The sequence below is a fragment of the Triturus cristatus genome, chromosome 8, assembly GCF_964204655.1.
Source record: "Triturus cristatus chromosome 8, aTriCri1.1, whole genome shotgun sequence".
Classification (NCBI taxonomy): domain Eukaryota; kingdom Metazoa; phylum Chordata; class Amphibia; order Caudata; family Salamandridae; genus Triturus; species Triturus cristatus.
In genome coordinates, this window is record NC_140591.1 from 432,501,359 (window position 1) to 432,789,716 (window position 288,358).

Sequence of the window (288,358 nt, forward strand, 5' to 3'; positions counted from 1 at the left end):
ATCCCGGAAAGCCCCTCACTTTGTCCCCCCCCCCCCAATAATAAATCACACTATTAAGAGTAGATGCCTGCTGGTAGCATTATTACCTAACATGTGTCTTGTACAGTCTAAACATGCCTGAGTCATCTGTTCACTTCAACCATCCACACCCTGGGGCCTGAGTCTGGCACAGGACACATGGGTCACAGTTTATTAGGCAAGACAGACATGGAGCACCATACACACCCGTGATGGTCAGAACCAGCTGAGGGGGTGGCCGAACAACCGTGCTGACAGACACATTGAGTACAGCAACAGTCATGCGCAGAGGTCAGGGATCCTGGCCCGTGTCCTGGGGGGCACCCAGGTATGTGTAGACAGGTGGCAGAACCATGTCCTGCAAGCTTGAGTCCGGTGGATGCAGAGAATGGGGTCATGGACAACGTTGGATGCATGGGGATGGCACATGTCACAATACCCACACAGTCATGGACATCATGCCCAATACACAGTCTCAGCACACACACACAGCTTGCATCTTGCCACTCGACACATTGACACATAGCCACAATCAGGGAATACCATGCCAGACATGCAGGATGCACCGTGCCAACACACCAGCACTGACTGAGAAGAGGCACCTTGGAGGCATAGGGACACCTTTATTAGTCATGTTTTTGGGATTGCAGAGGCAACTTGAAGTACACATGAACACATCATGTGGAGTAACATGTGGCTCCAACACTGGCACCCCCCTTCTGCAGCACAAATGCGTGATAGCCATGGAACTGGCACACAAGCGTCGGCTAACAGCTAAACACCCACAGCTGCTCACGGAGAGCCTGCCATACACCATACATCCGCTGATGTGGAAGTCCCACGCCATGTCAAGACAATGTTAACCGTATGTGTCCGAGGGCAGTGTCACACACATTGATGCCATCATCACAATCCACTATCCCATCACTGATGACTGACAACCAGGCAGCCCATCTATTCAGGTGTACCCAGCTGCATGTCGTGTCCCATGGGGATGCCACATGTCTGCAGAGGAACCAAACCCCGACCGGGGCAGTGTGCACACATCGTGAACAACTGCCACACCCAATACACCCCAGATGCATCCCTTACCCCATGGAGACTTCCAAACGTGTCCGTGCCTGTAACGCTGAGTCAGCCCACGATGTCATGTCCATGAGGAATAGCAGTGCCACAACAATGCAACCAGCAAACGGCATGCGCAGGTACCTGGGGAAGAGAGACACACAAGAAGTCAGCCACAAAAAGCACAGCCACTTGCATGTGCAGTTACTCGACACATGTATGGATGACAACATGCTAGGTCACAATTATGACTGGGGAAATACTACCATCACTGCCACCATCACTCCAGTGACACACCCACACACACCTCTGACCCACGTGCCATACATGCAGGTGGAGACACACATCACAACGCATGCCACACGGGGACCAATGCGTGCACACTCAGACCCTGGTACTCACCACTAAGCAAAGAAGTCGCGTATGAGCTGAGTCCGGATGTCCTCTTGCGGCTCCACATCCTCCACATCACTAGCCCCATTGCCAAGCCCTTCGTCCTCCACGGGTGGATGGTCCTCGTCATGTTGATTCAGGATGAGTGGCACAGCTCTTTCAACTGCCATGTTGTGCAGCATGCAGCAGTCCATGAAGATCTTGCAGACCTTCGCCGGGGCATAAGGGAGTGCACCGCCGGTCTTGTGGAGGCACCGGAATCGGCTCTTCAGCATGCCAAACGTCCTCTCTATCACTCGCCTTGTACGGCCATGGGCGGTGTTATAGCGGAGCTGGGCCGGCGTGATGGGGTTGCGGAGAGGTGTCAGCAGCCAAGGCATGTTGGGATAGCCAGCGTCCCCTACATGGGAAGCACATGGACATCGTTAGAACTGGTGTAGCGGTCGTGCTGGTCGGCTATACAGAATACAGGACAGACAGACTGTACCCACCAACAACACATGCCCGTTCGTTGCGCAGCTGCATCATCATATCAGGCATCCCGCTACGCCTCATGATGTAGGCATCGTGTGCTGATCCTGGGAAACGAGCACAGACATGTGAAATCACCATATTGGACAGACACACCACAAGGGCATTGATGGAGTGGTAGTGCTTCCGATTGCGGTACGCCACCTCCCGTGCGTGTGGTGGTACCAAACCTACATGTGTCCCATCTATGGACCCAATGACATGGGGCATCCCTCCCAGGGCATAGAATCCACGCTTGACCTCAGTCATCTGTTCAGGGGTTGGGAACTTGATGAAGTCATCCAGGTGAATCAACATGGCCTCCAAGAAATCATGCAGCACACCGCTGAACATGCTCTGGGACATGCCACCAACATGAGCTATGGTATTTTGGAAGGTACCCGTGGCCAGAAAATGTAGGGCAGCCATTACCTTCAGCTGGGGTGTCAGTGCCGTAGGATACCTGTGCTGCGGTTGCAGGTGTGGTGCCAGTCTCGCCGTCAGCTCCAGAATCAACGGTTGGGTGAAGCGGTAGAGCCGGATCCTGTCATTCTCCTGCATGGTAGCCAAGTCTGGAATTCTTCGGGCAACAGGAGGCGCTCTGCAGTAATTTGGAAGTGACAAGGAAGAGTGAGTGCACTACGAGAACAACTCATGTCTACTGAGCACATGTAAATCTGGCAATACACGCATGCCACATAGGGAGTCAGGCATGTGCTACATGCCCAGGACACGTATGGATGCAAGGTGACACTCCTTCCAAGACCCAGCTACACACGGTGATTGAGAACCTCCCCATGCCACGCCATGGAAATAGCTGTGTCCCAGTGCAAGTGCACTGCCCGACGCAAGACAGGAGTGACATACACCCACACATCAGCAGAAGTGTGATGCCGATTGCAGAGACTGGTAGCGGAACACTGGAGCCACAGGTCACATGACATTACACTAGTCCAGCCCACACACCTTGCCATGAAGGTGCACATGTCATGACTCACCACACATTCCTTGTGAGTTTGCTGACATGGCCTTGTCACGCTACTCCGTGTCCCATGCATACATGTGCACCTCACATCCGATAACACATGTGGCATGGTGTTGGGAACAGTGTGCAATGACAATCTACACACAGCCACATGTTGGTTGCTGCAACGGCTGCAGCTTTTGAGGGTGCTACAACATCAACCTGATGTAAATCCCGGACACATATATGACATAGTCACATTGTGCACTGTGTGTAGTGACAAGTCATGTGTCATGACCCCTGTACCGGGCATTATGGGACACTTCCGTGTGTTGGTGTCCGTGCCATGCCAGTGACGCTCACCCCAAGTGCGCAGTCCCACATGCACACATGTCAAAGGAGTCAAGGGCATGCCTGGCACACATTGCACCCTCACACAGTACACATGTACACATCTCATCATACATCTGGTGCCTTCTCCACTCAGGAGGCATGTTCCACATCACAGCCTGTGACACCTGTGCCCCACACATGTAGTAATGCACAGACGATGCCTTGATGTCCATTCCTGGACAAGTATGTCCATCCATGGACAAGTATGTCCGCCCTATTCCTACATGTGTGTCGCCTATCACCACAGTGATGTGTAAAAACCACCGTACTGCTGCTGAGAGGGCCTGTGCATGTTCCCAAATCACTGTGGGAGTGCTGCCGTATGTGTACCCATCGTGATGGCGAGCGTACAGGCATTTGTACGGGCCGTACCACTACGGGTACGCATACGTGTGCAGACCCATAGTGATAGTGAGCGTACATGCGTGTGTACGGTCCGTACCACTACGGGTACGCATGCGCGTGCAGACCCATAGTGACAGTGAGCGTACATGCGTGCGTACGGTCCGTACCACTACGGGTACGCATACGCGTGCAGACCCATAGTGATAGTGAGCGTAGATGCGTGTGTACGGCCCTATCACTATGGGTCTGCACGCGTATGCGTACCCGTAGTGGTACGGACCGTACACACGCATGTACGCTCACTATCACTATGGGTCTGCACGCGTATGCGTACCCGTAGTGGTACGGACCGTACACACGCATGTACGCTCACTATCACTATGGGTCTGCACGCGTATGCGTACCCGTAGTGGTACGGACCGTACACTCGCATGTACGCTCACTATCACTAGGAGTACGCATACGCGTGCAGACCCATAGTGATATAGAGCGTACATGCGTGTGTACGGTCCGTAACACTACGGGTACGCATACGCTTGCAGACCCGTAGTGATAGAGAGCGTACATGCGTGTGTACAGTCCGTAACACTACGGGTACGCATACGCGTGCAGACCCATAGTGATAGAGAGCGTACATGCGTGTGTACGGTCCGTAACACTACGGGTACGCATACGCGTGCAGACCCATAGTGATGGAGAGCGTAGGCATGCATGTACGGGCCGTTGCCATGCATTTGGGGTGCCCTAGGGCCCCGAAACGCATCGTACCTGTGTGTGATGCTCCAAATTACATAGGGGACAAGTATTAAGGCCTACATGCATGCTGGTTGTCATGGAGACCAAGTTCAAAATTCGAAATTGTTCTGGAAGGTGCACAGCAGAAGTCAGTTGGAATTCTTCTACTTTGTTGCAATGTGTTTGTGGGGCTGACATCATGCAGGAGAATGAAACCGATAGAGAACCCACAGACTGCTAGGTTTGAAGGGATTGGTGGAAACATAGGATGCAAATGTAAGTGACCAATCACTCTGTACTCCTGTGCATGAGACTGGGCAGAAGGGCACATATAAGGCAGCCAGGTCCCATGAGGGAGCACTTGCCTGCACATCTTTGCATTCGTCGACCCAGCTGCTGCTACTGATTCCCTGGAACCATGTCAAGGGCTGTGGAGAGGACACAGCCATTCACCCTGGAGGAGAACATGGCTCTGCTGGATGTGATCCTCCCACAGTACTCCATGCTGTATGGGCGACCAGGGTATCAGGTGAGTGCATAGGCCACTGCCACAGACTGTCCCTATGTTGTGACTGTGACTTCTGCCATTGCGTCCAGGTGTAACACACATGCCATGTACTGTCGGGGGGGTCCCAGGGGGGGGGTGCCTGATGTCTCCCAGCAGTGCCCTGAGACAGGAGGGGTGGGGGCCTATCACTCCCAGCAGTGCCCTGAGACAGGAGGGGTGGGGGCCTATCACTCCCAGCAGTGCCCTGAGACAGGAGGGGTGGGGGCCTATCACTCACAGCAGTGCCCTGAGACAGGAGGGGTGGGGGCCTATCACTCACAGCAGTGCCCTGAGACAGGAGGGGTGGGGGCCTATCACTCACAGCAGTGCCCTGAGACAGGAGGGGTGGGGGCCTATCACTCACAGCAGTGCCCTGAGACAGGAGGGGTGGGGGCCTATCACTCACAGCAGTGCCCTGAGACAGGAGGGGTGGGGGCCTATCACTCACAGCAGTGCCCTGAGACAGGAGGGGTGGGGGCCTATCACTCACAGCAGTGCCCTGAGACAGGAGGGGTGGGTGTGATGCACAGTGTGAGCCTTGATCATTGATTGTGACATTGCCATCATTCCACCTGTGTACCCACTGTGGCACGTACTGCTTTTTCCCTCACCAGGGGATGATGTCCCTATGACAAAGGTGCAATGCGTTGGCTGCATGACATGCCTTGTTGTAACCAGCTAATTTGTACCCATATGTCTCTCTGTGACATGTGGCTGGTGTATTGATGTGGTGTCACTTGTTCCTCCTCACAGGTAGGCGCCACTGCCAAGGAGCAGATCTGGCTGACCGCCGTCAGTGCCGTGAGGGGTGTGGATGGTCGGAGGCGGAGCCAGCCCCAGGTGAGGAAACGCTGGCAGGATATCCGGTGCTGGACGCGGAGGATTGCACGGCTCCTGCTGGGGGACTCACCTGAGAGCCACAAGAACCGCGGCCGCCGCCGTCTGAGCCACCTCCACAGGCGTGTGCTGCCGGTGGTCTTTCCAGACCTGGAGAGGCGCTTACAGGCGATGCAGCAGCCGGAAGGGGGTAGGTACATGTGTGTTTGTTGTGTGTCACCGGCATTTGTAAGGGCACAGTAGCATGAATTCACTGGCAGGGTTTAAAGGTGCTGTGCAGATCCTGTTTGCCCCAGTATAGCGCTGTGCCCCTGCCACCCTTCCCCTCCTTGCAATGTGTTCCCTGGTCTGTGTGTAGTCACTCCTTCACAAGGTAATGTAGGCTGGCGCTTTGTCCACGAGAACAATGACTGTAGCATCATGTGTGGGGGTGGTGTGTAACAGGTTGTGGGACCTTGCCTGTGCACTGTCAAGTTCACTGCATGTGGGTTCCATGTCAGTTGGCACTGATGCTGACTCCAGACATGGGAGTTGGTCTCTCATGTGTCATGCCTTACAGCGCGCATGTCCTATGTAGTGGCCTGTGACATGATGTGCATGAGTGTGCGATACACATATTGCAGGGATGGTGACGTGTGTTGCAGTCATTACCATTCAGTAGCATGTAGTTGTGTGCCCACTACTGTCCCCTGGGGCAGCTCTTCCTCAGTGGTGTATGTGTCATCATAAACGTGGCCAATCTCAGTGTCTACAGCGTAGGTTGTGCTCTGTGCCATTGTCCCCTGTCACCATGTATATTGATGTGCTATTTTGTACAGGTGTCCACTGTGCAGCCTGACCTGATTGTCCTTCTTCATACTCACAGTTGCCAGTGCCTGTGTGTCTTGTTATACTCATCTGAGGATGGGCACTGGTACCTCATTATTTGTACAGGCGCACCTTGGCTGTTTGGCGTCCAATCTTGCTTTTTGCCTGCCCCTGTGTGTATCACCCAGACTATGAGATGTTGGTGCCACCTGTGTCTCAACAATTTGCCTCGTGTAGGGTCTTGTTGGGGCGGGCAATGCCTATGTGTCAAATCCTGATTTCCACTTGCTGGGTCTGGGCAGTGTGTGATGTGTCTGGACACACACGCAATGTGCAGTGACCGAGTCATGTTGGGCATGTTTTCAGCATTACCTATGCAGCATGTGTCTCAAGTTCATGGATATGGTCCCTGGTCATCGGTATTTTCGCCAACGCTGTGTGGTGCAGATGCAGTGCTGGATTGTCCCCAGGGCCTGGGTGCTATGTCAGACTCCGTTTCCTGTCTTTAGCTATTGTCTCATGCTCTCCATGGTATTTCAGTGGCATGGTGGCTCAACCAACTGTGTGTTTCATGCCCTACATCGGTACCCTGTTCAGTAGATGTTAGGGATCTTCCTTTTCAGGCTATGCAATGTTACCTATGTAGATTGGACTCATGTGACAGATGTGTACAGGTGTCTGATTAATTTCTGTCTCTCCACCCTGCCCACAGCATCGTCGGGGGACACAGAGGGAGACATGGACACAGACCAGGCGGAGGGACCGAGCACCAGTGCCAGCCGTGACATCGGGTCTGGCACATCGAGTGGGACAGAGGCGGAGGAGAGTGTGGCCGAGGACCTGTCGACTGGCACATCAGACTACGAAGCTGACAGGTCCGAGGAGGATGTCTCTGAGTGGGCGGAGGCTGCACCAGCAGCTGACAGCGGAACAACACCTCGCACCGCCCCCTCAGTTTCCATCAGCCGCCTCCCACTTGCTCGTGTCCCTTCCCAGCGTGCCCGGTCACAGCATGTCTCCTTCCTGCCAGGCACCGCACCCCCTGCCCCTGTCTCCACTGCTGCCGCCAATGCAGAGTCTGTGGACATCCAGCGGCAACTGCAGGTTGGTCAGGCTGCGATCCTTAATGTCCTCCATGCCCACGGCAAAACCCTCACCAACATCGAGGCTTTCTTGGAGGGCATTCATTCATCGCAGGCTGACCAACACAACTTGCTGAGGTCCATAGACTCCACACTGACTGCAGCAGTGGGTCTCCTGCAGCGCGACCTCCCCCCACCTACCCCTGCCCCATCCACACTTCCCACTCCCATGCCTGTCCCACGTACACCCAGACGTCGGCATGCACCCACATCAACGGACACGGGCACCACACCAGCAGGGAAGGTCCACCGCACTCCTCCTGACACGCACACACAGGGTGAGGCAGGCACACCCACTGGGTCGGGGGGCAAACGTGTGACACGCAGCCATAGTGGGAGTCCGCATTCCACCCAGTCCACTCCCTCCAAATCCCCTCCCCTCAGCTCTCCTGGCCACATCTCCCCCAAGGACTCCTTCATGGCCGCTCTGTCCCTGAGCCCCACGGTTACACCACCACGCAAGCGGTCAAGGAGGTCCCCGGTCAGGGTGGTTGAGTCTCCCCCCCTGTCTCCACCCTCCCCCAGTGGCGCTGCGACCCATCCCTCTGACCCCCCCCCTCCTTGGGGCCTGAGGTCCCTTCGGGTGCAGGGGACTCCCTGGAGGACCTTGCAAAGGTGTGTAGTGCCATCCTGGCCTCCGCCTTTGGCCCTGCCCCACCCCCTGTGGTGGAGTCCTCCATCCCTGCACCCACAACGCCGCCCCTTTGCCCTGATGTCCCTGCGGTGCCTGTTGCTTCCCCCCCCCCTGATGCCCTCACCAGTGTGGAAGACGATGCCATTTGACTGTGCAGGCAAGGTAGGGGACACGCATCCCACTGTGTCCCCCATCCAGCTGAGAATCATTGACTGCCCTATGGGCTTTGTGAAGATTGAACTGCCTGCGATCCACGGACATTGTGCTCATGCTGAATAAAGCTTAATTTTTTTTTCATTATCACACTACTGCTATGCTGGTATTGGTGTTGGTGGGGCTGCTACATGGTTTTGGGTGGTGTGTAAGGGTTTGGGTGTGTGGGATGTGTAGTAGTGTACTGCTCATTGGTGGGACCCTGGGATCTGTGTGCCATCACAAGGTGTTGGCTAACTTTCTTTGTTCATGTAAGCAGTTACTGCATGGTGCACTTGTCCCAGGGTGTATTCCTTCCTCTGTGTACCCAGCTTTCTTCCCTGCAGGGTGTTCCCAATGTTTAGCGCAGAGCTGTGTCTACATGAGCTGTGTGTGTGACGGAGCCCTTCTACTTTGGCCATGCATGCAGGGCCATGTGTCCACCTGCAACAATCGTGGCTTCCTTGGTGATCACTGTACTTGTGTGTGGAGTCTGTTGACGAGTTCATGGGGACATGTTCCCTTGTAGCCAGTATGCATGTGGATAATTCTGGCCTCACACACATGTGTTACACCCCTCCTGTCTCAGGGCACTGCTGGGAGGACTCCACACCCACCCCTCCTGTCTCAGGGCACTGCTGGGAGGACTCTGCACACACCCCTCCTGTCTCAGGGCACTGCTGGGAGTGATAGGCACCCACCCCTCCTGTCTCAGGGCACTGCTGGGAGGACTCCACACCCACCCCTCCTGTCTCAGGGCACTGCTGGGAGGACTCTGCACACACCCCTCCTGTCTCAGGGCACTGCTGGGAGTGATAGGCACACACCCCTCCTGTCTCAGGGCACTGCTGGGAGGACTCCACACCCACCCCTCCTGTCTCAGGGCACTGCTGGGAGGACTCTGCACACACCCCTCCTGTCTCAGGGCACTGCTGGGAGGACTCTGCACACACCCCTCCTGTCTCAGGGCACTGCTGGGAGTGATAGGCACCCACCCCTCCTGTCTCAGGGCACTGCTGGGAGGACTCCACACCCACCCCTCCTGTCTCAGGGCACTGCTGGGAGGACTCTGCACACACCCCTCCTGTCTCAGGGCACTGCTGGGAGGACTCTGCACACACCCCTCCTGTCTCAGGGCACTGCTGGGAGGACTCCACACCCACCCCTCCTGTCTCAGGGCACTGCTGGGAGGACTCTGCACACACCCCTCCTGTCTCAGGGCACTGCTGGGAGTGATAGGCACCCACCCCTCCTGTCTCAGGGCACTGCTGAGAGGACTCTGCACCCACCCCTCCTGTCTCAGGGCACTGCTGGGAGGACTCTGCACACACCCCTCCTGTCTCAGGGCACTGCTGGGAGGACTCTGCACCCACCCCTCCTGTCTCAGGGCACTGCTGGGAGTGATAGGCACCCACCCCTCCTGTCTCAGGGCACTGCTGGGAGGACTCTGCACACACCCCTCCTGTCTCAGGGCACTGCTGGGTGGACTCTGCACACACACCTCCGATTTCAGGATATGTACGCTTGGAACATACACGGTGGGGGTACGCTCAATGCATTCGAGGTGAGGGTACGAGTCTACTTACACTGGTGTGGTGGGGGTACGCTCCATGCATACGCGGGTGGGGGTACGGGTCGTACTTACACTGTTGGGCTGGGGGGTACGCTCCATGCATACGCGGGTGGGGGTACGGGTCATACTTACACTGTTGGGCTGGGGGGTATGCTCCTTGCATACGCGGGTGAGGGTTCGAGTCGTACTTACACTGTTGGCATGGGGGGTACGCTCCATGCATACGCGGGTGGGGGTACGGGTCGTACTTACACTGTTGGGCTGGGGGTACGCTCCATGCATACGCGGATGGGGGTACGGGTCGTACTTACACTGTTGGGCTGGGGGGTACGCTCCTTGCATACGCGGGTGAGGGTTCGAGTCGTACTTACACTGTTGGCATGGGGGGTACGCTCCATGCATACGCGGGTGGGGGTACGGGTCGTACTTACACTGTTGGGCTGGGGGGTACGCTCCTTGCATACGCGGGTGAGGGTTCGAGTCGTACTTACACTGTTGGGCTGGGGGGTACGCTCCTTGCATACGCGGGTGAGGGTTCGAGTCGTACTTACACTGTTGGCATGGGGGGTACGCTCCATGCATACGCGGGTGGGGGTACGGGTCGTACTTACACTGTTGGGCTGGGGGGTACGCTCCTTGCATACGCGGGTGAGGGTTCGAGTCGTACTTACACTGTTGGCATGGGGGGTACGCTCCATGCATACGCGGGTGGGGGTACGGGTCGTACTTACACTGTTGGGCTGGGGGGTACGCTCCATGCATACGCGGGTGGGGGTACGGGTCGTACTTACACTGTTGGGCTGGGGGGTACGCTCCTTGCATACGCGGGTGAGGGTTCGAGTCGTACTTACACTGTTGGCATGGGGGGTACGCTCCATGCATACGCGGGTGGGGGTACGGGTCATACTTACACTGTTGGGCTGGGGGGTACGCTCCTTGCATACGGGGTGGGGGTAGGGTCCGTACAAATCCGTCCCCACGCTATGTGATGTTTGTGCGGCCCGTACCCAGGCCTTTGCCACGTGGGTGCGATCCGTCCCGCCATTGTTGGGGTGACGTGTGTGGGCGTGGTCCGACTCGTACCCACGCTCTTCAGGCGTGGGTACGGGACGTACCTGTCTGGTTGTGTTGCCGGTTCGCGTGGTGACGGACTTTCGTTGTGGCGGTCGCTGGCTTATCAGGACACGCCCCCACCCCCTCGTGGTGACCAGGGCATGGGAGTCAGGTATGTCCAGGCCATGTGTGGTGTGTGACTTTTGTGGTTGTTTTGTGGCCTGCCCTGGTCGTGCCACCCCCACCCCACCCCACTTTCCCCCCTACCTTAGTTATTCTGACCTTCTGCGGCGTCTGCGTCGTAACCTGTAGAGGAGGTGTACTGCTATGAGGGCAGGGATGACTCGTAGGTTCGGGTCCATGTCTGTCCGTCGCGTACTGGTACTCCTTGCTCGCGTCGTCCTGTCGCGTACGGGTCCTCCTTGATCGCGTCGTCCTGTCGCGTACGGGTCCTCCTTGGTGGCGTCGTCCTGTGTGTCCGTCACGTACTGGTCCTCCTTGTTCACGTCGTCGTCTGTCCGTCGCGTACTGGTGGTCCTTGTTCGCGTCGTCCTGATTTCCCGGCAGTTTTTGGCTGCCGCAAAATATTTACCGTGCGGGGTGACGTCGGTGCGAATCGTGATTCCTGGGTCGTGAATGGCTGGCTGCGAGCGTCCCGACGTCAGGTCGGCGCTTTCCCGGATCGCATTGGTAGGTGTTTTTTTGTTCGGTCGGGCTTTTTTACGATTCATACGGTAATGGTGTACCCGTGCGAATCGTAATTCCTTGTTTGTGAAAATTGACGACCGGGTACGCGTCGGGCGGAGATTGTGCTCCGTCCGACGGTTCGTACCCGGTTTTTGCAGGATCGTGATCGGCACCTAAAATGGACCAAGAATTCCGGCATCCACACTCCAAACCCAATTATGAAAGTTAGTATGAATTTGTTCTATCTGGTGCTGAGACAGAATATCGAGTTGGAAATGTCGAATTACATAAATATCGAGTTGGAAATATCGTAATTCAGAAATATCTACAGTAAGAATATTGTGGTCAAGTATATCAAATTTAGGGTAAGAATTTGTGTTTTTAAATATATAGAAGTCATTAATATTGTTTGCAAAAATATAGATGTTTAAAATATCGATTTTTTAATTTGTGTTATGTATTTTAGTTTATATTATATATGTATGTGATGAATATTTAGTATAAGTATTGTTTATGTTTTTTAATATATGTGTTAAATGTTTACTAGTTATGAATTTTAGTTTAATTAAATTTTTTATTTTTTAGTTCTGTAGTGGGTTTTGGGATCAAAGGGCAATAGGATGGGAAGCAATTTAATTGTAATAAATTAATGATTTTTTTTTAATTTGAGATTTTATAGCGTTAATTGTGGGAAGTAATATATTTGTAATGAATTGTTAATTGGTTGTTAATTAATATTAATTAATTAATTGATAATTAATGATGGTAATTGTGTAATTTCTTTTAGGTGCGATCGTGGGGTTAATAGGGGTAAAGGGTGGGAAGTAATTTATGGGTAAATAATTAATAATTAGTTGTTAATTTATCTCAACTAATTAATTGATAATTAATTATGTTAATTGTCTGATTTTTCTTAGATGTGGGTTGTGGGGTTTATGGGGTAAAGAGTGGGAAGTAATTTATTTTTAATTAATAATAATTATTTCTTAATTCATATTAATTAATTGATTCAAAATTAATTATGGAAATTGTGTAATTAGTTTTAGGTGTGGGTTGTGGAGTTTATAGGGGTAAAGGGTGGGAAGTAATGTATGTTCCATTAATTAATAATTAGTAGTTAATTTATATTAACTAATTAATTGATAATTCATTATGGTAATTGTATGATTTGTTTAGGTGTGGGATTTATGGGGTGAAGGGTAGGAAGTAATTTATGTTTAATTAATTAATAATTAGTTGTTAATTAGTATTAATTACTTAATTAAAAACTAATATGGAATTTGTGTAATTATTTTAGGTGTGTGTTGGGGGTTTAAAGGGTGGTAAGTAATTTTTTGTTTAATTACTTAAAAATTAGTTGATTAGTAATATTAATTAATTAATTTATATTTGATTAGGGTATTTGTTTATATTTTTTGTGTGTGAGTTTTATTGTTATAGGGGTACAGTGTAGGGAGTAAATTAATTTTACTTACTTTATAATTAGTTCTTAAATACTATTAGTTTTTAAATTGAAAATAAGTTTTAATTGTGTAATTCATTTTTGTATAGTTTAATTTTAACTGTGGGTTGTGGGGATTATAGGGGTAAAGTGTGGGAAGTTAAATCATTTTTATGAGTTTTTTTAAATTAGTTATATTTATTTAATTGATAATAATGCTGGTTGAGGAAATACTTTTTTAAAAATTTAGATGTGTGTTGTGAATTGCGTGGTGTTATAGGATAGGAAATAAAAAAAGTACATTTATGTAATAATTAATGCTTTTGTTTATAAAATCTTTTTTAATTAAAAATATTTATTTGTTTAAAAATTGTTTTTTATTTTATTTAGTATAATATTTGTAGGTATTTGTTCAATGTATTTAACATTATAATATTTTTGTTTTAGTATTTTAAATTTAAATATATTTGTATTTGAATTTTTAACATATTTATATATTTTTCTATGTATTTAGTTTTTTAAAATATCTTTATTGTTGTTCAAATTTAGTTTTTTTTAAATTTTGAACTGACTGGAGTGGGAAGAGTAATTCTTACCCCTCGCTATCCAACAATTTCCCTACTGTTGCACTCACTGGAGTGGCAATAGTCATTTTTACCCCTCCGCTATCCAACACTTTCACTACTGTTGCTGTCACTGGAGTGGGAGTAGTAATTTTTGCCTGTCTGCTATTCAACTCTTTCCCTACTGTTGCACTAACTGGAGTGGGATTAGTAATTTTTACTCCTCTGCTATCAGACACTTTCCCTACTGCTGCACTCACTGGAGTTGGAAATTTAACCCCTTCGCTGCTAGGCCTTTTCCCCCCCAGTGCTAAGCCTTTTTTTGGCTATTTGGGTTAGTTTGCACTTAGGCCCATGTAACTTTTTGACCACATAAGGTATCGACGCCAAATTTGCGTCCTTTTCTTCCAACATGATGGGGATTCTACAGGTCCCCAGGGTTTGTGGATTGCCCAGGAGGGGACCCAGAAATTAGCCAAAATATAGCAAAGTTTTGTTTTTTGGGAGAAAAATGGGAAATAAGTGTAGCAAATGAAAGCGTCTGGGTTTTTCCCTGCAAATGGTATCAAAAATGGGTTTGTGGGGCTGAAATCACAATTTTCCCAGCTTTTAGGGAATGACAGACTCAGAAAACCAATTTTTTACACAGTTTTGGCATTTTTCTGGGACATAGCCTATTTTTGCTATTTTTTGTGCTTTCAACCTCTTTCCAGTTAATGACAGAAATGGGTATAAAAGCAATAATGGATCCTATAATGCTATACATTTTAGACAAGTAGACAGAATTCTGAATTCAGCAAGGGGTTATTTGTGTAGATCCATCAAGGTTTCTTTATAGAAACTAACAGTTAGATATAGGAAAAATTGAAAATCAGTTGAAAAAAACAGCCTTTTGTGTCAACGTTTTCACCTGTAACTTCTTTTAATTATGACAGCTCTTTGAAAGCAATATACGGTTACATCTGCTGGACCGTACTGGTTGTGGGGATATATAGGACTTGTAGGTTCACCAAGAACCCGACGAACCCAGAGCCAAAAACTGAGCAGCAACTTGCAATGGTGTTTTATTTTGTACCGGGTATATAGCAATTATTCTGGTAAAATGTATGCATGGAAAAATCGGTATGAAAGACACCTATGTATTTCTGAAATGAGAACAAAATATAGAGTTTAGAAACAGTAGATATTTGCACATTTCCGAAAGTGGGAATACTCATACTAGCATGAGAATTATCGGTCATTTTTCAAAATGACTTCTTTTTTACCCATTGTCTTTCATTTGGAAGGCAGAAATGCCTCAAAAGTCAATAGACAATAACAGTTGCTTTACAAATCTGAATTACATTAAGTCTCTCAATAAAAATGGTACCTCACTTGTGTGGGTACGCATAGTGCCCACGACAGGAAACGGCTCAAAACGCAACGTGAACACACCACATTTTCACAATGAAAAATTACCCTTTTTTTGCAAAGTGCCTAGCTGTAGTTTTTTTAACCCTAGCTCTGCCGGCACCTAGGGAAACCTAGCAAACCTATACATTTTTTAAAACTACACACCCAGGGGAATACAGGATGGGGTGACTTGACTGCCTCTCACCAGGTTCTGTTACCGAGAATCCCTTGCAAACCTAAAAAATTGTCCAAAAAAAAACTAATTTTGCTCACATTTCTGTGGTGAAAAGTTCTGGAATCTGCGTGGATCCACAAATTTCCTCCCACCCAACGTTCCCCAAGGTCGCCCGATAAAAATTATACCTCACGTGCGTGGGTGGCTCAAGTACCCACGACAGGCAAGGGCCCAAAACCTATTGAGGCAACATCAAAATTACCTATCGCAAAACAACCTGGTTTTGCAAGGGGGTCCCATGAGTTTTTGGCCCCGGGCCCGGAGGCCATCGAGGGAAACATACCAAACACACACATTTTTGAAAACTAGACAACCGGGGGGAGACAACGAGGTATGGCTTGCGTGGGTTCCCTACCCTTTTCTTACACAGAATCCCCTGCAATCCTCAATTTTAGCTGAAAAATTCACTTTTTTCTCAAATTTCTGTGTGGTAAAGTTCTGGAATCTACTTGAATCCACAAATTTCCTCCCACCCAGCGTTCCCCCAGGTCTCCCGATAAAAACGCTGGACTCCTCCGGGTGTCTACTTTTTAGAAATGTGTGGGTTTGGAAGTTTCCAAAGATGGCTGCCGAGCCCGGGCCAAAAACCCAGGTGACTCCTCTTGCAAAACTAGGTTGTTTTGTGATAGGTCATTTTGATGTTGCCTCAATAGGTTTTGGGCCCATGCCTGTCACGGGTCCTTGACCCACCCACGCGAGTGAGGTATCATTTTTATCGCGAGACCTGGGGGAACGCTAGGTGGGAGGAAATTTGGGAATCCACATAGATTCCAGAACTTTCCCACACAGAAATTTGAGAAAAAAGTGATTTTTTCAGCTAAATTTGAGGTTTGCAGGGGATTCTGGGTAGGAAAATGTTAGGGGACCCACGCAAGCCATACCTCGCTGGACTCCCCTCCCCCGGGTGTCTAGTTTTCAGAAATGTGTGGGTTTGGTAGGTTTCCCTAGATGGCCGCCGAGCTCAGGGCCAAAAACTCATGAGACCCCCCTTGCAAAACCAGGTTGTTTTGTGATATGTAATTTTGAAGTCACCTCAATAGGTTTTGGGCCCTTGCCTGTCACGGGCACTAGGCCTACCCACGCGAGTGAGGTACCATTTTTCTTGGAAGACTTTGGAGAACGAAGGGTGGGTGGAATTTTGTGGATTCAAGCAGATTCAAGAACTTTCCACCACAGAAATGTGAGGAAAATTTGTTTTTTTGGACACATTTTTAGGTTTGCAAGGGATTCTGGGTGACAGAACCTGGTAATAACCAGTCAAGTCACCCCATCCTGGATTCTCCTGGGTGTCTAGTTTAAAAAAATGTACAGGGTTGCTAGGTTTCCCTATGTGCCGGCTGCGCTAGGGCCCAAAATCTACAAGTAGGCATTTTGCTAAATACAAATCCGTGCCTAGTTGGCTTTCTGCCGCCCGGGGGGGATATCAGGGGTGGGGTTGCCCTGATATGCTCCCAAGGAGGGCAGAAACACTGTAGCTATTTTTTTGGGAAGTGGGGGCATTCATAATGGGCAGTCCCCACCCCCACGTATAAAAAAAGCCACGAAATCGTTGGCGTCTAGTGGGCTTTTTGCCCCGGGGCAGATTGGGGGCTACTGCCCCCACTTTGCCCCCGGGGGCATAAAGGCTGTAATTTTTGGGGTTGGGGCATTGGCATGCCCGTTTTGGGCAGCCCCCACCCGAATTCAAATTTGCCCCAAAAAAATCCATGGTCTCTAGTGGGCTTTTTGCCCCCCCGGGGGCAGGAAGGCTGTAATTTTTGCAGGGGAGGGGGGGGGGACATTAGCATGCCCATTTTGAAAAGCCCCCACCCTAATTAAAATTTGCCCCAAAAAATCCCTGCCGACTAGTGGGCTTTTTGCCCGCCCGGGGGTGCAGATTGGGGGCTACTGTCCCCATCTGCCTCCCAGGGGGGGCAGAAAGACTGTACCTCTGCAGCGGATGGGGTGGAGGCATTGGCATGCCCATATTGGGCAACCTCCATCCCTAACTATAATTATTTTTAAAATCCCTTGTATCTATTGGGCTTTTAAAAAAATAATAATTAGTGGTGAGGGCTGCCCAAAACGGGCATGCCAATGCTCCCAGCCTTATAAAAATGTGTCCAAAAAAATCCCTGGCCTCTAGTGGGCTTTTTGCCCCCCCTTGGGGCAGATGGAGGCTACTGCCCCATCTGCCCCCAGGGGGGGCAGGAAGGCACCAAATGTATTTGGGGGGAGCAAAGGCCCTTGCCCAAGGGGCTGCTCCCCCTCCCTGGTGTCTAGTGGGTGGATCCCTTCTTGGGGATCACCCTCCTGGGGCAATCCCCAAGCAGGGATCCACTGGGGAGGGGTATCATTGGAAAGGGGAGATTCTCCCCTTTCAAATTATACATTTCCCGTCTTTCTACGTGCCCGAGGGGCTGAGATAGCCCCCTAAGCACATAGAAAGTGAAACTGAAATGAGCCTAAAGGCTCATTTCAGATTCGGTTTCTGTGCGCGCTGAACGTCATTCCACAGAAACCAGGGAGGGGGTCTCGGGAGCTGGGGAAGCTTTTTCCCAGCTCCCGAGGCTTTGGGGGAGAGAAGGAAATCCCTCTGCTGTCTGCAGCAGACGGATTTTGTGCCCCCGTCCTCATGACGGAATGGTTCCGTCATAAGCACAGGGGCACCGATGCTCATGACGGAACCATTCCGTCATGAGCATCGAAGGGGTTAAGCGTGAAGATTTCTAAATAGTTTAATGATTTAATTTATAATAGAATGATTTTTTTATTTGATTTTATGTTATTGGTACACACACACACATATATATGTATATATTTGTACATTTTTATATAATTTTAAAATTATAAAATAAATTCAAATTAATAGTTTTAAAGATAATGTATATGAATTATTATGTATGTGTGTTTAACGTTTTTAATTATGTTTATTTATTACATTTTTTAAAATTTATATTAAATCTGCTTTATTTTTTATATTATTTTTATTATTTAACATATTTAGGGGCCGATTCCGATCCTGTATTTTTTTTCCCATACGACTCGTATCTGTATTTTTTTCCGTACGAATCGTACAAGTGACGTCCAACACGTGAAGTACAATCCGTACGGGAAAAAGTACATACAGATCGGCCCGATCCGTACGAATCGTAGCTGGAAAATTAGTACGAGACGGACCCGGACACTTCTCCGTACAAATCGTAAAAATGAAGTCCGACCGTACTAGTACGATCCGGACCGGCTTTACAATTTACGATTCGTACGGAAAACGTCCCGTACATGGGGAATGACTTTGCCTGCTATGAAGCGAAGTTTGTACGCACCATACCCACAGCGCGAATGTATGGTGCGTACCCCCAGCGCGTAGGTACGCACCATACCCCCAGCGCGTAGGTATGCACTGTACCCCCAGTGCATGGGTACACACCGTACCCCCAGTGCGAATGTACGGTGCGTACCCCTAGCGCTTAGGTATGCACCGTACCCCCAGCACGTGGGTACGCACTGTCCCACCGTGGGAATGTATGGTGCGTACCCCCAGTGCGTAGGTATGCACCGTACCCCCCGTGCGTAGGTACGCACCGTACCCCCAGTGCGTATGTACGGTGCGTACCCCCAGCGTGTATGTACGCACCGTACCCCTATTGCAAATGTACGGAGCGTACCCCCAACATCGCATATGTATGGCAGATGTTGCGGGTACGCGATGTTGCGGGTATGCACGTACATACGCGATGGCGGTCTACACACCCGCACCGTACATAAGCAATGGGGTGTAGGCACCGTACATAGCAATGTCCGTGTACGCACCTCACATCTACTACGCATGGGGGTGTGTGGCTGTACGACTCGTACCCCTGTACCGTACTGAACCACGGACACTGTAAAACAGCACAAGGAGGGCCTATTCGACTCGCACAACACCACAAAACACGTCTACACTGCACAAAAAATGGAAAGGACTGACCTGGACACATCCAAACAGGCAAACTGAGGGGCAAACTCACAACCACCCCTTATAACACACCCACCAAAAATTCAAACTGAGCCCCACCCACAAATGGACCAATAAAAAGGGACCACCCACACACACCATGAGCCTTTGCAACAGACTCACTACTGCTACAGAGCACACACAAACCACTGCACCCATCCACCTTAACATATACACCTTCACACACACCCCTTCACACATACCCCCTCTCCACATTCACCATCACATTAAGACCCACACAGCCACAACCATCCACACCCTCACCCCACACCATGCCCACCAACAAGAATCCAAAGTTCACAAGGGAGGAGCTGGAGATCCTTGTCAATGAAGTCATCAGAGTCGAGCCACAGCTGTTTGGAACATTGGTCAGACAGACCAGCATAGCTGAAAAATCACACCTGTGGCAGAGGATCGTCGATAGGGTGAATGCTGTTGCACCCATCAGAAGGACCAGGACCGAATGCCAAGCCAGGTGGTACGATCTGCGGAGGGCGGTCAAGAGAAAAATAAATGAAGAGCACGCCCAGACCAACATCACTGGAGGTGGTGCGCCCGCAGACCAGTACATTACCAACCCTGGGAGGAGAAGGTAATGGCCATGCTTCCGCCGGTGGGAGTACATCGACTCCAAGGACCTCCAGAGCCTGGTGAGTACACAAACAACTTACGTAACATGGGGGTAATGGCATCCACACCCCAACTACACCAAATGCACACAACTACCCCCAAGCCCTCACCTGCCAGAACCACAGTCACAAACAACGCGAATGGCAATAACATGTGTATGCCCCATTGAGAAAGCAAGGCCATGCTATGTCCCATGCTACACGAAGCACCAACCCAAAAATGGATGTCCGGTATGCTGGGAGGGTGGGTGCACCAAAATGCATGTTTGAATTCCAAATCAGACACAATTGCCCTCATCCCACATGGCCCAGCTACATACCCATGCACCATGCGCAATGCCCAGGGATTGGGAAAGTACTGACAAAGATAGCTCACACTTGGCCCTGGTGTAGGCAGCACAAGGCCCTCCTGTGACCAGTGCAAACACAAACACCAACACAACAAGGTCAGATATCTAGGACAGGAACTCACACTCACTGTCATGGCAGCATGCTCCATGGGGGGACAGCTACATCACCTGGAAGCCCCAGTGCCAAATCACACTACACCCACCAGCAGGCCCTGTCACACACACCCCTTACACAAGCAGACACCACCAGGACAGGCAATGGATTTACCTACTGCCACAATGGACATGTAACACAACAAGACCAATACATAGCCGAAGAAGCACCCAAGCCACAAATGGACATTTCAAAGACTCAGGAGAACATATCAAACTGTCCCCCGCAACATACCCATACACAAGTGAACATTGAGGAGAATGCAAGGCACATACAACTACCTGGAGGAACAGTGCCAACTTGAATGTGTTTGAAACATGCATGTTGCATGAAACAGCATTAACATTGTCTGTCTCTCACACACAGGGCAACGTGATGAACATCCCCCCAACCATGGGGGTGAAGAATCACAGTCACAGGCTCGGGAGGAACCGGATCCCACCAGGAGTGACGCCTCTCAACACTCGGCGGATGACCCCGACCAACCTGGACCCTCTGGTGTCCAAGCCCCTGCAGAACCTGGTTCAGGAACATCTGTGCCAACCACCACCCCCATTCCTGCCACATCACAGGAGACACCCAGGAGCCCTGCCCGCAGTGAACAGAGCCAGTCTGACCAGGAGGGACAAGGTGTGGCGGGCACCCAGGAGGAGGCAGACAACACCGCCACTGCCATCCCACAGGGGTCCCGTCGACCCGATGTGCCCACAACGGCAGGCCAGGCTCGTGTGGGCAGGGGTGGCAGGAGTGGAGGCAAGCGGAGGCGAGAACCTGACCAGCCAGCTGAAGGAACTGGTATGTCACACATCCGCAACATCATGGAGGCATACCGGCGTGACACCAGGGAGATCAGCCAGGTAGTGGTGACCCTCACAGAGATCAAAAACCAGCAGGCTGAGCAACACGCCAGTCAACAACAACACCAAGGATGGATGGAGGCAAGACTGGCTGAGCTACTGGCGGTGCAAAGGAACATAAGCCATTCACTCCGTCGGATCGCCGACAACATGGGCAACCCTCCCTGTGCCACCAAGCGCAGACCAGCACCAGCCACAGGGAGGAAGGAGGAGAAGGATTTGTCTGACGGAGCGTCCCAAACATCGTCAAGGCCTGCATCTGAGGGTCCCCGAAGGAAGGTTGGTCGTCCACAGAAAAGACCGTGAGAGGCAGTGGGCCATCCACATCTCCCAGGTCACCTGGCCTGGCACCTGGCCTTCATGTGCGACAGCATCACCTCATTGATTGACATCATCTGCCACATGGACTTGCTGGTCACAGTCTGACCAATGATACCAAACACTGTGGGCTGGACTCTGATGACTTCAAATGGCAAGTATCCCATCTCCCCCTGTGAACTTTGGATTCTATGGTCCCTGCATTTCCCCATTTTCTGTGCACAAATCACGCCCCAGAGCTAGAAATTAAAAAATTAATAATTGAAATTTCATGTTGCAGTCATTTAGCATGAGTCCACAACATACGTGTGGGGATATGTCAAAGTATGCCTGAGTGTGGAACTAACTCCAGCCATCCATACACTTGGATCTGAGTCCAGTCGAGGACACACATGGCTCACAATGTAACACAAAATACAGACATGGAGCCCAACACTCACCCGTGATGGCCTCAAGCTGCAGAGGGGGGGCTTGCTATATTGCTCTGACAGACCAATTTGGAAGAGTTACATGAAGGTGTAGAGGTCATGGGTCATGTTGATGTGCCCGGGGAGGGAGTACCAGGTCTGTTTTGCGAGGTGGAAGAACTATCTCCTGCATGCAGATTTTATGTGGATGTGATGAATGGTGGCCAGGGCAAGGTGGGCTGCATGGAGTAGGGCCAACGGGGTGTTGGATGACACATGTCCAAGGTCGGTTTGGGTATGGGGTTGTGGACTGCCTCCTGAGTGTGGTTGAGGAGTCTGAAGGTGATCCTGCAGCACACAGTGAGCCATTTTACCTCACTCAGGTGGACGGTGATGTGACTGGGGCGGGGGATGTTGCAGATGAGATGTGCGGATGCACCCTGGATGTGGATAAGTTCTCCTGCATGTTTGCTGTTGTCCTCCGTAGAGGCCGGTGCTGTATTTGAGCCGGCTGGTGTCCTGGACCAGGGGGACGGTCTGTCTTGCCTTGGAGTGGATCTATCTGGGGGTCATCAGCAGCATGTGGAGGGTGTTGCAGCATGAGGTACAGATGTTGGTGAGTTGCATGTTAATTGTGAGCGATGGGTCCATGATGAACACCAGCTTGCCTGCGTGGCCACTGGGTGCTGGTGCGGTGCACAGACCAGTGGGACGCAAGGAGTTGACCCAGCCGTAAGGGGACAATCCTCAGATGATGACCTCTGTCCTGTCCAAGTCCTGCCTCAGATGGCTGATGTTCAGCCATTCATCAACAGATCTCATGCCTTCTTGAAGTTTGGATCTGGCAATGGCTGGCTCTTTGGTGAGTTTGAGGAGCAGCTGGGTGTCAATGGCATACCAGATGATGATGAGGTTGTGGGCGCATGTGATGGTGGAGAGGGGGGTCATGGAGACATTGAAGATCGTCACGCTGAGAGAAGAGCCCTGTGGCATGGGCCAGATGACCCCGGTGTACTACATGTTGCAGGGTGGAGGCAGACTCCCTGGGCCTTGCTGGTGAGCTACTTTCTGATTTAATCCTGGGCCCTCCTCTGGATACCAGTGTTGGAGATGTGTGAGCTGACAGTGTGGTAGCACATGGTGTAGAATGCCGTTGAGAGGTCAAGGGTGGTGGTCTCACCATTGTTGAGCAGGGCAACTTAGTCGTTGGTGGTGGCAATGATGACGGTTGCAGTGGAGTGATTACTGTGTAAAACGGTCTGGTGCCGGTTGGCTGGAGCTGGATGCATGTAGGAAATTGGTCAGTTGCTTGTTGAGTGTCTTCCTGGTGACATTTGCTGGGTAGGGAAGTAGGGTGATGTACCAGGAGATCCTGCGGTACTACCGTCCGTTGTTTAAGAAGGGCCTGGGGCTCTGCATGCCTCCTGCAGCCATGGAATGTGGCTAACTCAAAGGAGACATTCATGACGCACTGGACGTGGGCTTCAAGGATGGCGAATGATGTGGTTGAGATGTTGTGTGGGAAGGGGCCTGATGGAGAGCCAGAGTGGATGGTGCACATGATCCCGGTTGTGTACTTGCTGCTGATGGGAGTCCATGACCTGAGGGGGGTTTGTCCAGCAAATAATAGTGCTGTCTGCCTCTGTGTGTCAAGGCTGTTGTGTATAGCCATGAGCTTGCAGTGGTACAAAGTTGCAAGGGATGGGATCTGCCTAGCAAGGGTGGGATGTCTTGGATGGAGATCTGCTGTCAGTTCACTCACAATGCTGATGAGATCCTTGATGCCATGTGTTTGGGTGTCTCAGCACTATCTGAAGCATCTCCACTTGTCCTTGCTGATGATATGGTGATGGCTGTGTGTGGTGTTTTCCAGGGCTGTAAAGAAAATGATGTCTCTTTGTGTTGCAAGGTTTGCACAAGAGTCCGGCTAGGTCTGTAGGAGTCCAGTAGGTCTGCCTTGTCCCAGGTGCCTTAACTGTTGTTGTGCTTCACAGGAAAGTCCATCAATGTGGCAAGATTGTTGGCTCAGTTGCTGATCCAGTGTGTGAGTTTGCAGGGTGTGGCAGTGGTGTTGTTTTGAGTGTCCCACACAGCTTGTCTGTGGCAACTTACATCAAGCATCTTTGGGGGATCGGTAGCGGGGTGTGTGGCACTGTGTTGCTTGTTGGAGACGTGGATTCAAATGTTGATGGACCAATGATGGATGGTAGTGTGTGTCCCCTCCAGCAAGAAGTTACTGGCCCCCAGCCACATGTAGCCTGTGGAGGTGAGGGCCTGCGTGCAGATGTACGTGTTGATGGCTTAGCGGAATTGTGGATGTAGGCCTGCAGATCTGTAGATGAGTGTTACTCCGAGGGTTGCTAGGGAGTTGCTGCGAACCCGGACTTGTGACTCTGAGGGTGTACTTGTGAATAATTAGCAATGCAGCCCCCAGGATTAGTGTTGGGGTTATCTTGGATCCGTCTGAGATGGCAATAAAGACGTCATGTGCTGAGGATGCTTTTGTCCAGGTTACTGTCATGAAGGTGATGTGTGGGGCTGTAGTGTTGAGGAGGTAACAGAGTCCAATGGTGTGCTGGTGGATGGAGCGGGTTTGGAGTAGGAGGCACATTACCTGGTTGTACTGAAAGGGACTGGTAGGATGGGCAGCGCTGTGTAGGCAGTTGGAGTAGCACACTCAGCATGCAAAGGTGTTGTGTGTGTGCTTAGGGGTTGCCTGATGGCAGGAGGATGATTGTCACGAGGACATTGCTTGGAGAGTGGCTGCAGCATGAGTCTGTTGTGACATGGGTCATGCAAAGACTAGAGGGTCGTGCACTGTGCATGTTGCAGGCGCAGACGGTCCTGCCTATGGCACGGCGCTGGGGCTACAGTGGCACAGAAAAGCTGCTGGCTGCATTTCAAATGGGTGGAGGGGGAAGGGCTGAGCATTTTTGAGGTGTGGGGGTTGCAGCATCAGGGCACTCGGAGTGTAAGGGCCGCAGGTGAGGCAACAGCAGGCGAAAGGGGTTAGAAATCATGCAAAAATCAACACACAAAGACAAGGAGGTCTGCAAGGCACCGTGCAACAGGTGTATGTCAAGGAAGGAGTGTCAGCTCACTCATGGGTCACTCCCAGAAAGTGTATGATCAATCAACATAAATTACAGCCACTGTATAAGGCAACAAAATGCGGAGATGCACAAAGGAGACACACCATCAGCAGGCATTCACGTCCCGTTGTGGGCAGCAACCTGCACAAATACATACACAACCAGGTACTTCATGCACAATAGAGATCATTAGCCATGAAGCACTGCATGCATGTTGCCAAAGTACACATACACTCATATGCTCAATCTTTGTCAATTATGCCATAGATGACGCATGCAAACTGGTAAGAGATCTGCAGTGATCGAGATGAGGCACTTTAGATTGTGCTGAACACCTTTATTCCACATACACACACAAAGGGATATGCCTCCATATTAACAGACTCACAGGTCAGTTGACAGGACATGTGGGACATACACTGGACCCCCCCTTCACAACACAGATGATGTCAATCCCAATGAACTGGCACACAAGGTAAGGGGATGAGCAAAACACATCCTGCTGCACACGGAGAAGCTGCAATTCCCCATTGAGCATGTTGTTGTGATGTCCCCCACTATGTCCATCCGTAGCATCTGCAATGTTTCAGAGCCAAGGTTCACACACATTGATGCCTTCATCAGACGCCATATTCCACTACAGATGACTGTCAAGAAGGCTGACAATCATGTCATGGGAGTGATGCTACATGTTATATGCTCCATGGTGAGAAGACATGTATGCATGGTACCACAAAATGCACAGAAGCAGTCACCACACATTCCCAACCTGTACCACCACCAAAAAGCCTTGCTGCAGTACTTACCCAAACTGACATTTCCACATGTCCGTGCATCGAACGCTGATTCAGCACAAGTTGCAATCCTCACGAGGAATAGCAGGAGGACAACGATGACACGACCAGACAACAGGTGCAAAATACCTGGGAATGACAGACACACGAGAAGTCACCTAAAAAAATTCTCAACGCACACATGGAAGTGTACAAAACATGAACAATGTTGGACACATGTAGATTGCCAATCAAGTCTCTCCGCAAAACTGTGTTGCATGACATCATCACTCGAGTGACACATCAGAACACACATCCAAGTCACTTTGCATTCAGTCAGCTGGACACACACATTGTAACACATGACAATCAATGCTACAAGCTTGGACACTCATAGCCAGTGACTCACCATTATGAGAAAAAGTTGCGTATGAGCTGACTCCGGATATCATCCCCTTCCTCCTCCTCATCACTAACCTCGTGACCAAGCCCTTGATCCTCCATGGGTGGATGCTCCTGCTAATCTGGATCCAGGATGAGTGGCACTGCCTTCTCAACTGCCATTTTGTGCAGCATGCAGCACACAATGAAGACTTTGCAGACCTTCTCCGGGGCATAAGGGAGGGCCCCGCCTGTCTTTTCCAGGCACCGGAATCGGCTCTTCAGGAGTCCAAACGTCCTCTCAATCACTCGCCTGGTCTGCCCGTGTGCATCGTTGTACCGGTGATCTGCAGCTGTTCTTGGGTTGCTGAGAGGTGTCATCAGCCATGGCATGTTGGGATAGCCAGAGTCCCCTACATGGAAACATCATGTAAATAAGTAGGTCAGGAGATGCCATGAGAGACAAAGATACCGCAACACATAGGACAAAAAGACTATACCCAGCAACAAGACATGCTCGTTCATTGTGCAGCCGCAGCATCATTTGTGGCACCCTGCTACGCCTCATGATGTAGGCATCGTGTGCTGATCCTGGAAAACGTGCACAGACATGGGAAATCAGCATGTTAGCAAGACACACCACAAGGGCATTTATCGAGTGGTAATGTTTGCGGTTGCGATAGGCTTGTTCCTGTGCCTGTGGTGGTACAAAGCCACATGTGTACCATCAATGGACCCAATTACATGGGGCATCCCACCCAGGGCATAGAAATCCCCCTTGACATCCCTCAACCCCTCTGGAGTCGGAAATTTGATGAATTCATCAAGGTGCTCCAACATGGCTGCTAAAACATCACGCAGGACACGGCTGAACATAGTCTGGGACATCCCACCCACATCAGCTATGGTCAATTGAAACGTACCTGTGGCAAAAAAATGTAAGGCTGCCATCACCTTCATCTTGGTGGTCAGCGCAGTAGGATACCTGTGTTGCGGTTGGAGGTGTGGTGTCAGCTTGTTTGTCAGGTCCTCAATCAACTGTTGAGTGAATCTGTAACGGCGGATGCAGGCCCGTTCCCTCATGGCAGCCAATTCTGGCATTAGTCTTGGGACAGGTGGTGCCCTGCAAAACATAGTTTTGAAGAATGAAGATTGAGAGTCGGCAAACATCAATGTCAATGAACATTGCACATGCTACACTGCTAATACACATCAGGTAACTATGGAGTTGGGTGTGTGCAATACATCCAGGACATAGATGCCAGCTTGCTGGCACTCCTACAAAAAGCCTGATACACCTGTTGATTGTCAAGTCTACATGACATGCCCTGAAATGATTTGGGGGCCAGTCTGAGTGAAGAGCCACAGATATAACCGGAGTGACACACACCCACATAGCTGCATTTGAAGGATGTCATCTCATCCAGACAGCTGACTGCAAGGCACACGCACAGGTCACATGGAATGTCAAATGTACATATCAAACAGTGCGATGAAGGGGTACACGTGACAACACAAAGACACAGCCATTGAGACAACAAACACATGTATGACTGAAAATATATGATGTCCCATGCACACAGACCCTACAGCCTTGGGAATCCACATGATGCATGGTGTGCGTAGATGTGTTACATGCCCATCTCCACACAGACCCCTGTTGGATGCACCAACAGCAGATGCCGTTGACGGGACACTGACATGAAGCTCATGGGAACATATGACACACACCTGACATAGTCCCAAAGGGGCATGCTGATCGTGACAGGTCAGTTGATAAAGTGTCCCTATCCCTGGCATCAGGAGACAGGTGCGGGTGTTGATGACTGTGCCACCCACTGCTGCTATGCATGACACAGTTGGACTACAGACACACATGTGGCAAGTATCATGGTGATGTGTGCCACGTCGTGCCCCATCACACATGACATGTGTCCACAGGTCAGAACACATTAATTGTGCAACTAGATGAGAGGACCTGTGCAATATCACTGGCTAACACACCTAGGGCCTGCACATGAAAGTATGCAATGACAAGTTTTGATGGACATCCATGTGCGACTCGTAGCCCTCTATTCCTGGCATGTGTACGGCTGTATTACCATTGTAAGCGGTGAAATGCATACCCGTATGTGTACGCACTGGTAGTACACGTACGTGTAGTAAGGTAGTACACGTACGTGTACTACCAGTGTGTACACGTACGTACACGTACGTGTACAAGTACTTGTACGCACTAGTTATACACGTACGTGTACTACCAGTGCCTACACGTACGTGTCAAACGCACTGTGCAACTGGTGCCATAGGGGTACATGTGAAACGCACCGTACCTGCGTGTGGCTTTTAAAATTACATAGGGGACACATAAGGGAGAAGTATTAGGCCCTAAATGCATGCTGGTTGTCGTGGATACCGAGTTTTCTCTTCAAATTTTTCCATCAGGTGTCCTGGAAAAGTCAGTTGGCCACAAAATACAATGTTGCAAAGTGGTTGTTGACTTGACATGATGCTCTAAATTTGAACGATGCAAATGCTGTTACTCGTGTATGTTTAAAGGGATTGGAGTAAATGTAAGATGCAAATGATTCTGACCAATCACTATGTACTCCTCAAAATGAATGCCCCTCAGCAAGACAGATATATGGCAGCCAGAAACCATGAGAGGGCACTTGCCTGCACAACTTTCCCGTCGACAACATTGCTGCTGTCTCTGCTTCCCTGGACCATGTCTTGTGCTGTGGAGAGGGCCCAGCCGTTCACCCAGGAGGAGAAACAGGCCTTGCTGGACGTCCTCCTCCCACAGTACACCAGCCTGTATGGGAGACCAGGGGAGCAGGTGAGTGCTGAGTCCACTACCTTTGCCTATGCACCTGTTGTGTGACTGTCAATATTGTGTCCAGGTGGGACTTACATGCAATGTTGTTCAGAGTGTGTTCCGGGGGGGCATGCTTATGTCTCTCATGCAGTGCATCATGTAGTTCCTGTGTGCACTCCTCATTTGCATGGTGCTTACAGTGACTTTCACTGCATAGTGCATGAGACATTCAGCCTGGCTAATCCTTGGGGGCTTTTATTCCTGTTGTCCTGAGGTGATTCAGTGGTCCCCCCAGTGTGACAGGTGACTGTACCCACAGATGTGTATGAGTTGAGTGGACCTGTGGTGAGAGTGTCCAAATGACGTGTACAACCTCATGGACATTGATGTGTGTGAATGTTCCTTGTCATGTGGGTGAGTGTCTATGTGAAGTGTTGCACCACAGCTGCATGTCGGAGGCTACTGATCTAACCATCTGATGTGACAAGTGAGCCGTGCTTTGTGTCTGACTAGCAGAGCTAGCACGACACCTGTGACTCCCCCCTGGCAAATGGCACATGTGCAGAGTGAGGGTTGTATCCACTGTTGTCAATGACAGGCCAGTGATCTGTGGCTGGGTGTGTCTGTCTAGTCTGCTGAGGGTGCGTCAGTGGAGTGGGACATGTGACTGCACGTGCTGCCCATCAGCCTGCTGTTGCATGTGCTGCACAGTGTGTGGCATGTTCATTGAGTGTTTTGCACCCCTCATGCCACCTGTAGACTTTCAATGCCATGTACTGCATTGGCGCTTGCACACAGGCCAATTTCATGTTGTGAATGAGGCTATTCATGTCAGCATCCTATGCCCTGTTCAACATTTCAAAGATGTTCTAATGTGTGTCTCTGGGACATGGAGCAGGTGTATTGATGTTGTGTCACTTTGTCATCCTGACAGGTAACTGCCTATGAGAAGGGGGTGATCTGGACCAATGTCGTCAGGACCGTGAGGACTGCAGGGAGGCATGGTCGGCAGCTGGCCCAGGTCCACAAGAGGTAGCAGGACATCCAGTGCTGGACCCGGCGGATCACCCGGGTCCAGCTCAAGCTCTCTCCTCCTCGCCCCCACGGCGGCCGCCGACACCTGACCCACCACATGAAACGTGTCCTGGTGGTGGTCTTCCCTGACCTCGATAGGCAGTTACAGGAGAGACTGCAGCAAGGAGGGGGTAGGTACATGGCTTTTTGTCGTGTTATGTGTCGCCGGCTTTAGGAAGTGCTATTTTGCATGAATACACTCCCAGAGTTCATATGTGCAGTGCATTTTCTGTTCCCAAATGTCACCTGGGGATCTTTTTCATCCCTTCCTCTCCTTGACATGTGTCCCCTGGTGTGTGTGTAATCACATTTGCACATGGTCATCTAGGGTGCCAGTACATCTAAGTGCACATTGCTTTCTGCATCATGTGGGAGGGTGGTCTGTGACTTGTGTCGGTACCTTGCCTGTGCCATGACCTGTTCAGATATGCATAGTGCCATGACGGTTGAACATGGTAGAGTCAGCTCATTCCAGGACCATGGAGCAGTGTGCCCGCTACAGTCCCCTGAGACACCCTGGCCTCCTAATCATGTGTGTCATCCAACACTGTGCACATTCTCTGCGTGTGCTGCATAGGTCTGCCTCTGTGGCATTGTTCCCTGGCCTAGTTTGAATTTTGTTAATGTGTGCTACATGTGTCCACTGGACAGGGATACACCATTTTGCTTGTGCATACTCACACTGGGCAGTGCCTGTGTGGCTATTCACAACAATCTGTTGATGGGTGTTTGTCACAAATGTGTGTTGTCAGCCCCACAAGGTGATGTGGTGTCAATGAAGCAATTTTTCTAGCACAGTTGTTGTACCCCTGAATAAGAGGTGTCACTTCTTGACCTGTATAAATCACACTGACTCAGGTATTGGGGGGGGGTGGTGCATACATGTGCAACCCTGATTTTTCATTGCGCCAGGTCTGACTTGTGTGTGAGAATTGCCTGGACTAAAATACACTGGGCAGTGCCCCTGTGATGCTGGCCAGTGCTTAATGTACGTGCTTTGCAGTCTGTGTCATTTTTTTACCAACAAGAATCCTGCTCATACATTTTTGGCACGTGTGTGGTTCAGATGCAACGCAGTTTGGACTTTGTGTGCTGACATCTGTGTGTACATTCTGGCTTGCCATGAGGGTGTCCCCACAGTACAGCTGGTCTTTTTGACCAACCAATTGCAGGCCCATTAGCTTATGCATTGTCCTGGGTGTGGACATGTGTGCCACTCCAGATGACAGGCATTAGGTCATATGTGTAGCCAACTGTGTAATCAGGTGACGGGTGGCCTGGTGACAACTGACATGATTCAAGTTGTTACTCTTCATGAATTTTACCTTTTCACTCACAGCACTTGTCAACAGTTGTTCATGTTTAACATGTGGAAATTTGATGATTTGTGTTAAGAACACTGATGTGCCTGCATGCAATATGTCGCACAAGGCTGTGCACACAAAAGTACATTGACACTGTCATTGAATGAGCTGGCACCTTTTCAAAGAAGCCACTGTTATAAATAAATGGTGTTGCAGATTCTCCATATACATGTTCCCACGGTGGTCTTTATTTTGTGAGACTCATTAGTTGTCGGTGATACAAACTAACGAGTGTCAAGACGTCAAGACCTCCGTGGGCCCTTGTATATGTACTTTCTGCAACACCATCTATTTCTAACAGTGGCTCCTCCGAAAAGGTGCCAGCTTCTTCAATGACAGTGTCAATGTACTTTTGTGTGCACTGCCTTATGCAACATCTTGCATGCAGGCACATCAGTGTTCTTTTCACGAAATGGCCAATTGGCACATCCCAAACATGTAGATTGGTTAAAAGTATTGTGAGTCCCAAGGTACCAACATTTGTTCGTTTTGTGTTCCAAGGGACTTACAGGTCTCTGAGTGTGGTGACACCTTGAGTATTGAGGTGTGTTAGTTCACCTTGAGTGCACTACTCCTGTTTATTTCAGGGTAAACAAGAGGTGTCATGACTTCATTGTATTGCTGTGCTCACCAGTTCACAGACACTAGCTTCTCAGTGTATTGCTCATTCAAGTTGTGGCCTTTTGTGTATTGAGTTTCCTGGTGTCAAAGTGGCATGGTGGGTCTACCAACTGGGCAGTACAGGGCTTACATATGTGCGGAGTAATCCAGCTGTTACTCATGATGCATTGCCTGATATGCACTGTGACCAATTGTTCTTGTGCTCAGATGTATACAGGTGTCTGATGCTTTCTGGTTTCTTCTCCTTGCCCACAGCATCATCATCCACAAGCGAGGGAGACACCTGCATGGACCTTGAGGAGGGACCCAGCGACAGTGCCACCAGTGCTGTGGAGTCAGCAGGAGACAGTGGCATGGAGGGCGAGGGGAGTCAGTCGGAGGACCTGTCCGGAGGCGAGAGCATGTACAACACCGACGGGTCCCAGGCTGACATCCTTGAGGAGGCTAAGGATGCAACAACATCTGGCAGCATCCCACCATCTGTACCCTCCTCCTCCATTGCCATCTCCGCCCTCCCAGTTGCTCCCGTCCCTTCTGTCCGTGCAGGGTCCCACCGTGTCTCCTTCGGACCAGGCACCGCAGCCCCTGCCCCTGTCACCCCTGCTGCCCTCAGTGAAGTCTGTGGACACACTGCGGCAGTTGCAGGTTGGTCAGGCATCGATGCTGCATGTCCTCCATGAACACACTAGACTGCTCACATAGTCGGTGTCGTTCGTGGAGGGCATGTCATCAACGATGACTGAGCAACACAGGTTTCTGCGGTCCATGGACTCTTCACTGATGGAAGCAGTGTCTCTCCTGCGGCGCTCCATCCCCCCCTACCCCAGACCCATCCACACTGCTGTCTCCCATGCCTGTCCAAAGCACACACAGACAGTCACAGGCACACACCCCAACAGACACATCCAGCACACCCCCAAGTAAGGCACAGCGCACACCTCCTGGCACGCACACTCAGGGGGATGTAGTCACACCCACAGGGTCTGGGGGCAAACGGCAGACACGCAGCCACAGTCAGAGTCCACAGTCCTCACAACCCACTTCCTCCAAATCCACTCCCCTTAGCTCCCCTGCCAAAATGTCACCCAAAGAGACCTAAATGGCTAGTCTGTCCCTCAGCCCCACTGTGACACCACCCCGCAAGCGGTTGAGGAAGTCTCCGGCCAGGGGAGTTGAGTCCCCCCCATGTCCACCAACTCCCCCAAGAGCGCTGCACCCCATGCCTCGGACACCCCCCCCTCCATTGGCCCTGGTGTTTCTTCCTGTGCAGGGGTTCCTCTGGACGCCCTGGCAGCAGTGTGCAGTGAGCTGCTCACCACCACCTTTGGCACTGCCCCACCCCCTGTGGTGGATACGTCCAGCCCTGCACCCACCACACCTACCCAAACCACTCCTGTCCCTGCGGTGCCTGGTACTCCCACTGATGATGCCCCCCGGTCGACAAACCTTGAGGTGACTTTGTGCAGGCAAGGTAGGGGTGGACACAGTCGCATATGTCCACCCTTGGACTCGAACTATGGACTGGCCATTGGCCTTTGTAAATAGTGACTTCTTACAATTTTTTTGGGTGTGCTGAATAAAGCCTTTTCATTTAGTTTCCACACTATTGCATTTCAGGTACTTGATGTTGGTGATGAGGCCCATGAAGTTGGTGTTCTGGTAATGTGTTAGGGTTCTGAGAAATGTTTTAGTATGATGGTCATGAGGTAGACCATGGTATCTGTGTGCCATCACAATGTCTGTGAAAATATTAATTGGTAGTGTGTGTTCCTTTGGATTGTGAGACATTGTCCCAAGGAGTGTTCCTTCCTCTGTGGCACCTGACATGTTCCCTGCAAACAGTTGCACAATTGGTGTGCTGACCTGTGTCAACATATCCTTTGTTGGTGACTGATCCCTTCAACAATGGCCATGCATGCTCACCGATGTCTCCTGCTGAATCATCTGTGCCATCCTTGCCAGTCACTGTACTTGTGTTTTGTGTATGTAGGAATGGCATCAGGGACCAATTGCCCCTTTTCAGCACTATGCATGTGTGTAATCACGGCCTAACACACAAATGGCACGTGTAATGCAGGGTATTTGGGCACCTGACTCACAATTGTGGGCATTGTATCTAGTCGCAGTGAACCCTATTCCTTACATGAGAGACAACATCTGGGTGGCTGGACCAGCACCGGGACATTCCTATCACTCCTGTGATGTGCGTGACAGTGTGTGTTCCCCTTGGCTAACTTATTTTAGTATGCATTTCAATGACTATACAGTCTGTTGGCATGAAATCAGGGTGTGTATTGTGGGGCATCCGCCATGGGTGGGTATGCATGTGTTGTATGTCCTCTCACCCACATGTGGTGTGTCATGCAGTGTGTGAATGACATCCATCCTCCTGGGAGTGGGGCACTGCTGGGAGTCCTCTGCACCCACCCCTCATATGTCTGGACACTGCTGGGAGTCCTCTGCACCCACCCCTCATATTTCTGGACACTGCTGGTAGTGATATGCACCCACCCCTCATATGTCTGTCCACTGCTGGGAGTCCTCTGCACCCACCCCTCATATGTCTGGACACTGCTGGGAGTCCTCTGCACCCACCCCTCATATGTCTGGACACTGCTGGTAGTGATATGCACCCACCCCTCATATGTCTGGGCACTGCTGGGAGTCCTCTGCACCCACCCCCATATCTCTGTCCACTGCTGGTAGTGATATGCACCCACCCCTCATATGTCTGTCCACTGCTGGTAGTGATATGCACCCACCCCTCATATGTGTGTCCACTGCTGGGAGTCCTCTGCACCCACCCATCATATGTCTGGACACTGCTGGGAGTCCTCTGCACCCACCCATCATATGTCTGGGCACTGCTGGAAGTCCTCTGAACCCACCCCCATATCTCTGTCCACTGCTGGTAGTGATATGCACCCATCCCTCATATGTCTGTCCACTGCTGGTAGTGATATGCACCCACCCCTCATATGTCTGTCCACTGCTGGGAGTCCTCTGCACCCACCCCTCATATGTCTGGACACTGCTGGTAGTGATATGCACCCACCCCTCATATGTCTGTCCACTGCTGGGCGTCCTCTGCACCCACCCCTCATATGTCTGTCCACTGCTGGGAGTCCTCTGCACCCACCCCTCATATGTCTGGACACTGCTGGTAGTGATATGCACCCACCCCTCATATCTCTGTCCACTGCTGGGAGTCCTCTACACCCACCCCCATATCTCTGTCCACTGCTGGTAGTGATATGCACCCACCCCTCATATGTCTGTCCACTGCTGGTAGTGATATGCACCCACCCCTCATATGTCTGTCCACTGCTGAGAGTCCTCTGCACCCACCCCTCCTATGTCTGGACACTGCTGGTAGTGATATGCACCCACCCCTCATATGTCTGTCCACTGCTGGGAGTCCTCTGCACCCACCCCCATATGTCTGTCCACTGCTGTGAGTCCTCTGCACCCACCCCTCATATCTCTGTCCACTGCTGGTAGTGATATGCACCCACCCCATGCGTGTGTACGGTCCGTACCACTGTTGTCATGGCGCCATAGGGGTACGTGTGGTATGCACCGTACCCACGTGGGTACGGTCCGTACCACTGTTGTCATGGTGCCATAGGGGTACGTGTAATACGCACCGTACACGTCCACTTCCTTGTTGCGGTACGCAGGGGTCGCTGGCCACGCCCCCCCAAGTGACCAGACCCTGGTGGTAATGTATGGCCTCCATATTATAGATTTGTGTTTGCTATGGGTTATGTTTCCTGGCCCTCACCCCCCCCGGCCCCTGGGTGTTGTTCTCACCTTCTGCGGCGTGTGCGTCGGGTGCGGTGCACCAGGTCATAGGCCAAGAGGACCGGGATGACACGTACGATGGGGTTCATGGATGTACGTCGCTTACCGGGGCTCCGTGGCGTAGGGTTCTGCTTTTCCGGCAGTTTTTCGCTCCCTTAGTCACAGCGAGGTATGTAGTGACGTCGGTACGAATCGTACTTGCTGGGCCGGAAAACGCTGCTGAAATACATACGGACGTCGCGTACAAGCAGTTCCAGATCGGAATCGTGGGTATTTTTTTGCTGTATGGTCTTTTGTATGATTCGTACAGAAAAAGGCTTTCTGTACGAATCGTACTTCCTAGATTGTAGAATGAGTTTACCTGGTACGAGTTGTACGGAGAAAACGCTCCGTACTACTATTCGTACAGCCTTATTCCATGATGGGAATCGGTCCCTTAATGTTTATTATTTTATTTTATATATAAAATTCAATATTTTGTACAACTATATTTTTTACATCGACATTTTTTTCCGATATCTTTGTACTTACCTGTTTAAGTATAGGGAGTCGATATTTTTGCATTCTATATTTCTACATCAATATTTTTTACTTCTATATTTTTAACTTCGATACTTTATCAGTGAACCGTTCTATCTTACAGGTGACACACATCAATTCCTTTATTCCAGGACCTTTTTTGCCCCTTTATCTGTTCAAGAAATATGGTGCAAGTTCAGGGGCAAAGTGATGAATTTCCTGGGCCAGGCGTCTCCGCATAACTCCTCACGACAGCTTTATCTATCTAGACAGCATGTCAGGAACAAAATCCATTCAAAGCTATAGTTTGCATGAGGCATCATACCAATGGCCAAACAGGACCAGGAACATTGAAAGAAGTATGCTCTTTGTAGCCGCTTCCCCATTTTCCACATTGGTATAGCTCATCCTAGTGAATGAAACCTCAATCGAGCACCTCACGGTTTGACCCTTATAACAAACTGTGTAATCTCATAGCAGAGAGATATTGACATTCTTATGAAACTTCTCTCAGTACTAATCGATAATCATAAATTTGGTTACACATTCATAATGAGTTGCCGCTTGCATTTCCCAAGCTCAACCCAGCTCAAGTCAAGACTAAAGCTGCTGAAGTTACTTCATACCACTCTCCCATTGTGCGTCTTTGCTGCAGCCTCTTCTAGGGACAGAAATATTGATTCTTCATCATTCCGTATATAGACATGTGAAAGGACTCATTATGAATCTGGTTGAAATTAGAAAAAAATGTATTATGTCATACACTTATTTGTCATATTTACTAGCTATCCTTTATCATTGAGCAACTGAGAATAATCCATTGAGCACTGTTTACTCTAGGTTTTTCCTTACATACTATGTCAAACACATTACCATCAGCCGACTTTGCTCCACAAAACAGTATATTGCAATCCTGTACCTATACCATTAATCCACTTCGGTTTTTCTATCAAAACCTGGACACAACTCTAGATGCACAGCTGTCACCACATCTGCCACAGCACTTGGCCACTTCAAACTGTAAATAAACATGGGACAGCACAAATTCTCCTCAATTAACACCTCTCTGGCCTCACAGGTAACCTACTGCCATGGAAAATCTCTCTATCTTATTCGTGTCTATACTGCAGTCTCTTACTCTCCATTGACTACTGACCCATCCCTCTGTGACCTGCCAACTCCTCACCTCAGCTCCATCCCAATTCAACTACTCAAATGCAAATTTTCACCTGACGACTTCTTTCATCAACACTCTTCAATCAGAATTACATTTTTCTACCAAGCCCACACATTCAAAACCTCTACCTCTTACCCTCGGCCTCAGATCGCTATCTCCACTTGTGCCTTAAAAACAGCCATGTTGAACAGAATTTCCATTGTTGACCAGAATTTCCCTACAAGGAATATCATACCCCTTGCACCGCTAACGTGTTAAAGTGTCACAAAGTGCTCAAAGAAAATCTTGCAACAAACATTAATGGTGGATATGTGGTCTAATAAACACTCATAAATATATTATTCTTCAATTGCCCGGCTTCATGTTTTTACAGGCTCCACATTGCCCTCCACCCTCTTAAGGGCATCCTACAAGCCACAGCATTCCCAATCCAGATCACATTGCTTCAATACTGATGGAACTTGTTTGGCTCCTCTCACCGGTTGGCACCATTCTCCAATGCAGCAGCATCATTTACGAATCCATCATGACCAGCACCCCTGCTTATCTTGCAGGCAATGCCACCATATCTGGTAACTCTAGGCATACCCACACCCAGGACAAAACCAGACTGGTGACCAAAAAGTGTAAAAAAAGAAATAAACAAGACAGCCAGCCTTTTCCATCTCTCTTCCCAGGATCTGGAACAATAGTCCTGTATCCATTTTGACTGCAGCAACGCTACTCGAATTTAGGAAAGATCTGAAGACACGCCTCTTTATAGAAGACTCTCTCAAAATGCAGTAACAGTACACTTCTGCACCAAGAATCCAGCTACCTCTCCTTTCACTTGTTGAATGTATGCTTGCCTTTGGCCCTGTACAGAGTTCCACTACCCTTTGGCTAGGTTCTTACTAAAGAGATACCACATACATACACACGCACCTATGATACAAGCAGCCGCCTCAGTCTTTCCCACTACTGTGCATGCTACTAAGAATCGTTCCCGTCTCTTAACTGCAACCTACAGAAACTATCCAGGGCCCATGACTCCTTCTTCTCATTCATGTACACACTAGTCTATACTAACTTAAGGACCAAGAAATTGTCAATGCTCTTTACTCTTATACCTGGGGACGCCCTCACATTCTTCCAGCCTGCACCTTCATCACCACCTTCCCATCAGAGCTTCCTCATCCTCAGGTCAGTTACCAACTTCAGCTCTCATCTGACCCTCTTGCCTACTAATTAACAAATACTTTGCTCCCTCCATAGCTATGCTGTCCTATCTCACTCCTGTCTTTAGCCAATCACTCTGCTCCAACTGTACCCAACTATGACTGGTCTCGCATAGATCTGCAATTTCATCACCAATCTATAATAGTCCTTCATCTTCATTCCCTTTGACTTGCCCACCACTTTAAACATGATCCATTAACCCACATTGCTGACCACCTTATTCTCTAGAAAGATAACTGGAACAGCTCTTACCTGGATATCCCCCTTCATTTCAAACAGTTTCATTGCTTTCCCTTGGTGCTTTATCTTGGTGCTCTACCAAAACAGCACTTACCCATGTTCTGGTTCGTGACTCCCAGTTCTTGGTTCTCCTCTTCGCTTTTGATCACAAAACTGTATGACAAATAATCTCATTCGGCTTCCCCTAAAATCTAATCACAGACTACTCACAGGTATATGTCCACTTTACTATTTTCAACCTGACATGCAAATTGTATTCACATACAACTTCAACCATCTTTCAGTGAGTATCCTGTCACTGACTCAAGCTGAAGTCTGCTGTTAACAAGAACATGTACTCAAACCAAGGGAAGATCACTGTCTTCTTTATTGCAAACTTTATTGTGGTGCACAATATATTTATTATATCTTTGAAAGTGGGCTTCTACGGCAACAAGTTGATTGGGGAGGAGCAGTACATCCCTCTGTTCTAGCAGAAGTGTTTTTTTCTTGTTTTTGGTCTGTTTTTTTGAGCATATCACTCTTTTTGCTGAATTAATCTTCCTTGAAATTATAATAATTGTTCCCATTTATATCCTTTCTGATTGCCTGTTGACCTTACTACTATTCTGATTTTTTAAAACATCTTTTATTCTATTGAAACTGTGCAAAGTATTGTTTTCTTTGCCACAACTGTCTTCTTGTCATTGTGTGGGTCTTTCAGTCTAAATTCTTTGTGTCATGTCACTAATGGTTGACTGTGTTATTGCTCAGAGAATACAGATATGGTTTCCTTTAGCTGGCAATTGCGTTTGCCCTCATCTTTTTTGGTTGAGTCCAATGTTGTTCTACTTGAGGAAGAAAGGTGAAAAGTGATGACATAGACTGAGATAGCTGATCTTCCTTCTTCTCCATCTTCTCCTTTTTCTGCTTTTTCTCTTCTTCCTCTTCTTTTCCTTCTACCTTCTCTTTCTTCTTCTTTGCCTTCTTCATCTTCTACTCCTCCTTCTCCGGTCTTGTTCTTCTTCCCCAATCTTTGACATTATTTTATTTGTTTCTGCCTTGCAGGAACTGACAGCTCATCTCTGACATGGCTTTGCAATATCGTGGTTCACATACCCCTTGTCTGTTTGACACAGAGTTTTGGGCTTGTGGACTTCTTTGTTGTTCCCTTTGCCAGGGTAAAGTTTATAAACAATAGCTGGCTTCTTGTGGCTTCATTAAGCATTTTTGATTTATTTCTCAGGGATTGTGGACCTCTCTATTACGCAGATTGGGGTAGACTGCACTTTAGAGGAAAAAAGGTGAGTGTAACTCCAAGTTGTAGTGTAGAGCACTTCGGCTCAAGTGGTTGAAGAGAATAGGCCTGCATGCAAGCTGATTATGGAGGACATAATTATGGCGCCTTTATATAAAAAAAACTAGAGTAATGTCAGAAAGTCTCTATTGAGGCTGATGTCTGCCCATGTCTGCCCATTGTCTTCCCAACTCAGGGGGTAGACAATGATGAGAGCTATAATGCTGCCATCTTCTCTTTGATGGGAGCCCATTGATTTGATGAAACGATGCTGAAGTAACCCCATTCCCTGCCTCAGCTCTTTTCCCACAACCTCACCTTACTGGCAACTAGGGAAATCTATGCAGCTCCCTGAATGGCATGTTCTGAGTGCCAGTGTAGCAGCAGCAGAGTATAAGAGTGTAAGAGTCAGGAGGTCAGGTGAAATCCACAAACTGTGTGCAAAGAACTGCAAGCCTCTGGTGGATTCGGTGTTGGTGACATGAACAGAGTGTGGGACACTTTCTGCTAATTGCTTGTTTCTTGTCCTCACTCCTGCTATTTGTGAATACCCTGGAACTCTCCTTCTCACACCTCATAGGACACAGTGTGATGAGGATATGCCACCATGTTTGCAAAAGGACAGAGCCATACAGGTCTGGAGGCGTGCTGGCAAGACTTTAGCTGGTGAGGTTCGTCCTATGCCCAAAGAACAATGCCAAGATGCGGACCAACAGCTCAACCAATTCCAAGACAATTCACCTTCTGGACCAGATGAAGAATTAAACTGAAACAGCAGATAGAATTTGTGGACTCTATTCTAGAAAAATGCATTTCTCATGTACAGGAATTATAGCAATGGGTTTCAAAACCAGAAGATCATCATGCTGTAAATTACACATTGCAACACTCTCCAAGGAGATAGTCTCTGAAACAAAAACAGGAAGAATATAAAAACAGAATGTGACTATAAAATTGTAGTTTTGTGGGTGTCCTATAACATAAGGGGCAAAGCTTATCCCAGCAGAAGTAGTTGAAGGCTGATTAAAATATATATTTGCCTTGGCACTAAGGAAAATGTCTCAATTTTCCAAACCGACTGCGTGTCCTTCGCACGAGGAAAAAACACCTCATGCCCCAAGGACAGTCTTTGGGGAATTTGGGAGACCACCAGATAAAAGAAGAAGTCCTAGCTAAAGCTATGCAGCTGAAAACTTTCAAAATTGCTAATGAGTTGGATCTTAGGATTTTTTCAGATGTGTCCTTTGAATGTCTACTTTGCTGATGTGCAGGCAATGCTTGTGCAAGGGGTAAACATAAAGGAGCTAGTACTTGGGATGGTTTATTAGTTTAGGAGTCTCTGCATTGCACAAGACAAAAGTACATGAAATCAATAAGAATCATGATATGAAGATAACTTAAAACATATACTCTTGAAAGTAGATGTCAACAATTAGAAGTCAAGAGAGGGAGTTGTGGCTTGAGTGGATTGGTGGCGATTGGAACAGGAAGCTAACTCTCCAATGGAAGTGCAATACCACACCACTGTGGTTTTGGAGGGTGGCTCCTTCAAAAGCACATTCGGGCTAGACTTGTGGAGGAGGAAAATACAGGGATGTTTGGGAAGGGGCAGTAGGATTGTAGGGAGCACAAAAATTGAAAACTAGGTTTTCTTGAGAATATAGGAAAGAAAATGCATTTCATAAGAATAATTTCTCTTGGGAATAGGTTTGTTTAAGGCCTGATTGGAGGATACCAAAAAACAATGCAAATTAAGGTTCATGCTTTATTTAAATATTATTTGCTTAAATATAAATTGCATCAATATTGCTAACAAGAGGAATGTGATCCTCACTTGGACAAACATCTTAAAATCGCCAGGAAATCAAAAATGATGAGGTAATGGACACACTTAAAAATAATTTGGAGTTTTTGATCTGTGGAGAACACGTATTACACCTATTTATTGAAAGACTCTAGGAGCTATTCAAAAGGTCCGGTGACCCGTGCTCCCGAAGTTAAACTTATACCATAAGGGAGTCACCGTTCCATTAGAGAGAGAAAGAAGGGAAGTAAGAGGTACTCTTGTCGTGTGCTACTCTAATTGTGGGGGGCAGTGTGTCCTCACTTTGATGCCCTCACACACCCCGAAGGATGTCATGCTTCATCATTGGGCTTTTGCTCCTCAACGGGCCAGCGCTGCAATGTCCTACGGGTCCCCTGAAGGGTCTCTTTTTCTGCGATCTTTTGATGAAGCCGTATGAAATCCAGGGTGCTTCGTCAAGTAAGAAAGTAGTATCTACAGTGGCCCAAACATTTCGGTGCCCCGGATAAACGAAGGGAGTAGAACTTACCTTAGTAGGTAGGGTAAGATCCCATGAGATCAGTGAGGGTCACTTGAGAGGAGACAGCGAGAGGCACACAGGTGACACAGCCCAGATGCACCGAGAGAAACCTCTCAAGTGGATCTCCCGCTGAGACCACTAAAGCGCGAAACATGTTGACCAGAACATATGCCCACTAGGGACATATAGTTACCCAGCTACAAGGGACATAATTCCCCTTAAAACAGAACCTTACACTTTGTTTTAATTATGACAGAGGGATCACCTTAATAAAAATTAATTACTCTCCCTCCAGCCATTTTTTAATACACCTTCTAGGACTTCACTGCCACTTACACCCACGCACCCATATGGCTTCATCAAAAGATCTCCGAAAAAGAGACCCTTCAGGGGACCCGTAGGGCATTGCAGCGCTGGCACGACGAGGAGCAAAAGCCCAATGATGAAGCATGACATCCTTCGGGGTGTGTGAGGGCATCAAGATGAGGACACACTGCCCCCACAATTAGAGTAGCAAATGACAAAAGTATCCCTTACTTCCCTTCTTTCTCTCTCTACTTAGGAACTGTGACTCCTTTTGGTGTAAAGAACATGTGTTAGTGACATTAGACAGTATACCTACTTTTCAAAATGTTTTAGACTGCATTCAGGTTAGAACATTTCTCAGGCCCTCATTATGATGGTGGCTGGACGAGCGCCCGACTGTCATTGCCATGGGCGGATGTCTGTCTGACAATGATGGACTGATGGCCCGGATGTCGATGGGACTGCCACCGACGACCTGTTGGTGGCGGTCCCACTGACATCAAAATGAGGCCCTCAGTTTCTGAACCCTTGAATAAAGCTATTATAAATTGATAGACCTAGTTGCTTTTGGGATCATACCATGACAAGATTGCTTGTGGAAATCACTAAATTAGTCAAGAACTAAGTAGGTAGAGTTTCAAAAAGCACTCTTAACCTGGTCCAGATAAAAAAGCTATTCACTCTATTTTTTTTAACAAAACGAAGACTCATCAACCTTAACTGAATATGGGATGCCTTTAAATCCACTATAAAAGGGGCAATCATTTCTTAGAGCAGCCAGCAGATTAAAATCAGAAAGGAACAATTAGGATATTTTAAAGGTGCATAGCTGTGATAGAATTAGCTTTAATTGCACAAAATTACAGATTCAATTTATCTGAATGGGAAGAAGCCAAGGACAACCGTAATGGCAATTTTATAGAAAAAGCTATTTTGAGCTCTCTGATGACTGCCCAACAGATATACAAGGAATGAGCAAGGGCCGTAAAAGTTTGTCAAGGAAAAAAAAATCTGACAATTCAAGAACGAAATTACTTCATTGAAAATCCTAAATCGAGTAATCAGACTAGATACTCAAAAGAAATAGATCAGGTTTTTCAGGAATACTATCAAAACATCATCAAGCAAAATATTATGATTCTAGGGAAGTTGTGGGGTGAATACTTGGCACGATTTAAAATGCACACTGTTTTTTAGTGAGGGCTATTCTCTATGATGAAATTGTTAATGTTTTAAGTAATCTACTTAAGTGAAAAGTTCCCACCGGAGGATATGACTTTCTATCAGATTGATTCAAGATCGTCTTGCTAGAATTAAAGCCTCCAATAACCATATTCTTCAATAGTATTTTGAATTGAGCCAGAATAGCACTTTTAGTTTATAATGGCATGTCATTCATCTTCCTAAAAAATTGAAGGATCCAGAGAATCTAAGTTCATATTGTCCAATAGCCCTACTTAACTCTCGCCTAGCTAACTGCTTATCTTCTGAAGCTACAGATCTGATTTACTGTGATCAAATTTGAGTTATTTTGTCATGACAGCAAATTACTATTGCGCACTTTGTAATATAGTCCAATGACGTATTTCATTGCAGTCGCTATTGTTTTTATTGAGCTGTGATTTTCTGTTTATAACTCTCCAAAATATTATTCTTTCTTTCTAATTCATTAAATTAATCACAGCTTTGTACACTCATTCAAATGCATTAGCAAACAATAAACCAATGAAAGATCTGACACGTGGTCATGGTATATTTCCGAGTTGGCCCATGTAGCGAAGCACCTTAATTCTTACATTGTCCTCACAAATAACATTATTAGCTGTGACCTTTTGCACTCATTTACACGCATGGCAATGGTGGATTAGTTTCTCTGAAACTAAACTTGTTTTTACATCTAGCTGCGCACAACTTTATCACAACGCTCTGAACATCATGTACAATGTCTCATTTGGAACTACATACAAATATCATCACTATCTTCATCCACGGGGTGACAGGGCTATCTGCATATCCATAACATCACTAATCTATGCGTACATCGCAAGGCTGCTTTCCATTATAAAAATGAGCATCCCAATAAATTAGTAGAGGAGGTACTTCTGCTGACACAGAGGGCCCTTGAATGCTGAGGAATCACCATGCAACGGTCTGACATCTCGTGAGGGGTATCCAGTTAGTGATGGGGTCCTTCACTCTATCCCATCAGGTAACCGGGTTGGATCTTCCTTTGGGGGTATTCTTGGCTCTACACCTTTATACACTCTAGGTACACTTAGAGTATGGACCGCATAATAGGAGTCTGCCAGATTACTGCCTTGTTTATATGCCTGATTAAATACATTGTTTTAGCAGTATGGTAGAACTATATCCACTATTTACACTTTTGGTACTTGTAATGACGTTTATCTGCTTCTGTCTTCTAATCATTGCAGCACACGTTTTTTATGCAAGAATAACGTTGGTCCAATAAATAATAATTGAAAACATCCCATTGTATATTCTCTGTATATTTCTCTGAGAATAAGTAAGCACGAGTGAGTGAGAGAAAGGTTCTGTACTGTTTCCACAATCCCTGAGAGGTCAGGGTTGTCATGTTCAGTGGTTGCAATAAAATCATTGGCTCCCTGTTTGCTTAGGGGGGCTAACGGTGGCACTGTGAGCCAGTTGGTCTATAGGCCAACCTATTTTAAGGGGGTGTCTGGAATCAGTCTTAGTACCAAGCCCTTAGTTTATGTTGTCCGAACAATGCGCAGATCCTATGGATTAGTAGGAACTACACAGCAGTCCTAGGCAGGGACTTCCAACTTTGTTTATTTCAGCCATTGGCTATATTCATATGGTATAATATTAGCATTACCAGGTGCTACCTACTTGAACTCTACAATGATGATCTGGTTCTATTTCCTTGTGTAAAAAAACAAGTATAAAAACTTCCTTAGCATTATTTCAAATATGAATAGCAGTCAAAAGGCGTAAAGTCAATGCAGCAAAAGTCAAAGTTCTACTTTTAAATTCAGATCAATGGTTCTTCTGGTCTTACTATAACAAAAGATATTTAGAGATCAGAAAGATACAATGATCTCTATGAACTAAACTAGGCATGTTTAGCAAATAGGGATGGGCGTAGCTCACATAATTCTGTGTAGCGTAATCACAAACAATTACCTAAGATTTCAGCGAGATTATGCTTGAATTACCAGAGAAGATTAATTCTGCATTTAGCACTATTTCCTAGCGCAAAAATGCCCCCTCACATCCAAAATGAAAAAGAGGATGCAAAAAATAGCACTAAATGCGGCAGAAGGTAAATAGCGAGCACAAGCAGGAGCAGCCACTCAAGCTGGCTAAATGTGCCCTAGTGGTAGGATTTTTTTCCTCAGATTGCTCTTAATCGCTCGAGCAGGAGTAATCATGTAACTATCGATAATTCTGCATCCCAATAACGTCACATCTTTTCTTTATTCATCAACTTCAATTAAGCTACCCCTGTTGAGAACATTAGAGTAAATGCATGAGTTCTGAAGAGCACAAACTTAACAATCTTAAAACAACTAATTCTACTAGTGAAAGGAGGAACAGATTCTAGCCTATTACCTGTTTACCTCTAACTTTAGGTTACAGAATAGCGTGTCTCAAGCTGCTAAGTGCTTCAAATATATAAATACATTTCACAAATTCACAGTGTCCACAGTTACAGTCAGGCTGCACTAAAAGAAAAGAGTATGAGTCATTTGTTTCAAAACATTTGCTATCATATATATATATATATATATATATATATATTCACTGAAAAAACCAAAGGTTTCAGGGGCGTTATAGTTAGGAATTGGCATTTAAAAAACCTTAGAAATTCACTAAAAAAAACATAGGTTTCAGGGGCGTTATAGTTAGCTGGACATTTCCTTCGTACAAAACCCTAGAAATTCCCCCGTTATAGTTAGTTCAGCTAACTATAACTCGTGCCCCCGCAATGCACTGCTGATGACGTTACATATTACATCACTCATGACATGGTCAGTGACATCACTGATGACATCACTGATGACACCTCAAATAACATCACTGATGACATCACTGATGACGTCATCCAGTGAGTCTGTGTTTCTGTAAAGTTTTAATATGTTTAATATATATATATTGAAAGGCCTGTTGAAGAATGAGTGGGTGTACAAGTGTGTGAATGGATGATTTTCTAGGTGCGTAACTGACTCTATAAGTGAGTCATTAAATGTATCTTACTGCAGACTAGTGACTAAACTGTGTGAATGTCTGTATGTGTCTGTGTGTTGGTGTATAAGTGGCTGCATGGTTTTGTGTATACCTATATGAGTGTCTATATGGGCTATTGATTGGTTGTCTCAGTATCTGTATGGGTGCCTGAGTGTTTGTGTGGGTAGGGTGTGTGTGACTCTGTGCATAGATGTGTGAGTGGGTGATTCTATGGTGCATGGTTTTAAGAGTGCAACTGTGATGGACTGTATGGTTGGGTGAGTGTATGTATGAGTGTGTTAGTGATTGAATGTATATCTCAGTTGTACATGTGTCAGTAACTACATATGTGAAACGCAGTGTATATGTGTGTAAGAGTATATAACTATCTATATGTGAGAGTGTGTGATTGAGGGAGTGCCTGTATGGATGAGTGTGTGCTTGTATTAGTAATTGTATAAGAGTGTCAGAATGTGTTAGTATTTTTATGAGTAAGTGAACTTGAGTGTGTTTAACTGTATAGGTGAGTAAATTGGACTGTGATTAATTATTTGAATGACTGACTAGGTGTGTCAGTACCTCAATGGATAATTGGCAGGTGTATAAATGCATATGATAGTCCTGTACGGAGTGACTGTAAGTATGAGTGACTGTACAGGTGAGTGAGTGGAGATGTATGTAGACCTAAGAGTCAATGAGTGGCTATGTAGTTATTGGTATTGGAGTATCTATGGTTTTCAAAATGGCCGTCTGAAATTTTGAGTCGGTGTATCAAAGGTTATATTAGGGTGTGAGAAGATGCACTAATTTATCACATGGATGACGTCATCAGTGATGTCATCACTGATGTCATTTGAGATGTCATCAGTGATGTCATCAGTGATGTCACTGACCATGTCATGAGTGATGTAATATGTGACGTCATCAGCAGTGCATTGCGTGAGCGCGAGTTATAGTTAGCTGAACTAACTATAACGGGGGAATTTCTAGGGTTTTGTACGAGGGAAATGTCCAGCTAACTATAACGCCCCTGAAACCTATGGTGTTTTTTAGTGAATTTTTAAGGTTTTTTAAATGCCAATTCCTAACTATAACGCCCCTGAAACCTTTGTTTTTTTTAGTGAATTTCAAAGGTTTTTTAAATGCCAATTCCTAACTTTAACGTGCATGAAACCTATGGTTTTTTCTGTGAATTTCAAAGGTTTTTTAAATGCTAATTCCTATCTATAACTTATCTCTGAAGATATCATGTTTAATGATTTTGATTGGATTTCTATATTTTTCAAATTCAGTGTGTTAATTTCATTAATTATCTTTTTTTAAAAATACTTTTTTAGCACCATTTTTTAAACTTATTTTTTCAATTAATTCTTTTAAAAATTAAAAAATGTTATTTGAACTTAATGGGTTTTTCAAACATATTTGTTTATATTTTTCAAAATATTTTTGTAACTATATGTTCAAAACTGTATTTTATATATTTTTTTCAATGTTTTTGGATCCACGCACCCTATGCGCACCGTTCTCGATCCCTACGCGATAGCATAAGCCCATGGTACGAGTTGGGTACGTGTTTAGTGCACGATCGCAATGCGACAGGTACACGACTCCCAGCGTATACGCGACACGTTCAATGTACGTACCGCGACGTTTACGTACTTCCGCGATGCATCATGTGCGTCTATGACGCGGTAGGTGCGCGGATCCCGCGAAATATTTAACATTTAAAAAAACATATATATATGTATTTCATGTGAATATTAATTGAAGACAAACTCTAAACTAGTCTTAAAAGTAATATATTTTTACATCTAATCCTATATTCCTTTTTAATTCAATTTCGCGGATGCGCACTGGGTGCGTGATGCGTACGCACAGGGTGCACGGATCCCATGTGACCTGCAAAAAAAGAGATTTGATTGGTTCATTACACTTCCTCTTCTAACTATTGAAAGACCCCACCCATTTCAATCATTCTTCTTTGTCCTTCTTTAGAGCACCATCTCTTTGGAGAGAAGAAGATTTTTTAGACTAAGTTTAGACTTAGCTCTAATTTCTTTCGACCAAAAATGACTTCAGGGCAGCAGGCATCACCTGCATCACCTCATACTTCTGAGGATGAATTTTTGCCGGAGGCACCACCCAAAAAACGTTTTTCTTTAGTGGTGTGGAAATTTTTTACTTTGCCCGAGGGGCATAATAAGACCAATGCCACCTTGGTCACGTGCAAGATTTGCAAAAGAGTCCTATCGAGAGGGGATCCTAACAAGAAATACTCTTGCGGCACGGCAAGTATGATGAAGCACATGAGGACCATTCATCCGAACAATCTTGCACAAGAAGAGTGCCGACGGATGAGAAACACTTCTGCTCCTGCGCCATCCACCTCATTACAGCCGAGCACATCAAGAGTGCATCCATCAGCCCAAACCTAGGACATCCGTCCTCAATTTCAATTTTTAAAAGTGCTCTGCACTAAGTGCATTAAGACTTTGTGCTATGGTGAGCAGTCGATCGATCTGATCTGCCGCCGGCAAGAAAGTCACATTTTCTAGTTTTATCTTTTTAAAAAAATTTTATTGTTCCCTGAAGTTCATTGTTTGGTTTCTCCTGTTTTGTTTTTTGTATTTTTTTTTTTGCAGAAAAACCTAATTTTTTTTTACAAATTTCAGAAACCCCCAAAAAAATTATGAAAGAAGAAAAAAAAAAGTTCTTGTAAGAACTAACTGTCCTGGTTTAAAAAAAGAGCTACATTTCTTTGTTAGTGTTAGTTTAGATGAATGTGTGTGTAGTATGTAATTGACTGAATGAATGCATTAGTAGCGTATGGTGAATGTATAAGTGCAGAACTATGAGGAAGTGCTGCAGCATCACACAGTAACCTCTTTAACTGCAGTGTGCTGTAGTACTTCCGAAGCACAGGGATGCAACATATGTACATAAATATGTTGCAAATCTATGCTTCTCTCTGCATGGCTGCTTAAACTGCAGCCATGTGGTGACACAGGCACCCTTGCACCATAGTGCAAGGATATCTGTGTCATGTGCTGTTTGTTTTTCTGCAGGAAGACACACCTTCCTGCACAAAAACAATGAGAAAATGCATTTTTCTTCTTCAATGTATGCTGAACATTTCAGCATGCTTTGAAGATATAAAAATGTGGAGAAATTAAAACAATTCTCCTTGTTGTGCTTTCCTACACCAATTTTAGAAGGGTGCAGCATTCACACACATATCGAGATTTATGATTTCTGATAAATCTAGACATGTGTCTTGTTCTATGAGTATTAAGTACAATCATGCACAACAACACTTATAGAACACCCTTTCAACACAAAGTGGTGTGCATGATAAGGTTATATTTACATGGAGTATAAAAAGTGCACAGAGTGCCTTTTCCTCTCTTTGTAAATATGAAAGAGTATCTTGCACAATAACTATGTTACAAAAAGTGACATATTTCCGTTTTTATATTTCCTTGCGAATGATAGAAGGTAAGCACAGAGTTTTGTCTGCAAAGATGTTCAAAGAAGAATGATTGAAATGATTGCGGTCCTTCAACAGCTAAAATGGGAAATATTATGAACCCCTCAAATCTCTTTTTTTGCAGGTCACATGATATCTGATTATGGTCAGATTTCAAAACAACATAAACAGAGTGTTTTTAGAAACGTGTTTCAACTTTGTAGATTCTTGCAGGCCTCTTCATTCTGCATATTGAGACTTAGTTAAACTTACCTTCACAGCAATAGGAATAAAAAATGGTATACATTTTTTTCTGTTTTTCATTCAAATATAAATTCATATAAATTGCTTATTTTAAAATTTGGATCTGTGAAAGAAAAGGAAAAAAAAATTATAACATGTAATAATACACAGCATAATTTCTACAAAGTCATTTTTTTGCCTTTTTTGCTGTTCTCAGAATATATTAAATTTCACTAAAAATAGTGATTTAATAGTACTCATCATTTAACAGTGGGCAAAAAAAACACAATCTCAAAGATTGTTAAAAAAAAACAACATGCCATTCTCAAAATACAAATCACAGAAATATAAAATGCACACAGCTAACAACATTTTTTTACTTTAACTTACAAAAACTGTAAATGATGTCGCTATAAAATATTCACCAAATCTAAAGTTGAATTTTTGGAGGATGCACCACGCCCACAACGTTTTCCTTCAGTGATGTGGAAATTTTCTACTTTTCTCGAGGGGCAAACAAAGACCAATACCACCTTTCTCATGCACAAGATTTTCAAAAGAGTTCTGTTACGAGGGGATCCTAACAAAAAATACTCATGCGGCACAGCAAGTATGATGAAACACCTAAGGACCCTTCATCCAAACAATCTTGCACGAGAAGAGTGCAAACAGATGAGAAACACTCCTGTTCTGTATCTGTAAAAAAGAATCACAAATAAATGTATATTAATAACTTTCAAAATTGTACTATTCCATTACTGTACAAACACATTTTATATAAATACTGACTAAGAAACTATGGCCCTGAACCACAAGTCTGACGATGGTTAAAACACTACATGCATAGTGCATACTACTTTGAAACAGTTCATGCCCTAAAGCCTACCTCATTAAAAGCTCTACATGCTAATTGACTAAATGATTACAGTACTATAAGGAGACACACTGGGTGAATGACAGGGTGTTTGCTAGAAGAGTATGAATACTAACTAGGGAATTGAAGGTGTGAAACACAGCTGTGTAGGTGATTAGAGGACTGCATCCATACTGCATAGGCATTTAAAGCAGTCCATGTGCTAAGGCCTGGCACACTGCATGACTACTTGGGTACTGACTGAATGATTAGAGTACAGCAAGGAGTGTGCCTAGGTGAATTTATAAGTGCTAGGCTTTTCGCACAGGGAATGGATTAGTACTCGGTACTGAATGGGTCACTAGAGGAGTGCAAAGGCAGTCACAAGATGTTTGCTGGACTGTATGGATACTGACTAGGAAATTGAAAGTGTGAAAGACAAGTGTCTAGGTGGTTAGAAGACTGCATGCATAGTGGATAGGGGTTTGAAGCAGTCTATGTGCTAAGGCCTGGCTCAGTGCATGAATACTTAGGCACTGACTGAATGATTAGAGTACTGCAAAGATAGTATCTTGGTGAATTTATAATTGTTTGAGTTTTCGCACAGTGAATGGATTAGTACATGATGCTGAATGGGTCACTAGAAGACTGCAAAGGGAGTGACAGGGGGTTTCCTGGAAGTGTATGGATACTGACTAGGGAATTGAAGGTGTGAAAGACAATTGTGTAGGTGGTTAGAGGACTGCATGCATAGTGGATAGGGGTTTGAAGCAGTCCATATACTAAGGCCTGGGTCACTGGATGAGTACTTGGGTACTGACTGAATGATTAGAGTACTGCAAGGAGAGTGACTGGGTGAATTTGTTAGGGTTTGGCGCAGTGAATGGATTAGTACATGATGCTTAATAAGGTTACTAGAGGAGTGCAAGGGGAGTGACAGGGTGTTTGCTGGAAGTGTATGGATACTGACTGGGGAATTGAAAGTGTGAAAGACAAGTGTGTAGGTGGTTAGAGGACTGCATGCATAGTGGCTAGGGGTTTGAAGAAGTCCATGTGCTAAGGCCTGGCTCAGAGCATGAATACTTAGGCAGTGACTGAATCATTAGAGTACTGGAAAGAGAGTGTCTTGGTGAATTTATAAGTGTTTGGGTTTTGGCACAGTGAATGGATTAGTACATGGTGTTGAATGGGTCACTAGAGGTCTGCAAAGGGAGTGACAGGGTGTTTCCTGGAAGTGTATGGATACTGACTAGGGGTGGGCGTAATTTGCATAATTGCGTTACGCAAATCTCTGCGAAACGATAAAAAATCTCCGCGAACACGCAGAAATTCCGCGAACACGCGGAATTGCTTGTTCGCGATCCTTTTTCCTGTTCACGATCGCTGTTTGCGTGCTCGGGGTGAAATATCTCGCGAACACGCATATTGAGAACGCGAACAAGCCAAAAATTTTGCGAAGTCGCAGAACGCAGATTTTTGGTCAATTTCGCGTTCTCCGCGGAACGCGAAATTACCCAAATTCCGCAAATTTCGCGAGCGGAACGGATTTTACCGCCCAGGCCTAATACTGACTAGGGAATTGAAGGTGTAAAAGACAAGTGTATAGTATGTTAGAACACTACATGCATACTGCATAGACATTTGAAGCAGTCTATTTGGTACTTAGAAACTGACTTAATAATCAGACTACTTCTAGGACAGTGCTTAGGTAAAACATTTAAATTTTCAGTTCTGCCACAGTGAAGAGAATAGTACATGGTACTGCACCTTAGTGTCAAACCCTGACTCATTTTATCAATGCATAAGCAAAGACTAGCTTCTAATGCTACTAAACCTTGACAACATGACAGGTTTTAAAAGAGTTATCTGCTAAAAAATACACGATGTTACCAAATGCTTCTCTCACAGTGGTTCCCAAATGCACACAGACTCACAGTGTGATTCCAGACAACAACCACTATACCTAGGGGTTTACCAAAAATCATTCACTACTGTGGAAGTGGTAAGGGAACTGCACAAAATCTTCATATTTCAGGACTGCACTTTTGTGTCAAAGCCTGACTCATTTAATCAAAGCATAAGCAAAGACTGGCTTCTAATGCTACTAAAACTTGACAACATGACCGGTTTTAAAACAGTTATCTGTCAGCAAATACACAATGTTACCAAATGCTTCTCTCACAATCCTTACCCAAATGCACACAGACTCACAGTGTGATTTTAGACAAGCAACACTATCCTAGAAGTTTACCAAAACTCATTCACTAGTCTAGAAGAGTTAATGGTACTGCACACAATTTACATATTTAAGTACAGCACATCAGTGTCAAAGCATGACTCATTTAATCAACGCATAAGCAAAGACTGGATTCTAATGCTACTAAAACTTCACAACATGGAGAAGTGTGGCTCAATGATTAGAGCGGCAGACCCTGATGCAGAGGTCTACCCCGGGACCAGGGTTCAATTCCACGCCTCGGCGGGTCTTGGGCTCAAAAATTCCACGGACCTGATAATTCTCGCCTCGGTGCCTATTCTAATCATGGAGTCCAACTCTGCAACTCTGGGCAATAGCTTGCTTAATCTCCACAACGGCCCCCACAACGCTAAGGATGCCTGGCCTCCACCTTGGGGGTGCCCAGGAGTGGATGCCTCACAGGGAAAGCCAGGATGGGTTCCACAGCGGTATTCGTACAAGCGCCTTGAGACCCTTGGGGGTGAGTAGTGCGCTATACAAGTATTAAATTTAACATGACAGGTTTTAAAAAAGTTATCTGTCAGCAAATACATGATGTCACCAAATGCTTCTCTCACAGTGATCCCAAATACACACCAACTCACAGTGTGATTCTAGACAAGCACCACTATCCCTAGGAGTTTACCAAAACTCATTCACTACAGTGCAAGTGGTAAGGGAACTGCACACAATCTACATATTTCAGGACTGCACTTTTCTGTCAAAGCCTGACTCATTTAATCAAAGCATAAGCCATAACTGTCTTCTAATGCTCCTAAAACTTCACAACATGACAGGTTAAAACAGTTATCTGTCAGCAAATACACAATGTTACCAAATGCTTCTCTCACAGTGGTTCCCAAATGCACACATACTCACTGTGTGATTCTAGACAAACAACACTATCCCTTGCACTATACCAAAACACATTTCTTCATCTAGAAGTAGTACTACATTTTAGTATAGAAACATAACATAACTCATTTCACAAATTCATAAACAATGACTGGTTTCTAATTCTACCAAAATATAAAAACAGCACAGTTATCTGTCTGCAAACACATAAAAAACACAAATGCTTATCACAGAATGGTCTCTACATGCACACACACTGTCAATAAGATTGTAGAGAAAAAAAGTACTCCCTACACTTTAGCAGGAGAAATACATTAGTCAGATTAAAATCAAAATAGTCTACATACATCCCCTCACAACTAAATAACTCATCTTTCAAGTCATTTTGTAGATTAAGAAGTATATCAGTAACTCACCATATTTTCTTTTACAGAATCTCTGCACTGTGCACTTCTCAGCAAAAATAAAGAATGGAAAAGTTTCCCTTTCATTTTCCACACATATACAAGTAAACATCAAATCACAATCCTTCACACATAAACTCAAAAGCAAACACACATTTCTATTGGTTAAACATTTCAACCCTTTCCAACTGAAATACATTTCAACCCTTCCCCCAATCTGCCTTCTGCCTGTTACCATAGAAACAGGTCATGGAACACTGCACTGAGCCCACAGGTCAGAAGTTCAGCACACAATGTTCCTACACAAGAGAGGAAGTGTGCTTCACTTTTCAACATATCAGCTAATCATATATAATGTTCCTTACAATCTGTTTTTGTTAACCAATAATAATCATACCTTTAAAAACCAGAAATATACACCCTACCTTTCAGTGTACAAAGTAGTCATACAACCAATGATTTCTTGTCTTTTAAAAAAAATAATCAGTGGATCCGCGCACTCAACAAGATAGGATGCGCGCACCGTGCGCGCATTCGCCGCTTTCTTTTTTTAAAAAAAAGGGGGCCCCAGGGGGTCTTTCTGGGACCCCATAAGCACCTCTAGAGGGTCAGAGTATTTCCACTCTGCCCCCTTTATATGTTTTACACACTTATTCCCCTTGCTTCTTCAGCCTCGCTTCTACCGAGGCAGAAAATGGCCGCCAACAGTTCCTGGTTTCGAATGTAGAGAAACACTCTACATCCAATTAGCATTCAGCGCGCGATCAGGATGGTGCGCGCTCGGTTCGGGGAGGGTGCGCTCACGGTGCGGGTAGGGTCCGGGGATCCTCCGCGGCCATAGATATTTATGTACATTTAACTCTAATTTTCTCAGGAACTAGTGAACGGATTCACACCATTTATGCAAAAGGCACGAGTCTGAACTAAGGACTACCTCTTTGCCAAATTTGGTGTCATTCCGTTCAGCGGTTCGGGCTGTAGCTGCGACAACAGGTCCTATGGGAAATTGCATGGGGAAAATGTGTTTTGGGACCCCCCTTTTTTCTCGGCCCCCACTTGACGAATCACCACAACATTTTCAGGGTAGGAGCGGAGCTGGCCAAAAGTTTGGAAAATTTCGCGAGGATTAGTCAACCGGCGCCAGACTTATTGGGAATAGAATGTTGCATATTTCCTATGGAAAATAGGTCCTAACTATAACTACCTACTGGCGACCGCCAGTAGGTAATGTGTATATATATATATATATATATATTACCTACTGGCGGTCGCCAGTAGGTAGTTATAGTTAGGACCCCTTTTCCATAGGAAATCCGCAACATTCTATTTTGAATAACTTTGGCGCCGGTCGATGAATCCTCGCGAATTTCTCAAAATAGGTGGGGCGCTACGCTCCGCTCCTACCCTGAAAGTCTCGGGGGGATTCGTCAAGCGGGGGCTGAGATAAAAGGGGGGTCCCAAAACGCGTTTTTCCCATGCATTTTTCCATAGGACCTTTAGAACGAGCTACAGCCCGAACGGCTGAACAGAATTACTAGAAATTTGGCAGAGAGGTAGTCCCTATGTCAAGGAAGTGCCTTTTGTAGGTTTGGTGTAAATCTGTTCAGTAGATTCTGAGAAAATAGCCTTTAAATCAATATATATATCTGAGCCCGCTTACGGTACGCTTACCGTACGCGTACGGTGGCGTGCGCGAGCGCGATTCTGATTGGCTCTTAGATCTTAGTAAACATTCGAATCGGCCGAAACCAGGAAGCGGCGTCCGCCATTTTGTCTCTCGCACTGAGTGTTATTTATCAAACATGATGCCCAAAAACATGTTACGGGGCTGTTTTGACAACTCCCTCCCACATAGTCATGTTGAGGGAGTCCCCAAACATCCCCCAAGAGCAAAAACGGTTTAATTTTTTTTTCGGCAATTTCGCCGAGTACGCTTACCGTACGCTTACCGTGAGCGTACGGTAAAAAATAGAAATAAAAAAAACACTATCCACACTTACCCCACCCCCTGTGCTTTTGGTGGCCGTAGGCCACCAAATGTACAGGGCTTATTACATCAGTAAAAAAACTATATTTTGGCAACATGAAATTATAAAATCGAAATAAAAAAAACACTATCCACATTGACCCCACCCCCTGTGCTTTTGGTGGCCGAAGGCCACCAAATGTACAGGGCTTATTAAAGTTGATAAAAACCGTGCACGGAACGCACTGCGTTAAGTGGGCGCGCACGCCTCGAATGGCGTAAAGTAACTTAGCATTTAAAAAACCGTACAAATTCACTGAAAAAACCATAGGTTTCACACACGTTATAGTTAGGAATTAGCATTTAAAAAACCTTGCAAATTCACTGAAAAAACCATAGGTTTCACACATGTTATAGTTAGCGGAAATTTTACTGATAAAAAACCAATGAAATTGCCCCGTTATAGTTAGTGCTGGCAACTATAACTCACGCGACCGCAATCCTCTGCTGATGCTAATACTGTATTTAGACACTTATTTGCCCATGTCTTCTTCCATACATTTTTAGCTATACATATATTACAAATATGTTTTTTTTATAAAGACACATATGTCATCAGCAGAAGATTGCGGTCGCGTGAGTTATAGTTGCCAGCACTAACTATAACGGGGCAATTTCATAGGTTTTTTATCAGTAAAATTTCCGCTAACTATAACATGTGTGAAACCTATGGTTTTTTCAGTGAATTTGCAAGGTTTTTTAAATGCTAATTCCTAACTATAACGTGTGTGAAACCTATGGTTTTTTCAGTGAATATATATATATATATATATATATATATATATATATATACATATATATCAAGAAGAGTTCCCAGACTCCAGCCGATAACTGGAACAGGTACAGACCACCACACGCTGAGAAATATATTTTCAAACAGGTTTATTCGTTTAAGTCAGTCGGCATGACGCGTTTCCGCCGTGTTGCCACAGCCTTGATCACATGACACCTGAAGAACCATACAATACAAATATAGTAAAATGTTGACTCCTCCCTCATATATGAGCCAATGAGATAGCGGCATACAAAACAGCAAACTTCCAAATTACAACGAGGGTGATCTAAAAAAGAGAAGAAATACTCAAACTGTGCAAAATTTAGAAACATATTGGATGGCAAAGTCGAGCCTAATTGTACCATAGTGGTTACACAGATAAAATACACCCTGAAGTAAAACAATGTGCTCGCATATCATTAACATATGCCTTTTATGGGTCAACCAGAAAGAATCAAAATTTCAAAATTGTAAATCTAATATAACAAAAAAAATTACTACATGCGGAAAATCCTCTTCATCGTAAACCTATAGAACCCTATATTTTACATAAAGCAAATTTGATGTAAACCGTCCTTCAATATTCCCCATCTAGATATATACTGTATTATTCTATTGTTCCTTCATACAAATACGGCTGCGAACTACAAAATGACATAAATATACACATGAAAATCTATATATACATATAAATACATATTTGCACGCAACTAATAAAACCAGTTTAGAATTATAAAGTGCAAATGCATTACTATAGATAATGCATAGTTAAAATACTGTATCCTAGATAAAGTGCAAGTGCATCAGTGCTAGTAAAGACATGTATGGCACAGATTGTTTTATGTGCAAATGCACAAAATAAACAATACGTGTAACAGACCGGTATAAAGGATAAATCCTTAAATAATCAAATGGCCATGCTACAGACAATTTCTCCTAGAAACAACAGAACTGGAAATAAAGTGCAAGTGCATTTGTGCAAGATAGGCAACACATGTGCAAATAGCAAAGTAGTATAGCAGCAAAAAAAGTCATTGGGAAACAAAGAATGAATGAATGAAACTTGACCAGACGGGACAAATTTGCACATTAAGTAAAATCCACGTATGAGCTGGGGCTGCAAGACTAAAAAACCTTTAAAGTAGCAGTTCATTAATTATACATACCAATTCAACGCATTATCAGGACCAAGGAGAAAATTTAGAAAGTACCCCAAAAGGTACCCCAAAGGTAGAAGTGATAACAGGAGTAATCTCCATAAAGCAGTTATAGATATAGGCTAAGTAAAATTTGATCATCTGAAAGCTAATGTGTTCAATGCAGTAAAGTAGAGTTTTTAGTAGAGTTTTTAGTAGAGTTTTTAGTACACACAGGCAATGATGTATCATGGATTATTTTTCAAAGAAAAGTGTGCATATCTTCCCCTGTGTTGAGGCCATTAGGCATCTTAGTGTCTAATAAAAGAATATATTGGGTTTCCAATTGCCTGAGGCGCTTTTCTCTATTCCCTCCTCTGATCAGTTTAGGTACTGCATCGATCACAAAGTATTTTAAATCATTCAGGTTCATATATATATATACTTGAAGCATTCATGAACCTCCAGCGCACAGCGCGTAGCGAAAATGAACGCACAAACTCCTCTTCATCGGTGCTTAAGGTAATTCTTTATTTACTCCCTTCTGTCTGCCATGACGCGTTTCGGGCGGTAAAACGGCCTTGATCACATGAAGCTGGCTTTACAAGAGGTGTTTTTGAAGTTGATAACACCTGTGCCAAGTGATGCATAGACATGGAAAATATACTATGTTAAAGAATGCTTTCCTTGAATGAAAAACAGACTAGGTTACATATGCCAAATCGAATTGCAGAAGCAACATAAAATGTTTGCAAGTCAATATTTAAATCAAATACTAAATTGATTAATATTAGTCCCATAAATTCAATTGATCATGATATCATAAAAACATAAATGCAGTTCATAATGATGCCTTATAATCAAATGCAATATCATAGCTGATGCAAAGTAGAAGGTCACGTCGTTTACAAAAAAAATGCATAAATGACGTTTTTGAAGTGATCATCTATCAATATATATATTCACTGAAAAAACCATAGGTTTCAGGGGCCTTATAGTTAGCTGGACATTTTACTCGTACAAAACCATAGAAATTCCACTGTTATAGTTAGTTCAGCTAGCTATAACTCGCGCCCCCGCAATGCACTGCTCATGACGTCACATATTACATCATACATGGCATGGTCAGTGACATCACTGATAACATCACTGATGACATCTCAAATGACATCACTGATGACATCATCCAGTGACTGTGTGTTTCTGTAAAGTTTAAATATGTTTTATATACATGCCAAGCTGTATTGAAGAATCAGTGGGTGTATAAGTGTCTGGATGAAGGATTTGTGAGGTGTGTGACTGATTGTATAAGTGACTGATTAAACGTGTCTTACTGGATGCATGCATTAGTGATTTAACTGTGTGAATGTCTGTATCAGTGTGTCTGTTGTTTTGTAAGCTAGTACATGGGTTAGTCAGTAGCAACATGACAATTTATATGTGTTATTGACTGTTTCCCTGAGTATTTGTAGCGGTGCCTGAGTGTGTGTGGGTGGGTTGGAGGTGTGTGACTTTGTGCATAGATGTGTGACTAGTTGAATAACTGGGTGTATGGGTTCAACACTGCATGTGGAAGCAGCTCTATGACTGGGTGAGTGTGTGTATGGATGTGTTCATGAGTGAATGGAGATCTCAGTGATACATGTAAGTAGCTACATATGTAAAAGGCAGTTTATGTGAGTGATGGTGTATTTAAATAACTATATGTGTCAGTGAGTAATTACAATAGTGGCTTTATGGATGACTGTGTACTTGTATCACTGATTATATAAGAGAGTAAGTATGCAGTACTATCTGTATGAATTAGTGAGGTGGTGTGTGTATAACTGTATAGGTGAGTAAATGGGAGTGTGATTGATTCTTTACATGACTATCTAGGTCTGTGAGTAACTTCATGGATGAGTGGCGGTATGTGACTGTTTGAATAGGTGTATGACTGCATATGATAGTGTTGTATTGAGGAGTGACTGCATGTATAAGTGATTGTATGGGTGAATGAGTGGATGTGTGTGTAGACCTAAAAATCAGTGGGTGGGTATGTAGTAACTGGTATTGGTGTCTCTATGGTTTCAAAAATGGTAGTCTGAATTTTAGAATGGGTGTATCAAAGGTTATATTAGGGTGTTAGGCGGTGCATCGGATTATCATGTGGATGATGTCATCAGTGATGTCATCACTGATGTCATTTGAGATGTCATCAGTGACGTCATCAGTGATGTCACTGACCATGCCATGAATGATGTAATATGTGACGTCATGAGCAGTGCATTGCAGGGTCGCGAGTTTTAGTTAGCTGTACTAACTATAACGGTGGAATTTCTATGGTTTTGTACGAGTGAAATTTCCAGCTTACTATAACGCCCCTGAAACTTATGGTTTTTTTGTGAACTTCTTAGGTTTTTTAAATGCAAATTTCTAACTATAACTTCTGTAAAACCTATGGTTTTTTCTGTGAATTTCTAACTACAATGTCCTTATAACCTATAATGTTTTTTAAGTAAATTTTTTTAAAAAAGTGTATACTTTTTATAGTGAAAACTAACTTAACAGTAGCCTTTTATAACTTATAATTATGGCTCCTGGTTTTATGGTATTTATTTTTTGGGCAATTCCGTCTGTATTTATCCATATTATTTTTTTATAATTGTATCTGTATTTGCCCATATATATTTTGGGTTTGTAAAAATGAATCTGAAATGAGTATATTTCCACATTTATTTGTCTGATAAATATGCACTCATGCCTGAAGGACTGACCGTTTTCAGTCATATAAACACTCTCAGATGATAAAATATGCACAACCTTGATATTAAAATTTGCATGTTTTTTTACGAGCATATATTGCTGTTTGAGGCTCTTTAATAAAATGATTTGATTGTTTTAACCCTTTTACTTTTAGAACAACAGACCTATTTACCTGGTAGTCATGATTGACAGCATTTAGAATCGCTAAAAAAATAACCCAATTTCCGTTTTTATCCACATTTTAAAATAAATACAGAGAGGAAAATAAAAAGTTTTCTGTCTGTATTTATCTGTAAAAATCAGTAATAACAGAAAACAGGAGGCCCTACTTATAATTTAACAATGTTTGCAACTTAATTAGCAGTAATTAACATATAAGTGTAGTAAAAGTGTGACGCAGCACCTATAATGCTGACTTCGAACAACAGTGTTCACAGTTCGATTCCGGGCTCGAGCAGCATGTTAGCCCATTACTATCTCACTGTGGGCAACACCTTGCTTAATCTTCCCAACGCCTGCGAGCGCCAGCACACCTTTCCGGGGGTAGGTGTACGCTTTACAAATGCTGGAATTTTTTTAATTTATCCGCATAGTGATGACAAATATTGGCACGTATTTTTTTTTCTTCTATTGTGAACGATATTTTTTGTTAAGTCTTCTATTTAGATGTTTTTAATCAAGAGAATGCAAATGACACAGTTTGCCGGTTAACGGTTTTTAAACTCTCTAACGTATGTACATATTAAGGACCTTAGACGTGTTGCGATGGAAATTGAAACCTTTACAGCTTCACATTTCGTAACTTTTTCCAACACGTGCACAAGTTAAACAGTTAAAACGTGAGCATGTGTAAACTATAAAATGTGACATCTAAATAGGCGGAGCCACATCTTCCTTCCATAGACTACTCAATAACCAAAAAGTATATAAACCACACCCGTTGTTCGATTAGTTTAGTTTTTTCGAGTTATTTATCCATGTCCAGACTGTGATGCAGGTTCCCTTTTCTAGCGTTGGATTCTTGTTTTGTGGCAACAAAACAAATTCCGGAGTTGTAAGTTGTTTGATTATGGCATAGTATATATTTATAATACGTAGCTATTTGTCAATATTTAAACATTTATATCTAGAAAAAAGTGTTATTGCATGTGTTTGCCTTTTTTCCTATAACGTCAGCAGCTTCTTCTCAGAAACAGACAGATTACAGCAAACATTGCTCCTTTTCTGGCTATTCAGCCTATATAGTGTGACTTTCCATATTATAATATTGACACTGTACTTCACTTCAGAGGTGTTGGTGATCCGTTGGCGCAAACCCTAAAGATTTATAATTAACGTCCCCAGCTTCCAGTTGTTAGTCTGTTTTCCCCTGTTAGTCTGTTTTCCCCTGGGAATCTCTCTATACTGTCAATATGTATTTTATAATATGAACAGTCATGGTGATCTCAGAGGAGTTCATGACCCGTCGGCACAAAGAGTAAAGATATATAAGCAACGTCACCAGCTTCCGGTTGTTAGTCTGTTCCCCTTTTGATCATATACTGTAAATATGTATATTATAATTCATATTGATCTCAGAGGAGTTTATGATCTTTCGCCACGAAGATCAAACTTTTCGAAGTCCCAGAGAAAAGAAGCTCTCAAAATATTCACCGCTCGAAAGTATTGCGTTATTGATCTTTTGTCGTTTTCATAACTTTATTTTCTTTTTCTTTTTACTGCAACAATGCTGTCACTCGTTATATTGTAATAGACTGTCCTATTGTTACAGAAGGGGAATTGGAGATTTGTCGGCGCCATCTGAAATACAGCTTACTAAGCTTTATAACATTCTTGATCAGATATTTTTTCAGTGAACATATTTTACGAAATTGCAGTCTAAAAAAATATAGCTTTCATACATACTTTCTTACTTTAAACATTTGATAAACCCTACATTTCTGAACGTTATTTTCTAATTTCTATTTTTCTCAGTTGCGGTTCCTTTTCACCTTCTCTTGATAGAATATATAAGACCAGTACTGTATATTATAATAGTACTATCCTATATATTCTTAAATGAGTACATGATTTGTTAGCGGAACTGTGTGCAACCTCTAAGCACTACGACAGAACGTTCCAGAATTCTACAAAATACAAACTTGAAAAATGATAATGCATACATTTCTATGTAATATGAAGTCATTTGTGATAAACTGTTTTTTACTTGTTCTTCTGACCTCAGATGATGTAGTGCGGAAGTGTTTGTTTTAGCACTTCTTTTCTACTTTATCTAAAAGTAACTGATGCCCTCTTATATTATCAAGAATATGGGGCAACACTTTTACAAACTATAGCAGAAAAAGGGAGGGTGTGGCCAAGCTTAAGTGATATTTTATGAAATTCCATTTTTATTTGTCACCCCTTTAATTTATACAGCGTGAGTATCCGAAGAAAGTTCATTTGTAATTGCTAAATAAAAACAGTTTGAAACATAATCTGAAATTTTTGCTGCGCAACCACACCTCCCCGTCAGAAAAGTAAACACCACATTATAAGTAAATAGTGCTCCTGGGAAGTATCCCACCCGCAAACTTAATAAAAAGAAGACTGCAACACACTCTATTATTTTTCCGCCATGATTTGCACACCCCACGGCAATTATATAAATGGTCCTTAAAATATATAAAAAACTATTTTTACCTTCACAATCCCTCTCCACCACCTTGTGACCACTGTACAGAGTTCATAGTGTTCCTACCCTCCCCTCTACTACTTTGTTTTTCTGTACTCCTTTGGAAGTGCCTCACGAAATGGCTGACAACAGTGAACCGTTCCCACCCAATAAGGAGCAAACTTGTACTCGGAACACTTTAGCCAATAAAATTTCCTACAGAGGAGGAGGAAATGGCTGCCAACACTTCTACTTTTAATGCTTCACAGCCAATGAACATTAAGCTTGGGAAGGTCCCGCTTGGAACACGTTACCCAATGAGATGTCCCTAATACTCCTCGGAGGGGGAAGGAATCGCTGACAACACTTCTACTTTCAATGGTTTACAGCCAATCAACATGAAGCTTGGGAAACTCCTCCTTGGAACTTTTCAGCCAATCAGATGTCCCTCCTAATCCGTGGAGGGGAAGTGAATGGCTGCCAACACTTCTACTTTCAATAGTTTGCAACCAATCAACATGAAGCTCTGGAAGCTCCTCCTTAGAAAACGTCAGCCAATCAGATGTCCCTCCTACGCCTCAGAGGAGAAGGGAATACCTAGCAACACTTCTACTTTCAATAGTTCGCAACCAATCAACATGAAGCTCTGGAAGGTCCTCCTTACAACAAATGAGGCAATTAGATGTCCTTGCTACTCTGCGGAGGGGATGTGAATGGCAGGAAACACTTCTACTTTCGATGGTTCGCAGCCAATGAACATTAAGCTTGTTGTTAGAACACCACAGCCAATTAAAGGTTAGTTTTGTTCCGCACACAGATACAGAACACGCCCTCCCACATATTATTAAATTTCCTGTAACAAAGTGACTCTATCCATGATAAAAGTGTACACTGCATAATAAGTAAACATTATTCCGCATTAGATTAAAGGAAGGCCGCAATACGGCACATTGTTGTTTTCCCAATATAATTTCCACAGCCTACTGCATCCCCCTCCCAACATAAGTGAAGCCCCAGGGCTGTGGGGGCCCCAGCGGGACCCCACTATTATTTTTTAAGAAATGCCTCCGGGATAGAGAACACTCCCTACCACATATGAATACATTTCCTGTAACAAAGTGACTCTGTCCGTGATAACAGTGAACACTGCGTAATAAGTAAACATTTTTCCGCATTATATTGAAGGAAGGCCCCAATACAGCGCATTGTTGTTTTCCCGATATAATTTCCACAGCCTACTGAACCCCCCTCCCAACAGAAGTGAAGCACCAGGACTGCAGGGGCCCCAGCGAGCCCCTGCTTTTCTTTTTTTAAGAAATACCCCCGGGACCTAGCCCACCCAGCGGGCTCATTAAAATAAAATGCGAGAACCCGCGACCCCAGCGCGAATTGCGCTGATTTATTTATTTTCTTAAATGCTTTCTTTGGCCCAGGGGGTCCTTCTGGGACCCCCTAAGCAGGCCTAGGTGTTTCAACCCTGCCCCTTCTCTTATTTTATATCTTTGTTTCTCAATTTTCTGGTGACTCACTCATACCGAGTCACAAGATGGCTGCCAACACTTCCTGGTTTGGAGTGTTGACAGCCAATCACAGTGAAGCTTGTGCACGGGACTTAGGCTCCGTCCAGATATCAAAACTTTTATTTTTCGATTTTCTCAGCAAATACTGAACGGAATTACACCTTTTAAAAAAAAGTTGCTTTCTGATCCAAGCACTACCTTTCTGCCAAATTTGAGGTAATTCCGTTCAGTAGTTTTGGCTGTAGCCTTGCACAAAAATTCCTATGGGAAATTGATTTTTTCACTCTTATTTTTTCAATTTCTCAGAAACTACTGAACAGATTTACACCATTTCACCCTAAGTTGGCAGGATATGCCCAGACGTGGGTCCCTTGCTCACTTTGCCACTGGATTCAAGCTAGCCTGGCTGATGACGGCTGATTAGCCAGAAACCGGTCCCAGGATTCTTGTTTCCGGTCCAGGGAAGACATGGCTTGGCAGTTCGGGCTGGACTGTTCCCATGAGGCACAGGGTCAGACTGATTTGCATATGGCCATGTCTGAACTGGGGTGCCGGAGTGAGCTAAAGAATGATGATGCATTAAACCCAGATCAGTTGACTGGGGGTGAGTGCTTGCAATGTTAAACACTCTGTCCATCATCCCCTTTGGTTTTGCAATATACTGTGTAATGGCTCCACCACTCATAAAATTGAAAAATGTGCTCTTATTTTTGTTTTGTTTTTTGTTTAGTTTTATAAAACTACCAATCCCACAATGCCTCATAAATGGCTCAGTGGGAGATTGGTATAAATAGGTGAAAGTGTGGATGGACTAACGCTGTACACCGTGACCAAGACCTGTGTGGTTGAAACGCGTAGGTGAAGGTGTAGATGGCTTGATTAAATAAAGAAAAGTTAAAACCCCAAGGAGAGTGCTGTGTTATACTTCGATTTTGGTCATAAACATATCTCAAGTTGCAGTCCAGCCTTGCCGCTGGCACCAGCTGTTAAGAGCGCCCTTCATGACTTGGACTTTGTTGATGGATTTACATATATATATATATATATATCACTGCATGGGTCACCACTTCGGACTACGTTAACCAGCATGCAGCAGGTCCAATTACAGCGTGAGGTCTAACAAAGCTTGAAGCAGAGGAGGGGCTGAACCACTCAGTCATTGGGAGTGGCTATGGTGACATCATAAGACACTTAACAAGCCCCAGGTGTATGGACCTGCTTTAAAACCTGGCACTGATGAAAGCCTTGCGGCTGAAACACGGCTGCTCAGCGTTTCTAGAAATATGCAAACCACGCGCTGAAATTCTCTTGCTGAAATAAATCCATCTGTGTATCCTGAGCAAGTGTCGGGCTCATTCAGATTTGTGTGTGAGCAATGGACTTGATATATATATATACACATATATATGTATATATGTTTATATATAGACACACACAAACACATATATATTCATATACTTGTATAAATATATGTATATATATATATAGATATATATATAGATAACATGTGTGTGTGTGTGTGTGCTTCTCCGTGCTGATTGTGAAGAGGCTGCCATGAAGGGTCGGGGGCTCCGGTAACTGGAGGCTTGTGTATTGATTTAGTTTGAGGAGCATGACCCACTCACGCGCCCCAACCTACCAAGGAGAGGCCAATGTGGCGAATGGGCACGCGTGTTGGAATGGATTCGGGGTGTATCACTTTCACCCACGATCGTGCTGGCTGGACATGTGTTAATATACGTCTAGAAAAGAATTGAAGCAATGTGCCAACAACGATGCACTCACCTGACTTCCAAAGTATTTTCCATGCACGAGCGGCACCGCAATTAAGACATTGTTTTTACGAACTTTGAACATTGTGGATTTCCAGCAGTACAACTAATACACTTGTGGTGCACTCTGGGACAAGTATTTTCCATTAAGTCACGTGAGTTTGAAAAACTTTAAACACGCAGCTGAATGCAATGTGCGTTTGAATCAGTGACCTTCTACCTGTGAACAAGGCTGAAAGGCAGAAACGTTAGGTGAAAGAAGGAACCTGCAGTGTTTTGGATGATGAATAAACGCTGTTTCTGTGCCAGCAGTGAACCTCTTGTTGTTTGCTGCGTTAATGGATGGGCTTCTCCGTGCCCATTGTGAAGAGGCTGCCATGAAGGGTCGGGGGCTCCGATAACTGGAGGCTTGTGTATTGATTATTCATGGCATCTGCATTTCTAAAAACGGTAATTGTGTCCCCTACGCGTTTCAAAGCAACATGCTTGTTCTTCATGAGGTGGGCAGCAATTGACAAAACCGGCACACAACGTCATTTCCCGTTTTGGTTGTATGCTCTCTCCAGTGATGCATACTGGGCGCTGTAGTCGCACAAGTTTAACCCTTCAAGTAGAGTTCGTAAAGAAGCCTTTAATTTGATTCTTGCCTTAATTGTTTATTTTTCACAGCCCTCTGGTGGGCCCCGAACCTCCAAATGCAGCTGCCCAAAATTTAAGAGTTCATGTGCGCTGCACATACACTAAAAGATCACAGCCAAACAGGCCCATTTCTTCGGTACTGGGCGGTGCATCCCCCGCGGTTGAGGCTGCCGCGTCACAAATCAAAACCAAGGTGCCTCTGATCTTAGGAATGCCACTCCACACAGAACAGGTTTCCAAACCTTTTATTCATGGCATCTGCATTTCAAAAGTCGGTAATTGTGTCCCCTACGCGTTTCAAAGCAACATGCTTCTTCTTCATGGGGTGGCCAGCAATTGATGAAACCGGCCACAACGTAATTTCCCCTTTTGTTGTATGCTCTCTCCAGTGATGCATACTGGGCGCTGTAGTCGCACAAGTTTAACCCTTCAAGCAGAGTTCGTCACGAAACCTTTAATTTGATTCTTGCCTTAATTGTTTATTTTTCACAGCCCTCCGGTGGGCCCCGAACCTCCAAATGCAGCTGCCCAAAATTTAAGAGTTCATGTGCGCTGCACATAGACTGAAAGATCACAGCCAAACAGGCCCATTTCTACGGGGCTGGGCGGTGCACCCCTCGCGGTTGAGGCCGCCACGTCACAAATGGAAAGCAAGGTGCCTCTGATCTTAGGAACGCCACTCCTACTATATATATATATTCTTTTTATTATTGGTTACAGTTACTTCATATATGTATAACAGTATAAAAGAAAGCATAAACCCATACGCATACCCTCACGTATGTAGAGAACCGGATCTACATATCCAAAACATAAATATTTTGTCATTTTGGAAAATACATGTTTTGTTTGGCTTATTTTTGTTATGTATTTATTTTAATTTTTTTAATTTTGTGGACATCTAAATACATTGTTAATTGGTTATATGCGTATAGAAACATGAAGAAACCCTCAACTACATATCCAAAAACACATATTTTGTCATTATGGGTAAATAAAGGTTATTTTTCTAAATATATTGTAATGACCTTACAGTAAGCATGAAGATGAATACGAATAGTTACAGGAAAATATAACTGATTATCTGGGAGACAATGTAAAGTCCTTGGACTTTGAATCTTTCATAGATATTTATTTGTATTCACAGTTGATAGTTCAATTCAAAAAATGTATTTTAATTCTCACAGATGAATGTCCAATCTGACATGATTCTTCATACAAACTAGTACATGACAACCTTGATTCTTCATACAGAGTAATCGAAAGCAGCCAGCATGTGTTTCACAAATATTTGCTTCTTCAGGGCTGATAAAAAATGTTTTAATAAAAGGACAGAAATCAAAAACAAACAAGAAATCAGAACAACATCTGAATAATTATGATCACATAAAGGTTGTAAAGTATAGTTATCAACAATTGTAATTGGAACAAAACACCATCTTGCTATTGAAATAACATCACTCTACAGTGTCCATCAAATGGTTCCTTTATGATATTTTCAACTTTCCTTCACATATTAGAGTTCAGCAAAATCTTTCGGATTGTTCAGTTGCAACTGGTCAGCTGGGCAGTTGCTGGGAGGCCTCTGGAGCTTGTAGCTCAGAACAGATCAGCCAGCTGACGCTTGGAGTCACTATGCCTGAGATAAAGGGAGCAGAGCAAGTATTCCTTCTTAGAAAGCAGGGCAGGCATCACACAGCAGGGCAGGTTCTTCTGTAATATCCACAGGTCTTGGAGTGTACTCAAGAGTGGGTCTCAGGGTCCTATTTTTATACCTGGTGTCAGCTTTGAAGAGGAAAAAACTTCTGGAGTTTTCCCCCACATATGGTTCTAGAATGTCTTACCTCCCTGCCCATGCTCCACAAGATCTGTGGTCACAAAAAGCAAGTGTGAAGTCCTTTGCGAGTGTGCTGAGGAAGCGTATTTGAAATGTATGTGGAGCTGACCCCCAGCTACCACCCTCCCATCCTGTCAGGAAGGCCCATCTTCCACCACCTAGTCCCATTTTATTGTACTGTCTGGGAGGAATACACATAGACCAACTGCTACCTACACCTAGTCATGTGACCCAGAATACAGGCTGCAGGCATTTAATGGTTTGGACAAGAAGAAGAAGTCTTTATTGCGCAGTTAATTAAAACCATTGCAATTGTTAACATATAAAAACCGTAATTTAAATACAATTGATGTTAAAAGAAAAAATAACAGATATATATATACAGCAGAATTAGCTTAAAATAATAACAAGAAAGAGAATAATTATAATGGTTACAGAAAAAAAAGTCTGTCTGACTATTTTGCGCCTGGGTGTTGGCTAAGCCGTGGTTTTTGTTACTGAGTCTGTTGGGTCATTACAGACCCCTACAGTGTTATTGTGTCCTGTTTTTACCATTCTGATATCAGGCCATTATCCATATCAGGTGAAAGGATTCCTTATCAGATTTAGGTTTTACTTCGTTTGTTGGTGTCGGCCTGTCTTCGCCCACTGTTATTCTTGTTTCTTTTCTGCTTTGTCCAAAAATTTGACAACGTGACTTGCTAATTGAATGTTCGTTCCGTCCAAGTAGGCCTATACTGCTTGCCGGCAAGTTCTTATGCCCAGCCTGTTAAAGTGTTTTTTTTAAAGGGATCTGCGCTCTGCGTCCAGACCTTTGCAGGTACATAATAAATGCAGGATGTCTTCATTTGTGTTCCCACAAATTCGGCAGTTGATGGTTTCTTTGGGTCTTAACCATGGGGGGAGATGGTTTTGTACAGGAAGTTGGCCCAGGCGTAGACGTAGGAACTTTTCCTTTGTGCGCCTAGTAAACCCGGCTCCTAGGTAGCTTTGACAGAGGCTGGTTGTATAGCTTTGGATAACTATCCAGCCATGGGACCGGGTTGCTAGGCTTGCTTTGTCCTCGATTAACGACGTGGATCTAACTGATTTGTTGACTTATTTTTTGAAGGTGTTATGAGATCCGCTGCTCGTCCAGGCTTCTTGAAGACTCAGGGAATTTAGGGAGTGGTTAAGGTATAGCGCAGCCGCGCTCTTGGTCTTACTTTCCATCTCTTTCCATAGATGATGATTTAGGCTTGTGGATTCCCCTCTCTGTATCTTGTGCCAACTTTTGGCGTAGGCACCCATTCGCTCTAGAGTTTGATTTCTCAGGCCAAATTCCAGCCTAATTTGTGCCTGGGAGGTGTGGTTGGGCAGACTGAAGATTATTCTCATGGCCTTCGCTATTGTGCTGTTCAGTTGCCGGGTGTCCCTTCCTCGGAGGCATTCGCTTCCGTAGGTCAGGGCCGGTGTTAATTTAGCCTGTAGCACTTGAAGCAGAGGTGTGAAGCTTCGGCCGGCTGCTTTTGTTTTGAGGTTCCTTAATGCAATCCCTACGCTGGTGCCCCTCCGTTTTATTGCTTCCTTTTGCTGGTTGAATGAGCCCTTTCTGTCAAAGATCACCCCCAGGTACCTGTACTCCTCTACTGTCTCCAGTTTGGAGCCTCCCATGTGCCAGTGAAATCCTACTGATCGTCTTTTTGCGTTTATCCTCATTGTTTTGGATTTGGAAAGGTTGATGGTGAGGTTATTGTCTGTCGAGTACTTAAACATGGTGCTTATCAGATGTTGTAGCCCTATCGATGTTCTGCTTATTAGGACAATGTCATCGGCATACATTAGGTTGGAGATAGTAAGGCCGCCAAGGCTAGGGGCATGAGAGTTGGTTTCGTCTAGCAGCTGTGCCAGATCGGACATAAAAATGTTGAAAAGTGTTGGAGCTAGGACACAGCCTTGTTTTAAGCCTTTCGAGGTCGTTATTTTTCTTGAAAGGAAGTCTCCTGGCCCTAGCTTGACTTGGACCCATGTGTCGGTGTGAAGTAGAATCAGCTGTGTGAGGAGGCCTGATGGAATGTGCCTTTTTTCCAATTTTGACCATAGTAAGTTTCTATTGACGGTGTCGAATGCTGAGGTGAAATCAATGAAGCATACATACAGGGGGAGGTTGGCTGCCTTTTTGGCATCAATGAGGAGCGAGAGAGCTAGCATGTTTGTTGATGTGCCCATTTGTTTACGGAATCCTGTCTGGGTGATAGGAATTACTGCATTTTCTTCTGTCCAGTCCAAAAGCTCCTCTAATAGGAGACTAGCGTAATATTTTGCTTCGTTGTCGATTAGGGCTATTAATCTGTAGTTTTTTGGATCCTTTACGTTGCCCTTCTTATGTATTGGTGCTATTATTGAGCCTTTCCATGACGCTGGGATTGTTGCAGTGTCTGTTATCTGCTTAAAAAGTGGTGCTAAGGCCCAGTAGTCCGGATTTTGTTTATACAATATTGGGGGAATCCCATTGGGGCCTGGCGCCCCCTCTGCTTTCCCCTTCGCGATCCTGTTTATTATTTGTTTTTCCGTAGGGACAAAGGCATTTATGCCCAGTTGTAACGTCCGTGATGGACTTTTTTTGGCGTTGACTGGTCGTCTGGTAGATATGGGCTGTGGCGCTGTGTTGAAATGTGCCTGGAGATGATTGGCCCAGGCTTCTTCGGATACATAAGAGTCAATGGTCGGGGTCCTGGAGCTCTGGAGTGAGTTGACTGTTTTCCAGAATCTTCCACTTGTGTTGGTTCCTTTAGCGTCGTATAGAAGTCTTGCCCACATTTCGTCCTCTTCTTCCCTTTTGCCCTCCAGATTAATCTCTTTTTTTTCCTGTTTTAAGTTATGCAACTCCAGTTGAATTATAGGGTCCGGTCCGTCACGAGGTAGTTTACGCAGCAGTTTGTTGATGTTACTTTTCAGGTGCTTTATCTTGATGTTTTGATTTAGGGCCTTGTCGCAGTTGCCGATTGAGTCAGTTCTTATTCCTTGACTTTTATGGCTTTGGTGATGGGTCTTTGGTTTCCTTGTGTGGGCCTGTCCCAGGCTCCTCGTGAAGTGTTCCCAGGCGTTCAGGTACTCAGTGTTGTTTGTAATGCACTTTTCCGACCGGTTTTTTGCGTCAATTGTAAGGCCTTCCAGGTTTGACGTGTTGCATTTGATTCTTTTTTGTGCCACCTGCAGTGAGCAATCCATGTTTATCGCTGGGCTGACTTGCGCCACACCCTGAAGGTTAAGGCCGAATTCTTGAGGCTGGTGGTCGCTAGCTGACATTGTGCCAATTCGGAAGTCCGTGATTTTTGCAAAGAGTTGCAAGGATACAAATGTGAAATCTATTGAAGAGCTGACTGTTGAATTGTAAAAAGTAGCTGACAGCGGGCAATCATTTACAAAGCGGCCATTTAGTGCTGCCAGATTAAGGTGTTCTAGATCCTTAGTGCTTAGGCTTGACAACCGGTTTTGGTTTCCCCATTTGCTTGTTGCTTGTTGTGGGATTTCCCATGCGAGGAACAGTTCTTCTAGCAATGCGTCCCTTGTTTGAGGCCCTCCCAGTAACATATTGAAATCCCCTGTGACTATGAGGCTTGTATTCGCTGTCTCAGTCAGAGTTTTTGAGATCTCTTCTACCAGGAGGGTCATACCTGATTTTTTTTCCCGGGGATGTAGGTATACATTCGTCAGCCTTAGATTTTGTTATGTATCTTTTCCCCTAACTTCTAGTTCTATTGTGAGGGTGCAGTTGTTACCTATCTGTTTCGCGCTTATGTACTTGGATTCGTTAAAGGTCTTTATTGCAGTGTATATTGTAAGACCGCCCTTTGGATGGCCGTATTTAGTAGTTCTGGTCGCTGGGAGGTAATATGTGTTAAAGCCTTGAATGTGATGTGGTTGTTCCAGCCAGGTCTCCTGTAGGGCTATTATGTCAAATGTTTGAAGGTAGGAGAATAGCTGAAGGTCGTCTGTTTTGTTTCCTAAGCCATTGATGTTCCAGGAGCATGTTCTTAGTTGTTGCTGAATGGCTGGGTTTTGTTGAGCGTTTTGTCAAGACTTTTCAGACCTTGTGTTTATTGTCCTCGCTATCCAGTTCCAGTCGGTATGATCAATTGGGCGTTGCTCTTGCCTGTTTGTCCTGGACGCTGAGTGGCTTCTAGCCCCCTTTAGGACGCTTTCAGTTTTTCCTAGTGGTGACCTGCTTATTGGCTCATGGGTTTGTCTCTCTTTGTGTGCCTGGCATAATGGTTCCGGATAACCTGTTTTTTCCATTCTTTTTAAGCGTATCCCCCAAGATAGAAAAGTTGACTCAAATTCCATTATTCTCTTCACAGTTTCATTCCTTGACCATGTTGTTTTTGTAACCTCCAAATTTGACAAGTGGTAGCTGTGGATAAATTCCACTGCCACTAGAACTTTCGTGCTGATGTCAGTCAGACTGCTGATGGTAGATAGTAGGAGTAAAATGTTGCCTCGGTTGAGGGTGTCCCCTCTCCCTCTTGAGACGTAATCTGGAATGAACAGTATTATGCTACTATCAGTATCCACCTGGATGGGCTCCCGTTGAATGACGTCTTCTGAACCATTATCCCTATGTGGGAATTCATTTGTAATGACTGGTTTTGGGTCCTCCCTCTGCCCTTCCCAGATTGACGTGTTGACATTGACTCTGAAGTCTTCTTTTGGGGGCCTTTACTTCTATCAGCCGCTAATCCCTCCCTTGAGGTTATAAGGTTGGGGTTTATGAATTGTGGCTCTTCCACCTTCCTGACCGGTGGGGTTGTTGCGATTATGGACGGATTTGCTGTGTCTACTGCTACTTCTTCTTCAGGTGATTCTGGGGCTGCAGCTTCTGGAGTGGTGGTTGCCCTATGGAAAAAAGTTTGTATGTTGGCCGTCTTATTTCTTCCTTTCCTTTTTAGTTTTCGTAGTCTTTTGTTTGCTGCCTTAGATTCTTCCTTACTTGCCTTTCCTGTGGCGTCATTGAGGGCTATTGTCGCTGTATCAGGTTCATGCCCTTGCGTGTGTTCAAGTTGTGTATTTGTTTGTGGCAGGACTTCACTCCTTTGATTGGTAGGAAGCTGCCTTAGGGATTTCTCTAGGGTCTCCGCATAGGTGTCGTTGGTCGGTTTTTTAACTTCTCGGCCAGTTCAGCTGTTTGGCTCGTTTTGACCTTTTTGGCTATTTGGAGTTATTGATGGGTTCTGTGTGTTTGTGGTAACTAAGTGTTCTCTGGGTAGTATAAGTTGTTGAGTTTGACCATCTATCCCAGTTCCTGGGTGGCCATAAGTTGTATTTTCAGTTTTTTGTTTTAGGTCTGCTAGAATGTCTCCCAGGAGTTGAGGGAAGGTGGTGAGTTTGTCTACTATTGTATAGCATGCGCAGCTCGGCTGCTCTATTTTTGTTTCCGCTTGCACCCTCTTAATCATGCTGTTCATGTCTGCCAGCTTGTTATCAATTTTAGCTACGTGAATGGCCAAAAAGTTCAGGAGGGATAGTTGAATGTCCATTTTCTCTGAGTGGTACTGCATAGCCTTAATGGATAGTTGGAGCGTGTTTAGCAAGGATGACCATAGTGCATCTGCACTTTTTGGGAGGTCATCAGTTAACGGCGTCTTCTCGGAGTCATCAGTTGGTTGGATCTTCTCAGGATCTTCTTTTCTCTCTGGAGTGCTGGCGTCAAGCTGTGTGGCTGTTGATGAGTATGATGCTACCAGCCTCTCCCATTCTTCTGTTGTTAGCTGAGCATGCTCTATTATGTTAGGGGATGCTGATTGGGTAAAGGCCTGGCTTGTGTCAGTACTTCTGTTTTTTTCCGAAGGATCGATTGCTTCTGTTGGCTCCTTTGCCTGTGTTTTCTCTAACTTGCTTACCCGCCGTACCCCAGGGGTTAAGATTTTTTCCGTATCCTCAGCTGCTTCAGTTTCTTCTCCTTCCGGCTTTGATTCTGTCTCTGTGTTCCACCCCAAGACGGTATTGTCTCTGTCTGACTGGATCACCGTGTTGTGGTACTGATCCCGAAGTGTAGCCTGTGCGGACCTCGTGGTAACGCTACTGCGCCCTCTGTTGAGTTCTGCATTGTTTTTTGTCTCGGTCTTATTGGGGGGTCTAGATGTGGCTCGGTAGGAATTTTCACCTCGGTGGATCCTAGTGAGTCTATTTTTCTTACTAAGATTTGCTCGTCACAGCTGTTCACGTTCCCTGTACCTGGAGCTTGGGGCTGTGCGGTCACCTGGATTATGATGTTTGGCTCCAGAGGAGGACCCCCTTTGGTGGTAGCGTCTGTGATTGTGGTTGTGGTATTGACCCCACTATTGTCCCCACTATTGTGGTGGTTCTTTGTGTTTTCAAATTGTACGCTACTGTCCTCGGGTATGTGAGAAGCCCGTGTTTTTGAGCCGTACTTCTCGTTGGTGCCTTCTCTTTGGTTGAATTGGATGCCCCCTTGTGGTACCATTGGCGAGGGCAGCCCCCTCAGGTTGCTGTTTGAGGAGCTTAAATAGGAGCCGGGCTCTTTCAGAAATGAGAAAAAGGAGTAAATTTGGGTTGAGCGCTCTTTCTCTCCGCTTTACTGTTTTACTGTTGTTGAAGGCTGTTCTTTCTGTAATTTCTGGCATTAAATCTAGTAGCACGGCGTCTTCTTGGTCTAACAGTACGTTGTTTGTGTCTGTGTCGGTGTTAAGTTTCCGCTTGTTGGCCCTGCGTCGTTTGGCAGGTACGTTGTCATTTTCGATTGTTTTCCTAATTTTTCCTGACTTCATGGATAATTTTTTTTTTTTTGTGATCTGTATACCACCAGCTAACTCAGGATTCCTGTTTTTCCTTTGTTTCTCCTTTGATGTGGATTGTTGGATTGTTGGTGGATTGGCGGAGAATTTGTAAGACTTTGTGTCTTGTCAAGGTTTCCTTTGCCTAGCTTTTTTTTTGTATGTTAATTTATTGCTATTGCTTTCTGTAGCTTCCTTGCCAAGAGGGGTTTTGTTAGGTCAAAGGTACTTTAGTTATAAAATGTAGAGATTTTTTTCTTTTTTTTTTTTTTTTTGCTAAAAATGAAGCAGTAAAACTGAAGCTGAGACTGTGAAGACGGTGAAGAAAGTGGAAGTAGTTTTGCACGAGTTATGCTCCAATTTACCACCTTGGTTGACTGGTGGGCCTTGGCCTGGGCCTTGGCTTTGGCCGTTGGCCGTTGGTTGATGATTGTTAGCTGTAAGTTAGGTTTTGTTTTGTTTTGTTAATGTCTGTTGTTTTTTTTTTCCTTTCCTTTCTTTTCCCGTTACTGATTGCACATTGCAAAATGCTGTGGCTGCTGTTTTTGCCTGCTGCCGCTCTCTGCTCTCTAGTGTGCCGCTCCCGGCAAAGCACAGTGAAAGCCAGACGCCCGAGACGCCCAGGGCGGACTCCAGGGCAAACCCCAGGTGCCACACCCAGCCAGCAACTCGGCGGAGGGGCAGGGGGGCGGAGGATCGATAGGTAAGAGCGAGGTAGGACAGGAGCAAGAGCAGGGGCGTGAGCAGGGCCACAGCCGCCGGCAAGGCAAGAATTACGGCGGACTCACACTGCGATGCAATGTGATGGTCGTTGGGAGGCTAACGGCTCCTGCTGTACTGAGCTCCCCGAGCCGAAAACCGACAAAACGGGCACAGCGACAGATGCAGCAACCCTCGGGCCCCAGGCAAGTCCCGGCTGCGGGCAGGCTGCGAGAGAGAGAGGGACGGTTGAGGTGTTTCCACCTTCTCCCCCTGCCTTGTCTCAACCAGCTCCTCGTCTCCGTCTCCGGTCCGACCTGCCCGGCTCAGCTCAGCTTTCTCGCCGCCACCACTCGTCGCTGTTCGCTCGGCCTTTCGGAGTGCCCTCTGCAATCAGCAACCTCAAAGTCAGACAAGACCAGTAATGGTTTGGACAAGAACATTCTAAAGTTCTAGAAATGGCATTTTCAGATTTGTGACTTGAAACCATTTTTACTATCAAAGATGATTTTAAATTACAATTCTTTAGACACTAAACATGACATCTCTACTGGTGCCCAAGCAAACATTATCACTTATTAAACGTAATAAGGAAACCCAATGTTGTCCAATGGGAGAGGTAGGCCTCATAGTAGTGAAAAACACATTTGTGAGTTTTTCACTAATACGACATGCAAAACTTAAAAGTGCATGCCCCACTTTTTAAATGTAATGCCCTGTCCTATGGCCTGTTTAGGGCCTACTCTAGGTGTGACATATGTATTAAACAAGGATTTTTAAGTTTGACTAAAGGTTTATTTTGCAAAGTCAGATTGGCAATTTAAAACTTACACTGGCTGCAATGGCAGACCTGAGATATGTCTTAAAATGCTGCTTATGTGGGTGGCACAGCAAGGGATGCAGGCCCACTAACTCCATTTATTTACAGGTTCTGAGTACATGTAGTACCACTTTACTAGGGGCTTACAACTAAATTAAATATGGCAATTGGTTGTAAACCAATTTTACCATGTTTGAAGGAGAGAGAACAAGCACTTTAGCATTGGTTAGCAGTGGGTAAGTGCACAGAGTCCTAAGGCCAACAAAAAACGAATTCAGCAAAGCTAAGAGGGATGAAGGCAAATGGTTGGGGGTGACCATGCAGAGAAGGCCAAGTCCAAAACCAGTGCAGGATAACACTCACTTTAGTTGAAAATATTTAGTATTTCACCATTGTTGGTGCAGCAAGAGCTGTGCATGTCTAGACATATGCTTCAGTATTGTTGTAATTCTTCAGTAGAGAGTAACGAGTGAAATTTTGGGGTGCTGGTAATGCTGCTTGCACTCTTCTCAGGTTTCTGTACCACTTCCAGATTGCAGGGGATTCTCATTGCTCTTCAGTCCAACAACTCAACATGAAGCCAATCACAAAAGAAGGAGGGAGCACACAGCTAGCATACCAGCACACAAGTAGCCCAGATGCATTGTGGTAAATGCAGTGCATGATAACACTGACTTTAATTGAAAGCCTTTAATATTCACCATTGTTGGTGCAGCCAGTGTAGTTTATCTCTAGACACGTGTTTCAGGATTGTTACCTGCTTTAGTAGCGAGTAACAAGTGAAATACGCTGGTGCTGGCAATGCTGCTCACAGTCATCTTAGGTTTCTGTATACCATTCCACTTCCATTTAAGAATCACCCAATACACATATCACACATATCACAACCAATACTATTTGAAAATATACACAACGTATCTTAAGGCCAAATAGAAACTAAGCAATGAACATGAAAACAAAGAGGGGGGGTAAAATAACGTTAAACCAAACCTGGAAACAACAATGCATCCGAAGTTCATTTAAAATGCAAAACATTTATGCTCCGGCCAAAAGTTTTTGCAAAATTTGCAAACTATGAATGTGCAGTACAACACTTTGCAAGTTTAAAAATCATGGGCAAAGTGGCTAACATTGATTCTCGATTGTGAAATTCCAAAAGGACTGTCCTATATGAAAGAAATTGAGTAGAAAAATGCAAGAACATGTTTAGAGATAAAATGCACTATAGAGAAATATTTAATTTATGTAAGAACAGAATATTTAACACTGACAGCTCATTAGCTGCAACGCAGCACTATTTGGCACAGCATGGCAGAACCACTAGCACAGCAGGAAGGGTAGACATTTTAACCCAGTATGAATTGTTTGTGCCCGGTGTGGAATGGAAGTATATTACGTTTGTTTTATATTAGAGACAGCCATTTAAGAAAACCATTTCTGCATGTATATCTGATTAACATGTACATATATGTAGATTCATGAGTGCAGGTATTCACAAAAAGATATCCTACAGTTATAAAATGTTTTGCCCACAGGTCTAATTACCCCACAATGGTGTAATATTGTGCATGAATAAATCCTGCTCAAAAGATGTGACATGTGAGTTCTCAGGTGGGATTCACCTGAATAGTTGATGAACACCCACAAATATTCTGAACTCCTTTCCTATTTCTTTCCACCCAGAAAATGGTCAGAGATTAATGGCCCAATTACCTACAGTTTATACAAGGCAGTTTGTGTTTTTGCAAACTGACTGGTTTAACACCTAACCAATCATATGCACTGCTACTGATGTGCAAATAAGTTGCATAGCAAAACCACCATTCACAAGGAGTCACGAAAATCTGGCCTCTTTAATATGCACGAGGCAGGGTCATTTCAGGACTCCTTGCAAATGGCTTAAAATGAAGGGATGGAGGCTTGAAAAGGGACATAGACCTCTATCCATGCATTTGTATTCAAATATTGCTAATATTTCTAAAATAAGCCTTTGTCGCTTAAAGGAAAGGGGCTGCTTTAAAAAAAAAAAAAAATTTAAGTCGGAATATGGTAAATGGCTTTGGTTAAAAAATACTGTGGTCTCTTCTGTTCCCCTCAATGCCATAGGCTCACATTCACAAAGTGGAAGCCAATGCACAGAATAGCTTTGTCTTTGCGAGTGTATCCATCCACGTATGGCAGAGGGCATCTAGTCAATGGTTTTGCTAGAGCGAGAATCAATTTAAATAGTATGGTTTATCATCTGAAGCACAGAGCTGATCATCACTCCCTTTAATATTTTATATATTCTTCTCTCTAAAATGGAGGTTCTTCTGTCATCTTCCTCCACTCTGAGACCATGTGCGACGGATCTTAGCCACCGTTTATGACAATCAGGAACTAGTCATATAGACAACCTTAGCCCTACCTTGGGCCAATATTTATTATTAGACCTTATTTAGATGTGGGCGGATTGAACTGCTGTTCGCATCAACAGACTGTTTTCAGTCGCATAAGCGGTGCACTCTGCCGACAAGGCAGCCTCCTCTGCTGGCTAGCAGTACTCCGACACTGTGAGGCAAGTGGGTTTGCACCTAGCCTATTTAGATTTCCCCGTTGTGCTGGCGTGAGTCCCTGGTGGAGTGGAGAGTGGTGAGTAGTAGTTATTATGTTGTGTTTACTTCCTGAGTCCTGAGTCCTAATATGACTGCCACTTCTTTCTTGTTTAATGTGGTGGCAGCCACTCAGATGTCAGCACGAGATCTCTCGGGTCTGTGGAGGTTGCACGTCCCTAGATACACAATGTTTTTGAGCATTAATTGCTCAAAAACTACTGAATGGATTAACCTCAAATTAAAAAAAGCACTCTTTTTCGACTAAGATCTAGTATTCTGCTGAATTTCATGTAAATTTGTTCCGGTATTTGGACTGTAGCTGTGCCTAATATTTCTATGGAAAAAATGAATGGGAAAAACGTCTTTTAGGACCCCCCATTTTCTTGGCTGCCGCTTGGCGCATGTTATAGTTGACTCACGTAACTATAGCGGCTGAATTTCTCTGATTTTGTACGAGTGAAATGTCAGCCTAACTATAACGTCCCTGAAACCTTTAGTGTTTCTAGTGAATTTCTAAGGATTTTTTAATTCTATTTGCTAACTATGCCATCTCTGTAACCTTTGTTTTTTCAGTGAATTTCTAAGGTTTTTTAAATGCTAATTCTTAAGTATACCGTCCCTGTAACCTTTGTTTTTTTTTTAGTAAATTTCTAAAGTTTTTTAACTAGCACTCACGTTTGCAGAGTTGTGGAGAAAGGGGCTGGGCCTCCGACCAGCTCTCAGGAATTCCGCTGTGTAGGACTTACAGCAGGTACAAGGAGGGCTTCTTTGCCCCAGGGTCCCTCTGGAGTCAGGGGGCTGTATCCCCCAACTAGTAGTGCTCCGGGAGGCAGATTTGCAGAGTGGTGGATAAAGGGGGCATGGCCTTTGGCAACTTCTCAGCAATCCTGCTGTGTGGGACTTACTGGAGGTAACAGGAGGGGTACTTGGCACCCAAGAATGTCCTTGGGGGCCAACTACCCCTCCTATTACCTCCTGTAAGTCCCATACCGCAGGATTGCTAAGATCTGATAGCAAGCCATGCCCCCTTTCTCCACCACTCTGCAAACGCATCTCCTGATGCAACACTAGTAGAAGGAATAAGTCCCCTTGGCTATTTAGGGCTCCTTGGGGCCAACGGCCCATCCTGTTACCTCTTACAAGTCCCACACAGTAAGTTTGCTGAGAGGTTTTTCATGGCCTCGCCCTCTTTCTCCTCCACTCTGCAAATTGGGGGTGAAGTCCCCTTGGCTCTTGAGGGTCCTTGGGGACCAACTAGCCCTCTTGATGCCTCCAGTAAGTCCCACACCGCTGGATTGCTGAGAGGTGGTCAGAAGCAGTCCAGAATTACCATTCGGGGACTATAAATCCAAAAAACCGGGTTAGCTCTGAAAAATGGATTCTATAAGTGTAGTTCTTGCCAAGCGTGCAAGTTCGGCATTAACACGACTGAGTACTCCATATATGGTCCACCTCGCAACCAACTCAAAGGGGTATACAACTGCCGTATGGAATTCGCAGTATATTTTTTAATTTGTGCCTGTGGATTACAGTACATTGGCAGTACCAAATTGCAAGTTCATGTGCGAATTCTGCAACATCTTAGGGCCATTGTGAATTCCGACATGTCTTACCTAGTGGCCAGGCACTTTAAAACTGTACACAACAAAGATGTGAGCAGCCTAAGGTACTTTGTCATGGGGCAATCCTCCCACTTAGGAGAGGAGGAAACAGCGAGAAACTCCTAAAGAGGTTGGAGACCAAATTCATTCTGGAGCTTGATACCCGAACTCCCAATGGAGTCAATAATGGGAAGGAGTTACATAATTATCTTTAAATATGCAGAGCTAAGATGGCGGGGTGAGCGGACGTGCTGCCTTTGAGATCCCGCCGGCAGCCTGTTGTAGCACTGGCCCCAGGGCCGCATCAGCATCTGCCGAGCCCTGCAAAGGAGCCGATTGAGGGCTGGCACGGACAAGCGGCCTGCCGGAGTGGTGGTGGGGTTCTGGGGGGCTCGCCTCCCGAGCTGTGCAGCGGAGCAGCTCCGGCGTGCGGCACCGGCATGGGCACCCGGCGAGGCCTAGTATGCGGGGCCCTAGAGCTGGAGTGACGGCAGGAACGGCCTAGCAGAGGTGGCGGACAACGACAGTGTCACCGATCCCCTTGAGCTGCGCGGGGGCCTGCGGTGACCCGGAGGATCCTGAGTGGAGGCACCAGGTCGTGACGAGGAGTGATCGAGGGCTCCACGGCACGGCCTGACGCTACGCATATATCGCAGCCACTGAGGCGGGGCCTACATAGCGGTTGTTGTCCCTTGTCTGGAAAGTGCCTACTAGTGGTCCATGTGAGAGGCCCAGCTGCAGTGATCGGAGGACCGGAGGGGCATGGAGTGTGGTGTGGCTGTGCCGGGGGGCTCGAGGGCTGAGCAGCGGCAACTGAGTCCTTCGACTGGAGGAGAGGAGATCTGGCGGTGCCCGCTGGTACCAGGAAGTACGGGTGAGCCAGGACGAAGTGGGCCTTGTGATCCTTGCTCTTTGCTGGTTTCAGCGGCTCTGCCGGTCGGTCTTGGGGCCGTTCTGGCAGATCTTCACAGTGGTGATCGGAGCCGAGGGGCAGTGGGGGCGGATGAGTCTCCAGAGCAGCGGAGTCTGTCTGGCGCCAGGCCGGGGGCGGACTGCCGAGGCTGCCAGTCAGGTCAGTGGGGGCTCCACCCGGGATCCACTTGGCGGACAGCTTGACACCAGGGGCTTGGCGTTGAGCGGGGACAGTGGACACGGAGGTGGCTGGTTCCCGAGCCATTGGAGGGGGCGGCCGCCATCTTAGAGACTGGCCGGAAGGTTGAAGCCTGCTTGCTGCCGGTGTTTATTGAGACCTGGCGAGCACTGGATGATCAAGGGTGGCCGCCGGCTTGTTGAGGGGCTGCGCCGGGTGTGGCTGATTGAGGAACTGTACATAGAGGGCCTGCAGAGAGACATCAGTGAGTGCAGGGGGGAGAGGGGGACCTCATCGGTGAGAGGGATGCCGCGCTAGAGGACAAAAGTGATGGATGCGACACGGAGCTGGCGGCGCTGCAACAGGAGATCATTCAGATTCATGATCAGCAGGTCGACCCTCTGAATCATGTCGAGGATACATAAGGATCTGCGGAGTAAAGATGGCTGAGGACTCGAAAGATCTCTTTCGCTTCATGAGAGAACTCTTTAATTACATCTTAGACAGACCACCTGAGACAGAGTTACGGATCAACCGGGCACATAGAGTGAGACCCCCGAGGCCCTCGTCCGCCTCACCGTCGGACATTTTAGTGTGCATACAAGACTACCGCACCAAGGAGGACATACTCCGCAGAGCCCATCAAAAACATCCCGTGGTGTTCCGCGACCATGCACCAGTCCTCTATCAGGACCTCTCTGCGCTCACGCTCCACAAACGTAGAACCTTCAAGCCTATTACGGCGCACCTTCAGCAACACAACATTCCGTACAGCTGGGGCCATCCCTTTCGCCTGGGGTTCCGCATAGATAACACACTCTACCAACTGCGCTCTTTGTCAGAGGTGGTCAAACTGTTTGGGGTGGAGCTCCCGGCAGAGGACAGCGGAGATGATAGTTCCCCGGTGGAGGCAAAGGATTCTAGGCCTAGGTGGGGCTAACAGGGACACCGTCGTCGCACCAGGAAACCTCAGGTGGTGGAGATCCTCAGAGGCCAGCAAGCAGCTCTGGAGACCGTCTCTGCGGGACTGACCAAATCCCCATCCGGCAGATTTAGGCAGAGTTCATAGACTGTTTGGTTCCTTGGTTCCTATGCCGGTTGTCGGTGGGAGGTCGGCCTTTCTCCTGTGTCAATCAACCCCACGATGCCGTATTACCATTCACCGGAAGGTGGAGGACACTTGGTTTTGATTTTCATTGCTCAGATGTTGAGGTTTTTGGATATGGTTTGGGGGATTTTGGTAGGGGGTGTTTCGGGGTTCCACGTCCATCACTTTAGGGGGACACTGCGGCTCCAATGGCGCTGGGAGAGCACACGACTGCTCACTGTTCGCCCCTACTTCACGTGATGCGCTGCTATCCATGCACTTCCTGGGTCTCCTGGATAACGTGAATGCCCACACACACACTTAAAGTATTAACTCTCAATGTTCAGGGCCTCAATAACCCTGTAAAGTGCAGAGCCATACTGTCTTGCTTAGAGACCACACAAGCTGACATATGTCTCCTCCAAGAAACCCACCTCCTGGCTCAAGATTGTCACCGACTCCAATCCCGAAAGTTTCCGACACAGCTCTTCTCTTCTGGCCCTACCAAGTCTGCGGGGGTAGTGATCCTAGTGGCCCAGCAGTTTAAGGGGGAAGTCCTGCAGAAAGAGGTGGAAATTAAGGGCCGGTTATTAGCTTACAGATTTGCCCTGGGCGCCTTGACCTTCACCATTGGCTCTCTTTATGCCCCTAACGAGGGTCAAGAACAATTTTTGCATTCCGCTATCACGGAAGTCACGGCCACAAATGACTGCGATGTTATCCTGGGTGGGGACTTAAATCTTGTTTTTGACAACATACAGGACAGATCTTGCCAATGCACTCACCAGACTGGTGCGCTCTCGGCGGCGGGGCTCGACCGTTTACACGATTTGGGGTAGTGTGATTTATGGCGTAGCTTCCATCCACATAGTCGGAAATTCTCTTATTATTCTCATGCACACAAGACATATGCCAGAGTGGATTACCTCTTGGCCTCCGCATCGGTTCGGGCGATGGCATCAGGACCTGAGATTGGGGTGGCTTCCCTTTCCGACCACGCTCCAGTGCTCACCACTCTGACCCTACCATTGGTGGTGCGGCCCGACAGGGTGTGGCGCCTTAGGGACACTCTTCTACACCGTGAAGATGTAATAGTGCAGATCTGGTGATCCATCACTGACTTTCTTTCTCATAATGCCAACACTGACACAACATTAGCGAGACAGTGGGAGGCGCTGAAGGCAGTCCTCAGGGGAGAGTTTATCGCTATTTCGGCTCCCGACAATTTAGAACGCAGACGTAAGCGGGATGACCTCACCCAAAAAACTAGGGAATTGGAGCAAATACACCAGAGGACAGGAGCCCCCAGAGTGTGGCGCCAGCTCAAAGCAGTACGGCACCAACTTGCGGCTCTCGATCAAGATAGAGCGGAGTTTGCTGCCCTGAGATTGCGGCATGCTTACTACACAGGGGGGGACAGGTGCGGGCACCTTCTCGCCCACAAGCTCTGGGAGGTCCGACAACGCCAGGGGGTACGCGAGATTTGTAAAGAGGATGGCACGCGAGTTTCGGAAGATAGGGACATAGCCGAAGCGTTCTGCGACTTCTACGCTAACCTCTACTCTAGCTCTCAGTTGGCTGCGGATAATGGAGCCGCTTTTATTGATTCTGTCTCACTCCCAGCTTTGACTATGCCCCAGGAGGACCAGCTAGACGGAAACATTCGTACGGAGGAAGTAATCGCTGCCATCTCCCGGCTGAAAATGGCAAAAGTCCCCGGGCCGGATGGCTTTTCAGCTATTTTTTATAAGAAGTTTTGCAATCTGTTAGCGCCTCTCCTCACCCAAATCTTCAATTCTTTCTCGGCCGCGGGAGCGATTCCCCCGGACCTCTTAGGGGCTTTTATAGCAGTTATCCCCAAGTCAGGGAAAGATAAAACCTGATGTGGGGCATACCGTCCCATTTCGCTGTTGAACGTCGATCTTAAGATATATACGGGGATACTAGCCAGTCGGCTAGCACCTTATATGCCTGGTCTTATCGATCCGGACCAAGCGGGGTTCATCCCGGAGCGTCAAGCACCTGACAACACGAAGCGTGTTTTGCATCTGGGCGAGAAGGCCTTCCGTACGACGGGAGAATATATGCTGCTCATGGTCGATGCCAAAAAGGCGTTCGACCGTGTCCACTTGCCCTACCTGGAGCAGATGTTGATACGGATGGGACTGGGAGGGAAGTTTCGCACCCACATTTTCACCTGCTACAAGTTCCCGTTGGCCTCAGTTCGGGTGAATGGTCACACGTCCTCCAGCTTCCCTATAGAGCGGGGCACGAGGCAGGGGTGTCTGTTGTCGCCTCTGCTTTTTGCCACCTATATGGAAGCTCCCGCCCAGAGGATTAGGCAAAACCTGGCAATTTCTGGGATCAAGTTTGGGGGGTATGTTCATACCATCAGCCTCTATGCAGATGATGTGCTGTTATCCTTATCCAACCCGTGCGAGGCACTGCCGGCTTGCTTGGCGAACTCAGACACCTTCGCACAGGTCACGGGGTTCAAGGTGAATGCTGACAAGTCGTTAGCTCTTAGTCTCTCCTTGTCTCAACCCACCCGAGAGTACTTGCAGAGCTCACTCCCCATCCAGTGGGCGGCAGACACGGGTCCATATTTAGGGATTCAGTTGGCCTCCACACTTCCACAGGTGGTTACTCTCAATTACGCAGCCTTGCGCCAGAAGATCCGCAGGGAACTCGGTCAGTGGAAGTATTATCCCCTCTCTTGGTTGGGCAAAATTGCGGCGGTCAAGATGACCATACTGCCGCAGATCCTCTACCTCTTCCGCATTATCCCCCTACGTCCGCCTATCGGCTGGATAAAGCAGACACAATCAGAGCTTGCCCAGTTTATTTGGAATGGTCGGAAGCCGTGCATGAAGCGGTCGCTGTCCACTCTCCCACCCGAAAGCGGTGGACTCGGGATTCCCGACCTCCAGCTCTATTTCCAAGCTGCCCAGTTACGTCACTTGGTGGAGTGGAGCCGTTGGGAGTCGGGGAAACATTGGCTGTTTCAAGATCTAGCGGTAGCAGCGCGGCCTCTGTTGGAAATTTCCTTCCTACGCAAACAGCATAGGCCCCCTAATCTATACGCTACCCATATATCACCTGTGTCCCTCTGGAAGTATGGGACCGAACCAATGTTCCCAATGAATTCATCACCTTTCCCTCCCCGCTTACTCCTCTGTTCGAGAATCCGGAGTTCGCCCCAGGGATGGAGTGGGTGGAAACCGTCCGGATGCAGATTTTTATATCATATGTACGATGCGGATGGAGTGCTTCCGTTCCAGCAATTCAAGCAGGAATATGGACTGCCTGAGGCGGAGAGGCTCCGGTACCTACAAGTTCGCCATTGGGCGCTTAACGAGCGGGTCCGTACATTTGCAGATCGACGACTTTCCCAATATGAGCGATGGCTTTTAACGCGCACATCGGACAAACAGCTAATCTCTGATCTGTACAGGATGCTACAGGTTCGATTCACACACACTTATAACTCTGGTAGGACGCTTTGGGAGAGGGAGTTCAGTAGAACTTTGACTCACAAGGAGTGGGAGGGTATTTATTATAGGGCCCGACATTCAGCTGACCACATGGGGCTTACAGACACCCTCACAAAGGTAGTGACATATTGATACTACACCCCGGAACGTCTGCACGCTATGGACCGGACGAGGGATGCGAAATGTTGGAGGGGTTGTGATCAGATAGGCACCCTGATTCATTTACTCTGGGAATGTGAACACGTCCAGCCATATTGGACCCAGGTGCTAGATGAGGTGGACAAGCATTTAACACAGCGATACCGCGTTTTCCGGCATACACACTGTTAGGCCTCCCAAATCCTTTGACCTACCCGCTTAAATCGCACAGTGGCTGACAGATGGCCATTGCACTGGGATCAGCGACACAGAACATACTTATTCACTGGCGCACCCCCACCACTCCGAACTTCACGGGCTGGCTATACCGGTTGTGGCATGTCCTTGGCATGGAGAAACTTACGCTAACACTAGCGGGGGAGGGCACCAAATATGGGGAGCTGTGGAAACCCTTTCTGGCGCTTATGTCCTCCGAATTTCGAGAGGTTACCTGCCCTCGCTATTTGCACTTGCTGCGTTTGTCTGATGAGCAGGGGGAGGAGTAGGGATCAAGACATGTAGAGTCAGCTGGTGGGCGGTGCTGATTGACGTGGAACAAGGGGAGGGGTGGGTAGAGGTTAGGGAGGGGGGGAGGAAGGGGGATGTTTTTGAATTTTCTGTTTGACGGTACCCTTGTTGGAACTCTGTGTAGTCTTCTCAGTAAGGGCAGAGGCCCAGGCTTCACCCCATGCCTCCATGGTGGCGGGCCCTGTCACTCATTTTAAATCCACAGGGTACTGATAATTCCATTTGTTGGTGTTTCTATGTGCTTTTTGAAATGTCAATAAAAGATTTAAACCATAAATATGCAGAGTTTAGCATTGGCCTAATGTTCACCAATTCTGGCATAGTGATCATAATTTGTTTCTTGATTTAACTGTACAATACCCAGGTCTAGAGCCTCCATTTTATATATTCCTTCTCCATTTTACATCTACCTCACATTTTACTCCTTACTCCCCGGACAATACTTGATTCCCATGAAAAATTTACCTAACAGTACTTCACTAGCAGAATATAACCAACAGGGAGTCTTATTTCAGACTAGGCTCTCCCCCCTATAATTCAATTTCTGCTTCCCTTCCCGGACCCGTTGCCACACGGGTTTTTAGATTTAGCATTTCAGCACTTTATGGTATACTATGTGCACTTTCATTATCGTACTCCGGCACTCCCATGCGGGAGCACGCAGGCTATACCATAATAATGCAGACTGTTCTCATCATCATTATAGTTAAGATGCATATTTATTTAATCAACTTAGATTCTACATCAAATTCAGGATCAACAGGGCATCGTTTTAAACATTGATTCAATTTACCAGTACTTAGCTCTTTAAATTTTACTCAATACAAGAGAGGCACTACATATACTCAGGAATTATATGCATTTGTGCATTAATATAGGAATTCATTAGGTAATGTGTATCGCAATAGGAGCAGCTAGTGTTCAATAGCATAATATGTCACGATTGAATCTATTCGAGACAAACATAAAACAGCATTTAAGCAGACATTGGGGTCTCATGATAAAGGTACCTGAACTATAATTCCTCGTATCACCACAGGATATATTTTCTTTGAAAAGTTACTGTTGCACAAAAGAATCTTAATATTTTTTATGTTGAATCATGTAATATTTGAAAACATCATATGCAAAATTTTAACTTAAGATGTATTTTTTTCTATATATTTATTGAATTCAAATGACCATGAAAAGCCTGCTTTTCATGACTATGCCTGTTTCTTATCACATGGTGTGAATTGCACTTTAAAAGTCACAGTTGAAATGTAACTCTTCATGTGAACAAGTCCAGCGAGGTGGGCGAAACGCATCATACTGCCAATATTTCTTAAATTAATAATTCTTTCAGCATGAAGTGGAGTTCGTGTCCCCATTACCTGCTCTGCAAGCTCAGTGGGGATTTACCTTTTGTAAATATATATATATATATATATATATCTATTCACTGAAAAAACCATGGGTTTCACACACGTCATAGTTAGGAATTAGCATTTTAAAAACCTTGCAAATTCACTGAAAAAAACATAGGTTTCACACATGTTATAGTTAGCTGGACATTTCACTCGTAAAAAACCAATGAAATTCCCCCGTTATAGTTAGTTAAGCTAACTATAACTCGCGCACCCGCAATCCACTGCTGATGACGTCACATATAACATCACTCATGACATGGTCACTGACATCACTCATGACATCACTGATGACATCTCAAATGACATCACTGATGACATCATCCAGTGAATGTGTGTTTTTCTGAAAATTAAATATGTTTTATATATGTATATCTCAAGGTCGATGGAAGAATAAATGGGTATATAAGTGTCTAAATGGATGATTTTTTTTGAAAAATAATTTTTGAAACTGACTGATAAAGAGTATCAAAGTGAATACATGGCTTAGTGAGTAATGTTTTAATATGTAAATATCTGTATCAGTCTCTCACTTTGTGTATAAGTGGCAGCATGGGTTGGTGAGTAGCTACATGGGTGTCTATATAGGTTATTAGTTGGTTTTTTGAGTATTAGTCTGACTGTCTGCATGGTTTGGTGGGGGGGTATTACGTAGTGCATAGGTGCATGAATGTTTCACTCACTGTATGTGTTGAAGACAGCATGTGTGCAGGACTGTATGGGTGGATGAGTGTGTGTATGGGTGTGTTAGTGAGTGAATGACTGTCTCAATAGTGTCTCCATGAGTAACTACTTATGTTTTAAACTAGTATATGTGACTATTGGTGTATATAAGTGAGTATATGTGATAGTGAGAGATTGGAAGAGTTCCTGTATCAATAAGTATGTGTTTCTATAAGTGATTGTTTAAAAGACTAAGTATGTGTAAATTTCCGTAGAAGTAAGTGTGGTGGTGTGTGTATAACTGTATATGAAGGTAAATGGATGTTTGATTGTTTATTAGCATGAGTGACTATGTGTGTGAGTAACTCTATGGATGAGTGGCATTGTGTAACATGATGTACAGGTGTATGAGTACATATGAGTGAGTACATGTATGAGTGACTGTATAGGACTGTTGGTGAATGAGTAGATGTGTATGTGGATCTTAGAATTTCAGAAGAGATTGTTGAAACTGTTATTGGAATTTCCAATATTTTTTTTTTACTCTCTATTTTTGAATGTGTGTATCAAAGGTTATATTAGGGTGAGAGGAGGTCTGCCACTCTATCACAAGGATGATGTCATCAGTGATGTCATCAGTGATGTCATTTGAGATGTCATCAGTGATGTCATGAGTGATGTCAGTGACCATGTCATGAGTGATGTTATATGTGACGTCATCAGCAGTGGATTGCGGGTGCGCGAGTTATAGTTAGCTTAACTAACTATAACGGGGGAATGTCATTGGTTTTTTACGAGTGAAATGTCCAGCTAACTATAACATGTGTGAAACCTATGGTTTTTTCAGTGAATTTGCAAGGTTTTTAAAATGCTAATTCCTAACTATAACGTGTGTGAAACCCATGGTTTCTTCAGTGAATTTGTATGGTTTTTTAAATGCTAATTCTTATATTTATCGTGTGTGAAATTTTTTTTTTTTTCTTTTTGCAAGGTTTTTTACATCTTTTTTTTTACTTTATATTCTCTTTAAACACTATGGTAAAATTTTAAAAACTGTGCAATATATCATTTTTCACCTTTTTTTTAACCAAACAGGTAAGATATAGAAGTATAACATAGTGAATCTTTTTTTCCATTTTTTTTATTTTTTTTATTTATTTTTTACGTGCGCGTACGGTAAGCTTACCGTAAGCGCACGTTTTGCTTTATGTACGTAAAATTTCTACTCTGTTTGCGTATGGTTACGCAATTTATGTAGACGTCCGTACTGCGTACGCGACGCGTAAGCGCATACGTTACAAGCGCACGTTACGCGGAAGTGTTGGAGCGTGCCTGTTATGCGCATGCGCGCATGAGCGTGTCTTTTATACGCGCATGCGTACTTTTACCGTAAGCGCTCCGTAAGCGTACCGTAAGCGTAACGTACGCGCACGGTTGGTCATGTGATCAAGAAACAGCACTTTTGATTGGTTTAAACTACTTTCAGTTCTAGAACTCTCCTACACCACACCCATTCCCCTCATTTCTGCTTGTGATCCCTTAGGAGAAGGAGCTGAGTTGTCTTTGTGATACGATGGCAGAACAGCAGTCCTCTTCTGAGAGTGAGCCAGGTAGCAGCATCATCAGAGAGAGAAGGAGGAAACAAAAGACTTCTTTTGTATGGGAATATTTCACCTATCCAGAGGGGCAGAAAAAGGTAAATGCTCCTTTAGTCACCTGCTCACTTTGTGAGCGTGTCTTATCTAGAGGGAATCCTAGGAAGAAGTATTCCTTTGGAACTCACTCTATGGTCAGACACATTAAGGATAAACATCCCAGGACTTATGCTAGACATACTGGAGAAACATCTCCAGTAAGTCACCCAAGCACACCTGCAGATGCTCAGCCGAGTACATCTTCGGCAGCTCAGCCGAGCACTTCCTCTGCGGTGGGAGCATCACCCTTTTCTGGTCCTCTGGATATAAACCCTCATTTTGGGAGGGTTGCAATGAGGTGCACAAGATGTCATGGCCTAATTGTTCATGCGGAGACCAGTTTTTCCCTCATAAACAATAGTATAGACCAGCACATCTGTGGTCCTTGTTAGTATTCCCATTCTTTCTTTCCTCTTTCCCTTTATGAACACAACGGTTCTTTTAAAAGCCAACCTTACTTCTTAACTTTTTTTTAAAGTTTTTAAATGACTTTTTTTTTTTTTTTTACCGTACGCGCATTTTTTTTTTTTTTAAAAGAAACCCCAAAAAATGTAATCATCCTACAAGGTCCATGAGGGACTACTACAGAAATGAAAAAAGCATAGAGAAGAGTAGTGAAAAAAAGTGAGCATTAAAGTAAATGTGTGATAATTCCAGAAATTTCACACTTACCTGACAAAGAAAATAACTAAAAGAAAAATAAGTTATTTATTTTACTTGCTGTAAAGAAGTTTATTTTTATATTTTTCCTTTCTCAATCTGTAAAAAAAGAAAAAGGCATTAATATTTAACAATACTTTTTAGAATACAGTGCACATATTTTCATTTTTCATCAAACATATTTTTGCCCTTTTTTTGCTGTTTTCAGAATATATTGCATTTTATAAATCGTAAAGGCAATTGCATTCATCACTTAACAGCGGGCAAAAAAAAAAACAATCAGAAAGATTGTTTAAAAAAAGCCCAGGATCTCTTCTCACTAAAACATACCGTAATGGAAATGAAACATTTGCAATATAAATCTCACGTAAGAACAATCACTAATTTCAGTAAATATCGTCTGAAAATTCTGTTGCATAAGCATAATCACCAAATATTTTGTGTCAAAGAAGTCCACAATGCAAATTATTACCTTTCCGTAAGGCCAAATGGTAATTTTTATAATAATTTTTGATGACATTTCCGATGGTAATCCAATTAAATTGTAATAATTTTTTCTACAGATGTTGCAATTTCTTTCTAAAATTTTGGTTTCAGAAAAATGAAATAGGAATTTGCTAAATCAAAAGGCAAACGTTGCTTGAAAACCAATTCAGAATCATTACACAGTGTCCAGCCTTTTTCACATTTAAGAAAGCCTGTGTAATGACCAGAAGTTACAAAAGGCCCATCATGGAAAATTATTGCAACTGTTACAAAAGTTTTGCCAGAAATTGATAATTGCTGTCCTGTAAATTTCTTTATTAAAGTGTCCAATTTTGTTCCATCAGCTCTACAACATTGCATCATTAAAATTACATACTGTCCATATTTCTTTAAAAATAACGATGAAAACATGTCTGATTTACATTTCGAACATTCCATGTTGTGATTGGCATCTTTAACTAATTTACTAAAAGTCACTGATTTAGTCTCTGGCAATGTTAAATAGATAAACCTTTCTGAATCAACATTAGAGCTGCATGTGTAGGAACAGTTTTCACAACTATGTTCCCATTTATAAGAGAGAACAAACATATTTTCTATTTCTACCCCTTCATCTTCAAGTACCAAAAGAATGTACATCAAGAATTCCTGTGCATCTTGCTGGACATTTTGTGAAAACTGTGTTCGTCCTGAACAAACATCTAATAGATTTCTAATTTCATTCGCACTTTCTATTTTTGCTTTATCAACACTCAGTTTCTCATAAAGAAGACTTAGCACAGAACAGAATCTTTTTTCATGATTTTCTATTATCTGCTCTTGCAAACTTTCAAGATAAAATACAACATTCAGCACTACATTTTCATAGCAGTTGACACCAGAGCTATTTTCAAAATGGAAACCAACAACCTGTTCAACATTGTCCTTTTTCTTTTTGCTTGCAATCACATGACTCCCTTTTTGTTTTCTCTTCTCTACATCCTCATTACAGATATTCTCAAATCTCCTTTTCCGACAAACAACACGTTTCTCCAACACAGGATACTGACCTAAATGAGGAGCATAGGTTCTTCTTAATCTATTGTACTCCTTAACACAATTTGCATCAGCACTAACTTTTGAGTCATCAAAGTCCATCATGAATAAACCAGATAATGTTTTACTCGTGACAAAGCAACATATGCCATACCTTCTTTGAACACAGTAGATCCAATGTTTACAAATGCATTATCAACAGTTAATCCTTGACACTTGTGAATAGTTACAGCATATGCTAAAGAAAATGGAAACTGCTTCCTACGTACATATAAGTCTTTCACAAGCAAAAAACGGACTGAACAACGACTAATGTCTTTTACCTCTTCAATCTGATCAAATTTTATTTTTAAAAACTCAATTCCTTCTTTTTTCTGGTAGTTAACAAAACCCACAACTTTACCCATAGCTCCATTCACTAAACCTTTTTCAACATCCAAATTTCTCCTTAGAAATACTCGACAGTTCATGCAAAGATATAGATTTGTTTCCAATCCAGCTGTTTTCGAAATGTTCTTCTCTAGAGAATCCAATTTATTTTTCAGTTCACCTGTTAATGTAATAGTGATTCTTTCATGTTGGATTTTGTCCACTGCTTCCATTTACAACTGTAAAAGTGCCAAGTAGTAAAATTCCTTTTTGTCAGTAGTGTCACAACTCAGCTTCCTGTGATTAATCAAACTTCCTTTTGTTTGCTTCACTAAACATCCTTCCTCACCAATGACTTTATATTTTCCATTGTTGATGTCTTCTGTGGCTTTCCGTGAAAAAATGTAGTTCTGCAGCACTTCATAGAGACACATGTTCTCAAGATGATGACTTCTTTTTGGGTAATATGTGTCCAACATGTTTGTTTTCAAAATATCTGTACTTTCTGGGTCGTTCTCGGCCAAATATTCAATTTCTCCAACAGATTTCAGTACCCGATTTCGCATTCCTGCAAGGCCTAAACTGACCCAAATTATTCTTCTGGATTTCGAGTAAAGACTTGCAGATGATAACCTATCTGAACATTCGTAGGATCCAATTTCTCAGTGCGTTAACATCTTCAAACTGAAACTGTACAGCTTCTTACTGACAGTCTTCTCGTGAGAAATCTCTTACCACATTTCCTTCAATTCTGTTTTCTCAGATTTAGTAATGTACGATGTGACATACCGAGCAACAGCAATAGAATTGTCTGCCACATACTGAATATCCATGTTAGCATTCCACATGGATAAAATGACTGGGTTGTAGTCATTTATATATTTTGACTCTTCTTTTCTTCTCAGGTTGTACGTATTTTTGGGAGATTTTCTTGTAATAGTATGTCGCACAGCTGACATAAAACTGTTGACTCTTCCTTTTGAAAGAACAGGTCTTGGAAATCCAAATCGACATTTTGTGTAGAATTTATCTTTGGTCTTGTACTTCCGTCGACAGTATTTTCCACAGCGATGACTTTGGAAACGTAAAACTTGCTCTTTTAACTTTTTCTCTTCTGTGCTTTTAGGTATAGCACATGTTGCATATTCTTCAATGAAAGATAACACTGCTTCATCAGCATCTGTTCCAAATTTTGGAGCATCCTTGATCCACAACAGCATATGAATGTGAGGAGCACCTCTTGCTTGGTACTCTTTTCTCCAAAAGAAATCCACAACTTCTCCAAGTGGTGGATTTTTTTTGTTGCAGATAAAGGACATCATAGCCTCAAATCTATGATTTAAATATCTGCAAACATTAACCGGATCCAATGAGCACAATTCTCCTGCTGTCTTGTATTCGATGTTTTTAATGTTTCAATTTGCCTCTCGTAGAAAATCCAGTAAATCATCCCAAGCGTATTCGGCACAGCTTAGGGTTAGGAACCATGTTGGAGTTCCTAAATTCCGTAACATACATTTCAATTCTCCATGGCGTCTGTACCAATATTCATTCGTCCCACGCTGACAAGCCATCAGATTGATCAATTGTGATTCCAAATGATCATCTCGCTGCTGCACTTTGTTCATAAAATCCTTAGCAGACACATTATGTAGATGTGTTCCACTTTTTAAGATGTGATTTACTGCATAAGATAGTGCAGACAAGTCACTTTCAAATAACAGATGGAACAAATAAGGAATACTTTGACGAAATCTGGGATCTTCTGCATATAATCTTGTAGTCCGATACTCAGAAGCAGGAATCTGGACTGGACGTTCATCATATCGTCCACCTTCTCCTGTAGGAAACAGCTGGGGAAAACATCAAGCTTCCAAACTCTCCTCCCATGCACTCAGAGGAGTTCCTTGTGCTTTTTTCATTTGAAACAGATCAATGGTGTTTGCCATTACTTCTTTTGAATCAAGAGGATGTATGCTGAAATGTTCATAAATTTCTTCTTCTTTTGACTTATCAACTTTTTCAATTTGCCCAGTTGGTGTGTCTGTGTCTCCTACTAAATCTTCTTCATCTTCATCCATATAAATGGCTTCACACCATTTATTATTCCTTTTCAAATATAAATTTGCTCTTTGTACTTTCCGTACATCTACCAGCTCCTGCCAAATTTTCTTATTCTTTGTAGGTACACCATTAACCAGAATAACTAATGGTTCAGTTTCCAAAGTTTCTGTATCAATAGTTTCCATATTTTTTTTCAAATCCAACGGCAAATAGACAACTCTTCCTTTTAAACCTCTCTGTAAATCTGAAGGTGGTAATTTGCCTGTTTTTGGCTCCATACGTACTATGGTCTGGAACGGATGAACACATTGAATGAGTATAGACTCATAGGTATTTAAATCAGAAAGTTCTGCAGGAACTTCAACCAATTCTAAATTATTATGTACAGCTCTAGCTGGCATTTTATTTTCTTCCAACTTGTTGTAACAGTATTTACAAATACGATGATCTTCACCCAAATCAAAACAATTTTCAAGAAATATATATGTTGCAAAATCCTTCCACTTATAATTATCTTCTTCTTCACTTTTTTTGTAGAAATCAACATTCCTTGTTTGGATTTTGTAATGGCTTCTCCGGCAACAAATACAAGTAATATTTGGTCTTTCATTAGAGATGATAGCAAATTTTGTAATTTGATCTTCAAATTTCTTATTTACAGAGGGTTCTACATTCTCTTCCACATTTTCCTCAATAACTGTGTCATTCCCTGCACTTTCTTGTTGTGGCCCAAAGTAACAAAACTGAATCTCATCAGTAACCTTCTCAACATCTGATACAGATCCACGAAACAGAGCCTTATTCAACTCATTTAACTTTAGTGCTGGACTTTTAGCAAAATACAATCTTCTCACAAATTTCCTAATTTCAGTATGATGAACTGCCAGCATCCTAAAATGGTGAAAAACACTTTGACAAACTTTCCTAGATAAACAAGCCAGAGAGTGACCTTGCAAACCAGTATTCTCTCTCACTCTGCATGGATCTAGTCCTTGAAGCACCTTAATCTTCTGTTTAACACTCTTTTTACTATATTCTCTTAAAAACTCACGAAATTTATCTATAGATTCCTGTCGCAAAGTACAAATACTACTACAATTCCAAGTATACACTGGGGCTTTAGGACGTCACCCCATAACCACATCTGCTATCACTTCTTCCTCATTTCTTGGAACTATTTTCTCCTTTTCCATTATACAACCATCCTTAACTTCATATGCTCGACCACTGGTGTCAACTGCATGCAGCAAACTATTACTTTGAAGATAACTCTCTTCATTAAAAAATGGTTCAGTACTTGAACTATGCATCCATTCTCCTAAAAACACTTTACAAAAGTTATTTCTTTTTACTACTCTTTTCTTTTTGCTTTGTGACTTCATTACATTAACTATTTTTTCTAATGTACGCATTCTGTTCAAAATTAAAATGAATAGTTTTCTTTTTAAATCTAAAGCCTTTGCTACAATGGCTTCAATATCTTTTTTTCTCTTTAAAAATGTTGCTCTTTTCTTATATTTTTTCACATCCTTTAGCAAATTGGACATCACTCTTCTCTGAAACATTTTCCTACGGATCTCTTTAAATGCTGATTTTCTTTTCAAGTTAATTATTATAGCTTCTGCTTGTACATTAGCATTTAGTAAATTCTCACTATTCTCCTGTTGTTTTCTACTTGAAACAGTTTTTCCAATGGGGGCATTTTTAAAATGTTTCCTTTTTTTGAATATATTTTTAAAGAATTCCTTTGTCTGCTTACCAGAAGACTTTTTCTTTTTCCCAACATGAGCATCTTCAACTAACTTGGGTCCTCCAGTTGTCTTCAAATAAACCTTTTTTTCTGTTGTTTTCTCTGTCTTGATTTTATAGGCATCTTATATTTCCTTCACTGCTCTGCAGCAATACCTGAAAGAAACTAAAACAAAATACCTTTTTTGTAATTTAAATATATTACTATATTTGTCATGATCTTTTCTTTTCTTATAACACTATCTATCCCTTTCCTACAAGTGAAAAACACAAGAAAACCAACACGAATGTAATCTCTAAGATCAATTCCTGTGTGCACACAGACTCTTGGTGTAATTCTAGACAGAACACAATATTTCTTTTGCAATTCAAACTCACATTTTTTTTTTTTTTTTTGCAATTGTTAATTACTCTAACAGTCTGACACATTTTCTTTATAGTTTACAGAGGCAGAAAACAGCACATGTGCAATCTGCTTTTTTCGAGCATATCCATGTGTAACCTGGCAGACTGACTGCACTCCTGCAAAGATAATGAACCTTGGTGATGTTGAATGCATTAGCATTTGTCAGGGGGTCCAAGAAGGCCATAAAAGACTCATGCTGTGACTTTACGCAGAAAATGAAATTTGCTTGCCAATTTCAAAGCACACTTACTACTTTTTTCTGTGTTGTTACGCAAAAAAAGAAATTTGCTTGCCAATTTCTAAGCACACTTAGTACTTTTTTTTCCTGCAAGCGTTAATTACTCTAACAGCCGCATACATTTTCATTACAGTTTACAGACACAGAAAACAGCACATGTGCAAACAACTTTTTCTGACCATGAACATGTGTGACCTTGGTGACTGACTACACTCCAGCAAAAGAAATCAGCCTTAATGATGTTGAATGTATTAGCGTTACTCACTGCTACCTGAAACACCAGTCACTTGTGAATACTCAGCATGATTCTACAGGATAAACTGCTGGCTGTGCGCTAACAGTCTGCTTATGCAGACTGTGTATTTTCAGTTTCAAGAGACTTATGCATGGTTACTTCCCAAAAGAACCAGAGAGACACGAAATACATCTCTGACAGAAATTCCTCTATGCTCACAGACTCATACTGTGATTTTACGCAGAAAATTAAATTTGCTTGCCAATTTCAAAGCACACTTACTATTGTTTTCTGTGTTGTTACGCAGAAAATGAAATTTGCTTGCCAATTTCTAAGCACACTTAATACTGTTTTTTCCTGCAAGCGTTAATTACTCTAACAGTCGCATACATTTTCATTACAGTTTTCAGACACAGAAAACAGCACATGTGCAAACAGCTTTTTCTGACCATGAACATGTGTGACCTTCGTGACTGACTACACTCCAGCAAAAGAAATCAGCCTTATTGATGTTGAATGTATTAGCGTTACTCACTGCTTCCATAAAACACCAGTCACTTGTGAATACTCAGCATGATTCTACAGGATAAACTGCTGGGTGTGTGCTAACAGTCTGCTTATGGAGACTGTGTATTTTCAGTTGCAAGAGGCATACGCATGGTTACTTCCCAAAAGAACCAGAGAGACACGAAATACATCTCTGACAGCAATTCCGCTATGCTCACAGACTCATGCTGTGATTTTACGCGGAAAATGAAATTTGCTTGCCAATTTCAAAGCACACTTATTACTGTTTTCTGTGTTTTTAGGCAGAAAATGAAATTTGCTTGCCAATTTCTAAGCACACTTAGTACTGTTTTTTCCTGCAAGCGTTAATTACTCTAACAGTCGCATACATTTTCATTACAGTTTTCAGACACAGAAAACAGCACATGTCCAAACAGCTTTTTCAGACCATGAACATGTGTGACCTTGGTGACTGACTACACTCCAGCAAAAGAAATCAGTCTTAGTGATGTTGAATGTATTAGCGTTACTCACTGCTACCTGAAACACCAGTCACTTGTGAATACTCAGCATGATTCTACAGGATAAACTGCTGGGTGTGTGCTAACAGTCTGCTTATGCAGACTGTGTATTTTCAGTTGCAAGAGACATATGCATGGTTACTTCCCAAAAGAACCAGAGAGACACGAAATACATCTCTGACAGCAATTCCACTATGCTCACAGACTCATGCTGTGATTTTACGCAGAAAATGAAATTTGCTTGCCAATTTCTAAGCACACTTACTACTGTTTTCTGTGTTGTTACGCAGAAAATGAAATTTGCTTGCCAATTTCTAAGCACACTTATTACTGTTTTTTCCTGCAAGCGTTAATTACTCTAACAGTCGCATACATTTTCATTACAGTTTTCAGACACAGAAAACACCACATGTGCAAACAGCTTTTTCAGACCATGAACATGTGTGACCTTGGTGACTGACTACACTCCAGCAAAAGAAATCAGCCTTAGTGATGTTGAATGTATTAGCGTTACTCACTGCTTCCATAAAACACCAGTCACTTGTGAATACTCAGCATGATTCTACAGGATAAACTGCTGGGTGTGTGCTAACAGTCTGCTTATGGAGACTGTGTATTTTCAGTTGCAAGAGGCATACGCATGGTTACTTCCCAAAAGAACCAGAGAGACACGAAATACATCTCTGACATCAATTCCGCTATGCTCACAGACTCATGCTGTGATTTTACGCGGAAAATGAAATTTGCTTGCCAATTTCAAAGCACACTTATTACTGTTTTCCGTGTTTTTAGGCAGAAAATGAAATTTGCTTGCCAATTTCTAAGCACATTTAGTACTGTTTTTTCCTGCAAGCGTTAATTACTCTAACAGTCGCATACATTTTCATTACAGTTTTCAGACACAGAAAACAGCACATGTGCAAACAGCTTTTTCAGACCATGAACATGTGTGACCTTGGTGACTGACTACACTCCAGCAAAAGAAATCAGCCTTAGTGATGTTGAATGTATTAGCGTTACTCACTGCTTCCATAAAACACCAGTCACTTGTGAATACTCAGCATGATTCTACAGGATAAACTGCTGGGTGTGTGCTAACAGTCTGCTTATGCAGACTGTGTATTTTCAGTTGCAAGAGACATACGCATGGTTACTTCCCAAAAGAACCAGAGAGACACGAAATACATCTCTGACAGCAATTCCTCTATGCTCACAGACTCATGCTGTGATTTTACGCGGAAAATGAAATTTGCTTGCCAATTTCAAAGCACACTTACTACTGTTTTCTGTGTTTTTAGGCAGAAAATGAAATTTGCTTGCCAATTTCTAAGCACACTTAGTACTGTTTTTTCCTGCAAGCGTTAATTACTCTAACAGTCGCATACATTTTCATTACAGTTTTCAGACACAGAAAACAGCACATGTGCAAACAGCTTTTTCAGACCATGAACATGTGTGACCTTGGTGACTGACTACACTCCAGCAAAAGAAATCAGCCTTAGTGATGTTGAATGTATTAGCGTTACTCACTGCTTCCATAAAACACCAGTCACTTGTGAATACTCAGCATGATTCTACAGGATAAACTGCTGGGTGTGTGCTAACAGTCTGCTTATGCAGACTGTGTATTTTCAGTTGCAAGAGACATACGCATGGTTACTTCCCAAAAGAACCAGAGAGACACGAAATACATCTCTGACAGCAATTCCTCTATGCTCACAGACTCATGCTGTGATTTTACGCGGAAAATGAAATTTGCTTGCCAATTTCAAAGCACACTTACTACTGTTTTCTGTGTTTTTAGGCAGAAAATGAAATTTGCTTGCCAATTTCTAAGCACACTTAGTACTGTTTTTTCCTGCAAGCGTTAATTACTCTAACAGTCGCATACATTTTCATTACAGTTTTCAGACACAGAAAACAGCACATGTCCACACAGCTTTTTCAGACCATGAACATGTGTGACCTTGGTGACTGACTACACTCCAGCAAAAGAAATCAGCCTTAGTGATGTTGAATGTATTAGCGTTACTCACTGCTTCCATAAAACACCAGTCACTTGTGAATACTCAGCATGATTCTACAGGATAAACTGCTGGGTGTGTGCTAACAGTCTGCTTATGCAGACTGTGTATTTTCAGTTGCAAGAGACATACGCATGGTTACTTCCCAAAAGAACCAGAGAGACACGAAATACATCTCTGACAGCAATTCCTCTATGCTCACAGACTCATGCTGTGATTTTACGCGGAAAATGAAATTTGCTTGCCAATTTCAAAGCACACTTATTACTGTTTTCCGTGTTTTTAGGCAGAAAATGAAATTTGCTTGCCAATTTCTAAGCACATTTAGTACTGTTTTTTCCTGCAAGCGTTAATTACTCTAACAGTCGCATACATTTTCATTACAGTTTTCAGACACAGAAAACAGCACATGTGCAAACAGCTTTTTCAGACCATGAACATGTGTGACCTTGGTGACTGACTACACTCCAGCAAAAGAAATCAGCCTTAGTGATGTTGAATGTATTAGCGTTACTCACTGCTTCCATAAAACACCAGTCACTTGTGAATACTCAGCATGATTCTACAGGATAAACTGCTGGGTGTGTGCTAACAGTCTGCTTATGCAGACTGTGTATTTTCAGTTGCAAGAGACATACGCATGGTTACTTCCCAAAAGAACCAGAGAGACACGAAATACATCTCTGACAGCAATTCCTCTATGCTCACAGACTCATGCTGTGATTTTACGCGGAAAATGAAATTTGCTTGCCAATTTCAAAGCACACTTACTACTGTTTTCTGTGTTTTTAGGCAGAAAATGAAATTTGCTTGCCAATTTCTAAGCACACTTAGTACTGTTTTTTCCTGCAAGCGTTAATTACTCTAACAGTCGCATACATTTTCATTACAGTTTTCAGACACAGAAAACAGCACATGTCCAAACAGCTTTTTCAGACCATGAACATGTGTGACCTTGGTGACTGACTACACTCCAGCAAAAGAAATCAGCCTTAGTGATGTTGAATGTATTAGCGTTACTCACTGCTTCCATAAAACACCGGTCACTTGTGAATACTCAGCATGATTCTACAGGATAAACTGCTGGGTGTGTGCTAACAGTCTGCTTATGCAGACTGTGTATTTTCAGTTGCAAGAGACATACGCATGGTTACTTCCCAAAAGAACCAGAGAGACACGAAATACATCTCTGACAGCAATTCCTCTATGCTCACAGACTCATGCTGTGATTTTACGCGGAAAATGAAATTTGCTTGCCAATTTCAAAGCACACTTACTACTGTTTTCTGTGTTTTTAGGCAGAAAATAAAATTTGCTTGCCAATTTCTAAGCACACTTAGTACTGTTTTTTCCTGCAAGCGTTAATTACTCTAACAGTCGCATACATTTTCATTACAGTTTTCAGACACAGAAAACAGCACATGTCCACACAGCTTTTTCAGACCATGAACATGTGTGACCTTGGTGACTGACTACACTTCAGCAATAGAAATCAGCCTTAGTGATGTTGAATGTATTAGCGTTACTCACTGCTTCCATAAAACACCAGTCACTTGTGAATACTCAGCATGATTCTACAGGATAAACTGCTGGGTGTGTGCTAACAGTCTGCTTATGCAGACTGTGTATTTTCAGTTGCAAGAGACATACGCATGGTTACTTCCCAAAAGAACCAGAGAGACACGAAATACATCTCTGACAGCAATTCCTCTATGCTCACAGACTCATGCTGTGATTTTACGCGGAAAATGAAAGTTGCTTGCCAATTTCAAAGCACACTTACTACTGTTTTCTGTGTTTTTAGGCAGAAAATGAAATTTGCTTGCCAAATTCTAAGCACACTTAGTACTGTTTTTTCCTGCAAGCGTTAATTACTCTAACAGTCGCATACATTTTCATTACAGTTTTCAGACACAGAAAACAGCACATGTCCAAACAGCTTTTTCAGACCATGAACATGTGTGACCTTGGTGACTGACTACACTCCAGCAAAAGAAATCAGCCTTAGTGACGTTGAATGTATTAGCGTTACTCACTGCTACCTGAAACACCATTCACTTGTGAATACTCAGCATGATTCTACAGGATAAACTGCTGGGTGTGTGCTAACAGTCTGCTTATCCAGACTGTGTATTTTCAGTTGCAAGAGACATATGCATGGTTACTTCCCAAAAGAACCAGAGAGACACGAAATACATCTCTGACAGCAATTCCACTATGCTCACAGACTCATGCTGTGATTTTACGCAGAAAATGAAATTTGTTTGCCAATTTCTAAGCACACTTACTACTGTTTTCTGTGTTGTTACGCAGAAAATGAAATTTGCTTGCCAATTTCTAAGCACACTTATTACTGTTTTTTCCTGCAAGCGTTAATTACTCTAACAGTCGCATACATTTTCATTACAGTTTTCAGACACAGAAAACACCACATGTGCAAACAGCTTTTTCAGACCATGAACATGTGTGACCTTGGTGACTGACTACACTCCAGCAAAAGAAATCAGCCTTAGTGATGTTGAATGTATTAGCGTTACTCACTGCTTCCATGAAACACCATTCACTTGTGAATACTCAGTCTGATTCTACAGGATAAACTGCTGTGTGTGTGCTAACAGTCTGCTTATGCAGACTGTGTATTTTCAGTTGCAAGAGACATATGCATGGTTACTTCTCAAAAGAACCAGAGATACACGAAATACATCTCTGACAGCAATTCCTCTGTGCTCATAGACTCATGCTAAATTCACCACATACATCCCCTCTCAAACTCATAACTCACCTTTAAAATTAGTTAGTTGAGAAAGAAATGTGGCACTCAAACAGCAGACTATCACAGTCAGAATATCAGAGCTGTACACCTCTCTCCTCTGAGCAGAACCAATTAATGGCAATGTTTCCCTCGCTTTTTTCACATATATACATGTTAATTACAAATCTCTGTGCTTCCAACTTGTTTTCAAATGAAATCATACATTTCTATTGGTTGAAAACTGCAACCCTTTTCCAAATGTTCCCTTCCCCCAACTTGACTTTTGCCTGCTACCATAGCAACAGCTCATGGAACACTGCTGTGAGGAGAGAGGTCAGAAGTTCACCACACAATGTTTCAAATCGAAAGACCAAGAGTGCTTCACCTGTCCAACCTAACAGCAAATCCAAACTATTCTTCTGTGGGAACACAATTTTCTGAACCAATACAAAACATACTTTTATAAATGTACACATACAGCCTAGTTTTTAGTGTAGAATGGTGTGAAACAGCCAATGAGTTCTTTTTATTTTAAAAAAATATGTATGCCTCCATTTTCAAACTGTCTTTCATTTCATTTTGCCATTCTACTGAAAGACACCTTCAGAGTGCATCCAGATCTCCTTGAAAGATGTTCACAGTGTGGATTGTAGGTCACAGCTATGTCTTCTGGAGTGAAACATTTGCAGAAAAAAGAGGTATGGTGAGAGACCTTGCTTTGCCAAATGTAGACATTAAATGGATTGGTCAGAGAGGGTTAAAGTGGCACCAATTAATGCCTTTGGTGAAAACCTTTCTACATCTCCCACAGCCTAACCTTATTATTGTGCACCGTGGTGGAAATGACCTAGGCACTTTAACTGGTGTAGGTCTGGAAATGCTTATTAAGGACACCTTTGTGCAATTGATGTCGCTTTTTCCTCATTCTGCCTTTGTATATTCTAACATATGCCAAAGGCAAAAGTGGAACTGGTCCAACCAATTTTGTCCGCAGATTGACAAAGCAAGAAAGCACGTCAACAAATCTGTTTCTGCTTTCCTCAGAGACTATGGTATGGGTTCTATATACCACAACAACTTGCGTTACAACATGCAAGACATTTATAGAGGAGACGGTGTACATTTCAATGATGAAGGGAACAGAGTCTTCCTCTTAAACTTTAGACTCTGCATCGGTACTTACTTGTAGGTACCAAAAAACACTCAATGAACACAACGGCTCTTTTTAGAGCCCCCTAATATCTTAACACTTAAATTTGTTTTTTTCTTCTTTTTTTTTATTTTCTACCGTACTCGTACGGTAAGCTTACCGTACGCGCGCCCCGCGATTTTTTTTTAATACATTTAAATGTATTTTTCATACTTTTATGGCCTTCTTGGACCCCCTGACAAACGCTAGGGGGTCTGCAACTCTCTTCGTTGCCCCCTTTTCACGTTCTCTTCCTTTTTTTTATCAGTGTGAGGCACACAAAATGGAGGCCGACACTTCCTCATTTCGACCGATTCGAATGTTTACAGTCATGTAACCACCAATCAGAATTGAGCTCGCGCATGGCAGCGTGCGCGTACGGTAAGCTTACCGTAAGTGCTCGGAGCGCGCCTATAGATATATATATTGATTCAAATGCTATTTTCTCAGCAAATACTGAACACATTTACACCAGACCTACAAAAGGCACATCCCTGACCTGAGGACTACCTCTTTGCCAAATTTCAAGTAATTCTGTTCAGCCATTCGGGCTGCAGCTTGGACTAAAGGTCCTATGGAAAAATGCATGGGGAAAACGCGTTTTGGGACCCCCCTTTTTCTCAGCCCCCACTTGACGAATCTCCCGAGACTTTCAGGGAAGGAGCGGAGCGGAGCGCTCCACCTATTTAAAAAATTTCGCGAGGATTCGTCAGGGCCTGCACCCTAATTTTTTTTGTTGAAAAAAATTAATTTGGCACTCCCAAGGCCTTAATCGGCCCCGGGGACCCCAACCCCTGGGTCATTGCCTTTTTTTTATTTAAATTCTTTAGGAGGGGGCTGCGTTGCCCCCCTCCTCAGGCCACTTATGGCTCCTGGGACCCCATCCCCGGGGCCGGCCTTTGTTTTTTATTATTTTTAAAATATATATATTTATAGAAACACCGTGGACATGCTGGACAAACCGTATGTACCTATCACCATGACGATTTGCGTGATATTCATTAAAAGGCAACTATGCATAGAATGAATCCACATGGAATGTATTTACACCCCTAGTGAAGTTCTGACGTGTCTGACGCCCTACCGTGCCTAATCCCGGTGCCCCCGTTGGTGGGTACTCTCCAAGTAGACACCCTTGTCGTTTATTTATACAAACATGGGTAGCTATTGACGGGCAGATTTAATATACACGCACACAAAGCCATTCAAAGGGGAGTCGACAAAAATTCGACCAAACTATGCAAGAAACCCCCCTCACGGTTAATAAAACACACATCCACCGCCGGATGTGTAATACTTTTTATTTTACTCTCTGGAAACCAGACGAACCTCACTTGAGAGTCACAGCGTGCTCCTGGCTGAGCCCAATGCTGTGTTACACCCACCAGTGCCCGCCGATTGCCTCACACCTTGTGTTGTATTTCACCAGCTAGTGCGTATGCTATGACACTCTCTAGCCCATGTGCACTGTAACACCACCCCGTGAATATGTCATGCCACACTTGCCTTCGCACGGGTTATATTGCCCCATCTAACGTGCCTTCCTCGATGTGTATGTTATAACGCACAGCGCTATGCCATACATATTACAATCTGGGATCCATATCTTTGTCACAGTGCATTTGCAACGTTACACTCCCCGGCACATATTTTATATTACAACTTTAGAGACTAGTTATGTTACACAACACTGCCCTGTGCATATTACACTCCAAGGCGCATATCACATAGCACGCGCTAGTGCCTGTGCTATCTCGCGCTCTCCAATGAATCTGTCATTGCGCACAATGCATTGCATATTATATTTCACACCCGGTTCATCTTATATCACACTTTTGGTGCATAGTTTATACCATATACTACATCTAGTTTTCATTTTCAATCGTGCTCTCAGGACTATGTTCTATATAACACTGCGTCCACCTACCCTTTTCACGGGCATTACATTTTGCAATGGGGGTGGAGGGTCAGGGGGTGTTTCTGCCAAGTGTCACAAACGTCCTCTTCTTCCTGAATAAAAGTGAGATTATGCTGCATACTTGTTCATATTTTAAGTAGTTCGCACAGACACCCATTTCAAAAACAATAAAGTTCCTAATACCCACCTTCTCTGAACAGTTAGCTTGCTGCCCCATCCACCTCCTCCCTATCCTCTGTTGTCTGAATCCATGGACTAGCCTCCTCCCTCCTGCCATGCATGGTCTGATATGCTGCCACTGCCCTCCATTTAGCATGATGTACCAGTCCACTCCTCCTGCCCTCCATTGCCCAATTCTATGGCCCATCATTGACCTCCTGCTTAGCCTCTGTGCTTAGCTTGCTGCCCCTATTCTCCTTCCCCCTGCCCTCCGATGTCTTTGTGCATGCCCCTGCTCCATCCTTTTTGCCCACCATGTTCCATGGACCTGCCACTTCTATCTACTCTGAGTGTTCTGTTGAGCTGCCTCTCCCCTCCCACCTGCCTAGCATTGTCAGATGACTGTAACCTGTCCCTGCCACCTCTACCCTGCCTGTCCACATGCCATGCCCCTATACCCTTCCTCCTGTCCTCCATGGTCCATTTTTCTGCCAAACCCTTCTGCCCTCCCTGGTCTGTTGTGCTGCAACTGCTCCTCCTGCCTGCCCCACGCGGTCTGTTGTGAGGCCCCTTCCCCTGAACTCTCTTGTCAGTGCCCAGGTCCTGACCCTCCCTTCTATCCTCCATGGTCCTTTGTGCATGCCCCTGCACCCTCCTTCTTGCCCATCATAGCCATTGTGCTGCCACTAACCTTCCCGCTTGCCATGCATGGTCTTCTGTGCTGCCATGGCCCCTCCCACCTTCCCTGTGGGGTCAGCTAGCTGCCCCTGACCCCCTCCCACCTTCCCTCCATGGTCTGTGTGTATGCCACCATAATCTCATTGTTGCTCTCCATGGTGTGTCTTGTTTCTAGTGCCCATCCTGCCTGACCTCCATGGTCATCTTGCTGCTCCTGCCCTGCTACCTTGCCCCCAGCCCTCTGTTTCCATGTGCAGACCCCTATTCCCTCCCTCCTGGCTTATCTGTTCCATTTTAATGCCCCTGATCCGTCCCTCCTGCCCTTTATGGTCTGTTATGCTGCAGCTTTCTCTCCTGTCTGTGCATTATGGTCAGCTAGCTACCATTGCCTCTTTCCCATCTGTTCTCTGTTGTCCATGTGCATGGTCCTGTCCCCTCCCTATTGCTTTCTATGGATTGTTGTGCTGCACTCCCGTCCCGCATGCCCTGTGTGGTGTGTTGTGCTGCTGCAAACCCTGATGCCTGCCCTGCAGGGTCAGTTAGCGCACCTCTCCATGTCCCTCCTGTCCTCTGTTATCCAAGTCCATGTCCCTACCCCAATTCCTCCTGCCTTCCATGATCCAATGTACCATACTTGCGAACATTTTGAACTTGGTAAGAGGGAGATATTGAAAAAAAACTGGGGTATTGATTTTCTCCTTTGAGTTACATTGAAAAATAGGAGATTCTAGACAGGAGACAGATCAAATAAAGCCCATTTGAGTTTAAAAACATTGGATGTTTCCTGGCTGAATCAGGTCTGTTGGCATGTATGGTTGTACTACCACTGCTTCTTCTGCCCACAATGGTCTATTATATTGCCACAGCCTCTCTTGCCAGTCCTTTATTGTTAGTTTGTTGCCCCTGCCCCCCTTTCCACTGCCCTCCATAGTCTGTTGTGCTGCCATGGCCCTTCCTGCCTGACCAGTGTGGTCAAATTGTTGCCTCTGCACCCTCCTACCTGCCTTCAATTTTCAGAGTCCGTGCCCCTGGCCTCTGCCTCTCAACAGTATCCTAATGAACAACTATAAGACTGTTAGCGCTCTAGTTGTTCTTTAAAACACTCTGGGACATTTTGTCATTGGGCTACATCTGGGTGATATTTGTGCTACATGTGGGCTCTTTTGTCTCTGGTGGCCATCTTGGGAGACTTATTTGTTATGACGTTTCCTAGGTTCCTCATTTGCTACAGTCTCCTCAGTAGGAATACTTTCAGTTTTTTACTTTGATTCCATCAAGAAGGCATTCAGATGTGTCACACATTTGCCATAAATTCAGAATGTTAGCACTCTAGTTGCTCATTAGATCACTGTAGTAAAGCTACTGCTCATCAGGGAAGTCTGCTGCTGGTATTGAAAGTGCATGTTTCAGTCTGCATGTCAGAATTTATTAATGAAATAGAAGAGGATTTGAGAAGTCACTCAAAATGTGCCCTCATTTTTCTTTTTGCAGCACTAATCATACTTTCTATGGCAAAATGAGCCCCCTCATTTTGTTCCTTTTTAAATTACATTTTTTAAGAGTTACCACTTTATTCCAATCAAGATGGCTTCAGGTGTGCCATACGTTTATCATAAGTAGGACTGTTAGCGCTCTAGTTGTTCTTTGGAACACTCTGGGAAGCTGCAGTAGAACACAAAGGAATCAACTGACAGTCTCTGCCCTTGTTGGATGTACATGTTTTACTGAGAATGTCAGACTTCATTCTCACATGACTGAAAAAGATAATGTGAATTTACAGAAAATATGCTCTCAGTTTAGCTTATAGATCACCTTCCAAACCTCTGTGGGCAAAGCATGAGAAAATATTTTTCTCTCAATCATGATTGATGATATCCCAGCAGAAGGCTTTTTCACATGGTAAAATCCCCTTAGAACATACCACAATTCCTAAAATGAGTATGGTACCATCAACAAATGATTTATAATGTAACTAAAGTCTTAAAACCTTCTATTAACTGCTATGCTTTTTAATGAGGTGCTATCATGTATATTGGTCCCAAGATGGCTGCCAACACTTCTTGGATGAAGTGCTGACAGCCAATCAGATCTCACGATGAGATGTGTGGTTAGGCTCCGCCCAGATATATATGTGATTTTTCTTTTGATTTTCTCAGGAACTACTGAACGGATTTACACCATTTAAGCAAAAGGCACAACTCTGAAGCAAGGTATACCTTTCTGCCAAATTTGGTGTAATTCCGTTCAGCAGTTCGAGCTGTAGCTGCGGCTAAAAGTCCTATGGGAAATTGCATGGCGAAAACAAGTTTTGGGACCACCCTTTTTTCTCAGCCCCCACTTCACAAATCATCCCGAGACTTTCAGGATAGGAGCGGACCGGAGCTGGCCAAAAGGTTTGAAAATTTTGCGAAGATTCATCAACCGGCGCCAAAGTTATTCCAAATAGAATGTTGCGGTTTCCTATGGAAAATAGTTCCTAACTATAACTACCTACTGGCGACCGCCGGTAGGTGATATATGGATATATATATATATATATTGTTTTTTCTTACCTACTGGTTGTCACCAGTAGGTAGTTATAGTTAGGACATAGATTCCATAGGAAGAATGTTTTTTGATTTGTCATTAAGTTTGGCACCGTTTGACAAATCTTTGCAAAATTTTCAAAACTAATGGGTCAGTCATGTCAGCTGCTCTCTGGAAATTTTGAGGGTGATCCAACAAGCGGGGGCCAAGAAAAAGGAGGGATCTCATAATGCTTTTTCCCCATGTTAATTTCCATAGAAAACTTTAGACACGGCTACAACACAAACGGAATTACACCAAATTTGGCAGAAATGTAGCTCTTGGTCCAGAAAGCACTCTATTTGTTAAATGGTGTAAATCCATTCAGTAGTTCCTGAGAAATTTATAGATTTCTTAGATATACAACTGTGGCCGCGGTGGATCCGCGAAACCTCCTGATCTTGTGCCTGAGATCTGATTTGCAGCCAACACTTCAAACCAGGAAGTGTTGGCAGCCATCTTGTGACTCGGTTGAACCAATACTCCCATTGTCCCAGCTGGCTCCCTGCGTCCTGCGGGAGGCGGCATTGCTATTGGACAAGGGGAGCTGCTGACATGCAGCTCCCCTTGTCCAAAAGCAATACTGCTTTGCTTCCCGCCCTCTCACTGCAAACTGCAATGTCCTGGGGTGGGCAGCTCAGGACATTGCTGCAGCCCCCCTCCAGCAAGTTTAAAGCCCTTGGGAGGTGGTGGTCCCCAGGGCCATAATTAGTGCCCCGGGAGGTGGTGGTCCCCGGGGCAGTGTGGGGGGCTCAAGCCCCCCACAAACAGTTTTGTAAAGTAGCCCCGGGGAAGTGGCGATCCCCGCGGCTTGGGGGGCCCATGAGGCCCCCTGCCCATTAATGAAGCAAACCCCTGGGAGGTGGCAGTCTCCAGGGCTTGGGGGCCCCTGAGGCATGTGAGGCCCCCCGCCCATAAATAATGAAAGCCCCGGGGACCTCCCCAGGGCGGCCCATGAGGCCCCCACCTATAATTATTGAAAGCCCCAGTGAGGTGGTGGTCCCCGGGGCTTGGAGGCTCGTGAGGCCCCCCCAACCAATAATGAAGAAAGCCCCTGGGAGGTGGCAGTCCCCAGGGGCTTGAGGGAGCCCGCGAGGCCCCCCGCCCATAATTAAAATAGCCCCAGGAGGTGGCAGTACCTGGGGCTGCGGGGGGGCTGCGTGCCCTCGCACATAATAAATAAAGCCCAGGGAGGTGGTGGTCCTCTGGGCTGTGGGGGCCCATGCAGCCCCTGCATATATATTGCACATTGCCCCTGGGGCCTGGCCCACCTGGGGGCTCAAACAAACGATGCGCGCACTTCATTTAAAAAGAATTTCTGGCCAGATTCGCTCAACCAGCTCGAATCCGGATGAAAATATTTTTTACAAAATGCTTTTTTTGGCCCTGGGGGTCCATGTGGGACCCACTGGGCAGGCCTAGGGGGTCAGGGTGTATCTACTCTGCCCCCTTTTCTTATTTTTTATCCTTTTTTCACCTTTTTTCTTCTGACTCGTTACTGAGTCACAAGATGGCTGCCAACACTTCTTGGATCGGAGTGTTGGCAGCCAATCAGAATGAAGCTTGTGGTTGGGAGGGCTCGCGAATCATCCTCGGTCACCAGATATTAATATTTTTTTCTTTTTGAATTTCTCAGGAAATACACCTTTCTGAACCAAGTCCTAACTTTTTGCCAAATTTGGTGTAATTCTGTTGAGCAGTTCGGGCTGTAGCTTTGTCTAAAGTTTCCTATGGAAATTAGCATTGAGAAAAACTTTTTGGGACCCCCCCTTTTTTTCGGCCCCCACTCGGGGAATCCCCCCAAAACTTTCAAGACAAGAGCTGACCTGAGTGAACCACTAGTTTTGAAAAATTTCACGAACATTCGTCAAATGGCGCCAAAGATATTGGCAAAAGAAAAAACTCTTTTTGAATAGAAACGAGATCCTAACGATAACTACCTACTGGCGACCGCCAGTAGGTAATATATATATATATATATATATATTCACTGAAAAAACCATAGGTTTCACACATGTTATAGTTAGCGGAAATTTTACTGATAAAAAACCAATGAAATTCCCCCGTTATAGTTAGTGCAGGCAACTATAACTCACGCGACCGCAATCTTCTGCTGATGCTAATACTGTATTTAGACACTTATTTGCCCATGTCTTCTTCCATACATTTTTAGCTATACATATATTACAAATATTTTTTTTTCATAAAGACACATATGTCATCAGCAGAAGATTGCGGTCGCGTGAGTTATAGTTGCCTGCACTAACTATAACGGGGGAATTTCATTGGTTTTTTATCAGTAAAATTTCCGCTAACTATAACATGTGTGAAACCTATGGTTTTTTCAGTGAATTTGCAAGGTTTTTTAAATGCTAATTCCTAACTATAACGTGTGTGAAACCTATGGTTTTTTCAGTGAATTTGTACGGTTTTTTAAATGCTAAGTTACTTTACGCCATTCGTGGCGTGCGCGCCCACTTAACGCAGTTCGTTCCGTGCGCGCACGGTGCGCTTCGCGCACCGTGCGCGCACAGTGAGCACGCGGTGCGCTTCGCGCACCGCGCGCCCACTTTACGCAGTTAGTGCCGTGCACGCACGGTGGGCACGCGGTGCGATGACAAAGCAAGAAAGCACGTCAACAAATCTGTTTCTGCTTTCCTCCGTGACTATGGTATGGGTGCCATTTACCACAACAACTTGCGTTATGACATGCAAGACATTTATAGAGGAGATGGTGTGCACTTCAATGATGAAGGGAACAGAGTCTTCCTCTTGAACCTTAGACTCTGCATCGGTACTTACTTGTAGGTACCACTAAAAAATCATTTCATAAACACAACGGCTCTTTTTAGAGCCCCCTAATATCTAAACACTTAAATCTGATTTTCATTTTTTTTTTTTTTTTTTCTACCGTACGCTTACCGTAAGCTTACCGTACGCGTACCCCGTGATTTTTTTTAAAATCAAGAAATGTTTTCTTTGTACTTTACAGTCCTTCTTTGACCCCCTCACAAATGTAAGGGGGTCTGTAACTCTCCTCATTGCCCCCTTTTCTTGTTTTCACTCTTTTTTTTCTGAGTGAAATACACAAAATGGCGGCCGCCGCTTCCTGGTTTCGGCCGATTCGAATGTTTACTAAGATCTAAGAGCCAATCAGAATCGCGCTCGCGCACGCCACCGTACGCTTACGGTAAGCGTACGGTAAGCGTACCGTAAGCGGGCTCAGATATATATATTGATTTAAAGGCTATTTTCTCAGAATCTACTGAACAGATTTACACCAAACCTACAAAAGGCACTTCCTTGACCTAGGGACTACCTCTCTGCCAAATTTCGAGTAATTCTGTTCAGCCGTTCGGGCTGTAGCTAGTTCTAAAGGTCCTATGGAAAAATGCATGGGGAAAACGCGTTTTGGGACCCCCCTTTTATCTCAGCCCCCGCTTGACGGATCCCCCCGAGACTTTCAGGGTAGGAGCGGAGCGTAGCGCCCCACCTATTTTGAGAAATTTGCGAGGATTCATCGACCGGCGCCAAAGTTATTCAAAATAGAATGTTGAGGTTTTCCTATGGAAAAGGGGTCCTAACTATAACTACCTACTGGCGACCGCCAGTAGGTAATATATATATATATATATATATATATATATCAGTAGCAGCTCCTCGAGGGAGTGCTGCGGGTGGTTGGCCGGGGCGCGAGAGGGGCAGGGTGGGGGGTAGTGAACTCCAGCTCATGGCCGACCGGAGTAATGTAAAGAATTAAATAAATAAAACAAATGTCTTTGCACGCGCTACATCGCCATTTGGCGGTGCAGCGCACGCAATGAAATTCGTTTTATTTATTTATTTATTTTGCGGCCTTACCTGGGTCGCGGGGAGCCCTCCTGCGGATGAGCGGATCCGGGCGCAGCTATTCAGTTGGCGCTTTATCGGAGCGTTGTCACGTCTTCAGGGACATTCCAGTCCAGCAAGTGAACCCCTAACATGACAGCAACCCACTGGGGTAATTTTTTTAAAGTGATTGTGGCGATCAATGGAAATAAAGAGAACTTTCAAAAAACTCACCTGACCAGCATGCATTATGTTTTGACACGCCCACAAGGGAGGATAAATAAGTGAGCCAGGTGTCGTGATATGCTTTAATCACCTTCGCCAGCACCCGTGAGCAAGGGCGCAGAGACGCTTGAAACGCGTAGGGATTTGTTGGTGCTTCAAATGCTGCACGTCTGGGGATAACGATGCAGGATTGCCGTGAGGACCTAGCTAGGTGACGACGGGTGGTGGCTCTCCAAGCTAGGTACTCTGTTTGTTGATGGACAATTTTGCGGCCTTACCTGGGTCGCGGGGAGCCCTCCTGCGGATGAGCGGATCCGGGCGCAGCTATTCAGTTGGCGCTTTATCGGAGCGTTGTCACGTCTTCAGGGACATTCCAGTCCAGCAAGTGAACCCCTAACATGACAGCAACCCACTGGGGTAATTATTTTAAAGTGATTGTGGCGATCAATGGAAATAAAGAGAACTTTCAAAAAACTCACCTGACCAGCATGCATTATGTTTTGACACGCCCACAAGGGAGGATAAATAAGTGAGCCAGGTGTCGTGATATGCTTTAATCACCTTCGCCAGCACCCGTGAGCAAGGGCGCAGAGACGCTTGAAACGCGTAGGGATTTGTTGGTGCTTCAAATGCTGCACGTCTGGGGATCACGATGCAGGATTGCCGTGAGGACCTAGCTAGGTGATGACGGGTGGTGGCTCTCCAAGCTAGGTACTTTGTTTGTTGATGGACAATTTTGCGGCCTTACCTGGGTCGCGGGGAGCCCTCCTGCGGATGAGCGGATCCGGGCGCAGCTATTCAGTTGGCGCTTTATCGGAGCGTTGTCACGTCTTCAGGGACATTCCAGTCCAGCAAGTGAACCCCTAACATGACAGCAACCCACTGGGGTAATTATTTTAAAGTGATTGTGGCGATCAATGGAAATAAAGAGAACTTTCAAAAAACTCACCTGAACAGCATGCATTATGTTTTGACACGCCCACAAGGGAGGATAAATAAGTGAGCCAGGTGTCGTGATATGCTTTAATCACCTTCGCCAGCACCCGTGAGCAAGGGCGCAGAGACGCTTGAAACACGTAGGGATTTGTTGGTGCTTCAAATGCTGCATGTCTGGGGATCACGATGCAGGATTGCCGTGAGGACCTAGCTAGGTGACGACGGGTGGTGGCTCTCCAAGCTAGGTACTTTGTTTGTTGATGGACAATTTTGCGGCCTTACCTGGGTCGCGGGGAGCCCTCCTGCGGATGAGCGGATCCGGGCGCAGCTATTCAGGTGGCGCTTTATCAGGGCGTTGTCACGTCTTCAGGGACATTCCAGTCCAGCAAGTGAACCCCTAACATGACAGCAACCCACTGGGGTAATTATTTTAAAGTGATTGTGGCGATCAATGGAAATAAAGAGAACTTTCAAAAAACTCACCTGACCAGCATGCATTATGTTTTGACACGCCCACAAGGGAGGATAAATAAGTGAGCCAGGTGTCGTGATATGCTTTAATCACCTTCGCCAGCACCCGTGAGCAAGGGCGCAGAGACGCTTGAAACGCGTAGGGATTTGTTGGTGCTTCAAATGCTGCACGTCTGGGGATCACGATGCAGGATTGCCATGAGGACCTAGCTAGGTGACGACGGGTGGTGGCTCTCCAAGCTAGGTACTTTGTTTGTTGATGGACAATTTTGCGGCCTTACCTGGGTCGCGGGGAGCCCTCCTGCGGATGAGCGGATCCGGGCGCAGCTATTCAGTTGGCGCTTTATCGGAGCGTTGTCACGTCTTCAGGGACATTCCAGTCCAGCAAGTGAACCCCTAACATGACAGCAACCCACTGGGGTAATTATTTTAAAGTGATTGTGGCGATCAATGGAAATAAAGAGAACTTTCAAAAAACTCACCTGACCAGCATGCATTATGTTTTGACACGCCCACAAGGGAGGATAAATAAGTGAGCCAGGTGTAGTGATATGCTTTAATCACCTTCGCCAGCAATCGTGAGCAAGGGCGCAGAGATGCTTGAAACGCGTAGGGATTTGTTGGTGCTTCAAATGCTGCACGTCTGGGGATCACGATGCAGGATTGCCGTGAGGACCTAGCTAGGTGACGACGGGTGGTGGCTCTCCAAGCTAGGTACTTTGTTTGTTGATGGATATATATATATATATATATATATTCAGTGAAAAAACCATAGGTTTCACACACGTTATAGTTAGGAATTAGCATTTAAAAAACCTTAGAAATTCAGTGAAAAAAACCATAGGTTTCACACATGTTATAGTTAGCTGGACATTTTACTCGTAAAAAACCATTGAAATTGCCCCGTTATAGTTAGTTCAGCTAACTATAACTCGCGCGCCCGCAATGCACTGCTGATGACGTCACATATTACATCACTCATGACATGGTCAGTGACATCACTCATGACATCACTGATGACATCTCAAATGACATCACTGATGACATCATCCTTGTGATAGAGTGGCAGACCTCCTCTCACCCTAATATAACCTTTGATACACACATACAAAAATAGAGACTAAAATTTACAAAAGAATGGACATACCAATAACAGTTACAACAACCTCTTCAGTAATTCTAAGATCCACATACACATCCATTCATTCACCAACAGTTCAATACAGTCACTCATACATGTACTCACTTATCATATGTACTCATACACCTATACATCCTGTTACACAATGCCACTTATCCATAGAGCTACTCACACACATAGTCACCCATGCTAATAAAGAATAAAACATACATTTACTTGCATATACAGTTATTCACACACCACCACACTTACTTCTACGGAAACTTACACATACTTAGTCTTTTAAACAATCACTTATAGAAACACATACTTATTCATACAGGAACTTTTCCAATGTCTCACTCTCACATATACTCACTTATTTACACCAATAGTCACATATACTAGTTTAAAACATATGTAGTTACTCATAAAGACACTATTGAGACAGTCATTCACTCACTAACACACCCATACACACACTCATCCACCCATGCAGTCCTGCACACATGCTCTGATCAACACATACAAACAGTGAGTCAATCATTCATGCACCTATGCACTACGTAATACCCCCCACCGAACCATGCAGACACTCAGACTGATACTCAAAAAACCAACTAATATCCTATATAGACACCCATGTAGATACTCACCAACCCATGCAGCCACTTATACACAAAGTGAGAGACTGATACAGATATTTATATATTTAAACATTACTCACTAAGCCATGTATTCACTATGATACACTTAATCAGTCAGTTACACAATCAATTTTTCAATAAGAAATCATCCATTTAGACAGTAATATACCCATTTATTCTTTCATAGACCTTGAGATATACATATATAAAACATATTTAATTTTCAGAAAAACACACATTCACTGGATGATGTCATCAGTGATGTCATTTGAGATGTCATCAGTGATGTCATGAGTGATGTCACTGACCATGTCATGAGTGATGTAATATGTGACGTCATCAGCAGTGCATTGCGGGCGCGTGAGTTATAGTTAGCTGAACTAACTATAACGGGGCAATTTCAATGGTTTTTTACGAGTAAAATGTCCAGCTAACTATAACATGTGTGAAACCTATGGTTTTTTTCACTGAATTTCTAAGGTTTTTTAAATGCTAATTCCTAACTATAACGTGTGTGAAACCTATGGTTTTTTCACTGAATTTCTAAGGTTTTTTAAATGCTAAGTCCTAACTATAACGTGTGTGAAACCCATGGTTTTTTCAGTGAATTTGCAAGGTTTTTTAAATGCTAATTTTTTTTTTTTCTTCTATTTTTTTTAACATATTTTTATTTTAATTTTCTTACCTTTTATAAAGACTATGATTAAATTTTTAAAATTCTTTAATATGTTTTTTTTAATATATTTTTTAAAATAAACATGTAAAATTTATTAGCAGTACTTTTTTTCTATTTTTTTTATTATTTTTTTAGTACGCGTACATTAAGCTTACGGTAAGCGTACGGTTTACGCAACGCCCGTAATTTCCCTACGCTGCATGCGTATAGTTACGCAATTTGCGTAGCCGCGCGTACTCCGCGTGGGACGCGTACGCGTGTACGCTACACGCGCACGTTACGCGGAAGTGTCGGGGAGTGACTGTTATGCGCATGCGCGCAAGCGCGTGTCTTTTTTACGCGCATGCGCACTTTTGCCGTAAGCGTACCGTAAGCGTACGGTAGGTCATGTGATCATGAAACACAACTTTTGATTGGTTGAAACTACTTTCAGTTCTAGAACTCTCCTACACCACACCCATTCCCCTCATTTCTGCTTGTGATCACTTAGGAGAAGGAGCTGGGTTGTCTTTGTGATACGATGGCAGAACAGCAGAGCTCTTCTGAGAGTGAGGCTAGCACTAGCAGCACTGTCTTGAGGCAGAGAGCGAGGAAACAAAAGCCCTCTTATGTATGGGATTATTTTACTTTTCCTGAAGGCCAGCAAAAGGTGAATGCACCCTTAGTAACTTGCAAGCTGTGTAAGCGTGTACTTTCTAGAGGTAATCCTGACAGGAAGTATTCCTTTGGGAATCATACCATGAAGAGACACCTCCAGGATGTACACAGAAGGACACATGGTCATCTTTTTGGAGGTAACTCTTCAGAAAGACAAGCAAGTACATCCACAGCAGCTCAGCCTGGACCATCATCTGCAGAGCTGACTCCTTCTTCTGCAGGTCAGGTGAGCCCTTCATCTGTGGGGGGAGAATCTCCTTTTGCTGGCCCTCTGGAAATGAACCCTCGATTTCGAAGGGTTGATATTCGATGCACCTTTTGTCAAGATCTAATTTGCCATAGGGAGACCAGTGTTTCCCTAGTGAACAACAAAATAGATCAGCACATTTGTCGCTTTGAATAATTTTCCCATGCTTTCTTTCCTCTGTCCCTGCATGAACACAACGGTTCTTTTAAGAGCCAACCTTATCTTTCATCTTTTTTTTACATGTTTTTAAAAACTTTTTTTTTTTTTTTTTTACCGTACGCGTACGGTGCGCGTACTTTTTTTTTTTTTTTTTTAAAAAACACTAAAAATCAATTATCACATTACAAGGTCCTTGAGAGACTACAATTATTATTATTGACTTACCATACTCACTCAAAAAAATATTTATTCATTTGTTGTTTTAAAAAATAGCTTTAAAAATGGTTCTAGTTTTCGAAAATTTTCTATATCAATCTGAAAAAAAAGAAAAAAGTATTAATATTTTTAAAACATTTTATAATACAGTACACATATTTACATTTTTTTCAAAAAAATATTTTTGCCTTATTTTTGCTGTTTTCAGAATATATTGCATTTCACTATAAATTGTGAAAGCAATTGCATTCATCATTTTACAGCGGGCAAAAAAAAATAACAATCACAAAGATTGTAATAAAAAAGCCCAGAATCTCTTTTTACTTAAACTTAACATTATAGAAATGCATAATATTCTAAAAAAATATCATCTAATACCAATAGTTATTTCTTTAAAATACCGTCTGATATGTTTGTTTCAGAAGTATAATCACAATATTATATCTCAAATAACTCCACAATACATCTGATTCCATTTCCTTTAGGCCAAATAGTAATTTTAAAATTTTTTGGGGAATAAATTTCCAACAGTAATCCAATAAAATTCTAAAGTTTAATTTGTCCAGATCTCACCGATTCTCAGGAACATTTTGTTTCACGAAAATTTTTTGAATAATTTATTAAGTCCACAATAGAATTGGTTACTTTTCCGCATGGCCAAATAGTAATTTTTTAAATCATTTTTGAAAAAATTTCCAATGGCAGTCCAATAACATTCCAAAATTTAAATTGTGCAGATGTTACCGATTATCTCTAAATTATTGGTTTTTCAAAGTTTCATTAAAAATTAAAAAAGTCCACATTACAATTGGTTATCTTTCCATTAGGCCAAATGATAATTTAAAAAATCTTTTTCTACAAAATTGCAATGGTAATCCAGTAAAATGGTAAAATTATTTTGTCCAGATCTTGCCAAATCTGTCTAAAATTTAGGTTTCAGGAAGATTAGATAGGAATTTGGTAAATCAAAAGGCAAACGTTGTTTGAAAATCAATTGGGAATCATTACACAGTGTCCAACCTTTTTCACATTTAAGATAAACTGTGTAATGTCCAGAAGTAACAGTAGGTCCATCATGGAAAATTATTGCAACAGTTACAAAAGTTTTTCCTGAAATTGATAATTGCTGTCCTGTAAACTTCTTTATTAAAGTATCCAATTTTGAACCATCAGCTCTACATCGTTGCATCATTAAAATTACATACTGTCCGTATTCCTTTAAAATTAATGTTGAAAACATGTCAGATTTACACTCACCACATTTCATGCTATGATTAGCATCTTTAACTAATTTTGCAAAAGTAACTGTTTTACTCTCTGGCAATGTCAAATAAATAAACCTTTCATTATCAACATTAGAGCCACATATATTATAACAATTTTCACAACTATGTTCCCATTTATAAGAGAGACCAAAAAAAATTTCAATGGGAACTCCTTCTTCTTCCACTACCTGAAGAAAATACATCAAGAATTCCTGTGCGTCTTGCTGTACATTTTGAGAAAACTGTGTTCGTCCTGAACATACATCTAAAAGTTTTCTAATTTCAGTAGCACTTTCTATTTGAGTTTTATCTTTACTTAGCTTTTGAAAAAGAAGACTCAGCTCTGAACAGAATCTTTTTCCCTGATTTACTATTATCTGCTCTTGCAAACTTTCCAGATAAAATGCAACATTCAGCACTACATTTGCGTAGCAGTTGACACCAGAGCTATTTTCAAAATGACATCCTACAACCTGTTCTTCATTTTCCTTTTTCTTTTTGCTTACAATTACATCACTCCTCTTTTTTTTCCTCTTCTCTACATCTTCATTACAGATATTCTAATTTTTTCTTTTACGAGAAACTACACATTTCTCTAACACAGGATACTGACCTAAATGAGGAGCATAGTTTCTTCTTAATCTATTATACTCCTTTACACAGTTTGTATCAGCACTAACTTTTGAGTCATCAAAGTCTATCATGAATAAACCTGATAATGTTTTCACTCGTGACAAAGCAACATATGCCATACCTTCTTTGAACACAGTTGAACCAATGTTCACAAATGCACAATCTACAGTCAATCCTTGAGACTTGTGAATAGTTACAGCATATGCTAGAGAAAACGGAAACTGCTTCCTACGTACATATAAGTCTTTCACAAGCATGAAACGAACTGTACAACGACAAATATCTTTAACTTCTTCTATCTGATCAAATTTTATTTTTAAACATTCAATTCCTTCTTTTTTCTGATAATTAATAAAACCCACAACTCTTCCCATAGCTCCATTAACTAAACCTTTTTCAACATCCAAATTTCTTCTTAAAAATACTCTACAGTTCATGCAAACATATAGATTTTTTTCTAATCCAGCTGTTTTGGAGATGTTCTTCTCTAGTGAGTCCAATTTATTTTTCATTTTGCCTGTTACTGTGACAGTAATTCTTCCATCCTCAATTTTGTCCACTGCTTCCAATTTCCTGATCTCTTCCTTTTCCAATTTCAAAAGCTCCTCATTGAATATTGAGCATTCACGTAGAGTTGGCATTGAGCAGATGACACTTTTGTTTTCTGCAATGTTCTTGTATATCTTCTCTGCAACTATTTCTTCCTTTGGAAATAAATTATGTAGCAGCCGACTCTGTAATGCTTTTTTGCCAACTTCTGTGAGTAGTCCAATCCTGATATCTTTCAGAATACTTCCATATTCTTCATCGTTTGCTTGCCTCATATTAGTAGTAAGTTCCTTGTACTCAAAGAAGGACCAAATATTTGTATTTCCGATGCTTCCCAATGACTTCTTCGTGTCTTCATGTGTGACAGTATTAAACACTGGTTGTCCTTTAACTGGAGTAAGTTGCAAAAGATCTCCAAAAACTATGACGTGTTTTCCACCAAATAACATGTCATAGTCTGTCTTCAAAATTTGCTGCATTCTTAAATGCACAAAGGCAAGCATTAAGTTTGATACCATGCTCACCTCATCAATAATGAGAACTTGCATCTTCTTCAATACTCTTGAAACTTCCAAGGATGCTTCTCCAGTTAGCTTGTTGAATTGTATTTTGTTCTCATGCTCCACTGGTAACATTAGCAAACGATGTAAAGTGATTCCTTTTATGTTATATGCTGCTAACCCAGTTGGAGCAGTAACCACACAAGACAAAGTAGAATCCGTTTTTTGCTTTAGGTAGCTTCTGATGACTTTTATTAGGAAACTTTTTCCAGTTCCAGCTTGTCCGCTTACATACATCCTGATTGGATGAAATGATGTGCATGAGCACTCTTTTTTTTCATGTAGAAATCCGTGATCAATTTTGTTTTTGATCTCTTCATAAATTTGTTGCTGCTCTTGATTCAGTTGTCTTTCCAAATTTTCTAAGTCTATAAATTCTTCTTGAGCTTGATTCATAGCCGTTTCCACTTCATTCATGGCTATTGATGCTTCATTTTCAACGATTGGTTGTCCTAGGGGATCTTGACTGAGTGTTCCTGAACTTTGGCTGTCCTGAGAACTATCTCTAGCTATTTCTGCTGCAATTGTAGTTTCCTGTTCTATTTCTTCATTTAACATTTGCAGATAAGTTGAGAATGTACTGCATTGTATGCTGTCTTTGCAAGCATTAAAAGAATCTTCATAGCTTTGAAATTCTCCCAGTAGTTCATCCTCTGTACGCCATGGTTTAAACAACTGTAAAAGAGCCAAGTAGTAAAATTCCTTCTTGTCAGTAGTGTCACAACTCAGCTTCCGGTGATTTATCAAACTTCCTTTTGTTTGCTTCACCAAACATCCTTCTTCACCAACGACTTTATATTTTCCATTGTTGATGTCTTCTGCAGCTTTCCGTGTATAAATGTAGTTCTGCAACACTTCATAGAGACACATGTTCTCCAGATGATGACTTCTCTTGGGATAATAAGTGTCCAACATGTTTGATTTCAAAATATCTGTACTTTCTGGGTCATTCTCGGCCAAATATTCAATTTCTCCTACAGATTTCAGTACCCGATTTCTCATTGCTGCAAGGCCTAAACTTGCCCAAATTATTCTTCTTGACTTCGAGTAGAGACTTGCAGAAGATAACCTATCTGAACATTCGTAGGATCCAATTTCTCGATGCGATAACATCTTCAAACTGAAACTGTACAGCTTCTTACTGACAGTCTTCTCGTGAGAAATCTCTTCCCACATTTCCTTCAATTCTGTTTTTTCTGATTTCGTAATGTAAGACGTTACATATCGAGCAACAGCAATGGAATTGTCAGCAACATACTGTATATCCATGTTAGCGTTCCACATGGATAAAATGACTGGGGTGTAGTCATTTATATTTTTTGATTCTTCTTTTCTTTTAAGGTTGTAGGTATTCTTAGGTGATTTTCTTGTGATAGTATGTCTCACAGCTGACATAAAACTGTTTACTCTTCCATTTGAAAGAACAGGTCTAGGAAATCCAAATCGACATTTAGTGTAGTATTTTTCTTTGCTCTTGTATTTCCGTCGACAGTATTTTCCACACCGATGACTTTGGAAACGTAAAACTTGCTCCTTTAACTTGTTCTCTTCTGTGCTTTTTGGTATAGCACATGTTGCATATTCTTCAATGTAAGATAACACTGCTTCATCAGTATCTGTTCCAAACTTTGGGGCATCCTTGATCCACAACAGCATATGAATATGAGGAGCACCTCTTGCCTGGTACTCTTTTCTCCAAAAGAAATCCACTACTTCTCCAAGAGGTGTATTTTTTTTATTGCAGATGAAGGACATCATAGCCTCAAATCTATGATTGAAATATCTGCAAACATTAACCGGATCCAATGAGCACAGTTCTCCTGCTGTCTTGTATTCGATGTTTTTAATGTTTGAATTGGCCTCTCGTAGAAAATCCAGTAAATCATCCCAAGCGTACTCGGCACAGCTTAGGGTAAGGAACCATGTTGGTGTTCCTAAATTCCGTAACATGCATTTTAGTTCACCATGGCGTCGGTACCAATATTCATTTGTCCCACGCTGACAAGCCATCAGATTGATCAGTTGTGTTTCCAAATGATCATCTCGGTGCTGCACTTTCTCCATAAAATCCTTAGCAGACACATTTTGTAAATGTACTCCACTTTTTAAAATGTGATTTACTGCATAAGACAGTGCAGACAAGTCGCTTTCAAATAAAAGATGGAACAAATAAGGAATACTTTGTCGAAATCTGGGATCTTCAGCATATAGTCTTGTAGTCCGATACTCAGAAGCTGGAATCTGTTCTGGACGTTCATCGTATCGTCCTCCTTTTCCTTTAGGAAACAGCTGGGGAAAACATCGAGCTTCCAAGCTCTCCTCCCATACACTCACGGGAGTTCCTTTTGCTTTCTTCATCTGAAAGAGATCAATATTGTCTCCCATAACTTCTTTTGAATGAAGAGGATGTATGCTAAAATGTTCATAAATTTCTTCTTCCTTTGACTTGTCCACTTTTTCAATTTGTCCAGTTGGTGTTTCTGTGTCTTCTTGTAAATCTTCTTCTTCTTCTTCTTCTATATAAATTGATTCATACCATTTGTTATTTTTTTTCAAATACAAATTTGCTCTTTGTACTTTCCGCACATCTACCAGCTCCTGCCAAATCTTCTTATTCTTTGTAGGTACACCATTAACCAGAATAACTAATGGTTCAGTTTCCAAAGTATCCGCATCAATAGTTTCCATATTTTTTTTCAAATCCAAGGGCAAATACACCACTCTACCTTTTAAACCTCTCAGTAAATCTGAAGGAGGTAATTTACCAGTTTTGGGCTCCATACGTACTATGGTCTGGAACAGATGAACACATTGAATGAGTATAGACTCATATGTATTTAATTCAGAAAGTTCAGCAGGAATAGCATCCAATTCTAAATTATTATGTACAGCTCTGGTCGGCATTCTATTTTCCTCTAACTTGTTGTAACAGTATTTACAAATACGCTGATCTTCACCCAATTCAAAACAATTTTCTAGAAATATATATGTGGCAAAATCCTTCCACTTATAATTATCTTCATTTTCACTCTTTCTGTAGAGATCAACATTCCTAGTTTGTTTTCTATAATGAGTTCTGCGGCAACAAATACAAGTAAAATTTGGTCTTTCATTAGAGACTATTGCAAATTTTGTTATGTGATCATTAAATGTGTTACTTACAGAGGGTTCTACATTCTCTTCCACTTCTTCCTCATTTACTGTGTCCTTCTCTGCACTGTTTTGTTCAGGACCAAAGTAACAAAACTGAATTTCATCAACAACCTTCTCTACATCTGATACCGTTCCTCGGAACAGAGCCCTATTCAATTCATTTAACTTTATTGCTGGACTTTTGGCAAAATACAACCGTCTCACAAACTTTCTCATTTCAGTATGATGAACAGCCAGCATCCTAAAATGATGGAAAACACTATTGCACACTTTTCTAGATAGACAAGCCAGAGAATGACCCTGCAAACCAGTATTCTCTCTCACTCTGCATGGATCCAGACTTTGAAGCACCTTAATCTTCTGTTTTATACTTTTTTTACTATATTCTCTTAGAAACTCTCGAAATTTGTCAATAGATTCCTGACGCACAGTGCAAATACTACTACAATTCCAAGTGTACACTGGGGCTTTAGGACGTCTCCCCATTGCCTCATCTGCCATCACTTGTACCTCATCTCTTGGAACCATTATCTCCTTCTCCATTATGCAACCATTTTTTACTTCGTATGAACGACCTCTGGTGTCAACTGCATGCAGCAAACTATTACTTTGAAAATAGCTCTCTTCATTAAAAAAAGGTTCACTACTTGAACTATGCATCCACTTTCCTAAAAACACTTTACAAAAGTTTGTTCTGTTCACTACTCTTTTCCTTTTGCTATGTGATTTCAGTACATTAACCATTTTGTCTAATGTACGCATCCTATTCAAAATTAATATGAATAGTTTCCTTTTTAATTCTAATGCCTTTGCTGCATTGGCTTCAATTTCTTTTTTTCTCTTATAAAACTTTGTCTTTTTCTTATATTTCTTCACATCCTTTATCAAATTGGACATAACTCTTCTCTGAAACATTTTTCTACGTATCTCTTTAAACGCTGTTTTTCTGTTTAAGTTTAACTTTTTAGTTGCAGAAGGTATATTTGTATTAACTAAATTCTCAATTTTTTCTTGTCCTTTTTGTTTGAAATCATTCTTTCCTGTACAGACATTTTGTACATTTTTCCTTTTTTTGAATATATTCCTTAGAAAATCTTTTTTTTGCTTACCAGAAGATTTTTTCTTCCTCCCAACATCAGCATCTTCTACTAACTTTGATCCTCTAGTTGTCTTCAAATATAGTTTTTTTTTTAGCGTTTTTTGAACTCTGGATTTTGTAGGCATCTTAAATTTTGTTCACTGCTCTTCAGCAATACCTGAAAAAAACTAAAAAAAAAATTCCTTTATTTTATTTAAATATATTACTACATTTCTTTTCACAATAGTCACAAAACGAAATTTCTTTGCCAATTTGAATGCACACTTACTGCTCTTTTTTTTGGGCAAGTGAAAATCACTTTTACAAACTGACACATTATGAAACCACTTTTCAGATTTTTTAAAAAGCCCATGTCCAGACTGCTACACTCCAGCAAGGGCAACCAGCCTTAGTGATGCTGAATGTATTTGCATTACAGACTGAAACCTGAAAACCCCACTCGCTTGTAAATACTGTGCATGATTATACAGGGCAAGCAGATGGGTGTGTGCTAAGAGTCTGCTTCTTCCCCCAAAAAATCGCTCCCCCTTTTTCCTACTAATGCAACTGTGAAATCACCAGAAAAAAACGCAATAAATCTCTGCCTATAATTTCTCTTTGCACACAGAGTCATGTTTTCACATTAGTCCCAAAACGAAATGTCTTTGCCAATTTGAAAGCACACTTACTGCTCTTTTTTTTTTGGCAAGTGAAAATCACTTTTACAGACTGACACATTATTAAACCACTTTTTTGATTTTCTTAAATGCACATGTCCAAACTTCTTTTTCAGACCACCACCATGTGTAACCTGGGTGCCTGCCTACACTCCAGCAAGGGCAACCAGCCTTAGTGATGCTGAATGTATTTGCATTACAGACTGAAACCTGAAAACCCCACTCGCTTGTAAATACTGTGCATGATTATACATGGCAAGCAGATGGGTGTGTGCTAAGAGTCTGCTTCTTCCCTCAAAAAATCGCTCCCCCTTTTTCCTACTAATGCAACTGTGAAATCACCAGAAAAAAACGCAATAAATCTCTGCCTATAATTCCTCTTTGCACACAGAGTCATGTTTTCACATTAGTCCCAAAACGAAATTTCTTTGCCAATTTGAAAGCACACTTACTGCTCTTTTTTTTGGGGCAAGTGAAAATCACTTTTACAGACTGACACATTATTAAACCACTTTTTTGATTTTCTTAAATGCACATGTCCAGACTGCTTTTTCAGACCACCACCATGTGTAACCTGGGTGCCTGCCTACACTCCAGCAAGGGCAACCAGCCTTAGTGATGCTGAATGTATTTGCATTACAGACTGAAACCTGAAAACCCCACTCGCTTGTAAATACTGTGCATGATTATACATGGCAAGCAGATGGGTGTGTGCTAAGAGTCTGCTTCTTCCCCCAAAAAATCGCTCCCCCTTTTTCCTACTAATGCAACTGTGAAATCACCAGAAAAAAACGCAATAAATCTCTGCCTATAATTCCTCTTTGCACACAGAGTCATGTTTTCACATTAGTCCCAAAACGAAATTTCTTTGCCAATTTGAAAGCACACTTACTGCTCTTTTTTTTTTGGCAAGTGAAAATCACTTTTACAGACTTACACATTATTAAACCACTTTTTTGATTTTCTTAAATGCACATGTCCAAACTTCTTTTTCAGACCACCACCATGTGTAACCTGGGTGCCTGCCTACACTCCAGCAAGGGCAACCAGCCTTAGTGATGCTGAATGTATTTCCATTACAGACTGAAACCTGAAAACCCCACTCGCTTGTAAATACTGTGCATGATTATACATGGCAAGCAGATGGGTGTGTGCTAAGAGTCTGCTTCTTCCCCCCAAAAATCGCTCCCCCTTTTTCCTACTAATGCAACTGTGAAATCACCAGAAAAAAACGCAATAAATCTCTGCCTATAATTCCTCTTTGCACACAGAGTCATGTTTTCACATTAGTCCCAAAACGAAATTTCTTTGCCAATTTGAAAGCACACTTACTGCTCTTTTTTTTTTGGCAAGTGAAAATCACTTTTACAGACTGACACATTATGAAACCACTTTTTTGATTTTCTTAAATGCACATGTCCAAACTGCTTTTTCAGACCACCACCATGTGTAACCTGGGTGCCTGCCTACACTCCAGCAAGGGCAACCAGCCTTAGTGATGCTGAATGTATTTCCATTACAGACTGAAACCTGAAAACCCCACTCGCTTGTAAATACTGTGCATGATTATACATGGCAAGCAGATGGGTGTGTGCTAAGAGTCTGCTTCTTCCCCCAAAAAATCGCTCCCCCTTTTTCCTACTAATGCAACTGTGAAATCACCAGAAAAAAACGCAATAAATCTCTGCCTATAATTCCTCTTTGCACACAGAGTCATGTTTTCACATTAGTCCCAAAACGAAATTTCTTTGCCAATTTGAAAGCACACTTACTGCTCTTTTTTTTTGGGCAAGTGAAAATCACTTTTACAGACTGACACATTATTAAACCACTTTTTTGATTTTCTTAAATGCACATGTCCAAACTTCTTTTTCAGACCACCACCATGTGTAACCTGGGTGCCTGCCTACACTCCAGCAAGGGCAACCAGCCTTAGTGATGCTGAATGTATTTGCATTACAGACTGAAACCTGAAAACCCCACTCGCTTGTAAATACTGTGCATGATTATACATGGCAAGCAGATGGGTGTGTGCTAAGAGTCTGCTTCTTCCCCCAAAAAATCGCTCCCCCTTTTTCCTACTAATGCAACTGTGAAATCACCAGAAAAAAACGCAATAAATCTCTGCCTATAATTCCTCTTTGCACACAGAGTCATGTTTTCACATTAGTCCCAAAACGAAATTTCTTTGCCAATTTGAAAGCACACTTACTGCTCTTTTTTTTTTGGCAAGTGAAAATCACTTTTACAGACTGACACATTATTAAACCACTTTTTTGATTTTCTTAAATGCACATGTCCAAACTTCTTTTTCAGACCACCACCATGTGTAACCTGGGTGCCTGCCTACACTCCAGCAAGGGCAACCAGCCTTAGTGATGCTGAATGTATTTCCATTACAGACTGAAACCTGAAAACCCCACTCGCTTGTAAATACTGTGCATGATTATACATGGCAAGCAGATGGGTGTGTGCTAAGAGTCTGCTTCTTCCCCCAAAAAATCGCTCCCCCTTTTTCCTACTTATGCAACTGTGAAATCACCAGAAAAAAATGCAATAAATCTCTGCCTATAATTCCTCTTTGCACACAGAGTCATGTTTTCACATTAGTCCCAAAACGAAATTTCTTTGCCAATTTGAAAGCACACTTACTGCTCTTTTTTTTTGGGCAAGTGAAAATCACTTTTACAGACTGACACATTATTAAACCACTTTTTTGATTTTCTTAAATGCACATGTCCAAACTTCCTTTTCAGACCACCACCATGTGTAACCTGGGTGCCTGCCTACACTCCAGCAAGGGCAACCAGCCTTAGTGATGCTGAATGTATTTGCATTACAGACTGAAACCTGAAAACCCCACTCGCTTGTAAATACTGTGCATGATTATATATGGCAAGCAGATGGGTGTGTGCTAAGAGTCTGCTTCTTCCCCCAAAAAATCGCTCCCCCTTTTTCCTACTAATGCAACTGTGAAATCATCAGAAAAATACGCAATAAATCTCTGCCTATAATTCCTCTTTGCACACAGAGTCATGTTTTCACATTAGTCCCAAAACGAAATTTCTTTGCCAATTTGAAAGCACACTTACTGCTCTTTTTTTTGGGCAAGTGAAAATCACTTTTACAGACTGACACATTATTAAACCACTTTTTTGATTTTCTTAAATGCACATGTCCAAACTTCTTTTTCAGACCACCACCATGTGTAACCTGGGTGCCTGCCTACACTCCAGCAAGGGCAACCAGCCTTAGTGATGCTGAATGTATTTGCATTACAGACTGAAACCTGAAAACCCCACTCGCTTGTAAATACTGTGCATGATTATACATGGCAAGCAGATGGGTGTGTGCTAAGAGTCTGCTTCTTCCCCCAAAAAATCGCTCCCCCTTTTTCCTACTAATGCAACTGTGAAATCACCAGAAAAAAACGCAATAAATCTCTGCCTATAATTCCTCTTTGCACACAGAGTCATGTTTTCACATTAGTCCTAAAACGAAATTTCTTTGCCAATTTGAAAGCACACTTACTGCTCTTTTTTTTTTTGGCAAGTGAAAATCACTTTTACAGACTGACACATTATAAAACCACTTTTTTGATTTTCTTAAATGCACATGTCCAAACTGCTTTTTCAGACCACCACCATGTGTAACCTGGGTGGCTGCCTACACTCCAGCAAGGGCAACCAGCCTTAGTGATGCTGAATGTATTTGCATTACAGACTGAAACCTGAAAACCCCACTCGCTTGTAAATACTGTGCATGATTATACATGGCAAGCAGATGGGTGTGTGCTAAGAGTCTGCTTCTTCCCCCAAAAAATCGCTCCCCCTTTTTCCTACTAATGCAACTGTGAAATCACCAGAAAAAAACGCAATAAATCTCTGCCTATAATTCCTCTTTGCACACAGAGTCATGTTTTCACATTAGTCCCAAAACAAAATTTCTTTGTCAATTTCAAAGCACACTTACTGCTCTTTTTTTTTTGGCAAGTGAAATTCACTTTTACAGACTGACACATTATTAAACCACTTTTTTGATTTTCTTAAATGCACATGTCCAAACTTCTTTTTCAGACCACCACCATGTGTAACCTGGGTGCCTGCCTACACTCCAGCAAGGGCAACCAGCCTTAGTGATGCTGAATGTATTTGCATTACAGACTGAAACCTGAAAACCCCACTCGCTTGTAAATACTGTGCATGATTATACATGGCAAGCAGATGGGTGTGTGCTAAGAGTCTGCTTCTTCCCCCAAAAAATCGCTCCCCCTTTTTCCTACTAATGCAACTGTGAAATCACCAGAAAAAAACGCAATAAATCTCTGCCTATAATTCCTCTTTGCACACAGAGTCATGTTTTCACATTAGTCCCAAAACGAAATTTCTTTGCCAATTTGAAAGCACACTTACTGCTCTTTTTTTTTTGGCAAGTGAAAATCACTTTTACAGACTGACACATTATGAAACCACTTTTTTGATTTTCTTAAATGCACATGTCCAAACTGCTTTTTCAGACCACCACCATGTGTAACCTGGGTGGCTGCCTACATTCCAGCAAGGGCAACCAGCCTTAGTGATGCTGAATGTATTTGCATTACTGAGTCCAACCTCAAACCCTTAAACTATTCTTTTTTTTTCCAGTACACCTTAATTTATCGTGAAAACATAGTCCATATTATTTTACATGTTCCTCACATTTAAATTTCTCCCAAAACAGAAAATAATAAACACAACTTCAACAAAAAGAATTGCTTTTCTATTATTCATTTCTTAATTTACCATATACATCCCCTCTCAAACTCTAAACTCACCTTTAAAATTAGTTAGTTGTGAAAGAAATGTGGCACTCAAACAGCAGATTATCAGAGCCAGGATCTCTGTTGTGTTCACCTCTCTCCTCTCAGCAGAACCAGATAATGGCAAACTTTCCCTCTATTTTTCCACACATATACATGTAAGTTTCAAATCTCAGTGCTTCCCCCTTTTTTTCAAATGTAATCACACATTTCTATTGGTTGAAAACCAACCCTTTTCCAAAAGTACCCTGCCCCCAACTTGACTTCTGCCTAGTACCCTTCCCCCAACTTGACTTCTGCCTGCTACCATAGCAACAGCTCATGGAACACTGCTGTGTGGAGTTAGGTCAGAAGTTCGCCACACAATGTTTCAATTCCACAGAGCAAGAGTGCTTGACTTTTCAAACCTAACAGCAAATCCATAGTACTGTTCTTTGGTTACACATTTTTTTGTACCAATACAAAACATGCTTCTATTAATTTACACATACAGCCTAGTTTTTATTCTAGAATGGTATGAAACAGCCAATCAGTTCTTTTTGTTTTGAAAAAAATATGTATGCCTCCATTTCCAAACTGTCTTTCTTTTCATATTGCCATTCTACTGAAAGACACCTCCTGAGTGCATCCAGTTCTCCTTTGAAGATGTTCACAGTGTGGATTGTAGGGCACAGCTATGTCTTCTGGAGTGAAAAGTATGCAGAGAAAACAGATATGGTGAGAGACCTTGCTTTGCCAAATGTAGACATTAAATGGATTGGTCAGAGAGGGTTAAAGTGGCACCAATTGATGCCATTGGTGAAATCCTTCATGCAAATCCAACACCCTGACCTCATAATAGTGCACTGTGGTGGCAATGACCTAGGCACTTTGACTGGGGTAGGTCTGGAAATGCTTATGAAGGACACCTTTACACAACTGTTTTCACTTTTCCCTAAAACTGCCTTTGTGTTTTCCAACATATGCCAAAGGCAAAAATGGAACTGGTCCAATCATTTCTGTCCGCAGATTGACAAAGCAAGAAAGCACGTCAACAAATCTGTTTCTGCTTTCCTCCGTGACTATGGTATGGGTGCCATTTACCACAACAACTTGCGTTATGACATGCAAGACATTTATAGAGGAGATGGTGTGCACTTCAATGATGAAGGGAACAGAGTCTTCCTTTTGAACCTTAGACTCTGCATCGGTACTTACTTGTAGGTACCACTAAAAAAATGACTTCATAAACACAACAGCTCTTTTTAGAGCTCCCTAATATCTAAACTCTTAATTCTGCATTTCATTTTTTTTTTTTTTTTTTTTTTTTACCGTACGCTTACCGTACGCGTACCCCGTGATTTTTTTAAAAATCAATAAATGTTTTTTTTGTAATTTTCTGTCCTTCTTTGACCCCCTTACAAATGTTAGGGGGTCTGTAACTCTTCTCATTGCCCCCTTTTCTTGTTTTCACTCTTTTTTTTCAGAGTGAAATACACAAAATGGCGGCCGCCGCTTCCTGGTTTCGGCCGATTCGAATGTTTACTAAGATCTAAGGGCCAATCAGAATCTCGCTCGCGCACGCCATTTTTCTTCCGTACGCTTACCGTAAGCTCACCGTACGCGTACCCCGTGATTTTTTAAAAAAACAATAAATGTTTTTTTTGTACTTTACAGTCCTTCTTTGACCCCCTCACAAATGTAAGGGGGTCTGTAACTCTCCTCTTTGCCCCCTTTTCTTGTTTTCACTCTTTTTTTCAGAGTGAAATACACAAAATGGCGGCCGCCGCTTCCTGGTTTCGGCCGATTCGAATGTTTACTAAGATCTAAGGTAAGGGTGGGCGTAGTTCGCGAAGTAGCACTTCGCGAAGCTACGCAAAGTGAAGTTCGCACTACGCGAGCTTCGCGTAGCACTTCGCGAACTGCGAAGTAACATGTTCGCACTGTGCAAGATGTTGTTTTCAATGATTGCACAGTGCGGACAAGCAACCGGCACTGTGCAATCATTGAAAATGGCATCTTGCACAGTGCGAGCTGTAGTTTTCTGCTGCTCGAGTAGATTTTTACTCGAGCTGCAGCTTTCTCAACGCGAACTGGTAGTTTCTCATCGCGAGCGGTCGCGAGCATACGCGACCCCTCGCAATGAGAAACCTGACCTTCTCGCGTTGGGAATCTCGCCGGGAGGTTTATTTTCCATGCTCACGATCGCGAACAAGGAAAAAGTCTCGCCAGGATGTCATTTTGCTTGCTCGCGGTCGCCAACTTGACGTTGAGGACCGCGAGCAAGCAAAAAATGACCGCAGCACTACGCAACACTACGCTACGCTACGCGTGTTCGCACTGTGCTACGTGCAGTTCGCGTAGCGCGAACTTCGCAAACTACGCGAGCGTAGCGTAGTGCTTCGCCCAGGCCTAATCTAAGGGCCAATCAGAATCTCGCTCGCGCACGCCATTTTTCTTCCGTACGCTTACCGTAAGCTCACCGTACGCGTACCCCGTGATTTTTTTAAAAAACAATAAATGTTTTTTTTGTACTTTACAGTCCTTCTTTGACCCCCTCACAAATGTAAGGGGGTCTGTAACTCTCCTCTTTGCCCCCTTTTCTTGTTTTCACTCTTTTTTTCAGAGTGAAATACACAAAATGGCGGCCGCCGCTTCCTGGTTTCGGCCGATTCGAATGTTTACTAAGATCTAAGAGCCAATCAGAATCGCGCTCGCGCACGCCACCGTACGCGTACGGTAAGCGTACGGTAAGCGTACCGTAAGCGGGCTCAGATATATATATTGATTTAAAGGCTATTTTCTCAGAATCTACTGAACAGATTTACACCAAACCTACAAAAGGCACTTCCTTGACCTAGGGACTACCTCTCTGCCAAATTTCGAGTAATTCTGTTCAGCCGTTCGGGCTGTAGCTCGTTCTAAAGGTCCTATGGAAAAATGCATGGGAAAAACGCGTTTCGGGACCCCCCTTTTATCTCAGCCCCCGCTTGACGGATCCCCCCGAGACTTTCAGGGTAGGAGCGGAGCGTAGCGCCCCACCTATTTTGAGAAATTCGCGAGGATTCGTCGACCGGCGCCAAAGTTATTCAAAATAGAATGTTGCGGATTTCCTATGGAAAAGGGGTCCTAACTATAACTACCTACTGGCGACCGCCAGTAGGTAATATATATATATATATATATATATATATATATTACCTACTGGCGGTCGCCAGTAGGTAGTTATAGTTAGGACCACGTTTCCATAGGAAAACCTCAACATTCTATTTTGAATAACTTTGGCGCCGGTCGACGAATCCTCGCGAATTTCTCAAAATAGGTGGGGCGCTACGCTCCGCTCCTACCCTGAAAGTCTCGGGGGGATCCGTCAAGCGGGGGCTGAGATAAAAGGGGGGTCCCAAAACGCGTTTTTCCCATGCATTTTTCCATAGGACCTTTAGAACGAGCTACAGCCCGAACGGCTGAACAGAATTACTCAAAATTTGGCAGAGAGGTAGTCCCTAGGTCAAGGAAGTGCCTTTTGTAGGTTTGGTGTAAATCTGTTCAGTAGATTCTGAGAAAATAGCCTTTAAATCAATATATATATCTGAGCCCGCTTACGGTACGCTTACCGTACGCTTACGGTAAGCGTACGGTGGCGTGCGCGAGTGCGATTCTGATTGGCTCTTAGATCTTAGTAAACATTCGAATCGTCCGAAACCAGGAAGCGGCGGCCGCCATTTTGTGTATTTCACTCTGAAAAAAAAGAGTGAAAACAAGGAAAGGGGGCAATGAGGAGAGTTACAGACCCCCTAACATTTGTAAGGGGGTCAAAGAAGGACAGAAAAGTACAAAGAAAACATTTATTGATTTTAAAAAAAATCACGGGGTACGCGTACGGTAAGCTTACGGTAAGCGTACGGTAGGAAAAAAAAAAAAAAAAAAATGAAAATCAGATTTAAGTGTTTAGATATTAGGGGGCTCTAAAAAGAGCCGTTGTGTTTATGAAATGTACGGTAGGAAAAAAAAAAAAAAAAAAAATGAAAATCAGATTTAAGTGTTTAGATATTAGGGGGCTCTAAAAAGAGCCGTTGTGTTTATGAAATGATTTTTTAGTGGTACCTACAAGTAAGTACCGATGCAGAGTCTAAGGTTCAAGAGGAAGACTCTGTTCCCTTCATCATTGAAGTGCACACCATCTCCTCTATAAATGTCTTGCATGTCATAACGCAAGTTGTTGAGGTAAATGGCACCCATACCATAGTCATGGAGGAAAGCAGAAACAGATTTGTTGACGTGCTTTCTTGCTTTGTCATCGCACCGCGTGCCCACCGTGCGTGCACGGCACTAACTGCGTAAAGTGGGCGCGCGGTGCGCGAAGCGCACCGCGTGCTCACTGTGCGAGCACGGTGCGCGAAGCGCACCGTGCGCGCACGGAACGAACTGCGTTAAGTGGGCGCGCACGCCACGAATGGCGTAAAGTAACTTAGCATTTAAAAAAACGTACAAATTCACTGAAAAAACCATAGGTTTCACACACGTTATAGTTAGGAATTAGCATTTAAAAAACCTTGCAAATTCACTGAAAAAACCATAGGTTTCACACATGTTATAGTTAGCGGAAATTTTACTGATAAAAAACCAATGAAATTCCCCCGTTATAGTTAGTGCAGGCAACTATAACTCACGCGACCGCAATCTTCTGCTGATGACATATGTGTCTTTATGAAAAAAAAATATTTGTAATATATGTATAGCTAAAAATGTATGGAAGAAGACATGGGCAAATAAGTGTCTAAATACAGTATTAGCATCAGCAGAGGATTGCGGTCGCGTGAGTTATAGTTGCCTGCACTAACTATAACGGGGGAATTTCATTGGTTTTTTATCAGTAAAATTTCCGCTAACTATAACATGTGTGAAACCTATGGTTTTTTCAGTGAATATATATATATATATATCAGTAGCAGCTCCTCGAGGGAGTGCTGCGGGTGGTTGGCCGGGGCGCGAGAGGGGCAGGGTGGGGGGTAGTGAACTCCAGGATATCCCTACGCGTTTCGGAGTTTCAATCACTCCTTGATCACGGGCGGGGATTCAAAGTGCAAGTGATACATTTAAAGGTGCAGCCTCCGTATTACGTCAACGTGTAGTAAACATAGAAAACATTTTCTCTGTTACATTGTTGCAATAAAGTTATAATTCAATTTTATCGTATTCAGTATGTAAACAAAGCAGAGAATGTAATTCACTTATCAGTATTGGCACCAAACATAAATATATGTTTTAACTTCATTTCTATGAAGAAAAATTATATATGATTGACAGTACAACCCAAGTGGGTATTTATATAAAATATGAACATAAATTGTTATAACTCCAGTGAGTGATAATCATATTAGTGTTGTGTCTTCTTTACATCTATTCAGAGTGCTACAACTGCTTGTTTTTATCTTCTTCAATCCTGCAACAAACCAAAAATTACTGTTAACTTGGAAGACTGCTGTGTGTCAAAATTAATAAAACTATAAAAACCCTTAAAAACATGTTACGACAATTGCAGTATTTGGACAAAATTCATCTTAAATGTATCGACATTTCCTCATCCTGATTCAAACCTATGGGGCACATAGTGTCATATTTGATAATCATTTTCGATTCCATCTTCCTCAATTCCAATGTCCGATTACCCCCCCTTTCCCTAAGGGGAACACAATCTAACACCATGAATTTCAGAAGATTGACATTTTGGTTGTGTTTCTGATAGAAATGGCGGGCTACCGGATATTGCTTGTCATGATTCTTTACAGCCCTAAAATGTTCTAGAATCCTTTTCTTTACTTTATTGATGGTACTTCCAATATAAAATTGGTTACATGGACATTTAAGTGCATAAATTGCATATTCAGTATCACATGTCAAATGCTTCGAAATTTTGTACGCTGGTTTTTCAGTATTTAATTTCACAGTCTTACAGCTTTGACTGAATTTACAAGCTTTGCACTTATTACAAGTAAAGAAACCTTGTATCACATTTCCTTTCTTGGTTTCTTTTATTGTACTGGTCATCAGAACATCTCTTAGGGATTTGGCTTTCCTAAACGTAATAGAGGGATGTATACCTATCTTTTCTTTAAGATCGATATCAGTTTTTAAAATTTCCCAATATTTGTTCAGACTTTTTCTTACATCCCAAGCTTGGTTGTGATAGGTCGTGATGAATCGTAGCTGTTCATTAGTTTCCACCCTCTCTTTTCTTATGAACATGTCTTCTCTTTTTATTTTAGCTACTCTTTCAATAGCTGAATTAATGGTAGCTTTACTGTAGCCGCGTTCTACAAATCTTTGATTCATTACTTTTTCTTCCAGTGCATAATTCTCTTCTGTGCTACAATTTCTTTTGCCGCATAACAATTCACCAAATGGAATGCTATTTATCAAATTCTTAGGATGGCAACTCGTGGCGTGTAACAAACTGTTACCAGCTGTTGTTTTTCTGAATAATTTACTGCATATCTTTTTATCATGAATTTCCAATCGTAAATCCAGAAACTCAATAAAGTTTTTGTTAGTTTCACTGGTGAATTGTAAATTCAATGTGTTATTGTTCAAATCTGAGACAAAATTCTGTGCCTGAGTTTCTGTGCCCTTCCATATGCAAAAGATATCGTCAATGTATCTAACCCAGAGGACGACGTGGTCATGATATTGTCTGATGTTTCCGACAGTCTGCTCCTCCCACCAGCCGAGATATAAACCTGCAAAGCTGGGGGCGAAGCAACTTCCCATCGCCGTTCCCTGGGTCTGTCTGTATATCTGTTTGTTGAACAGAAAAAAATTGTTTTTAAGACACATTGAGATCATTTCTAATATCATTTCTGTGTGTAACAGAAAAGACAGAGATCTTCCCTTAAGGAAGTGTCTACATGCATCAATACCTTGATTCTGGGGAATGCTGGTATATAAACTGCATACATCCATACTCATTAATAGGTAACTGTCTTCCCACATAATATCATTAATGATTTTCAAAAAATCCCCTGTGTCTTTGATATAAGAGGGTAATCCTTGCACTAGAGGCTGCAAAAAATAGTCAACGTACTTTGATATATTCTCAAGAGGACTACCTCTTGAGGACACAATGGGTCTACCTGGTGGACATCTTAGATTTTTATGAATTTTAGGCAATAAGTACAATATTGGAATTTTTGGATCTTTGCATAATAAAAATAGGAATTCATCCCATTCTAATATCCCTTGATCACGCCAATCAGTTAACCTGTCTGTCACTTGTTTGTTTGCAACATCATATGCATTTTTGGTAGTAAGACAGTATTTATTACTATCTGCCAATTGAGTCTCACCTTCCTTTAAATACATCTGGAGAGGCCAGATGACCACATTTCCTCCCTTGTCAGATTTTTTGATTACAATATCTCTCTGGTCTTCTAGATTCTGTAATGCTTCTCTATGTTTTTTATCCATATTTTGTGCAACATTTGAATTTTTCTTTTGAATTCTTTTCAAATCATTGATCATCCCTCTCTCAAAACAATTAATGGCATCATTATTGATACAGGGTAAAAAGATGGACTTTGGTTTAAAATGCGTCCCAGCACTTATCCCAATATCAATACCTGTGTTGATTAGGTTTAAAAATGGATCATCGATAAAAGATTCAACATTCCCAAGTTCATAAACCGTATGCAAAGTATCAATATTGTGTGTTGTTAATATTGAGGGATCAGCTCTCACATTCTCAATATTGGGTGTCTTACTGTTAGCAAACCATTTTTTTAACTTTAACTTCCTAAAAAAATTAAATAAATCAATACGTGTTTCTGTGTAATTGAACTTGGAAGATGGACAAAAGGACAACCCCAACGATAATACTTCAAGTTCAGTTTTAGACAAAGTGTAATCAGAAAGGTTTACCACAGTCATTGTCTCCTTCATTTTTTGGCTTGCTTCCCCCTTGTTAGCATTCCCACTGGGTTGTCTTGTGGCATCCCGGCCGTGTTGCCCGCCGTCGAAGTGGCTTTGGTGTGCCGAACGATACGTTGGTATTTAAAAGATTTTCACCAGAGCCCGCCCCTGAGAACGCTGATCAGCAAGCAGTGTTTTGTGCCGGATTTGTAGTCACCTGGAATACCGAATGTACCGGGAAAAGGAACCGGTCGAGCCTTTGATATACGAGGTCGCGGTCAAGGTGAGCAGATTGTTCAAGGCACCATCTGCACTGATCATTGTTAATAATATCAGGGAGCAATACGGAGCTTAGCGGTGCTAGGAGTAGCAGACGCGAAGCTAAAGACAGACGTTACGTACACAGCATCTTCTGATTTCATTGAAACTCAGTTAAAATCGACAGTATGACAACGGAAAGGAACGATAAAAGACGAGAAGCAGCAAATCAGTTGTTTACTAAAACAGCATCAACTGTTGGAACAGACACCCTGGGCATTCAAACTATCGCCAAAAATGGAGATGAAAAGCGTAAATTATGGGACACACTATGGAAGGTGTTAAAAAAAGAACAGTCGAAGTGGTGGGAAGCTACGGCTTTACAGCAATATGTAGATGTTGGGAGAATCCCACGTGGCCTCCGCATCTACATTATTCCTACTTTTCAGAATCCTGATCCTGAAATGATTAATGAATGGATGAATAATAATCACGAATGTTCGTCAAACATGCTGAAAATATTGATTAAATACGCGGAAAAAGAGTATAACAAGCTAAATGAAGAGAGTGAGGATATCGTTAAGAGACTAAAAGAACTGTATGACTCGGAGGAGTTTGAACGAGAAATGGCGAAAATGAATAAAAGGTTAGAAAAAATAGAAGAAGAGACGAAAACAAAAAAACGAATTAAGTTTGAAAGAGATGAAATGGATTATAGCAAAGGACAAATCCTCACGTTTAGTAAAAAATGTGATCACTTGAGAAAAGGAACCACTGAAACTATTAATCAAGAACAGGCGACTACCTCCAAAACAGTGACCGCAACGGTGGAGAAAGCGATAAATATATCTGAAACTATGGACATAGACGAGGGTGATCCTCCAGAACCAAATGTGGTAAAAGATCGAATTTTAATGGAATTTACACTCATGGCGAAAGGAAGAGCACAGAATATACAAGCAAACAGCGAAAGCCCGGGCAGAGGTCGAGGGCGCGGAGGAAGAGGAGGAAACAGAGCAAGACTCATCAACAGCAGTCTACAAGACAACCCAGTGGGAATGCTAACAAGGGGGAAGCAAGCCAAAAAATAAAGGAGACAATGACTGTGGTAAACCTTTCTGATTACACTTTGTCTAAAACTGAACTTGAAGTATTATCGTTGGGGTTGTCCTTTTGTCCATCTTCCAAGCTCAATTACACAGAAACACGTATTGATTTATTTAATTTTGTTAGGAAGTTAAAGTGAAAAAAATGGTTTGCTAACAGTAAGACACCCAATATTGAGAATGTGAGAGCTGATCCCTCAATATTAACAACACACAATATTGATACTTTGCATACGGTTTATGAACTTGGGAATGTTGAATCTTTTATCGATGATCCATTTTTAAACCTAATCAATACAGGTATTGATATTGGGATAAGTGCTGGGACGCATTTTAAACCAAAGTCCATCTTTTTACCCTGTATCAATAATGATGCCATTAATTGTTTTGAGAGAGGGATGATCAATGATTTGAAAAGAATTCAAAAGAAAAATTCAAATGTTGCACAAAATATGGATAAAAAACATAGAGAAGCATTACAGAATCTAGAAGACCGGAGAGATATTGTAATCAAAAAATCTGACAAGGGAGGAAATGTGGTCATCTGGCCTCTCCAGATGTATTTAAAGGAAGGTGAGACTCAATTGGCAGATAGTAATAAATACTGTCTTACTACCAAAAAGGCATATGATGTTGCAAACAAACAAGTGACAGACACGTTAACTGATTGGCGTGATCAAGGGATTTTGGAATGGGATGAATTCCTATTTTTATTATGCAAAGATCCAAAAATTCCAATATTGTACTTATTGCCTAAAATTCATAAAAATCTAAGATGTCCACCAGGTAGACCCATTGTGTCCTCAAGAGGTAGTCCTCTTGAGAATATATCAAAGTACGTTGACTATTTTTTGCAGCCTCTAGTGCAATGATTACCCTCTTATATCAAAGACACAGAGGATTTTTTGAAAATCATTAATGATATTATGTGGGAAGACAGTTACCTATTAATGAGTATGGATGTATGCAGTTTATATACCAGCATTCCCCAGAATCAAGGTATTGATGCATGTAGACACTTCCTTAAGGGAAGATCTCTGTCTTTTCTGTTACACACAGAAATGATATTAGAAATGATCTCAATGTGTCTTAAAAACAATTTTTTTCTGTTCAACAAACAGATATACAGACAGACCCAGGGGACGGCGATGGGAAGTTGCTTTGCCCCCAGCTTTGCAGGTTTATATCTCGGCTGGTGGGAGGAGCAGACTGTCAGAAACATCAGACAATATCATGACCACGTCGTCCTCTGGGTTAGATACATTGACGATATCTTTTGCATATGGAAGGGCACAGAAACTCAGGCACAGAATTTTGTCTCAGATTTGAACAATAACACATTGAATTTACAATTCACCAGTGAAACTAACAAAAACTTTATTGAGTTTCTGGATTTATGATTGGAAATTCATGATAAAAAGATATGCAGTAAATTATTCAGAAAAACAACAGCTGGTAACAGTTTGTTACACGCCACGAGTTGCCATCCTAAGAATTTGATAAATAGCATTCCATTTGGTGAATTGTTATGCGCCAAAAGAAATTGTAGCACAGAAGATAATTATGCACTGGAAGAAAAAGTAATGAATCAAAGATTTGTAGAACGCGGCTACAGTAAAGCTACCATTAATTCAGCTATTGAAAGAGTAGCTAAAATAAAAAGAGAAGACATGTTCATAAGAAAAGAGAGGGTGGAAACTAATGAACAGCTATGATTCATCACGACCTATCACAACCAAGCTTGGGATGTAAGAAAAAGTCTGAACAAATATTGGGAAATTTTAAAAACTGATATCGATCTTAAAGAAAAGATAGGTATACATCCCTCTATCACGTTTAGGAAAGCCAAATCCCTAAGAGATGTTCTGATGACCAGTACAATAAAAGAAACCAAGAAAGGAAATGTGATACAAGGTTTCTTCACTTGTAATAAGTGCAAAGCTTGTAAATTCAGTCAAAGCTGTAAGACTGTGAAATTAAATACTGAAAAACTAGCGTACAAAATTTCGAAGCATTTGACATGTGATACTGAATATGCAATTTATGCACTTAAATGTCCATGTAACCAATTTTATATTGGAAGTACCATCAATAAAGTAAAGAAAAGGATTCTAGAACATTTTAGGGCTGTAAAGAATCATGACAAGCAATATCCGGTAATCCGCCATTTCTATCAGAAACACAACCAAAATGTCAATCTTCTGAAATTCATGGTGTTAGATTGTGTTCCCCTTAGGGAAAGGGGGGGTAATCGGACATTGGAATTGAGGAAGATGGAATCGAAAATGATTATCAAATATGACACTAAGTGCCCCATAGGTTTGAATCAGGATGAGGAAATGTCGATACATTTAAGATGAATTGTCGTAACATGTTTTTAAGGGTTTTTAAAGTTTTATTAATTTTGACACACAGCAGTCTTCCAAGTTAACAGTAATTTTTGGTTTGTTGCAGGATTGAAGAAGATAAAAACAAGCAGTTGTAGCACTCTGAATAGATGTAAGGAAGACACGACACTAATATGATTATCACTCACTGGAGTTATAACAATTTATGTTCATATTTTATATAAATACCCACTTGGGTTGTACTGTCAATCATATATAATTTTTCTTCATAGAAATGAAGTTAAAACATATATTTATGTTTGGTGCCAATACTGATAAGTGAATTACATTCTCTGCTTTGTTTACATACTGAATACGATAAAATTGAATTATAACTTTATTGCAACAATGTAACAGAGAAAATGTTTTCTATGTTTACTACACGTTGACGTAATACGGAGGCTGCACCTTTAAAAGTATCACTTGCACTTTGAATCCCCGCCCGTGATCAAGGAGTGATTGAAAGTCCGAAACGCGTAGGGATATCCGTTGAATAAAGCACGTCTTGAAATTGAGGCCACGGCACCAGTGAGTTTTCTTTACAACTGTTAACTGGATTGCGTTGGAATTTGTTGGGAGTGGCATCCTTTCCGTGTTGCCCGCCGTCGAAGTGGCTTTGGTGTGCCGAACGATACGTTGGAATATATATATATATATATATATATATATATATATATATATATATATATATATGTATAAAAATTACCTACTGGCAGTCGCCAGTAGGTAGTTATAGTTAGGACCTATTTTCCATAGGAAATCTGCAACATTCTATTCCCAATAAGTCTGGCACCGGTTGACAAATCTTCGCAAAATTTTCCATACTTTTGGCCAGCTCCAGTCTGCTCCTATCCTGAAAGTTTTGGGGTGATTCGTCAAGCGAGGGCCGAGAAAAAACTGCCCTGGGTCCACCACCTCCCCGGGGCACAAATTATGGCCCCGGGGACCACCACCTCCCCGGGGCTTTAAACTTGTCGGAGGGGGCCCCCCTTCTGGAGCCCTACCGGCTCCAGCAATGTCCTCTGGTGCCCACCCTGGGACATTGCAGTTTGCAGTGATAGGGCGCGAAGCAAAGCAGTATTGCTTTTGGACAAGAGGAGCTGCATGTCAGCAGCTACCCCCGGGGCTACAAAATAAATAGGGTGGGGGTGAATGGCCCCCCCAAGCCCCGGGGACCACCACCCCCCAGGGCTTTATTTATTGAGGGATGGGAGCTGCGTGGCCCCCCTCCTGGAGCCCTCAAGGGCCCTGGGGACCGCCACCCTCCAGGGCCGGCTCCTACAGTGTCCTGGGGTGCCCACCCCCAGGACACGGTTCTTTGCTATGAGAGGGCGGCAGTCTCCCGCCCTCCTATAGCAAACTTCGTTTGGATTTTGAAAGAGAGAGCAGGGAAACCTGCTCTCTCTTTCAAAATCTAAACATATTGCTTTTCCACACAGGGAGCTGTATGTCAGCAGCTCCCAATGTGGAAAAGCAATGCTGACTCCCGAAGGACGCGGGGAGCCGGCTGGGACCGTGGGGGCATTGGAGCTCCCCCCACGGTCCCCAGCGTGTTTTATAAGCCCCGGGGAATGGGGTCCCCAGGGATAATAAAAATTAGTGATGGGGCTATTTTTTTTTTTACAGTAAAAGTAGGAGTCGCGCATCCTAACGCGTTGGGGGCACGATTTCTCTTGTGTAGGGTGCGCGGTTCCTAGCGCATTGGGTGCGCGACTCCAAGGGAAAAAAAACACGCACATGACATTTCGCGGAAGCGCGTGAGCGTCGCGTAACGTGCTTCGTACATGTCGCGTATGGGCTTGGAGTCGCGTACAGGTCGCATAGCAATCGCGCACGAAAATACGTACCCAATGCATACCGTACACGGATCCTACACTACAATCGTAAAATGGTGACTATGTTCCGCGCAGGAATCGAGAAAGCTGCGCACAAAGCGCGCGAATCCAAAAAAAATAGTTTTTAAAAAAATAACAAAGTATTAAAAATATAGTTTAAAAAATATAAAAAAATATAAAAAATTGTTTTAAAAAATTTACAATTAAAGAAAAAATCATTAAAAACAAATATTATTTTTTAATTGTTAAAAAATTAATTGAAAAAAAGTTTTAAAAATGGTGAAAAAACAATATAAAAAAACATAATTAAAGGAATTGACACACTGAAATATAAAGATTTAGAAATCCTATGAAAATCATTAAACATCATAGCTTTAGAGATAAGTTATAGATAGGAATTAGCATTTAAAAAGCTTTGAAATTCACTTAAAAAACCATAGGTTTCAGGTTTCAGGTATGTTATAGTTAGGAATTAGCATTTAAAAAACCTTTGAAATTCACTGAAAAAACCATAGGTTTCATGCACGTTATAGTTAGGAATTAGCATTTAAAAAACCTTAGAAATTCACTGAAAAAACCATAGGTTTCAGGGGCGTTATAGTTACCTGGACATTTCCCTCGTATAAAACCCTAGAAATTCCCCCGTTATAGTTAGTTCAGCTAACTATAACTCGCGCCCCCACAATGCACTGCTGATGACGTCACATATTACATCACTCATGACATGGTCAGTGACATCACTGATGGCATCTCAAATGACATCACTGATGCTTCTTGTCACACCCTAATATAACCTTTAATACACCCACTCTAAATTACATACTGCCACTCTCAAAACCATAGACACTCCAACACCAATAAGTACATACCCCATCACAGAGTCTTAGGTCTAAACACCCATCCACTCACTCACCCGAACAGTCACTCATACTTATGGTCACTCAGTACAGGACTATTGTATGCACTCATACACCTATATAGACACTCCCACACTGCTACTCATCCATAGAGTTACTCACACACATACTCAGTCATGCAAGTAATTAATCACACTGCCATTTACTCACCTATACAATTATACACACACAAGCTCAATTAGTCATACAAATACTAACACATTCTTATGGTCTTATACAATCAATGATAGAAGCATACACTCATCCATACAGCCACTCACACTATCACACACTCTCAGTTATAGTTATTTCTCTACTCCAACTTACATATATAGTTCCGTTCACATATGTAGTAAATTACACATGTACTAATGAAATATATATTCACACACTAACACAACCATACAGATATTCACCCACCCATACAGTCCATTACAGACCAAGGTGCCGATCACGATCCGGTAAAAAATGTCCCCGTACGACTCGTATCGGGTCTTTTTACCGTACGAATCGTACAAGTGCCGTACGAACTGGCAATCACGATTCGCATGGTAAAAAGTCCATATGAACCGCACTGGGAATCATTCCCCACACGTCCTCGGGTCGGAAAATGTGTCCGACACGTCCTCGGACGATTTACCTTACAAACATGAAAAGCCAAGTCCGACCGAGGAATCACGATCCATCCCGTGCGTCCGAGCCTACAACCGTATGGAAAAAACACCGTCCGCACCGAACTCCTATAGCAACCATGGAGACATGTGCCCGCATATGCGCCCAACACTCCCCCCAGCCCCCGTACGTCCGACACGTACCCCCCGTGTATGTATACCCCCACCCGTCTAGGTACACCCCAGTACGTTCCAGTCGTACCCCCACCCCAGTACGTGTCATACCCCCATGTACCTACACCCCAGTACGTTCCAGTCGTACCCCCACCCCAGTACGTGTCATACCCCCGTGTACCTACACCCCAGTACGTTCCAGTCATACCCCCACCCCAGTACGTGTCGTACCACCGTCTATGTACACCCCAGTACGTTCGAGCCCCACCCCCACCCCAGTACGTGTCATACCCCCCGTGTACCTACACCCCAGTACGTTCCAGTCGTACCCCCACCCCAGTACGTGTCATACCCCCGTGTACCTACACCCCAGTACGTTCCAGTCGTACCCCCACCCCAGTACGTGTCATACCCCCGTGTACCTACACCCCAGTACGTTCCAGTCGTACCCCCACCCCAGTACGTGTCATACCCCCGTGTACCTACACCCCAGTACGTTCCAGTCGTACCCCCACCCCAGTACGTGTCGTACCACCGCCTATGTACACCCCAGTACGTTCGAGCCCCACCCCCACCCCAGTACGTGTCATACCCCCGTGTACCTACACCCCAGTACGTTCCAGTCGTACCCCCATCCCAGTACGTGTCATACCCCCGTGTACCTACACCCCAGTACGTTCCAGTCGTACCCCCACCCCAGTACGTGTCGTACCACCATCTATGTACACCCCAGTACGTTCGAGCCCCACCCCCACCCCAGTACATGTCATACCCCCGTGTACCTACACCCCAGTACATTCCAGTCGTACCCCCACCCCAGTACGTGTCGTACCACCGTCTATGTACACCCCAGTACGTTCGAGCCCCACCCCCACCCCAGTACGTGTCATACCCCCCGTGTACCTACACCCCAGTACGTTCCAGTCGTACCCCCACCCCAGTACGTGTCGTACCACCGTCTATGTACACCCCAGTACGTTCCAGTCATACCCCCACCCCAGTACGTGTCGTACCACCGTCTATGTACACCCCAGTACGTTCGAGCCCCACCCCCACCCCAGTACGTGTCATACCCCCCGTGTACCTACACCCCAGTACGTTCCAGTCGTACCCCCACCCCAGTACGTGTCATACCCCCGTGTACCCACACCCCAGTACGTTCCAGTCGTACCCCCACCCCAGTACGTGTCATACCCCCGTGTACCTACACCCCAGTACGTTCCAGTCGTACCCTCACCCCAGTACGTGTCGTACCACCGTCTATGTACACCCCAGTACGTTCGAGCCCCACCCCCACCCCAGTACGTGTCATACCCCCGTGTACCTACACCCCAGTACGTTCCAGTCGTACCCCCACCCCAGTACGTGTCGTACCACCGTCTATGTACACCCCAGTACGTTCGAGCCCCACCCCCACCCCAGTACGTGTCATACCCCCCGTGTACCTACACCCCAGTACGTTCCAGTCGTACCCCCACCCCAGTACGTGTCGTACCACCGTCTATGTACACCCCAGTACGTTCGAGCCCCACCCCCACCCCAGTACGTGTCATACCCCCCGTGTACCTACACCCCAGTACGTTCCAGTCGTGCCCCCACCCCAGTACGTGTCGTACCACCGTCTATGTACACCCCAGTACGTTCGAGCCCCACCCCCACCCCAGTACGTGTCATACCCCCGTGTACCTACACCCCAGTACGTTCCAGTCGTACCCCCACCCCAGTACGTGTCATACCACCGTCTATGTACACCCCAGTACGGTCGAGCCCCACCCCCACCCCAGTACGTGTCATACCCCCTGTGTACCTACACCCCAGTACGTTCCAGTCGTACCCCCACCCCAGTACGTGTCGTACCACCGTCTATGTACACCCCAGTACGTTCGAGCCCCACCCCCACCCCAGTACGTGTCATACCCCCCGTGTACCTACACCCCAGTACGTTCCAGTCGTACCCCCACCCCAGTACGTGTCGTACCACCGTCTATGTACACCCCAGTACGTTCGAGCCCCACCCCCACCCCAGTACGTGTCATACCCCCTGTGTACCTACACCCCAGTACGTTCCAGTCGTACCCCCACCCCAGTACGTGTCGTACCACCGTCTATGTACACCCCAGTACGTTCGAGCCCCACCCCCACCCCAGTACGTGTCATACCCCCGTGTACCTACACCCCAGTACGTTCCAGTCGTACCCCCACCCCAGTACGTGTCGTACCACCGTCTATGTACACCCCAGTACGTTCCAGTCGTACCCCCACCCCAGTACGTGTCATACCCCCGTGTACCTACACCCCAGTACGTTCCAGTCGTACCCCCACCCCAGTACGTGTCATACCCCCGTGTACCTACACCCCAGTACGTTCCAGTCGTACCCCCACCCCAGTACGTGTCATACCCCCGTGTACCTACACCCCAGTACGTTCCAGTCGTACCCCCACCCCAGTACGTGTCATACCCCCGTGTACCTACACCCCAGTACGTTCCAGTCGTACCCCCACCCCAGTACGTGTCGTACCACCGTCTATGTACACCCCAGTACGTTCGAGCCCCACCCCCACCCCAGTACGTGTCATACCCCCGTGTACCTACACCCCAGTACGTGCCAGTCGTACCCCCACCCCAGTACGTGTCGTACCACCGTCTATGTACACCGCAGTACGTTCCGGTCCTACCCCCAACACAACCTCCTAAGTACGGAGCGCACCCCAGGCCCCAACATCACAACCGCATGTACGAGTCGTACCAACCCACACACAAGGACAGCACCGTACAACCAAATGGCCCATCTACACACCGTACACACGCTCAAAACGCACGTACACAACCAGGACAAAACAAAACAACACAAGAAGACACTATTCGAATGGCACAAAGCCACTAAACATGGCCAACAAACACTACAAATACACCTTCACTGACCTGCAACTGCCAAAGACAAACAGAGGGCCAAAACACCACCACTACTTATAACACACCCACCCAATTTTCAAACACTGCCACACCCACCCATGGACCAATAAAAAGGGCCCACACACACAAACCATGAGCCTTTGCAACAGACTCACTGCTGCCAGACACCACAGAACCATACAACAAGCTACACCACACCTTACACTTGCACACCTTCACACAACCACCCTCACAAACACCCCCTCATCACATTCACATACACACACACACAACCATCCACACACCCCCCCCAACATCCACACCCCCCCCACCATCCCCACCCACACCCCTCACCATGCCCACTACCAAGAATCCAAAGTTCAGTAACCGAGAGTTGGAGGTCCTTGTTGATCAAATCCTCAGAGTCGAGCCACAGATCTTTGGAACATTGGTCAGAAACACCAGCCAGGCAGCAAAAACAGCCATGTGGCAGACCATCGTCGATGCTGTGAATGCTGTTGCGGACACCAGGAGGACCAGGCAGGAATGCCACAACAGGTGGTACGATCTGCGGAGGAGGGTCAGAGCCAAGAGGCAGGAGGAACACGACCAGGCCAACGCCACCGGAGGAGGGCCCTCCCGCAGACCCGTACAGTACCATCCCTGGGAGGAGAGGGTGATGGCCATACTGCCGGTGGAGGCAGTCGAAGGATTACAAGGACTCCGAGACCCGGGTGAGTACACAAACAACGCACCTCACATGGGGGGAACGGCATCCACAACCAAAATCACTAACAGGCACGCAACCACCACAAGCCATCGCATTACTCAACCACACTCCATGAGCACGCACATGCCACTGCTGCCACCATGCCCCATGCACCCAGCTGGACAATGGCAAGTCACAGAAGACAACAACACATGACACGGTAACCCGGATGGCGGGAGGCTGGACCCCAAAAATCACATAGTGCGACTCCGAAGCAGACAACTATGCACTCTGCCCATATGGCCTAGGTCACAGCCAGACAAACAGTGTGTCCCAACACAGGAATGACTTGCCAGCAAATGGCGGACGCCTTGCATCAACACATGGGGGTGAAGGCACTGTTTTGCACATGACAGCAGCTAATGAACAGCCAACATTGTGAAAGAGTGGCAGCACACACCACCACAGCAGCAGCGCACAGACACACATCACACCCAATGGGTGCCTGGAGATCAGAAACAAACTCACATCAACAAGCCAAGGGCCACTCAAAGATCTGCTAACAGTGTGTGCCCAGGAAGCTGGGCTGAGGTGACAGAGGGTGACACACAGAGGGCGGGAGAGGGGGACAGAGAGGGAGGGAGAGGGGGAGAGAGAGGGAGGGAGACACAGGGAGACGGACAGAGGGAGGAGGTTGACACACAGAGGGAGGGAGAGGGGGACAGAGAGGGAGGGAGAGGGGAACAGAGAGGGAGGGAGAGGGGGACAGAGAGGGAGGGAGAGGGGGACAGAGAGGGAGGGAGAGGGGGACAGAGAGGGAGGGAGACACAGGGAGACGGACATAGGGAGGAGGCTGACACACAGAGGGAGGGAGAGGGTGACAGGGAGGGAGGGAGAGGGGGACAGAGAGGGAGGGAGAGGGGGACAGAGAGGGAGCGAGACACAGGGAGAGCAAATCAGCCGTGTGGTGTGTGGGAATGTCTGCTTGTCAGCAGGTAGACTGCATGCATGTAGCCAAGGGTGGCCCGTGCCAGAACCCCCCCTCTTCACCATGGCAAAACACAGGGCCATGTCACAACCTGTGCACGAGCACAATGACAGCTACCTGCATCACATAAGTGTGTGGAACAAATCCATGTGCACATGTACAGTGCTACACGGAAGGCGCCAATGCATGGCTCGCAACACCGGCCCACTCCACTGCTGACTGCAGTCACACTTGACGCAGCAAGTAAGACTGTGCCACACATAGTTAAAGGTGCCAAAGTGGTGCCCAAGGGACACACCCATGCACAAGTGCACTGTGAGTGGAATGCAAGACAGATCCTAATTCCAAGAGGAAATGTGCCAAATTATGAAATGATGAAACATGGATGTTGCATGGACCAAAATTAACATTGTCTCTCTTACACACAGGTCAACGTCGTGGTGCACCCCCCAACACTGGGGGGGGAACACTCACAGGACCCGGATCTGCAGGAGCCCGATCCCACCGGCAGCGACCACTCTCACCACTCTGTGGACGACCCCGACCGACCTGGCCCCTCTGGTGTCCAACCGCCTGCAGCACCTGCGTCAGGTACAACTGTGCCAACCACCACCCCCACTCCTGCCACATCCCAGGAGACACCCAGGATCCCTGCCCCAACACCACAATGCAGCCAGGCTGGCCAGGAGGGACACGGTGTCCCGGGCACCCAGGAGGAGGCAGGCGACAACGCCAATGCCACCCCTCAGGGGTCCCGGAGACCCGATGTGCCCGCAAGGGCAGGCCAGGCGCAAGTGGGCAGGGGTGGTGGGAGTGGAGGACGGCGGAGGCACGAGCCTGACCAGTTGGCTGGGGATCCGGTATTTTCCCATGTCCGTAACATCCTGGACTCATACCGGCAGGACACCACGGGCATGGCCCAGGTTGTGTCCACCCTCAATGAGATCAAGGGGAGCCTCGATGAGATAAAGACCCAGCAGGCCCAGCAACATGCGGAGCTACATGCCTGTCTACTGGTACACCAACGGAGGATGGAGGACAGACAGGCTGAGCAAGTGACGGCATTCCAGGGGATTCACGCTACACTCCGTCGGATGGCCGACAACATGGCCGACCCTCCCTGTGCCAGAAGGCGGAGAACATCACCACCCACAGGGAGGGATCAGGAGGAGGAGGAGGAAACATCCGACCGAGCATCCCAGATGTCGTCACGGCCTGCTGGTGAGGTTCCCCGCAGGAGGCCGGGTCGTCCACGGAAAGGACCGTGAGGGTCGGCGCTACATCACCATCTCCCAGGACACCTGGCCTGGCACCTGGCCCACTGGAGCAACAGCATCACAGCATCAAGAGACATTCTCTGCCACATGGCCCTGCTGGTCACTGGCTGACCAATGTTGACAAAGACTGTGGCATGGACTCTGAGGACATCCAATGGCAAGGACACCAACTCCCCTACTGAACTTTGGATTCAAACTACCCGGAAAGACACTCACTTTGTTTCCCCCCCCACCCCCCCAATAATAAATCACACTATGAAGAGTAGATGGCTGCTGGTAGCATTATTACCTAACATGTGTCTTGTAAAGTCAAAACATGCCTGAGTCATCTTTTGTCTTCAACCACCCACACCCTGGGGCCTGAGTCTGGCACAGGACACATGGGTCACAGTGTATTAGGCAAGACAGACATGGAGCACCATACACACCCATGATGGGCCCAACCAGCTGAGGGGGTTACCGAACAACCGTGCTGACAGACACATTGAGTACAGCAACAGTCATGCGCAGAGGTCAGGGATCCAGTCCAGTGTCCTGGGGGGCACCCAGGTATGTGTAGACAGGTGGCAGAAACATGTCCTGCAAGCTTGAGTCCGGTGGATGCAGAGAATGGGGGCCTGGCCAACGTTGGATGCATGGGGATGGCACATGTCACAATACCCACACAGTCATGGACATCATGCCCAATACACAGTCTCAGCCCACACACACAGCTTGCATCTTGCCACTCGACACATTGACACATAGCCACAATCAGGGAATACCATGCCAGACAAGCAGGATGCACCATGGCAACACACCAGCATTGACTGAGAAGAGGCACCTTGGAGGCATAGGGACACCTTTATTAGTCATGTATTCGGGATTGCAGAGGCAACTCGAAGTACACATGAACACATCATGTGGAGTAACATGTGGGTCCAACACTGGCACCCCCCTTCAGCAGCACACATGCGTGTTCGCCATGGAACTGGCACACAAGCGTCGGCTAACAGCTAAATACCCACAGCTGCACACGGAGAGCCTGCCATACACCATAGATCCGCGGATGTCGAAGTCCCACACCATGTCAAGCCAATGCTAACCGAATGTGTCCGAGGGCAGTGTCACACACATTGATGCCATCATCACAATCCCCTATCCCATCACTGATGACTGTCAACCAGGCAGACCATCTATTCAGGTGTACACAGCTGCATGTCGTGTCCCATGGGCATGCGACATGGCTGCAGAGGAACCAAACACCGACAGGGGCAGTGTGCACACATCGTGAACAACTGCCACACCCAATACACCCCAGATGCATCCCTTACCCCATGGAGACTTCCAAACGTGTCCGTGCCTGTAACGCTGAGTCAGCCCACGATGTCATGTCCATGAGGAATAGCAGTGCCACAACAATGCAACCAGCAGACGGCATGCGCAGGTACCTGGGGAAGAGAAACACACAAGAAGTCAGCCACAAAAAGCACAGCCACTTGCATTGGCATTTACTCGACACATGTATGGATGACAACATGCTAGGTCACTATTATGACTGCGGAAGTACAACCATCACTGGCACCATCACTCCAGTGACACACCCACACACAGCTCTGACTCACGTGCCATACATTAGGGGTGGGCGGAATTTGCGGAATTAACCTTCGCAAATTATCGCGAGAATGTTTAAAATTATCGCAAACAAGCAGAAATATCGCGAAGATGCGGAAGTTTTTTTCCGGCATGTTCGCGAGATTTTCTGCATGGTTGCGGGTCGCCAACTTACCCATGTGGTTGCTTGCGGGCGCGGCCATCTTGTTTTGAGTTGTTCTCGCGGTGCATGATCGCGAGAAGAAAGACGTGATCGCGCGACGCATGACGTCACTGCGGGCGCGAACTGTCGCGAGACAGCGCAAATGGCTAAAAACAATACAACATCTCATGGAGAACGCGACCGGATCAAGAAAACTTGTCGGCGAACGCAGGGATTCAGGTAAGGCGATCGCGCGCGCGCAAGAATGTATCATTTTACAGCGCGAGCAAGAAACAAATTATCGCCAAGCTGCGGAAACCGGAATTTTTGACATTTTCGCGCTCTCCGCGGAACGCAAAAATGTCAAATTATCGCAATTTCCGCGAACGGAACGAAATTTTTGCCCAGGCCTACCATACATGCAGGTGGAGACACACATCACAACGCATGCCACACGGGGACCAATGCGTGCACACTCAGACACTGGTACTCACCACTATGCAAAGAAGTCGCGTATGAGCCGAGTCCGGATGTCCTCTTGCGGCTCCACATCCTCCACATCACTAGCCCCATTGCCAAGCCCTTCGTCCTCCACGGGTGGATGGTCCTCGTCCTGTTGATTCAGGATGAGTGGCACAGCTCTTTCAACTGCCATGTTGTGCAGCATGCAGCAGACCATGAAGATCTTGCAGACCTTTGCCGGGGCATATGGGAGTGCGCCGCCGGTCTTGTGGAGGCACCTAAATCGGCTCTTCAGCATGCCAAACGTCCTCTCTATCACTCGCCTTGTCCGGCCATGGGCGGTGTTGTAGCGGAGCTGGGCCGGCGTGATGGGGTTGCGGAGAGGTGTGAGCAGCCAAGGCATGTTGGGATAGCCAGCGTCCCCTACATGGAAAGCACATGGTCATCGTTAGAAGTGGTGAAGCGGTCGTGCTGGTAGGCTATACTGAATACAGGACAGACAGACTGTACCCACCAACAACACATGCCCATTCGTTGCGCAGCTGCATCATCATATCAGGCATCCCGCTACGCCTCATGATGTAGGCATCGTGTGCTGATCCTGGAAAACGAGCACAGACATGTGAAATCACCATGTTGGACAGACACACCACAAGGGCATTGATGGAGTGGTAGTGCTTCCGATTGCGGTACGCCACCTCCCGTGCGTGTGGTGGTACCAAAGCTACATGTGTCCCATCAATGGACCCAATGACATGGGGCATCCCTCCCAGGGCATAGAATCCACGCTTGACCTCAGTCATCTGTTCAGGGGTTGGGAACTTGATGAAGTCATCCAGGTGAATCAACATGGCCTCTAAGAAATCATGCAGCACACCACTGAACGTGCTCTGGGACATGCCACCAACATGAGCTATGGTATTTTGAAAGGTACCCGTGGCAAGAAAATGTAGGGCAGCCATTACCTTCAGCTGGGGTGTCAGTGCCGTGGGATACCTGTGCTGCGGTTGCAGGTGTGGTGCCAGTCTCGCCGTCAACTCCAGAATCAATGGTTGGGTGAAGCGGTAGAGCCGGATGCTGTCATTATCCTGCATGGCAGCCAAGTCTGGAATTCTTCGGGCAAGAGGCGGCGCTCTGCAGTAATTTTGAAGTGACAAGGAAGAGTGAGTGCACTACGACAACAACTCATGTGTACTGAGCACATGTCAATCTGGCAATACACACATGCTACATAGGGAGTCAGGTATGTGCTACATGGCCAGGACACGTATGGATGCAAGGTGACACTCCTTCAAAGATCCAGCTACACACGGAGATTGAGAACCTCCCCATGCCACGCCATGGGAATAGCTGTGTCCCAGTGCAAGTGAACAGCCAGACGCAACACAGGAGTGACATACGCCCACACATCAGCAGCAGTAGGATGCCGATTGCAGAGATTGGTAGCGGAACACTGGAGCCACAGGTCACATGACATTACACTAGGCCAGCCCACACACCTTGCCATGAAGGTGCACATGTCATGACTCACCACACATACCTTGTGAGGATGCTGACATGTCCTTGTCACGCTACTCCGTGTCCAATGCATACATGTGCACCTCACATCCGATACCACATGTGGCATGGGGTGCGGAACAGTGTGCAATGACAATCTACACACAGACACATGTTTGTTGCTGCAACGGCTGCAGCTTTTGAGGGTGCTCCCACATCAACCTGATGTGAAGCCCCCACACATACATGACATAGTCACATTGTGCACCGTGGGTAGTGACAAGTCAGGTGTCATAACCCCTGTACCGGGCATCAGGGGACACTTCCGTGTGTTGGTGTCCGTGCCATGCCAGTGACGCTCACCCCAAGTGCGCAGTACGACTTGCACACATGTCAAAGGAGTCAAGGGCATGCCTGGCACACATCGCACCATCACACAGTACATCTGTACACATCTCATCATACATCTGGTGCCTTCTCGACTCAGGAGTAATGTTCCACATCACAGGCCTTTCACACCTGTGCCCCACACATGTAGTGATGCACAGACGATGCCTCAATGTCAATTAATGGACAAGTATGTCCATCCATGGACAAGTATGTCCGCCCTATCCCTACCTGTGTGCCGCCTGTCACCACTGTGATGTGTGAATCCCGCTGTACTGCTGCAAAGAGGGCCTGTGTACGTTCCCATATCACTATGGGAGTGCAGCCGTATGTGTACCCATCGTGATGGCGAGCGTACAGGCATGTGTACGGCCCGTACCACTACGAGTACGCATACGCGAACCACACATACTGAAAGGGAGCGTACAGGCGTGTGTACGGCCCGTACCACTACGAGTACGCATACGCGAACCACACATACTGATAGGGAGCGTACACACGCCTGTACGCTCCCTATCAGTATGTGTGGCCTCGCGTATGCGTACTCGTAGTGGTACGGGCCGTACACACGCCTGTACGCTCCCTATCAGTATGTGTGGCCTCGCGTATGCGTACTCGTAGTGGTACGGGCCGTACACACGCCTGTACGCACCCCATCAGTATGTGTGGCCTCGCGTATGCGTACTCGTAGTGATAGGGAGCGTACAGGCGTGTGTACGGCCCGTACCACTACGAGTACGCATACGCGAACCACACATACTGATAGGGAGCGTACACATGCCTGTACGCTCCCTATCAGTATGTGTGGCCTCGCGTATGCGTACTCGTAGTGATAGGGAGTGTACAGGCGTGTGTACGGCCCGTACCACTACGAGTACGCATACGCGAGGCCACACATACTGATAGTGAACGTAGTCACGCGTGTACGGGCCGTTGCAATGCATTTGGGGTGCCCTAGGGCCCTGGAACGCACCGTACCTGTGTGTGGAGCTCAGAATTACATAGGGGACACATGAGGGACAAGTATTAAGGCCTACATGCATGCTGGTTGTCATGGAGACCAAGTTCAAAATTCGAATTTCTTCTGGAAGGTGAACAGCAGAAGTCAGTTGGAATAAAAATACTTTGTTGCAATGTGTTTGTGGAGCTGACATCATGCAGGAGAATGAAACCGATAGAGTACACACAGACTGCTAGGTTTGAAGGGATTGGTGGAAACATAGGATGCAAATGTGAGTGACTAATCACTCTGTACTCCTGTGCATGAGACAGGGCAGAAAGGCACATATAAGGCAGCCAGGTCCCATGAGGGAGTACTTGCCTGCACATCTTTGAATTTGTCGACCCAGCTGCTGCTACTGATTCCCTGGAACCATGTCAAGGGCTGTGGAGAGGTCACAGCCATTCACCCTGGAGGAGAACATGGCATTGCTGGATGTGATCCTCCCACAGTACCCCATGCTGTATGGGCGACCAGGGTATCAGGTGAGTGCATAGGCCACTGGCACAGACTGTCCCTATGTTGTGACTGTGACTTCTGCCATTGTGTCCTGGTGTGACACACATGCCATGTACTGTTGGGGGGGTCCCAGGGGGGGGGATGCCTGATGTCTCCCAGCAGTGCCCTGAGACAGGAGGGGTGTGTGCCTATCACTAACAGCAGTGCCCTGAGACAGGAGGGGTGTGTGCCTATCACTAACAGCAGTGCCCTGAGACAGGAGGGGTGGGTACAGAGTGCTCCCAGCAGTGCCCTGTGACAGGAGGGGTGTGTGCCTATCACTCCCAGCAGTGCCCGAGACAGGAGGGGTGGGTGCCTAACACTCCCAGCAGTGCCCTGAGACAGGAGGGGTGTGTGCCTATCACTAACAGCAGTGCCCTGAGACAGGAGGGGTGTGTGCCTATCACTAACAGCAGTGCCCTGAGACAGGAGGGGTGGGTACAGAGTGCTCCCAGCAGTGCCCTGAGACAGGAGGGGTGTGTGCCTATCACTAACAGCAGTGCCCTGAGACAGGAGGGGTGTGTGCCTATCACTAACAGCAGTGCCCTGAGACAGGAGGAGTGTGTGCCTATCACTAACAGCAGTGCCCTGAGACAGGAGGGGTGTGTGCCTATCACGAACAGCAGTGCCCTGAGACAGGAGGGGTGGGTACAGAGTGCTCCCAGCAGTGCCCTGAGACAGGAGGGGTGGGTGCTGAGTCCTCCCAGCAGTGCCCTGAGACAGGAGGGGTGGGTACAGAGTGCTCCCAGCAGTGCCCTGAGACAGGAGGGGTGGGTGCTGAGTCCTCCCAGCAGTGCCCTGAGACAGGAGGGGTGGGTGCTGAGTCCTCCCAGCAGTGCCCTGAGACAGGAGGGGTGGGTGTGATGCACAGTCTGAGCCTTGATCATTGATTGTGACATTGCCATCATTCCACCTGTGTACCCACTATGGCACGTACTGCTTTTTCCCTCACCAGAGGATCATGTCCCTATGACAAAGGTGCAATGCGTTGGCTGCATGACATGCCTTGTTGTTACCATTTAATTTGTTATCAAATGTCTCTCTGTGACATGTGGCTGGTGTATTGATGTGGTGTCACTTGTACTTCCTCACAGGTAGGCGCCACTGCCAAGGAGCAGATCTGGCTGACCGCCGTCAGTGCCGTGAGGGGTGTGGATGGTCAGAGGCGGAGCATGTCCCAGGTGAGGAAACGCTGGCAGGATATCCGGTGCTGGACGCGGAGGATTGCACGGGTCCTGCTGGGGGACTCACCTGAGAGCCACAAGAACCGCGGGCGCCGCCGTCTGAGCCACCTCCACAGGCGTGTGCTGCCGGTGGTCTTTCCAGACTTGGATCGGCGCTTACAGGCGAAGCAGCAGCCGGAAGGGGGTAGGTACATGTGTGTGTTGTGTGTCACCGGCATTTGTAAGGGCACAGTAGCATGAATTCACTGCCAGGGTTTAAAGGTGCTGTGCAGATCCATTTTGCCCCAGTATAGCGCTGCGCCCCTGCCACCCTTCCCCTCCTTGCAATGTGTTCCCTGGTCTGTGTGTAGCCACTCCTTCACAAGGTAATGTAGGCTGGCGCTTTGTCCACGAGAACTATGCCTGTAGCATAATGTGTGGGGGTGGTGGGTAACAGGTTTTGGGACCTTGGCTGTGCCCTGTCAAGTTCACTGCATGTGGGTTCCATGTCAGTTGGCACTGATGCTGACTCCAGACATGGGAGTTGGTCTCTCATGTGTCATGCCTTACAGTGCGCATGTCCTATGTAGTGGCCTGTACACCAATAAGACAGGGGGACCCCCAAAGGCGGGATAAGGAACCGGTAAACAAGGGGTAATGGGCAAAGTACTTCAGAGAGAAAACAAAAACCGGTTCAGAGAATCTGTACTGTGGCCTAATAAATAGGTCCTTGATAAAGAACAAGACAGAACTGGGACAAAAGTACTCAAGAAGAGTTAAAGGTATAAGGATAGACCTTTCATTTTTTATTTCACTTTTTTATGTGGTAAAGTTCATTTTTTCAATTTATACAAACATATTCATCATGCAAAAAACATATATGGATATAGTCAAAATAATCACAATTCATCAATAAATATACATTAATCAAAAAACAAAATAGGTACCCCACTAGAACCTAAACTCAACCATACAAACATACAATCAAAACCACATTCATAACCTCAAAACACATTGTGGGTGAGCACAAATGATCCTAGGGTGTTCAAATGGATGAATTGCTTGTATCTCATCCAAAGGAAGCCAGATGGAACTTCAAAGAAGAGAAGGTCATCGAATCAAGCGCCAACGCGCGTTTCGGAATAGGGCCCACAAGGGAGCCCCACCTTCATCAGGGCGTAGACCAAGGGTAATAGGGGGCACACACAAGATCTAAAAATTTAAACAAATAAATATAATGAATTGACAAAAACTGATGCAGACATCTATTAACAACATTTGATTAATAAATCCAAAATCTAGTGAGTACAATAGACACCTATCCAGTTATGTCATAAATAGCTTGCCAATAAACTGCTTAATGTATATGGCCCGTTGGGTCCAACAGTAGCATGGAAAAACAAATCACCACTAAAAGATAATGTGACATGGAGACGCAAATCATCACTAATGGATAGAGTGGCATAGTAAGAAAAGTGTGAATCCAACCACCAAAAAGAGTCAAGAATAAAAATCGAGTTTAGTCAGTATCAAAAGAAATGGAACAATTAAGAAGAGATGAGTGTTAAACAATAACAATATTGATCGGAGAAAAGATGATAGGAAAAAAAGGAGGGGGGTTTTGTTACCCAACCATGGACATGATGGGAACCTAGACAGACCTAGGAACCTATACAATGAGCCACAAATCAAAGAAAGAGATACATACTAAAACAGGCGTTTTTAGGAGGCCATGGATAATTCGCCTCCAAGCTGCGATGGCAACGCCAACCAGTGTCCTTTAGGAGCGTCAAGTAAGGCTCACTGTTAACAAAGGTTTTCTATTTTCCTAACGGGGAAAGGCATAGTAGTGGCGCTTAAGTCATGAGCGCCAAAAGTCTGAAAAAGGAAATAAATAAGCAAAGAATAATAAATGCTGAGTCTGAACCGATATTTCTAAATACAGACTGATAAAACAAGAAAGCTGTATGAAGGAGAGTAAGTCAGAAAAGACTTCATAACCAACCTACTCATTCGAAGTGAATCCAACGTATGCGCAAGCCCGGAGTGTCCCAGTGAAGGTCTTTGAAAGATAAAGGTATGTGGGACTTCAAAGGCTTGAAAATAACAGAGGAATGACTAGTGGTCCATGTCCAGCGTTATATTGACAAACATCAATAAAGTTTCTGTAACATAAAAGAAAACAGTCGGTGGAAAAGATTTTTTTTACAAATGTAACGTATAAACGATCTCAAAGGCTGGGCTAAGAAATTGCGAAATGACCCGATTGTGGCGAGACATTAAACGGGCAAGAACCATGGTCAGAACATAGCCCACCTAAAAGGACCAGAGGGGGAGCAAAAAGGGAGGGTTTGATGTGGAAACACTCAGTGAGGTAATGCAAAGGAATGAAAGCCTGGAGAACGCTGCTATGCGCCAATAATAAAATGAATAAACAAAACTGGATAGTCCTAACAAGATGAACTCCGAGTGAAGGGGCAATCAACAAGACCTCCAAGCGTAGCCCAAGTATCGGGTACTTACTGGTTCACGAGTGGTTCGAATCCCCAAAATAGTCCGTATCAAAGGTTCGGCGAAGGGACGGCGTCTCTATCTCCTTCCCGGTAAATTTAAAGTTTGGCCCGCCCTCATGAAATACCTCTCGCTCACGGGCTGTGCACCAATAGGAGCAAAGATAGGGAGGAACAAGATCGAAATAGAAACAGGACTTTTGGTAAAGTCGGTCAGTATATAGTAGGAACGGTAGCACCATTTTAGCATCGTTAATGTAGAATAAGTAATGTTGGGCCATAAGAATAGAAAAGAGTATCCGCGGGTGCCACTTTAAGGAAAATAATCAAAAAAGATTCAAAGCAGCAAGACAAAAGGTCCGTATATGATCAGGTGAAAGAGCATGGTCTCCGAAGTTCAGATGGACTTCGGAGCGCCTCGAAAACACCACACCAGAGGGGAAGAATCAGGTTGGGGGTAGGCCAGCCCTGAGAAATATAGAGTAAATTATTCCCAACATCGTTGAAACCCAGGATGGGCAGGAATAAACTCACGAAAATAAATAAAAATTGCAAAAATAGAATTAAATGTAAATAATAAAGAAATGGTACAGTTAGGGTAAAAATTGGGGCAGGCAGTACAGGACTAGAAGACACTGAGACCCAGATCGTCAGGTGGCTAAATGGACGAACCATGTCTCAACGTCCCAATGGAGAATAAGTGGCTTTGCTTAAAGAACTTATAGGATAGCATTTTCCCATAAGATAATTTCATTAAGCCCCTGCTGCACAGAATCTAGATAAAAAATCCAAAATGTTTCCCTTTTCTTCCTGATGGAGGTGGGGTTTCTTCCAGGGGGGGAGTATATTTTTTCCAAAATGGTCCATTTTAAGTCAGAATCCTTGTGATTCATGTTTAACCAGTGATTAACTAGAGGGGCAGATGTTTTTTTGATGCGAATATTAGACCTGTGTTCACAGATTCGCAATCTGATTTCCCGACTCGTTTCACCAATGTAAGGAAGGTCACAGGGGCAAAAGATGATGTATATCACATTGGAAGATCTGCAGTTCGTCATTCCATGAAGCGTGATCGTCCGATTGTTGGCCCGAATGGTATTGCCAACAATGGCATGTGAACATGCTTGGCAAGTGCCACAACGATGGTTGCCCTCCACTGGTTTCAATCCAACAATGGCTGTTTGGATGGGTGCTGAATTCGCCGTGATTTTACCTCTAATCAAGCAGTTTTTTAAAATTCTTGTTGCGCCTGAACGCAAAAAGAGGTTTAGGAATGCTGCTTCCATCATTACCGATATTTAACAGGTACCAAAGGGAATTGATGGTCTGTCTCATGATGTAGTGGCCTGTGACATGATGTGCATGAGTGTGCGATACGCATAGTGCAGGGATGGTGGCGTGTGTTGCAGTCATTACCATTCAGGAGCATGGAGTTGCGTGGCCACTACTGTCCCCTGGGGCACCTTTTCATCGGTGTTGTATGTGTCATCATAAACGTGGACACTCTCAGTGTCTACAGCGTAGGTTGTGCTCTGTGCCATTGTCCCCTGGCACCATGTATATAGACGTGCTATTTTGTACAGGTGTCCACTGTGCAGCCTGACCTGAATGTCCTTCTTCATACTCACAGTTGCTAGTGCCTGTGTGTCTTGTTATACTCATCTGAGGATGGGCACTGGTGCCTCATTATTTGTACAGGCGCACCTTGGCTGTTTGGCGTCCAATCTTGCATTTTGCCTGGCCCTGTGTTTATCACCCAGACTATGAGATGTTGGTGCCACCTGTGTCTCAACTATTTGCATCGTGTAGGGGGTGGTTGGGGCGGGCAAAGCCTATATGTCAAATCCAGATTTCTACTTGCTGGGTCTGGGCAGTGTGTGATGTTTGTCTGGACACACTCGCAAGGTGCAGTGACCGAGTCATGTTGTGCATGTTTTCTGCATTACCTATGCAGCATGTGTCTCAAGTTCATGGATATGGTCCCTGGTCATCGGTATTTTCGCCAACGCTGTGTGGTGCAGATGCAGTGCTGGATTGTCCCCAGGGCCTGGGTGCTATGTCAGACTCCGTTTCCTGTCTTTAGCTATTGTCTCATGCTCTCCATGGTATTTCAGTGGCATGGTGGCTCAACCAACTGTGTGTTTCATGCCCTACATCGGTACCTTGTTTAGTAGATGTTAGGGATCTTCCTTTTCAGGCTATGCAATGTTACCTATGTAGATTGGACTCATGTGACAGATGTGTACAGGTGTCTGATTAATTTATGTCTCTCCACCCTGCCCACAGCATCGTCGGGGGACAGAGAGGGAGACATGGACACAGACCAGGCGGAGGGACCGAGCACCAGTGCCAGCCGTGACATCGGGGCTGGCACATCGAGTGGGACAGAGGCGGAGGAGAGTGTGGCCGAGGACCTGTCGACTGGCACATCAGAATACGAAGCTGACAGGTCCGAGGAGGATGTCTCCGAGTGGGCGGAGGCTGCACCAGCAGCTGACAGCGGAACAACACCTCGCACCACCCCCTCAGTTCCCATCAGCCACCTCCCACTTGCTCGTGTCCCTTCCCAGCGTGCCCGGTCACCGCATGTCTCCTTCATGCCAGGCACCGCACCCCCTGCCCCTGTCTCCACTGCTGCCGCCAATGCTGAGTCTGTGGACATCCAGCGGCAACTGCAGGTTGGTCAGGCTGCGATCCTTAATGTCCTCCATGCCCACGGGCAGACACTCAACAACATCGAGGCATACTTGGAGGGCATTCATTCATCGCAGGCTGACCAACGCAACTTGCTGAGGTCCATAGACTCGACACTGACTGCAGCAGTGGGTCTCCTGCAGCACGACCTCCCCCCACCTACCCCTGCCCCATCCACACTTCCCACTCCCATGCCTGTCCCACGTACACCCAGACGTCGGCATGCACCCACATCAACAGACACAGGCACCACACCAGCAGGGAAGGTCCACCGCACTCCTCCTGACACGCACACACAGGGTGAGGTAGGCACACCCATTGGGTCGGGGGGCAAACGTGTGACACGCAGCCATAGTGGGAGTCCGCATTCCACCCAGTCCACTCCCTCCAAATCCCCTCCCCTCAGCTCTCCTGGCCACATCTCTCCCAAGGACTCCTTCATGGCCGCTCTGTCCCTGAGCCCCACAGTGACACCACCCCGCAAGCGGTCAAGGAAGTCCTCGGTCACGGTGGTTGATTCTCCCCCCCTGTCTACGCCCTCCCCCGGTGGCGCTGCGACCCATCCCTCTGACCCCCCCCCCTCCTTGGGGCCTGTGGATCCTTCGGGTGCAGGGGACTCCCTGGAGGACCTTGCAAAGGTGTGTAGTGCCATCCTGGCCTCCGCCTTTGGCCCTGCCCCACCCCCTGTGGTGGAGTCCTCCATCCCTGCACCCACAACGCCTCCCCTTTGCCCTGATTTCCCTGCGGTGCCTGGTGCTTCCCCCCCCCGATGGCCTCACCCCTGTGGAAGACGACGGCATGTAACTGTGCAGGCAAGCTAGGGGACACGCATCCCACTGTGTCCCCCATCCAGCTGAGACTTATGGGCTTTGTGAATATTTAACTGCCTGCAATCCACGGACACTGTGATCATGCTGAATAAAGCTTTATTTTTTTTCCATTCTGACACTACTGCTATGCTGGTATTGGTGTTGGTGGGGCTGCTACATGGTTTTGGGTGGTGTTTATGTGTTGGGTGTGTGGGAAATGTAGTAGTGGGCTGCTCATTGGGGGGACCCTGGGATCTGTGTGCCATCACAAGGTGTTAGCTAACTTTCTTTGTTCATGTCAGCAGTTACTGCATGGTGCAATTGTCCCAGGGTGTATTCCTCCCTCTGTGTACCCTGATATCTTCCCTGCAGGGTGTTCCCAATGTTTAGCGCAGAGCTGTGTCTACATGAGCTGTGTGTGTGACGGAGCCCTTCTACTTTGGCCATGCATGCAGGGCCATGTCTCCACCTGCAACATTCGTGGCATCCTTGGTGATCACTGTACTTGTGTGTGGAGTCTGTTGACATGAGTTCATGGGGACATGTTCCCTTGTATGCAGTTTGCATGTGGGTACTTCCAGCCTCACACACATGTGTTGCACACCTCCTGTCTCAGGGCACTGCTGGGAGGACTCTGCACCCACCCCTCCTGTCTCAGGGCACTGCTGGGAGGACTCTGCACCCACCCCTCCTGTCTCAGGGCACTGCTGGGAGTGTTAGGCACCCACCCCTCCTGTCTCAGGGCACTGCTGGGAGTGTTAGGCACCCACCCCTCCTGTCTCAGGGCACTGCTGGGAGGACTCTGCACCCACCCCTCCTGTCTCAGGGCACTGTTGGGAGTGTTAGGCACCCACCCCTCCTGTCTCAGGGCACTGCTGGGAGTGTTAGGCACACACCCCTCCTGTCTCAGGGCACTGCTGGGAGTGTTAGGCACACACCCCTCCTGTCTCAGGGCACTGCTGGGAGTGTTAGGCACCCACCCCTCCTGTCTCAGGGCACTGCTGGGAGGACTCTGCACCCACCCCTCCTGTCTCAGGGCACTGCTGGGAGTGTTAGGCACCCACCCCTCCTGTCTCAGGGCACTGCTGGGAGGACTCTGCACCCACCCCTCCTGTCTCAGGGCACTGCTGGGAGTGTTAGGCACCCACCCCTCCTGTCTCAGGGCACTGCTGGGAGGACTCAGCACCCACCCCTCCTGTCTCAGGGCACTGCTGGGAGGACTCAGCACCCACCCCTCCTGTCTCAGGGCACTGCTGGGAGGACTCAGCACCCACCCCTCCTGTCTCAGGGCACTGCTGGGAGTGTTAGGCACCCACCCCTCCTGTCTCAGGGCACTGCTGGGAGGACTCTGCACCCACCCCTCCTGTCTCAGGGCACTGCTGGGAGTGTTAGGCACCCACCCCTCCTGTCTCAGGGCACTGCTGGGAGGACTCAGCACCCACCCCTCCTGTCTCAGGGCACTGCTGGGAGGACTCAGCACCCACCCCTCCTGTCTCAGGGCACTGCTGGGAGGACTCAGCACCCACCCCTCCTGTCTCAGGGCACTGCTGGGAGTGTTAGGCACCCACCCCTCCTGTCTCAGGGCACTGCTGGGAGGACTCTGCACCCACCCCTCCTGTCTCAGGGCACTGCTGGGAGTGTTAGGCACCCACCCCTCCTGTCTCAGGGCACTGCTGGGAGGACTCTGCACCCACCCCTCCTGTCTCAGGGCACTGCTGGGAGTGTTAGGCACCCACCCCTCCTGTCTCAGGGCACTGCTGGGAGGACTCAGCACCCACCCCTCCTGTCTCAGGGCACTGCTGGGAGGACTCAGCACCCACCCCTCCTGTCTCAGGGCACTGCTGGGAGGACTCAGCACCCACCCCTCCTGTCTCAGGGCACTGCTGGGAGTGTTAGGCACCCACCCCTCCTGTCTCAGGGCACTGCTGGGAGGACTCTGCACCCACCCCTCCTGTCTCAGGGCACTGCTGGGAGGACTCTGCACACACACCTCCTATTTCTGGATATGTACGCTTGGAACATACACGGTGGGGGTACGCTCCATGCATACGCGGGCGAGGGTACGGGTCGTACTTACACTGTTGGGGTGGGGGTACGGTACGTACATACGCGGTTGGGGTGGGGGTACGCTCCATGCATACGCGGGTGAGGGTACGGGTCGTACTTACACTGTTGGGGTGGGGGTACGTTCCATGCATACGCGGGTGAGGGTACGGGTCGTACTTACACTGTTGGGGTGGGGGTACGCTCCATGCATACGAGGGTGAGGGTACGGGTCGTACTTACACTGTTGGGGTGGGGGTACGCTCCATGCATACGCGGGTGAGGGTACGGGTCGTACTTACACTGTTGGGGTGGGGGTACGGTACGTGCATACGCGGTTGGGGTGGGGGTACGCTCCATGCATACGCGGGTGAGGGTACGGTACGTACATACGCGGTTGGGGTGGGGGTACGCTCCATGCATACGCGGGTGAGGGTACGGTACGTACATACGCGGTTGGGGTGGGGGTACGCTCCATGCATACGCGGGTGAGGGTACGGGTCGTACTTACACTGTTGGGGTGGGGGTACGCTCCATGCATACGAGGGTGAGGGTACGGGTCGTACTTACACTGTTGGGGTGGGGGTACGCTCCATGCATACGAGGGTGAGGGTACGGGTCGTACTTACACTGTTGGGGTGGGGGTACGCTCCATGCATACGCGGGTGAGGGTACGGGTCGTACTTACACTGTTGGGGTGGGGGTACGGTACGTACATACGCGGTTGGGGTGGGGGTACGCTCCATGCATACGCGGGTGAGGGTACGGTACGTACATACGCGGTTGGGGTGGGGGTACGCTCCATGCATACGCGGGTGAGGGTACGGTACGTACATACGCGGTTGGGGTGGGGGTACGCTCCATGCATACGCGGGTGAGGGTACGGGTCGTACTTACACTGTTGGGGTGGGGGTACGCTCCATGCATACGAGGGTGAGGGTACGGGTCGTACATACGCGGTTGGGGTGGGGGTACGCTCCATGCATACGAGGGTGAGGGTACGGGTCGTACTTACACTGTTGGGGTGGGGGTACGCTCCATGCATACGAGGGTGAGGGTACGGGTCGTACTTACACTGTTGGGGTGGGGGTACGGTACGTACATACGCGGTTGGGGTGGGGGTAGGCTCCATGCATACGCGGGTGAGGGTACGGGTCGTACGTACACTGTTGGCATGGGGGGTATGCTCCATGCGTACGCGGGTGAGGGTACGGGTCGTACTTACACTGTTGGGGTGGGGGTACGCTCCATGCATACGCGGGTGAGGGTACGGGTCGTACTTACACTGTTGGGGTGGGGGTATGCTCCATGCATACGAGGGTGAGGGTACGGGTCGTACTTACACTGTTGGGGTGGGGGTACGGTACGTACATACGCGGTTGGGGTGGGGGTACGCTCCATGCATACGCGGGTGAGGGTACGGGTCGTACTTACACTGTTGGGGTGGGGGTACGCTCCATGCATACGAGGGTGAGGGTACGGGTCGTACTTACACTGTTGGGGTGGGGGTACGGTACGTACATACGCGGTTGGGGTGGGGGTACGCTCCATGCATACGCGGGTGAGGGTACGGGTCGTACTTACACTGTTGGGGTGGGGGTACGTTCCATGCATAGGGGGGGTGGGGGTAGGGTCCGTACATCTCTATCCCCACGCTATGTGATGCTTGTGCGGGCCGTACCCAGGCCTTTGCCACGTGGGTACGATCCGTCCCGCCATCGTTGGGGTGACGTGGGTGTGGGCGTGGTACATCTCGTACCCACGCTCTTGAGGCGTGGGTACGGGACGTACCGGTCTGGTTGTGTTGCCGGTTCGCGTGGTGACGGACTTCCGTTGTGGCGGTCGCTGGCTTAGCTGGACACGCCCCCACCCCCTCGTAGTGACCAGGGCATGGGTGTCAGGTATGTCCTGGGCATGTGTGGTGTGTGACTTTGGTGGGGGTTTTGTGGCCTGCCCTGGTCTTGCCACCCCCACCCCCCCCTTTCCCCCCTCCCTTAGTTGTTCTGACCTTCTGCGGCGTCTGCGTCGTAACCTGTAGAGGAGGTGGACTGCTATGAGGGCCGGGATGACCCGTAGGTTCGGGTCCATGTCTGTCCGTCGCGTACGGGTCCTCCTTGTTCGCGTCGTCCTGTGTGTCCGTCGCGTACTGGTGGTCCTTGTTCGCGTCGTCCTGATTTCCCGGCAGTTTTTGGCAGCCGGAAAATATTCACCGTGCGGGATGACGTCGGTGCGAATCGTGATTCCTGGTTCGTGAATGGCAGGCTGCGAGCGTCCCGACGTCAGGTCGGCCCTCTCCCGGATCGCATTGGTAGGTTTATTTTGTTCGGTCGGGCTTTTTTACGAATCGTGCGGAAATGGTGTTCCGTGCGAATCGTAATTCCTTGTTTGTACATTTTGACGACCGGGTATGCGTCGGACGGAGAATATGCTCCGTCCGACGGTTCGTACCCGGTTTTTACCGGATCGTGATCGGCACCTAAGTGTTGAAACCATGCACCCAGTGAACCACCCGCTGACACATCTATGCACAGAGTCACACACATCCCACCAACACAAACACTCAGGTACCCATACAGATACTCAGACACTCAGACAACCAATCAATAACTTATATAGACATTCATGTACCTATTCACAAAACCATGCATTCGCTTACACACCAACAGACAGACGCATACAGTCATTCACACAGTTTAGTCATTAACTCATGCATTCAGTAACACACATTTAATGACTCACTTATACAGTCAGTCACGCACCTTCAAAGTCATCCATTCACACACTTATACACTCACTCATTCATTCTTCAATATGCCTTTCCCTATATAGAATAAATATATTTAAAGTTTATAGAAACACACAGACACTGTATGATGTCATCAGTGATGTCATCAGTGATGTAATTTGAGATGTCATCAGTGATGTCACTGACCATGTCATGAGTGATGTAATATGTGACATCATCAGCAGTGCGGGGCGCGAGTTATAGTTAGCTGAACTAACTACAACGGGGGAATTTCTAAGGTTTTGTACGAGGGAAATGTCCAGCTAACTATAACGCCCCTGAAACCTATGGTTTTTTCAGTGAATATATATAGATATAGATATGTAGATATATAGATATATATATATAGATATATATATAGCTTCCTGGAACCCCTCTACATCCATTGGTGTCTCATTCAATTGTTGCTTCTACCCGCCACAGTCAACAGAATGGCAGAATGGGACAGTGGATCAGCCCACTTCATTGAGAGTGGCAGCATTTTGCTATTAATATACACGTCATCTACCTAGAAAGCAGTCCAGTTCAATGCCAAGACTGGTATGTCAATTTCTGCATTCATTTTTTTTTATTTATTTGCTGTAGACCATTTTTGTGATAGGTAATTGTTTTCAAACATATGTCTTCAAACATTCTAAAATTCATACATTTTAATTACTTTCACATTTTTTATGTCTATTGCATGTTTGCAAAAATTGAAAATGCAAAAACAAATCACAGGCTTTTCTAAATTAAATTGGAGTTTATTTTTACTATCTGCAATACAGAGTCTAGATATTTTGTGGTAATGGACTAACACAAACTCTGCCAGGGTGGTTGGCCCCCAAAAATAGTTCAACCTGGTGATGAGGTAGGTACAGTACTAAAAAGATTGCCTGCTTTGCATTCTTTTCACCATTGAATCTTAATAAAATAAGCCGAGGTCCAGGGTTAAAAAAACTTCATTTTGTCATCTGTGCCCCTACATAAAACTATAAAAAAGCATTAAACGAACACCTGCAAATATATTCCTCGCTCTCACATATGAGATAATTAGATTTCAGTGACTGAGAGTTTTCATTATGAGCATGAATTTGATACAATATGTGAATTTGTGCTCATTGCTTCATGTGAATGTTATTTATGGCTATGCTGGGATTTACAGACTTCTAATTTAATCTTTGCATAAACATCATAGTGAAAAGCCATAAAATAATAATAAACATTTATATGTAAATGCTGCCACATTACGTTGCCTTTGAAAGTCAGCGCGCGCACCTGCGCCTTTAATGGCTAACTGGAATGCAAAACCGTACAACTCTCAAGAGAGGGCAATCATCGTAAACGACAGGATGGTCTCTGGAATGCCAAATGAACATCTTGCTCTTTTCATTAGGGCCTATGCCACGGGTGGCGCCCTGCCTTTCCGGTGCCTCACTTGCCAGTGTCAGTGCGAATTACGAGATTTCAATATGGAATGAGAGATTGTCGTCTAGTGGCGACAACATGGCCGCCTCGCCTTTTCAGGGGAGGCAACATTCGACACAGCAAGTGATGGAAGGGCCCCAAGCGCTTGGTTACAACTCCTGAGTTCAGAACAAAGCTCATTATGCAAACTGCACGTCAAGATGCAGCCCTGATTTAATTCTATCCTGTAAATAAATATCCCATTAACATCCATCTGCTAAAAGTCAGGTAAGATGTTTCCGGGAAGTCTCGGTGTCAAGGCGGGTGGAGATGAAGTATAAATGAACGAGGGTGGTGGGAAAGGATATGGCGTGAGCGTAAAGGCAATTTAAAATAAGCGGTAAGAAGGACAAAACCATTTAGAGCAATTTGTATTTCACTGAATAGCCGCGCTGCATGCGCGCGCTATTTGCGGCCTTGTTATCCTGCTTGCTACACAATGATGTCCCCGGTTGCTGTTGAACAGGTCGATCATAATTACAGTTCATGAATTGACTTGAAAAGCCATTTGGCTGATGAGAGGGTCAATACTGAAGTGACTCGAGTTCCTTTGCTTTGCAGCAAATGCATAAATGTCACAGGCAAAGAGGCTATTATTTAGATGATCTGTTTGCCATTTTTGTGCAGAGATTGTAGCAATTACGGTAATTGGAAGGAAAAAGATGCAAGAGTCCAACACTCATCTAAGCCTCCACTACAAGGGAAATACGTGTTTTTTATTTAAAGTTTCGTCACTGTTTGTAAAGCAAGTATCACAAAATGAGAGTCTTTATAATAGGTGACATTATTATCCTCCTTAGGGCCTCCTCAAGAGGTGACTGAAATTTGGTGCATGGAATCTCTGATTTCAGCAAATCCCAGAACCTAAACCCAGCTATTACGAGTTATAGGGACAGATGCATCGAAGGGTTTTGCCCATTCTGTGTCTATGGGAAAATGTGTTCATGCATTTGGCCCATAGTGCCTGGAATGGGCAATAACTCTGCAGACCAAGGAGAAAATCTGGTTATTTTTCTCAATGTCCCATCCATGCCAATGATATTTACCACCTGCTTTTAGTAGGTCAACAGGTTAGTGGAGAGGCAGATCGGATTGGGAGTGGGAGGGGGAGGGGGAAGAGATATACAGGGCCAGGGAAGGCTGTGGCCTGCGACAGGACCGCACTCTTCTCCTCCCATGGTGGACGGTAGTGTGGCCGGTGGCTCGGCTGAGACTTCGTCCACAGCCACTACTCCTCTCAAAACAAGGTACATCTGGGTGTGGAATCACATCTGATCAAACCGGGTGCTGTGTTGAAAGGCCTTAGTCAACCAGGATTCATAAGTGCTACCATCCGTGTCCTTTTAAGTAGCAAACAGAGAACCCAATCAATTGGCAACCAAAAGCAATTGCCAAAGGTCAACACAAGTTTTTAAGTGACCCAGAGTAGTAATGTCCGTTACACCATCAATACAGGGTTTTTTAAATAAATACCCCCTCAACTAATCAAGACTTTCCATTTAGACCTCATGAGTCGCTAATCTCAGATCATGAAATATAATTGGATCACTATGAAGTGCATGCACATTTCAAGTTTATCCGCATAAATTTCCAGTATATCATAATCTCCGATTCCCTTTAAACATACTTTGCGAGTATAGTTGAATTTTTTCAATAACATGGCATACACCAGCCGTGTATAGATGCATTGGGGTTAGATTAACAAGGGATGCAAATTTGACAACTCTTTGTTCTAGGCTCACAATTATTGTACAAAGGATGATTTGACAACACTGCACTGTTCGACATTGCAGTGAAAAGCGGGCTACATTGCAGTGTACTGCATTTCCTATTATTTGCTTGGACTTGAGGCATACAATTCCAATTTGCCAATCTTAAGTCATTTTCCAACACAAAAATGTAAAAGATAATTGCAAAATTTGATAGGTTTGAAATAATTAAAGATTACCACATCATCAAAGATGTTACTGGGTACACTTATTGCAACTGTTTTCAATAAATAAGGGCAATCCTCCATAAAACTGACAACCTGACCTAAATTAAAAATTATTTTCTTCAGGGCCTATGAATCACACCTAGTTTTAGATCTTGCCTAGAGAGAGAGCTTTAAGCATCTGTTGCCAAAAAACCTCTTGTGGACCATACCAAAAACTTACAATGGACTTAGAACCTGCCCATTGCTTAACATTGGTTGGAGTTATTGTCGCTCTCATTTGATTTCATCATATTCATTGGCCTTCATTGTGTTTGTCTCTGACCTGGAGTATATGTTCTTGACTATCTGTTTAATTAGAATACTTGTATCCTTCCACTACTAATATTCAAAGAACAACTTTTTTCTTTATTTGTAAGCATTGTGAGGGTACATGCGTTTTCAAGGGTACATGTGTTTTCTTGCTCTCTCTCTCTCTCTTGGTTCTTCTCCTCAAGTAACTGCCCCATGCACTCCGAGTTGCTCCCTCCTCGCTCTACACCAGATGGTCCATTGCTTCCCCACCTATTGTCATGTGCTGATTCCCCACCACACACCCTATGTGCTGCTCTTTCCTCCCTCCACCCTGTCCATTGCTTCACCATCATCTCTTTAAAAAAAAAATGTTTTGTTAATTTCCCACCCTCTGCATTGATGTGATCCATTGCTCCTGCATGCCCGCTATCCCTTGCTCCCCCCACTGCTTTATTCGTCCCCCTGTCTCGTGGTTGTTAAAAACAAATATTTTTTTGCAATTTTTAATTAACTGCTCCAATTGGCATCCTCCATCATGGTATCGTAAACAAAACAATAAGCTCCTCGCCATTCCATAGTTCTGGCATTTGTGGTGGTGCATGCATTTGCATGCAGAATGAGGCTATTGGGAGCATTGTCATGAAGCATATGTGGCATTCATGTTATTGCAACCTCTTTTTCCGATGCTTCACAGCATTGGCTGACAGCATTACATTTTGACGATGCTGTACACCATTAGCAAAAAGCTTTGGCAAAGCCAGAGGGACAAAAAAGTGTGACCTATTGGATTGTCCCATGCAAGTTATTTCAGTGCAACTGAAAGGTTAGAGAGAAAAAATATATTACAAGTAGCTGTCTTACTTGCTAGCTGGGACTTGGACTGTTGATATTTTCAATTTCACCTCAACAAAAGGGGTTTTCCACATTATAGTGAATCAATGTTAATACATTTCAATAACTTACCCTGTTTCAAAGATATCCAGGAAGTGAATGCAAACTTCAGCCTCAAGGCTAGAGTCAAAGTATTATTATAAAGACTGAGGATGTATTTCAGGCTTTGATCATCTGATGAGTTGAAATAAAATCATTCCCTCTAAGTCTATCAATTCACACCCATAGGTAATAGGTACTGCTTTGCCTTGATACAATTAGAGTGTTAGCAATACTTGCATACACCCAAATTGAGCATCAAATCTTTAGATCGTTCCTGCCCAGCCGTAACACCATCCCAGTGCTTGTTCAATGTTAATTAATTAACACAATTCATACGAAGATATTCATAAGACTGACCTACATCTAAGTGCCTACCAGAAAACTACCAAGAAGATATTACTTAATTGTCCTAAAAATAAGCACTTTTGGTTTAATAATAGTTACAAATATCGCAGTAGGTATGGTAAGCACCTAGCTTTTACTGGTGATCCACTGGCTTGCAATCCAATGGGATTAAATCATCTCCATAAATTAATGAACCAATGTGGAAATGGCCAATCTTGGAGAAGAATCAGTATTTAGTACACGCTTGGGATGATCTCTCAAAATAGGCCGAAAAGGGAAAGATCAACCACAAACCCTTATTAGAACCTCTTACCACCAATGAGGATGCACTATGACAAACAACTATTTTTACCTCTCTCATTTTGGGCCAATTTTCAGAGTGAAGTACTTTCAGCATTGGTAAAGAACCAGATGGGCTGGTCCAGTGTTGAAAATTAAAACAGCGATATGATTAAGCATTCACTAAAGACATGAATTCTCCTTCCTTAGAACATGTTTCTCGTCTTATGTTGACTAATGTCTGGACTCCATCTTGTATTGTCATGTCTCCACGTGCTTTGCACAAGAAGAGTCCTACCTTTTCGCTAGTTGCTCTTGTAATCTGCCTAGTAACAGTCTATAAATAGCTCCTTTGTCCATCTGGCGCATGCCCAGACTTGACCACATCTGTTATCTGTTAGTCCTTGTTTGACCATGTTTTCGCGGGCTCAGGAAATTGTTAACTCCGCCCACATATTGATTCTGTATCGAAAATGTCCATAAATGGTAATGGATTTTGCTCTATGTTGTATCCACCCACTTATGAGCCCCTCTGTTGGGTATAAAAGGGGACCGTGTACGCAAGTTCTTTGTGCTACTCTATGCAATACTGAAGAGTGTTGTGTAGGTTGTAGGACAACCCTTAAGGGTTAATAAACTCTGTCTTTGTATTTGCAGTTTCCGTGCCAACTTCCTTCTAGCTTTTGTTACAGGAGAGCGAACCCTTGTACTCTGCGGGCCTAGCTGGGGCCTGTATTCTTCAATTGGCACCCGTCACGTGGGGCTCATCGGCAACTCGGATGCTCGAAGGATTGGTCGTGACGAAGGTGAGGAATTTGGCCGGGGTTGTGATCACTGCCAGCGGCGTTTTTAGTCCTGGCATCCCGAGGTTTCTTCCTTCCCTTTTGAACTGACCTTCTGGGTGGCACCGGTCCTCGACTGAGACCTCTTCTGTCGGTTTGCCGCGACAGCCGTTTGGGCGAATTTTGGAACTTGGCAGTTGGAATCTGGACACTCTTGATTGGTAAGAACCGTTGTACGGTACTTGCTCCGAGTTTTGAAGCCTGGGTTGGCTATTTGAGTTTGATTTGTGATGACCGTCATATTTTGTATTGATTACTGTGAGAATATATGCGTTGCAACACATATAGGCAGGTAATGTGGAGATATTTCTCCGGAGTTGTGTAAATCTGAACGGCGCAAAGTTTAAGTGCCATTTTTTGATAATACTGCATATTTTGCATTATTTTTGAGCATGCCTGCTTTTAGCGCACTCCGTAAGTGGTGCTGCTGCTTTGGAAACCGGTTAAATCTCGAGGAATCTGCTCCAGCCCCCCCAGAGGGGACTCCTAATAGGGATATGTATGTGAAGCATGGTCTTTCCTCTATAATGTACAGCACAGTGAGGAGGAAATACACCAAAAAGGATCCTGAGTTACGATGGCCTTTGTATGGATCGTTTGATATGCGTAAGATTGAGTACGTGGAACAGTGTATGTGTAAACGGCATGCTCGACAAGATATGTTTGAATGTGTACGGTTATGGGTGAAGGAAGTGCGTGAGCGAGAGAAACGTGAGAAAGCGCTGTTTGATAAAGAGCAACGGAAAAATGATCATGTGAGAGCACAGGAAGCGAAGCGTCGGGAGGAAAGAGAACTGGCGGAGAGACAAGAGAAAGAGCGTAGGCTGCAAGTCTCGGGTCAATATGCTGTCCGCCAGCCACTTTATCCTGTCCTTACAAAGCTTGAAGATGATTTTTATTTATTAGATCGTTCTCCGCCCCCTTATGTTGGCGCGTCTGCCCCGAGGTCACAGGATTCTGGATCGGTTTCGGATAAGGTAGACACGCGGTCCATGTTATCAATTGAGCGTATGGGTGAGCTTCGGAAAATTTCTCTGCGTGTACTTAAAGGCAAGCTATCTCTTGCTGAATTGTTGGAATCTTTGGAAAGTTGGCAGGATAGAGAGAAGCTGTATTTTGCTGCAATTTTTTCTGATGAAGTGATTACTGCCTTTCGGAAATATTCAGATGTTTTCGAGCCTGATGCTGTAGTATCAGATGCTAAAGCATTACGTAACGGTGTTTTTTCTCCCTCTAAGGTACCCGATGCGGTCCGACGGCTGTTTGCATTGCGGGACGTGGCGTTTGAACTTAAAGATAGAGCGCGCCTACAGGCAGGGGAGAAGGAGAAATCGGATTCACACATCGGCGGCGACCAATCATCTACCTCCCAGTCAGATAAGAGTGAACTAGTGCATGCTAAACCGATGCGAGAGGCGGCACCTTTGTATGTTCCTCCTAAAGGAGCAGGAAATAGTTCAGATATATCTTCCCCCGATGCTAGGGGATATTTTGTGTATAATTGGATTTATACTCCCTGGCATAGGGCTGATGTTATGGCATTAAAGAATGCATTGCCTGACCCCCGCAAGAATCCAGCGGCCTTTTACGAAGAGGTCGAAGGGGCCTTGAATTCTTGTACTATGACTTTAGCAGATGTAGATTTGTTCTTTGGGCTTATTTTACCACCGGATATGTGGCGATCTGTGCGGAAGGTGGATGATCAAGCCGCTTTTAAGGCCAAATGGTCTGAGATTGAGGATGTGGATAGGGAGAGAAAACCCGCGCAAAAACCACCCCAGCTTATTTTAGATCTTCCTGCTGCTATCTTGACTAAATTGAAAACAATTATCCCCCCTAAAAAGATTGACTGGAACATGTTAGCCTCATGTAAACAGAAGGTTGATGAATCAGTTTCAGACTTCTTTACGCGCTTTGAGGAGACAGTTCATGATTTCAGTGGTCAGTCACTTACGGATGATACGGGTCGACATCTTTTTGTTGATAAATATGTGGCGAATTTATTACCGGGAATAGCAGCTCGTTTAAAAGCGAGTGGAAGTTCTTGGTCCACCTCGTCTCCGGCATCCCTCCTGACTATGGCTCAGTATTATGAGCGTCAGGAACAAGAAGCGAAGGGGCATGAGGAGAAGAAATCGAAAGATTTGAAAACTAAGGTGATGCTAGCACAAGTGTATGGTCCACCTCGTCGGGGTGTGGAAAGAGGTAGAGGAGGATTCTATGGTCCCCCTTCAGGTCGGTCTGATGTTAATAGAAATCAATGTGCGTATTGTAAACAGTCGGGTCATTGGGCTAGAGATTGTCCGGTATTATATGCATCTTGTCAGGGACGTGGTCAGGGACCACCGAGAGGTAGAGGGGGCGTTTCGAATTTCAGAGGGAATTCCAATGATCGTGCTCGCTTTGAGCCTAACGTGCAGCAACGAGATAGACCTAATGTGTTTGATCGGCAACATCAGTATCAACTGTCTGGGAACGACCGTTCTGGGTACCATGATTCACAGCATGCGTAGGATTGCGTTGGATGGGGGTTGGAATCAGTTGAAGTACCGGTTGATCAGAAGGGTCCTTATGTTTCAGCAAATGTTTTGGGTTCTACTGATCAGTTCCTAGTTGATACAGGAGCTACTCGCAGTGCGCTGTCCAAACAATTGGTTCCGAGGGCTCCCCCATCTGGCTTAATGGTTACATCGGTAGGGTTTGATGGTACACTCTCTCGAAGCCCTCTATCCCGACCCCTTGCATTTCATGTTGACCACTTTTCTGCACCCTGTCCGTTTTTGCTTGCTCCGAACACGCCCGACAACATTATGGGTCTTGATATGCTTAAGCACTTCAGAGCTACGATCCGCTGCTCCCCTACTGGAGTACGTGTGATATTAAACGATAATCACCCAATGACAGAACGGATGTGTGTGGTTGCGGAGGATATTGCATTAGCTTCCCTCCCTCATTCTTTGTGGGCCACTTCGGATACTGATGTGGGACAGATGGTGATTCCGCCTGTCCACATTAGTGTCCAGGAGGGTGCGGTGTTACCACGCCTCCCTCAGTATCGTATTTCCCAGGAGGGGGAGGAGGCACTCATACAGATTGTGCAGGATTTGATTAAGGTGGGAGTAGTGGAAGAAGTTCCCTATAATGTCTGCAACAGACCTATTTTACCCATTTTGAAGAAAGATACAGATACCAGGGTTTATCGTTTTATCATTGACTTAAGGGAAGTGAATAAGATAGTGATACCTCAGTATCCAGTGGTTTCTGATATCACGACGTTACTTACTCTGCTCCCGCCAACGGCGACCACATTTTCAGTTATTGATTTGAAAAATGCTTTCTTTTTGATTCCTATTCACCCTGATAGCCGATACCTTTTCGGCTTTACTTTGAATAATAGGTCTTATAGATTTTGTAGAGTCCCTCAGGGTTATACAGAGAGCCCTAGTATTTACAGTCAAGCATTGAAAAGACAATTGGATTCCTTTGTTCTGCCTGATGGTGTCGCCCTTATACAATATGTCGATGACATCTTGTTGGCGGACGACACTCCTGAGCTGTGTGAGAAGTGTACGTTATCCTTGCTTTCCTTTTTGGCATCGCACAATCACAAAGTGTCGAGGAAGAAATTGCAATTTTGTAGACCAAAGGTGACTTATTTGGGTCACCTTTTGTCTAAGGAGGGGCGTGCACTCACACCAGATCGTATTCAAGCAATTTTGGACACGCCAGTACCTTCCACACAGAAGGATGTGCGTGCATTTTTGGGTCTTGCTTCTTTCTGTAGGCAATGGATATTGGGGTTTTCACACATAGCTAAGCCATTGTTAGCACTCTTGACAAAAGACACTCCGATTCCTTTTCCCTGGTCAAATGAGTGTGAAATTGCTTTCCAGCAATTACGACAAGCCCTTTGTTCAGCACCAGTGTTAGGTACCCCTGATTATACGAAGACCTTTTCACTGTATGTGCATGAGAAAGATGGATGTGCATTATCAGTTTTAGTGCAGATGCACGGCGACAAGCAGCGCCCTTGTGCATATTTTTCGGCTGTACTTGATCCTGTTGCCCGAGCATTACCAGGGTGTTTTCGCTCGGTTGCGGCGACAGCTGTGTCAATACGCCAAAGCGAGGGAATTGTGTTATCTCACAAACTGTTGGTATTAGTTCCCCATGCTGTGGATGCCCTGCTTAATCAGACAAAGACGCAGCAATTGACCAGTGCTCGTTTAACGGGATACGAGTTGACGCTTTTGGCTCCTCATATTACGTTAAAGAGGTGTGCAACGTTAAATCCAGCCACATTGTTGCCGTTTCCGGAAACTCAGTCTGAGGCACGGAAAGCACATGATTGTATTCTTGTGGCTGAGGAACAGACAAAGGGTCGTATTGATCTCCAGGATACGCCCTTTACAGATGTAGATGGAGAACTATGGGTGGACGGATCATGCCTGAAGCTACCAGATGGTACGACTTCAGCAGCGTATGCAATTACCACATTACAAACAATCGTGGATACAGCACGCATACCGCAGAAATCAGCTCAAGCAGCGGAACTGATAGCATTAACACGAGCATGTGAGCTCAGTACAGGATTGTGTGTGAATGTTTATACAGATAGCCGCTATGCCTTCGGAGTAGCGCACGATTTTGGCCTACTCTGGAGGGAGAGAGGGTTTCTAACGTCACATGGAGCACAGATAATGTATGGAGAGTTAGTTCACAACCTTTTGACTGCATTAACATATCCAAAGAAGATTGCGATAGTTAAATGTAGTGCCCATAAAAAGGTGATTGATAAAGTTGGAGAAGGGAATGCTTTAGCAGACCGGGTGGCACGAGAGACTGCGATGCAGCCTGGCTCTACTGCAATGTATGTTGTGAAGTCACAGGCAGAAAGATGGCACGATGCTAGGAGAGAAGTGCTGGAGATACAGAGGACCGCTTCCGATAAGGAACGGGAGCAATGGTCCAATGATGGAGAATTAGATGATGAAGGGTGTTGGAGAAATAAGCAGATGGATAAATGGAAGTTACCCACAGCTTTCGTACAACCTATGGTTCAGATGGCACATGGACTAGCGCATGTCGGAGCTTCCGCAATTGTTAAATTACTCACACGAGTTTGGGAGCATCCGGAGATCGCTAGTACGGCAAAGAGGGTAGTGCAAACCTGCATGATTTGCCTGAGGTATAACCCGGGAAAGGGCACACGAACTCCAGCAGGAGGATTTGCAACACCTACTGCACCCTTTGAGGTTTTGCAGATGGATTACATTCAGCTTGAGCGCTGTAACAATCTGAAGTATGTTCTAGTAGTGGTTTGTGCCTTCAGTAAATGGGTTGAGGCATACCCTACGAAAGACAATACTGCAATGACTACCGCCAAGATGCTATTGAAGGAGTTCTTCCCTCGATATGGTGTTTGTAGATTGCTGTGGAGTGATAACGGACCTCATTTTATAGCAGACGTTATCAAGTATGTCCTGAAAGGGCTAGGCATTACCCAGAAGTTTCATGCAGTATTTCACCCTCAGTCTGCGGTATTGGTTGAGAAATATAACGGTACTTTGAAGCTTAAGATCGCTAAGATCCAAGCTTCGACTTCTTTGACTTGGCCAGATGCTTTACCGCTGGCATTATTGTCAATTAGATCGATACCGCATTCTCGGACCGGTCTCACACCCTACGAGATCGTGTTCGGACGCCCAATGAATATTTGGGGTCCACCAAAACCGAAGTCAGTGTATGATGTACCTTGTGTAATGATGAATGATTATCTGGCACAGTTAACGGATAATTTGGTTTCTATTCATCAACAGGTTCGAGAAGCGCTCCCTGATCGGTCCACAGGTGAAGGTCATAATCTCCGACCTGGAGATCATGTCATGATCAAGGTGTTCGAAAGGACGAACAGTCTGGAGCCGAGATGGGTTGGTCCTGAGCAAGTCTTGCTCGCAACGAGGACAGCTCTGCGAGTTTACAATCGAAAGAACTGGATCCACTCCTTGCACTGTCGTAAAGTGCCGCCTGGATTAGTGGAGCCTGCTGTGTTGACCGACCATCGAGAAGTCCTGACCGCAGAGAAAGGCCGTGCTGTGGAACCGAACGACACTGAGGAGCTCTTCCTGGACCAAGCGATTCCTGGAGGAGGAAGATATCATCTTCGACCGAGGAAGTGATTTTTTCTGTACCCAGATACGTTGTCAGAACGGCCCTTAGGTTAGTGAAACGGAGAGCCAATGAGGCAAGGGGGGGGGGGATCAGCCCTGCATTAGTGTAGTGACACCCGTCTTGGCCCGCTGGTGAAGAAATCAACGGCTGCCTAAGGGGAAGAGTTCTGACAACCTTTTAGTTTCAGGAAGATATTGACTTTTTACTACAAGATGGAAAAGAAGAAGATTCTTTGTGCGACAAGCTTTATTATCATTGTAGCTATTGTTGGTATAACCACATGGTTTGTTGAGGATGTGACTCCTGCCCGTGAGTTGCTTGTTTTGACCACTCCAGTGCCTGAGGAGCACTACTTTTATACCCTTCCGTATCAAGAATTGAAGCATCGTCAGTCCTATTTGAATAACACTTTCATCCAGATGTTGCATCATACCCATGTTGCTACAAATGCTACGAACTGTTGGATATGTGGTATGATGCCAGCTCATCAGAAGAAAGGAGGAACGCCGTTCATACCTCTTCCTTTCTCTCATAATGGCTCTTGTAGAGCATGGTACACTTTGCTTTTCGCCACACGGAAACCCACAGTGGGACGATTACTTTTCAGACTTAATAGGGAATGTCATCAAGATAAAGATGGCTATCCACAAGCGAATGGGACAATATGGGAATGGGAAGAATATCGACCAGACAATGAATCGATCCCCTACATCTTCACGAACGCCAGAGACACTGCTGGGAATGAACAATTTGTGATTCAAGTGGCACAAGCTCAAGCGGACCTGTGTGTCCAGAGTGTGGGTTATATTCCTGTTAGTGTTAGCGACTGTATTATTGTTCTGAACATAGATGGATTAAATAATAGTACTTTCTTAGCCTCCCATAACACATACTTCGTATGTGGGAATAAGGGCTATTATCGCTTACCAGCCGGCTGGTCCGGAGTATGTTATGTAGCGTTTTTATTACCTCCTGTATTCTAAGCACCTGCATCCTATCATAAAGATTTGAAGTTGCTGAACAATGTAACTGTAAATAGGTATAAACGTACTCTATCTATTGATGATGTTGATCAAACTGATACTAGCTTACAGCAGTATGTTGATTTTAACTTAGGATTGTTTTTCTTTGTTGGAGCTGCCCTAAATAGTAGGAAGGTTCGAAGGTTAACAAGAGTTGTAGAGGCTGTGACGAATCAGACCGCTGCTGCTCTTGGGAATCTTACGGAAGAATTACAAATTACCAGAATTGTTGCATTGCAGAATCGTATGGTATTAGATGTTATGTTAGCTGACCGAGGTGGAGCATGTAAAATTATCGGAAGTAGTTGTTGTGTGTTCATTCCTGACCATACGCCATCAGTTTATAACGCTATTAATAAATTGCATAAAATCGCAGCTGAGATTCATACAGGAAAATGGCACTTGGACCTTTTCTGGATGGTTTTGGGCATTGATCACTGCGTGGGGATGGAAGGTTTTAACTGGTCTCTGCATTATTGTAGCAGTTCTGTTTTCCTGTTGCATCTGTGTTCAGTGTGGTCGTTTACTCTGTCTCTATGTGTGTCATTCTGTATTCCTGATAAGAAAGCTATTGCCAATGTCACCTATCAGAAACATTTAAACAAAGAGGTGGAAGAGATGATGAAAATTGACATATATGATGATTATCCTAATAAGCCGAATGTCTTCAGTAAATGCTGAAAGGGTCGTCTGTTGAAAATTAAAACAGCGATATGATTAAGCATTCACTAAAGACATGAATTCTCCTTCCTTAGAACATGTTTCTCGTCTTATGTTGACTAATGTCTGGACTCCATCTTGTATTGGCATGTCTGCACGTGCTTTGCACGAGAAGAGTCCTACCTTTTCGCTAGTTGCTCTTGTAATCTGCCTAGTAACAGTCTATAAATAGCTCCTTTGTCCGTCTGGCGCATGCCCAGACTTGACCACATCTGTTATCAGTTAGTCCTTGTTTGACCATGTTTTCGCGGGCTCAGGAAATTGTTAACTCCGCCCACATATTGATTCTGTATCGAAAATGTCCATAAATGGTAATGGATTTTGCTCTATGTTGTATCCACCCACTTATGAGCCCCTCTGTTGGGTATAAAAGGGGACCGTGTACGCAAGTTCTTTGTGCTACTCTATGCAATACTGAAGAGTGTTGTGTAGGTTGTAGGACCACCCTTAAGGGTTAAAAAACTCTGTCTTTGTATTTGCAGTTTCCGTGCCAACTTCCTTCTAGCTTTTGTTACTGGAGAGCGAACCCTTGTACTCTGCGGGCCTAGCTGGGGCCTGTATTCTTCGCCAGGCCTAGGGCATATATCACAACTAACCCTGGGCGGTGAACTACGCTACGCTCGCGGAGTTTGCGGAGTTTCAGTAACTTCCCGGTTCGCGTAGAGCGCTTAGTTACCGAATACTACGCAATCTGCAATGTAGCGTAGTTGTTTTTCTTCTTCGCGTGCTCAATATTTGTTCTCACGCGCGCGGTAACTACTTACCAGGATTCTGCGTTCGCCGACGAGATTTCCTATCCATTCGTGTGCGCCATGAGATTTGGAATCCGGCTGCATGGTCCTGCGAAAGTGTGCGAACGCGAACACGTCATTCGGATGCGCCATCTGTCTTCCGGTGGCAGTGTTGGTAAGATCGCGATCCCAAACACGCATAAACTGCAATCTGGCGAAGAATATCTCTTGAGAATCATAAAACCTTCTCGAAAATGATAATTTTGCTCAAAAAAACTCCTCAGATTGTGATTTGGCTGTAGTTTTTTGTGCAAGGTGTCCTTCTTCTTTTTTTACTTTTTTTTTCAAGAGGAAGGAAGTGCCCCTGAGTCTCCAACTTCCTGTTCCTGTCCAGCAGACTCCTCCCAGTGCTTAGTCCATGTGCTGTTCACTTCCATTTGGGCTTGGAGCTGGAAGGATCGCTTTTTGTGTCTGTCTGCTGCATCATATCATTGGATTGAATTTGAGGACTTTTGGATTTGAGATTTTACAAGTAAGTTGGAGAAATGGTGTACTTGTTGTTTGGGGCATTGTTTGTACCTACATTGTTTTTTGATTTTCATCGTTTTTAAAATTTATTGTTGTGTGTGCCCTGTAGTTTCAGTAGGGGTCAAGTTGTTTTTCTTTGATTGTAATTTCAGCCAGTAGGCGCTGAGGTACCCATGGGTGCATGTTTTTGTGGTGTCTGCTGAATTTAAACATCATGTAGGGCATGGATGGCATTGGATTGAATTGCTAAATGTGGTTTGTGGGTTGTATTTCACTTTTTGGGTGTGTGTTGATAAATAAATACCTTTGTTGGATGTGTGTGTGTGTGTGCTTGTTGTGTAGCTTTCCAACCTTTCGTAGCCCTGTGGATTTTCGTTTTTGCATTTTTGTATTAAAGCTGTGTTGTTTAGCAGGCCTCCTGTGTCTGGTCAGATATAGGCCTGCTTGAGTTCATTGTTTTCCATGGCCTGTTGTGACTGGGAGTGACCATGTGTCTTGGGGCCATTTTGTGGTGGTAGTTTAGTACTGTGCTGCTTTTTTAGGCCTGCATGTCTTTTCCTTGTTCCCCTTGGCTTATGCTTGTTGTTGTTGTGGCCTGGCCATGTGGGTGGTGGCCATTTTGTAAAGGCAGGCAGTGTGCTTTTGCCATAGGCTTGCATTGTCTGACTTCCATTTCTTTTTGCTGTGGGTGGCTAGCGGCCATTTTGTGGAGCCATCCAGGCAGTGTACTTTTGCCATAGGCCTGCATTGTCTGTCTTCACTTTCTTGTTATTGTGGGTGGCCTGGCCATGTGGGTGGTGGCCATTTTTTGGAGCAAGGCAGTGTGCTTTTGCCATAGGCTTGCATTGCCTGTCTTCCATTTCTTTTTGTTGTGGGTGGCTAGCGGCCATTTTGTGGAGCCATCCAGGCAGTGTGCTTTTGCCATAGGCCTGCATTGTCTGTCTTCACTTTCTTGTTATTGTGGGTGGCGGCCATTTTGTGGAGCAAGGCAGTGTGCTTGCTTTTGCCATAGGCTTTCAAGCTTGTGGCCTAGTCTGCCAGTAGGCCCAGAGGTAGTCATCATGGGTGCATAAAAACTGTTTCTGTGTTGTATGTTGAATTTTAATATCATTTATGGCATGGATGGCATTGGATTGAATTGCAAAATGTGGTTTTTGATGTGGTATTTCAGTTTTTTGGTGTGTGTTAAATAAATTGGCCTTTTCAACCAATAGGTAACCCTGGGCGTGTGGCTCGCGGAGTTTTGGCAACACCGCACTGCGCGATAACGCGGACTTACACATTTTTTTCTTCTTCGTGCGCTTCATATGCGTTTTAGTGCGCGTGATAACGGCTTTTTGTGAAGATTACGATGTCGAACATGCTGAATTTGCAATCTGGTGAAGAATATCTCTTGAACAGCGTAAAACCTTCTCGAAAATGATGATTTTGTTTATTTTGCTAAAAAAAACCTCCTCAGGTTGTCATTTGGCTGTAGTTTTTGAGCAATAAGTAATTTTTCTTTTTTAATTTTTTTTTTAAAGAGGAAGGAAGTTCCCCAGAGACTCCAACTTCCTGGTCCTGTCCTCTGTCTTCACTTTCTTGTTATTGTGGGTGGCCTGGCCATGTGGGTGGTGGCCATTTTGCGAAGCCAGGCATTGTGCTTTTGCCATAGGCCTGCATTGTCTGTCTTGTCTTCTTTTTCTTGTTGTTGTGGGTGGCCTGACCATGTGGTGGTGGCCATTTTGGGGGACCAGCCACTGTGCTTTAGCCATAGGCCTCCAAGCTTGTGGCCTAGTCTGCCAGTAGGCTCAGAGGTGCTCATCGATCATCATGGGTGCATGAAACAACTGTTTTTGTGTTGTCTGTTGAATTTAAACATCATTTAGGGCATGGATGGCATTGGATTGAATTGTAAAATGTGTTTTTTTTTGGGGGGGGAGGGTTCACTTTTTGGGTGTCTGTAAGGCCTTTTCAGCCAGTAGGACCAGAGGTACTCATGGGTGCATGAAACAACTGTTTCTGTTGTGTCTGTTGAATTTCATTTAGGGCATGGATGGCATTGCATTGAATTGCAAATAGTGGGTTTTTTGGGGTGTATTTCACTTTTTGGGTGTGTTAAATAAATGCCTTTGTTGCATGTGTATGTGTTGTTGTTGTGGTTGTTGTGTAACTTTCCTACCTTTTTAGCCATGTGGCCTTTCGTTTTTGCATTAAAGCAGTGTTCTTTGTCAGGCATCCTTTGTCTGGCCATATAGGCCTTCTTGAGTTCATTGTTTTCCGTGCTTTGTGCCTGTGAGTGACCATGTGGCTGGGGCCATTTTGTGGTGGTAGTTAGTAGTGTGCTATTTTTGCCACATAGGCCTGCGTGTCTTTCCATTGTTCCTCTTGTCTTACTACTTCCAAATACATCCCCATTGCCAGCTGCAGCTCCCTGATGCAGCATCCATCCCACGTGATGCACAAATTAAGGCCAAACAGGCTCCACTACATTTTTATTTTTGTTTTTGTTCTTTGCTATTCTTATTCTTCCTGAGTGTACATAGTACACCAGGGAAGCCCTTGTTGTCAAAGTCTCATAAATGGCTACACTGTTGTTGTTCACTGAGTTACTAAAATTTAATAATTGTGACCACCAAACACTAAATTATATATTGTATAATATATTTGTTTGATTGTACTATTAGTAATTTAAGCACAACAAATTCCACATTTGACTGATGTTCTTCTGGCCTTTTTACTTTTAGGTGCACAAAAGACTGAGGAGGAGGTGTGTCATCATCGCCCGTTGTACTGCCAGACAGACGTCCTGCTGCTGTACACGACATGACGTGTGACCTGACCAGACATCTCTGCAACTTGTGCAACTGAGTGCTGCTGACATCTGAAGAAAATGGCCCCAAAGAAAGCAGGTACCAGGTCCTCCAGTACCAAGAAAGTTGCTATTGAGAAGAAGGAACAGAAGAAGAAGTGACACTTAAGTCTGGTGTGCCGCCCAAAACCTTTTTTGGGAAACCAAAAATTACACCTGCAGCAGCAGTGTCCGGGGAGCAAGCTGGGGGTAACACCTCTGCATCAGTGGGCCAAACCCACCAACCCAGGCCCAAGCACATGAGTGTGGAAGAGGTAGCCAGCCTAATGGTGGAAACCAGTGATGCTGAGCCTGAGATAAACTTATCGCTATCTCAAAGTAGTACCCAATCAATGCAGGAGGAAAATCAGCAGATAAGTGGTCAACAACAGCCGCAACCACCGCCCGCAATAGTAGTTGTTCCTCCCGAAGTAGGGGCAGTTCAGAAAATTGAGCCTCATGCAGAGGAAGAAGAAGAGGAAGCCACTCATTCAGAGGATCCATTGTCTTCCAAATCGGCAGCAAGTGAAAGGAGGGTTAGTCCATCGAGTTCTTCGCCAAGCACACCTTATGATGATCTAGATGCCACTTGGGAGCCACCAACTGAGTCTTTTCCCAAGACCAGGCTAGGGAAAAGGAAGGTTCCAGAAAGCCTTACACTTATGGAGGTCGATGTAGAACAGCAGGATGATGATGAGCCAGTCATCATGGACATTACTCCCGCCCCAGTGGAGCCTGACATTACCACCACATCCCAAATTGCTTTGAGGGATGTGGCACGGATAACACCAACACAGGTAACACCAACACCACCTAGAGCTTCCATATTTATGTTAGCAAAGGCCCGGCAGCGACCTACATCCCGCACAACCACCACCACCTTAGTAGAAGTAGGTAGTGGTACTGCACAGAGTCAAATTCAACGCACACCCTCCAGTTCATCCGGCACTGGAAGTGGCACCTCCAGCAGGAGACAAAAGTTAAGCTCCCCAGTTTGGGACTTCTCTATGGTTAGCGAAAAGGAGGACAACATTGCTATATGCTCCATTTGTAATACCTTTGTTAGTCGGGGTAAGCTTGGTACAAACTATGGTACCGGAGGCCAAATAACAAATCTGAAAAAACACCACTTGATCAACTGGAAGGACCACCTTCGCGGCATAAAACTGCAACCATTGGTGTTGGTGGGGATAAACGAGTAGAAGATCTGATCACGGTGGAAGAGGAAGGACAGGGAGACATTCTCTGTGGTAGTGGTACACAAAGTAGCCCTGTCCCCAGCAGTGCAGTGGTATCTCCCACATCCTCAGCAACATCTCAGTGGCACAAGAGTAAGAGTCAGCCTAAGACAGCAAGGATTACCACAATGAAAAAAAGTGCATCGTTGAGCCTAACAGGAAGGAAAACCATGCAGCCGACAATTATCAGCATGTTTAGGGCGGAGGGACAGTAGGAACGCAACCACCCAATAGCACGTTTATACAATGCAAAGCTGGCTAAAATGTTAGTACGGGACCTTGTCCCTTTTTCTTTTGTTGAAGGGGTGGGTTACTATTTCACCAGAGTTGCTGTTCCAGCACTACATCACGACTAGGGGTGGGCGAAATTTGCGAAATCCACTTTCGCAAATTATCGCGAAAATGTTTAAAATTATCGCAAACAAGCGGAAATATCGCGAAGATGTGGAATTTTTTTCCCCGCATGTTCGCGAGATTTTCTGCATGGTTGCGGGTCGCCAACTTACCCATGTGGTTGCTCGCGGGCGCGGCCATCTTCTTTTGCGTTGTCTCGCGGTGCATGATCGCGAGAAGAAAGACGTGATCGCGCGACGCATGACGTCACTGCGGGCGCGAACTGTCGCGAGACAGCGCAAATGGCTAAAAACAATCCAACATCTCATGGAGAACGCGACCGGATCAAGAAAACTTGTCGGCGAACGCAGGGATTCAGGTAAGGCGATCACGCGCGAGAATGTATTATTTTACAGCGCGAGCAAGAAACAAATTATCGCCAAGCTGCGGAAAGCGGAAAATTTTACATTTTCGCGCTCTCCGCGGAACGCGAAAATGTCAAATTATCGCAATTTCCGCGAACGGAACGAAATTTTTGCCCAGGCCTAATCACGACGTGCTGGAATTGCTTGGAAAAGCCTTGAAGCAGAGTGCTGTTCAAAGTATCCACATGACAACAGAAATGTGGACCAGTTGCCAAGCCACTGAGTACATGTGCATCACTGCACACTGGATCTCTCTTGTGGGGGTTAGAGAAAAGATATCTGCTGGTGTTGACGCTGCTGAGATTTTTCATGCCACTCGCAAACATGCAACTGTAGCCATGTTTGCCATGGAGAAATCTCCTACTGCTGCAAACATTTTGGATGAGTTTAACAGCAAGGTATTTGAGTGGCTGTGCCCAAGAGGGCTTAACATTGGTTTTGTTGCCACGGAAAATGGCAGTAATGTAGTTAGGGCCATGAAAGATGGTGGCTATTTCAGGGTCCCGTGTTTGGCACACTGCATTAACATTGTTGTTCAAGACTTTCTGAAAAATGAATACAGTCAGCAACTCACTAGCCACCTGCAGAAGAATATGCACACATTTCAGCCATTCTTTTAAAGCCCGGAAGCAGCTGGGGGTCATTCAACGTGAGCATAAAATGCCAGTCAAAGCACTCATCCAGGAGGTGCCAACACGTTGAAACTCAACTTATTACATGCTTGATCGTCTGTTTGAGCAGTACATACCACTCAATGCTTATGTCATGCAAAGATTAGGGGATCCTACTGTGAGAGTCATGACCGTTCAGATGGGCCAATGGGACCTCGTTAAATGTCTGACAGAGATGCTACTTCCTTTTGAGGTCTTCACACGTGAAGTCAGCAGGGAGGACTGTACTATGGGTCAAGCTATCCCATTGTTGCACATGCTAGAGCAACAGCTGAAGGAGGTGTCTGAAATGTACGCAGGTGTGGATGACAAACAAGACGCCTATTATTTGGCGGACTCCTTAGCCGTTCGCTTATCTGAAAATACAAGGATTCAAAATAATATTGTGTCACATCAACATTACATTACTGCCACAATTTTTGATCCACGGTACAAATTATTTCTGAACAGTAAGGCAGTAATTCCCTTTTCTGAAGTGGATGTTGGCAAGTACAAAACTTTGATAGCTGAGGAAGCCACGAACAGCTGGTAATTAGAGGCCCGCCACCCCAGGCCTGAACAAGTACTACAGGTCATCCAGAGTCAAGTTCTACTTCAGAGCCTGAGGGCAGTGAGTTTGCCTCCCAGCAGTCACCAACAACACCACTAACATCAACAACAGCAAGAACAGGATCATCACCAGTCACAGTACAATCGGCAACTGATTGGTTTCTACGGCATGGGTATGGTAAGTCCAGTGCTGATGCACAGGCAAAAGAGGCCAGGCACATCGGAGCTCCCCTGAGCATTGAGTGTACGGTCCAGGCCTATCTGGATGACACAACAGAGGTCTTCATGGATCGAAACCCATTGGTGTATTGGTATGGGAAAAGAAGCCACTGGACAGCGCTCAGCAGACTTTCGATAAAGTATCTGGCTTCCCCTGTCACAAGTGTCTCTTCTGAGCGTGTTTTCAGTGCTGCTGGTGCCATTGTAACTTTGAAAAGGACCAGTCTCTCGCCCAAAAGTGCGTGGAGAGGTTAACCATGATCAAAATGAATCAGCACTTTATACCACCGGAGTACAAAATACGTGAATCACAGCAGGAAGAGGAGAGCGACTTCGATGACGTAAGTAGTGGGTTACATGACTTACTTCTGTTCAACCCACCAGAGTTTGAGGACGAGCTCCTCTTCCCTGACAACTAGGCTTTCAAATTGTTACTTTCTTTCTTCCTTTATTTGTGTGTGTCTCTCTCTTTCTGGTTCGAATCACAACAAATCCATCACCACCGTCTTCTCTTTTTATTTCCATATTGGAGTTGCACCTCTGTGCATTTAACTGTCTACTCCTCAGAGTCCTGCTTCATCTTCCTGACTCACCCTAAATACATTTCCCTCAAGCCAGGCATTGGATGGAGAAGAGTACAAGAAATGTTGCCTCTAATAGTCCCTTCAGAAGAAGTGTAACATGACTATAGCTATCCTCCTTTTGTTTCCGAGCCAAAACTCATCACTGTCAGAACTAGGCTACCGCCCCTCGGCAGGCATCAAAAGCTCATCAATGTCAGAACAGAAGGTACTTGTCAGAGAAAGACAAGACTCTTTGAAGAAACATGCTGAAATGTCACATTTCTGCAAACTCAATTGACCAATGACCGCTACCCAGGCTGCGGCCCATCTCACAGCGCTGACCATGTGAACCAACTTCAACTGTGTCTAAGTGCCACAGATGAATAAGAAAACCGAAACAGCGACTAACACTCAAAATTAATGTGGAGTAATAATGAGGCCACTGCCTTGGTAAAAAAAAACACACACCTTTCAGAACTAGGCATCTGACAGCCAAAGAGAAGAGCAAGACAGGTAATGATGGCATGCGTTGGATGCAGACTCAGAGTGATTGCTGTTTTTTGTGTTGGTGATGTTGTGCATGAAGTCGAACTGTACTAGTAATTAATCAACCAACTAAAAGTGACTCAAGTGACAGTCAATGCTTCACTTAATGTTGATTAATAAAAAACAAATTGCACTCCTACTCCTATTGGCCAATATCCGTTGCGTTTTTTAATATGGAATATGGACTTAGTCGGAGTCGTACTCGGTACACTACCGACTGAGTTGGAGTTGGACAACATGTACAAAACCATGATGATGACCATACTATGTTCGCAGTCAGTCAGTTGGATCGGAGATGATTGATGAAATAACTCAGGCATTTCAAATCAAGTGGCATAAAAGGTAAATAAGTAAACAAACAAAGCAGAGCTACATGTCTGTGTAGTGGTGGAGTCGAGTAGTCACGAGTGTTGTAGAGGAGGTATGACTGACAGCTGTGTGTTGATTTAGTTACTTACTTTGGAAAATGCTATGTTGCTGTATATGTGTCTTCCTGTAACTGTTTCTGGTTAATGCTGTAAACAGACTTGTTGTTTAGTAACAAAATTGTACTTCTACTGCAGGGCGATCCATTGGATATTTGAAAATGGACTCTGGACTCACTCGGTACACTACAGACTGAGTTGGACACCATGATCATGATGACCACATACTATACTCTTCGCAGTCAGGCAGTACTTAGGATCGGAGATGATTGATGGAATAACTGCGTTTCATGAAGTGGCATACAAGGTAAACACAAGTCAACAAGAACCACAGCAGACCTACATGTCCGTGTAGTGGTGGAGTCGAGTGCAGTGGTATGACTGACAGTGTTGCATTGATTTAGTTACATAATTTTGAAAATACTAGGTTGCTGTATATATGCTTTGTCTGGCTCTGACAAAATTTAAGCTAAATGGAGGTTTGGTCACGGCCCGGTGCCGTGGGCCTGCTCTGTCCTGTTGTTGTTGTAGCTTAAAATGGTGTAAACAAAGTAGACATGATGTATTCATGCCGCCTCAGTCTGAAAGTGTTCTCGTCTCTTGTTGCACTCCACTGTCATTGATGCATTTTTTCAATATCCCATTTGTTTTTCCATATACACTTACAGACCGGCTTTTACCCTGTGCTATTCTTGGAAAAACAACGCACACTTACCTTACCAATGAATCTACATCTGCCAGGCAGGCAGTGGCGCCGCATCACCCAAGATTGATGGACGGAGCATCTATGGAAGGGACTGAGGACCAAGAGGAATGCCAAGATGCAATACCCCATTTTGACCAGGATAACACAGTAACAGTATCAACTTTCATCATCCTTTAAATAATTTGATTCATTTTTTGTCTTCAATCATTCTACCGTGTGTTGTTGTTATTATTAATTATGTGTGCTCTCTGCTTATAATTCATCCCTACGGCTATTTTTTTATTTTCTTTGCTATCTTTAAAAGTAAGCCCGGTGCAACAGAACAGAACACAAACTGTATGTAATCCGTGTCTCTATGAGGGCAGACAGGCAAGGGAAATTGCATTATATTAATATACTGATGTCCTGTACTGTCTAATTGTCTAGTAGTAGTCAGTAAGTTTTACTTATCATTAACCATCAAGTTATCATCATCATGCATGCATTTCCTTTTTCACCCATAACAGATTCAACACCTCATTCGACACCGCCACCTTCCCCGAGAGCTGGAAGCACGCCGAACTCAGCGCTCTACTCAAGAAACCTACGGCAGACCCCACCGAACTCAAGAATTACCGCCCCATCTCTCTACTCCCGTTTCCAGCCAAAGTCATCGAGAAGACCGTCAACAAACAGCTGGCCGCCTTCCTCGAGACGAACGGATCCCTCGCCCCTCGCAGTCCGGATTCCGTGCCAACCACAGCACCGAGACCGCCCTCATCGCCGCCACCGACGACATCCGAGCCCTGATGGACAACGGAGAAACAGCGGCCCTCATCCTCCTAGACCTCTCCGCGGCTTTCGACACGGTCTGCCACCGCACCCTAGTGCAGCGCCTCTGCAGCGTCGGAATCCAGGAGAAGGCACTGGAGTGGATCATCTCCTTCCTCGACGGAAGAACACAGAGAGTCCGCCTACCACCGTACAAGTCAGAGGCCACCGAAGTCATCTGCGGCGTCCCTCAAGGATCCTCGCTGAGCCCTACACTCTTCAACGTCTACATGAGCCCCCTCGCGGCCATCGCACGCCAACACAACCTCAACATAATCTCCTACGCCGACGACACCCAGCTGATCCTCTCCCTGACCAACGACCCCGCCGCCGCCAGAGCCAACCTGCACGAAGGGATGAAAGAGGTAGCCGAGTGGATGATGACGAGCCGCCTGAAACTGAACTCAGACAAGATGGAGGTCCTCATCCTGGGCTCCTCGCCCTCCGCCTGGGACGACTCCTGGTGGCCCCCCGCCCTGGGCACCGCACCCAAACCGACGAACCACGCACGCAACCTGGGCTTCATCCTGGACTCCTCCCTCTCCATGACCAGGCAAGTCAACGCCGTGTCCTCGTCGTGCTTCAACATCCTGCGCATGCTTCGGAAGATCTTCTGGTGGATCCCCACGGAGACCAGGAAGACTATCACCCAGGCCCTCGTCACCAGCCGACTGGACTACGGCAACGCCCTCTACGCCGGAACCACCGACAAGCTCCAGAAGAGACTCCAGCGGATCCAGAACGCCTCAGCCAGACTCATCCTCGACATCCCACGGAACAGCCACATCTCCGGACACCTGAGAGACCTGCACTGGCTCCCCGTCAACAAAAGAATCACCTTCCGGCTCCTCACCCACGCACACAAAGCCCTTCACGATCAAGGCCCGAGCTACCTTAACAACCGAATCAACTTCTACGCTCCCAAACGCCACCTCCGATCTGCCAGCCACACCCTCGCCGCCGTCCCACGCATCCGTAGAGCCACAACAGGAGGAAGGTCCTTCTCCTACCTGGCCGCCAAGACCTGGAACTCCCTCCCGGCCGACCTGCGCCTGACCCAAGACCACCTCTCCTTCAGGAAGAAGCTCAAGACCTGGCTGTTCGAGCAGTAACGGCACCCCCCCCCCCCCTCTAAGCGCCTTGAGACCCTACGGGTAGGTAGTGCGCTCTATAAATGTCTTTGATTGATTGATTGATTGATTTATGGATATGGTAGTCTACAAAGTTTGTGTTTTCTTTTGTTGTTTGTCCATGCGTACTGTTTTTCTTTGTCAAATCTTTCCCCAAACCCCCCTTCCCAACCATTCATCAAACCCTAACCCTCTTCCCCCGGGCTGTGTGATTTATTGAGGGGTGACTAAATTAAATGTACACCAATAATTGATCACACGCTTGCTGGGGCGGATGTGACGAAAGCAACGCTAATTCAATTTCAAGGCAGGGGGAGGATCTTCTTCTGCTTGCCCACCCATGATCAGTATATTTGCGAGGTAACTTTTTTAACAAAGGAACCTAATCCATCATCATTAATTTAATTGCCGGCATCAATTGTCATCCTAGGCTATTACACACAGCACTAAAGGTTACGCTTGTGTCGAGTGTAGGCCTAGTTGAGTGACTCGACACAACTACAGTTTGTAACTTGTTGTACTAGGCTATTCCCTCCACCAATATGTTTCATTTACTTCGCTCTACTACTCCTCCCAGAGTCTCTCTCAGGAGACTGACTGTCTCATTTTCTTTTTTGGTAAATGCTACTGCCCGTTTCTACTACTACCACCACAACCATGGCATCTCCATTCTCTTCTGAAACCCAACCTGCATCGTCATGCAGCCATCGCTGTGCCTAACTTAAACATCAATCACAGGTAAGAAAACTAGAAAAGATGTTTGGGGGTGGTATAATAATGGACTGGGAGGTGAGACTGACAGTACTAGTAGGACAAGTCACTCAGTGATGAGTACCGCATCTATCTGTTTGAGTCTTACAAAGTCAGCCAATTATTTAAATCAAACACTGGCTGTGGCCCTGCAGCAGCAAGGAAACAGTGTGACGTAAAACAGTAACCCCACCCACAAAACATTAACCACATCGTATGTTAAGTATAAATATATATAATTTAATCCCCTAACAAAAAATAAACTATTTAAAAAAATCCCACAACACCTGACCCACCCCTCTCCCTAACCTCAACCAATGTCCACAACAAAAAAGTACCAAAAATCAAATGTCCAATTGTCCATGTTGTCCATAAAAAGTAAAAAGATTCCCACCCACCAAAAGAACCAATAAAAAAGGGGCAATTAAACAGTCTTTAGCGGCGGGCTCTTCGGATGTCGATCTCCAGGACCTTGACACTCTTCTTGAGCTCCTCTACCTCCTCCTCCATTCGCGCATTCTGGAAGAGCATGCATATGCCCTGCAGTTGCATCCACCGGGGCGGCCAGCTGTAGTGCTGGATGTTGTTGGTGGGTGGCTCCCTGACTGCAGTGTCATACCACTTTGGGGGACTGGCTAGGGTCCGGGGCATTGGAGGAGGCTGCAGCTGCTGCTGCCTCCTCCTCTGCCAGAACCACCAGCCACCAGTACTCTGTGCAGATGGCCTCCAGCTTCCAGCGCCGGACCATGGCTGCCAACTCCTTCCAGGTTGGTTTTGGAGGAGCTATATCAAGAAAGAAAAAAAGACTATTAATTTACCAATACTCTTAGCAAAACAGTAACACAAAATTAATTCAACACATAGTGGCATAGTAGCAGTAGCACTATCAAGCACAGTACATAACATTTGTGGTATGTATCTGTTCTCCCACTTCCTCAGCCTCTAACATTTGTGGGAGTTTCAGGCATTATACTAGCACAATGGACTCCAGTACACAGTGCACCAGTCTTCTTTTTCTCTTTAGTTTAGCAAAATGACATAACCTTGTTGTAGCCGGCATGCCAGCTCAGTCAGCTTGCGCCCAAGACAAACATACTCGAATCATGACGCAGACTCACGTTAGATTTATTTACTACTGTCTGCAGGTGGGGAAGCTCGTATTTTTCTATTACGGGTGGCACTGGCCATACTCTCTCTGCTACATCAAGGGAAATTGCTCAATTTTACTTTCACCCTGCCCTGACTACTACAAAAAGGCAGATTATATATCTGATCCAATGATCATGTCTTATATACAGGACGACATGAGGTCCTTTGTTTTGATTGATTGTGTAACCAACAGATAGGCACCCCCCATGGCAGGCTGGCTCACACACTCGAAAATAAATCAACATAGGTAGGGAGTGGTCCTCTGAGTCGGAGGAAGGCACTTGATAACTACATACATACACAATATATTTATATGATGTGCTTGCAAACTGCTGTGAGTCAAGGGAGTATTCTGAAAATACAACTTATATTCCCCTCGGCTTTGCTACTGTGGCGTGGTTTCTTTTACATTCTCTTCAAACTAAGACTCTGTTCTGCATCCAGTGACAGTCTCCACCTATGCTATCTATGATGAATACATCCAGGCATCCATCCATTCAAAGTAAACATCTATCATTCTTCTTAATCTCTCAACAAACCTTAGTTTGTTTCACCAACAACCACCCAAACACCGCTGACGATTCTTGCTATCCTATCCACCCATACGGTGTCGCCCACCCACCCAGGCAGGCATCTTTTCTTTCACCTTCCACCCATCCTTCAACAACCCATGCATCTGATTCCTATCAGCCACCTATGCATGCTTCCAACGTATCCTTCTCTGCCAGTCATATTACATCTCGCCCGTCCTTGATCCTTCCACCCTTCTTTCCCTTTTTGTTCAACACATCCATCAAGGTCATCTGATCTGACTTTTAGTCTTCTCCATAAAACTTTCACAGCTGAGTTGGAGTGAGTTGCAGTGAGATAGAAGAGGCCATTGGTTACTCAACTCATGCTGCTAATGCTATTGCTAATGCCATTGCTAAGTAAAGGGTGCCTTCAACCGTTGTCTAATGTTCACTACAACTTCATACTTACTAAGTCTCAACAGTACAGTGAGTGTAAGTCTCAACAGTACAGTGAGTGTACACCCTTCCCGCTCGTGTAATGTCAATAAGTAAGGAATACAACTTACCACCGCCCGCCACTGCTGCTGGCTCACCTGCTATAGTCCCTGCAGGTGCCGCATCTCCTGCTCCCTCCGTAATGGCCTCATCGCCATCGCCGCTGGCCCCGGCACTGGTGGTCGGTAGTACACCTAGAAAAAACATTACACATTTTTAGATGCCATATATACACCTCCCCCTATTTATTCTTTTTCACTAGCAAGATTGTAAAGAAAAGTTAATACATACATATACAACATACATCACTAGTCCAAATCGGGTACTAGAGTAGAGTAGACACTAGTAGTGTTATGGTCCCTAGGGTCATTCTAGTCTACTCTACTTGCAAAGTTAGCCTGAGCCATGCAACCATTTTAGCTTCATGTCTTACTTTTTTGCGCACGTAACAATAGCTCGCAGTTTGTTGTGTAAGACGCCTTTGAGCCCTCATGAGCTCATACAGCTACTGTCTGAGGGTTGCGTACAAGAGGTCGAAAAACAAGCCACTTTGTTATGGAGTTCTGATCAGTCCGTATTGCTTAGCCATAACATGCTACACTTTTTGGTATGACTTGCATTATACTGTCTAACGCGCACCATTTTTCTCTTAACAGGCAGAAGATTCCTTTCTACGAACCAGAGCTTTGCAGAGTATACTGAATTGAATTGTAGAACAACGTACAGAGCTTGTTAGTTGAAAATAAACCTTTTGAACTTACACATAGACTCTGTGGTATTTGGTGTGGTGGACTTACACGAGTGAGTGAGCAAAAGGGTGTTATTATGTTCTGAGTTGTCTAATCATTGGGTATCTTCAGGGGGTTCGGGGACCTAATGAGAGACTATAGCTTGTTGGTCAGGGGATTGTGGGTTCTGACTGAGGTGTGAGGAAGGTCCAACCTCCCATCACCAACATCCTATTTTCTTGTGCATAGTTCTGTATGTGGCTGTGCAGAATCCCCACAACAGTAGTAGTATGTACTACTATATCCCATTCATATCAAAAATAGTCAAATATCTGGTTGGGCATTTTGTTGGTGGGAATTGTCGAAAAGCCTCAAGATTAAGAAGACTAGAAGAGGACAACCCAAAGGACTGGAGTCAGTGGCTAGAACTATTGGTGAATCTGAGTTTTATTTAAAACCTTTTGAATAAAGAGTGGCCAACTGGGCAAGCTTAGCTACAGACAGACTAATAGTAGTAGTACAGAGAGTCATAGCAGAGGCAGTTAGAGGAAGGGATAACAAGAATTTAGAAACAGTCTAGATCGAAGAAGATTTGGAAAAAAATAGAATTAGGAAAAAGAAATAATAGTTCAGAAAAAATAAGGTGCAGTAAAAGTTAGGGAAATATAATTATTAATATTAACCGCTGGAGGACTTACTGGGGCCAGCAGCAGAGCCCTCGGTAGAGAAGAGGTCCTGGCCCTGGGAGGCATCTTGATCTTGTCCCGCCGACTGTGGCCCTGTCTTCTTGCCCCTGGGTGCTGATCATGTAAGATATAATAAAGAAAGAGACAAACATTAATGATTAGTGTACTGTGAAACAAATAAAATATTTAAAAAAACACTCAAAAAACATTTTAGGAAACAACAATTGCAGGTATCTAATCAGATCCACTAGTAGTATTATTGCGGGATTCACGGACCGTCTACTTAATATTTATGAACACTAATCCAGTGTTCCATTCTGATTCCAGAATACTAACTAAGCCTATGTACCACCTGACCTAGCCCACATATTCCAGACGGCCCAATTGTTCAGTAAGGGACCGATTCCGATCTCGGTCGGAAGGGCACCGAATCGGGTTCGGCCGGAAAAACTACGAGCCGTACACGTGTTTTCCGGCCGACTCGTACAGCTGTATGAGCGAGCAAGTTAGATGCGAGATACATGAAATTCACCGACCGAATCGTTTCCAGGTCCGAACCGCTCCGTACGTCCCAGTCGGAAGCTAACCGTGGCGTGCAATGGATGCCATTTACAACTGAGCCAGTACGATGCACGCGTCGGACAGCCTGTGCGAGCCGTAGTGTCCGGCTCGCAAAAGCTCCTGGAGTCGGATTTTGGGGATCCGCGTCAGACCCCCTGACACCCGCAGCCCTACGACTCAGACACAGGGGGAGACCTATGGGTCTCCCCATCACAGGCATGTACGGTGCGGGTGGCACCAACGTGTACCCACTGTAGGGGGCACACTTGTGACGTACCTATTCAGTCAATGGGAGCCCATGTACGTGTCGTACGACCGGCTCCCATTGACTTCTATGGGAGTCTGTCCGAACCGAGCCCGACAGCATACGTGCGCATCGTACTCGCTCGGTCGGACTGTAGGAGTCCGGCTCGGTCGGAAAACACTCCGGATCCGACTCGGTCGGAGTGCTTTCTGACCCGGATCGGAATCGGCCCCTCAGTGTGCATTTCAATTTTAGCCCTCAAAAATGCATAGATGGAGGACACATGCATAAAGTTGTGCATACACCAAATTGTTGGTTGGTTGCATCTGATGTTCTGCTAGTGACACTGCTCAGCCTTACCACTCACTAAACAAACTACAAAAGGTTCTACTAAGGACTGGGGTAAGCAGTACTCAGTGACAGAGGATGCGTCACCCAGACCTCTAAAAAATTTGCCAACTAATACTAACTAAACCTATCATTCCATCCACCACTATCTCTTCTTAGTGACAGGAAGGACTAGAGTCTCTCTAGCAATAGCATTACCTAACTTAAGTAAACTCTTACATAATCAGCCCAAGCGAGTGCAAAGTTGCAAACAAGTAAGAGTAGCACCGAGCACCTGTGTCCTACAATCACAGAAGATTTTGAAACGTAATTTACCTGCAACGTAAGCAGCAGTATTCTTGCTATTCAGAAAACAATTATACACAATACTTATACTACTAGTATATAATATTAGCTACTCACCAAGCCCCACGACCTCGACACCTAGCAGGTGCAGCAGGTCCTTCTCCCGGTCCAAGATGTCTGACCACTGGTGAGCCACCTGGTTATGAGTGCGCCAGACCCCTGACTGACGAAACACTGCCCGGCGCACCTTCGCCCACCGGCGGTGACGCTCCTGAGTAGGGTACCCGGAGCCAGGCCTGCCGCCTGCTGCCAAGGTCAAGGAGAGGTGGTGCTGCACAAAAAAAACAAGGGCTGCCACCTCCGTCTCACCGAAAAGCTCCCGGGCCTGCACCCCTGCAGGCCGCAGTCTGCCGCAAGGCAGGCGGCTCTTGGGCACAGGTGCCTTGCCCTTGGAGCTGTTGGTACCCTTAGGCATGGTTCTGGGGGGAGCGGGAGGCGCAAAATAAAATTTAGAAGGAAAAAATATAGTTAGGGGAAGAAGTAGGAGCTTAAAGAAGGAAGTAATATAAAATAGTCGAAAAGTGAAAAAATTGCAGTAAAAGTAGAAATAAAATGCAAAATAAAGACTTAGGGACAGAGAGGGATAGATAATAAATAAAAAGATCAAAAAAACAGTGTAAAAACCTGAGGATTGCAAAGATAGAGGGAGGATAGAAAAGCAGGCCCCAGATCCATAGCATAGAGTGAAAAAACCAAGATGGCCACGCCCATAGCGACTGCATGGGTAAGTTTACGTGAAATTTCCCCCCGTGCATGCAAAAAGCGTCGCGAACACGTAAGACGCGTTCCCGAACATGAAATGCGCATCGCGAACATGCTATACGCGACCCGGGACAGGAAATAAGACATCGCGAATGGGCGGGACAAGTGGAAAACAAGATGGCCACGCCCATAGGCGACCGCATGGGTAAGTTTGCGAGATACTATTCCCCGAGCACGCAAACAGCGTCCCGAACACGCAATATGCGTTCGTGAGGAAGAGAACTGCATCACGAACAGGCGGGACAAGCAACTACGCATGCTCGCGTAGCTATGCGTAGCTCACATAGTGCCTTTGCATGATCGCGTAGCCTCGCGTTGCGAGACTACGCAAACTACGCCTAGGGTTACAACGCTCTTCTCTCTACCAAGAAAAATGCCACCTACAAATTAGAAAAGCAACACAATGTTCAGTCAGATATATCACTCTCCAGGTAAATCTTCACAAGGCAAAGCAAAAATCCATCCATCACAAAGGTCCCATTCTAGAGGCCCACCTGTTCTAAGAAGAAACATTATAAGATGTAGACAAATTATTACTTCATGTGAGAATTTGATAAAACTCTTAGCTATGAAATCTGTTAGTGAGAGCAGCCCATATTTTAAGAGCTATGTTGTATTATCCCTTTTAAAGATTAACTTGATGCCTAAGCAATACTTTAGTGTGTAATTTTGCGGAGTTACATTAAAACTCCACAGGATTCCTTGGAGGTCCATGAACTGGCAGAATTAGGCACAGTGCGCTGCTAGCACTGAGTTTTAGTGCCAGGAGCTCGCTCTGCACTGAAAAATCAGTATTAACGGTACCTTGCAACACACCAGAGGCAGCTTTCTGACCGTGAATAGTCACGACCACCTGCGTGGGAGAAATCTCACTGGGTGCCCTCCACTCAAACAAAAATCATGGTAGGCGACGTTAAATCTCTCTCACTCTGGCCAACGTACCATTGGTGAGCCACACTTGAGAAAAAAGGAATTTGGTCGGAACTATGCACTAAGTGGTCTATCAGGATGGCGCTCCGCCTGCCATTTCCCACCGTCCGCCTACCATTTCCCCCCCACCAAATTACTATGGTGGTGGAGACCCCGGTGGACAGAAAGACCGTCTGCCGGTTTTCCGCCGGTCGGACAGGTGACCGGGCTGAAAGCGGCTCCAATATGGAGGCGTGTCTGCAAGACACCACCATCCATATTAGGATGGGTGGCGGTGCAGGGCTTTCCATGGCGGAGACCCCGCCTTAGAAAACCAGGCGGAGTTCACTTTTGGGGGTCCGTTGCGGGCCTCCAGGGGTTGGGTAGGGTGCACACTTAGGGAGTACCCATGGTACCATGCCATGTATTGCTCATCAGGACACACGAGTGCACAATTTACTCTGTGCTACTACATGACGCAGGCTCTGTTGTACATTATGTCCCTCGCATTTTATCGGGGCATCTAATAATATCTTGTACTGTTTATATTTATTTGTCATAATTTATTAGCTATGGTATGCTTTACTTATATGCACTTATAATAGCACAATGCACTTTCAGAATCTATATGTTATAGGACATCTTTGATTATCTTGTACTGTACCTGACATACGAATATGCATTAGCACTTTTTGTATATAAAAGCTGTATGTTATCCTGATTATTTGTACAATTTATCATGCTAATTTGTACTGTGCTTGACCAATTTATTGACTATAATTTTTTACTGCTTAAAACTGTTTGCACATTATCCTCATCTCTTTTAATTGTGATGGTTGTCTTTCTTTTTTAAAAAAAATGCTTTTATGGTGATACTTCTTGCACCGAATAAAGCTTGCTTTGAATTAGAGTACCCATGGTACCCCCTCCATTTGCATGCACAATGTGGCACGGACGCGGTGCCTGCCACGTTGTGCATGCAAATGCGTGACATGCATATATTGCATTGTGGCGGGTGCTGCTTACAGCACCGCCCGCCACAATGCAATATATGCGGGATGCCCCTGCAACCGTGGGGGTGGCATCCTAATTCCCATGGCGGGACCGGCGCACCTGTGGCGGCCGGTCTAGTTTCCCGGTACGGTTTGTTCGCCAACCATCATAATAGGCCCCCAAATTCATAATGCGGAGTGGCCAAAACTCTGCCATCTTTGCCAGTGGAGCAAAATGTATCACCCCCCTCCACTATCCATCATAAAAAGAGAAAATCGAAGGGCATACCACTCTGGAATACAGCCAGTAACAGCCGAGGGTAAATTATCAGTACCAGCCATTCTAGTCAGTTTAATTGCTAAAATTAGATTTGTGTCTACTTTTTACCACAATATAACTATGTAATGATTTGAAAAAATTTGAAAGACTTTGTAAGGATTTGCATGGAGCACTTGGTTACCCAGATGCAAATTATTTTGGTCTCACCTATTTTAATCACATCAATCATACCAAGTCAATTCTTGTCGCCGTCTAATACTTTATTCTCTTTTGACACCCAACAGTATTTGTACTTCAGAGCTTTACGCAATAGCAAATGCTAGTTTAGATTTGGCCTGTCAAATAATAATTGTTAATATATCCTTAAATATTCCCAGTCACTAGGTAATTTTTTTAGGGTTTGTTCATATTTGCATCGTCACTCTTTAATCTTGAACGCAGGTTCAATTTTAAAATCAGATATATTGAATGGTGTACCACTTTTGCGTGATTCACTGATAGAATATCGATGCCCAAAATATCCCCATACACAAATATTAATGCAAAAATATCATTGTCAAAAATATAGACATCCTATATTTAAAATTGTAAGTAAAAAAATATTGAAACAAAAATATCGATGTAAAAATATAGATGTACACAATATCGATTTTATTTAAATAAAAATGTATGTTAAATATATTAGATGATACAATTAACTTAAAAAAATATTTATATTTAGGTGCCGATTCCGATCCGGGTCGGACAGCTCTCCGAGAGCTGTTCGTAGCCTTACCTTGCGACCGACTTGTACCCGGAGCCGGTCCGTCCGTGCAATGAAGTACGATGCGACACGTAGGCTGTTATTCAAGCTTCATTTTCCATACGAGCCGTACCTCCGAACGCCCAGAAGCAGTATCCACAGCAGTTTCAGGCCGTACAAGTACGATGCGCAAATCAAACTTGCCGGACGGGTCCCCACGTACAGCACGTCACAGCATCTGGAAAAGAAGCATATCAGGTACGATTTGTGCCAGAACATAATCCATGGCTACGAGACAGACCAGCTAGCAATGGGTACGAGACGGAGCAACAAGCAGCGTGCACGAGACAAACACATCATGAATCCCATCGCGCAGGTCCTACCAGTACTGTACATCTATGACCGGATCAGGAATAGACGCGGCGGCGCAGACGGTAAGTCACACATCCACCATACAAACAAATGACACACACACCCAGGGAATCCATATCCTGGCCACTAGCAACAGGCCACCATAGGGGTTGCATGGCCATCACCACTACCACCCCCACTCATAGGGGACCTGTTGCCCATCACTCCTACCACCCCCACCCATAGGGGTTCATGTTGCCCATCACTACTGCCACCCCCACCCATAGGGCTTATGTTGCCCATCACTCCTGCCACCCCCACCCATAGGGGACCTGTTGCCCATCACTCCTGCCTCTCCCACTCATAGGGGACCTGTTGCCCATCACTCCTGCCACCCCCACCCATAGGGGTTCATGTTGCCCATCACTCCTGCCACCCCCACTCATAGGGCTTATGTTGCCCATCACTACTGCCACCCCCACCCATAGGGGTTCATGTTGCCCATCACTCCTGCCACCCCCACCCATAGGGCTTATGTTGCCCATAACTCCTGCCACCCCCACCCATAGGGGTTCATGTTGCTCATCACTACTGCCACCCCCACCCATAGGGACTATGTTGCCCATCACTACTGCCACCCCCACCCATAGTACTTATGTTGCCCATCACTATGGCCACCCCCACCCATAGGGGTTCATGTTGCCCATCACTCCTGCCACCCCCACCCATAGGAGACCTGTTGCCCATCACTCCTGCCACCCCCACTCATAGGGGACCTGTTGTCCATCACTCCTGCCACCCCCACCCGTAGGGACTATGTTGCCCAGCACTCCTGCCACCCCCACCCATAGGGATTATGTTGCCCATCACTACTGCCACCCCCACCCATAGGGCTTATGTTGCCCATCACTACGGTCACCCCCACCCATAGGGGTTCATGTTGCCCATCACTCCTGCCACCCCCACCCATAGGGGACCTGTTGCCCATCACTCCTGCCACCCCCACTCATAGGGGACCTGTTGTCCATCACTCCTATCACCCCCACCCGTAGGGACTATGTTGCCCAGCACTCCTGCCACCCCCACCCATAGGATGGGTGATACGCCACACATCCATCATACACCAACATTAGGTATGTCAGCAAAATACATCCGCCCTAACATCATGACATCAGTGTGTAGTCTGTGACAAATGCCCACAACAGTGAATATGACTTCAAACATACAATGTAACTACCATCACATGTGTGACCACACAAGATAAGCATCACAAAAGCAACGTGTCAATGTGCACTAACACCCCCTCACTGTGTAGAACAAAAGTTAAGTGTGGGGTTCCAAACTGCAGCAAATGTTGAGCATTGAGGTGATGGGGTCTAAAACCCCCCTCATCACAGTGACCAAAAGGTAAGTGTCATCATGGTCAAAGCCGCAAATGCCAAACAGCATGTATGATTCCTGGTCCCAACACATGAAACACTTTTGTGGCAAAGTAGTGGTTGTGTGCCATACCCACAGAGATGTGGTGAGGCTAAAAGTGCTGTGAAAACCTAACATACTCTCGGCCATGTGCAGACAAGCACCACCCATGGGAGCTGACATTGCATACAGTGTACAATGGCACAAAAGCAGAAGTGACCATCACAAAGCCTACACACATCTCAAAAATAGATACACAAATCAAACCTTCTGTGTAGACTGTAGGTGTCAGGTCACAAACTCCATTCCATGGCAGCAATGGGACCTAACAAGTAGGATGGATGTGCAGAATAATGTGATATGACTCGCAGGGACAGCAGGGAAAATCACAAAAACAACATCCAGACAATGGCCCACAACAGCAATACCAATGCACTGGTGTAGATGTACAAACACAAACAGGCAACCTCACACTGCACATCTGACACAACATGTGTGTGTGTGTGTCTCAGTATCCCCAGGCAAATACACAACACATGAGGGGGGCCGAGCCACAGTGAGACAGATGTGGACACAGTGCCATACAAAAGTAACCCATCCTTGGGTCCCCCTTAGTGGGCAAACATGCATTGTGAGATGTGAGGGAGCACAACAGACACATGTGACACAAGCTGGAATGAACAGCAACTAACACAGCAAGAGACTGGCACACAACAGCACTACCCCTAGGGAACTTACATTGGGGTGACACAAGCATGCATGATACATCCACTGTGATGACAAAGGTATATGTCGTACAGACTTTGAAACCCAGACATGTGTCCTGTGCCACAAACGTACATCACACCTAAACAAACACAAATCACTCAGCATGGCCCGTCATCCATGGCCAAACGGGAGCTAGGGGCCCATCCATGCAAACATTCACATCTGTCCACCCTCAACACCACACGCCCTGAACTGCACCAATGTGCATCTGTGAAGCCCACATGGACAGGTGACATTGCACATGCACCCATGACAAACAAAATAATGTCTGGAGGCACTAAGATGCATAGACTCATCACACGAAGGACAGTCTACAACCCTGGTGAATGATAGACATACTGCACAGTATGCGGTACATGGCCATGACGTCAAAGCTCCCGTAACCTTCGGAATCGCTGCTACAGTCCCAGGACAATGCAGAAGCCAAGGAGAACCACAAGGCACACATGCTGACACCTGCCAACATTGCAGCCCTGAACGGGACAAGTGGGAGCAGTCACACACACATACACATATCTCAATCACTGAAAGGTACCACCTAGGGACAACTACATGATATTGCAAACAAAGAAGTGCCTTGGGGACCCCTGACTGTGTCCCATCTGCGTCTGACCACATCATCACCACTCAGAACTGACAAATCCCAATGATGAAACACCAATTAACAGTAGTGTGAAATGCACCCACACATCTGGTAGCCCAGGACAAAGATGTGGGATGAACACAGTACAACTCAGCAAGCATCAACAACAGGAGCATATCAAGGGAACACTGCCTGTGTATGAAAAGGGATGTGGACACACACACACATGCTCACACAACACACACCATGGGCCCAGGCAATGTCACAGAACAACACACTTACTTGAGGTGACTCAACTCCTGTGGAAGCTTAGCTGTGCCAAACAGAGTCCCAGCAGGTCTCAGTCATGTCAGCAGAACACTTGGTCAGTCAGCCATCAGTTACCACTCAATGAAGGCTCTGGTCACAACAGCCTGGGTACGGGATTATCCCTTAAGTCATCTGCACATACTCAATACATATGTCCAGCAAGTTGCACAGAGGACCCAGTTGCTCCTACACCAATGATGCCCACACCTGCAGGTCCAGTGGAGATGCGCCCACAGTCAGGGAAATAGACAAATTGGACAATGGGAAGCACATCATATGTGCAAGCCACAGATGTGACCATGCAAATGAAATGTTTACAGAGATGTTCACAAATTGTTAATCATGACACACCCAGTTAGCTGCAAAGGATGACATGGATACCGACCAGAATAGGATACATATCTCATGGACCACATGGAGTACCTCACATCATCAACGTAATGTACAGCTAAATCAAATTCACAAGGATAAATACAAATGCTTTATTCAGCCAAATTTCAACGCAAATGCAAATGTCCTTTCAAAACATATCCAAATGTGAAAAATGTGATTTGAGTGACAACTGTCACACGTTGCTTGCTTGCACTGGTGACGACAGGGGACATCCACTCGGAGGGGCATACATGGAGGCAGGCCAGGCACCGCAGGAACAGGATCAGGGCTCAGAAGAAGGAGGCTGTGAAGGGGTGGTGGATGCAGGAGAGTCACTGGCAACTGAAGTGGAGGTGTCTGACATAGTGGGTGCAGTCACAACTGTGGGGCACAAGTCAGATGGGGTGGGTGCCGGCACAACTGCAGTGGGCAGGTCAGATGGAGTGGACTGGGTCCCCACTGCAGTGCCCACGTCAGACGGGGTGGTCGGGGACTCCACTGCAGTGTACAACTCCATGGGAGCGGAATGGGGTTCAAGTGAGGTCGGCAGGACAGAGGGGGACCACGGTCCCCACATCAGTGGCACAAACAGTCTGACCTGGGGGGTGGGGGTGGAAGAGCAAGTGGTACGGGGGGCGGAGCATTTTGGGGATGGTGTATCTGTGGGTGGGGGAACCTGGGGCAGGGTGTGGCAGGGGAACCTCTGGAGAGTTGGCCTGGGGGATGGAGGATAGAGACCGTGTCGTGGAGCTGCGAGGCAGGGGTGGGGTCTTGCTCTTCCGGCTCCGGGGGGACTTGCGGGTGGGGGCCTAAGTCTGACTGCACCTGGGGGAGGGTGTCCGGATGTGAGGGGCACTCCCCTCTGTGTGTGGGGACTTCCTCTTCCCCTTGTAAGCTGGATCTGCTGGATCGGTGGGGAAGAGGCCAAGGTCACAAAGGAAGAGCTTCTTGGGAGATGGGGTTGCAGGTGAGGCAAGGGAAGGGGTCTTGGAGGGAGAGGTATCGGAGGACTGCAGAGTGGTTGTGGATGCCGGTGTATGTGTTTGCAAACCATCCCCTGTGAGTGTGGTATCAGTCCCCTGAGTTTGCTTGTGTGCACGTCTAGACCTTGGTTTGGGTGTTTGTGTGCTGCCCGTGTCTGTGGGGTTGGGTGAATATGCTGGTGTGTGTGTGCTTGGGACAAGTAGGGTGCTAGGAATCGTGGATGGGGCAGGGGTAGGAGGGGTGAGGGACTGTTGGAGGAGGGACACTGCTGCCATCAGGGAGGAGGCCATGGACTGATTGGTCTTCTGTAGAGCAGACATGCCCAATGAAATGCCCTCCATGAACGACACCAGTTGTGTCAACAGACTGGTGTGTGCATGGAGGACACTCAGCATTGATGTCTGCCCTACATGGATCTGTCGAAGCAAGTCCACAGACTCCTCACTCAGGGCAGCAGGGGACACAGGGGCAGGGTGTGCAGTGCCTGCCACAAAGGAGACATGCTCCCGAACACGGAAGCCTCCATGGACCTCTGGGATGTGAGCCGATGGGAGGGTGGTGATGGTGGTGGAGGTGGTGGGGACAGCCTCACGAGCTGGAGTTTGGTGGCTGCTGACACCCGCCTCCACAAGGGAGTCATCCTCCGAGCTGCTGTGGCCCTCAGCTGGGGTGGATGGTGTTGAGGACTCCTCGGTGTGGCTCCACTCGCCCTCCGTGCCACTGGGTCCCTCCAACTCCTCGCCTTCTGTCCCAGTCAGGCTCTGTGGCTCCTCCTGGTTTGTGGAGCTGTCCCCTCCTGTGGCCGTGGAGGTGTCTGGATAGAATTAGGAAACAAAGAACATCAGTCACCTGCACTGACCGCACACACCACAGTGAGTACAGCACATCACAGGGCAAGCCCTGGCATCATCAGCTGAATAATGCTCAAAGTGCTCACACTGTTTATAATAAGCCAATTGTCAGTCTCACCATCAATCATGGCACTCATATACCTGCTGGACTTGCACCCATATGTCTCTTGCATGTTGGATGCTAATACCCCAATATGCAGACATGCACCACCTACACATTTGTTGGACATGCAAGTGAACATGTAGGAGTGTGTCACTATACACACATCACATCTCTTGCCACTGACTCAGTACAGGTGTCAGGATGAAGGGATGGCCAGCGTCTCATTTCACATGCTTGTGATGCATACCAGCAACACACACTATGATGTTCTCATGTCCTGATAGTCAATGCCACAATGGGGTGCATGGAGCACATTTGACCCCAATGCACTCATAGCAAGTTAAATGCCATGGCACTGGCATGCCTGGGAAGTCAGTTATCACTGTCTCCTGTCACAAGGGCAGGGCATCCAGACAACAACTGTATGCACTGCGTCACAATCATAGGTCATGGGTAAAGCAAACTCTGCAGCTGACAATTGCACTTGTCCATCCCCTGCAAACAACATATCTCGGACCCAGATGACCCCAAATCATACAAAACAGACATATGAGTCTCTGCGAACACAAATCCCTGTACATAAGCACATCACAGTCTGCTGTGCATGAAACACAGCTGCCGGAAGTTCACAGTTGCGTACACCATCGTGCACTGTCAAGTGATCACTCACCTATATGTCACACAGGTCTTGTCTCTTATAGTCACATCTCAGATCTCCTGCTGACCCTCAAACTCATGGACACCCCAGCTGCCCTAAAAAGGAAGCCATACCACAATGACACAGAGGCAGACACCTGGAGGCACTTGTCACTAAGCACAACCTGTAAGTTGATACACAGGAGTGGGATTACAGAGTGTTTCTAAATGCCCTTGAGTAGGCATGACTGCCCAGGTCTGCGTTGTTGGACAGGCCACATGAAGGGCTTGCTCCCTCCCCGCACGACAGGGCCCAAACCCCGGACTCCCAGGTGTTACCCCCAAGGGCAACCCGCACCCCGTCTCCCAACGGAACTCCTGCCCCCGGACATCCATGTATCATGGGGCCGAACCACTACCGGCTCCCCCGGCCGGATCAGCCGCCATCTTGGACACTGCGCCACGAGGCCGCGTGGCCTCAGCCCGACCCTAACCCTGGGCCTGGCCGGCCCCGACATCCCGGCACCACCATCCACCCAGGAGGTGAACGGACCACTTGGCAGGTCAATGGGAGAAAGAAGCGTCGAGGGCTCTCCCCCGCCAGGTGCCGATCACCCTCCAGCTCCCCCAGGCGCTGGCTCCACCCCCTGCTGGGTGTCTGGACTCCCTCATCCCGGACCCCCCGACCTCCAAGTGCGAGGGTCCAGACATCAAAGGGCGCCAGACCTATAACTAGGGCAGCTCCAGAGCAGGAAGGCAGTTGTATCCTGGAGTCGAGAGACACCGAGAGAACTCAGCCTTGACGGACTACTGGCGCTGCCGTAGCCCTGCCTTGTGAACTATCGTCCTGCCTGCTGGCGCTGCCGCGGCCTTCTGCAACATCCATCCTCGTCGGGACCTGCTGGCGCTGCCGCGGACCGTTGTAACGACCACCTTCATCGGGACCTGCTGGCGCTGCCGCGGACCGTGTAACGACCATCTTCACCGGGACCTGCTGGCGCTGCCGCGGACCGTGTAACGACCATCTTCACCGGGACCTGCTGGCGCTGCCGCGGCCCGTCCAAGCTAGAACACCGAGCTCGAGGATTGTGAGCTATCCACCATACCATCTCAGCTACCAGACTGGTAACCAGACTGTCCCGCTACCCCCTTTCCCCCAAACCAAGAGACTCGAATCGAGGGGACCCCTGAGTCCAGACCTCCTTGTACCATTTCATCGTACCTTAAGAAATCACCTATAAAGAACGCTAAATCTTATCCTTGTGTGGTGTATATCTGTGGGGGGGAAGTTATTCATCTGTACGATCGCTGGAGACGGCTCTCCCCGGAGACCTCTCCCCTTGTCCTCGGCCGACCCTCCCGGTCCGTCTAACATTGGTGGCCAGCGGCGGGATCCGAATCAACGCGGAATCGTACAGAGAGTAGCTCACCCCACGACAAAACCACGATGTCAACCAAAGAGAGCGGTTCCACCGAGAAATTCCAGATGGATAAATTGGAAGAGTATAGCCATCGCAAACTTAAACAATTCTGCATGGAACTAGGCATTGCTACCACCGGCCTGAGTACCAAAGACGATTTGAAGCACGCCCTTGAGTCGTGGGCGGAAACCGGGGTCGCCGGATCCCCCGACCAAAACGGTGTAGCACCAGAGGGGAACGCCACAGCTCCCGAGGAGCGAGGAACGGGCCTCTCGCAGGAAGAGATCCAAGAAAGAGAAAGAACCAGATTACATGAGTTGGAAATGGCACGACTCAAGATGGACGGTGAACTAAAGTTGGCCGAGCAAAAACTAAATCTAGAACATCTGCGGCTCCGAGAAGAACGGGAAGAAAAACAGAGGCAGAGAGAGCTCGAAGAAAAAAGACTAACATTCGAACACGAGCGCAAACTGGCGGAAATAGAACTTCGGAAACAGAATAAAGAACCGGGGGTGCCTGAGCGACCGCACACCCCGGGAGCAACCGAGAAGAAAGTCCACATCCCCAAGGATGTTGTCCGAGAGTATGTCCGAGAGGACGACATACAACAGTGGTTCAAAGCCTACGAGATCGCCATGACCTCCCACCGGATCGATCGGAGTGACTGGGGAGCCGGCCTATGGGGGAGGTTCGTCAACGAAGGCCGCGATGCCCTACTGCAGCTCCCAGATCATCAGATGTCATCCTATGACCACATGAAGGCTGCCCTCCTCACCCGATATGGGCTCACACCCGAAATGTACCGCCAGAGGTTCCGAGACTGCACCCGGATCCCGGGTACAACTTGGGTGGAATACGTCAACTATTTCAGCCGAGCCTTCGAGGGTTGGATCAAGGGAAGCCACGTAACGACCTACGAGCAACTCTTTAATCTTATGGTGTGGGAGCACCTGTCTAACAACTGCTTCGTCGAGCTCAGGCAGCACCTCCTCGACAGTAAATTGACTGACCCACGGCAACTCGCCGCCGAAGCTGACCGGTGGGAAAGCACCCGAGTGGGCCGGAGAGGGCCACACGAGCAAAACCGAAACAACCAAGGTCAGCACCGTCCCCGAGGAGGAGGAGGAGGCCAGGGGCGAGGGAGAGACACCATCCCGTCCACTCCCGCGGCCAGCACCCCGCCCCCGGCCGGCCGGGGCAACCCCCGATGCGCCCGGGGTTCCGAGCCAACGTCACGTGTCACCGATGCCAGCGAGTCGGCCACTACGCCAATGACCCGAGCTGCCCGCAGAACCAAACGCCAAAGCCCCGCCAGGTAGCTGCCGCCGCCCTGGGGGGAGAACAAATCTCCGAGGAACAGGAAGAATATGAGCAGGCACAACAAGAGTGGGAACCGGCCGCCATGGTTCTAGCGTGCCTAGGGGGAAAAGACATGGTCCCGCGGGCTCCCCTACCCGCCAACACCCGGAAATATGGCCAGTGGGTGAACATTAATGGGCGCCGGGCCGAAGCCCTACGTGACACAGGGGCCAGTGTGACGGCCGTCCGCTGTCACCTGGTGCAACCAGAGCAGATCCTGCCGAACATTCTCTGCCCCGTCCGCTCAGCCGACAATTCCGAAAGTCTGTGTCGGATGGCCTGCGTCCCCTTCGAATGGGGAGGGGTCTCCAGCATGTTGAAGGTGACGGTCCGGGATGATGCCCCCGTGGACTGTCTCCTGGGGAATGACCTTGAGAGTTCCCCGTGGGCCGCCGTCGAAAGAAGAGAGCACCTGGGGATGCTGGGCCTCCCGGACTGGGCCTGCGTAACCACCCGGTCCATGGCCGCCCGTGCCGTCCCCCGACCAGAAGAACCAGAATGGCCAGCACCTCCTCCCCCGGTCGCTCCAGTAGAGGACAACAACTATACCGACCCCCCAGAGCCAACGCCCGAAGGGGTCGCCCAGCCCCAGGACCTTCCCGGCCTGGCTCAGTGGCGTCAAGAAGGGGGGCCCACCCAGGAACAGTTCCGCCAGGAACAGAAGACCTGCCCCTCCCTCGAGGGACTCCGCCAGCAAGCCAGCGCCCAGAGCGCAGGGGACTCCACCGGAACCCATTGGGTCTATTGGGATAACGACCTGCTATACAGTGAACAAAGAATCGCGGAGTTAGGGGCCAGTCGAGTGCTGGTGGTGCCCCTCCGTTTCAGAGACTTCCTACTAACTTTGGCCCACGATGTTCCCCTGGCTGGACACCTGGGCCAGGACAAAACCTACAGTCGCCTGGTGACCCACTTTTTCTGGCCGAAGATGCGGAACGACGTCCTCAACAACTGCCGGTCCTGCCCCACGTGCCAGGCCAGCGGGAAGAGCGGCCGTAAGCTCAAAGCCCCTCTGCAACCCTTCCCAGTGGTCACCACCCCGTTCGAGAGGGTAGGAATAGACATTGTGGGGCCCCTGGACCCCCGCACAGCACAAGGACATCGGTTCATCCTGGTACTGGTGGACCACGCCACCCGCTACCCCGAGGCTGTGCCCCTGCGAACTGTAACAGCTCCGGTGGTCGGCCGGGCCCTAATGGGGATCTTCTCCCGGGTGGGCTTCCCCCGAGAAGTCGTCAGCGACCGAGGCACAAACTTTATCTCGAAATATATGAAGTCCCTCTGGCAACAGTGCGGGGTCACCTACCGATTCACGACCCCCTATCACCCTCAAGGGAACGGACTAGTTGAGCGATTCAACCGCACACTCAAGGGGATGATTGGGGGATTGGAAGAGCCCCTCCGTCGCCAGTGGGATGTACTACTCCCGTGCCTCCTCTTCGCCTATCGAGAAGTTCCCCAGAAGTCCCTCGGCTTTAGCCCTTTCGAACTCCTGTACGGGCACCCTGTGCGAGGGCCCCTCAGCCTAGTCAAAGAAGGTTGGGAGATGGCCCCCCTAAAGACCCCTCCAGACGTCTTCAAGTACCTCCTGGCACTACGCAATCAGACCCGGCGCTTCAGGGAAATGGCAAAAGCGAACCTCGAGGCCAGTCAGGAGGACATGAAAAAATGGTACGATCAGAATGCCTCCTCCGTCGAATTCGAACCTGGTCAACAAGTGTGGGTGATGTCCCCCACCGAATCCTGTGCCTTGCAAGATAAGTGGACGGGGCCCTTCAAAGTGGTCGAACGCAAGAGCCCCGTCACCTACCTCATCGACATGGAGTCCCCCCGGAACCCCCTCCGGGTCCTCCACACCAACAGACTCAAACCCCACTTTGTGCGCTCGGAACTCAGCCTCCTGATGGCTACAGACAGTGGGGCGGAAGAAGACTCCGAGCCCCTCCCTGATCTCCTGAAGACCCAGGAGAACGATGGTTCCGTGGACGGGGTCCGGCTCTCCGATGCCCTCACCCCAGAGCAACGCCAGGGCTGCCGGGACCTCCTGCTGCTGTTTGCTACACTGTTTTCCCTCACCCCAGGGATCACCCCTTGGTGCTTGCACGACGTGGACACCGGGGACAGTCCCCCTATCCGACACCGGGCCTACCGCGTGCCAGATCGGGTGCGGGCCTGCATCCAAGAGGAAGTATCCAAGATGCTCACGCTCGGGGTCATCGAGCCCTCGGACAGCCCCTGGGCCAGCCCGGTCGTGCTGGTCCCCAAAGCCGCTGCCCCCGGCACCACTCCTGAACTCCGATTCTGCGTCGACTATCGGGGCTTGAACGCTGTCACCCGGACCGACGCTCATCCTATCCCCCGAGCGGATGAATTGATCGACCGCCTGGGGGCCGCCCGCTACCTCAGCATCTTCGACCTGACAGCGGGCTACTGGCAGATCGGTCTCACACCCCGGGCCCAGGAACGGTCCGCCTTTTCTACCCCCGATGGCCACTACCACTTCAAGGTCATGCCCTTCGGCATGAAGAATGCCCCAGCTACTTTTCAACGTCTAGTGAACCAGGTCTTGGCGGGGCTCGAAGAGTTCAGCGCCGCCTACCTGGACGATATCGCTGTGTAAAGCCGCCACTGGTCCGACCACCTCCACCACCTCCAAGAGGTCCTGCAGGCCCTCCAGCGGGCCGGCCTCACGATTAAGGCCGGCAAGTGCCAAATTGGTCAAGGGTCCGTGACCTACCTCGGACACCAGGTGGGAAGCGGTCTGGTGGCCCCTCTGCAACTCAAAATTGCTGCCATCCAGTCCTGGCAACCCCCCGTCACGCAGACCGAGGTCCGAGCCTTCTTGGGACTCACCGGCTACTACCGGCGGTTCGTGAGGGACTATGGCAGCATTGTGGGGCCCCTCACGGGTCTCACGTCCAAAAACCACCCGAAGAAGATTAACTGGACCCCCGACTGTCAAGCGGCCTTCGAGAAGCTGAAGGCCGCCCTGTGCACCGCCCCTGTGCTCCAGGCCCCCGATTACAGTCGGGAATTCATTGTACAAACGGACGCCTCCGACCACGGCATCGGGGCGGTTCTTTCCCAGCTGAACCCCGAGGGTCTTGACCAGCCGGTGGCCTTCATCAGCAGACGCCTCCTGGCCCGAGAACAGCGCTGGAGCACAATCGAGAGGGAGGCCTTCGCAGTGGTGTGGGCCCTCAAAAAGCTCCGGCCCTATCTCTTCGGTACCCACTTCCGGGTGCAAACCGATCATCGACCCCTGCAGTGGCTAATGCAGATGCGGGGGGAAAACCCAAAGCTATTGCGCTGGTCCATCTCCCTGCAGGGAATGGACTTCACTGTGGAACATCGACCGGGCCAAGACCACGCCAACGCAGATGGCCTGTCACGCTTTTTCCGCCTCGACGAGGAGAGTCCCCAAGAGGATGGGTGACTCTCCCCGCCTTCAGCTGGGGGGGACGCATGTTGGACAGGCAACATGAAGGGCTTGCTCCCTCCCCGCACGACAGGGCCCAAACCCCGGACTCCCAGGTGTTACCCCCAAGGGCAACCCGCACCCCGTCTCCCAACGGAACTCCTGCCCCCGGACATCCATGTATCATGGGGCCGAACCACTACCGGCTCCCCCGGCCGGATCAGCCGCCATCTTGGACACTGCGCCACGAGGCCGCGTGGCCTCAGCCCGACCCTAACCCTGGGCCTGGCCGGCCCCGACATCCCGGCACCACCATCCACCCAGGAGGTGAACGGACCACTTGGCAGGTCAATGGGAGAAAGAAGCGTCGAGGGCTCTCCCCCGCCAGGTGCCGATCACCCTCCAGCTCCCCCAGGCGCTGGCTCCACCCCCTGCTGGGTGTCTGGACTCCCTCATCCCGGACCCCCCGACCTCCAAGTGCGAGGGTCCAGACATCAAAGGGCGCCAGACCTATAACTAGGGCAGCTCCAGAGCAGGAAGGCAGTTGTATCCTGGAGTCGAGAGACACTGAGAGAACTCAGCCTTGACGGACTACTGGCGCTGCCGTAGCCCTGCCTTGTGAACTATCGTCCTGCCTGCTGGCGCTGCCGTGGCCTTCTGCAACATCCATCCTCGTCGGGACCTGCTGGCGCTGCCGCGGACCGTTGTAACGACCACCTTCATCAGGACCTGCTGGCGCTGCCGCGGACCGTGTAACGACCATCTTCACCGGGACCTGCTGGCGCTGCCGCGGACCGTGTAATGACCATCTTCACCGGGACCTGCTGGCGCTGCCGCGGCCCGTCCAAGCTAGAACACCGAGCTCGAGGATTGTGAGCTATCCACCATACCATCTCAGCTACCAGACTGGTAACCAGACTGTCCCGCTACCCCCTTTCCCCCAAACCAAGAGACTCGAATCGAGGGGACCCCTGAGTCCAGACCTCCTTGTACCATTTCATCGTACCTTAAGAAATCACCTATAAAGAACGCTAAATCTTATCCTTGTGTGGTGTATATCTGTGGGGGGGAAGTTATTCATCTGTACGATCGCTGGAGACGGCTCTCCCCGGAGACCTCTCCCCTTGTCCTCGGCCGACCCTCCTGGTCCGTCTAACATGCGTGAAACAGTGTATAGCCCTGGACAGTAGTCAGGTGGCTAAGCAAGTGTGACACATTTGATATACATACTCCTGAGGCCCACAATGTGGAGTCCCCTGTGGCATGGCTGTGTTTGAAATACCCCAGGCACATGTGGCGAGTCAGACCAGCAATTGGAACACATATCAAGGGCACACATAGATCAAATGTCAGATCTCAGGCATTGTGTAAACAATTGACCTACCCATGAAACACACAACAGAGTTACGGTAACAGATGCTGTCTGGAACCTGAAGCATAGCTGACTGCAGGGACACAGTGCCCTAGTGACACAAGCCACAGACTGTAGGGTCCACACCTGTGGATCAGATGAGGAGGGTGAATCACACAATTGAGGGATATGAGTCCTGGACTACAAGACCTACGTAATGTGGAAGTGTGACCGGGCCAAAAGACTGCAAATAGCATGTCAGACATAGTACACAGAGTAGGCATGGACTTACCCCCTCCTTGCTGCTGTCTGGCCTTCATCTGCCCATCCAGGTCCGGGAAGACCACTGCCAGAATCCTGAGCATGTGGGGGGTCAGGGTCTGGTGTCCACCCTTCCTGCGAGGAGGTGACAGCTTCAGCTGGATCCTTGCAATCCTCCGGGTCCAGCCCCGAAGGTCCTGACACCTCTTCTGGCAGTTGCGGATCCAGCACTTGTAGACCCCCACTGATCGAACTGCCCCATATTTGTGCTGCACACAGTTGGATATGCATGTCGTCATCACAAAGGAAAATGAGTTTCACAGGTAGTGCACCCATGGAAATGGACAAATGCCCTGCATGTCTGACATGTTAACATTGCCTGGGAAGTTGAAGCTTGCACAAATGCACTTTTGCTGCAGAACACCTGTTCATTACATGTACCTACACACTTTGGGGGATGAAAGTACTCAGTGAGTACGCTTGCCACTGGTGTACACACTGCTAGTACTGCTAGTCAGACAACTAGGAAGGCAGTGGACTGCACACTCACCTGCTCCCCTGGTTTCCCATATAGCTTGTTGTACTGTGGAAGGAGCCCATCCAGCAGGGTCTGGTTCTCCTCCCTAGTGAAGGCTGGGGCCCTCACCAGAGTACGTGCCATAGCAGTAGCCAGAGGATGCAGAAACAGCAGCAGTGGTATCAGAGATGTGGCCCAGTAGCATGTAGTGCAGGCGAGTGAGCTCCCTGGGGGCCAGACAGCCTTATATCTGTGCTGCAGAGGCAGAATCTGTGCCATGTCCTAAGTGATAGGTCCAACATGGTTGCATTCTATGAATCTGGCCACTCCATGGAATTGTTCGACTCGTACATGTCTTCCGCATTGTTCAAATCTTCACCTTCATAAAACCCTAGAAATTGCAACATTGTTCTAGGCATCCAACTGAATTTTCAGCGCACAACTCGTACAAGTTTTGAATCCGCATCCATCTCCATGACAGTCCAGAGCCAATGGGTGCGCACGGCTTGGTCAACTGACTGTACAACGTGTATTTTGAAAATCCACACGCACCCGTCTCCATGCGATTCAATGGTCAAGGCGTGCGCGGGGCTCGGTCCATGCCTGCACGACGTGTATGCATGAGAGTCACCCGCATCGGTTCTCATTGCAGTCAATGGCTAAGCGTACGCACAGCTCGTGTCACGATCTGCAGAACTCCTCAGGATCCGAGCGATGATATAGAGTTCCACCTCCCGATCTCCCCGGACTCCAACCAAAAGGTTACGGAGCCCAGAAGGGATCAGGCGAGGGAAAGGAAAGGGGTGGGGGTCAGCAGGGAATGGGTTCTGAAACGAGAAAACAAGTACAAACAAATATATAACAACATTCTACTCTCTGTCGGTCTCGCTACCTGAAATCGAAGCCTCTCCAAATACCAACTTATCATAGCATAATAACAGTCTACTCTCTGTCGGTCTCGCTACATGAAAACGGAAGCTATCCAAATACAAACTTATCATAGCATCACAACAGTCTACTCTCTGTCGGTCTCGCTAATTGAAATCGGAAGTTCTCAGATGCACGGGTAGACTCTATTACTCCATAGGAAGCCACCCAGAACACCTTCAGTCTTTTTCCACTTCACACAGTCACGGATACAGTCAACCTCGGATGATCGGCTTCCACGGTGACTACACCGCCGCCGTAAATACCTCCGTTGCAGCGCTCCTTCCCACCGGGGAGATCAACACACTTTGACCTATACCCTTCTCCGTGGCCTGTTGATTGGCACGCTCCCAGCGCTACCATGTACTAACGGTCGGATAACGTTGCTCCACGCTTATCCGCCTACCTTCACCTTATACCCAACTCGATACCCGCTCCAAGGAGCTGTACCACCATAACAAAGTTAACGGCTCATGGTTGGAGCCTCCTCTCGTCTATGCTCCCTCCGGAACATTTCGAAATCAGGGAAGGAGGGTCTTGAGGTTTGCCAGGACCAAAACCTCTCACGGGTCGCTCAGCTGAGCTGCAAAACTCTCACCTGCTTCCTTCTACGGAAAAAGCCTCCGAAACCTGCAAAGCCTCTCCCCGCCTGGTCGCCAAGCTCCGAGGGACGGGGAAGAGAGACTTCTAGTCCTCTTTCCTGTTTCGCCGGGACGCCTAGCTCCGAGCGGCGAACAGGGTGTTCTCCATTGATTCAAAATAACGCACGTCGGGAGGCGTGCATGACGGACTTAAGTAGCCGCCCACTTCCTGTTTCTGGGTTTGCTGGGACGTGTAGTCCGGCGACGCTCGGTAGGCGCCTTGGATCCTGAACCCTTACAGAAGGTCCCCTCCCCAAGCGCCTCCTAGAGCCTGGTTTCTCCGGATGTCGGTCGTAAAACCTTCTCACTGCCGCAGGGGCATGCACCGCGTCCGAAAGTTCCCAGGAATCCTCCTCCATAGAGTACCCCTTCCAAGATACCAGGAACCATAACCGGCCCTTCCGTAGTCTGGCGTCCCGTATGCTGCTCACCACATACTCCAAGCTCCCATCCACCCATACGGGCGGGGGAGGCCTCCTGGCTGCTGACAACGCCGGTTTCAACAAACTGCAATGGAAGACGGGGTAAATGCGCATGGAGCTCGGCAGTTTGAGCTTGTATGCCACAGGGTTGATCCTCCGCAGCACTTGGTAAGGTCCTATGTATTTTGGGTGGAACACACTTCGTAGCTTAAAACGAATATATCTCGTGGAGAGCCATACACGATCGCCCACTCCATACTCCGGACCATCGCTCCTCCTCTTGTCCTCCCATTTTTTGTACTTCAATTTGGCTTCCCTCAATGCCCCTTGCGATTGCTTGTGAAGCCGGTGTAAGGCTTGTAGTCTGGAGTGGACCGCTGGCTGATCCCCTACGGTCTCGGGTAAGGTCACCGGTAGGGTTTTCGCCTCATACCCAAAGTTGGCCTTAAAAGGGGACATTTTGATAGAGCTATGCCACGCCCCGTTATAAGCCAGTTCGGCCATCCATAGCATCGACACCCATGCCTGCTGCGAATGCGACACATAACACCTCAGATATTGCTTTAATGTTTGATTCAGGCGTTCGGTTTGTCCGTCCGATTGAGGGTGGAAACTGGTGAACGTAGCGGATTCGATCATCAGTGCCTTGCACCACGTCTTCCAAAAACTGGCCACAAATTGGGGGCCTCTATCTGACACGATCACTCCGGGCAATCCATGTAAAAGTACCACGTGGTTCAACAATAGTTGTGCAGTTTGTCCTGCCGTAGGCAGTGTGTGGCAAGGGATGAAATGACCCATTTTGGTCAGGCTGTCCACTACCACCAAGATAGCAGTATGCCCACTGTCTCTTGGAAGTCCCGTAATGAAATCGACGCTGATATTCCTCCAGGGTTGTTGAGGTGTGGGTAACGGGAGCAGTCGTCCTTTTTTCTTCCCTCTTTCGGTCTTGTTCCTTGCACATACCTCACAAGCCGCCACCCACCTTCGGACGTCTTTCCTCATGGTTTTCCACCAAAAGTGTCTGTAGACTGCCACCCATGTCTTGTGTATCCCAGGATGCCCGGCCAGAGGGGAGTTATGACACCATTGAAAGGCTTTGAGTCTGAGCACCTTCGTCGGGAGAAACAGCTGTTGTCCATGAACCCTTGATGAGGCGTTTCGGATCCCTTTGGCTCCACACCTTCCACCCTTCAGCTGATCGACTGGCTTTAACATCACCCAAGAAGTCGTCTGCTCTCACTACACAGAGGACCTTGGCCGGGTTGATGAGAGAGAGAGGTGCTGGGGTTACGCATCCTTCCGTGAAAGCCTGTCTGGACAATGCGTCTGCCTTCCTATTTTCTGAGCCCGGACGGTAGGTTATAATGAAATCGAACTCAGCAAAAAAAAGGGTCCATCTCATCTGTCTTGGGGTTAGGTGTTGCGCTGTCTTCAAGTATAACAAATTCCGATGATCTGAAAAAACCATTACTTGATGTTGCGCCCCCCACAGGTTGTGACGCCATTCCTGAAACGCCTTCTTGATAGCCAAGAGTTCTTTTTCGGCAATCGTGTAGTTGCGTTCCGCGGTATCCAGTTTCTTTGACAGATAAGCTACTGGGTGTAGTCTACCTGTGACTTTATCTCGTTGGGACAAAACCGCTCCTATGGCTTCTTCTGACGCATCTGCCTCCACTATGAATTGCGCATCTGCTTGTGGGTGTCGAAGGATCGGGGCCGTCGTAAAGCTGGTTTTTAGTGCCTCTTTCCTGTTTCGCCGGGACGCCTAGCTCCAAGCGGCGAACAGGGTGTTCTCCATTGATTCAAAATAACGCACGTCGGGAGGCGTGCGTGACGGACTTAAGTAGACGCCCACTTCCTGTTTCTGGGTTTGCTGGGACGTGTAGTCTGGCGACGCTCGGTAGGCGCCTTGGATCCTGAACCCTTACAGCTCGGTCCTGAACTGTGCAATGCGAACGCATGATAGTCACCCGCATCGGTTCACATTGCAGTCAATGGCTAAGCGTACGCACGGCTCGGTCCTGAACTGTGCAATGCGTACGCATGATAGTCACCTGCATCGGTTCACATTGCAGTCAATGGCTAAGCGAACGCACGGCTCGGTCCTGAACTGTGCAATGCGTACGCATGATTGTCACCCGCGTCGGTTCTCATTGCAGTCAATGGCTAAGCATACGCACGGCTCGGTCCTGAACTGTGCAATGCTTACGCATGATAGTCACCCGCATCGTTTTCATTGCAGTCAATGGCTAAGCGTACGCACGGCTCGGTCCTGAACTGTGCAATGCGTCTATGTAGAAGTCACCCGCGTCAGTTAACATTGGTGTGACTTTTTGACGGCTTCCACACACAATTACTTGCCAGGGACTCAGGTGCACACCTACCACACCACAGCATGTGCCACACAGTGTCCCATGGCATGTAAGGCTGCATTACCTGTGTGTTTGGGGGAAACATTTGGTTTGTGATGTGGCAGTTTTTTTTGCAGCCACTCCCAGGCTGTGCATGTGTTCATGGGAACAGAATCCTTTGTGTGTTGTGCACATTACCACTGTGATGTGCAACTGTACAGTTATGGTCATGAGTCATGGATACAGTTGCAGGTTGGATATGTTTAGGCCATGTCACATACACCCTGAGTCCTGGGTGTGATGGTATGTACGTCACAGTGAGACCTATAGCCACAATGCTGATGTACACCCACAGTCTCTGTCCATGTTGTGTCTCAGATGTGGCTGATCAAATGTGCCCAATGGGAGACAGTCTCCACATCCATGTGGTTTGTGCATCAACATTGATGTTGTGTATGTGTCTACGAGACGTCCATGTAGGGCCTGCAGAGACAACAGTGGCCACTACCTTTGGGTCTCACGGTTGTTTTGTGGCGTGTACATGATACGCCATGTCATCTCAGTGTCCATGTGGGAATACAGGGACCCTGGGTATCTGCATGTCAAAGAGCTGTGATGCCTGGGAGACATCAGGCCTCACTTGTCACTGTGGTGTGTGTTTGCAATGTGACAGCAGTACATATGTACTGTGACAGAGCCCAATGATTGCCCGTTGCACTATATGGAACTTCTGTAGACATGTGGACTTGAGATGTGAGGTGATGTGCATGTAGGTGACATATGTGTCCATACCCAACAGCACACACCTCAGTACATTGTGTATTGTCATGATGTATCATGTGATATTTTGCTTGGTCATAGCCACATGGGTGGATGAATCGACAATCTTCCTTTGTTAATCTCTGTACTGCAGGGCACCAGCTGTCCATAGACCGTTCCCAGACCTTGAAACCATGCAGGAACGCAATTGCATCCAACGGTATCGCTTCACCAGGCCAGTGATTGAGGAGTTGGCAGAGCAGTTGGCATCACATCTGCTACCTGGCCGGACATACCCTACAGAACTGACCCCAGAGGTGAAGGTGATGTCAGCCCTGCACTTCTTTGCTACTGGTACCTTCCAGTACACTGTGGCTACTGCTGGTGGTATGTCGCAAACTATGTTCAGTTGTGTGCTACGCGATGTCTTGGAGGGGATGTTGCATTTCCTTGACCTGTACATCAAGTTTCCTAGCCCAGGTCAACTCACTGAAATAAAGGATGCTTTTTATACACTGGGGAGGATGCCAAACGTCATCGTATCTATTGATGGTACACATGTGGCCCTGATACCACTACGGGCACATGAGCAGGCATACCGGAACAGGAAACATTTCCACTCCATCAATGCTCTGGTGGTATGTCTTGCAGACATATGTATCACACATGTGTGTGCACATTTCCCCGGTTCTGTGCATGATGCCTACATCATGAGGAGTAGTCGCATTGCCACGCTGATGTCACAGATGCCAGACCAGCGTGCCTGGCTTGTCGGTTGAAGGACTGGGCAATTTTTAAGACCCAGGGGTGCCAGGGGACAACACCTGAGACCTTCGGGGTTCACCTGTTTTGGCTTACTAAACAAACAGAGACACGGGAATCATCCTCTGGCGTCGAAAAATCTTTTTAATGACTGCAGTCAGGAACAGAAGCCACAGAAGTATCATACGAGATAGATTCTACGGAGACTGCTCGATTTGTACAAAGCAGGTCGCTCCTTAAATACTGAATATTATGCCTCGGGCAAACATTCCTACAAGTTTACAATTATTCCCGTTTCTGTATTCCACACAATAAGATCACACAACATCACATTCCCATCTCCAGGTGTCCGGCCTTCAATCACACAATTCTGACATCCCTCTATTGAAAGGCCGGACCGCCCCATAATAAAATTGGTCACCTCCTCATCATAAAAGGCTGGAGGGAAATACAGGGACAGATGCCGAAAATAGGAGAGTCAGATAAGACATATTCGTAGGCAAATAAAAGAAGCGTGGTCTATTGTATCAGGGTCAGTAATCTTGCTCAAGCAGGACAAGACAGAAAACCGGTGTGGCAGGGTCAGCTTCGGGCGGCAGAGTCGGCATTCGCCAAGTCATGTGGAATTCAGCGGAACGTGCACTAAGGAATACGTGTCCTCGTGAGGTTACCCAAACAGGGTCATCGCTCGGACATCGCCCATTCACTGACTATGTGAGGGCAATGATACAAAATGGACGTCGTGCACAAAATGAAACCCGTAGGTTTGAACGCGAAAACCAGCAATATATGACAAATCCTTCAGTGCAGATGTGCGAAAACACTCGCCCATACTAGACTCATCATTTGTGATTCACTAATACCAAAATCGTCACGGTACCATTAGTTCCAAAACACGGGTTCAGTTTTCACGGAACCTCAGACCCTCCTTTTGCCCTTACATAGGCAAGCACTAATCGATATCTGAGTCGATACCTATTTTCATCAAATCACTGAGGTGTTGCTGAAGCATCATCCTTTCCATCAGTACCTCTCTAGTAACAGGCGGCCTTCTTATACATGTCGCAGCACAAAGGCCACATAAGGCAGGACCACACTGGACACAGAGACAGCACGAAAACAGGAGAACTAAAACAACCCCAATGACCATCAGAATCTTCCATCCCCACGCAGATAATAGATTCCAAACCCATCTAGTTAGCGACCACTCTCCTTCATCCACATGTATAGAATCAGAGATCTTATGCAATTTGGAAATGGCCTCATAAACTGTCAGAGCATTATCCGGAATGAAAACACAGCAACTCGATCGGATCACTTTACATACTCCACCTCGATCTGCAAGTACAACATCTAGAACCATACGATTCTGCAACGTCATAAGGCGATCCGCTTGAAGCTCAGCTGTCAAGTTACCAAGGGCACCAGCCGTTACATTAACAGTGGATTCAACTACACGAGTCAGTTGTCTCAGGTTCCTACTATTGACCATAGGTCCCCAAAACGGCAGGAAACCCATGAAGAAGTCTCCCGCTTCCTGACCAGCAGTATCCTCCTGACTAACAACACCTCTCACAACTCTAGTCTTGTGATAATCAGAGGCAGCAGTAAATGTCGGCGGTAGTAAGTTAGCAACATAACATGATCCCGAAAAATCAGGGGGCAACCATGTGTATGCTCGATCATAACAGACAAAGTATGTACCGTTGGCAGCCAAAAACGCAGGGGAAGACTGTGATGGGAAAACGTACGTTTCGGTACAGTCACTCTTCCCTGCTGAGCTCTCGGATTCTGACCATTGCCTTGCAAACAAAAATGACCTAAGTGGGGTACGACCCAAATCGGAGACGAACTCTTGCGCTGTTTCTCGCCCAGACTAATGCTATACCCGGTCGCATTCCAACCCACATAAGCTCGCAATTCATCCTTGGGAATGGATGAATATGCATCGATATCTCTACTCATATCGGCAACTCCTCTTACCAAGGCTTTATTGCTGGAGCTAAATTTTGTGGAGCGCGGTGGTCGCGGGGGATAGGTCTCAAGTGCAAAAAGGAACATAGTCTGGAATGCCCACGATGACCCATTATAGCTAAAAGGCAGAACTAGATACGGGATACCCTTATCAGTGGTATGCGGCATCAAACCACACACCCAGCAATTAGTCGTATTCATCACTAGTTGGTGTTGGTGCAGGAGTTGAATAAACGAATTGTTTACAAACTCAGAACGTCTAGCTTGTTCGTGTTCATGCAAAGGGTGGAAGGAATGCGAAGAAGCAGTAGTAGCGGAAAAGAAACGTGAGGAGGCACCGTAGACATAGCAGGTACAAAAATTAAAACAATTCCACCCACCAAAGTTATCAAGAAAATTAAAAACATTAGGGCACACTGGATCAGGAAACATTTGTTGTGCAATATTTCATGCAATTTCGCTTTACGCTCGATCACAGTATTAACACCTCGCAGCTCAGGAAGCTCCATCCTCTACTCGAGCCGTCCGCGGCGGTTGGTTTGTACCTGTTCAGAAATGCATCCGTTAGCCTTGGGAGTTCCCAAAAACCAACCGGGGAAACCGACCTAGTGTCTGGTAACCTGCAAATCAAAACTAGGCACACGTCACGGCCCTACAGCGAACCCGGATGGCTGGTTCAAGAACACACATACAGCAAACTTCCTGGCTGAGGAGAATACAATTGTCCAAAAACGAGTTGTCAGGGCAGAGGACGCAAAAGAAAACAAAAAAAAGGGGTATTCACTTTATTAGTCCTTGGAATGGGAGCGTAAAGAGTAACGATGTCTTCCAGGTTGTGTCTGCTCTTCGAACAAAGGACCAGATGACAAAACAGTGTTCAATTGATCAGGTGAATGTTTGAATGGAGTAATGTTCGGATCCAGGGGCAAAGGCACAGTTCCAGGTGGAGCAGCAGTGTTCTTCAGTTTAGCTGACTCAAGACTTTTGAATCGCGCATCGCTGAACGGGACAAGCCTAGGAACACACTCTGTCTCAGAACTGCCAATTCCCTGTCTAATCCACTTGTCATACGGTAAAGGTAGCGGTACACGCTTCGTATGGGCAGCGTGCACCCAATGCTTTCTTCCAGCCAATCGAACAGCAGTCCGTGTTGACAACCGGACCTGGAAAGGTCCAATATATCTTGGCTCCAAGTTTCTGGATTTCCCAAAGTTCTTTACGACAACGAAATCGCCAGGCTGTAACTTGTGTCCTGGTCCCTCTGTTGGTTTTGGCAGAGCCTCAAAAACCTGTTGATGAATGGCACTTAGTTTAGCAGTCAAGTCATAAAGGTAATCGATCAACATGGGATATTCGAGCTGGGTAAATTCCTTAGGTCTAGGGACTCCCCAAACGTTCGCAGGACGACCAAACACAATTTCATACGGGCTAAGCCCTACTCGAGAGTGAACAGTCGCCCTAGTGGACAGAAGAGCCAAAGGCAATGCATCTGGCCATGACAATCCAGTAGTTGTTTGGATCTTAGCTAACTTCAATTTCAGAGTCCCGTTATAACCCTCAACAAGACCTGCGGACTGTGGATGATTAGCACTATGGAACTTCTGCCTAATCCCCAAACCCATACACACACTCTTCATAACCTTTCCCACAAACTCACTTCCATTATCTGACCATACAATCCGTGGCATGCCGAACCTATGGAAGAACTCTTTGAGAAGGACTTTGGCTGTAGACAGGGCTGTATTATCTTTCAAGGGGTAGTCTTCGATCCATCGTGAAAATGCACAAACTACAACAAGGACATACTTAAGGTCGTTACACCTTTCCATATGAATGAAATCTAATTGAATAATCTCAAAGGGACAAGTCGCGGGAGCAAAATGACCAGCTGGAGTTGGAGTTCCCTTGCCAGGATTATGCATCAGGCACACCATGCACTTCTTAACCACCCTCTCCGCACACTTAGAAATCCCATCATTCTTCCATACTGGGGCAAACAACTTGCAAATTCCCTTCGCACTTATGTGTGCCATTCCATGTGCCATTGTAACTACTGCAAGCACATACGCATCGGGTAACATCCATCTCTGATGTTCAGACAGATCAATCCAACAACCAGTCGAATCCAATTTACCCATACTTTCTTTCCACACATTCTTCTCACTCTCAGTAGCCTCCTTCTGAATTGACTTCACACTCTCAATCGTATTTTCACACATTCCAGCATCCGTAACCCATCTTGCAGAACTTGCAACATACATTCGACTCATCATGTTCTTTGCCGTCTCTTTCGCAACCTCATCTGCAAACGCATTACCACGACCAACATCATCCGTAACCTTCCGATGCGCACTACACTTCACATTCGCAACTTGCTTTGGCAAAGTAAGTGATTCCAGAAGCTCATTCACCAATTGTCCATGCTGTATTTTTGTCCCGTGGGACGTAAAAAATCCTCTCTCTTTCCATAATCATCCGAAACTGTGTGCAACACCAAACGCATACTGATTGTCGGTGAACACATTCACTCTCTTTCCCTCGGCCAAGACACATGCTCTCGTCAACGCAATCAACTCTGCAGCTTGTGCAGAATTCTGACTTACTCTCGCAGTCTCAACAATCGTAATCAATGTCGTCACAGCATACGCAGCAGTCACATCACCATTCGGCAACTTAAAGCACGAGCCATTTACATACAAAGCACCATCCGGATCTGACAACGGGGTATCTTTCAAATCGATCCGACCCTTCGTTTCTTCTTCAGTTCGCAAACAACAATCATGTGGTTCTGAATCACTCAACTCTACAGTAGTCGGCAACAATGTGGCTGGATTCAACACACTACCTCTTTTAATCTGGATATGGCTTGCCAAGAGTGTCAGCTCATAGCCTGACAACCTAGCACTCGTAAGATGTTGAGTTTTCGTCCTGTTCAATAGAGTATCTACTGCATGTGGAACCATTACTACTAACATATTATCCATGACCAGACCAGCAGACTGTCGAATAGACACAGCAGCTGCCGCTGTCGCTCTAAGACAACTCGGCAATGCTCTTGCTACTGGATCTAAAGTCGAAGAAAAATACGCACACGGGCGCTGTTTATCACCAAATTGTTGTGTCAACACACTCAACGCACAACCCTCTCTTTCATGAACGTATAGTGTAAATGGCTTACTGTAGTCGGGAGTACCCAACACAGGAGCTGAACACAACGCATCGCGTAAATCAGAAAAACTCTTCTGACAGTCATCAGACCAAGGCAGAGGATTCGAAACATCTTTGCACGTGAGAGCTAACAAAGGCTTTGCTAACAAGGAAACATTTGGGATCCATTGTCTGCAGTATGATGCGATACCTAAAAAGCCACGTACTTTTCTTTGAGTGCTTGGCACAGTCATTTGAGCAATTGCTCTAATTCGTTCCGGGGTCAACCTTCTTCCCTCCTTTGACAAGAGATGACCTAAGTAGGTTACTTCTTGGCAACAATATTGTAACTTAGAAGGTGACACCTTATGATGTAAATCAGACAAATGCTGTAGCAAGGAAATCGTAGCCGCTTTGCAAGTTGCCTTGTCATCAGCAGCTACTAAAAGATCATCTACGTACTGGATCAGAGCAGCACCAACAGGTAACACAAAGGTATCAAGCTGGCTTTTCAGAGCCTGACTATATATCGAAGGACTCTCACAATAACCTTGAGGTGCGAGCTTGAATCTAAAGCTACGACCACCCAAGGAGAAACCAAAAATGTCCCTACTCTCTTCTGCTATCGGGATGCTAAAGAAGGCATTCTTCAAGTCAATCACCGAGAACCAGGCAGCTGAAGCAGGAATCAATGTCAATAAAGCTGTAATGTCGGGAACAACAGGAAACTGCGGAACCACAATCTTGTTCACTTCTCTAAGATCAATTACAAACCGATACACAGGAGGTTGGGAAGAATCGGTACGTTTCAAAATCGGAAAAACAGGACTATTACACACGTTACCTCGTGTTTCTTCAATCACACCCCTCTGGATCATATCATGGATGATCGCTAAGAGTGCTCGTTCACCATCGCTCGAAATTCGATATTGCGGAATTCGCGGTAATCTGAAATTCGGTCTAAGCTGAACAACATATGGAGGAATTTCCAAAAGTCCCACATCATTAGGACCCGTAGCCCAAAGAGATTCAGGGAGTGAACGCAATTCTGGTGGAAGTCTATCTGTCGACACATACATAGGAGAGATCACTTTCCTACCCAATGTAAGTTGTACTCCCGAAGGGGAACAATGCAACGTCGCATACAATCGTTTCAACAGGTCAAAAACCCAACAAGTTCTCACCACAACCAGTAGTCAAAATCAACGGTGCTTCTAACTCACATGGTCCAATTGAAAGGGACAAAGGACTAGAGACTGGATTACGAACAGGGGCGCCAGAAAATCCTACTGAGACATTCGTTAAGCCAGACAAAGGTGCGCCAGGGAGTTTAGAATGTATGATTGAACTTTTTGCCGCACCAGTATCCAACAGAAAAGGCTCAACCACACTTGATAAAAGCTACTGAAACGTAAGGCCCACTCTGATCGACTGGAACTGACACTACTCCCTCTCTCTGTCCATGGCTATCCTAGCAATCATTATACGCAGCACTCTCGCCCTCGACATAGTAATCCTCTACATGGTACTGTGGAGATCTACCAGATTGCACCTTCGATTGATCAAAACAATTAAGAGAACTCTGTGACGGAAGAGAACGCTCATTCTGAGAAAACGCAACACCACGTCCTCTACCTCTAGAGACTTGTTGAAAACCACCACGACCTCTCTGAACTGGCACACCATTCATACATTGTCACAAAGCAGGGCACTCGTTCTTATAATGACCCTCTTCCTTGCAGTATGCACATTGATTCAATCCTAACAAGGGCCGAGAAGCGAAATACTCCGATCTCAGTGGTACTTTCGGGAACTGTGTCTGTTGCTGAAATTGCGAACGCTGCTGCGAATCGTTCTGATTCGAGCGAGGCGGATACGCCTGCTGCAACAACACCTTAGTCTTCAAGTCCTTCGTTTTCTTCTCTACTCATTCCTTTTCTTCCTTATCTCTGTTCTCGTAATATTGGGCTGTAGCTAGAATCTGAGCCGTTGAAGAGACAGCCCAAGCACTTTCTGAGTCTTTCAATTTGTTGCACAAGTCAGGCAACAAGTTAAACACGAATTTATCGACAAATAGTCTCTGGCCTCCCTCCGAACTCATGTCTTGACCACTGTGGTCCACAAAAGTCTCTTCAAATCGCTTGAAAAAGTCAGACACACTTTCATCCTTCTGCTTAGAAGCCGACAATTTATCCCAGTTAACTCTCAACGCTGGCATCAAAGTCTTCTTCAAATTAACTATCCTATTCGGTAACTCCGCTACTAGGGGCTCAGGCTTTGCACCTCCTACTTGGAGAGCATCCGCAGCTAAAATAGCCGTCCAGGTACCACCTAACTCGTTCGGATGATCCTCATGGCGGATCTTTGCCCATATCGGTTGTGGCACTACATTGCCAAACAACATCTCAATATCTGCAATGTTCATAATACAAGCGTCCACTGTCTGGGACAATTCCTTATAGTAACCAGCAGGGTTCTTACGTGGGTCTGGCAAAGTCTGTTTTAATGCTAACACTTCAGACCTTTTCCATGGGACATGTATCCAAACTCTCTGAAAATGTGCTGGAGTGGCCTGAATACCTCTCCCTGCATCAGCCTGTACCGCATCACGCCATACTGGCGGGACCTCTCTCATAGGATACTTTCCTAATGTCTTCGTTGCCGAAAAATCACTCGCAAACAAAGCTCTAGAGGGCAGTACAGACCTATAGGCAAGAAGCCGTTCTAACGCATGTCTAGCTTCAGAACCCACTATCATACCTTTCCCAAATTGACTCTGGAGTTCGAGCATTTCAGTAGGGGCTGAGTCTAATTCGTCGTTATCCCATTCATCTCGCAACAACTTACACATCTCCTCAAACACATACCTCTGAGTTGGTTCATTCCATTGAGAAAATGTATTGTAAACTATACGAGAAATATACCTATTGGGTTTCAAAATCCACCTATGAGCCATTGAATCTAATAAGGCTCGTTCCCCAGGGTCAGGGAGCTGGCTACGTCTCTGCGTGGAATCAGAAACGACGGGCGCAATTAGCGACCCAAAAAGAGGAGTCAGAAAACTAGGGACGGTGTCGGTTACTCGCCGACGAACGGAAGGTGAAATAGACATAAGAGTAGAAGAGACAGCGTTCAATGAAAGCAAAGGAGCAAAAGGAGTAACAGAAACAGGAGTAACAGACGTAGTAAGGTGAGGTGTAGTAGTTAAAGACGAAAGAGGCAACCCAGGAAGAGGGGGTGCCGGAGGAACATAACCCAACTGAGGAACAGGGGCAGGGACAGGAGCAGGAACAGGTGGTGGAGGAGGAACTACCAAAGGCTGACCAGCAGCCGGTTGTACAGCAGGAGGAAACCAAAAGAGCTGTAGGACTTTGTACATAAGGAGGTGGCAACTTCAATAAATAAGACATCAGAGGATCCTTTTCGGGGTCCTCTATCGGCTTATCGGGACATGATGGCAAAACAGGGTAGCACTTATCAATTGCCATGCTATTTTGTCTAGTGGAAATCTCGATCGCTTTCTCTTCTTCATCTTCCTTAAACTGCCTAGTAGCTTGCATAATCGTGACACCTTTTTCTCGTTTATCCTTTTTAGCCTGTTTGATTTCTTTCTGCTTGGCTTCTTTGCGTCATAGACGAAAGGAGTCAAACATCGCCGGCCGGGCTTTCTTCTTAAATAATTTTGCTTCCAAATTATCCAAAATTGAAGTTTCAAAGCTTCCATGTTGTGGCCATCTGAGAACACCATCTTTCCTCGTATAGTGGACCCATACCGCATTATACGTGATAGGACCCACACCATGCTTCGAATAGAGCTCGTAAGTCGGAGTTCCAACCGAAGGTATCGGACAAGAGTCCTCCAATCGGGAATCCTTGTTGCAACATCCAAGACAAGACAAGAAACCAAGACTACGGTAAGGCATCTTCGCTCACTAACCGAGTTTCAAACTTCAAGGGGCTATCTCTACCGATACACTCGTAAATGTACGAGACCCTCGGTTTTTGGGAACTGCATCTACCAAATAATCCTAAGGACCAAACTAAACCAAATGCAATGGAACCATGCAAACCAAAACTAAGGACCAAAGAACTCAAGTTACCAAACAAAACTAAGGAACAAACCTGAGGACTGGGAGCGACCCACTTATACTTAACTGAAAGATCAATGACGTCACGAGGAAGACCCGTCTATCGTCTCGCCGTACTAAGGACTACGCCAGGCTTCAAAACAGGTCGACAGTCAGGGCGCCAGTCCTTTGCAGCCGTCTGGAAGCGGGAACCTTCGCGGGGAAAGACCTTCGGACCACTTATGCGACATACATGGATCCATGAAGTGGGGTGCACCTCCCTCGGAAATTTCACACGAAGCTCCTCACAATCTTCAGGCTAGGACCGGGACCGCTCGATGTCGCCACGCTTGGGCGCCAACTGAAGGACTGGGCAATTTTTAAGACCTAGCGGTGCCAGGGGACAACACCTGAGACCTTCGGGGTTCACCTGTTTTGGCGTACTAAACAAACAGAGACACGGGAATCATCCTCTGGCGTCGAAAAATCTTTTTAATGACTGCAGTCAGGAACAGAAGTCACAGAAGTATCATACGAGATAGATTCTACGGAGACTGCTCGATTTGTACAAAGCAGGTCGCTCCTTAAATACTGAATATTATGCCTCGGGCAAACATTCCTACAAGTTTACAATTATTCCCGTTTCTGTATTCCACACAATAAGATCACACAACATCACATTCCCATCTCCAGGTGTCCGGCCTTCAATCACACAATTCTGACATCCCTCTATTGAAAGGCCGGACCGCCCCATAATAAAATTGGTCACCTCCTCATCATAAAAGGCTAGAGGGAAATACAGGGACAGATGCAGAAAATAGGAGAGTCAGATAAGACATATTCGTAGGCAAATAAAATAAGCGTGGTCTATTGTATCAGGGTCAGTAATCTTGCTCAAGCAGGAAAAGACAGAAAACCGGTGTGGCAGGGTCAGCTTCGGGTGGAAGAGTCAGCTTTCGCCAAGTCATGCGGAATTCAGCGGAACGTGCACTAAGGAATACGTGTCCTCGTGAGGTTACCCAAACAGGGTCATCGCTCGGACATCGCCCATTCACTGACTATGTGAGGGCAATGATACAAAATGGACGTCATGCACAAAATGAAACCCGTAGGTTTGAACGCGAAAACCAGCAATATATGACAAATCCTTCAGTGCAGCATTGCGAAAACACTCGCCCATACTAGACTCATCATTTGTGATTCACTAATACCAAAATCGTCACGGTACCATTAGTTCCAAAACACGGGTTCAGTTTTCACGGAACCTCAGACCCTCCTTTTGCCCTTACATAGGCAAGCACTAATCGATATCTGAGTCTATACCTATTTTCATTAAATCACTGAGGTGTTGCTGAAGCATCATCCTTTCCATCAGTACCTCTCTAGTAACAGGCGGCCTTCTTATACATGTCGCAGCACAAAGGCCACATAAGGCAGGACCACACTGGACACAGAGACAGCACGAAAACAGGAGAACTAAAACAACCCCAATGACCATCAGAATCTTCCATCCCCACGCAGATAATAGATTCCAAACCCATCCAGTTAGCGACCACTCTCCTTCATCCACATGTATAGAATCAGAGATCTTATGCAATTTGGAAATGGCCTCATAAACTGTCAGAGCATTATCCGGAATGAAAACACAGCAACTCGATCGGATCACTTTACATACTCCACCTCGATCTGCAAGTACAACGCCTAGAACCGTACGATTCTGCAACGTCATAAGGCGATCCGCTTGAAGCTCAGCTGTCAAGTTACCAAGGGCACCAGCCGTTACATTAACAGTGGATTCAACTACACGAGTCAGTTGTCTCAGGTTCCTACTATTGACCATAGGTCCCCAAAACGGCAGGAAACCCATGAAGAAGTCTCCCGCTTCCTGACCAGCAGTATCCTCCTGACTAACAACACCTCTCACAACTCTAGTCTTGTGATAATCAGAGGCAGCAGTAAATGTCGGCGGTAGTAAGTTAGCAACATAACATGTTCCCGAAAAATCAGGGGGCAACCATGTGTATGCTCGATCATAACAGACAAAGTATGTACCGTTGGCAGCCAAAAACGCAGGGGAAGACTGGGATGGGAAAACGGATGTTTCGGTACAGTCACTCTTCCCTAGCTGAGCTCTCGGATTCTGACCATTGCCTTGCAAACAAAAACGACCTAAGTGGGGTACGACCCAAATCGGAGACGAACTCTTGCGCCGTTTCTCGCCCAGACTAATGCTATACCCGGTCGCATTTTAACCCACATAAACTCGCAACTCATCCTTGGGAATGGATGAATATGCATCGATATCTCTACTCATATCGGCAACTCCTCTTACCAAGGCTTTATTGCTGGAGCTAAATTTTGTGGAGCACGATGGTCGCGGGGGATAGGTCTCAAGTGCAAAAAGGAACATAGTCTGGAATGCCCACGATGACCCATTATAGCTAAAAGGCAGAACTAGATACGGGATACCCTTATCAGTCGTATGCGGCATCAAACCACACACCCAGCAATTAGTCGTATTCATCACTAGTTGGTGTTGGTGCAGGAGTTGAATAAACAAATTGTTTACAAACTCAGAACCTCTAGCTTGTTCGTGTTCATGCAAAGGGTGGAAGGAATGCGAAGAAGCAGTAGTAGCGGAAAAAGAAACGTGAGGAGGCACCGTAGACATAGCAGGTACAAAAATTAAAACAATTCCACCCACCAAAGTTATCAAGAAAATGAAAAACATTAGGGTACACTGGATCAGGAAACATTTGTTGCGCAATATTTCATGCAATTTCGCTTTACGCTCGATCACAGTATTAACACCTCGCAGCTCAGGAAGCTCCATCCTCTACTTGAGCCGTCCGCGGCGGTTGGTTTGTACCTGTTCAGAAATGCGTCCGTTAGCCTTGGGAGTTCCCAAAAACCAACCGGGGAAACCGACCTAGTGTCTGGTAACCTGCAAATCAAAACTAGGCACACGTCACAGCCCTACGGCGAACCCGGATGGCTGGTTCAAGAACACACATACAGCAAACTTCCTGGCTGAGGAGAATACAATTGTCCAAAAACGAGTTGTCAGGGCAGAGCAGGCAAAAGAAAACAAAAAAAAGGGGTATTCACTTTATTAGTCCTTGGAATGGGAGCGTAAAGAGTAACGATGTCTTCCAGGTTGTGTCTGCTCTTCGAACAAAGGACCAGATGACAAAACAGTGTTCAATTGATCAGGTGAATGTTTGAATGGAGTAATGTTCGGATCCAGGGGCAAAGGCACAGTTCCAGGTGGAGCAGCAGTGTTCTTCAGTTTAGCTGACTCAAGACTTTTGAATCGTGCATCGCTGAACGGGACAAGCCTAGGAACACACTCTGTCTCAGAACTGCCAATTCCCTGTCTAATCCACTTGTCATACGGTAAAGGTAGCGGTACACGCTTCGTATGGGCAGCGTGCACCCAATGCTTTCTTCCAGCCAATCGAACAGCAGTCCGTGTTGACAACAGGACCTGGAAAGGTCCAATATATCTTGGCTCCAAGTTTCTGGATTTCCCAAAGTTCTTTACGACAACGAAATCGCCAGGCTGTAACTTGTGTCCTGGTCCCTCTGTTGGTTTTGGCAGAGCCTCAAAAACCTGTTGATGAATGGCACTTAGTTTAGCAGTCAAGTCATAAAGGTAATCGATCAACATGGGATATTCGAGCTGGGTAAATTCCTTAGGTCTAGGGACTCCCCAAACGTTCGCAGGACGACCAAACACAATTTCATACGGGCTAAGCCCTACTCGAGAGTGAACAGTCGCCCTAGTGGACAGAAGAGCCAAAGGCAATGCATCTGGCCATGACAATCCAGTAGGTGTTTGGATCTTAGCTAACTTCAATTTCAGAGTCCCGTTATAACCCTCAACAAGACCTGCGGACTGTGGATGATTAGCACTATGGAACTTCTGCCTAATCCCCAAACCCATACACACACTCTTCATAACCTTTCCCACAAACTCACTTCCATTATCTGACCATACAATCCGTGGCATGCCGAACCTATGGAAGAACTCTTTGAGAAGGACTTTGGCTGTAGACAGGGCTGTATTATCTTTCAAGGGGTAGTCTTCGATCCATCGTGAAAATGCACAAACTACAACAAGGACATACTTAAGGTCGTTACACCTTTCCATATGAATGAAATCTAATTGAATAATCTCAAAGGGACAAGTCGCGGGAGCAAAATGACCAGCTGGAGTTGGAGTTCCCTTGCCAGGATTATGCATCAGGCACACCATGCAATTCTTAACCACCCTCTCCGCATACTTAGAAATCCCATCATTCTTCCATACTGGGGCCAACAACTTGCAAATTCCCTTCGCACTTATGTGTGCCATTCCATGTGCCATTGTAACTACTGCAAGCACATACGCATCGGGTAACATCCATCTCTGATGTTCAGACAGATCAATCCAACAACCAGTCGAATCCAATTTACCCATACTTTCTTTCCACACATTCTTCTCACTCTCAGTAGCCTCCTTCTGAATTGACTTCACACTCTCAATCGTATTTTCACACATTCCAGCATCCGTAACCCATCTTGCAGAACTTGCAACATACATTCGACTCATCATGTTCTTTGCCGTCTCTTTCGCAACCTCATCTGCAAACGCATTACCACGACCAACATCATCCGTAACCTTCCGATGCGCACTACACTTCACAATCGCAACTTGCTTTGGCAAAGTAAGTGATTCCAGAAGCTCATTCACCAATTGTCCATGCTGTATTTTTGTCCCGTGGGACGTAAAAAATCCGCTCTCTTTCCATAATCATCCGAAACTGTGTGCAACACCAAACGCATACTGACTGTCGGTGAACACATTCACTCTCTTTACTTCGGCCAAGACACATGCTCTCGTCAATGCAATCAACTCTGCAGCTTGTGCAGAATTCTGACTTACTCTCGCAGTCTCAACAATCGTAATCAATGTCGTCACAGCATACGCAGCAGTCACATCACCATTCGGCAACTTAAAGCACGAACCATTTACATACAAAGCACCATCCGGATCTGACAATGGGGTATCTTTCAAATCGATCCGACCCTTCGTTTCTTCTTCAGTTCGCAAACAACAATCATGTGGTTCTGAATCACTCGACTCTACAGTAGTCGGCAACAATGTGGCTGGATTCAGCACACTACATCTTTTAATCTGGATATGGCTTGCCAAGAGTGTCAGCTCATAGCCTGACAACCTAGCACTCGTAAGATGTTGAGTTTTCGTCCTGTTCAATAGAGTATCTACTGCATGTGGAACCATTACTACTAACATATTATCCATGACCAGACCAGCAGACTGTCGAATAGACACAGCAGCTGCCGCTGTCGCTCTAAGACAACTCAGCAATGCTCTTGCTACTGGATCTAAAGTCGAAGAAAAATACGCACACGGGCGCTGTTTATCACCAAATTGTTGTGTCAACACACTCAACGCACAACCCTCTCTTTCATGAACGTATAGTGTAAACGGCTTACTGTAGTCGGGAGTACCCAACACAGGAGCTGAACACAACGCATCGCGTAACTCAGAAAAACTCTTCTGACAGTCATCAGACCAAGGCAGAGGATTCGAAACATCTTTGCACGTGAGAGCTAACAAAGGCTTTGCTAACAAGGAAACATTTGGGATCCATTGTCTGCAGTATGATGCGATACCTAAAAAGGCACGTACTTTTCTTTGAGTGCTTGGCACAGTCATTTGAGCAATTGCTCTAATTCGTTCCGGGGTCAACCTTCTTCCCTCCTTTGACAAGAGATGACCTAAGTAGGTTACTTCTTGGCAACAATATTGTAACTTAGAAGGTGACACCTTATGATGTAAATCAGACAAATGCTGTAGCAAGGAAATCGTAGCCGCTTTGCAAGTTGCCTTGTCATCAGCAGCTACTAAAAGATCATCTACGTACTGGATCAGAGCAGCACCAACAGGTAACACAAAGGTATCAAGCTGGCTTTTCAGAGCCTGACTATATATCGAAGGACTCTCACAATAACCTTGAGGTGCGCGCTTGAATCTAAAGCTACGACCACCCAAGGAGAAACCAAAAATGTCCCTACCTTCTTCTGCTATCGGGATGCTAAAGAAGGTATTCTTCAAGTCAATCACCGAGAACCAGGCAGCTGAAGCAGGAATCAATGTCAATAAAGCTGTAATGTCGGGAACAACAGGAAACTGCGGAACCACAATCTTGTTCACTTCTCTAAGATCAATTACAAACCGATACACAGGAGGTTGGGAAGAATCGGTACGTTTCAAAATCGGAAAAACAGGACTATTACACACGTTACCTCGTGTTTCTTCAATCACACCCTTCTGGGTCAAATCATGGATGATCGCTAAGAGTGCTCGTTCACCATCACTCGAAATTCGATATTGCGGAATTCGCGGTAATCTGAAATTCGGTCTAAGCTGAACAACATATGGAGGAATTTCCAAAAGACCCACATCATTAGGACCCGTAGCCCAAAGAGATTCAGGGAGTGAACGCAATTCTGGTGGAAGTCTATCTGTCGACACATACATAGGAGAGATCACTTTCCTACCCAATGTAAGTTGTACTCCCGAAGGGGAACAATGCAACGTCGCATACAATCGTTTCAACAGGTCCAAACCCAACAAGTTCTCACCACAACCAGCAGTCAAAATCAACGGTGCTTCTAACTCACATGGTCCAATTGAAAGGGACAAAGGACTAGAGACTGGATTACGAACAGGGGCGCCAGAAAATCCTACTGAGACATTCGTTAAGCCAGACAAAGGTGCGCCAGGGAGTTTAGAATGTATGATTGAACTTTTTGCCGCACCAGTATCCAACAGAAAAGGCTCAACCACACTTGATACAGCTACTGAAACGTAAGGCCCACTCTGATCGACTGGAACTGACACTACTCCCTCTCTCTGTCCATGGCTATCCTAGCAATCATTATACGCAGCACTCTTGCCCTCGACATAGTAATCCTCTACATGGTACTGTGGAGATCTACCAGATTGCACCTTCGATTGATCAAAACAATTAAGAGAACTCTGTGACGGAAGAGAACGCTCATTCTGAGAAAACGCAACACCACGTCTTCTACCTCTAGAGACTTGTTGAAAACCACCACGACCTCTCTGAACTGGCACACCATTCATACGTTGTCACAAAACAGGGCACTCGTTCTTATAATGACCCTCTTCCTTTCAGTATGCACATTGATTCAATCCTAACAAGGGCCGAGAAGCGAAATACTCCGATCTCAGTGGTACTTTTGGGAACTGTGTCTGTTGCTGAAATTGCGAACGTTGCTGCGAATCGTTCTGATTCGAGCGAGGCGGATACGCCTGCTGCAACAACACCTTAGTCTTCAAGTCCTTCGTTTTCTTCTCTACTCATTCCTTTTCTTCCTTATCTCTGTTCTCGTAATATTGGGCTGTAGCTAGAATCTTAGCCGTTGAAGAGACAGCCCAAGCACTTTCTGAGTCTTTCAATTTGTTGCACAAGTCAGGCAACAAGTTAAACACGAATTTATCGACAAATAGTCTCTGGCCTCCCTCCGAACTCATGTCTTGACCACTGTGGTCCACAAAAGTCTCTTCAAATCGCTTGAAAAAGTCAGACACACTTTCATCCTTCTTTTGCTTACAAGCCGACAATTTATCCCAGTTAACTCTCAACGCTGGCATCAAAGTCTTCATCAAATTAACTATCCTATTCGGTAACTCCGCTACTAGGGGCTCAGGCTTTGCACCTCCTACTTGGAGAGCATCCGCAGCTAAAATAGCCGTCCAGGTACCACCTAACTCTTTCGGATGATCCTCATGGTGGATCTTTGCCCATATCGGTTGTGGCACTACATTGCCAAACAACATCTCAATATCTGCAATGTTCATAATACAAGCGTCCACTGTCTGGGACAATTCCTTATAGTAACCAGCAGGATTCTTACGTGGGTCTGGCAAAGTCTGTTTTAATGCTAACACTTCAGACCTTTTCCATGGGACATGTATCCAAACTCTCTGAAAATGTGCTGGAGTGGCCTGAATACCTCTCCCTGCATCAGCATGTACCGCATCACGCCATACTGGCGGGACCTCTCTCATAGGATACTGTCCTAACGTCTTCGTTGCCGAAGAATCACTCGCAAACAAAGCTCTAGAGGGCAGTACAGACCTATAGGCAAGAAGCCGTTCTAACGCATGTCTAGCTTCAGAACCCACTATCATACCTTTCGCAAATTGACTCTGGAGTTCGAGCATTTCAGTAGGGGCTGAGTCTAATTCGTCGTTATCCCATTCATCTGGCAACAACTTACACATCTCCTCAAACACATACCTCTGAGTCGGTTCATTCCATTGAGAAAATGTATCGTAAACTATACGAGAACTATACCTATTGGGTTTCAAAATCCACCTATGAGCCATTGAATCTAATAAGGCTCGTTCCCCAGGGTCAGGGAGCTGGCTACGTCTCTGCGTGGAATGAGAAACGACGGGCGCAATTAGCGACCCAAAAAGAGGAGTCAGAAAACTAGGGACGGTGTCGGTTACTCGCCGACGAACGGAAGGTGAAATAGACATAAGAGTAGGAGAGACAGCGTTCAATGAAAGCAAAGGAGCAAAAGGAGTAACAGAAACAGGAGTAACAGACGTAGTAAGGTGAGGTGTAGTAGTTAAAGATGAAAGAGGCAACCCAGGAAGAGGGGGTGCCGGAGGAACATAACCCAACTGAGGAACAGGGGCAGGGACAGGAGCAGGAACAGGTGGTGGAGGTGGAACTACCAAAGGCTGACCAGCAGCCGGTTGTACAGCAGGGGGAACCAAAAGAGCTGTAGGACTTTGTACATAAGGAGGTGGCAACTTCAATAAATAAGACATCAGACGATCCTTTTCGGGGTCCTCTATCGGCTTATCGGGACATGATGGCAAAACAGGGTAGCACTTATCAATTGCCATGCTATGTTGTCTAGTGGAAATCTCGATCGCTTTCTCTTCTTCATCTTCCTTAAACTGCCTAGCAGCTTGCATAATCGTGACACCTTTTTCTCGTTTATCCTTTTTAGCCTGTTTGATTTCTTTCTGCTTGGCTTCTTTGCGCCATAGACGAAAGGAGTCAAACATCGCCGGCCGGGCTTTCTTTTTAAATAATTTCGCTTCCAAATTATCCAAAATTGAAGTTTCAAAGCTACCATGTTGTGGCCATCTGAGAACACCATCTTTCCTCGTATAGTGGACCCATACCGCATTATACGTGATAGGACCCACACCATGCTTCGAATAGAGCTCGTAAGTCGGAGTTCCAACCGGAGGTATCGGACAAGAGTCCTCCAATCGGGAATCCTTGTTGCAACATCCAAGACAAGACAAGAAACCAAGACTACGGTAAGGCATCTTCGCTCACTAACCGAGTTTCAAACTTCAAGGGGCTATCTCTACCGATACACTCGTAAATGTACGAGACCCTCGGTTTTTGGGAACTGCAGCTACCAAATAATCCTAAGGACCAAACTAAACCAAATGCAATGGAACCATGCAAACCAAAACTAAGGACCAAAGAACTCAAGTTACCAAACAAAACTAAGGAACAAACCTGAGGACTGGGAGCGACCCACTTATACTTAACTGAAAGATCAATGACGTCACCAGGAAGACCCGTCAGGTCGACAGTCAGGGCGCCAGTCCTTTGCAGTTGTCTGGAAGCGGGAACCTTCGCGGGGAAAGACCTTCGGACCACTTATGCGACATACATGGATCGATGAAGTGGGGTGCACCTCCCTCTGAAATTTCACACGAAGCTCCTCACAATCTTCAGGCTAGGACCGGGACCGCTCGATGTCGCCACGCTTGGGCGCAAACTGAAGGACTGGGCAATTTTTAAGACCCAGCGGTGCCAGGGGACAACACCTGAGACCTTCGGGGTTCACCTGTTTTGGCGTACTAAACAAACAGAGACACGGGAATCATCCTCTGGCGTCGAAAAATCTTTTTAATGACTGCAGTCAGGAACAGAAGTCACAGAAGTATCATACGAGATAGATTCTACGGAGACTGCTCGATTTGTACAAAGCAGGTCGCTCCTTAAATACTGAATATTATGCCTCGGGCAAACATTCCTACAAGTTTACAATTATTCCCGTTTCTGTATTCCACAAAATAAGATCACACAACATCACATTCCCATCTCCAGGTGTCCGGCCTTCAATCACACAATTCTGACATCCCTCTATTGAAAGGCCGGACCGCCCCATAATAAAATTGGTCATCTCCTCATCATAAAAGGCTAGAGGGAAATACAGGGACAGATGCCGAAAATAGGAGAGTCAGATAAGACATATTCGTAGGCAAATAAAAGAAGCGTGGTCTATTGTATCAGGGTCAGTAATCTTGCTCAAGCAGGACAAGACAGAAAACTGGTGTGGCAGGGTCAGCTTCGGGCGGCAGAGTCAGCTTTCGCCAAGTCATGCGGAATTCAGCGGAACGTGCACTAAGGAATACGTGTCCTCGTGAGGTTACCCAAACAGGGTCATCGCTCGGACATCGCCCATTCACTGACTATGTGAGGGCAATGATACAAAATGGACGTCGTGCACAAAATGAAACCCCTAGGTTTGAACGAGAAAACCAGCAATATATGACAAATCCTTCAGTGCAGCATGGCGAAAACACTCACCCATACTAGACTCATCATTTGTGATTCACTAATACCAAAATCGTCACGGTACCATTAGTTCCAAAACACGGGTTCAGTTTTCACGGAACCTCACGGTGTGTACTGACTGTTTACCATTGTGTGTGTTTGGCAATGTTGTATTACACCCTCTTTCAAAACTCAGCTAATTGTTCAATTGTTTGTATGTAGGTGACTCCGGATACCCCAACATGCAGTGGTTGCTGACACCCCTCAGGAACCCTGTGACACCAGCCGAGAAGCGCTACAATGAGGCACATGGTCGGACCAGGAGGGTGATTGAGCGGACCTTTGGTCTCCTGAAAAGCTGCTTCCGCTGCCTGGACGAGACTGAAGGTGCCCTCCCATATGACCCTGCAAAGGTGTGCAAAATTATCCTTGTATGCTGCATGCTACACAACATGGCAGTGAGGAAGAAGTTACCTCTCATCCAGGATGACGATGATCTACCTCCGCCACCTGTGGAGGATCCAGGCCTGGGCCATGATGCCAGTGATGATGATGATGAGGGTGTCGTCTGCACACAGCTCATCAACAACTTCTTCACCTGAATGTGAGTTTACAGGGTTGTTATGTCAATGTATTGAGTTAGCCTGAAATGTGTTGGGGCTGCTCTGTTGCTGTCTGAGTGTGTCTGTGTGCTACTTGACTGGATGCGTGCAGTGATGTGTCCTTTCAGGTGGTCTCTACTCCACAATAGTGTCAGACTGCTAACTTGTTTCTGTGTAGGTTTCTTTTGACATGTTTTGTGCATGTGTATTGCATTTCTCTCCTGTTCTGCTGTCTTTTGACTGTGTCTTATGTCAGTCCTTCCCAGGGTACTTTGCCTGTTGTTTGGTCAACACTGTCCCCCAACACCCAGAATCCAACACCAGGGTGGAAGTTGTCAATTCACATCAAGTGATGTACCACACTTCCCTGGACTTCACTTCTCTGACACTTTGTGACCATGTGTCCACTGTAACGTAGAATTACCTTGCAACTGTTGTGGAATAAACGATGAGTAATGAACCTGTGCTACGTTGTCTGTCTTCCCACATCTGACTGACATTTGCTTACCTCACCTGTGGGATTGTTACCACTGACTGTGGATAGGTGTGGTGTCTGTGCATTCCAATGTATTTCAGGTCAACATCATTGTGTGGGATGAGTTACATGGTCATGGTGAGTATGTGTTGTGGTGCCATAGTGGTGTGTCTCGCTCACATGTGTCACATCACCATGACTCACATAACGGTGATCACATTGCTGTAGTATTTGGCATGCACTGTGTTGTTTAGCAGATCAACATCTCCATGACACATAACAAGTTGGAATCACAACAGAGGCAAGTATAGTGTACTGGTGAGTTTATTTACAAACATGTGTGAGGATAGTGCACAGGATGGTGTGTGCTGTACATTGGGTTTTGAATCCAAAGTTCACAGTAGAGTTGGAAGTGTTGGTAGCTGAAATGTCCAGAGTAAAGTCCACAGTCATCTGCTACATTGGACCAACATGAACCCTCCATGTCAGTAAGGCGAGTTGTGTTAGATACGACAAGGTGAACGGGTTGCGCACAAAGAACATTTTCCAGAACAGGTTTAGAGGCCCTGGGGGATGTGCATGGACATCTGCGTCTCACTTGCCCTTTTTCGGACGACCCCTCTTCTTCTTCGGGGGGGTTCCTCAGGTGCAGGCGTCTGCGGTGCAGAGGACTCTCTGCCAGAGTCATCCTCCCTCCCTGTGGCACTGGCAGATCTTGCGGCAACAGATGTTGTGGCCACACAGGGAGGTGTGGACATGTTGGTGCTTATCTGGCGGAGGCATTGGAGTATGTCCCGATGCACCGCAGTAAGTGCATCCCACTTTGCCTCCATGCGGGCATGATGGGCAGCCTGCTCCTGTTGAATGTCCTTGAGGATCCCCACTACCTGGCCGAATCCTCCGGTGCTATCCTGGTACGCATCTACGATGCGTGCCAGTTGGGGGTCATCATGCAGTCCAGACCCCTCTGCAATCTGCGCCCTCTGCCTACCACCCCTCCCAGCACCCCTAGCCACACGGGCAGGACATGCGTCGGCACGCACAGGTGACACTGGGCCCCCTTGGGTGTTGTTACTGGTGGTGTTGTCGGTACCTTCCTGGGGGTCCTTTGTCCCTGTGCTGTTGGTAGTCTGTGTCCTTGGTCTGTCCATGTTGGCGGGGGTGCCCTGTCTGTTGCCAGATGCTGGAGGCATGGGTACAGGGTGTGCAGATGTTGGTACTGCTGGTTCTGCATGATGACTCACACCGGAGGTGCCAGGTTGTTCTTCGTCATCCGAACAGGACAGAGACTGATCCACACCAGAGAGCTGAGGGCCCACCAGAGTCTGGGACAGGGACTCCTCTTCATTTGCTGCTGTGTCCCCAGCACCACCTGTGTTTGGAAGAGACACACAATGTAAGTTATGTTTCTACAGGCATCAATGGTTCACAGTTTCAAAGGCCGCATCCTCCCAAGTAAGGTATGTTTCCTACAATGGTGGGAAAAACACACAGTGTTTTTAAATACCCCTCACACACCAAAATGGCCCTTGGTGTCATGCCTCACCATAGGGGTCTTCCCGCCCCTCTACGGGACGGGACGCGCTACAACCTACGGATACGTGGGAGCACCTTTTGTTCTGAGACGACTATGTGTCGTGTAGGAGAGTGAGTGGGAGGGTCGGGAGTGGATGGGAAAGTGAGGTTAAAAAATACCTGGCTTGTCAGTTAGAAAATAATTTTTAATACACCTGTGAGCTGGTATTGTTAAAAAAGGTGGGGACGGAGGTATGTATGCCTCAATGAGCTATGCCTCCTGGGTTAGTCAACATGTTTCAAAGCCCCCCAGGCTTCTTCTTCAGGACTTAACAGATCCCTATCTACACTCACGAATTTATGTGGTGTGCGAAATTACACTAATCTTCATTAGACAGGTGTATTCTTAAGAAGATATATATATATCGTAATGTTGTGCACGTCGATTCCCAATGCATGTATACGATACCTTATTAGGTATTTTAAATCAATTTATCTGGAAGGAAAAACGGTGGTACATGTATTAAAATGCGCGACACATAACAGGGCCAACCATCGTGACATAATAAAAAACCTGCAAAGGAAGTGAGATGAGTGAACATGTATTCCTTATCATTATTCATTGTGCAGTTCAATGGTAGCGTGTCCCACTGGTGAAATGGGAGAAAAGGCAACGGACAAAGACTCACACACATAAAACATAAAGCACACACACACACTATGTCAAAGGATCCGGTCTAATGATCCATATGGTAGGTTTCATATTTCATCAAATAATGTATTGTTAATAATATTTTGTCAGTAAGGGTATTGTGGGGAGGAAAAAACAACCTACTTGGATTCAAAGGAAAAAATGCCCCATGAGCCTGTAACGGGTGGGAGGGGTGCCTATAATTGCAACCTAGAGGGAAAAAAATAAATAAGGAGGTTTTTTTCCAAAGTGGTTGCTTCGGTTGGAACAAGCTTTCCACAAGAGTGAAGGATCCCCGGCTATGCCATACTCACTGCCAGGGCCCACAGAGAGGCAGGAACTGGAGAGGCCACAGTGTCCGTTGGTCCACCGCAGAGGATGAAACACCACGGGTCTCAATGAGGAGCATGACCAGCGCAATGAGCGCCCAACCATCAACCAGCAGGAGACGAATTTTGTGGTGAACCTGACAGATTACCAATTGACACCCACACAGGGACGAGTCCTAGAGAGAGGATTAGGATTTGTACCGACAAACCGGATAGACAAATTCAGAACATGTGCACAGATGAAAGAGTTCATCCGCAAACTCAAATTGAGAGCCTTCTTTAAAGATAAAGAGAGACCTGAGGGAGGAGACAAGGACACCGGCCGCTGGGTAAAATCAAGCTTCGTCCCCCCAGAATCCACACTAACGGTGGAACTACTAGCATTTGAAAAGGCTGTGATGGGGGAAATGCAAAATGTATCTGTATCAGAAACACTACTTTTCAGAACACCTCAAAGGAGGAAAGAGAAGCGATATGCCAACTATCACTCAATGCAGACATCATCACCAAACCGGCGGATAAAGGCGGAGCCATCGTGATACAGATGGCTACCGCTTACGACAATGAATGCAGGAAACTTCTCGATGACCTGAGGAACTACGAGATCATCCGCGACGACCCCACTGAATCCATCAGGGTCCTCAAGGGCCATCATGTTGCTGACACATGTGTGCCATCCCTGTACACATTTGACCTTTAACAAGGACATACGTGCAATTCCACTGAGGATATGTTGTAAGATTGGGGCATGTGTGGTAGCAGATTTTGCTAGTCTTTGTGTGTCACATTGGTGTATTGGTATGACATGGTCACAGTCCGGTATGCCTGTGATCTCTTGGGAGAAAGTGTATTTTTAACAGTGTTCCTAATTCCCATCTCATTTCATACAATTGATGATGTCACCATCGTTAATGAGTCTGGTGCTGAGTTTTGTACGTGCACATGTGATTTGACTTGTCAATGTTTTCCATGGTGACATGGAATGGGCAAGGAAGCACTCTGGCTTTTCAATGCTCACAAAAGTGAGAGCCGGTGGTGTGTGTGTTGTGGTTTGGCTGCTGTGAGTAGCATGTCACCAGCAATGCGGTCCAGGTTAGACCTTGTGTCTACAGTGTCTATGTCAGTGAGTGGTGTGTTGTGTGAAGGATGCATATGTTTCAGCACGATGTAGGAGTGGAATGCAGCTCACAACAGCACCGAGTGTGAATGAGACCATGCTATGGTGTCGGCTAGATTGGTGTGTCTATTCCATTCACTGTCAGATGCCCCCTGACAATGATGCATATGTGAGTTCCTGTGTGTTTTGTGCAATGTACTATATATGGATCTCCACTCTTGTCATCTGCAAGCTACACCCCCCTTCCAAGCATGCCCATACTTCCTTCATTTTGACTCTGCTTTCCTGTGAGGGAGTGTGACAGCAATGGCAAGATGTCAGTCAGTGCAGTTCTGGTGTTTGTTGGTGCCCAGTTCCCAGCAGGTCCTTGTGCTTCCCACAACAGAGCCCAGTGTCAGGCATCTTGTCAGTCCATTCCCACTCCTTGTGAGGCGAGTTTGGTTCAGTGTGAGCTTGCTGGGCCATGTGGGTGGGTGGGGAATGTCTGTGACTGCAACTCCCATCATGCTTTTGGCTACAACCCCCTTCCCAGCATGCCCATACTTCCCCTTTTGACTCTGCTTCCCTGTGAGGGAGTGTGACAGCAATGGCAAGATGGTGACTGTGAAGTCCTGGTGTTTGTTTGGCTACAAGTCCAAAGAGAGCCCCTGTGCTTCACATGGCAGAACCCAGTGCGGTGTATCTTTGGGTGATATTTCACTACAGTGTGAGTCAATGCATTATACCCGGTGAGTTGTGTGGAGTTTGTGTTGAGGGGTGTGTGTGTCTACACATGCTGGTAAGTATGGTCAGAGCTGTCAGTCCTCCTTCCCACCCGGCCAGACATCCCACCATGAAACGTGCTTCCATTGGAGGGCATGCAAGTTGGCTTTCAGGATGTCAAGCAGTGGTGTCTTGCTTCTGATTTGCGCACAGGCCCTACCAGGGCCTTGTGCTCCCCACAGCAGAACCCAGCGTCAGCCATCTTGTCAGTCATTTTCCGCTCCCTGTGATGTGGGCAGGGAGGTCTTGATGGGCCAATTGGGAGGGGGAGCATTAGCTGTGACAACAAACCCCATCATGCTTTTAGATACACTCACTTCACCTGCATACCCACTATTCCTTTCTGTCAATCAGCTGCACTGTGAGGTAGTGTGTTTGTGGTGGCAAACTGTCTGACAGTGTTTATTTGGCTTTGTGCCACTGCCTTGCTCTATTTGTTGGTAGGTTTGTACATGTCATGACACAGTTACAAGTCACTATGAGATGGCAGGTATTGTGTTTGTCTGACTAGCATACACATCTTGGGATGATTATCTATTGGTTACTGTGGCTTTGCTAACGGTGCATGGTTTCACTGTCCCCTTGCCACACAATATTGAGTATTTTGGTTGTGTACTCACCAGGCTCTGGTATGTCTGATAGACCACGGACGCTCTCTGGTGGGAGGATGTCCCGCACCTTCTCCTCCCAGGACCTGAAGTGTACTGGTTTGGCAGGAGGGCCCCCACCAGTGCGCTGACTCAATCTTTCTCGATGAGTTTCTTGACCCTCCTGCGCACATCATACCAACTGTTCTGGATATCATCCTTTGTGTGCAACATTGGTGCTTGTGCGTTCACCTTGTCCACGATCCTCACCCACATCTTTGTTTTCTGTGACATGGGGGTCCTTTGGACCAATGTACCAAACAAATGTGGCTCTACTCTGATGATCTCGTCTACCAGCACTTCTAACTCACTATCTGTGAACTTTGGATTCTTCTTTGGGGGCATGGTGATGGGTGGTGGTGGTGAGTGATGTGTGTGTGAGGGAGCAAGTGAGGGTTGGTGAGTGTCAGTTTTGCTAGGTGTATGTGAGTGCTTTTGGTGAGGTACTAATGGTGTGAAAGTTGTGTGATGGGGGAGTTGTGAGTGTGTCTGTGGTTGCTGTGTGATGGTGTTCTCTGCTGGCTGTTGTCTTGAATTTGCAAAGGATCATGGTAGTGATTGGTGTCCTTTATATAGGTGCAGTTGTGGGTGTGTCTTTGTTCCAAGTTTTTTTTAATTATATTTATTGATTTTGTCATTGCTTGTTTGGTCCTTTTTTTGGATTTTTGGGTTTTCTAGGCATGAAGGGGACGTTCTTCTGACCGAGACGGACGCTGATGTTGGCTCATGCGGGCTTCTGCGGGTCTTTCACGCTGACTTTCTTCTGTGTTTCATACGCGTCGGTTGAGGAGATGTCTATTACTTCAGGTCCTTGTTTTCTGTGCGTGTCGGTCCTGCGGCTTGGGCTCCGTGTGAGTCGGTCTGGTTTTACACACTTTGCTTCGTACTGTGCGGATCGGACACTGCGGGTACGTGTCGGTCGGGTTCATTCCTGGTGCATGTCGGTCGGTGTGGATCGCGTCCGTTTTCCGGGCGAATCACTGTTTTCCCGACGGCTCGGTCGTACGGCTTGTATTTCGTACGTGTCGGTTGTAAATCACACGCGTTGCATCGTACTACACGGGTCGTACGGCGCCGGTCCGTGTCGGACGGTCTCCCTTCCGGGTCCGTGTCGGTCGGTACGTTTTGCGGCAGGAATCGGAATCGGCCCTTAAATATACATTTTAACAAATATAATAAAATAAATATAATTTAAACATTATTGAAACATACATATATTAAAATGTAATATATATATATATATATATACATATAAATATCCTTTAAAACAATTAATAAACTATTCATTTTAATTTATTTTTGTAATTTTATAAATATATAAAAGTGTACAAGCAAATATATATATTTACATACACTTATAACATAAAGGTGCCGATTCCGATCCTGTAAAACCCGGGTACAAATGGTCGTACGGAGCGTTTTCTCCGTCCGACTCGTACCCGGGAAAAACACCTTACAAACTCGCAAGTACGATTCGCACAGAAATACCATTTCCGTACGAGCCGTAAAAAACACCGACCGGCAAAAAAATATATACAAATCTGATTCTGGACGGCGCATACGCGACGTCCGGACGGAGTCAGGCAGCGTTTTACGGACCAGCAAGTACGATTCATGCCGACGTCACTCCGCACGTAGCATTTTTTACGGGAGCCAAAAACTGCCGGGAAATTGAGGACGACGCGAACAAGGAGCACCGGAACGCGACGGACAGTGATGGACCCCAACCTACGCGTCCTCCCGGCCCTCATAGCCTACGACCTCGTGTTCAGAAACCGACGCAGATGCCACAGAAGGTCAGAACAACCCCCAGGGGCAAAGGGGGGGGTGCAAGGGGCAGGAAACATAACCCACACCACACAAAATACTAATACATCCTGCACATTAATTACCTCCATGGTCTGGTCACTTCGGGGGGCGTGTCCACGAATCCCACGTCCCGCCACAACGGAAGTGGACGTGGACGCATACCCGTCACCACCACAATGGTGGTACGGGACGTACCCACGCCCCTCAGTGCGTGGGTACGGTTTGTACCACCATTGTAGTGGTGATGTAGGGGTACAAGTGTACGGCCCGTACCCATGCCCCTAGAGCGTGGGTACGGTCCGTACACGCGTACCCCTACATCACCACTACAATGGTGGTACGGACCGTACCCACGCCCCCCCAGAGCATGGGTACGGGCCGTACCACCATTGTAGTGGTGATGTAGGGGTACGCGTGTACGGACCGTACCCATGCCCCCGGAGCGTGGGTACGGTCCGTACACGCGTACCCCTACATCACCACTACAATGGTGGTACGGACCGTACCCACGCCCCCAGAGCATGGGTACGGGCTGTACCACGTGTACCCCTGCGTCACCGCCACAATGGTGGTATGGCCCGTACCCACGCTCCCCAGAGCGTGGGTACGGGCCGTACCACGCATACCCCTACTTCACCGCCACAATGGTGGTACGGCCCATACCCACGCTCCCCAGAGCGTGGGTACGGGCCATACCACACATACCCCTACGTCACCGCCACAATGGTGGTACGGCCGTACCCACGCCCCCAGAGCATGGGTACGGGCCGTACCACGGGTACCCCTACAGCCACATTACATGATGGATACAAGGCGTACACACGCCACGGATGTAGGTGTACGGCTTGGTGCAGCACTTCAGCTGTAAATTGGGGGTGGTGTATGCCCAGGACAGCAGTGTACCACAGCAAGGGCGCAGGTGGGTGGGTGCAGAGGAATACCAGCAGTGGACAGGGACATGTGAGGGGTGGGTGCATATCCCTCCCAGCAGTGGACAGACATATGGGGGTGGGTGCAGAGGACTCCCAGCAGTGGACAGAGACATGGGGGTGGGTGCAGAGGACTCCCAGCAGTGGACAGAGACATGGGGGTGGGTGCAGAGGACTCCCAGCAGTGGACAGGGACATGTGAGGGGTGGTGACCATCACTCCCAGCAGTGGACAGAGACAAAGGGGTGGGTGCAGAGGACTCCCAGCAGTGGACAGGGACATGTGAGGGGTGGGTGCCCATCACTCCCAGCAGTGGACAGAGACATGGGGGTGGGTGCAGAGGACTCCCAGCAGTGGACAGAGACATGGGGGTTTGTGCAGAGGATTCCCAGCAGTGGACAGGGACATGTGAGGGGTGGGTGCCCATCACTCCTAGCAGTGGACAGAGACATGGGGGTGGGTGCAGAGGACTCCCAGCAGTGGACAGAGACATGGGGGTGGGTGCAGAGGGCTCCAGCAGTGGACAGGGACATGTGAGGGGTGGGTGCCCATCACTCCCAGCAGTGGACAGAGACATGGGGGTGGGTGCAGAGGACTCCTAGAAGTGGACAGAGACATGGGGGTGGGTGCAGAGGACTCCCAGCAGTGGACAGGGACATGTGAGGGGTGGGTGCATATCACTCCCAGCAGTGGACAGACATATGGGGGTGGGTGCAGAGGACTCCCAGCAGTGGACAGAGACATGGGGGTGGGTGCAGAGGACTCCCAGCAGTGGACAGGGACATGTGAGGGGTGGGTGCCCATCACTCCCATCAGTGGACAGAGACATGGGGGTGGGTGCAGAGGTCTCCCAGCAGTGGACAGGGACATGTGAGGGGTGGGTGCCCATCACTCCCAGCAGTGGACAGAGACATGGGGGTGGGTGCAGAGGACTCCCAGTAGTGGACAGAGACATCGGGGTGGGTGCAGAGGACTCCCAGCAGTGGACAGGGACATGTGAGGGATGGGTGCCCATCACTCCCAGCAGTGGACAGAGACATGGGGGTGGGTGCAGAGGACTCCCAGCAGTGGACAGAGACATGGGGGTGGGTGCAGAGGACTCCCAGCAGTGAACAGAGACATGGGGGTGGGTGCAGAGGAATACCAGCAGTGGACAGAGACATGGGGGGGGTGCACATCATTATCAGATGACCACAACTCCATGGGTGAATGTACATATCCCTAACTTTGGACAATGATGATAGTGCCATAACAACACATCACTGACAGCAGTGTCCCACTCCCAGGAGGATGGATGTCTTTCTCCCACTGCATGACACACCACATGTGGGTGTGAGGACAAATAACACATGCATACCCACCCCTGGCAGATGCAGCACAATACACACACTGAGATCATGCCACACAACTGTATAGTCATGTCACTGCCTAATAAACTAAGAGAGACAAAGAGAACACACACTGTCACGCACATCCCAGGACTGATAGGAATGTTCAGGTGCTGGGCTAGCCACCAAGATGTTGTCTGTCATGGAAGGAATAGGGTGGAGTTCCCACAGATACAATGGCCACAATTGTGAGTCAGGTGTTCAAATACCCAGCAGAACAAGTACCATATGTGTACTAGGCTGGGATTACACACATGCATTGTGCAGAAAAGGGACAATATATCCATGAAGGCATGGCAAAATACTCTATACACAAGTACAGTGAGTACCAAGGATGGCACAGACGATGCAGCCGGAAACATTGCTGAGCAGGCATGGCCAGAGTTGAAGGGATCCATCACCAACAAAGGAAATGTAGACACAGGGCAACACAACAATTGTGCAACTCTCTGCAGGGGAGATGTCAGGTGCCACAGAGGGAGGAACGCTCCTTGGGACAATGTCTCCAAACACAAAGAGCATACACGACAAAGAATCTTTGCAGAGACCTTGTGATGGCACGCAGATACCAGGTTCCACCCTATGAGCAGCAGACTACATTTCCCTGAAACATAACACATGCCCACAACCCCAACTCCTGTAGCATCAGCATCAACATCAATACCTGAAATGCAAGACTTTTCAAACGAAAAAGAAAATGCTTTATTCAGCATGAAAATAATAATGTGTAAACGAGACTATTCACAAAGGCCAATGGCCAGTCCATATCATCAGTCCTTGGGGGGGGACACATTGCCATGCGTCTCCCCTAGCTTGCTTGCACATCACAAGACTGTGTCGTCGACTGGGGGGCATCATGTGGGGAAGGACCAGGCACCGCAGGGACAGGAGTGGGAAGGGTAGGTGTGGTGGGTGCAGGGACGGACGACTCCACCACAGGGGGTGGGGCAGCGCCAAAGGTGGAGGCGAGCTCGGTGCTGCACACTTCTGCCAGTTCTTCAAGCATCTCCCCTGCACCCGGAGAAACAACAGGCCCCAAGGAGGGGGGGGTCGGAGGGATGGGTTGCAGCGCTACTGGGGGAGGTGGTGGACGGGCTGGGGGACTTAACTCCCCTACCCGTGGAGTGCCTTGACCGTTTGCATCCAGGTGAACTAGTGGTGCTGAGGCTCAGCCCAGCAAAGTAGGCCTCCTTCTCCAAATCTGGGGCAGGGGAGCCAAGGGGAGTGACATCGGAGGGACTGGGGAGTGAGTCATGTGGACGAGGACTGTGGCTGCGTGCCTGCCTGTGTGCCTCAGACCCAGTGGGTGTGCCTGCTTCCCCCTGAGTGTGCGTGTCAGGAGGTGTGCGCTTGCCCTTACGTGGTGGTGTGCTGCTTCTGTCTGGTGGGGTGCGTGTGTGTGGATGTCTTGGTATGCTTGGGACAGGCATGGGTGTGGGACTTGTGGATGGGGCAGGGGTAGGGGGGGACGCAGCGCTGCAGGTGACTCGCTACTGCCGTCAAAGATGAGTCCAGGGACCTCAGCAACATCCGTTGGTCAGACATCGCTGATGACATGCCCTCCATGTATGACACCATCTGGGTCAGCAGTCTGGTGTGGCCATGGAGGACAGTCAGGATCGATGTCTGCCCAACTTGCAACTGCCGCTGAATGTCCACAGACTCGGCAGTGAGGGCAGCAGGGGGGACAGGGGCAGGGGGTGCGGTGCCTGGCACGAAGGAGACACGGTGTGGCCTAGCACGGACAGAAGGGACCAGAGCAAGTGGGAGGGCGGTGATGGGAATGGAGGGGGCGGCGAGAGATGTACTGCTGCTTTCAGCTGTGGGAGCAGCCTTTGCCCCCTCTGGGAGCTCAGCCTCGGACCCGTCTGCCTCGTAGTCAGTGTTGGTACTGGGCAGGTCCTCCGCCTCACTCCCCTCGCCCTCCGTGCCACTAGATTCCACCGACTCCTCAGCAGTGGTGGCACCACTGCTCGATCCCTCCTCCACGTCCGTGCCGGTGTCTCCCTCGGTGTCCTCCGATGATGCTGTGGGCAAGGTGAAGAGATAGGAAAAAATCAGTCACCTGTATACATCTGACACATGAGTCCAAACAAAATAGGCAACAGTGCATATCAGGAAAGGCATCATGAGTAACATCTAGGATACTCCCCACATATGTAAGCACTGCACTCCCCAGTTGGTTGACCCACCATGCCACTTGGAAACAATGAAAATTAGGACTCAACAGCAAATAACTTGAAATCACAAGATCATGAGAAGCTAGTGTCTGGGATCAGTTGAGCACAGCAAGACTATGAAGGCATGCCACCTCTTGTTCACTGTGAAACAAACAGTATTGTCACACCCAAGGCCAAATACCACATGCCAATGCAGAAGGTGTCCCCACACTCAGAGACCTGTGAGTACTTTTGACACCCCAAATAAATACATTGTGACTCCTGGAGAATCACAACCCTTTACACAATGGACATGTCTAGCATGTGTGAATGTGGCACTCTGTGAACACAACACACATGTGTCTGAATAGCAGAAGTCACACAAGGAGGTGCACACCAAACTACATGTACACAGTCATTGTCTGAGCTGCCAGACTCAATCAAATCAGCCATTGTTAGGCAGAAATGGAGTATCAGTAAGTACATATACATGGCACCAGGGTGGTCTGGATGACTTGACACTCGTAAGTTGGTATCAGCAACAACCAAGGACTAACCCAAATGCTAGCACACTGTGGGAATATGTATATGTATGAACTCCAAACAAGTTTTGTTCAAACTGTGCCTTACTTTAAAATGTGCCAGCGTGTCCCTGGAAAGTGTAAAGGTGGTGTCTTGTGCACTTCCTTGGGAGACATCTGTCATGCAGGCACATCATTGTCCTTCACAACCAAACAACAAGGTCAAGCATATGAAACATTGAGACATGTTGATAGGTGTAGTGAGTGCCAATGGACATTTTCTCTGAGTAACAACTTGAATAATGTCATTTGTCACATGGCTATCTGTCACCTGATCACACAGTTGGCTACACATATGACCTACTGACTGTCATCTGGAGTGGCACACATGTCCACACCCAGGACAATGCATCAGCTAATGGGCCTGCAATTGTTTAGCAAAAAAGCCTAGCTGTACTGTGGGTTCCCCCTCATGGCAAGCCAGAATGTACCCACAGATGTCAGCACACAAAGTCAGAACTGTGTAGCATCTGAACCACACACAGGTGCCAAAAATGTAAAAGCAGGATACATGATTGTCAAAAACTGACACAGGCAATGAAGCACGAACATTAAGCACTGGCCAACATCACGGGGGCACTGCACGATGACTTTCTGCACTGTGAATCATCACACACAAGTCAGAACTGGCACTGAAACATCAGGGTTGAACATGTACGCCCCTCCCGCACACACCCACCCATACCTGAGTCAATGTGACTGATACCAATCAAGAAGTGAAACCTCTTATTCAGGGTTACAATAACTGTGCTTGAAAACTAGCTTCATTAACACGACATCACCTTGTAGGGCTGCCAAAACAAACATATTGGTCACAAACAAACATCAACAGATTGTTGTGAATATCCACACAGGCACTGCCCAGTGTGAGTATGCACAAGCAAACTGGTGTATCCCTGTCCAGTGGGCAAATGTATCACACATGTGAAAACTACTACCTAGGCCAGGGAACAATGCCACAGAGGCAGAGCCATGATGAACCCACAGTGAATGTGCACAGTGTTGGATGACACACATGAGTAGGAGGGCAGGCTGTGTCAGGGGACTGTAGTGTGCACACTGCTCCATGGTCCTGGAATGAGGTGACTGTTACAGGAGCAACCGTCCCGGCACTATGCATATATCCCACTCATGCACATCATGTCTGAGGCCACAACATTGGTAATGCATGCAGCAAGTCTGTTCATTTGAACCCTCACACTCCTATGTTGGGACTCAGCATCAGTGCCAACAATTATACACCCCCAAATGACTGAACAGGACAGGGCACAGGCAGACCACCCCCACGCATGATGCTGAAAGCAGTGTGCACCTTGATAAACTGGCAGCCTAGATGACCATGTGCAATAGTGATAACACGCAGACCAGGTAACACATGTCAAGGAGGGGAAGGGAGGAAGAACAGCACAGGTTGACTTTGGGGTACAGGATATGCACTGCACATATATAGCCTGGCAGTGTATCCAGGTGACTGAGCAGCTCCAAAAGCTGGCGACACACAACAAACACACATGTACCTACCCTCTTCCTGCTGCTGTAACTCCTGTATCCACCTATCCAGGTCAGGGAAGACCACCGCCAGGACACGCCGCATCTGGTGGGTCAGGCGCTGGCGCCCGCCATGCTTACGAGGAGGTGAGTCCTTCAGCATGACCCGGGCGATCCTCCGGGTCCAGCACCGGATGTCTTGCCATCTCTTCCTCACTTGTGGCAGGCGCCGAATGCGACCCTCCACCGATTGCGCGGCCTTGACTGGCATCCTTCCAGATATTCCCCTTGTGGTAGGGGGATACCTGTGTGGATGACAAAGTGGGACAACATCACTACACCTGCACCATGTCACAGAGACACACATTTGAACATCTTAGATTTGTTGAACAGGGCATAGTATGCTGGCAAGTAATAGCACCTTAGTCATTGGGACTTTTTCCACTGGGGACGCACCAATGCACTACATGGCATAGTAAGTACACAGGTGGCATGACGGGTGCAAAACAATCCCTGATCATGGCACACATTGTGCATCCCAAGCAACACAAGGCTGATGGACAGCACCGCAAAGCAGTCACATGCCCCAGGCCACTGACGAAACCTCAGCAGAGTACACAGACACACACAGGCACACATGAATCACCTGCCATTGGCAACAGCGGATGCAAACCTCACTCTGCACATGTGCCACTTGCCAGGGGGGTCACAGGTGTGGGGCTAGCTCAGCAAGTCAGACACACAGCACAGCTTACTTCACACATCAGATGGATTGAGCAGTTGTCTCCTCCATGCAGCTGTGGTGCAACACTCCACATAGACACTCACCCACATGACAAGAAACATTCACACACATCAATGTCCAGGGGGCGTACACATCATTTGGACACTCTCACCACTCTCACCACAGCTCCACTCAACTCTCACACACATCTGTGGGTGCAGTCACCTGTCACACCGGGGTGACCACTGAATCACCGCAGGACAATAGAACAAGAATGCCCAAGAGGATTAGGCTGGCGGAATGTGCCATGCACTATGCAGTGAATGTCACAATAAGCACAATGCAAGTGAGGAGTGCACACATGAACTACATCAAGCCCTGCATGAGAGACATAAGCCATCCCCCCCGCTGGGACCCACTCCAACCAACATTGCATGTCTGTCACACCTGGCAACAATGCCAGAAGTGACAGACACAATAAAGGTGCACAGGCAAAGGTAGTGGAGTCAACACTCACCTGCTCTCCTGGTCGACCATACAGCATGGGGTACCGTGGGAGGATCACATCCAGCAGGGCCTCGTTCTCCTCCTGAGTGAAAGGCTAGGCCCTCTCCACAGTCCTTGACATGGTACCAGAGGGAGACAATACAGCAGGAACATTGCCAGCGGATTCAGTGTTTGTTTCGGGTGTGAGGGACTGCGAGGCTTGCAGCGTTAAAACCAGCAACAGCTGCGGCCTCTTCCCGGACACTCCCCCTTGCCTGCCTGCCTGCCTTTAAAAGACGACTCACGGCCCCCGCTCCGCGGGAGCCGTTCGTGTTTGAGGAACATTGCCAGCGGATTCATTGTTTGTTTCGGGTGTGAGGGACTGCGAGGCTCGCAGCGTTAAAACCAGCAACAGCTGCGGCCTCTTCCCGGACACTCCCCCTTGCCTGCCTGCCTGCCTTTAAAAGACGACTCACGGCCCCCGCTCCGCGGGAGCCGTTCGTGTTTGAGGAACATTGCCAGCGGATTCAGTGTTTGTTTCGGCTGTGAGGGACTGCGAGGCTCGCAGCGTTAAAACCAGCAACAGCTGCGGCCTCTTCCCGGACACTCCCCCTTGCCTGCCTGCCTGCCTTTAAAAGACGACTCACGGCCCCCGCTCCGCGGGAGCCGTTCGTGTTTGAGGAACATTGCCAGTGGATTCAGTGTGTGTTTCGGGTGTGGGGGACTGCGGGGCTCGCAGCATTAAGGCCAGCAACAGCTGCGGCCTCTTCCCGGACACTCCCCCAATTAGCAACTGTTACCTATTAACTCTGACCCGCATAAAGCGGCGCGGGACGCGCGCGGGACACGCGCCGGGCCAAGGGCGGGCCCGTTTCAGCCCGTTCCAGACCGAGTAAGACCGGACCGGGCCCCCCCTCTAACGTTCTAGTCTGTTAGTTTTCCAGTAGGAGAATATAATATCTCGCCATTTAATTGCATTACTGCAGATAGTTTCATTTACTGCTGTTATAAATGGCGACTACGCGAGGGAGTAGGAGCAGGTTAAATACGGATGTATCTACTATTACTGGCCCACTTGATAATTTTATTGTTAGAGCCAACTCAGTCATTGACCAAGGGATTGCAATTATGGAACGGAGAGTGTCACAAGATTTACTTTTAGCAAGGTGCTCATCGATGGGCCACATTGCAACAGCTAAAACTCCCGTACCACAAAGTAATAAGGTAGCTTCGAACTTAACACATGTGGATATACATAGCATCCAAAATGTAGTGGATTTGTCACTGTCCACAACGGATTCTATATCCCTTACACAACTAGAGAGGTCCCCGCTCCTTGCTTCAGAACTTTCGGGTATTGAATCACCGCCACAAGATCTAACGAATGGCCAGACGAGAGGAGCGAGTGAGGGAGTTAGTATAAAAACAACAAAAACATCTAAAAACCCCAGGAAAAATAAAACTGAAAATAATGCCGAAAAGACTAGGAAGCCACAAAAAATTACTGTACTTGCGGATAAAGGGGAAAGTAAACGCTCCCTCAGGTCAGCAGCTCCAATAGAACAACAGTTAAAGGTTGTTTCCACATGAAACTGCCCATCTGAAACTGCTGCTATATTGGATCTGACTAGCGCTGAGGCTTCTCCCGCTACTGATATAAATTGTAAAATTATTGAGTCTGATAATAATTTATACAAGTATCTAAAGGAGCTCTTTAAAACCTATCTCTCTCCCTTAGAAACTAGGTTAAAGCGGATTGAGGTACAGCTAACGGATCTGATCGTTCTCTCTAAGACCTCGATAACCTCTGAGGTAACAAAGGCCGGGAGTGGGACATTAAGCTGTACAAAAATACCATTAGTGAGCTCCTTGACTGTTAAATCAAAAGACCCAGTAAAAAAGGTAAATAAATCGATATCCACCATGACTGAGAAAATAACTAGGGAAGAAATTAAAAATCCCCCTACTAACACCGTACAAGAGGTTAATACTCGTAAAGATTGTACCTGGGGATCCAAACCAGAGAATCCAATTATTAATTTGCCCCCAGAAGCATCGCCTTATATGGTAATCCTGACTGGGGTTCCTAAATTGCAGGAGAATAAAGAAGAATCCACTGGATCACTAAAAAACAAGGTTCAACACTGGTTAAATATTAATCGACCCCTCCCTCCTAATAGGAGTAGTAAGCTTTTAATGGTCCGTAGGGTACCCTGGGTGGGGTCAGAAAGAAAACTAACACAAGGTGACTGTGTTCTGGTCAATTTTGATGATCCAGCAACGGTTGATTATATCTGCTCTTGGGATACTCAATGAAATGATGTGGGCATTGAAACTAAACGACTTTCTTTTTTTTATCCACCTAGATTTTATCCTCATCCATTCTATTATGATGAAAATTGGGTGACTGTGGGCACTCAAGTTAGTGGAGCGGCCAAAAGGTTTTGGGAAAGGCAACCCATTAGGGATCAAATACCCAGGGATACCTGGAGAGGAATACCAACCTCCAATAGATTTAATAGCTTGGAGATGGTGGATTGACTCTACGGAATGATTGGAGTTCCAACGAATACTGTCCTAGTCCAAATAAATTGTATAATAGCTCAAACCATTGGGCTATTGGCTCTTTAGGGGATATTGATGAGGGCAGGGCCAATCAGCCATCAGTAACCTCATTAGTAACTCCAATAGTTACTCAATTTTTTAATGAAAGTTTAGATAAACCAGAGCAGGTAATACATCCCGTTTTGGAACTAGAAAGTGCAATAAACTTACGACATTCTCAAATTATTATGGCGAGAGAAATCGAAAGTATTTCTCCAACGATTGAAACAGATCATCGTGTTGACCTTTCCTATGATTTAAAATGCCGAGGAGTAGCCGAAAGGGGGGAATTGACTCTTTTATCATGGAATATAGCGGGCTTATCAAACAAGGTGAATGACCCTATTTTTTGTGAATTAATTGAGAAAAATGATATTATCTGTCTTCAGGAGTGTTGGGAACAGACCGAGATTCATCTTGCAGGATATCGGACATATTTTACTCCTGCTACCCAGTCAAGGAGAGGCAGGAGCTCTGGGGGCCTTTGCACTTATATTTCTAATACAGTCAACTTGTCTAAAAAGCAACAGACTACACGGGGGCATAATAGTTTCCAGGTTTTTAGTCTGACAGCAGGAGGAAATCGACTCATTATTTTAGTTAACTTGTATAACAATATCCCAAAGGAAGAACATTACAAAGTCTTTGAAGATTTAAACAACTGTATTTGTTATTCTAGCATTAATCCAAGACCTAATGACATTTGCATCATCTTGACGGGTGATTTTAATTGCCACCTATGCCCTCATAGTAACTTGGGCTTATGTGGTATGGTTAACCAAATCGGTGAACCATATATACATTTTGAGCATACTTCCTTGGGAAATTTGTTTAATAATTTAACTTCTGACTGGAACTTGGGTTTCGTAAATGAACTCTGCAGCCCCCCAGTTCTATTTCAAACTACTTTTAACGGGCGTGGCCTCCAGTCAGTTATAGACTATACCCTGGCTTCTACTTTTTATCATCATAATGTCCTGTCGTTCAAAACATTGGATACCGTGTTGAACGATCATTTTCCGATCTGCACAACCTTTGATATTGAGACGAGTATTAGATCAGGCACCAATGTAGCTGAAAATTTGTATCGCCATGCTTGTTCATTGGCAAGACAAAACGGCTATGCCATAAAATGGAACAAAGTTGACACTACAAATTTTCTCCAGAGTTTAATTGAGAATCAATACAATAATATTAAGATCTGCCTAGAGGAAAATCCTGATCCGGGTATGATCGTTAATGCTTTTAACCAGATTGCATTGTATATTGGGGAAAAGCTGACAGGAACACGTCGAGCAGGGGCGAGAGAAAAAGCTGAGGGATGGTTTAATTCAGATTGTACCAAAGCATACTCCTACCTAAAACAGATCTTAAAGAAAACACCGAAAGATCTGCTAGCAGTTAGAGCTGCGAGAGCAGCCTACAAAACTTCCCTGAGCAAACGGAAACAGGAGTTGAAGGAGAATGCGTGGGATACTCTAGTAAAAGCTAGCTTGTTGAGAGATAGTACTGCTTTCTGGAAAGCAGTAAACGCTCCCTTTTTTGTAGATAGAAAAATTGATAAGGTAGATTTTGCAATTGAAGGACCAACCTGGGTGGAACATTTTACTGAGCTTTATAAAGTAGATGTTTTGCCTATTACAGACTCAAACCTTCAAAATTGCCAGCTTCTTACTGAGTCTTCTTCTCCCACTTTATTTCCTTTTAGCATCTCTTTCTCTGTCTCCGAAGTAGAATTAGCCTTACTCGAAAGTTCAAGGAATAAAGCTCCCGGTCCTGATGGAGTCCCTATAGACATATATAAAGATACAATTTCTCTATGGACCCCTTTGTTGACCAATGTGTTAAACAGTTTTAATATCATGGGATTTCCATCGACTTGGCAGGAAGCCATAGTCGTGCCTATTTTTAAAAAGGGAGATCAAAATGATCCCAAATGTTATAGGCCTATCTCCCTACTTGATTCTCTTATGAAAGGGGCAGGTAGAGTTCTTTTAAATAGATTACACTCCTGGGCTGAGGAAAACAATGTTCTCTCTAAGTTCCAATATGGTTTTAAGGCAGGTTTAGGTACAATTGAACAAGGATTAAATCTAGCTTTAATTATTGGTAAATATATGACCGCAAAAAAGGGTAACCTTTTTATGACGTTCATTGATTTAAGTTCAGCTTTTGATTGTTTGAACCACGAGGTATTATGGAACACTTTGATAGGCTCGGGTATCGACTCAAACATTCTTAATTTTATTAAAGAATTATACAGGGGGGCTGGGGCAAAAGTTTGTTTTGGTAAAAAAGGAGAGTGCTCTAATAAGTTCCCAATAATGAAAGGGGTCCGACAGGGTTGCATCCTGGCACCATTCCTTTTTAATTTATATATAAATGGTGTGGCGGAATTTTTAATCACACAAAGATTAGATTACCCTCAAATTGATGGCACAGCGGTTCCCATTTTACTTTATGCGGATGACGCAGTCATCATGGCTAGAACCCAAATGGGCCTCCAAAAAGCTTTAACTTGTTTCTCATCTTTTATGAGTTCTAGAGGCCTAAAAATAAACATAGGGAAAACATTTTCCATGTGCTGCTCTTCGAAGAAAAAACTTCCTTGTAACATTTTTATTGAAAAGTCTAAGATAGGACTTACAAGTACTTTTTCATACTTGGGGATTGTTTTTAACGAAAAGGGTACCTGGAAAGCAGCGACTAGGAGTAGGAACCTTGCTTTTGCTCGTGCATTAGGTGCAATAAAACAGTTCGCCAATAAGTTGGGGGGTAGGCCTGTCCGTATCTTAATGGATATTTATAATTCAAAATGTGTTTCAACTGCATTATATGGTTCTGGCTTATGGGGTATCGCTGACTGTCAGGAGATTCAAGTAAAAGAAAATTCTTTCCTGCGTTATTTGTTAGCAGTTCCCAATTCGACCTCCACATTTATTTGCCATAAGGAATTAGATTTGGTTTACATTTCTGATCTAATCAAAGTTAGTCCCTTATTGCTATGGCACAAGATATGGACTTCAGAGGAAACTGTTTTTAATAGAACTGTTTTGATTGATTGCTTTAAATTAGAGAGATGCAAGGATTGGCTATGTGAAAGATTTTATGATCAACATGGGACATTCAACCTTTTTTGATAATCCTTATTCCCTAACCTCGATTTCCAGGAAAGCTTTTAAAAAATTTTGTCTTGACTTCCTGGAAAGTCAACGATGGTGTGAAGAGAAAAGTAAGATATCTGTATCCCAACACAATTTACTTTTACAGGCCCCTGGCCTACAGCTATATTTATCTCCTGATCACTCCAGCTACGACAGAATGTTGTTAGCTCGTTTGAGAGTTGGGACCTATTACCGATTGATAACTTTCCCAGATAGAAATGATTGGTCCCAAAATCTAATTAATTGCCCATGTGATGATCTTGCAATGCAATCGCAAATACATTGTGTCCTTTTTTGTAAATTTTATATATGGGGAAGAAGGAAATACTTGATTCCCCTCCTAAAGACCTGGGGTCTAAGGCAGTGTAGACCTGCTTTTTTAAAACTGCTTTTATTACAAGATGAAATAACTATCATTGCCTTATCCAATTTTTTAAAATTTGCCATTCGCTGCAGATTGTCGATGAATTAAGTCCAGAGTTTGTTTTTATCTTGGTTACCCCGACTATGATGTACTTGTGCTGTTATCTACTTCGATTTCCATCTTATTTTTTAACATGTATGTATTTGTGTGTTGCTTTTATGATTTTAAATTTGAAATTGAATAAAGCTATCTTGACTTGGTATCGACTGACATGTTGTGCAGGCAAGTGCCCTCTCATGGGTTCTGCCTGCCTTATATCTGCCTTGCTGGCCTATTTCATTTACAGGAGTACAGAGTGATTGGTCAGACTCATTTGCATCCTACAATTCCTCCAATCCCTTTAAACATACACCAGTGACAGCCTTTGCATCTTTCGATTTTGCTGCATCATGTCAAGTCAACAACCACTTTGCAACAATGTATAATGTGGCCAACTGCTTTTTCCAGACCACATGATGTAAAATTTTGAACTTGAAACTCGGTATCCATGACAACCAGCATGCATTTAGGCCCTAATACTTGTCCCTCATGTGTCCCCATTGTAATTCTTAAATCCCCACCCAGGTACGGCGCGTTTCACACGTACCCCTAGGGCACCATCACTACAGTGATACGGGCCGTAATCACGCATGTACGGGCCGTACATGCGTGAGTACGTGCCTATCACTATAGTTGGGGGTACCGTAGGTCCGAGTGATACGGCACATACTCACGCATGTACGAGCCGTACACGCGTGAGTACGTGCCTATCACTATTGTTGGGGGTACCGTAGGGCCTAGTGATACGGCACGTATACTCGTGAGTACGTGCCTATCACTATAGTCGTGTTACTGTAGGTCCGAGTGATACGGCACGTACTCATGCGTGTACGGGCCGTACACGCGTGAGTACGTGCCTATCACTATAGTTGGGGGTACCGTAGGTCCGAGTGATACGGCACGTACTCACGCGTGTACGGGCCATACACGCGTGAGTACGTGCCTATCACTATAGTTGGGGGTACCGTAGGGCCTAGTGATACGGCACGTACTCACGCGTGTACGGGCCGTACACGCGTGAGTATGTGCCTATCACTATAGCCGTGTTACTGTAGGTCTGAGTGATACGGCACATACTCACGCGTGTACGGCAGGTACTCACGCATGAGTACGGGCCCTACACACGCCCTCAGAGCGTGTGTACTGCCTTTCACAACTTACACTGGTGATAGGAGGCGCACACAAAAGGAATGGAGGTGTCAGACTCGCACAAGGCTGTACATCAAGTCATTGTCAGTGCAGTCCTTCATGTGCAGGGCCTAGGTGTGTCAGGCAGTGATGTGGCACATGTCTCCTCATGTTGTGGCACAATAGATGTGTGATGAGCTGTTTACACATGTCATGTGTGATGGGGCACTACCTGGCACACTTCCCCTTCACACTGTGCACATGTGTGCATGTACGACACACGTGTCAAGCACTGCATCACTGGTATGGCACAGTCAGCAACACCCGCAACTGTCCCCTGATGCCAGGTACATGGATAATTACACCTGACATGTGACTCCCAGCGTGCCACAATGTGGCTATGTCATGTGTGTGTCATGTGTTCCATGAGCTTTCCGTTGGTGTTCCGTCAACTCCATCTGCAGTTGCAGCACCCAACATGTGTCTGTGTGCATATGTGCATGACACACATATACGCACACCATGCCACATGTGGACTCACACGTTACATGTGTCATGATGGTTCGAAGATGACCTCCTGACATGAGGCAATATCTGCGTTCTCTCAATGTCTGTGTCATCAGTTTTTGACATGTACCCCTTCATGGAAATGTGTGTTATCTGTCCTTTTCCAGATGACATGTGACCTGTGCGTCTAGACTCCCACCAGCTGTCTGTATGAGATGACATCCTTCAAATGCTGATATGTGGATGTCTGTCACTCATGTAAAGTGTCTGGCTTGTCACTTACACTGGCCCACAGCTATTTTAATGGCATGTCACGTCAACATTGCCATGCAACTATTGTGGCTGGCTCTTCGTAGGAGTATCACCTGGCTGGCCTACGTGTCCTGGATGTATTGCACAGCACAGACTCTGTATTAAGCAGATGTGTGTTAGCTGTTGAACATGTGCTCACCTCAGTGACATTGGTGTGTTAATGTACTCACTCTTCGTTATTCCTTCCAAATCTCTGCAGGGCACCGTCTCTCCCCAGACGAATGCCAGACCTAGATGCCATGCGTGAACATGACTGCATACGCAGATACCGCTTCTCGCAAGAGTTGATAGAGGACTTGACCCGCCGGCTTGCACCACACCTCCAACCACAACACAGGTATCCTACATTTTTTTGCCACCGGCACGTTTCAATTGACCATAGCTGATGTTGGCGGCATGTCCCAGACAATGTTCAGCCGTGTCCTGCATGATGTAATTGAAGCCATGTTGGTGCACCTGGATGAATTCATCCATTTTCCCACTTGTGAGCAGTTGACAGGTGTCAAGGGTGAGTTCTATGCCCTGGGAGGGATGCCTCATGTAATTGGGGCCATTGATGGGACACATGTGGCTTTGGTACCACCACAGGCACAGGAGGTAGCCTATAGAAACAGAAAACATTACCACTCCATTAATGCCCTTGTGGTGTGTCTTGCTAACATGCTGATTTCCCATGTCTGTTCCCGTTTTCCAGGGTCCGCACACGATGCATACATCATGAGGCGTAGAAGGGTGCCAGAAATGATGCTGCAGCAGCACGCGGAACGAGCATGTCTTGTTGGTGGGTATACTCTGTTAGTCCTATGTTCAGCGCTATCTTTGTATCTTACGGCATCTCCTGACCCACTTCTTCACATGATGTTTCCATGTAGGGGACTCTGGCTATCCCAACATGCCATGGCTGATGATGCCTCTCCGCAACCCCAGAACATCCGCAGAACACCGGTACAATGACACCCATGGGCAGACGAGGTGCGTGATTGAGAGGACGTTTGGATTCCTGAAGAGCAGATTCTGGTGCCTCCACAAGACCGGCAGCGCCCTCCCATATGCCCCGGTGAAGGTCTGCAAAATCTTCATTGTGTGCTGCATGCTGCACAACATGGCAGTGGAGAAGGCCGTGCCACTCATCCTTGATCCGGATGAGCAGGATCATCCACCTGTGGAGGATGAAGGGCTCGGGCATGGGGCAAGTGAGGATGAGGATAAGGACATCCGGAGTCAGCTTATTCGCAACTTCTTCTCATGATGGTGAGTCCCTGTGTCTGAGTGTGCACGCTTTGAGCCTTGTGTGGCATGTGTTGCAATGTGTGTGTCGAGCTGACTGTGTGCTAAGTGACTTGGAGGTGTGTTCTGATGTGTCATTCAAGTGATGATGTCATTCCACACATATTAGCTGGGACACTGAATTTATTAAGGGCATGGTGACAACATCATTCCTGTAGAGTACATGTACATGTCTGAGGATTACTAGCTCTTCGCTGACTTGTTGTGTGTCTGGCCTCCCCAGGTTCTTGCGGCTGTCGTCTGCTCATGTCATCATTGCCCTCCTGCTATTCCTCATGAGTATTGCAACGTGTGCTGGATCAGAGTTACATGCACAGACATGGTGAAAAGTCATTTGGGGTAAGGAGTGCAGCAAGGCATTTTGTGGGTGGTACGTGTTTGTGATATGTGGGGACTGCTCCTGTGCATGTTGTGTTACCATGCATACATGTCGACTCACCATGGCTCCCATGAATTGATAGTCACCCTTCCTGACAGTCATCTGTAATGGTTTGTGGATTCTGATGAAGGCATCAATGTGTGTATAACGTCCCTCAGGAACATACAGGATGCTAATGGTGGACATAGTGTGGGACATCCCCATATGAGGCTCAATGGGGGAATTGTAGACTCTCCGTGTGCAGCAAGGGGTGTTAGGCTCAACCCCTTCACTTGTGTGCCAGCTCAGTAGGATTTACCACATCTGTGTGTTGAAGGGGGTGTCCAGTGTAGGTCACACATGGTCAGCCAAATGACCTGTGAGTCTGTTCCAATTGATGCATTTCCCTTAGTGTGAGGCTGAGTAATAAAGGTGTTCATCACACTCCAAGGTGCCTCATCTCTGTCAATGCAGGTCTCTTGCCACTTTGCATGCGGCATATCTGGCATAGTTGTGGGAGATTATGCATAGGAGTCCGTGTGTAGTTTAGCAACATGCATGCAGTTGCTCATGGATTAGGCTCCCTATTGGGCATGAAGTACATGATCGTGTATGTATTTTGGCATGTTGGTCCCACACAATGGGCCATCAACAGCTGCTGAGGGTGTGTCTCCTGTGCGCAGGTCGGCCTTCAGTTTCCTGATCCGGTGTCATACTTCTTTGGTGATTGTGCATGCATTGTCTCTAGGTGTGCCATGTGACACTGGACACTCCTTACTTTACACACGCGCCTGTTGCAGTTGTCCTTCTGACATCCTAGTCTTTGTGTGCAAATTCTGTCATTTTGCAAGGAGATGCCGCCTGCTGATGCGGCCCCTGCAGCAAGGGCCCACAGTGTATTCTGATTTGGCAACACACCCGCCTCCAAGATGCTCCTCACTTCCTCCCTCCACCCATTCATTTAGCTGTCCTCAGCTTGTCTATGCCACTGTTGCAGCCACGCGGTGCCAAAGGCTGGACCATCAGCACATGCAAGGTGCACATTGCACCACCATCCTGTCCTTGCATAACCCACATCACACTACAGTCTGATGTATCAGCCACACTCCGAGCTATGTCCATCCGCACATCTAACGCCTGCTGTCAGACATACCCTGGGCACACACACGACACCTTTGCATGCTGAGTGTGCAACTCCAACTGCCTACACTGCGCTGCCACGCCTTCCAGGCCCTGTCACACCAACCAGGTCACGTCCCTAATACTCCCCACAGGCTCTGTAGCCCAGCAAGGGCATGGGAGTGGGACTCAAGGCTTCAGCATGTAGTATGGTGTCATCGTTCTGGGACATGGCACAGGTATCATCTCTCAGCATGTCAATCTACAGAGTGTCCAGGACCCCCCTCTCCACCATCACATGCGCACAGCACCTCATCATCAGCTCGTATGCAATTGACAGCCAGGTGCTCCTCACCCTCAACAAAGACACAGACATTGGCAGTTCCATCATTCAAGTATGCATGAGATCCATTGATGAATGGCTGAACACGAGCCACCTGAGGCTGGACTTGTACAGGACTGAGGTGATCATCTGAGGATTGTCCCCTTCCAGCTGGGTCAAGTGCCTGTGTCCCACCCGCAAGAGCCCTGCACAAGCACCCAGTGGCCACACACACAAGATGGTGTGCATCATGTTTGGCTCACTCACATATGCCATGCTAGTCCACACCATCTGTACCTCATGCTGCAACGCCCTCTGCATTATGCACATGATCCACAGATAGATCCACTCCAAGAAAAGACAGACCATCCCCCAGGTCCATGACAACATCCGTGTCAAATACTGCCCTGCCCTCTACGGAGCAAGTACATCCAAATTCCCAGGAAACTGGTCCACTTCCAGGGGGCATCTGCACACCTCAGCTTCAACACCCTGCGCCCCAGCCACCTCACCGTCCACCATAGATAGCTGCAATGGATCACTGTCTGCTGCAGGATGACCTCCACACTCCCCACCCACACTCAGGAGGCAGTCCACAACCCGACCCCAAACCAACCTTGTACATCTGTCATCCTAGATCCTGTTGGGCCATCTCCACGCATCCAACCTTGCCCTGGCCACCGTTCTTCACATCCACCGTACTCCAGCATACAGGTCATTGTTCTCCCACCTGGCCACACATACCTGGGACTCCCTCCCCGGGAACCTCCACATGAGCCATGACCTCTACGCCTTGATGATAATCTCCCAAATAGGTCTCTCCGCACAGTTTAGCAAGCCCCCCCCTCAGCAGCCAGAGGCCATCACAGGTGAGTGTTGTGCTCCATGCCTACATTGAATGATACCTTGTGACCCATGTGTGTCCTGTACCAGACTTTGATCCCAGAGTATGGATGGCTGGAGTTAGTTCAACACTCAGGCATAGTTTGACATTTCCACACACATATGTTGTTGAATAATGCAAAATGACAGGAACGTCTCATGTCCAAATTGATATATTTATTTGCGGTGGGGTACGTGTTTTGGTAGATGAAATTAGGTGCTCTACCGGGGGAATAGAATCCAAAGTTCACAGGGGGAGATGGTCTCCTTGGCATTGGAAGTCATCAGAGTCCAGGGCACAGTGTTGGTCATCATTGGTCAGACTGTGACCAGCAAGTCCATGTGGCAGAGAATGTCATTGGATGAGGTGCTGCTGTTGCGCCAGAGGGCCAGGTGCCAGGCCAGCTGACCTGGGAGATGTGGATGGTCCGCTGACTCTCACGGTCTTTTCCGTGGACGACCCACCTTCCTCCGGGGACCCTCAGATGCAGGCCTTGACGATGCTGGGGTCGCTCCGTCAGATGAATCCTCCTCCTCCTCCTCCCTCCCTGTGTCTGGTACTGGTCTACGCCTGGTGGCCCAGGGAGGGTTGCCCATGCTTTGGGCGATCTGACGGAGTGATTGGCTCATGTCCCTGTGCACCGCCAGGAGCTCTGCCAGTCTTGCCTCCATCCGTCCTTGGTGTTGTTGATGACTGGCATGATGCTCGACCTGCAGTTTCTTAATCTCATCGAGGGTCCCCTGCATCTCGGAGAGTCTTGACACGACCTGGTTGATGCCTCTGGTGTCACGCCGGTATGAGTCCAGGATGTTGCGTATGTGTAACATACCGGTGTCCTGAGCTGGCTGGTCAGGTCGCGCCTCCGCCTGCCTCCACTCCCACCACCCCTGCCCACTTGAGCCTGGCCTGCCCTTGTGGGCACATCGAGTCTACGGGACCCCTGAGGGATGGCATTTGCAGGGTTGCCTGCCTCCTCCTGAGTGCCCGGAGAACCTTGTCCCTCCTGGTCAGACTGGCTCTGTTGTTCAGTGTGAGCAGGGCTCCTGGGTGTGTCCTGGGATGTGGCAGGAATGGGGGTGGTGGTTGGCACAGATGTACCTGACGCAGGTGCTGCAGGGGCTTGGGCACCAGAGGGTCCAGGTTGGTCGGGGTCATCCACGGAGTGGTGAGAGTCGTCGCTGCAGGTGGGATCATCTTCACGCGGAGCCTAGGACTGTGATTCTCCCCCCCCCAGTGTTGGGGGGAGATTGACGACGTTGCCCTGTGTGTGAGAGAGAGACAATGTTAATGGTGTTTCATGCGACATCTATGTTTCATACATATTCACATTGACACAGTTCCTCCAGGTAGTTGGATGTGCCTAGCATTCCTCTCTATGTCCATTTGGGGATAGGTGTGTTGCGGGGGACAGATTGGGATGTTCTCCTGTGTGTTTGACTTGTAGATTTTTGACTCTGATGCTTATTTGGCTCTGGATTGGTCTTGTTGTGTCACATGTCCATTGTGGGAGTGTGTAAGTCCGTTGCCTGCCCCGGGGGTGTGTGCTTGTGTTAGGGGGGGTTGTGACCGGGCCTGCTGTTGTGTGTAGTGGGAGTTGTCATTGGGTCTCCCAGGTGATGTGTCTTTCCCCTCATGGTGCATGCTGGCATGACAGTGAGTGTGAGTTCCTGAGCTAGATACCTGTGCTTGTGGAGTTGGTGTTTGAGTGTACAGTGGTCCCAGGAGGGCCTTGTGCTGCATACAGCAGGGCCAAGTGTCAGCCCTTGTCAGTACTTTGCCAGTCCCTGTGCATTGTGCATGGGTATGTACCTATGCCATATGGGCTGAGGGCATTGGTGTTTGCGTCTCATTTTCACAATGTGTTGTGTGGGGTCTACCCTCCCAGCCTCCCGGACATCTAGTCTTGTGTTTGTGGTTGTTGTAGCCTTGGACATGGCTTGCCTTGATTTGTGAAGGGTGCATGGTGACGTTAGTGGCATGAGCGTGGTTTTTGAGTGTGGTTGTGTGCGGTGAGGGCTTGGGGGAATTTGCGTGCATTTGGTGTATATGTGGTGTGGACCCCATTGCCCCCATGTTACGTAAGTTGTTTGTGTACTCACCAGGCTCTGCGACTCCTTCGACTCCGTGTACTCCCACCGGCGGTAGCAGGGCCATCACCTTCTCCTCCCAGGGATGTTAGTGTACGGGTCTGCGGGGCGGCCCACCTCCAGTGATGTTACTCTGGGCATACTCTTCGTTCAATTTCCTCTTGACCGCCCTGCGCAGATCGTACCACCTGGCTTGGCATTCATGCCTGGTCCTTCGGATGGGCACAACAGCATTCACCTTATCGACAATCCTCTGCCACATGGCAGATTTTTCAGCTATGCTTGTCTGTCTGACCAATGTTCCAAACAGCTGTGGCTTGACTCGTTGACAAGGAGGTCCAGCTCCGCCGTTGTGAACTTTGGATTCTTGTCTGTGGGCATGGTGTGGGGTGTGGGTGTGGATGGTTGTGGGTGTGTGGATGCGAATGTGACGGTGTGTGTGTGGATGTGAAAAGGGGGATGTTTGTGGAGGAGGTTGTGTGAAGGTGTGTGAGTGAAGGTGTAGTGGAGGTATGAGTAATGTGGAGTTGTTTCTCAGTGGGGTCTGACAGCAGTGGGTCTGTTGCAAAGGCTCATGGGTTGTGTGTGTGGGCCCGTTTTATTGGTCCATTTTTGGGTGTGGCTGTGTTTGAATTTTGGTGGGTGTGTTATAAGAGGTGGTTGTGATTTGGGGCCTCTGTTTGCCTGTTTGGATGTGCCAGGTCAGTCATTGAGATGTATTTTGTCATGTAGACGTGTTTTGTGGTATTGTGCGAGTCGAATTGACCCTCCTTGTGCTGTTTTACAGTGTCCTGGTTCTGTAAGAGTATTTTTCGCGTAGGTACGATCCGTACATATGTGATGCTCGGTGAGGGTGCTGGGGTACGGTGTTGGAGTGCGGCGTGTACATGCGGTGGGGGTACGGTGCGTACACGTGCGGCCCTGGGGTATGGCGCGTACATGCGGAGGTACGGCGTGTACATGGGGGGGGTAAGGCGCGTACATGCGGTGGGGGTACGGTGCGTACACGTGCGGCCCTGGGGTACTGCGCGTACATGCGGAGGTACGGTTCTATTCCCTCTCCATTGGGTGCAACAGTAGGGAAAGCGTTGGATTGCAAATGGGTAAATCCCACCCTAGTGTGTGCAACAGTAGGGAAAGTGTTGTATAGCGGAGGGTTATACATTTCTATTCCCTCTCCATTGGGTGCAACAGTAGGGAAAGTGTTGGATTGCAAATGGGTAAATCCCACCCTAGGTGCCGATTAGGATCCTGGAAAAAATTTCCCCAACCGAATTGAATCTGGACTTTTTTCCGTACAAATGGTAAAAGCGCCGTACAAACTGCCAAGTACGATTCGTATGGGAAAAAGTCCATACAAATCGCATTGGGAAAATTCCCCCACACGTCTTCGGGTCGGGAAAAGTCTCCGACACGTCCCCGGACATTTTTACGTACAAATGGGAAAACTGAAGTCCCAATGCGCAATTACGATCCGTCCCATCCGTCCGATTGTACAACTGTATGGAAAAAAGACCGTCCGGAGCGAACTCCCATGGCAACCATGGAGATGTCCAAAAAGTGCCTGGTACGCGCCGTACCCCCGCCCCCCCGCCCCCGTATGTTCGCGCCGTACCCCCAGCCCCCCCGCGGATGGGCGCGCCATACCCCCAGCCCCCCGTATGTACGGAGCGTACCCCCCAGCCCCCCGTATGTACGGAGCGTACCCCCCAGCCCCCCGTATGTACGGTGCGGACCCCCAGCGCGCACCGTACATACGGGGGTGGGGGTACGCTCCGTACATACGGGGGGCTGGGGGGTACGGAGGTACGCTCTGTACATACGGGGGCTGGGGGGTCCGCACAGTACATACGGGGGTGGGGGTACGCTCCGTACATACGGGGGGCTGGGGGGTACGGGGGTACGCTCCGTACATACGGGGGGCTGGGGGGTCCGCACCGTACATACGGGGGTGGGGGTACGCTCCGTACATACGGGGGGCTGGGGGGTACGGGGGTACGCTCCATACATACGGGGGGCTGCGGGGTCCGCACTGTACATACGGGGGTGGGGGTACGCTCCGTACATGCGGGGGGCTAGGGGGTCCGCACTGTACATACGGGGGAGGGGGTACGCTCCATACATACGGGGGCTGGGGGGTACGGGGGTACGCTCCGTACATACGGGGGGCCGGGGGGTCCGCACCGGACATACGGGGGTCTGGGGGGTATGGGGGTACGCTCCGTACATACGGGGGGTGGGGGGGGGTACGGCGCGTACCGGGCCCCCTAATCAGCTCGCATCGCTGCGTACTTAGCTTTTCCGGCACTTTTTAGGTGCCGTAAAAATTTTCCCATCCGGACTGCAGTCGGTGCGATTCGTAATTGCTGGTACGTAAAAACATGCCTAACTCCGTCCGGACGTCACGTCCGCGGTGTCCCGGATCACATTTGTATGTATTTTTCTGTCGGTTGGTCTTTTTTCCGAATCGTACGGGAATGGTGTTTCCGTACGAATCGTAATTGCATGTTTGTAAAGTTTTACAACCCGCTACGAGTCGGACGGAGAAAAAGCTCCGACCCACGGTTTGTACCAGGTTTTTCCAGGATCGTAATCGGCCCCCTAGTGTGTGCAACAGTAGGGAAAGTGTTGTATAGCGGAGGGTTATACATTTCTATTCCCACTCCAGTGAGTGCAACAGTTGGGAAAATGTTGGATAGCCGAGGGGCAAAAATGAATGTTTCCACTTGAGTCATTTCAAAATTAAAAACAAACAAATTAACATCAACAACACAAAAGATTTTAAAAAACTAAAAATAATATATACAATTTTAAAATATTACAAAAGATAGAAACAGATTAGAATGCTATAAAGATCTAACAAATACCTGAAAAGATAATTTAAAAAAATTCAAAGGGGAGGAGGAGCCTAGCGCGCAACCAAGATGGCCGCGTAGGTGCGAGGCTCCCGAGGACCTCCGCAACCTCCTACATTTATCCTGTATTTATCCTGCCTCGGTTGAGAGGACTGTGTTGGTGAGCCTGAGCTGAGGTGGTACCCGTTTCCCGTTCTCAAATTGGACCTCGGGTGCCGGAGTGAGCACCGATTGAAGTTTGCGGCCTTCTCCTCGCCGGACCCCGGATTTGCGCTGAGGGGTGACCTGGTGGCAAAGTGAACAACAACGGCGGGCTGGGCCTGGTGGGTCGCGTACCCCGCACTTTCGCTTTCACTTTCGCACCCCCTCGCCTTCTCTGCGAGTGAGATCTCGGAGCTCTTTGCGTTGGTGTGGCCTCGCTGGGGGACCCTGCCTGCCTGCCGGCTGTGACCCACCCCGCCGATCTGGGGTGGCCCCCCTCGGAGCTTGTGGCCCCGATTGCCTGCCCTCTACGGCGTCGCTAGTGCGAGTGTGAGAACGGTGGCGATGGCCACGAAACAAGATGGAGATCGATCAAAGACCAAGTCGACCCGGCGTGGCGCCGTCCACCAGTCCAACGTCATGGACCGCTATACCCTTCAGAGGGGATCTCCTGGCGGACCACACAAGTCCTCTGAGGGCCCTTCTGATGCTCCGGACTTGCCCACGGATCTGACTCTGCAAGACGTCATGGGCGCCATTGCCGAGATGAAGGCCTCGGTGGGCCAGCGGTTCGATACCCTGGCACATAAAATCGACGCGGTCCTAGTGGATGTTGGCCTGGTGAGGGCTGATCTCTCTAAGACCAACGACCGGGTTGATTCTTTGTCCCACACCGCATCGGGCCTCACGACTGAGGTGGCGGCCCTACAAACGGAGGTGCGCCGACTTCGTCAGGCGAGTGCGCTTATGGATCGGCGCCTTGAGGATTCCGAGAGTCGGGCCCGGAGGAACAACATCCGCATCATCGGGGTGCCCGAGGGACGGGAGGAAGTGGCGGCGGATCTCTTTGTGGAAGACCTGATCGCTACCTATCTCCAGCCTCGGGGACTGAGTAAATTTTTTGCCGTGGAGAGGGCCCACAGAGTTCCCGGGGGAAGGCCGAAGGTCGGGGCCCCTCCGCGACCTCTCATTGCCCGGATTTTTAACTTTCGGGACAGGGACGCGATCTTGCAAGCCTCCAGACTGCAAGGGCCGATTAAGCTGGAAAACATGGAGGTGAACTTTTACCCTGATTTTACCCAAGCGGTCCAAAAGCAGAGACTGAGCTTCCTGGGCGTCAAGCGCCGACTTCGGGACATGAACCTAAAATATGCCATGCTCTTCCCGGCCAAGCTGCGAGTGGAGGTGGATGGTCGCTCGCACTTTTTTGATCGTCCCGAAGCAGCCGGGGACTGGCTGGATACTCTGTCTGGGGATCGTGGTCGGGATGGCGGGGGGGGGGCGGCGGGAGGAGACGGCCCACTGGATCGGGACTGAGGGGTTGATATTGGGCCTCACTCTGGACGACTATGATGCCACTTTCGACTAAGCTTCTGTCTTTGTTCTTTCCTCTCCCATGGAGGTTGTGAGGGGTCTGGGAGGGGTACTCTTTCCTCCTCTAGGGGGTCTAGCTAGTTTCATTATATAGGGGCGACAGGCACACTGCAAGTTGGGGGGGCTGTCCGGGCTCATGCAGGGGTGCAGGGAGGGGGGAGTTTTGTTGGGGCGGGTGGGTTGGGGTGGGGTGTTGTTCGTTTATACCACAAGGCAAATGTATCATTGTGTCATCTTTAAAGTGCTCTCTGGGGGACGAGCGATGGCTTCTGTTTACGATGGGGGGTAGGGGACTGAGTTTGTTGTCCTGGAATGTTAATGGACTGGGGGACAGGATAAAACGAGGTGTGGTCCTGCAGTTCTTGAAGCGAATTTCGCCCGATATAGTTTTTCTGCAGGAGACACACCTCATTGGCAACTCCTTTTGTGCTATGAATCGACGGGGCTACCGCCTTGTGGCCCATTCGGGCTTCACGTCTGGTTCAAGGGGTGTGGGCATTATGGTTAAGAACTCGCTCCCGTTGGAGATTGATGAGGTGCTCCATGACGACAGGGGACGCTACACGGTTTTGGTGGGCAGAATGGAGGGCAGAGTGGTCGTTTTTGTGTCAGTATATGTCCCGCCGGGGCTGCAGACGACTACCTTTGCGGACCTGGGGCGCCTCCTCCTTGGCCTTCCGGAGGGGATTCTAGTGGTGGGGGGGGATTTTAATGCTGTGGTTTCCGGAACTGTGGACCGTCACCCCCCTAGGGATCTCCCCCGGGCCCAGGCGTGGTTGCCTGGCCTCTTGGATACCTTGGGGCTGGTGGATTGTTGGCATTTGAAACATCCCACGCAGCTCCAGTATACCTTCCACTCCGGGGTTCATGGTAGTCTTTCACGGCTAGATTATGTCCTGGTTCCGGCGGCTCATGTGGGGAGGGTGGGAGAGATGAGCCATTTGGCACGGGGTATCTCGGACCACTCCCCGCTCTTGTTGCGCTTTGATATTCTTCCGAGGGGAGAGGGTAGGGTGGTCCCGATTAATCCCTGGTACCTGCGTGACCCCACCATCCGCGCGGAGTTGGTTAAGTCCCTTAAGCGCTACTTTGACGAGAATATGGGGTCTGTGTCATCGGCAGTCTCACTGTGGGAGGCGTTCAAGACGGTACTCCGAGGAGAGGCCCTGTCCCTTATTTCCCACTCCCGGAGGCGCGAGCAGGAGGAGGTGACCCGTGTTGAAGCTGAGATAATAGAGTTGGAGGGTGATATAGAATGTGGGGTGACGGATAACAAATTACATGTTCTCCGACTCAAGCAAGCGGCCTATAAGGCCCTCGTCACGGAGGCGGCCAGGGGCCTCAGTAGAGAGCAACAGGGGAGACTGTATGATGTGGGTGATAAGGCTGGTAAATTGCTTGCGTGGCTGGACAAAAAGGAGAGAGCGAGTCGAGTTGTTCCCTTGATTGAGAAACAGGATGGTGTGTGTGTCACTGAACCGGAAGAAATTGTTTCTTGCTTTGCAGACTATTTCCGTGGGGTGTATTCCCCGGTGCCCTCCCGCTCTGAAGAGGATTCCCATGCCCTGCTCAGAGATATCGCGCTGCCTTCCCTTTCGGAGGAGGACAGAGTGTCGTTGGACGCCGCTCCAACTTCTGACGAAATTGCCCTCGCCATACGCTCGGTCGCTTCAGGCAAGGCCATGGGTCCTAATGGTCTTCCCATCGAGTTGTATAAACTGCGACCGGATACGCTGGCACCACATCTCCGTGCTATGTTCCTTGCGGCCCACTCGACGGGTTCCCTCCCGCTAGACCAGCGTCTGGCTACAATTGTGGTTATCCACAAAGAGGGGAGGCCGCGGGACCGAGTCACATCCGATCGGCCCATTTCGCTATTGAATGCGGAGCCCAAAATTCTTGCCAAAGTGTTGGCCAATCGGCTGGTCGGCGTAGTGTGTGACTTGATTCACCAAGATCAGTCCGGCTTCATCCCCCATCGCAACACAGCTCTTAACCTGCGGCGTTTGCATGGGGTGCTCGCACGTGTCCCGTACATACGGGAGCCGGCCATCTTGGCGTCCTTGGACGCCACTATGGCGTTTGACACACTGGAATGGCCATATGTCTGGGCGACGCTCGCGAAATTCGGGTTTGGCCCTGGGTTTATCAGTTGGGTTAAATTGCTGTACTCTGGCCCGCTGGCACAGGTGGTCGTGAACGGTAGAGTATCGGCTCCATTCGAGCTGGGCAGAGGCACGCGGCAGGGCTGCCCGTTATCGCCGCTCCTTTTTGCGCTCGCCTTGGAGCCCCTGGCGGAGTGGCTGCGGTGGGAACCTTCTATTCGTGGTCTCCGCTGGACCCCCGAGTATGAGGACCGCGTATCTCTCTACGCTGACGATATTCTCCTATACCTGGCTTCCCCACGTAAGTCATTGATAGTACTGGTTGATGTATTGCATTCGTTTGGTCTTAATTCCGGCCTTGTCATCAACTGGGCTAAATCGTGCGTCTATGTTCTCTCTGGGGAGGAACCTATCCTTCCGCGGGGCTGTCCTATCCAGATCGCCCCACGGGGATTTCGGTACCTGGGGGTCTTCATTACCCTGGATGCGGAGGCCCGATATAGTCAGAACTTGCTTCCCCCCCTCCAGCGCCTGAAGGAGGATGTCGCACGTTGGAGGCGCTTGCCGCTCTCCCCGCTCGGCCGGGCGGCATTGTTTAAGATGATGTCGCTGCCGCGTTTCCTGTACGCTCTGCAGAACACAATGGACGTCGTCCCGGCGCGCTACTTTCGCGAAGTAGAGAGTTTGCAGCGCCGCCTGTTCTGGGAGGGGAGACCGCGTATCGCTCTGGCGAAGCTGACGCTCCCGTGGTATGACGGGGGGATTGCCCTCCCGGATATTAAGCGGTATTATTGGGCCTCCCAGCTGGCTGCGATTAATCACGGCATGTACGGGCCCGCTCTAAACCCGGCCTTTGAAATGGATAAGATGTTACTGCCGGGTGGTGATTATAACCGTGCGCTTTACTCCAGCTCGCTCGACGCACGTCTGACGGGGCCCACGCGTGTCATGGTACAAGTGTGGCACGCGGCTAATGTAGCGATGGGGTGGAAAGATCGTTTGACCCGGGCGTCGCCACTATACGCAGCTGAGCAGTTGGGCACCCTGTGGACTTCGAAGGGCTTCGAGAGGTGGGACATGATAGGCATCAGCAGGGTGGGTGATCTTTGGACTAGGGGGGGAATCAAAACGTTCGAGATGCTGCAGACGGAATTCCAGTTGCAGGACAGGGAGTACTTTCGGTATATGCAGATCCGTCATGCGCTAGGCTCCGTCTTCCCGGATGTTGCCTCCATCCCGGAGTATTCCCCTCTGGAGGACAGAGTGCTAGATGGACATGTACCGGAAAGCACGATTTCACTAATCTATAAAAAACTTATTAATGACCGCGCGGGATTGCTAACTAACCTTCGTGAGGCATGGGTTGCCGATGGCTTGGAGCTGGACGACGAGGACTGGGTCTCTGCGGTGGCCTCCCCGAAAGAGGGGGCCATACCGGCCCGCCTTCGCTTCGTCCAGCTCAAGATACTCCATAGGGTCTACGTCACGGGGCCAAGGCTATTGCGTATGGGTTATGCTGTGGACGGGCTGTGTAAGCGTGGGTGTGGTTCCTTGGGGACCTTTCTTCATATTTTGTGGGACTGCCCGGAGGTGGAGCGATTCTGGCGTGGTGTGCATGAGGTCCTGCGGGTGGTTACGCGTGTGTCGCTGCCGCCTGAAGCGAGGAGATGCCTTCTGAATGTGTGGGAACCAACCGACTACTCGGCGCCGCAGACGTGGTGGGTGACTCTGGGATACATGGTGGCCAAACGCGACATCGCCCAACTGTGGGGTTCCCAGAGGTCGCCGACCATCTCGGCCTGGAAGGACAACATGGACTGGTGCATGTTTCGGGAAAAGGTGGTGTATGTTGCGAGAGGTAAGCCTGGGACATGGGTGAAAGTATGGGGCCCCTGGAACGCCTACCGCGGGGGAATCTGTACCCCGCCGTTATTGCCCGATCCATCTCCGGCCCCGTCCCCTTAGCCGGTTTATCGCCCCGGTACCGGGCACTGAGTCCACCTAGTCCCTGTCCTGACCTTTTCCCCCCCTTGATACTCCTATGGATTGGTAGGGTCCTCCTTCTAGGGGAGCACATGTTGCTGTTTCCGATTGTGGGTTGCCTTGTGGATTTGTTTTTTGTTGTTATTTATATCAAAAAGAAACCGTTATATGGGTTCCGGATGGTGTGGCTATCAACGCTGCTAACTCCTGTGCATTTCCCTTTGCCGCAGCATGTGCGCTATTGTTTGTACCATATGCTCCTTCTGTCTGCTAGCGGCCGGCCTGAAGGTTGTAGGCCCATCTGTGTATATTTTTTGAATTTCGTAATAAACGGTTTCAAAAAAAAAAAAAAAAAAAAGAAAGGTTTATCCAGCAGTCAGGGCTCCTTCCCCACCTTGGGAACTCAACATTGTTCTAGCGAAATTGATGGGTGCTCCCTTTGAGCCTATTCACAGAGCTTCTTTACAACATTTGACACGGAAAGCTGCTTTTCTAGTGGCTATCACCTCTGCTCGCAGAGTGAGTGAGATTCAGGCGCTGTGCTGTAAAGAGCCCTACACTGTTTTTCATGCAAACAGAGTGGTTTTAAGATTACATCCGAGTTTCTTACCCAAAGTAGTCTCGGATTTCCACATTAATCTGACAATCACTCTCCCCACATTCTTTCCGAATCCTTCAAATCCTCCGGAAAAGTCCCTCCATTCTTGGGACCTTAAGAGGGTTCTGAAGTTCTACTTAGCTAAGACAAAGAGCGTGAGGAAAACGGACCAACTGTTTATAAAGTATGGGTCCATAAATACTGGTTCTGCAGCTTCTAAAAGATCTATTTCTAGGTGGATAGTATCTTGTATATCTTTGTCCTATCAACTGGCCAATAGAGTCCTCCCTGGCAAGCCTAAGGCCCATTCTGCCAGGGGATAGGCCTTGACCACGGCTCCCCTAAGAAACATACCTGTAATCCTAGTTCTTTTCCAGGGTTATACTCATCAAAGTCATAAGCAACACTCCTGCCTCCCCGGACGAGCGTTAACAGTACGATTGTATGTTGTTTGCATCTGATATCCCGGTTACTACATGTTAGTACACCGTAAAAAATAACTAA